This window comes from Danio rerio, chromosome 3 (genome assembly GCF_052040795.2).
Source record: "Danio rerio strain M-AB ecotype USA chromosome 3, GRCz13ab, whole genome shotgun sequence".
In the NCBI taxonomy this organism is placed as follows: domain Eukaryota; kingdom Metazoa; phylum Chordata; class Actinopteri; order Cypriniformes; family Danionidae; genus Danio; species Danio rerio.
The window spans coordinates 44,906,291-45,155,302 of NC_141023.1; the positions used below are offsets into that span (position 1 = coordinate 44,906,291).

The 249,012-nt window shown below is 36.4% G+C and overlaps 6 protein-coding genes and 2 long non-coding RNA genes across 27 annotated transcripts; 3 read left to right on the forward strand and 5 right to left on the reverse strand.

Annotated features, from left to right (window-relative positions):
• The first annotated feature begins 24,860 nt into the window (after positions 1-24,860).
• LOC141381271 (uncharacterized) lies at positions 24,861-111,435 on the forward strand. The gene is made up of 4 exons (XR_015481136.1): positions 24,861-24,959; positions 105,834-105,918; positions 106,137-106,225; positions 109,424-111,435. It is a non-coding gene; the product is annotated as an uncharacterized LOC141381271 (long non-coding RNA).
• On the reverse strand, positions 47,486-101,659 carry usp31 (ubiquitin specific peptidase 31). 2 transcript variants are annotated; one of them, XM_087245061.1, is made up of 17 exons: positions 100,105-101,659; positions 80,253-80,390; positions 75,251-75,345; positions 75,073-75,165; positions 67,594-67,729; positions 67,175-67,322; positions 65,265-65,439; positions 64,949-65,060; positions 64,754-64,848; positions 62,196-62,273; positions 61,108-61,237; positions 59,342-59,461; positions 56,782-57,007; positions 55,199-55,357; positions 51,990-52,142; positions 51,770-51,808; positions 47,486-51,680 (listed from the first exon to the last, which is right to left on the reverse strand). In XM_087245061.1, the coding sequence occupies exons 1-17, from the start codon at positions 100,630-100,632 to the stop codon at positions 50,194-50,196; spliced, it is 3,912 nt and encodes a 1,303-aa protein (XP_087101187.1). In that variant the 5' UTR covers positions 100,633-101,659; the 3' UTR covers positions 47,486-50,193. The 2 variants fall into 2 exon arrangements, with proteins under 2 accessions (XP_087101187.1, XP_087101188.1); XM_087245062.1 differs by lacking the exon at positions 51,770-51,808.
• Positions 111,436-116,405: 4,970 nt separating the features above from the next.
• Positions 116,406-136,237, reverse strand: kctd5a (potassium channel tetramerization domain containing 5a). 4 transcript variants are annotated; one of them, NM_207049.1, is given in 6 exon segments: positions 116,406-117,542; positions 120,680-120,805; positions 127,148-127,243; positions 130,138-130,229; positions 130,386-130,494; positions 135,957-136,210. In NM_207049.1, coding segments are annotated over 6 exon segments (675 nt in total). In that variant the 5' UTR covers positions 136,179-136,210; the 3' UTR covers positions 116,406-117,512.
• A 2,240-nt stretch (positions 136,238-138,477) lies between these two features.
• pdpk1a (3-phosphoinositide dependent protein kinase 1a) lies at positions 138,478-163,523 on the reverse strand. 12 transcript variants are annotated; one of them, XR_015480067.1, is made up of 15 exons: positions 163,409-163,523; positions 153,234-153,446; positions 150,892-150,934; positions 150,602-150,739; positions 150,346-150,490; positions 147,868-147,965; positions 147,571-147,646; positions 147,415-147,483; positions 146,916-147,012; positions 146,651-146,824; positions 144,408-144,604; positions 143,566-143,623; positions 143,258-143,410; positions 139,802-141,981; positions 138,478-139,414 (listed from the first exon to the last, which is right to left on the reverse strand). XR_015480067.1 is itself a non-coding variant. In XM_087243359.1 (14 exons), exons 1-14 carry the CDS (start codon positions 163,430-163,432, stop codon positions 141,889-141,891), a joined length of 1,578 nt encoding a protein of 525 aa, XP_087099485.1. In that variant the 5' UTR covers positions 163,433-163,523; the 3' UTR covers positions 138,478-141,888.
• Positions 163,524-168,404: 4,881 nt separating this feature from the next.
• On the reverse strand, positions 168,405-192,710 carry il21r.2 (interleukin 21 receptor, tandem duplicate 2). Of its 3 annotated transcripts, none has more exons than XM_087241886.1 (9): positions 192,548-192,710; positions 187,017-187,135; positions 186,809-186,929; positions 182,023-182,189; positions 181,767-181,915; positions 181,477-181,648; positions 176,891-176,978; positions 176,352-176,436; positions 168,405-171,045 (listed from the first exon to the last, which is right to left on the reverse strand). In XM_087241886.1, exons 2-9 carry the CDS (start codon positions 187,081-187,083, stop codon positions 170,764-170,766), a joined length of 1,131 nt encoding a protein of 376 aa, XP_087098012.1. In that variant the 5' UTR covers positions 187,084-187,135; positions 192,548-192,710; the 3' UTR covers positions 168,405-170,763. The 3 variants fall into 3 exon arrangements, with proteins under 3 accessions (XP_087098012.1, XP_087098011.1, NP_001106981.2); NM_001113509.2 differs by lacking the exon at positions 192,548-192,710 and adding an exon at positions 189,293-189,342 and having other exon boundaries at positions 169,123-171,045; XM_087241885.1 differs by lacking the exon at positions 192,548-192,710 and having other exon boundaries at positions 186,809-187,134.
• Positions 192,711-198,838: 6,128 nt separating this feature from the next.
• Positions 198,839-216,663, reverse strand: il21r.1 (interleukin 21 receptor, tandem duplicate 1). 2 transcript variants are annotated; one of them, NM_001113510.2, is made up of 8 exons: positions 216,509-216,663; positions 215,525-215,648; positions 214,525-214,633; positions 214,213-214,409; positions 211,524-211,669; positions 211,173-211,429; positions 206,868-206,958; positions 198,842-200,063 (listed from the first exon to the last, which is right to left on the reverse strand). In NM_001113510.2, exons 2-8 carry the CDS (start codon positions 215,625-215,627, stop codon positions 199,395-199,397), a joined length of 1,572 nt encoding a protein of 523 aa, NP_001106982.2. In that variant the 5' UTR covers positions 215,628-215,648; positions 216,509-216,663; the 3' UTR covers positions 198,842-199,394. The 2 variants fall into 2 exon arrangements, with proteins under 2 accessions (XP_087098014.1, NP_001106982.2); XM_087241888.1 differs by lacking the exon at positions 215,525-215,648 and having other exon boundaries at positions 198,839-200,063; positions 216,509-216,651.
• A 3,607-nt stretch (positions 216,664-220,270) lies between these two features.
• Positions 220,271-228,703, forward strand: ube2ia (ubiquitin-conjugating enzyme E2Ia). 2 transcript variants are annotated; one of them, NM_131833.2, is given in 7 exon segments: positions 220,284-220,412; positions 224,129-224,223; positions 224,664-224,747; positions 225,141-225,213; positions 225,326-225,435; positions 227,607-227,686; positions 227,784-228,703. In NM_131833.2, coding segments are annotated over 6 exon segments (474 nt in total). In that variant the 5' UTR covers positions 220,284-220,412; positions 224,129-224,157; the 3' UTR covers positions 227,845-228,703.
• Positions 228,704-230,252: 1,549 nt separating this feature from the next.
• LOC147846012 (uncharacterized) lies at positions 230,253-239,943 on the forward strand. The gene is made up of 2 exons (XR_015481146.1): positions 230,253-232,692; positions 237,787-239,943. It is a non-coding gene; the product is annotated as an uncharacterized LOC147846012 (long non-coding RNA).
• Positions 239,944-249,012: the final 9,069 nt, after the last annotated feature.

Below are 249,012 nucleotides of genomic sequence, written 5' to 3' on the forward strand. Positions count from 1 at the left end.
TTATTGTGGCAACCACATCTGCCAGATTAGTAATTCTATATGTTCAACAGTTTTAAATTGTAAAGAGGTTTACATTTTTATTGTAATTTTTACAAAATTATTCTGGCAACCACAGCTGCCAAAATATTTTTGTAAAAACAACAAGATTTCTTTGTTAAAATACTAAAAATGTAATTATTTCTTACACAAACTTTCTGTAAATTTTACATAATATTAATTTGTTTTTACATAATTATTCTGTACATAAACAGTTTTAAATTGTAAACCGGTTTACAATTTTATTGTATTTTTTACAAAATTATTCTGGCAACCACAGCTGCCAATTTTTTTTTGTAAAAACAACAAGATTTTTTTGTAAAAATACAAAAAAAATTTATTATTTCTTACACAAAATTTCTGTAAATTTTACATATTATTAAATAGTTTTTTACATAATTATTCTGTACATAAACAGTTTTAAATTGTAAACAGGTTTACAATTTTATTGTATTTTTTACAAAATTATTCTGGCAACCACAGCTGCCAAATTTTTTTTGTAAAAACAACGGAATTTTTTTTACAGTGTAGATTTTTTTTTCTGTACATGTATGATGGCACCAAAGACTGAGCATGATGTTCTTATGTAGAACTTGCTTCACAAATTATCATAGATGTGTAAAACACAATACAAGTACATTACACAGGTTGTTTGTGCAAAGGTGTTTGCTCATATTTTCAATCATATTTATGTGCAATAACTACAAGAAAGACAGCTACAGTTTGTAGTATTTATGTATGGAACTGCATACCATTGCATTTTAGACTAAAAACATGAGAATAAACCGATTTTGTCATAACATGGCTGTAATTTATTTAGAAAGATTTTGACATAATTTACCAAAAAAAAGCCTTTTTTAGAGTCATAATGCCATCTTGTGTTGTGACCAACTGGAATGCATTGAGATCAGAATTAGAATATTTTTACAAGCACTTTATAACCATAGATACATAAAACATCTCAACTGCTAAAGCCAAAGTGTAGCCAATATGGCTGCAGTCATCTCACATTGATGACATCATTCAGAGCCAATGTCTGTGCTGTCTCAAGCATATAGTCACGACCCTATATTCTTGTCACCATTTAATAGCATCACATAGCTAAAAACAACTTTCTGAAAAATTACAACTCAGCATGATGGATTTTCTTTCCAAACATAAATTATTTAACATTAAATTTCATTATCTTAACTTGGCTGATGTCCCAGTCGTGTTAAAAAGGCTTTATGGTTTCAAGGTTCAAGGTTTATGACCTGTACTGCAGACAATAAAATGATTTGGCTTCACTTTTTATTGCTGTTTGGGAGTAACAGCAAAGAGCATAGAATCACCAAGAGGTGACATTCGTGTGATTTGGGAAACAGCCACTAGATTGTGCGGCGGCCATTTTGGAATGAAAACTCCAATAGAACAACAGCATATTAAACGTCTGTAAAATAAACTATTAAAAGTGCTGATGATTGTGATAGTAAGTGTTGTATTGTCGTCTTCCAGGTTTTATCTCAGCTTTAATGCGCTTTTTAAATAAATAAATAAAAAGCAAAGCAGCTGCTTGCCATCACGACAGCAATAAGATCCAATGAACAGCCGATCACTTTCTCTCCAAAATGGCGGAATCCAGGGCTGTTGCTGGGCGCTGCTGTTGCAATGGAATGTTCTATTGAGTGACGCCTCTTGGTTATTCTAAGCTCTTTGGTAAAAGTGAACAATGGTAGCTATGGTTGAAAAATGCTATTTTAACTTACGCACACAATTAGAATATTGAATATATGTCATCAAACATTGACTATAAGGCATTAAACATTGAATATATGACATCAAACATTAAACAGAGGAATATATGGCATCAAACATTGTGAAAAAAAAAACACTGGTTCCATCCCATGTGTTTAAGAGAATAAAGTAGTCACTTCCTGGGAAACTAGAGTGATATATCCAACAGAGCTCTATTAATTAAGCACTCACCTAATCCCTTGAGACCTTTGTTCATTTTTGAACCACAAATTAACACATATAGGGAAAATCCGAGAGCTCTCTCATCCTCCATATACCAATAACAGTCTCTAGATGTTTAAAGCTCATAAGGAACCGAAAAATGTGAAAATAGTTAAAACTACTACACCAAAACTGCACACACAGGTTTTTTTTATACAGCAGTTAAACCAAAGGTCTGGGTAAATTGTAGGGCAATTTTACACTATGCAACGCAATGCAACTATTAAAGCTGGAAGCATCAATGAAAGGGACCTCGAACCTGGGCTCACCGCCTCCCGGTGGCCTTAAGATGACAGAGAACCATGGACAATAATAATTAAAGATGATATATAGAAAAAAAAACTGAGAAAAATGACAGATTATGTCAAACTTCCTTCTGTCAGCAGGTGGCGATATGGCGATGACTCAATGTTGACATGTAGATGTCTTCAGGAGAGGAATCTTATTGAACCTGTAAACTTTTAGGCAGATCAGTCATTGTGTGGCCGAGTTATAAGTACTTCCTCCTACATAGCAATACACTGAACTTTGTCAGTCTGCCACGGACATGCCCTTCCACAAAAACTCTAGATCTTCTCAATTTAACATCACAAAGGACTTTGGATTAAACTGACAAAACTTGGATTCAATCCGATAAAATTTCTATGAGGAGTATGTTCAAGTGAAAAACATATCATTTCCTGTTGCCAGCAGGTTGTGCTATAACTGTAACTGAATATTGGTACGTAAACTTGTTTAAGTCAGGACTCTTATCAATCATGTACATTGAGGTAGATTGGACAATGCATGCCTGAATTATAACAACTTCCTGTTTCATGGCAAAATATCAAAGTTTGTGAGACCACCATGGTCACACACTACGACGAAAACTCTAGATCTTAGTAATTTAACATTGCCACGGTCTCTAGATGACAATACCCAATTTTGTTGATCCTATAAAATCCCTAGGAGGAGTTTGCTAAAATACAGCCACACTTTTTTAGAAGAGGAAGTTAAAAATATCTTGTTTCCTTTTGGGTTTAAGATTTCACACCAAGAGACTTTTTGAATGTGCTGGCATGTTTGATGTGTGTGCCAGTTTTCGGACATGTGCATGAAACATAGCTTGATGGGCACTCTGTCAAATGTGCATAGGTGGTGCTGTCAGGTCATTTTGCTACACCCACTTCCAAAACCAATACCAAATGTACATTTTTGCCTCTTCTGGGCCGTGTGCAAAGTTTCATGAGTTTTCGAGCATGTTTCGACCCTTAAAATTGTGATTCATTCTAGAGATGAAGAAGAAATTGAGCATTTCTAATAGGACCTACACACTGTAGGTGCTCAGTCTCTAATAATACAATGCAAAGCAGTCATCCTACAGGGTGACCACCAAAAAAAGTCCCATTTTATTGAATGACTAACCAGTAAAATAAAATAAAAGTAATGATATTTACACAAAATACTTTCCAAGCTCTTCAAAATAACCGATACATATTCATACAAATGTTTCTTTCACACACCAAGTCACACTGAATGACACTGTTCATTGGGCAGGCAACTATTAATCTACACCTTTGAATTCAAAACATGCGTTCTGATTAGTGTGTGTGTGTACAAATCAAGACATTCAGATTTTCACATTAGAGCAGTGACTGTAACTTTCAATTTACAAATACAATTTCTCACAAGTGACAAGTTCTCACATTCAGGTTAACAAGCGATTGAATTTTGTTGTTAAATTACCCTCAAACTATGATGTCAATACATCATGATACATCAGAGAGTAAATGCACACAGTGAATATATAAGCAAAAGAAGTGCATCTTGCTATTTTCCTCTAGTGTAGAGATGCTCAGAGCCCTTCCATTTGAGAGGAGACAGAGAATAATGGGAATCCTTTCAAGATTGTCAATTCAAATGTAATGTAACCCTTTGTTTAGTTTTAATGTTAAAAGCTAACTGAAATTCACTGTTTCAATGAAATGGTGTAAATGAGTCAGATTTTGTTTAAATGTACAAGCTGTCTCCTGACAATGCAGAGAATTTGGTGAGCAAATCAAATCAAACGCAGATTCTGCTTAACCAGTGTATTCAACATTGAAATCTACCGTCTGATAAATGTGATTGTTTATGTTTTAATGAAATAGGTTATGATTTAAAAAGTTATACTGCATTAGATAATACAATTTAAAGTAACATTTTCTATTTATTATGAAATATTATTAAATAAATTAGGAAATTACCCATGGAAACTGTAATGTCATATAGTTTGGTATATTTACCTGCAACCCACAATGGATTAATGATATTTGGTTTTTGGTAAAATATATACAAAAACGTTTGGGCACCCCTGCTGTAGTGCTTTTAATGCAATATTCTAAAATGCCCATAAAAATAGGGGGATGAAAACATAGCTATAATCAAAATGCTTCAGATGGCCATTCCATTGAAAGAAAAGTGGTGTTTATGGTCCAATAAAGCCAGCAAAAAATACATTTGCTTCAGTTTTCAACAGCAAAATAGTAAGGTAAGTGTAGCGGACAACAACCAAACAAAGCAAATAGCTGAGTGAGGAAATAACTTGTGACATGTCAATCAACTTGAATCATGTCATTAACTTGTTCATTACATACTTTACAAGCATTAAGGCATTTGTTAAAAGATTTAAAAACTTTTTGAACAAAGAAAATACATTTTGCTGAATGATATGATCCACAAACAAAAGTGAGCTCCTACACTCACCTACTTATAATCCCCACAACAGGTGCCCCACACAATCAATGACACTCATATTACCCCATGGTCACATGATATTAGACATAAATATTTACATGCCACCTATATTCCAAATCCTAATGATTAGGATCCTAAGACATAGATCTTAAGACATCAATGTCTATTAAGACATAGACAATTTCATAAATATATGTATAATATTTAGAGGAAAAAAATATTGGATTGAGTTTATGTAATGGCATTAAGACTTCAGTGTCAATGATCAATTTGACTCCATCATACCAGAGTGTAAGGTCAATATCATTGTTTATATTGGCAATGTTTATTTATCTGCATCCAGCAAAAAGCATATTTTTGAGACTGGTTGATTAAAACACCCAAGTAGAGGGCTGCAGTTGAGCACTTCTCTTAGTCTTGCATTTGAGGTAAATACTCCTTTGTCCGTTCCCAGAACAGATAACTACTCCATTTATTTCCATTATTGACAAGCATATCCTCCTGTTAAAAGATTCCCGATGGTACTAATGGTTCAGTCTTTAAAAAGCACCAAATGATTAGGCGTTAGTGCTTCCAAATTGTTGGAGTCATTAGAATCCTTTGTAATGGAACATCCATTAATGATTGCCTCAGCATAACATAGTGTAGTAGGTATGTGACAGTATGAAACAGTATGAAGAATATTTTCATCAAGGGTTTGTGTTCTTAATGTAGCATTAAGAATATTTTTTACAGATTCAATTCATTTTTCCTAGATGCTTCCTTAATGTGTACCAGTTGGCGAATTCAGAATCCACTTGATTCTTTTCTGTAGAAGCATGTTGTTAATCTGAGATTCCAGCCCTCAATTGCTCATCTCAACTCGCGTTCCACCCCAAGAAAATTTTGTATACATTATCAGATTGCGTGAAACATCCTGAAATGGATTGTCACAATGAATGTATTAAAAAAACGAATTAGTGTCTTGTGATGGCACAACATTGATATTAATAGCATGAACGGCTAAAACATGAAGAAAAATACATATTTCTTCACCACTTCTCCTGCCGTTAAAATTTAAAAGGTCCAAAATAATCAACTCCAATGTAAGTAAAAGGTGATTTGTCTGAAGAACTTTGCAAAGAGCTGGTTTTGCCATCTGTTGATCCCTCGGCGCTGTCTGCAGATCATAGCTATGCTAGCACCAGGTATCCAACACTTTTGACGTAATCTTGATAGGTGTTAATTCTTACTCAACCATCTCCCTACTCTTAAAACACAATCTTCAAGGATTGGATTCAGTTTCTAAATGTGACCATTCCTTTTCATGTGTTCTCTCTGTTGCAGAACTGAGCATTGAGAGTATCTCTCTCTCAGTGCCAGTAACAACTGACATCAAATTCAGCTTTCGTCAGCTCCTCCACAGAAACTCACCTTTGCCATATTGAACCTTTACCATCTCCAACTGATCCTTCAGTTGTTGTTTTCATCCATGCCAGATTGTGTCAAACTTATTTTCAAATATGTCCTCTTTGAACTTAAATCTGATGATCCAAGCTATAGTATAGATCTCTTTAACCCGCTCCAACAGAAGAAATACTGGATAAAGTGCATGATGACACTTATGTCTCTGGGTCATCTGGAAACATTCTTCCATGTTGGTAGGACTAACAGGTCACTCCTATTCAGGCAACAGAAGTATTGGTCTTTTAAAGAACCTTTGTTCTTCAGAAATCATTAAACTCCCAACTTTCTGAAAGCTGGTTAATTTGCTTCAGTATTTGCATAATTTGCATAAGCCAGAATTTCTGAAACATTGTTAGCAAAAGATATCAGATTCCTGGAAACTTAGTTACTGATATTTTTGAACAGGGGTATCAGAAAACCATGACTTGAAAGCACATACAGAGTTCTGTATTTAACTGGCAAAAGGTGCAGCTGTAAGATCCGTTTGATGGGGTAGGATCTAGCTTCAAAATAGCTACTTTGGCTTTCCCCATCACAAAAGTGGCATGCATTGAGTTAACACCATGCAAAAGCAGATAAGTAACAACTCTATACCCATCTTCACTCACATCAGAAATGTAGTGTATCTGTGTTGTGTTCACCTCTCTGAAACCCATAGGTTTGCAACACTTGTTCCTTCCAGTTGATCCACTGTTAAGCATTTGAAGCAAGAATATTATCATCCAATCCCAGTTTGTTCCTGCACATATATTGCAAGTGCTTTTTACTGTGCATAGTCACCGCAACATAATTCTTAATGGATCATAAACTGAAATCGCAGTGGCAAGGGTTCCTACTTCTGGTGGGAAAACAAGTTTAAACTTGAAGAAATTATTACACACCATTGTGTGCCTAATACCCTCTCCACAGGAAGCAAATCGAGTTCCTCTAGAATTTTTACCATCACATCTTGACTGTATCCAAAGAGCATAGAATGACAAGGAGGCGACACTCATGTGATTTGGGAAACAGCAACTAGATGACACAGTGGCCATTTTGGAATGAAAATTCCAATAGAACAACAGCATATTAAAAGTCTGTAAAATAAACTATTAAAAGTGCTGATGATTGTGTAAGTAAGTGTTGTATTGTCGTCTTTCAGGTTGTATCTTAGCTTTAATGCGCTTTTTAAATAAATAAATAAAAAGCAAAGCAGCTGCTTGCCATCGCGACAGCAATAGGATCCATTGGACAGCCGACCGCTTTCACTCCAAAATGGCGGAATCCAGGGCTGTTGCTGGGCGCTGCTGTTGCAATGGAATGTTCTATTTAGTGTCGCCTCTTGGTCATTCTAAGTTCTTTGAATACACAAGACATGTCACTCGTTTACCTTTGAATGGGGGAAAAGTGTAACTATCAATGTTGCAAATGAAGCTCAGCCTTCTAGTACAGGAGCCAATCAGCTATCGCCAAATGGTGAATAAAGACCGCTTTCTAGTACAGAAGCCAATCAGCTATCGTTATATGGTGAATAAAGACCGCCTTCTAGTGCAGAAGCCAATCAGTGATCACTATAGAATGACAATTTTCTGGGGGAAGGGCTGGGACCAGGCTTAAGTTTCTGCGGTTTTTGTGTTATATGAACATTTAGAAATGAAACTGAATAGACAGTTGTTTAATTTCATTGGTTATACGTAATATCAAATGTAATCGTAAGCTTGGCTAGTAGTTTTGTAGAATTTGATGTTTCCCCATTCAAACAGAATGCCCAAGCATACTGCCTGAGAGGAGGTTCAAAGATGGTTGCCGAGTGAAATGACTTGCCTTAAAGGGACTTTAATGTAACTCAATTTAATGAGTATGAAACCTTTCTTTGTGCACATATAAGATAGAAAAAACAGCTTTATCACCTGAATTTACAGAGACAAGTCATTTTGTATAATGTAAGATTGTATTAATATCTCTAATATCTTGTAGTAAATGCCTTTGGAGGGCAAAATTTGCACAATGTGACAAAGTGGCTTCATGGAGGTGCATGTACAAATGATACTCCATCATTTCTTGAGTAAGATCACTCTCAGGTCACCAAGGAAATCTCAAGTCTGCATCATCTTTTGACACCAGCACTTCTTGAAACATGTCTTCAATACCTCCCATGCAACTCACTCAAATCACTCTTTTCTGGATTCTGTTGTAACTCCAATCAATAAACTGGCAACGTTTGGACCAAGTAGTAGTAGCTAGGCACTGACAAATGTCCCTTGGAATGTAGCAATACTACAACAACAACAACAACAAAAATACACAGAGTGTTCATTTTCAGGAGTGGTCAACTGTGTAATGAGGTATGTACCATACTTTCCTATCACTATGTCTAAAGTCTTCAGCTGGTCTTCTCTTTGCATAACCTTTACAAACAAAGTCTTTCATGAAATCAGAATATTTAGAATGAGGTAATGTATCAAGTCTTTTCTTCTGAGCACGCTGTTCTGCAATTATTTTATTGTCTGCTACAATCATCTTCCTCAAAAGGCAGGTCAATAAAATAATAACCCTCTACTAACTTCAAAGAGTATGTTACCTTCTCAATTAACTTATGATCTTTTCTTGAAAACCCAACTTAACTTATTAGGAAAATTATCTTAGAAATGTTTTGCAAAAGTTCTGTCAAATGTAAAACTGAAATTCTGTAACATTAGGGCACCAACTGAAGATGCATATTGGTCATCACCATCTCCTCTAAGTGGACCATTTACTAACCATCCTACTCTTGTTTTACTAGCTTAGGGTTCATTGTAAACACTGTGCAACATGTGAATTTTCTCCATGAACCTTGAGGCATTTAATCTGTTCAATATCAAAGTGAATGTAAAATAAACTCATGTATCAAATGTGGCCATCCTTGCAAATCAGTTTGCCTTGAAGAGTTTCCCATGACAGTTATAGTTTCTTGCAACTCACGAAAATCTTCTTCATTCACCAGACAACTAGAAATTACATTGCTAATGGTGACTTTCGCCTGGCCCAAAGTATGTGTTTTAGGACTTTTACTTGAAAGAACAAGTATGTTAATCATAGCAGTCGTACATGATTCTGCTGTTGCACCTTGAATAAATATAAGTAATCACAGACTTCTTTTACAAACAAACCCACTGGGCTCAACACAAACAGGAACACTACCCATTATGGTGTCCATATGTTTCTTCAATTTCTTTGATTTCATCACACTTTCTTTTGTCTAGGTGTGAAGTATACTAGAGTCTTTAAATTTACATGCTTCCCATGGTCTTTACTGATGTGCCATATGCACATGCAACGAAAACAGCCAGCATTCTGTTGCAGAATTAAAACTCCTTTTGAATATTTTCGCATTAATCCAAAGAATGTTAACATTTGCAAAACAAACAATTGAATGTTTTTTTTATTCTCGATTTATTTAAAATTTCTGATTACTTTACCATGCTGTGACAGTAGTATTAAACCTGCTCCTTTAGTTTCAAGATTAAACTGAGACTTGCTCTTGGTCACTGTTTTACTTCCTATTGACATTGGAACATCTTGCTGGATCAGTCATTATTTTGACTTGTCTATCAAAAAAATTATCAATGTAACTGAAGGAGGCTTTTTGATTTTTAGCTTCCTGCAGTTTGCAGACATCGCCCCTTTTCATTAATTTAGAAAGTACAAGTTCACTACAGTCAACATGTTGGAAGAAGAAAACATCTCAAATAAATAGTGAATATTTTCCATGGAGTTACAACAACATCTTAGGAACACATTGCAATCTTTCAAATCTCCCAGATCTTTGCCAGAAATGCTCTCTCAAAGTTTTGGCTCTTAAAATAACCATGGTTAGCATACGATGGCAACTCTTTATAATCTCTCTTGGGTGACACCTGGTGTACAATTCAAGAAAGTATAAATGATCAGTTGGGTTTTTAGTTTCCAGATGACTTTCAAAATATATTTTAAAGGAGTGATATTGGAGGAGATCGACATAAAATATGAGTTTCCCTTTTAGGCAAAGATGACAGACACCGTTGGTTAACTAGTAACAACGTAATTTAATTTTGTTTATCCATGTTATTTAGAGTTTGATCGCCATTTCCTGAACCAGCACTGACACTACTTCCATATTGGGCAATTGTGCTCACATTGGCATGCAGACTTGAGTTTTGGTCTGAGAAATGTTCACCTGGTTTATCTTTGCACCCAAAGCACCATTTGTTGAGTTGAAATAAACGATTTTTCAACAATTTATGTTTGAGTTATCTGTGGCCTTTAGACACAGTAGAATCCATTCTATCAGAATGATTGGTCATGTGAACATTTTAACAGAATGCAAGTGGAATCTTTCAGTACCTTCACTTTCACTCAGTACCTGCAGCAATTTTCAATCACAACCCAAATTCCTTTTGTTGTTTTTCTTCAGTCAAATGTTTTTCGTTCATTACATTAAAGTACCAACACAGCTGCTACATCAATCTCTGCCTCTGATGAGGTTGAGGATGTTGCTGAATGTCATGATGCTTTGATTACTAGATTCTTTTCTTCCAAGGTTAGACATGCTGCCACTTGAATTGACATCTTGGTTTTGCATTGATGTTTGAGGCACATTTTGGTTTCTGCATGTGCCATTGAAGATATAAGGCTTGCTCCAATTGCGAATCTTAAGCATTGACATTTGAGTTCTCAAATCAACTTATAGGCCTACGTACAATCCTTAGTGTACTTTTTTTTAAAGGTGTCACTGTATTTGCACGACAACCAATCACTCCATTTAGTTTGCTCATAATCAGTCAATAAGGTGATCACAGGATCATTAAGCCTGGTTTCAAATTCAGATACGTTAGCTGAAATATTTGCATTTTTTTGCATGAGATCTTTGATGGCCAGTACCTTTGATTACAATTACTTTTCTTTTTTGTTCCTTCTAAAGTTGCTAAAATCTTACCAAAACTTTTGCAGAAAGCAAATGAAGATGAGGAAACACCATATATAATGCAATGTGCAAGCACAAACCAAAACACAAAAGAACAATCTAAAAAATACAGCAAACCAGCCAAACAAATGCGTTTTACAACAAAACACAAGATTATTCTCAACTCAAACGCCTTCATAAGCTCCCAAACAATGGCTCAAACACCAACAAAACTACAGTAGACCAACAACAACAACAATTCATTTGCAAGCACAGCCAAAGAAAAATATATAACCCATGTGTCCTACCGGTTCGACGTCAGCAACTGGAGATTGGATTGATCCGAAACCCCATCCATGCAATAGTGCCACTCAGCAGATCACGTGTGAATGAATCCATCCTCTGCCAGCACTGCTCCGGACTCCAGCAGCCAAAACGTGCGTTCCTCCATTGCAATCCAAAGTCAGTTTTTACATCAATGAACAGGTTTGTTTGCTGACTAAATTTGCAGCAGCCAACCACAGAATAAAGTACACAGGCTGAGCGAGGGAGCAACTTGTGAAATGTCAATCATGGACATGTGTACTGTCATTTATCTTCTTCATCACTTACATTTCAAACTTTGAGATGTTTTTTTTACGGACCTGAAGATTGTTTGAATGATGACTAGAACTTTGGTGAATTGTAAGGTCAACGAACGGATGCAAGTTCCCACACTCTCATACTAGCACTCTCCACAACAGGTGCTTTGAATCAAACAATCAGTGGCTTTCACGTTTTTTTTTTCCAATGATCACATGTCATCACACAAAACTATTTGTCATACTCCTATAAGATTTAATTACATTTTAGATTAAGCAGTTGTTACATGTTTTGTGTTTAAAAAAAGTAATATATTAATTTTATTATCATTAATATATTAGAAGTAATATATTTATTTATGCATATATTACTCTATATTTTAAATAACATAAAGCAGTTACTTATTAACGTCGAGGAAACCAATTGCATCAAACCTATTTAAGTTTTGAGACAAAATGGTTTGGGAGTACTGTAAACATACTGTAAACTATTATTCAAAAAGAATATCACAACTTTGAAAATCTGTATTTGCACATATACACATATTATTTGCATTGATATTGTTAAACATTTTGAGTGTTAGTTACTTGAACATTTTAAGTTATGAGTTCAGTTTACTTGAATGAAGTTCAAAAAACTATATAACTACTCAAATGGTTTGGTATTGACATTGGTAAAAATGTCATTCATTCATTCATTCATTCATTCATAACTCATTTGATTTGAGTTCTGCTTAAAATAATTAGTTTATGAGAGAAGATAACTCTTTTTCATTGAGTCATAGTATTTTTTTCTTAATTATAAGTTAAATTAACTTATTTTATTTAGTAATTTTCATTGTTAGGTTTTACAGTGAATGTAAATAATGTGAAAGTATGTAGGCTTTGTAATATTTAAAGAGGCTTAAAATGAACCGCCAACTTATCCAGCATATGTTTTTACGCAGCGGATGCCCCTCCAGTCGCAACCCATACACACTTATACACTACGGACAATTTAGCCAACCTAATTCACCTGTACCACATGTCTTTGGACTGTGGGGGAAACCGGAGCACCCGGAGGAAACCCACACGAACACAGGGAGAACATGCAAACTCCACTCAGAAACGCCAACTGACCCAGCCGAGGCTCGAAACCAGTGACCTTCTTGCTGGGAGGTGACAGCACTACCTACTGCGTCGCTCGCCACCATTGACTTCCACAGCAGGAAAAACAAATACTATGGAAGCCAATGAATTGTTTTTTTAAAGATTTTTCATTCGGAATAAAAATGTATTACTTCCATTGACAACATTTGCATAGGCCTTATGTAATTCATTACTGAAAGTGATTTTTTTTTAGCTTTGTGCATTTTCAACAAATATTTTAAAAAAAAATTTTTTTTTTAAATTCTGTATTCCCTTAAATGTATTTTAACACTTTTAAAGGATTAAAAGAAAGAAAGTGCTCCCTTAGTAAGTTTTTTTTTTTTAATATTTGACTTATAATTATAGTGATAATTATAGTATAATTTGATTGTATTGAGAACAGATACCTTTACTCTACTTGCACTACATTTTTGGCCAATTAACAGTACTTTCACTTGAGTGTCAACAAAGGCTCATTCTGAAAACGTAGCCCTATATTTCTAGAGAACATGAATTACGTAGTCAGAGCTACTGTACATATGGCTGCATTTCATTATTAAAATGAACGCTAGGGGTTATATGACGTCGTTCATTTTTTCGCATTTTTTCGCAGCTGAACGTTTACCTCCGCATGGACAGCTTTTCCGCTGTTACCAGTTTGTCCAGTAGCTCGATATGTATGTTGGCGGACTTGAGACACAGACAGAGTTGAATACAACAATGGGGTTAAAGTCTGGTGAAGAACAATTCCAGAAAGCAGGTAAGATGAAAACAAAAGCCAAAAAATTAAAGAAACAAAAAAAAAAAACTTTTCTTTTTCTGGATTGCTTTTTAAACTGCAGTTAGGTTTAGGAAAGGGGATAGGCAGGTCAGTCAGTGCTTTTTAAAACACTATTGGATGGGTTGAGGAAACAGTGAGAACAGCAGGCACAAATAGCACTCAACATGAGAAATTTGAGATCTGAAAAAGCATACACAGCGCCCTCTGGTGGATTCACAAAAACAAAAACTTCAAAAAAACGTAGCTCCTGGGACGCATTTGGCAAACATATAAGGGTACGTTTTCAGAATGAGCCTTGGTTGGATTTCTTTCAGTAGTCCTTCCACTATTTATAACTTTACATAAATTTATCAGGTCCTGACAATACTACACGACAAGAAACAACAGTGTTCAAGGAGGCTGGCAAAATGCATAAAGAGAAAAATATGTTTACTCCAGCTATCAGCCTTTGTTTGGAATTATATTAATCAAGTTGTGCGAGTACGAGAGCTGTAATATGACCTAATTGACAGGTGCGGAAGCTTCATTAAATCTGAGTGAAAGCTTCAGAAGCAGCAATCAAACCAGTCGGCATCTGCTGTCATGATGAATGAATGCGCATCAGTCCGCTGCAGTGATATACATCAGCAACGCTTGTGAAATGCTGTAATTATGCATGGCCGATCAAAAGCTTGTCCATCCCTCTCTCTCTCTCTTTCTCTCTCGCTCAAACACACATGCTGTCATGATTGTTGCATGACTCTCTGAAGATGAGACTTGATGCTAAGTAACTGTGCAAGCCTGTTTCTGCATGCATCAGGCTTTCCGGCATACAAATGAAGGCCAGTGGGAACGCTGTTTGATTATTGATTTACCTTGTTTGTGAACAGAGGCAGAAAACTCGCGCTGAGTTAAGTACATAGCAGGGTTGTGCATTCAGAACACAGTAAGTTCGTGCTGTGTCAATTCAATCGAAATTTACCCAACTCAAAATGTAAAACGGCATGAATGTATATTTCCCAACAAATATACTGTTTGGTAAAGAAAGGTTATTTTCAACCGAGGATTGGTGCCAGATTAGAGAGGGGTAATAAATTACTTTATGATGAGGCCAGCATTCATGTAGCCAGGAATTCTGGCCCAGATTTGACATAAAGCTGGCACAGCAGGCATTTGTCTGGCACTGACATACAGCATGTGGGCCAAACATGGCCCAGGTTTGACAGAGGTGGCACCGTCTTCAAGGTAGCACATAAAACTTTGGCCAGATCAAGTGTAGTTTTTGTCCCAGATGTTAAAAATGTATATGTGGGCCACTTAAGTTTGGCCTATCTTGACCCACTTTTTCAAATACATTTAATTTTTTTGGAGAAAAGAAAAAAATCTACCAATCAGGTCACTTTGAGAAAAAGTGCGGCCATAAAACGAAATGCTTTATGAGTTTATCATATTCATTGCAGTCGTGACCAACACACCTGGCCCATTTCAGACCCAGTTATGGGTTACTAATTTGGCTGAGACCTGACCCAGATATGGTCCATGTTTGGCTCTTGTATGGATGTCAGACTTGGTCCAATCATGTACTGTAATTCATTGCGGCATGTAGGCCAAGCAAAAGCTGATTGTGTGGGCCAGATCTGGCCCTGAGAAATTTTGCTATGTGGGCAACATTTTGTTTTTACCCAGATATTGGTTGGTCTGTTTACAAAATCTGTCAACTCTATTAATCCACGTTGCTTTATACTGTATGTCTAGGGTGATAATTAAAAAAAAAACATAAATGTTTGCGTTTCAAAACTCAAAAAAATATTGAACGTATCTTAATGTATTTTAATATTGTTTTTTTTTATTATTATTATTATAACATGGCTGTCTGGAATGCTTGATCTTGATTGGTCATTCCAAGATAACAACTGCTAAAACTAATAATGCAGGCTCATGCAGGTATGTCAAATCATCTTGACTATCAGTGATTCATATATATATATATATATATATATGTATATATATGTATATATATATATGTGTGTGTGTGTGTGTGTGTGTGTGTGTGTGTCTATTGTTGCTGTGTTCGTCTTTCTGGCGCCATCTTGTGACTGAAAAATGCATAGGTTAGTGTACGTACCATTCAGCCGTTTTTGTTTCTGTGAGCTTTGTGTTTTATTAAATAATAATTAAACTAAAAGCTTGCCTATATTGTCTAATACTGTAAATTGTCAAGTTAAGGCACATTATTTTGCTATGAGTAGTTTGCACATAAGGTTCTATATTTGGATTGGTTTTAGGGACATTTGACACGAGGGATTTTGTTCTATTTTAAGTTTATGAAGCTGTATTCAACTATTCAGTTGTACTAGAATCTAAAATTATATAAAAATATATGTATTACTTCTTGAGCAATGTAATATGTCAGTTTGGGGGAAAAAAACTTTTTTGCTCTCAAATGTTGTATGCAAGTGCCTAAAACAAGACACTTTTATCTAGTTTAGGTATTTGTTGTTCAGGCATTCTTCAAGTATCTAATGCACTCAATGCGATCTCTGTGTGTATTTGAGCAATAAAAAAATGTTTTAGACGGATTGATATCCCAAGACCTCTAAGATTAAGATAATGTTGTTGTTGAGAATTGGAATCTAAAAGGGGATTAAGTCATGTTTAATGCTAAAGGCTTGCAAACATTTAAAAAATAGTATGTTGTGTGGAACTAAAGGCAAAATATTAACAGAAATACATTTCAGTTACAGTAGCTGTTCTTCAGCCATTTCTCTTTAAAAGAAAAAGTATTACCTACAGGAGATGCATGTTTGCTTTTGTTTCCTGAAAAATGTGAAGAAATGTGTTGAATGCATCAGTTTGCTCTTTCAGTTTCACTGATATCCCAATATCTCTGGAATTGAAGCCCATAAAGCCCCAAAAATAAGGATGCCAAAATAAAAGTTTGCCGAAAAAACAGAATAAAAAAAAAACGATAAGATATCCTAAAAACTTCTCAATTAAGGCATAAAAAACTTGGGGTAAAAGCACGTATGAGGTGCAATGACTTTTAAAATTTTGGCTATTTATTTTTGCCTATAAAAATATTGCACCTCTGGAAGACTGATTTAATTCCTTAATCTGAATTCATATAACAGGATGTCAGGTTGCATTCTAAATTGGAGTTTAAAATAATAGTTAAAATAAATAAATAAATAAAAGTAATCATTTTCTTACCCAGCACATGAATATCTCTTATCAGTGGAACACAAAAGAAAGTGCTGGTTGATTTTTTCCCCCTATGCAGTTATAATAAATGTGAACTGAAGCTTTCAAGCTTCAAAGAGGACAAAAAAAGCACCATAAAACAATCCATGGCAAGTCTTTTGACGCCATATAGCAGCTTTGTGTTTTGATCAGACTGGAATTTAAGCTGCCTGTTCTGTTAACCATCGCAGAATCCTTTAAGTCAAAAGTACACTTTAGTCTCATTGTGTATGTGAGTGTTTATGTGAAGCGAATATCATCACACACGTTCTGTACTCTCATTGGCTGATTTTTCTGACCGCACAGACAATGTAAGCACAGCTTGAACATGCACTTTAAAGGTTCAAGAAACCCTCAAGTACTTTTTAAAAAAAATTTTAACAGATTTGTGTGTGTTGAGCATCATTTAGGACAGCGTTAGCACCTGTCAGCTTTGGGGAAAATTGGATAATTTTGAGCTTTTGTCAGCTAATTTTTTCACATGCTTTCCGGAGCAAGGCAGACCTGCCAAGCTGTGATACCACGTCGGCCCACGGCACGCAGTATTTAGCTGTTCATAAAGGGTCATATGTGTTTGTTTTTATTATCCACAGGCTTTGTTGCATCTTTTTCCCTGTGATGCTGTGAGGGCTGATACAGCAAAGCTGTTGGTTTGCAGCAAGTATTTTAGTCAGGAGAGCTGTGCAAGAATTGGAAAATTTATCAGTTGAGTTTGTTACCATTTAGACACATCGCCTATCTGTACAGCTGTGTTTACCCATGATTAAAATCCTCCAGATTATAATCCTCCAGGGCTAATGGTTGAAATAGACAGGTCAAGAGACCTGCTACACTGCTCCACTTTGTCTGCATTCAGACCCAGGGATTCAGGAGGAGAGAAATCCTCCTCATTTATAGTGTTTATATAAACATGATACTCTTTATAATGAAATAACAAATTGTGATTACGTCTATATGAAATTATGAATAACATATGTATCAGGACAACAAATTACTGTTTATTTATTTGTATTTTAACTTTGTAAACTGTAAAATCATGGGTCTCCTCACGGATTGTGTCTCAATTTGTGAGCCAGCGGACAATTGTTGAAAGAGGAAACTGAAAAGAGGGGGGTTTTATGACCCTTTAAACTGTTTTTTACAGTGTCAAAAATGAACAAGAAGACCACAAAAACAATAGACAGAGTTGTATTTTTATGTACCTCTGCATAAACAGTTCAATTTTTGAAGTCTTTTCACTCATAGTAAGAGCTAAGTGATATGACACTATGCATAAACGTGCATTAAACACTAGCAGTCTACATGTGTCTGTAGCCTCATTTCAAACATATATGACACATTTCCCAATATACATGCTAAACTAACACTAGAAACAAGTAAACAGACTTTATGCCTCTTGCTATAATGGTAGAGTCACTGAATTCATTTATAATCTTTTTTTTTCAGATTTTTGCAGTCTGATGATGAGCTGTGGTGAGTTGAGATGCTCTGTGCCTGGTTGCATTACCTGAGAGCTCTACAACAACATTCCTGTTACCGAAATAAGAGTCGCAAATGCAATAAATAAACTTAAAAATATGAGAAAAATATCTTTTGAATCTCATTAGTGAAAAACATTGACCAATGAAACACTGCATGAGGCATGCATATTATTATGTCACTTGAGAGTGGGGAAGCAGTTCTGAGGAAGCAATGTTGTTTAAGGCTCAAAATATGTCATTGCCATGCACTGAACATCCTATGGCACCTTTAAACCTTCAACATTTAGCTCAGAGGAACCAGTACAACATACGACAGACCTAAAGACAGACATGTCTTCCAGATGCCAGATGAAGTGAAACAGATTGAGTATCAATATCTTGGAGCAACTCATCCAGCATGAGGGTAGATAAAATCATCTGTCATTTGAGCTGAGTATGCTACATGAACCCCAAAGATCTATATTAAAATCAAGCCCGGGTTTGGATCTCACTCAAACACTGCGCTTTTGTCTCCATGCCAGATAAACTCTGCATTTGTTTCGGCAGATAACATCACGCAGGAAAGAAAAGGAAATTATTGCAAGTCACCTCGAGACGAAAAAAAGAGAGAACAATGGGCTCCCAAAATATTTCACCCGCATTGTGTTTTCAGTGCGCGTTTTCTTGCAGGAATGGAAAGGGTTTTCAGAGGATAAATGTCCTGAAACAATTCTTGATGGCGAGGCTGTAAAGCTGCGGAGAGGCTCATCAGGACCACGGGGAGTCCAATGTCCAGAATTCCCGGCAGGAGTCTCGCTTTACCGCTTTTGTTGTTCAACAGTTTCTCAACGTGGTTTTGGAGGATGTCCCACATCAATCTGAAAGCTGTCGGCCCAGCTGACCTCATCGCACCGCGGGAGAGACACACCTCGCACCGCTTTATTTGTGGCCGCGCGTGCAGTGTTTGGTTTCTGCTGTATTTCTGCTTGATGTGTCAATCTGTTCGGGTAATGACTGAATCACCTGAGGAAAGACAAACTGAAACAGAAAGAAGATAGTAGAGGAATGTAGGGACACTAGAGACGCTTGTAACATTTTTTTAAGGAATCAATGAACACAGACAAATGGAGGAATGCAAACTATTGCACAAAATCAAATATGAGGACACAATCTAACAATGTTTTCAGCTATTTTAACAGGGATGAAAAAGAGGGACCACTGGCAATATGTAGAGTTGCTCTTGACCTTCAGCCTCCACATAGAAGTCACCAGAGAAATGAATTAATAAATAAGTCAAGCCCAAATCCTCATTTCCACAATCAACTACTGCCCAAACCCACATGCTATGCTTAATTTTTCATGCCTAACACCCACTATTGCAATCAATACCTAATGGATGAAATCAAGTTCTGCCAGATTTGCTCTTTCTGAAAGTCTATTCTCACTTCCGCGTTACCCTCAGCGACCAGAGTGAAATATATAGCACAGAAAATAAAGCAAAAAAGGAGAGCCTCAACAAAAGTGCAACACAAGGCACATCAAGCAAACATTTCACAGGCGCACAATACAGTCTAATCTCCCAGATCTCAAAAGTACGCTTTCAAATAACCTTTAGAAAACTGCCAGCCTCCCTGTAATTGGGGCTCATCGCCACAAAGCTGTAAATACACAGTTGCTCGGGCTCTTTTTGATAATCTGCGGCTGTAAACAGCAGCACACTGGTGACCTTTAGCAGGGTTTGTTGCGTGCATGTTAAACCCAAGGTCCTCTGCCTCTCACTCTGATGCTCCTATGCTCGGCTCTGAATAGTGGCCCTCTATGTCTAGCCTTGGAGGAATCAATTACTATTGATTTTCTTACAAAGTTCTGTTCACTCTCCAGGGCCGAGTCAGAGAAAGGGGACAAAGGGGATGAAAACCACTGGTGAATTACTAAGGTAACCTGCTCTACTGTGGGAGAGAGAAATTATTGAGTCCAAACAAGAAGAACACAGTACGATGGACGAGGTGAATGTGTAAATGACGCCATCTGTGCCACTTAAAACCCTCTTGTTGCGCTGAAGTGGAGCTCAACCACGGGTTGCTTCATGTGCTGCTGTCTACCTGTCTTTGTTGTGCTACGGGAAAAAGATCCAGAAGATGTCTGACTTCTTGTATTACTGGGAAACCAATGGGAACAGCAGGAGTGTGCAAGCATACTAAAAAGAGTTTTCAACTCACAATAACATGCTCTAATAAAGAGGAACCCAACCCTGTTCCTGGAAGTCTGCAAACCTGCAGAGATTAGCTGTAACCTTGATCAAATGCACCGGTCTTTAATAACCAAGTGCCTCTTTAGAACCTACTTAGTTGGTTTAATTGTGTTTGACCTCTACAGGAAGGTACATCTCCAGGAACAGGGTTGGGCACTCTGCTCTAGCAGTTGAAGAGATTGTTCTCTCTTTTATATCCACACAAACACACAACTCTGCCATTTAAAGACTCAAAACAAATCAAACATGATGAAACTAAAATGACCAACTTGTCCTCAAACCTATAGCTTTTGTCCATATACAGTGATCAAAATTAAAGAACAATCCCACAATTTCCAAATTGAAGGACCCATGTTGGCTTTTTGTGGTCTACAGCAAGCCCACCACAAATCTAAACAGGCCCAGTGCAGGTGAGCCAAAGTATGACCCACAGCTGCAGGCTCACTGCAGGCTCTGTGTGAGTTGCCCACAATATCCAACAGTCCACATAAATTCCATGAAGGTCTGGTGTGGGCTAGCCCATTTGAGTCCAGAGGAGACTGCCAGCACTGGGTCCTTGAGAGTTTGAATAATGGCTAAATGTTGACCTCTAGATGGGCTGCCCTCACCTGGCCCCAAGGAATTTCTTACTTGACCTACGCTGTATTGAAAGGCCCCCACTTTAAGTTTGACAACTGAAGATTTAAAATGGTCCCTACCCTGATTTGTTGACTTGAGTGACACTGCCACATGAGAAACATGTTAAAAACATTGTCAGACCACTTCATACCTTTTAAAATTTGAGTGTGTATGTCTTTAAGAACAGGAAACAGTATACAAAGAGCAGCATGGCCAACACAAGAGGGTTACTAACAGCTTCCAAACATTTCTGGATTGTGAAGTTTCCTTTTTCCTGACTCACCATTCCAGAATATTTTTCACAAGTGTTTTTGTGTTATCACGATTTTGGAGTGTATATACACTACCTGACAAAAGTCTTGTCATTGATCCCAGGTGTAAGTGCAACAAATGACAACTTGACTTCTACTTGATCATTTGGAAAAGTGGCAGAAGGTAGATTATTCTGATGAATCATCTGTTGAACTGCATCCTAAGCATCACAAATACTGCAGAAGACCTTTTGGAACCCACATGGGCCCAAGATTCTCATAGAAATGAATCAAGTTTGGTGAAGAAAAAATCATGGTTTGGAGTTGCATTCAGTATGAGGACGTGCAAAAGATCTGTAGAGTGAATGGCAACATCAACAGCATGAGGTATCAATACATTTGCGCTGCCCATTACAATTTAAACCACAGGAGAGGGAAGTTCATCAGCAGGATCTCATACTTCAGCCTCCACATCAAAGTTCCTGAAAGCAAAGAAGGTCAAGGTGCTCCAGATTGGTCATCTCAGTCACCAGACATGAACATTATTGAGCATGTCTGGGGTAAGATGAAGGAGGAGATACTGAAGATAAATCCAAAGAATCTTGATGAACTCCGGGAGTCCTGCAAGAATGCTCATTCTTTGCCATTCTAGATTACTTTATTAATGTTATATGAGTCGTTGCAGATATGTACGGATGCAGTCCTCCAAGCTGGGAGTCATTCACAATATTATTTTCCATTGCACCATGACTTTATATTCTATACTGTATATTATTTCTGCTAAGTGACAAGATTTTTGTCTGAGCAAAGTCAGACCTTATTTTCCTAATTAAATAATTAAAAATCAAGGCATGGAACTATTTTATTTTATGTAATCTAGAGACCTTTGCCTTTTATATAAGCCACTTCTGTTACCAAATGATCAACTAGAAGTCAAGTTATTATTTGTTGTTCCCAAAACTTGGATAGGCCACAAGACTTTTGTCAGGTAGTGTACACTGGACTATCACTTTGGGACTTTTACAGCACAACTTGATTTTTGGACAGTTTTAAGTGTATGGCACATTGAACTGTATGCTTTCAACAGTTTCTTCTTTGTGTTGTTTGTGAATAAACACCTGTTCTTACCACTGTTATTTTTGTGTCATTCTTCTAACACTTACAAACCTCCCACATAACTAAAACCTGACCTATTTTAAAGTTCGCTTGCTGCTGAGGCTGAACCTCAGATAGCAGAACTTCACTGAAGAAAAATTGAGTCAACAGTCAAAAGGTTAAAACTTCAACAATGTATTTTCATCATCTTTGCATGTTTTTTCAATGACAGAAACAGGTTTAAGAACACAAATGCATTGATGAAGTTAATGAGATAATTAAGTGATTATTTGAGTGTCCACTAGGGACCAATGGTTTGCCAGAGAGTAAACCCACGAAGACCCTTATGGCTCAGTATGGTATGGTACAGGTCGGTACGGGTCACCTTTATCAGGTTTGCATTTCCTCTGCCAAAATGGTATCCTTTTGGTGGGTGTGGTGTACAACAGAAAGTTTCAGTCAACGTCATTCTTGCTCGGAGAAATGTCAAACTAACGCTGTAAGGGTCGTTCACATATCATATAAGGACCACTTCTCACAATATAGATGCCTTATACACATAAATACTTGTGTATAAATGTCCATTACTACCCATTCTATGAACAAGATTTAATTATAACTGCAGATCAATGAGTGTGAAATAGCCAACTGTAATGTCTGCGATTATGTAAAATAACCTTCACCAGCACGTTACCTCTTGTTAGAAAGTAATTCCATCATTCTGAGTTCATAATAGTCCAAAAGGTGATGATAATAGTTAATCATGGCAGTTTGAACATGTTTTATGTTGCTGAAAGAATCACTTGCTCCTTTGTTTTGTATGGCTTCTTTGTTTTTTCGCATGTCACTCTCACGTTTGTGCATTTCTGAAAGGATCGGATGTCAGAAGCACTTCAATAATCATGCGCACGTTATTATCATCAGCTCAAGAAGTTTGTTATTTCAAATGTAGACACGAACGCAAGTTCTCCCGGCAAAGCAAAACCACTCTTGCTTTAGACTGGCTTGTAAACAACTACGGGGCACAGGGTAGACTCTGCTCTTTTATGGCTGTTTATCAAGACGACGACAAAGTTAGTTTGAGCTCGGATTGACCATGACTCGTTGTATGTATATAGTATTACGGTGTAGTGTCTCGGCTGTGTATTAAAAATGGCGGTGCTTAGTTTTCATTCTCTTGACTTGTGCACACGCTAGTGACATATCTCTGTGAACCAATACCATTCACCGGCTCCGCCTTTTGGTACCCTTTTGTTGTGCTAGGTATCCTTTCAAAAGGGTACCCAAAATGTGGTACAGTATGATTTGCTTTTTGGTTCCTTTTGACAGTTTAAACAACCATAAAAGCATAGAAAACCGTACCATACCACTCAGTGGAAACAAGCCATTAAGCTATCTCTAAGTAGGCCCATTAAGGACAAGCACAGGCTTACACCAAGCACAATACCTATAAAGATAATGATAAAGATTTCTAGGAAAAAACTGCTCTGAATGTAAAACACCAGCAGACCACAACTATAACAATAAAGATGTAGAGAAATGTTATACATGAGATGACTTTCAGAGTGATTTGGTTCTGCTAATAAACAATACAATACTGTCAGCCAGTCAGAATCCATTGAAATATAAAGGGCTCATGCAATTTAAGCTACAGATGACCTTGTTGAGAAGCTCACTGCATGATGTTAAGCCTATTTTTGGGTCACACTTTATTTCTATGGTCCGTTTGTTGAATTAAGTTACATTGCATCAACATGCCAACTAATTCTCATTAGATTATAAGTAAACTGTTAGGTTGGGGTTAGGGTTAGTGTAAGTTGACATGAACTTGCTAAGTTTCTTCTAGTCAGTTAAATGTCTGTTGAAGGAGCAGTATCAGCAAATATTAAGCAGACAGTCTACTAACACTCAAATGGACCATCAAAATAAAGTTACCTATTTTTCAAAAATTATTTTGATAAGCACTATCTTGGAAACAATTGTTTATGAAAAATAATGCAAAAAATACATGGCAGAAAGCCATGCTAGCAAATTTAAGCATACAGATAAAAGTACCTCAGGTATCCAGTGTTAGTTTCAGCATCTTTATGTTACCTCCTTTGAAAATGTTGAGGGAAATAATTTGAGTTGTTTTTACTGTGAGATTATTTATTTATTTATGGCTTTGGAACAACATGAAGATGAATAAATGATTAGGATGTTCATGTTTTGGGTGAACAAACCTTTTATCAAAGGTTTTCCAGATGATTTAACAGCAATTATTGTTGGTCATATTGAAACAATTTTCTTTTCTTTTTTCCCCCAGTCCCGTCGCTCTAATGAGACCAGTGCATTATCTTTCTTAGCGCAGTCCTGGTTAGAGGTCAGCATGTGCACAAAGGGACCTCTGTTGATCGGTATTCAACACATTTTTTCATCATTTCATCGTCCCTCTGCCCTTGACTACAGGAGCGGCGTAAAAGTAGCAAATTTGCATCTCAAAGGTAAATAAGCATAATTTGATGGTCTTGTTTATTTCTGCCTTCGCTGAGGTTAGATGTGAAACAGTCGAGAGTGGTTTGCAGGTTTGTTCTTTATATCTCACAGCTTCAGAAGATCTCCAGATCATGTTAAGTGTGCAATTAAAGCACTAGGTATAAGTGCAATCTTACCTCATGAGAAACTAAAGTGCAGAGCTTGCTATGCGGATTTAAAGGGAATGCTGGGAATTAAGACTTGTATGGCTTAAAGGTGTCATAAAATGGAAATCTAAATATACCTTGGCATAGCTAAAAAATTTGAATTCGCTAAAAAAAATTGAGTTCAGGACATGCTATTGACCTCAAACATTATTATTTCCTCGTTCTCGTATACATCCCATGAGTGAAAAAATCCTGGTGAAACACAGACAGGGCGATCTGCAGGGGATCATTAATATGCACGCCTCGGGCTGCATTTAATTGACCACCGTTTTTCCTAGTGAGATTTCTCCTTATTTTAAAGTTTACCTAAACTTCTATTGTACTTACTATGTATGTGGGACTCTTATTTTATAAATTAGATGAGCTTTTAAGGGATAGTTCACCCAAATATGAAAAATTTGCCACCATTTACTCACCCTTGATTTGTTTCAAATCACTTTTTGAGTCTTTTTTTCTTCTATTGAGCAAAATAAAAAGAAAACCTGTAACCACTGACTTCCATATTAATTGTTTCTCTTAATATGGAATACAGTGGTTACAGGTTTCGCAGAATCTTCATTTTTAGGTGAACTGTCCCAATAAGGAAAAATAAGGAGTCGATCACACCAAACACGGTTTTCAAATCTGAAAACGCGAGGTGCACCGCACTGTTTTTTTTAATTTTTTATTTTTTTTTTGGTTGGCTTTTTATGTCACTATGGCATTGACTCAATCAGCTGTGTATTGTGTACGATTGTTGCTGTTAATATTGTTATAATTGTAATATTTAAAAAGCCCCTGTTAAGGGTTTTTGAAAATGACCTTCTATGCAGTGTGTTACACAGCTCTAAGTGAATGAAAACATCCAGCTGAGGTTTAAATCTGAAAGTGCATCATGTTTTAATCAAAGATTCGACTTAAGAGTCCTTTAAATAATTTGTCGTTTGTCCGGTTCTTTTGCTCGTTCGAATTGACGTCAGTATGAAACAAGACCAAATATGTTCTGTGTCAGATCCGGTAAAACGTACACGCTCCTTTCCCTTCAAACACTAGCAGAGTGTGGGTGTGTGTGAGACTGATCATGACTGAAGATAAGTGAACATTAATGAGTGAACGTTCTGGTGATTAATGCAATATTCTATCCTGTCACAGAGGATTAGTCTGCCGTTTGTTAAAGGAAGGATCAGAAAAGACTATAGATGTATGGGAATTGTCAGAGCTTGATGGGAACTTTATCAGTACACAGTTCATGGATCAGTTTTTTCCAAGTGCCATTAAAATGGTTGCTTTCTTGTTTTTTCTAGCTTGTAAATTATGTATTAAATTGTGTTTTGTTACTTTTAATTGCTCCACACGGCTTGTGCTGTATCTTGTCAACTCTTTATAATCTAAAATTGTGTCTAAATGCACATTGAAAACGCAACGCGTACCGCTTTGTTTACGGATTTATGTGGTTTTGAGCTCTTAATCCTCTGTCGTTTCTCATGGCTCTGGCCATCGTCAGCTGTTCCTACACACGCCGGTCAAGTTTCAAAATAGTTCAGCTTGGTGGTGTTTGACTGCATTGCTTTAATGCACTCCTACATTGGGCTCATACATATACTCTGCACTCAGACTACTTTAACAATGTTGATAAGCCATGGTGGGCATTTCTCTCTGTCTCTCGCTCAACACAGTTGACCAATCACAATCGGACCAATCAGCCTAGATTAGCATTAGGCTAAAGAGGGGTTTGGAACAAATGAATCTCTGAACAAATCATGTGGGAGTCACTGGGATAATTAGGTAAAAGTAAATGCATATTATAAGACAATGAAAGTGTTTTTTTTTTTTTTTTTTTGCATATTAGCTTGTTTTTGGAGACCCCCAAAAACAAAATATGGCCTTTTTAATGCACAATAGGGGCTCTTCAACAATATTGTGATAAATTTGTGAAATCATACAGCTCCGTTTAACTCAAAACAGTGACCATTAGTCTCTCTTCCGGCTTTAAAAGTCTTTGTAGTCGTCTTGACAACATAAAACACTGCTGTCACCTCAACAGAAACCCCGCCTCTGCTTTCGTTTGATTGGAGAATGAAAATGATTTGACTGCTGTATCACATTTTCTGCTCAGAGTTGACTTTTTTTCAACTGCGAGCTCACACTGTACAACGGCGGTTAAAACGTGAGGCACGCAGGACACATAATCAGCACACAAAACGCTCCCGGCCCTTAGTAAATCATTTTGAAAATGTGCTTCTCATCACAAAAAGCCCATTCTTTATGATCAATGCATAAAGGGGCACTTTGGTGAAAAGGCAGGCAGGCAACAATGAAGTGTTTACACTTCGTCAGAACACAAAATATAGGATATATGGATTACACGCTTATTCAATGCCACCCCGAAGAAGCATAATGACTGTTTACATAAATATTTTGTTAGTTTACATATATATTGTTACATTCATATGTCATATGTTTGTAATGAGGCAACAGACATGTGTTCATTTGTAATGAGGCAACAAACACATGTAGAATGCATGTTTATGCACTGTCATATCACTCAGCCCTTACTCTGCGAAAAGACGCCAGTTAACTTTATAAAGCTCATTTATTTAGGTGGAAGTTGATATTAATTCCTGCATTTCATACACGTTAAACCCACAAAACTCTAAATACATTTCTGTCTGCCCCATTTGTCAAGTATGATTAGAATTTACTGTAAAAAACATGTTAACAGTTTTCATATTTTGTGCTTTACACGTGTTTTCTGTTCATTTACACTTGTGAATAGCATTATGTGAGCTTGATCTCTGTTTACTTTTGACGTTGAAAATTCAACTCTACAGTTTGACAAAATGATTTTTATCACATTTTAGTAGTTTGAAAAAATATATTGTCTAAGAAATAATCTAGAAATAAATAATTCTGTAAAATAACAGAAAATGTATTGGCAGCTTTTTACAATGTTTTTGTATATATCACTTTAAACTGTTAAAAATGTTAATAACAGTCAATTCACTGAACTTTTCAAGGTTAAAAGTTTATCAATAAGTAAGATCATGGTCCCATAATGCAATTTAAAACCATAAATAAACAGGGGGAAAGCTCTAGGAGAGATCTAAAACCTGCTAATCTACATATTTTTACAGTGTATATATTTAACCCATAACATCTACTCACCTAAACTAGGTTATTCAGGTGGCATAAAGATAGCACACTCGCTTCCTCAACCCATGCAATGTATTTTTGGCCATTCCTACAAATATACCAGAGAGACATAAGACCGGTTTAGTGATTCAGGGTCTCATTTCAGTAATATGCATCATTTACATTCTATTAAGTCACACTAGTCTGAGCATCCGGGGTCCTCCTCTATAGTTTGCTGTCTGAGGGCTTGTGTTATGTGGACGGGGGGGATTTTGAGAGGATCTGACAGATGATTTCACCTCATGGCCTGAGCTCTAATGGCCTGTGAATGACTCTCTCAGTCCACACCACTAACTGTCATAATTAGCCAACACAATCAGCCAGAATGGTGATGAGCGCAGTGATCAGAATGCAGATCGGCAGGGGACGTGTAAACGGTTGCTTCTAGGATTGTGTGTTGGGATTTGCAGTGATGCGGTGAACTCAAATGTCATGGTCAGCCTGAATGAGGTCACAGGTAAAGGTTAAGATTGTTGGCTATGCTGGAAGCGCCACATTAGCTCCTGCTGGAAGATATCGTAACTACATCACCTTTCTGAAAAATCAATAGTGGTTTTTAATGGATCAAATAAGGATTTTAAGGAGGAAATGTTAATGTAACAATAATTAAGGTAATATTTTTTACTAGTGTATTTTTGATAACACTTTACAACAAGGTTTTATTAGTTAATATATTTACTAACATGAACAAACGACGGACAATACATTTATTAAAGTATTTGTTCATATTAGTTAACATGAAATTCATGCATTGTTAGTGCATGTTAACTCATCGCATATTATCAACTACCGTTTACAAGCATGAATTTGGATGTTGCATTAGTAAATGTTGAACTATGATTATTAAATGCTCATAATTAATTCATGTTAGCTTAGAAACACTCACTAAAAAATCATCATTTGACTGAATATTAAGAGACTCTATTTGAGGATCAAAGTGCAGCCAAATATACTAATTAATTTTAAGTTTAAAATAATTCACATTCATAGATTTTTGGTAGATTTTAAAGAAAATTACCAAAAATTTAAAAGTAGTAAAATTTTAAAATTTTAAGTATTACAATTAATGAAGTTTTCTTGACCCTGCCATTTTGACTGTGGCTTTTTTGCTATAACTATTTTATGACTGATTTATTATTAGTAGTATTTTTATTTACATATTTTATATAATTTCATTTACTAGAATGTAATAATATGAAAATTTCATTTTCTTATCATTTTAATTTTAACATTTCCCTTTAATTGAATGTTATATAGCAGTGGTTCCCAAAGTGCGGTCGCGAGACAATGAGTGGGGGTCGCTTGGTGATTTCCAAAAATCTCATATATGTTAATAATCTATTAAAATTACCATATTTTATCCATAACCTAAGGAAGATAAAAATAGCTTTTAACTTATAATACATTTAATATATACTTAATAGTTATTAGTTACATAATATAAAATAAAAAACATGCAAATAAAAAGCCACTAGCCTTTCAGTTCTTTATATATTGGATTGCTGGATTACGACACAACTTAACATTGATGATGATCTCCAAATGGCGGTCTCTAAAATTATACCAAGAATGGTCTTGTGCTGAATACATTGTGCCCACCAATCTTACTAGGTGACATAATATTAAATTAAACAAATGAACAATAATTATAAAAAGATTATATGGTTGTTAGACTGTTTGTTTTTTTATGTGTTGTCAATATGATCATGTTTATATAGTTCCTATTGATGTGTGTGCAATATTTGTATGTTTATCACTTCTTCCGAGCATAGTGGGGGTCTAAAAAATAGTGAGGGTCACTGGAATTGTTCTTTTAGGGGTCGTGGGCTGAAAAGTTTAAAGACCCCTGTTGTAAAGCAATTAATATTCACTGTAAATTACATTGTATTTACTGGTGGCAGTAAGTTACTGTAAATTCCAGAGGAAATTGATAACAGTGTATCTCCTTCCACTTTTAACGACTTTTGTTATGCCGTATTTAATTGTAATAAGAACTCAATTTTACTGTAGGACAATTATGTTGTATGGTACTGTATTTTAAATTTGCTTTTTGAAAATTACTGTATATTTTACAAGAAAGAAATACAATACTTTAAATACACATAAAGCAAGGTAAATGGTGCTTTAAATGTAGACATGGCATTTTTCGATGAAATAGATTTACAGTAAGTTACTGGCAGTTAAGTGCTGCTAGTAAGTTGCAATATGAACTTTAGTAATTTAATGTAGGACGAATATGCAATATGATAAACTATTTTAAAGTTGTATTGTAAAAATGAGTATATTTTACAGTAAAGATATGAAATACTTTAAATACACATACAGCAAGATAAATGTTGTTTTAAATGTCGATACGGCTTTTTATTTATTTTATTATTATTATTATTATTTTTATTTTTTTTTTTGCTGTAATTGATGTAAGTTAATGGCAAAGTGCTGCCAGTACTGTAAATTTTACAGGACATTGTTAACAGTGTATGAGCTATCTATATCTTTACACTGTAATTTTTTTGTAAATTACACCAAATTTAACTGTAATATAAACTGTACTTTACTGTAGGACAGTTATGCAGTACTGTATTTCAAAGTTGCACTGTGAATATTACTGTATATTTTACAGTAAAGGTATACAGCACTGTAAATGAGGAATATCACTCAAGTAGCAGTGCAATGTGGCTGTATATCGGTACTGGTGGGAGGAGTGCATTGGCCGAGTGCCCCACCAGTGACGATATACAGCCACATTCCATTGCTACGTGTGTGATATTGTGTTTATACAACAGTTCAACGCTACAATCGTGTGTATCTAAAAGAAAATCAAACACGAAGACTAAAAATCCTTTTGCAAGAGGAACTACTTTCTTCCGCCATTTTACAATGCTTTTTTTGAAACCGTTTTATCTTTTGCTTAGGTGTCATGGTTTGGGAATCTCTCTGTCAAGAATAAAAACTCACTAAATCAAATAGCTTACTGGTCCAGTAAGCTGATCGAGGTGTCACTTGCCAATCTAGAGGCTGTTTACACCAGGCAGCTAAAGAGAATCACTAATTCAAATTTAAAGGGAACCTATGGTGAAAAAATCTACTTTTAAAGTTCTTTGGACAGATATTATGTGTAGGAATAGTGTATAGACCAGGGGTCACCAACATGGTGCCCGCGGGCACCTGGTAGCCGGTGAGGATCACATGAGTTGCTCGCGGGCCTGCTCTAAAAATAGCTCACCATAGCACAACATACCAGAAAGCTGCATCTAATATTTGTGTAGCTATTCTTTTTACATCACACTTGCATTGATGTAAAACTGAAAATGAAATTAAGTTATACTGTATATAAAAAAACTTTAAAAACTATTTCAGACAAATGAAGTGTTGCATATTGATATATATCTGTTTCCTTGTTAAATCATTGTTGACAACTATTGTGAAAAATCATTAACATGATCAGTATCTTCACATAGATGAATATCATTAATTATTAATAATAAAATATAATTAAAAGTAAATTGAGAAAATTTGTTTTTTTAAAGAAGTGTTTATCAAACTGGTAGCCCTTTACATTAATCGGTACCCAAGAAGTAGCTCTCAGTTTCAAAAAGGTTGGTGACCCCTGGTATAGACCATCATATTGTGGTGATGTAAACACACCCAGTCCTTTTTTTTTCAATTTAACAACATAAAAATGGTGGACCAATTGTAGTGGTTTTGGGATCGACCGCAGCTTGATGTAGGAGTGCGGTCCCCCTGCCTACCAATATTGATTGACAGGCGCGCATTACCCTATCATTAGTTTGTTGTTTCACGTCTGCCATTTTCCGTGCGAGTCAAAGCCATGTCACCAAAAAAAACAAAAAAAAAACACCCTTGCTCTATTTTTAGATGTAAGGCTCATTGGGCTCAACACAAGATCAACATTCACCACATAATCGTTTGTAACTTTAGGTGGGTTTGCAAACGTGTACTTTTCATTGCGTCTTCCTTAAACTTCAGCCATTTGCATTTTGTTGTTAATATTTTTGCTGCACAACAGAGCGCCATCCGAATAGTTTTATTTTAAATAACATGCGAATGTGCGCATCTGGTGTGCCGTGTTGCGGCTCTGAGCGGCGCATCCGGTGTGTGATGCCCTTTAGTTATAGACTCAGTCAAAGTTAATTCAGAGTGTGTGTGGTTATCAGTCTCGGTGTACAAGCTTGGAACTTTAAACTAGCACACAGTTGGCTGTAAAACTATACAAAGACACAAATGATTTGGTTGTCTCTGCTTGGTCTGTGACTATGGGTCGTACATAAACGGCTGAATGCTGGTCCGCTCACTCATGCTGCTTCTCTCTCTCTGCCTGTCTGTTGCCTTACACAAAATGGGGGAGCTCTTGGCTCCGCCCCCTTAAGTTGGGCAGGAAGTCGAAACTAATTTTCCTGTGAAGCAACATACCCCTAAAATAACGACCTGTGTACACACCCACAAAATGACACTTTTTAACTGAATTGAACTTGTTAAGTGATTATTTATTTATCCTTTATAAGTGATTTTATGTTTATGTTTTATGTCTTAATGTTCATTTGTTGTTGTTACTATGTGAGCTTTTTTGTTTTCCACTGTTATGAGATGAGGACTCTTGACTGCAAACCAAACACCTTATACACCATCAGGTATAAATAAAGTAGCCTACCTACCTACTCCCTCACATCAGCAGCTGATATCAGAACAGCAGAAACTGTTGTTACTTCACAAACGTCACTTTAGAGCTAGTATTTGAATGATTCTAGCATAATGTCCAAAGTGATGACTAAACATGATTTTGCTGACATTTTAAGATTATAAGGCTGAACGGCATGAAATGCCATCAGTCTAGAGACATTTCCCAGTATTTCTCTGTTGCAATCGGGAGATCACAATATTACTATGGTATAATACAGCACTACAACATACAAAAGAGAGAGATCGACAAAAGTAATTTACCTGTGAAATAATGCTTTGATCAGCTGTAGTTTGAAATTACGCTGGTTTACTCTAAGGGCTTATTATGCGGTCCCTGTCGCCATCTTGTAGATGAACATCGTCAACTGTCTTTGCTCAAAACCAATGGGCTGTCTCTCAGAAATTATACACATTTTTAAATAGGCACCATCCTTATAAATTGCATAGTTGCAATCTAAACATTCAAAAGTACATTATATTGCCTGTCTTGTTCTGTGTTTAGCTTTATTTGTTGCAGTAATTAAATAAGGAGATGGACAGTGATTACCAACAACTTCCAGCTTTTATTCCACAATGTGTTGCCGGTTACTGGTAAGGTATTGTATGGGCTGTACCTCTCTGACTTTTAAATGCTGTGCTAGTATTTCAGCATGTACCGAAAACATTGGTGATGTATTGCTGTTTTGATTTTCTTCAATGTTTGCAGAACCGCAAGGCTCCATAGCTTCCTCTTTTGTACTGACGTTGGTTTCTACAATACACCTGAGCATCTGATGTGCGAACATGATAGAATCTTTCTGTGTGAAAAGATCTGAAGCTACGACTTGCCATTGTCTGGTTGGTATTTCGTGAGAAATCATGGGCTTCTTAGTGTTTGAACGACGTTGCCCCAGGCAAGTATCACTCGTTTCAACCATGTGTTCTATTTGCTTACACATTCCCGGCCAAAATAACACATCTCATGCTCTTTGCTTGGACTTTTCGACACCCATGTGACCAACATGGATGCGTGTGAGCATTTCTTTTCTGAGTGAGGTGGGTGTGACTATTTTCTCACCTTTGAGAATGATTCCATTAGTCAATGAGAGTTCGTCTCGGAAGTTCCAGAAATCGCTGACGTCTGCAGGGCACTTCTTCTTCTCTCCAGGCCATCTATTCAGAATCACTTGCTTCAGCCGAATGAGCTGGCTGTGTGATTCAGTCTCAGCACAGATCTGTTGCAGTTTTGTGTCACTGACTGGTAAGCTTTTATGTACCATGTGGACTTGCATGTCCATTCCTTTGCTGAGATTGTCGTGCTCTGTCTCTATGGATTTTCTAGAGAGGGTGTCTGCCACTGGAATCTTCTTTCCTGGTCGCTGTATGATAGTGATGTCATATTTCTGGAGTTGTAGAATCATTCTGTGGAGTCGCGGCGGAGCTGCAACATGAGGTTTTTTCTGATTCAAGTGGCTTGTGATCAGACTCTACTATGACTTCACGGCCATAAACATACTGATGAAAATGCTTGCAGCAGAATAGGACCGCATAGAGCTCCTTTTCTATTTGAGCATAGCTCACCTCACATTCAGTCAGTGACCTTAATGCATAACTGAACGGCTTTCCATCCTGAAGTAGGACTAATCCAAGGCCATACTTCGATGCGTCCACTTGAAGGTGCAGTTTTTTTCTGCGGGTCATACTATGCAAGAACTGGTCCAGGTTCCTTAGTTATGAGGTCTTTCATTTTTTTGAATGCATCATCATGCTGAGAATCCAATTTGACCTCACTGGACTGTTTAAGCAGTTGACGAAGTGGCGCATTAATGTTCGATAAACAGGGAGCAAACTTGACAAGTAATTTATCATGCCCAGGACTGTTTCGAGCTCTGCTTTGCTCTTTGGTGGCTCTATGTTTTTGATCGCTAAGTCCTTTTCGGGATCCGGCTTGATTCCTTCAGCAGAAAACCAGTGACCAAAGTAGCGAACCTCAGTAGCACTCACAATGCTTTTCTCAGGGTAGAGTTTTACACCTTTCTCACGAAATCTTTGCAACATCCCGTGCAAGTTGTCATCATGCTCCTTTTTGGTTTGTCCGTATACCAGGATATCATCGACGATTGCAACGACACCCCTTAGACCAGGGGTGTCAAACTCAATTCCTGGAGGGCCGAAGCCCTGCACAGTTTAGTTCCAACCCTGCTCCAACACACTTACCTGTAGGTTTCAAACAAGCCTGAAGGACTCAATTAGTTTGATCAGGTGTGTTTAATTAGGGTTGAAACTAAACTGTGCAGAGCTGCGGCCCTTTTGAAACTTAGTTTAAACCTGTGCCTTAGACCTTCGTACATCTCATCAATTTTGCGTTGAAATTCATCCTGTACGGAAATGATGTCAAATGGGAGACGTCAAAATCGGTACCTTCCAAATGGAGTGTTAAATTTCATTAGCTTAGATGACTCCTCTGTCAGTTTGATTGTCCAGTACCCTGAACAGGGGTGGGGTTAGGGTGGTTGTTGTCGCGATCGAAATGAATAGCGGGGGGAAGGGGGTTGGGGGAGGGATTTGTCGTGCGAAAACTAAAGAGCGGGAGGTGAGGCTAGTGCACTTCAGATCACTTTGAAAGGGCACTTTCTATTCAAGACTAAAAAGGGCGTGTGCACTGCACAGGTTGAGCCCTATGTGTGCACGTGCCTGTCACGGGGGTATAAGCGTATTCTGAGATTGCCGGTTTGCTGTTTTTCCACAACTATGAGTGCATTTACCCAGTCAGTGGCCTCTCTTACCCTCGTCTCTCCATATTTTGCAGCTCTTCTTTCAGTCTGCCTAATAGGGCCAGAGGTAGCCGTCTTGGAGGATACACGACTGGAGTTGCATCGGATTTCAGATGGATTGTGGAATAATCCAATGCCATCGAATACATCAGCATATTCCTCCATGATGCTTTTGTCCTATTTAAGTGCATTTACTGAGAGAACTGGCATTCTTTTAGACCTAACATGGGCGGTGCTTGCGTATTGACTATGTAAAAGTTCAACAGAGTTTCTCTGTCCTTCTATCTGCATGGCAGTGCACATGTTCCTTTTACTGTGAGCACTTGACCACCAAATCCAGTGAGACTGTGTTTAGTCGGTGAGAGTTTGCATTTAGCTTTTAGTATCAAATGTGTGCAGTGGAATGACATTTACCTGCACTCCAGTGTCCAACTTGAAACTAACTTCAGTTTCCTCTACTCCTTGTAGTATGTCTCCAAATGCTTGTTCCATGTCACCTGGTGTTTGTGAGACCACAAAAACCTCTGCAGGTGGGTCTTCTTCACAGTGTGAAACCTCTGCTCACTGCATACATATTCCTTTTGTAAGCAGAATGACATACTTTGGCGAAATGGTTACGTTTTTCACATTTGCCACACTGTTTACCTTTAGCAGGGCATTTCTCAGATGGACCGTGAGTCTGGTTGCCACAGTAACCGCAACTTCTGCCACGCTCCGTGACGTCATTGCTGCTGCGATGTGAAGCTTTCACTTCAGCTTTCTTTGCTCTCTTCTGTGACTCTCTCTGTGTGGTGACAGCGTGCAGCACTTCATCGCGGGGATTGTATGCGCTGTTTAGGAACATTTTGAGCTGAGCTTGTGCAACTTCATGCGATCTGGCTATGTCCATGGCCTTGTCTAGCGTTAACTCGGAACCAACCGTCAGTAGTGTCTCTCGCACTCGAGGAGAGTTATTGCCAAACAAAATGCGATCTCTGAGCATTTCCTCACTGTCTGCATAAGCACAGTCTTTCACGAATAGTCTTAGCTCAGATACAAATAGCTCAAAACTTTCATTTGCTTCTTGTATTCGCTCATGAAATTTATATCTGGCGAAGAATATGTTCGTTTTGGGCATCACATATGCTTCATACTTGTCATAGTATGTTTGCAGTACCTTGTCAGCGCCCAGGTGTTAAATTTATCTCTTCCTTTTTCTCCTATCCATAGGAGCAAATAGCTGCACTTTTCATCTTCTCCCCTTTTCTTCAGTGGACCCGCAAACATGAGCTCTGCATGCTGTCTGAATTTTCTCGATGCGTCTGGTAAATTAGACGATTCCCAGTTCATGTGCGGTGATGGTACTCCAGCTAAATCCATTATAAAATTAAACTTGTCTTCTGACACCATGTCTTGTTCTGTGTTTAGCTTTATTTGTTGCACAGGGCACGCAGTAATTAAATAAGGAGACGGACAGTGAGTACAAACAACTTCCACAACGTGTTGTCGTATTACAGGTTAACTATCACTAGTAAACTCGTAAATTAGTGTCGCAAATATTCAGCGCTTACGTGAATATTACATTGCGCAACAGCTGCATTATTTGTCAAACTGTAGAGTGTCCTCTGCTTGTTGCTATATGTGGGCAGAGTAATACACAAGGGAAGAGGGTGAAAAGGCAGTACGAGTGCTGTTACTGGCAGAATATATCACAGCTATCAACCAATCAGATTCAAAAGCTAGATAGAACCGTTGTATAAATACGTAAACAAGATAAAAGTTGCTTTAAATACAAATATATATATATATATATATATATATATATATATATATATATATTTTTTTTTTTTTTTAGATTGTATTAGATGTATTCGATTTACAATAGGTTACTGGCAACTGCTTTTTCTTAATTTATAAAAAAATACTAATTTATTAGTGAACTTTCCTTAAATTTCTGACTGAAAAATATTTCTTCAATAAACCGTTCCAATGTTCAGCATGCCCAGGCAGCACCAAATATCTGTCTAAAAATACTGTGCAGCTTTCAGAGACGCTGCCAATAGTCAGAATTTCAGAGTGAGCTTATAGAGCGCCCAAATCTCCAAACAACAATAAAGAGAAAAGCTATTTACTTTATGGCAATCATAAAAATGAAACATTATCAATGAGGCTTCTCCAATCTGAAAATCGCTGACGGATTAAACGACACACAGAGCACTTTAGGTGAGCCTCTTTTTAGACTGGCTGAATTAATTAATAAGGCTGATGTTAAATATTCAGCTGTGCATTTGCACTCAACACCCAGAGCACTTGCCAGTTCTCAAAAAAAAAAAAAAAAATAGCTGCTAATGATAACAACACTCACAAGAACTTGGCTGTTCGCTCACAAACGGCTGTCAGAATTTGGAATGAGTGATAATATAGAGAAAGGGTGATGCTGATGATGCTGTATTTAATGTGAGACACTGAAGACTTTTTTTTTTTCACGCAGAGACCTGTCAATTAAATACAGTGCGTTGGTGTTTTTCAGTCTAATGTAAAGAAAAATAAAATATACACTATAATGCTGAATCTGTCACACTTTACCAATTTGTGTTCGTATTTCAATAAATATTTTTAAAGCTTTTATTCTGAATTTTTTTATTTTTTTTCTCTCCATGAATTTAACAGTGTAAGTTCAAATGTCACAATTTTATTTGTATCTATAGAATTTTCTGAATGTTTTCGTTACCAAGGGATTTGTTCATAACATGCCTAATTATATACAGGATTTGAATTGTTCAGAGTAATTATGGATTGAAAAACTTATACGAAAGACCAAGGCAATTCGAAACTTTTTGATTCACTCTCTAATTGGTATTAATTAGTATGATCTCATTCGTACTGTTGTGAAAAGGAAAATATTTTTGATAATTTTTGTCTCTTTTTCTTTTCATTAAACAATTGCATTTTGTATTGCTTAAAGGTTATATGTTTACTGGATTTCTCATATGTTTTGCATATTAATGAAGCAGTTTTGCAGAAGCAGATGAAGCTGGTTGTCTAAAATGAATTTGAGCAAAACTTCCTGTGATCACAGAAGATTTACAGTTGACAAGTTTTGTGCTTTTAATGTTGTGCAGATAATTAGTAGAAAAAGAGGATGTATGTATGAGTGCGGCCAATGGAGGACTGGAAAATGATTGACAAGTGACAAATTCCGTTAAACTCCACCTGTTAATATCAACTGCCTATAAAAGAGCAAATCAGGAAATTAAATTTGTTGTGCACCCCTGAATGTAACTCTTGCATTGCATTAAGGGTAACAGAATTTTGTGAATCGAATTATTCATTTGTATCCAATAAATAAAAAGATTTTGGACATTGAAGAAAAACTCTTCTCACCTTTTTTTTGAACACGCATTGAATTGATTAGATATTCCAAAAATACATTTTATTATGACTTGCTTATTCCCCAATGAGGGGTATAGGATTAGGGGTGCAGTTTAGGGGCATGTCTCCTTTTTTCATACAAATGAAATCATACGGAATTGTATAAATTAGCCACTTTTCAGACACAGCATCAGATAGTTTCCTTATGAGATCGAACTGAAAAGATACCTAATATAATAAGACTTTTGAATTTGAATTTTGTTTTGCTAGAGATATATATAGATTAGCATGTATTTAATGAAACAATGCTTTATTTGCATATTTAAAAAATATAAATATTTTAAAAACTGTACACTAATTCTCTCGATGGAACTCTCAACCTCCCGTATACATGGTGCTAACGTGAAAACTGTTATGTGACATTCAGCTTTTGATGTTTTGTCATCCTTTTTAAAATCTTTACAAAATTATTTTATTGATTTGTTTATTTATTTATAATCTTTTAAGTTAATCATCTTTCGAAGTCAAGCAGGGGTGGGATTTAAATTTGCACTTGTTTTTGTCTCGTTTTATGTTGTTTCCTGAAAAACTCTGTAAACAGTTGTTAACAAAAAAGTAAAAACTGTACACTTAAAAACTATATGATCAATTAGTCCTGACAGCATGTTTTAGGTCATTGTAACTTATTAAACTAAGTTAATCATGTTCTAACTTAATTTTATAAGTCACACAAGCTGTTTTAAGTCAGTTTAACATAAGTTCAATGTACTCATAAGGTTCATTTGATTCAGCTTAAAAAATTTAGGCCAATCAGGATTTTTTTTTACTGTGTAACGCAATCAATGAAAAAAGGAAAGTGCTAAAAAAAATCTATTCTGGGTGTGATATAAATGTTTTTATTTATTTTTATAGGAAATTTATAGAACCAAATTTAACCTAATGTTTGGGTTTGTCCATATTTTACCCAATTTTGGTTAAAATAACCCAGCATTTTAGTGTCTTGCTTTTTTTTAAAAAAAGAAAAAGAGTCAGAAAAAGTGTTTGAAACGAAGCACATGCTAATGTATGAGGTCTGCCGGAGCTTTTGAACACCTTACTGAAGCGCTTTGCTCAGAGACGCCGTTCACCTCTGCTGAGCAGCCTGAAAACTGAGTGAAGTTCAGCTAAAAGCAAACAATAAATATTGTAGTCGTCCCTGGAGGTCTGGGATGCTGAGGGAGGGATAAGGCCTCAAAAGTGTTTGCTTGGGCTGAAGTGTAACCTATATTGAGGCCTCAGATGAAATAATAGCCTCGTTTTTGCTGCAGCGCAAAAAAAACAAAAGAAAAAAAAAGCATTCAGGCTGCTATTCAAGCAATCGTGCACAACAACAGAACATGCACCTGCTGTGCGGATAATAAAAACTACGGAAATTATGCACTAATCGGATACATTTAGATTAGGTTTTAGATCTTCCCTTCACCCTTATAACACACTGGGGTCAAATTTCAACCTGGAAGAGATGCACTGCATTGACAAATGTTTTGGGAAATCTGCCTTTACAAGCATATCAATTTTAATCGAATCCAAACCGTAAGTAGGTTTAATATGAAGTTTGGCCCACTTTTTGCAGCTAAACCAGCTTCAACACTTTTGAGAAGGCTTTCCACAAAGTTTACGAGTGTGTTTATGGGAACGTTAGTCTATTCTTTTGGCTTTTCTTCTTTACATGGTCAGGCACTGATGATGAACGAGAAGGCCTTACTTGGTTTCCGCTCAAATTTATCCTAAGGTGTTCAATCGAGTTGAGTTTGGCCAGTCTAGATCATAGACTGTAAAATATATGGACGTAGTATCCGTGATGTCACCCATAGGTTTCTGAAGAGCGCAAAAGAAGCCACAAATAGGCGCGGCCAACCGTCGCCATTTTGGTCACGCGTCATCACACCCACGGCGGGATACCAAATAAGGGCAAAGAGGCGGAGAGTGAGCGGAGCTACAGACACCTGCTAGCATTTAGCTTGGACCTGGTTCAGACACACTTTACTTTGGGAGAAATGCTTAATACTTTATCACCTGTGACTCGTTTGTGTTCTGACCACTTGTGCTTGGTTGTACACAATATCAGTAAAGTGTTTAGACTTTTAAAAACACTGCTGTAATACATTGAGCCACTAAACATTGGTCTTATGACGTTTTTCAACAGGAGGAAAACGCGAATTACTTCCAAACACTTCAGATATGGTCTGTGTTAGTTAATGTTGATGAAATATTGATGAAATCCAGCATAACACTGTATGACAACGCTTCAGATGACTGTTCTAGAGCCTACAGCTAATCAATCTGACAGATTCTGGAGTGCATTACAGCTCTAAATATAAATATAAACGATAAATGATCTTAAATAAAACAAATACATGTACAGAGATGGTATATAAGTATATAACTTTACTCACATGGGAAACGGAGGCCACGTGAATGGTTTGTGAGCACAATTAAGTGCCCTCAGCATGCCATGCCATCTAATAATTGTGGGAAACAAGTCCAAAAGGCAGTTGACTGTGTAAAGCCACATAAAACAACACAGAAATACGATAAATACGCCGAGTTCAGTGGCTAATCTGCAGGATTCAGCTGAGGTGACGTGACGGCGACCAGCGAGACATAGCTGTCACTCAAGTGGCCACGCCCTTAATTATGCAAACTTAATATAACTTAATATAAAAAAAACGGATGAGTTATAAAAAAATTCACCCCCCTCACAGTTGTCATGAAGGGTAATATTACCTGTATTAACCAATATCCTTTTTTGTTCCAGGCTGTAAACAACTTTTTTTCTGCTGTAAAGTTGGCCATTCTAACAGTGGGCTCAATTGAAATTTGCTCTGTTTTGGAGCCAGGAGCGGCCACGACTAGCGGAATTTCGCATGAATTGCAGTTTTAGTTACTTCCGTATTGGCTTCCTGAGGGAGAGCGGGAGGTTGCCGCTTGGTCTAGATCCTCCACAACTAACTCGCTCCTTCATGTCTTTATGGACCTTGCTTTGTGCACTAGTGTGCAGTCATCTTGAAACATGAAGGGAATACTCCCAAACTGTTTCCAAGCCAAACCCTGAAAAACAACTCGACACCTTGTTTGCGTTGTAGTCACAATATTTATGCACATCCCTCACTAACTTTGCTGTTTCGTTGACTCGGATGTATGACATTGATTATCTTAAACAAGTGTCCACTACTGGCAGAACATCTAAATGGGCTTAAATTGAATGCCCTAAACCCCTAAGCACTTGGAAACTACTACACACTGTGAATGCAAGCCACTGTCGCATTGCATTGTAGAACATACAGATGCTATGCACATATGAAGCATATTCGCTGCTTTGCTCAAAATCGAAGGGTTGAGGGTATATCCGTGTAAACTTCCATCCTTCACTTGATGAAGTAGAACACACTTTAAAATGACAAAGAGGATTCCCCCAAGGGCAGGCATGTCCAAACTCGGTCCTGGAGGGCCAGTGTCCTGCAAAGTTTAGTTCCAACCCCAACCACACACACTTGGGCTAGCTAATCAAGCTCTTACCAGGCGTTCTAGAAACATCCTTGCAGGTGTGTTGAGGCAAGTTGGAGCTGAAATCTGCAGGACACCAGCCCTCCAGGACCGACTTTGGACACCCCTGGGTTAGGGGATATGGTTAGGGAAGTTACCAAGTGCTTATTTAAAATTGGAATGGAATGCAGCCCATAATCTCCCCTCCAGAAAACTTTAGCACAGTGCAATAAGGCAAGTACTATTCTTCAGGCAACTGCCAAACCCAGATTTGTCGATCACAGATTTGCCACACAGAAAAGTGTTATTGGCAACTCCAGAGAACACATCTCCACTGTTCTAGAGTCAGAAGTGGCCTACTGTATACTACTGCATCACAAGCTTTGCATTACACTTAGTGATAAGACACGGCGCAGCTGCTCAGCCATGAAAACCCATGAAGTTCTTCACACACTCTGCTTGAGCTCATCGAAAGAGCACATAACGTTCTGTAGTCTGTAGCTGTTGACTTATTTGGAGGTCTTCACATTGTGAGCCTCAGAATGCTATGAACTGCTCTGTAATTTTACAAGCTGCTGTTGTTTCCAAGTTCATACACTTTTTTATAACACCACCAACTGTTGACGGTGGAATATTTAGAAGAGAGGAAAGCTTTCAGATATAGATATCTGCAATTGTAATATTATATGTACACTGGTGACAAAAAACCTCCCTGAAATATAGATTTTTACTATATATTTACAATAACATACTTTTTGGGTCTTAAATTTGTTGTGCCTTCATGAACGATTTTGGCTCGTACACACTGGGACGCTTTTCGTTTGCGTTTATCGTCAGCGTTTTGAGACGTTTTTTTCCAGATTCAAACCCTAGTGATTTTCACTGCCGTCCAGCAGAAGAGTGTGCAAAATCACTCCTTGACGTTTGATGTATAATGACACCCGCTTGTAACAGAAGAAGAGAGAAAGTTGACACGCTTGTTGTTAAAGTTACTAGCGATTCGAACAAGCATAGATGGTTCAAGTAGCAGCTCTAGCAATAGAGAAATGATTATTGTTCACCAGTGCAATAAGCAGCTCCACATTCATATCGCCTCTGGGCATCTTCATCAATGTGCGCTCGCATTGACAGTTTTGCACTTGTGCTTCTTCAAGTGCTGTTTACTGTAACTTTAGCAGCTCCGTGCATGTGAACTAAAGTTCCAATCTGATTGGTGGAGAAGGTTTTGATGCGTCAAAAAATAATAATAATAAATAAAATGACCATGAGGCTTTTAAGCCTTGCATTTTGCACGTTGGTGTGCACGATCACATTGGCACCCTTTATTTAGTCACAAGGCGTTAAACGTCGACGGAAAACGCAAGCAAAAAGCGTCCCCGTGTGCATGGGCTTTTAGACTTGAATAAATGGTGGTATTTGCTGAAACATCATTAGAAAAATCAACTGAAAAGTCATCTTGTTGCACTGCCAGCAAATAACCATGAATTATTTTGATTTGTAACCTATTGTGAACATTTACTATTAAAGGGCCTGTTTCCATATGGACTCATTGATTTCACACATTTACACAGAGCAGTTCTTTTAGGTTCCTGTTTAGCACATTTGGTTTTGTTTTGCGAAACCAAATGAGAACATTACCTTTTGGATCTTTTCTTCTTTCTTTTTTTTATTTTTATAATCAATAACTAACTATACCAACATTGCAGGGACGTTTTTTGTAACAACTTAACAATAAATAAATAAAAGATATACAAATATTGTAATAAATATATTGTTACTACGTTGTTCTAACCTTGAGGGAATGTTCTACTTGCATAAAGAAAACTATTTATATATAATGGCCAGAGGACATTCTAGAAACCAGAAACTAACATGTCCAGAACAGTCTAGAAACCAAAAAATAAAAACTAAGAGGAAAAAAAAACAATAATGATATCATGATAAATGATAACGGCTTGCATATTTTACCCTTCAGAATACTTATATATATTCACACCCCTAGAACCAATATCAGGGTTTCTGCAGGTTTCATCAAGTGAAATTTAAGACATTTTAAGCCCATTATGCATGAGTTTTTAGACTTCTGAGCGGCTAAACAGCGGCTACTTATTTCTAAACCACATATTTTAACGTGTCAAAACAAGAAAACTCTAGTTGTGCAGTAGTAGAAGTACTTCTCTATTTTGAAGTGCCATCAATATGTTATTGACATTTTATTTTGAGCACATTAAATAAAAGCATTACAGTTTGGAGTGATCGACAGTGGTATGATAGGCTGTCAATGATCAAATAATGTTGTATTCCACATAATGACAAAATCTGTGACCTTGAGTAACTTCCATACTCTATACACTTTTTTTCCAATTTAAAAAACCTCAAGTTTCATGCCAATATATAAATATTAGATCCTCTCTACTTAAGTAAATAGTTTTTGTGTAAATGAAAGATCATGGAAAGGGATATATTGCTGTTATCATCATGAGGAATTGTGTCATTATTTATCCAGGGTCGCCACAGCAGAATGAACCGCCAACTTATCCAGCACATGTTTTAATGCAGCGGATGCCCTTCCAGCTGCAACCCATCTCTGGGAAACACCCACACACACATTCACTAGGGACAATTTAGCCTACCTAATTCACCTATACCGCATGTGTTTGGACTGTGGGGGAAACCGGAGCACCCAGAGGAAACCCACGCGAACGCAGGGAGAACATGCAAATTCCACACAGAAACAACTGACCCACCTGAGGCTTGAACCAGCGACCTTCTTGCTGTGAGGCGACAGCACTACCTACCTAAAGGTAATTTCAATAGCTTTTTAAGACTTTTTAAAGACCTCAGAATATTTTAAGAGCTCATCACCACTTCGAGTTCTAATCAGTATCAAACCTTAAACTTAATAAACAGTTGTAGTTAAATAAATCAATGAAGCAGAACCACGCAACAGAACTCAGATAAGCTCAGAAGAAACTAAGCTTGAAAGAATAAATTATGCAGTTGTTTTCAGCGACAGGCTTCAGGCACTGTTTAAACTTGTTTGAGTCATCTTCCCATTATGACGTCTGTTTTGCTCTATGGTTTCACTACATGTAAACAGCATCACAGTATCTTCACGCGTTTGTCGCAAATTACGTGACATCATCCTGACGGAGGACCTTGGCAGGACACGCCCCGGCCTGAATCAATCGTATATATCGAGCACGCCATTGTTAATATAGAAGGAAAATAAATATATTAACGTTTTATTTATTTTTTTGGAGTCAAACACTTTGGACAAAGCTTGAATAAAATTGAAGACCTCAATAAAAACACAATTAAGACTTTTTAGTAACTTTTAAGGGCCCTAATGTTCTATTAATTGAATTATCAACTGGCGACGCAGTGGCGCAGTAGGTAGTGCTGTCGCCTCACAGCAAGAAGGTCACTGATTCAAGTCTTGGCTGGGTCAGTTGGCGTTTCTGTGTGGAGTTTGCATGTTCTCCCTGGGTTTCCTCCGGGTGCTCCGGTTTCCCCGACAGTCCAAAGGCATGTGGTACAGGTGAAATGGGTAGGCTAAATTGTCCGTAGTGTACGAGTGTAAATGAGTGTGTGGGGATGTTTCCCAGAGATGGGTTGTGACTGGAAGGGCATCCGCTGCATAAAAAAAAAAAAAAAAAAAAAAAAAAAAAAACATGCTGGATAAATTGGTGGTTCATTCCGCTGTGGCAACCGCGGATTAATAAAGAGACTAAGCCGAAAAGAGAATGAATGAATGATTTATCAACTGTTAATACTTTTTAAGACCCCGCGGACACCCTGATTTTCCTGATTAGGGAATTTAATCAAGATAATTCGCTGTAAAATGTCTTACAAAACAAACATCTTTTTGCAATAAAAAAAAAAAAAACTATTTAGATGGATTGTTGGTGATTGGATGGGTGTTGGGGCGACTGGGTAACTTCGACAACTTTTAAAATTAGGACCCGTTTAAAATGATTCACTTCCAACACCATATTTTTGTGAATTCAAGAAATCATTTTTTTTTTTACTTTTTAATACCCCGTGAACAGCCTGCATTATATTTAGATGTTAAATTGGGATTTGACTACAAAGCTTTAAAGCAGTGGTTCGCAAACTGTGGTACGTGGGCTTCCTTCTAGAGGTACGCAGAGGAATTAAATGTCCTATGTACATGCTACAAATATTTATAAATGTATCAAAAAAGATTTATACATAAATATGATGACATATAGCCTATATTTCTAGGTATTGATAAATAGGCTACTATGATAATACTTTACAGTACAGGAAGTTTTTTTTTTTTTTACTTTAAGAACAGTAACGATTTTTTGATTAATTTATTATTATTTTTTTTGTAAGCACAGTGCAGGGTTAATGTTAAAACTATGTATAATGTTTAAATTTACAAGTTATTTTGGGGATTTTAACAAGGTATTCTGATTCAGGTTTTTTTAAGTTTTAAAGTGAGGAAATACAAAATATTCATAACATTTCATAAGGAAAAATGTACATATACATCTTTCAGGAGACCATTTCTTATATCAAAAAGCACCCAAACTACTGTAGATTGACAGATTCCACTGATTTGACTATGAGCATCTTTCATTCATAAAATTTAAGTTGAGTGATCTGAGACTCCTTTAAAAAGCTTTAGAGTGCCTATTTTGCCTTCACAAGAAACATAATCGCAGAATAAAAATAAAAAAAGGTGGCGGGCTCCATCTTGTGGTTAATATTGGCTATTACAATACTTCCAGCAAATTAAATGTCCAACCTAAGCCAAGCAAATGAAATGAACAGAAAAATAACAAACATCAACGACAAATCTGAGGTTAGACCTTTAATGCAGGTCTATTTTTTTAATCATAATTCAACCGCCAACGTACATTGGGGAGACAATGTTATGAATACAAATGACTCTTCAAAGAAATGCATTCTTTAAAATAATAGTAAAAAAACAAAGAAGTGCATACATATTTAAAAAAACAAAACAAAAAAAAACGTACAAATAAATTAACAAAAAAAGCATTTGACGCAGTCTCATGCAACCAAACATTTTGCTTCATCCAACCAATATTATGTTCCTCTTTTTGGTCAACCTGGATTGACTTTAGTATAATAAAAATAACAGCCCAGTTATAATCCTACCAATATATCTGTGAACAATACATGAAAACTGCCCTGGGCTGAGAGAAATCATTCAAGTCCAGTGTGTAAACCAAGAGCACACATTTTATATCATAAGACTGATGCAGCTTCATTCATTATATTGATAAAAGTCCTATCCAAACGCTTGGTAAGACCATGTCATATTAGCACTTGCGCCATTGAAAACATCCCGTTATGCGTTAAGATTTACAGAGGGTAATAGCACTTCTCTGAATTCATGGTCTGAGAACTTGACAACTTAAGACGAGGAATGAAAGACAAAGTGAACGTAGTGTTGTTTGTGTATCAGCATTGCAAGCGATGCAGGAATTGTGTGCACTGAATGAACGCTGATGGATCAAGGTATATAGTCAATATAAGATACTCCCTATATACACAACACGTGAAAGCAGACCACATCACGCCAGCGGAATGTGAAAAATATCAAAGGAAAAGAAACCGAGGTCGTATTCGCAACTTACGAAGTCAAATAATAGTACAAAGATAGCGTGAAAATACTATGCCGATTGCAAGTTTGGAATACATATAGTAAAGCTAATAATTTATGCTCTCATATTACAATATTTAAGAAACGAAAAGTTGGACGAGTGTGCAAAAAAAGCCATAGAAAGAAAACTATTCATGCGTTTTCCTTTGTATATGTATATAAAAAATGCAGACACCGATAACCAGACTTTTGTTTAGCCACAGTCACTTGCATAGTTAACTGCATGCGTTAATGTAATCATGCAATACTGCTTTTTTTTTTACAAAAAACTTTCAGTGCACACACAATATGGGCCTGTTGCAAATTAAAAAAGAAGCGTGCTACACATTAGGTTCATTGCTAAAGTATCCATTTTTAAGAAAAAGGTGTGCTGAAGGCTTCGAAAATCAGCATGGAAATGAGAGCGGTTTAACGTTGGCGTCAGCACCGCTTGGATTAATGTTTTAATTATAGGGCAGCAAGCTGAACAGTGGCCGACGTAATGACACCGTTATGCAGATGTAACAATAATGACCCATTTAACCTTACATTTCTCCTGTCATATACAACAATTTGAATTAGTCCGAATGACTTAGTCTAAGCAAACTCAAGGAGGAAATGTAGTAAAAAAAGGCCAAATTTAAGTTGGGCATTAAAATAAATTGGCACACAGACAAAAATATAATACTAATAATAAAATAAACCCTCATCATTGTGGTGAGGTATTACAATCTTGAACAGGAATTCGATTTACATTGATTAAAGGTCTTACATTACTATTGCATATGCATAGTATCAATCTTTAAAACCATTTGTTTTTAAAAACGGCATTAAGTTTAGCATGTTTCCCAGTTGGAGTAGGTCAATATATCTGTATATCTATATATCTGTTCTCTACAACGTGTTGAAAACTATTGCACTGGTTGTCCACAGATAAATATAGAAATAAGGAGGGTTTAACCCGAAGTGATAGATAGCAAGCCAAATGAAAACCGCTCATATATGTTGGCATTGGAGTTTGGCAGGCATGAAATGGTTCAAGTATAATTACTGTATGTGGCTTTGACTATAAAAACAAATATATACAAAACTAATTCATGCAGGGTTTACACTGCCTCCATTAATATCCGTATTCCAGCGTTTAGCGGGTATCAACTAAACTGGGTGAGTTTAAAGATTGTCCTCCACTAATATACCATTCAAAGGATCACATTCACACAGCAACAATTCAGCTATCGGCCTGTAGTTGGCGCTGTTGCACAGTTTTCAAAGGGCAGTAATGCTACTTAAACAACTGCTCTCGAGTACAAAAGGAAAGAGTTAGGGTAAGAGAGCAGGATTCGAGAGAGGTACCAATGAGATTGTTTAGTGCTGAACCCCATTAAGTCTTCAAATTCAGCTCGGTTTCATGGTGTAACTCTTCTTGATCTCATACTGTATCAGTGCCAGGGGAACACTGGACTGTAAATAGCACCAAGTGTAGAAGTGGAGTGAATTGGTACAGTACTCCAAGGAATATCACAAGAATCTAATTTCATCATAAGCGACTTGTCCAAAAAAAAAAAAAAGGAAGAAATAAAGGAATGGTACCAAGTTAAAAAGTATTGTACATATTATCTGTTACATTGAAGCATTGTTTGAGGGAGAAAACAAATTATGTACAAAGTGCTAAGTTAAAACATTCCTAATCAGAGTCGTGAACAGTAGTAGATTCATATACCATACCTTGCCAGAGGCAATGATTTGGTTCCATGGCAGGATAGAAAGGCGCTTTCTGATTAATTTACATATTTTCTTTGAGAAAAGTAAAATACAGGTATATACTATATACTTTATATTCTTTTTAGGCACATCAAAAAATAGCTGCATTACAGAAAATAATGGAACTGCTATTAAAATTTCATTGAGGCGTCTGTGTTGGCCGTGCAGAGGTTTGCATGCTGGAAGAAAGCTTTCTAGAGGATGCCACCTTTTCAAGAGGCCTCTTCCCATTGATGGGAGACAGAAGACTAGTCTCAGAATTGGAAGACTTGGACTTGCCTACTGGTAAGAGTGAGCGTTTGCTAGGAGTGGAGTTCTTCGAGGACTCTTTCTCATTGTTGGCAGACTTGTTGGAGCGAGGCTCCGGAGAGACTTGCTGGGAAGAGTTTCCAGAGCCTTCGCCCTCATCGGCATTGAGTTTGTTTTGGCTGCTGGACTTTGCTGTCCTCTCGGCAGCTTTCTTGGATAGAATTGTGGTCTTTCCCAGATCGGCTGACCGTCTGGTTTCTTTTTGCCGAAGCGCACTTCTAAAAAATGAGAGTCCCTTTTCCTCAGATTTACTGCTGCGGCACAGGTCTCTCGAGGAGACACTTGGGGAACGCAGGCTGGTGACTGAGGAACTACTACTGGAGCTTCTCACAGTCCTCCTTTCGGGACGGCTTCCCTCAGCAGTCCTAGGCTGGGATGTCCGTACTGGGGTGGCACTGACTCTAGACTTCTCCGCAAGGGGACTGGTGTGTGTCAAATCCTTGCTGGAGCCTCTCTCTACCAGCTTCTTCTTGCCAGAAACAGAGTTCCTCTCAGCCAGCGAGGAACTCTTCTTGGATGTAGGTGAGGGAGAGGCAGAGGACTGGGGTGTGGAAGTAAGGGACGGTTTTCCCTTTGTGCCTCCTGACACTGGAGACTCAGAAGACTCTTTCTTTCTGGAGGGAGTTCCTGAAGGTGTACCCTTGGTACTTTTGGGAGAATTGCTCTTTTCTTTTAGATTGGTCGTTTTGGTGCCCTTCACTTGAGGGCTGGAAGACACTTGGGAGGATGGAGATTTTGTAACAGAGGAGGTGCTCTGCCGCTTTTTGGAGGGCTTTTCTTGGTCCCCCTTGGTCTTAGTAGAGCTCTTTTTGCTGCCAGACCCTTCAGTTTTCTTTTCTGAGCTCTTATGTTTCTGTTCTTTGGAGAGCGGTCCGAGAGAGTTCTGGTCCACAGCATTGATCTGGTTATTGTTGTCAACCGGCTCACCTTTTGAACTTTTCTTGTCAGCCTGTAGTGGAGCTCGGCAGTAAGCCTCGTCTAGGATTCGTTTGCCATTACCATCGTCACTACCGTTACCCTCCATCATGGCCAACGGGGCTTTACTGCTAGGCTGACGCTCATGTCTGCTGTAGCCGCCAAAGCAAGACGTGGACACTTTATCATCACAAGCTTCTCCTATCCTCTCTAGAGGAGGTGAAGAGCGAGAGTCCAAAGACAATCGCGAGGGTGAGTTGGATCTCATTTGGAGTTTAGTGGACAGAGACCAGGAAGGTTTCATCCCATTTTCGCTGAAAGCCAGTGGGCTTGTAACAGATGATCTGGAGGACAAGCTCTGCCGCTGAATGCTTCTCACGAAGGGCCTTGTTGAAAATCCTCCTTTAAAAAGAAGAAAAGAGAGATTTAAACTTATGCGCTGATACCAGGCTGATTGAGAAAAGAGCATTGGCATGCAGTTTTGTCTTAACTGAGCAAGGCGGGAGATCCTGTGTTAGTAAGCGCTAAAGCTACAAGAAAGAGAAGACATCATAAAGAAAGGCAAGAGTAAAACACTGGCACAATACAGAGAATAACAGGACACAAGGAAGATGAAGGCAAAATATGGTACTACTTAGCTTCTAAAGATATAGATATCAAAGACACCAGAAAGATGAACATCCATGTTAGAAGCACGTTTATGTTCCTCACCATCGTCTTCACTGCGGTCACCGGGAAACTCCACCGACTCTGCCAGAGAGATCAGGGATGTACGTCTTGAGGAGGCTCCGGACGCCAAACTAGGTGGCCTGCTGCCTGGCAGTCGGTTAACCCAGTGTTCACATAAAGATGAACTGGTGGAACCTGAGATATTTGGACAAATGCAAAAATGAGGTCATGCTCTGCACTTTTTTTGACTAATAAAAATATTATTAGCCATTTCTGACAATTAACTATTTTGATGCGATTTATTTAAAATGTTGTGATAAACCACTGTTAACCAAAAGGGTTATTGAATACAGGGTCATTGAATTTCTCAAATTGTTCTTCAGAATGCAAGATTGTTTTCCCCTAAATCAGCATAATACAAACCAAGCCCCTGAGTAGGGCTGTAGAGGACAGGGTCAGTGTTTCTATCAGACACAAATAAATTAAACTTTGGACCAGGCATCGTTTTCTTCAGAAAAGGTTAAATTACATAAAAACAAATGTTTATGCTGCTGAATTAATAATCAATTCCAGCTCCAGTGTTAAATCAGTGACCCTTGAGATTCTTCACACTGTTCTCTTCTCTCATAAATTTGCCTTCAGTGGACAACCCATCTTTTTTGGGTGACTTGAATGAGTGTGTGACATTGCAAAAGTGCAACATTGTGGAAATCACATGTTATGAGCGACCAGCTTCTCTCTCTATGTCTGAAAGGCTGTTTGAAGCTTTCAGTAAGTCACTAAATAAAAACATAATTAGCCATTTCTGACTACTAACTATTTTGGTGCTATACATTTAAATGTTAATGTAATATAATGTGTGTTTTTATATTGTGCATTTATTGTGTATGGCCATACACCTAAAGTGCTTCACAATCATGAGGGGGGTCTCTCCACATCCCCACCAGTGTGTAGCATCTACTTGGATGATGCGACGGCCGCCACAGGACAACGGCGCCAGTGCGCTCACCAGAAACTAGCTATAGGGGGAGTGGAGAGACAGTGATACAGCCAATTCGGTGGATGGGGATGATTGGTAGGCCATGATGGTTAAGAGCAGATGAAACGAATTTGACCAGGACAACAGGGTTACAACCCTACTCTTTAAAAACGCCATGGGATTTTCAAATTACCACAGAGAGGACCTTGGTTTAAAGGGTCACGAAACATCAAAACACATTTTTTGAGCTGTTGACAGTCGTACATGTGTCCGACACTGCTAAAAACACTATTTGGACACATATATTTCACTAAAAAGTGTCAATTGGTTGTTTTTGCGTTATTTCAACCAAATTCGTACTTCTGGTTTAAAAAACGAATTTTTGAAGCTGCGTCACGGTCATGACATAATAGCGTTGTATTCCAGCGTGCAGACTGGACGTCTGAGCCAGAGTGAGTCTTATTACGTCTTACAGTGTGATGCATTAATGCATGAGTAAGGCTTGGTTCAAACCAATCAGCGCGCTCTATTGTGCAACTTCATTAATTTTCATTACTATCACCGTGTTTACACGACAAAGACGCCACATTGTGTTGGCAAAACAAGCGTGAAGTGTTGCTTTAATAGTTTGCTGCAGTTAAGTTTTTTTTTCATTTTCTCTCTGTGAGAGCTCAGTCACGTGTGGATTAACAGTGTACGCGACGCTCGACAACAATAACTTACGTGTCTAAGGAGGAACATTGTTTACCTGAGAGCTGTTATCATCTGCAAACGCTGAGATCTGGATTTGCTTGTAGTCTCCTCTTAATAAAGACGCGGCTCTAGTTGCTGGTGATTGTCCTGTCTCTACAGATTTGGTAAATGAGCGACCAGTGCTCTTTGTTTATTCAGTTTTTTCGTATCGAACAAACTATTGCACCGAGTGTAAACATGTTAGCACTACAACCACACTTTTACCTCGTGTAGAATTTTCACCGCATTTTGTGACCGGAATAACACACGCGGCTTTCTGACGCTACCTGCCGTGTGCATCTAAGTTTGCGGGACATGCGGAGGTTCTTTTTCTCTCATTCGCCATGCGGTATCAAACACTGCATGAAAAATACACGCTTAGAGCAGCTCCTCGGATCAAATATCTCGTTTGTCGCAAGGGACATGAATGAATTACCTGAATGAAAGAGCCAAACTGCAGTTAAAGTCCACCATTTAGTAATTTGGCAAATAATTCGACCACAGATGTCCATGTAAACACCATCACTTTGTCCCCTTTGTGTGTATTTTGACTCTGAAAGTCAGCGCGCCCAAATAGACACTCCCACACCATACCTCTTTTCTTCCTCCGACACTCCCCCCAAAACAAAGCTGGACAAGCCCACTTTTCTGACTTTTTCCAAAGTAGAGGTGTGAAAACACCCTGCTGAAACGAGGGGGTTTCATGGCCCTTTAACATCTCATCTGAAAGACGTGTGAAGAAATGTTGTGATAAATCACTGTTGATCATCAGGGTCCTTGAATACAGGGTCATTGGATTTCTTATTTGATGTTCATGACGCAAAACTTTTCCCCTCTAAAATAGCTTAAGACACAGATTTATTTAAACACCAACTGTAACCATGGTTACAATATATATTTTATTTTATATTGCAGACCTTTAATAAATGTAACATTACATTACATATAACAGCAACAGTGTTTTGTGCATTTGCATTATCCTAATATTGTTACTTAAAATACTTTCTTTGAGCTCCTGATTTTCATATAAAAAAAAAACACTATTGAAACAATATAATGACTTTTTTGTGGTAAGATATGCACAGTTTCACACTGTCATGACCAAATACTAAATATCCAATGGTCAATTGTAGTCTTCAATTGTAAATCAAAAAACTTCAACGTACATTTACATCTATATCACAAGCTATGTCAACCGTAATGACATCAATAATTTTGATGAACTATTTAGGTGATGTGCTCATGACCCTGATGTCAATATTATGACGATTCTGAACGACCCATTTTTGAAAGCCCTTCAATTCTAGATACGTTTGGACAGCACATCAAACTCTTTTAATTAGTAATTCTCCAGAATACAATCTGGCCCTACTTCAGTCTCGTCAAAGAGTGTCATACTAATAGGACGCAGTTTCAACGGACTGTGAAAAAGAGGGTCAGTTAAATCACATACCAGCACCATCACAGGCTTTCTAAACGAACAAGACAAATTAGTCAGCAAACTGTGTCAACCCAAAACTCACTAAGGAACAAAAGTCACCTGCAACAGAGCTGTTTGCCGACCATGAGGGAATAGTTGTCCTCCTTTGATAGAACAGAATGTATGCGGTCTGCTGACAGACGTCTTCATCTGCTACAGGCTGCACCTCACTGTCATCGAAGCAATACCACTGGCCATCAATGGAATTCTTACAGTACGCTGCAAGAGAGAAAACACAGAAACTGATATATCGAATCCACCCATCAAAACCACCAAACAATATAAGAAATCACAATTAGAGAAAAAATTATAATTATAGATTGTAGAAATATTTTTTTTGCTGTGGCTTTACCATGCTAATGAAACAATGTTTTACAAAATAATATAACTTTACTTTTTAATTGAAAAATAAAAATTAGAATTAGAGAACAGCAATGATTTAGCACAAAGAAATACCTAACAAAATATTGGTAATTGCAGTCAAAAATTAATAGGATCAGATCTTTTTTCAGCACACAATAACGTTTCAAATCAGAAAAAAATAGATCTTTGAACCAGACAACATATTCTTCAGAAAAGATTCAATTAAATTCCCTTTGAGAAACTGTATGTATTTATCCTGCTGAATTAATGACTAATTTCAGCTGCAGTGTTGAACCAACTGACCATTGAGATTCTCCACACTATTTTGTCCTCTCATGCATTTGCCTTTAGTGGACGACCAGCTTTTTTGGGTGACTTAAAAGAAGCAATATTGTGAAAATCACAAGTTATGAGCGACCAGCTTTTCTCTTTATGTCTGAAAGGCTCATCCATTTGGCCTCCATCTGGACAACCTGCTGTCTGAGGGTTTCAGTCAGTTTAGAACGCCTCACTATTTTGCAGCCTGTGAAAACTGTTAAGTTAGGCTGCTAATTAAATAGGGTTTGTCATATAATTAAAGGGATTTACCACCAGGTGCAAGATTAACACAGATAGCTGGGAGGATCTGAAAGTGTTTTCTAATATTATAATCAGTGCTCTTTTTTTAAATATCCCATTTAATGTTTTTATACTTTGCTTTTAAGTATTTGCAACACTGCAAAAATCCTCTTACTTATAGCTTTTGCTCTTTTTTTGTCCAAATATTTAAAAATCCATAAATCAAGAAGCATTTCCTAGACAACCAAAACATTGCGAATATTATTGCTTTGTTTTAAGGAATAATGTCGAAATTAAGTTTTTCCTATAAACAAGCAAAATAATTGCAACATAATATTAAATCAAAAGGAAAAGAAGATTATTTTGCCTACCCCTTCGGAAGATTATTTAGCTTGTTTTAAGGGAGAGAAAATGCAGCTTAAATTTTGTGTATTATTTCATAAAACAAAACAATATTTTTTGCTTGTTTAGAAAATGCTTTTTGATTTAAATTTTTTTTAGATATTTTGACTAGAAACAGGAAAAAAAATCTATGAAAAACATTTTTTGCAGTGAACTTATGAACTATGTTTTTAATAAAATTGCAATTTTCTCCTATAAGAATTACATCAATCAGGACTTAGCAGTGACCTTTTAAATGTAAGAAATTGTATCTTGTTTTCTAATTTTGATTTTAATCTAAATTTGATTTTAAAGCAAGCTAATGCACTTTAAAATGTTACCTGTGTAATGTCCTCCATGCATATTGCCATGATGGTTACACACAGCATAGAGATCATACAGGTAGTCGTCTGGGTTACGTCCGAGTCCGTAAGGCCTTCTCCAAGGTGACCAGTGGGAAGGCAAGCTCCAGCTGCTCTGGCTTCTTTTCACCACGTGTGGTGCCATATCCATACCAAGCAAAGGAAATCTCACCATGTTCTGCATCTTAACCCTCCTATCTCCTTCCTTGAAGACATAAAAAAAAAAACACAGACTTTAGTATTAATTCAATTAGTATTAAGCAGGCAGTCATTTAGCATGCACTTTTATTTAAAGGTACTACATAAATACTAACAAAACAAATTCAATATTTAATACTTAGATGTATTGTAATAATGAGCATGTACATTATTGATATTGTGGACATACTAAAATTCCGTGAATACTTGTTTATGATTTAAACATTTTCAGACTGTTGCATTGACTGTGATGCTAATCTTAATAGCTTTTCAAACATTACCATTTCGACACATCAATCTGGATTATAACGCTAAAAATTCTATGACTATTTAAAGGTCTTTTGTTCATTCCGATTCAGCTACAGTCAATGTAATGCCAATTACAAAAGCATTTATTAATCTTGGCTGATGTTCATTTCTTAGTAAATGCCTAATATAATATTAAACAAAAAAGTCATAATTTTAATGAATTGAGTTACTAACAAATAAAAGTTGTATTTTTTTTTACTCATATTAACACAATAACTAATTAATCTGCCTTTTTCTCACTGTTGAATCCATTAACAATTATTAATGTGAATTTACTGCAAATTGTACTTTGATTCATATGCAAACTAAACTACTTAGTTTTCATACCCAACTTTTTTTCCAGCTCAGGTCAATATCGTGACTATACCATACAAGGTGATAAAAGCTTCAGTAATTAATCACAACAAAAAAAATTAAATAAGCAGTGTTGGGGAAAGTTACGTTAACACATTATTTTGATGGTCCGTTTGAGTGTTAGTAGATTGCCTGCTTAATATCTGTTGATACTGCTCCTTCAACAGACATTTAACTGACTACAAGAAACTTTGCAAGTACATATCAACTTACACTAACCATAAGCCCAACCCAACAGTCTACTTATAATCTAATGACAATTAGTTGACATGTAGATGCAATGTAACTTAAATTCAACAAACGGACCATCAAAATAAAGTGTGACCAAAGCTACTTTAGAAAGTAATGCATTACAATATTGAGTTACTCCCCAAAAAAGTAATTAGCTGTGTTACTTTACTACTTTACTAACTAGTTACTTTTTATAGTAAGTATTGTCTTCGTTACTTTTTACCTTTTTCTGACCTGGCTGCGGCTTTAACTCTTTCTTAACTTGCAGGGTTTTGCTCTTCATGCGGTATACACAGATTAATGAAAGTTTAATAGCAATATATTTGTTACTTTTGTACTTTTTGTCTTATTTAAAAGTGAACTCACTGTCTGCTAAGACAATCTTCTTCCATGTGTTCAAAATATTGAGAATATTTTCATAACAAAAACGTAAGGTTCTGCCATACATTCTCTGTTCCTGCATTCTCTTATTGCGCTCGGGATTCAATGTGACTACGTTCATTTTAATTCAGCAATTTTATTTTTAATTGAATTAATCAAACTAAAAAGTATATTTAAAAAAAAAAATATATATATATATATATATATATATATATATATATATATATATTACTATTTAATTTTTAAAAGTATTATGCTACTTTACTCATTACTTAGAAAAGTAATATTATTATGTTATATTATTGTTATATAATATTATCGCGTTACTTGTAATGCGTTATCGCTGATTTATACTTCTGAGTCAAGTGCACGAGTATGCTCTGGCACAGCCTTCGCTCGGTCACCAATGCTGATGCGCACCTCTCAAAAAATGTATGTAATGTAAAATGTACATATCGCAACGACGCATAGTGCAAGCTCTGTGATTGGTCGGCTTTGTAGCGCTGACGAGTGTGGGCAGGGGCGAGAGCCGCGCGAACCTAATGGATCGAGTGTTTACAAGTTTCAAATCCCATGAAGGAACTCCAGATGGAAACTGTTGTTTTATGTTTACCTTATGATTAATGCTGTTGCACGTCCACCAGTTATCGCCTTGGAACGAGCGAGTTTTGACAACTTGTACATTAAGGTAGCGTTCAGAAAAAAACAAAATACCACTGAAGAAACACAACACAGAGGAAAATAAAAACCTCACTGCCAGCTAGCATTTTGGAAATGTTATTGCAGAGCAACACAAACAGCGCGCAGAATTATAAATGCACAGCAACGCGCAAGGCATGCACCGTGGGTCACGACAATCACTCAACACAGAAGTATAAACCAGGCTTTATCCCCATTGGTCATAAGCCCCAGAAACTCTCTCTTAATCATCATAAAAGCCAAAGGATCTCCCCTAGTGGTTCAAATGTTTACGAGCCAAACTTTCAGCACATGTACTCTACCGCACATTTCACAGCATGTTGAGTGCACCGTTGGCATAGGTGATGTGATTTGATGAGTACAGCACCTGTCTAAACCTCTTGAGGTGCAGTATGAGAACATCCGGCAGGGTCCACAGGCTGAGTTTGATCCGTCCCTGTTGCAGCTGCCTGCAATGTGGGCAACGCCAGGCATCATCTGGGGCCAACTGGAAGGCATTCAGGAAGCAGACATAAACAAAATCAGTCAGAAGGGTTTTACATTTTACAAATCTGCCCGTTTCTTCATTTTCCTTAAAGCACAGCCAGTTCCAATCCCTTTCTTTACTGCCTGAGGCTGGCTCTGGCTAACCACAGTGTATATTTATACGCTGTGTGGACCTCTTCCAGGGTTAAAGATGTGTTTGCAAAAAAAAAAAACTAGCAATTTTAAAACAGCACTGACAGCAGAAATAGGGTAACCTTGACATGTGTGTCCACAAAGGCAGCCCTGGAGAAGTGGAAATTAGCTAAATTAAAAAGGGAGTGCAAGAACTTTTTTAATGACATAGTTCACCCAAAAAAGTTCTCTCGATCTTATTTGCTTTTAAAAACTATATGACTACGATATTTAAGCAGAATCTCCAAGCTGTTTGTTTTTATACAAAGTGAACGGAGCGGTCAAACTCGAATGCCTTGTTAAGCATGGTCTACACCAGGGATGGGCAAACTTGATCCTCGAGGGCTGGTGTCCCGGCAGAGTTTTGTTCCAACGCTAGTCAAACACACCTGAACAAACTTATCAGTGTCTTTAAAATCACTTGAACTCTATAGGGAGGTATGTTTGAATAGGGTTGGAGCTAAACTATGCAGGACACTGGCCCTCCAGGATCAAGTTTGCCCACACCTGGTCTACACCAAGGCTATTTTATTCAACAAAAACTAAAACTAAATATATTGGCCAAGATTATTTTCATTAAATAAAACAACTTATAAATAGTCCTATTTTATTTTAGGCGGCCTTAACTAATATCTACTTACACTGAAATTAATTATTTGTTAATGCAAATACATGTTTTTTCATTGCAATTATGATTAAATTCCGGCAAGTAATTACATCTACATCCAATGTTTGTAATTGCATTTAAAAGTACACTGTTGAACATTCCTTACACCTTAAACCACCCTTAGAACTACCCATACCACCAAACCTGTCCCACACCCTGCCCATATCCGACCTCAAGACCACCAGAAGTGTTCTACAATACATTATGAACAAAGTTAGAATGAACAGTATAAGTTAAGGCCACCTAATATAAAGTGGAACCAAAATAAATGAATGTTTTTCAATAAATGCAAAACTAAAATTAAGCATAACTGAAAACAGTCACCAAAAAAAATACTGAAATCGAATTTAAATATGTACTAAATACGTACTATTAATATATATATATATATATATATATATATATATATATATATATATATATATATATATATATATATATATTTTTTTTTTATTTAGTGTCTGTTCAAATTATCATTTTCTTTTTATTACTAAAATGTTTGCACAAGAGTTCATGTAATCTGTGCCATCATTAAACTACATTTAAGAAAGGATAAAAAAAGTGATAGGGTATGGTTTATACAGTGGAAACAGAAATAAATGAGTACTATACATTATTACATAATAAACATCATAAAAACTCCATGAAGAGCTTCTTGTTTGACAACTGTGGTCCCAAACTAAGTTTCATAGAAGAAAGTCCATCATATAGGTTTGGAAAAAAGATATGACGACAACAGAATCTTCACTTTTAGATGAACTACCCCTTTAGGTGTAAAACTCGTATGTGAATTAGACTAAGTGTTTTACCTGCTCCTCTTTGGTGTAGAGCTGGAAGCACTGAGCGAGGGTGCAGGCCTGCGGCTGATGGTGCTGCTCTCTGTGCAGATACACACTCTCAGCATCAGGGATGTACTCTTCCTCAGTGTGTCCAAACAAACTGTGGGAATCAGAACATACACTTGCCTCAAATCCCAGAGTGCATAGAGTGGATTTCACAACAAACTACTGACATATCGGCTGCATCCGAAATCGCTTACTACTCAGTAAGTACTGCATTTGAATTAAAATGTACAGTACTACTCTGCCCTTCGAAAAGTACGTTCTATACATTATGAATATCAGTAGTATGAATGAAACTTGGACAAACTATATGCGCCATTGTGATGATCACGTGACCTACCCGCGTCAGTTGCATCGCTTCACTCCCATTCATGAATTCTCTCATCATGGGATAGTGCAGCATGCATTGGATGCACACTTCAGAATATCACCAGAAGTCATCCAGGTACTTCTCGCATACTGTTTTTCAAATTCTATGTATTCGGACATACTAATCGGCTCGCATACTCTTTTTAGCGTACTATATAGTATGGAAGTTTGCAATTTCGGACACAGCCATAGTATACAATGGCCACAGAAAGTACATAGCGTTAGACAAAAATAAAATAAACAAACAAACAAAAACAAAGCAACAGATTTCTCAAATTCCAATGATTTAACTCAAGTAGGAAAATCAGCACCGAACAGCATTGGGGTATTCACATAAACTGCAAATGTCTTTCTAACTAGAGAGAAAAATAAAGCACAGTGTATTTTGTTATCTTGTGATCAATACATTTCTGGCTGCAGTTCACTTAATGGTCGCTGATGTCACTAATAACAAATGTACATAAAGCCCTTTTAAATGTGGTTTAACTGCAAATATTTTGAAGGAATCCATTCATTTTCTTTCGGCTTAGTCTCTGATTTTTCGCCACAGCGGAATGAACCACCAACTATTCCAGTAGTTTTACACAGTAGATGCCCTTCCAGCCGCAACCCAGTGGGGAAAAAAACAACAACAAAAAAAAAACACACAAAAAAAAAATCCTTCATTGTTGCAGAGTTTTACTTACTATTCCTTTGTCTCCTTGTCCCACTCCACTACAATCTTAACATGAGGAGGTCCTCCTGGCCCACAGGACTTATATGCTCTATAAAGAAAGATTCAGGAAAAAAAGAAATGATTTCAAAAATAATTTGTAATTTTTTATGGAGATATTTAGACTTTTAAAAAACAAACCAAAACAAAGTTAGGCATGCCAAATTTAGTTTATCTGCATTGTTGTTTAATTATCCATTTGATTATTCTTGACTAAATGTGTACAAGACAAGTGTGCATTCCCATAACATATATGCATGTATATATTTATTTATTATGTATAGAAATGCACGCACATACATGTACAGTACAGACCAAAAGTTTGGACACAGTCTCATTCAAAGAGTTTTCTTTATTTTCATGACTAAAAAAAATTGTAGATTCACATTGAAGGCATCAAAACTATGAATTAACACATTTGAAATTATATACATAACAAAGAAAGTGTGAAACAACTGAAAATATGTCATATTCTAGGTTCTTCAAAGTAGCCACCTTTTGCTTTGATTACTGCTTTGCACACTCTTGGCATTCTCTAGATGAGCTTCAAGAGGTAGTCACCTGAAATGGTCTTCACTTCACAGGTGTGCCCTGTCAGGTTTAATACGTGGTTTTTTTTGCCTTATAAATGGGGTTGGGACCGTCAGTTGTGTTGTGCAGAAGTCAAGTGGACACAGCTGATAGTCCTCCTGAATAGACTGTTGAAATTTGTATTATAGCAAGAAAAAAAAAACTGCTAAGCAAAGAAAATGAGTGACCATCATTACTTCAAGAAATGAGGGTCAGTCGGTCCAAAAAATTGGAAAAACTTGGAAAGTGTCCCAAGTGCAGTCACAAAAAACATCAAAAGAAACTGGCTCACATGGGGGCCACCCCAGGAAAGAAAGACCAAGAGTCATCTCTGCTTCATCAGAGTTCATTCGAGTCACCAGCCTCAGAAATCACAGGTTAACAGCAGCTGAGATTCAAGAACAGGTCAATGCCACACCGAGTTCTGGCAGCAGACACATCTCTAGAAGAACTGTTAAGAGGAGACTGTGTGAATCAGGCCTTCATGGTAGAATATCTGCTAGGAAACCACTGATAAGGACAGGCAACAAGCAGAAGAAACTTGTTTGGGCCAAAGAACACAAGAAATGAAGATTAGACCACTGGAAATATGGGCTTTGGTCTGATGAGTCCAAATTTGAGACCACTGGTTCCAACCCCCGTGTCTTTTTGCGACACAGAAAAGGTAAACTGATGGACTCTACATGCCTGGTTCCCACCGTAAAGCGTGGAGGAGGAGAAGGAGGTGTGGTGGTGCTTTGCTGGTGACACTGCTGGGGATTTATTCAAAATTGAAGGCACACTGATTCAACATGGCTACCACAGCATCTTGCAGCGGCATGCTATTCTATTCGGTTTGTGTTTAATTGGACCATCATTTATTTTTCAACAGGACAATAACCCCAAACACATCTCCAGGCTGTGTAAGGGCTATTTCACCAAGCAGAGTGATGACCTGGCCTCCACAGTCACCGGACCTAAACCCAATCGAGATGATTTGGGGTGAGCTGGACTGCAGAGTGATGGCAAAAGAGCCAACAAGTGCTAAGCATCTCTGGGAACTCCTTCAAGACTGTTGGAAGACCATTTCAGGTGATTACCTCTTGAAGCTCATCAAGAGAATGCCAAGAGTGTGGAAAGCAGTAAACAAAGCAAAAGTTGGCTATTTTGAAGAACCTAGAATTTGTTTCACACTTTCTTTGTTATGTATATAATTCCACATGTGTTAATTCACAGTTTTGATGCCCTCAGTGTGAAACTACAACTTTCATAGTCATGAAAATAAAAAACAAAAACTCTTTGAATGAGGTGTGTCCAAACTTTTGATCTGTACTGTATTGACCTTATTCTCCGCAGACGAGCGGGCGCTGCCATTTGAATCTTTTTGGCACAAGACTTCCGGTCTCCTTCACTTCCATTCATTTTTAGACATTAAAAACTGCTCGTTTCGCTGTTTGATGTTGTAAACTGATATGTCCTTGTTATATTATTCTACTTGGTCTGTATAGTCATGCAAACATTTGTTTGTAGAGCAAGTAGTTTGACCGTTTTTTGCTGTTTATTATTCCTTGTCATTTCTCCCATAGGCGACTGAAACGGAAGTTCTAAGACAATCGCAAAAACAGGCGCTCTTCCGCATTTTAGAATAAGGTCAATATACTTAATTTACTTGTAATAGATTTGTTACATTTAAAGAATACCTAGCTTGCATATTAGAATAATTGTGATAAATGTTCAACTATACTAAACATTTAAAAAAATAAAATTTACAATATTTAAAATTTAATAATAAAAATATTAAACATCTTGTATACCTTATTAAACCCCTATTGTAAAATAAAACATCTTTGGAGGCTTTGTGCAGTTAATAATGTCTCTGTGATAAAAGGTAAAGTATTTGGTAACTACAAAACTAGTCAGCAAGACATTTAAAATTCAAGTTCACACAACATGCCCTGAAAACCATGCTGATCTATAACAAACCTTTCCACAGTTGGATGACACAGGGGCTGCTCCTCTTGCGGCAGCAGATAGGTGATTCCAACCACTCCGACAACTCGCAGACTGAAGGGTCCAATCTAAAAAAAACAAAAACAACCCAACTAATTTATCACAAGTTCTATTTACAGACATCTCATGATTCAATGTAAATAAAGCTGAATTGTCTGCATCACTGACCTGAACGTAAACCCCTGGCCTTGTCAGGTGACGCATTTTCTCCAGGATCTCCTTCTGTAACACGTCCCACGTCACACTGCGCTCTAGATATAGTACAAATGGAAGGCCGAACCTAAAACAAACAGAAAGCACATCATTGATTTTCCACTTTGGGCTACATTAATGTCCAATCCTTTTTCCATAAACTAGAAGACATCGAAGAGATTGCTACAGCGCCTACTTGTAAGATGTTGTGTCAAAAATAATGGGACTTCAAACTGCTGTGTTAGCATGACGGGAAGACAATAAACGGGCTGTTTTTGGCTGCTGCTTTTACCTCCGTCCTTGATGGCCAGTGCAGGCTCTGTTACAGATCAGCAGAATCATTTTCTCAGATCCAGTGTTTTTGTTGGGCGATGCTGGATTCACTGCGCCCTGCATGAAAGACGGCGTCCGGCTGCTCTCTGCTCCGTATTTCAAATTATTTTGATTCAGATTCGCAAGGAGGCTCCCTGGAAATAGTTAAGCATGTTAAATATTTCAATAAGTAACAGACAATAAAGGCTTGATCTAGTAGTAATATTTTAAACTCTTACTCGCTATCTACTTTTATGATCCAAGTTAGGTTATTGTTTTTGTAGAATCTCTAGCCTAATTCTTTCTAATGTATATAATATTTTAACAAATGCTGATTGATTATTTGACATGACTACACACTAGTTTCTCTTCAGCCCAAAGTATACTTCAGTTTTTTACACGTACGCTAGAGAACATACAAGTGCTCATTTACATTTTTGTAATCGTATGAATATTACAATCCAGAGCTCACATTTCTGTATTTGTTTTTTGGTTGGGTGAAAAGGTGAAAAGGAAACAAACGAGACAGAACTGCAACATTAACCTCTTGGAAATTAAACCACAACAGATGTCGGTCATTACAAAAAACAACCCAGACTAATTATTGATATGTACCCCTGTATTCACTTCTGGAGAATGCAAAGTATGTCAGAGGTAGTACATAATTTTTTTTCCAGTTTTTGCTTTAACGAATCCACCAGAGGCCGCTGCGTAAGCTTTTTCAGATCTCTAATTATTCTAGCGAATGCCATTCCCGCCTAGTGTTCTTGCATAAATCCACCAGAGGTCACTGTGTACACTTTTTTAGATCTCAAATTTCTCCAGCAAGTGGTATTCGTGCCTAGTGTTCTCGCGTAAATCCACCAGAGGCTGCTGTGTTCGCTTTTTCAGATCGCAAATTTCTTTAGCGAATGCCATTCGCACCTTGTGTTCTTGCATAAATCCACTAGAGGCCGCTGTGTATGCTTTTTCAGATCTCAAATTTCTTTAGCGAGTTTTTTCGTGTCTGGTGTTCTCCCGTAAACCCACCAGAGGGTGCTGTGTACACTTTTTCAGATCTCAAATTTCTCTAGCGAATGCCATTCGCAGCTTGTGTTCTTGCATAAATCCACTAGAGGCCGCTGTGTACGTTTTTTTAGATCTCAAATTTCTCTAGCGAGTGCTATTCGTGCCTGGTGTTCTTGCGCAAATTCACTAGAGGCCACTGTTAACTGACTGACTGACCAACCGACCCCCCACCCACCACTTTCCCAAAACCCAACCAACAGTATTTTCAAAACTAATCCAGAAAAACAAAAGCCCTGATTTTTACTACGTTTTCAGATCTTACCACATTATTCTCACACTGTTATTTAATAGTTTATTTTATTTATTTATTTTTGCCTTTTGTTTTTGCCTTACCTATTTTCTGGAATTGATAAACTCAAACTCCGTCTTTGCGGTCAACTCTTCTCTACATCTCAAGTTCACAGACGTATGCAGTGAGCTACTGGGCAAACTTATAACAGCGGAAAAGCCATCCACATGAAGGAAAGTGGTCGGTGTAGCATGAAAAGAAACTAAAGCCGTTGGTGACATTGTGACACCCAGATGCATTCATTTTGAAGACAAAATGTGGCGTTATATGTAGTTCTGGCTACATAATTCGAGCTCTTCAGAAATGTATATGGGGTACATTTTCACAATGAGCCTGTGTTGTAAAAAAATTGACAAATAAATTTAGAAGAAAAAAAATAGCCGAACAACAATGGATAAGGATGAAACTATGCCTGCGCATGCTTTGAAAAAAAAAAAAAAAACATTGAAATAGTTTTTGTATTTAATAAGCGTTTACGGCAAAACTGATGTATGCCTTGGGCTCCAACCAAAGTGCAATGCATGAAAAAGTACCTCTTTTAGAGCGAATGTTTTCTAATCTAAAAGTCTCAGGGGTTTCAAAAGCAAAGACTGAGTCACTTTCTTGAATGATATCAAGATCGTCGTCATCGTCACAAAAGGAGCGGTGGAAACCGTCGTAATACATTTCAGTCAGGACAAACTGCACAGACATAAGAGAGACGGATGGTCAGAAGTGTATTACACTCAACATCTTGATAAAACGAGGCAAACACACAGGAAACGGCTTTGGCTGATGACATTATGTGGAAAGACACACAACATACAAACAGCAATTAACTATCCATCAGTGGCCACACCTCAATATAAATGGAGAATCAATATTGCGTTTATTGTATTCAGGGAAACTGTGTGGTTACACCAAAACCTGGGAAATAATGTTGTATTAAGCACAAAATCTATGGAAAGTGCACCTGGTCGGGTGGGATCTTGGTCTCGCGTGACACGGCCTCTCTCAGTCTGGACACAGTGCTGTTGAGCGGTACGGCCACACCGATCCTCATGCAGTGAGAGTACTTGCCTTGATAAACCACAGTCACATACAGAGGCCTGAGGGATGACAAGTGACAATAAATTAATATAAAGCAACCCAGGCCACGTATGATATTAAGTAATCCTATTGATCACAAGTAAACAGGTCTTAAATGTTATGAGCACTAGTCAAAAACGCATTGGATCAGATAGCTTTCGTATTTTAACTGCTGAAGGATAAATTAGCTTGAATGTGCTAGGTTTGAGAAAGAGAACTAAAAAAAAAGGTATTCATGCTTAATTGTGATGTTTTTTTAAGTTGTAATTGTCATCCTTTTTATTTGTTTATATTCCACACATTTATCCATGAGTGTTTTCTAGGGAACATTCATTCAATAGTACTCAAACACCCAAACACAAGTGATTGCAAGAGACACATTTAACCATTAATGGTAGTGGAAGTGATAATGTATCTCAGTTGACCAACTGCGATCGGGCGACTGATCTTCGGAGTATAAGCTTGTTCATGTGGGATGCCATTGTATGCCAAGTGAGGGCCTTTTTTGGATGAACTTCATGTTGCTTTGCACTCAAATAACAGCGTGGATGGTAGCACTGGAATTATTGTTTCACACTTAAATATCATCAGACAATAAACTTCATAAATAACTTTATGCAATATTGTTTATTTGATGCTGTTTTTTTCCTAACTGAACTCAACACTTGTGGGTAAAACAAATACAAATATATAATATCTATTTTTTTAAACAATCGTTCATTTAAATCAGTACATGCTAGAATTCTGTTGAACCCCTCAGAGTAATGACACAATATATAGTTGTGGCAAAACCTACAGCCTTTAGCTGACAAACAATGTGTTTAACTGTTATGGCCTGTTTCCACTGAGCGAGTTTGGATAGTAGAGCATAGAATGCATCCATGTCTATTTTTACTGTATCACAAAGGTACCAAAATAGCAAACCGTACCACTTTTTTGGCACCCTTTCACAAGGGTCCCTAGCACAACAGAACGGTACCATAAGAGTGGAGCTACAGTAGATTTGCTGCTAAACGATATTCGATTAAAGTGAATGCAACAAGGCAGAACAACAAAAACACACGAGTCAAGACATGACACTGTAAAATTACTGTTACAGCAATCACCCATGCTAAAATAAAGCTTGCTGTCTTGTGACAAACAGCCACCTGGCAAAAAGCAAGAACAGGATCTTCTGTCCAATACGTCCTCTTCCTGTTGTTTATGGAGCTGTTCATATTGTGTCCAAACCCCTGATCTATAAAGAATAACTAGACTGCTCTTTGCATTCTGAACTGGTGAGAAGCAGTGAAGCCACTGGAATTGTTTGATCAACCTCCACCATCTTACTATTTCCTACCGAAAGAGGATTCCAAAAACTTTGCTACAAGGATCAGTTGCTCTACTTCAGCCTACAATTGTGACATGAAATTTTCATGACAAAAACAAAGAGGCAATTGTAAGCAATTCTTCTACTTCTTGTTAACTTGTTTTGGTGGCAGAGTCCAGACACTAGTCCTGTCTTGTCTTGTATGTCGTGCTCAGCTCATTCTGTCTTGGTCGGTGTCTCTTGTTGTTGTAAGCTGCGTGTTCGTGTCTGCAGCGTACGATGTCATTCTCAGCGTTTCAGTCTAGTTGGTTTTGGTTGGCGTGGAGACGAAACATGCACATTGTGCACCGTGTTTTTATTTATTGTGCTCTCATGTCTTGCATTCTGTTTGTGATGGTGTTGTTAAAGCACGTGGCATGCTGTTTACATTGTGGCCGCATGCTTTAGTGTCATGTTTCATGTGAACACGCGGTTAATGAGTTCTCTCATTGGCTATGTTCAAGTCGTGTTTTACATGATCACATGGCTTGTGTTGTGTATTTGTGTCATGTGCTCTCCTCATCTATTGTCTAGTCCCACCCTCCTTGTTAACCCATTGCTAATTTATTATGTTCATTTGTTTGTTTGTTAATTATTTCTATTTATAGTCTCTTCTTGTCTGCTGTTCTGTGCCAGTCCATCATCAATTATCACCTTGTCCTGTCGTGTTTTATTAGCTGCTTTCATGACACTAAAGCATGCGGCCACAATGTAAACACCAGGCCACGTGCTTTAACAACACCAACACAAACAGAATGCAAGAAAGGAGAGCACAATAAATAAAAACATTTACCTTGCAAAATGTGCATGTTTCGTCTACACGCCAACCGAAACCAACTAGACTAAGTCGCTGAGAATGAAATCGCACACAATCACAAGAGCAAGCAAGCAGCTCACAACAACAAGAGACACAGACCAAGACAGAATGAGCCGAGCACGACAAAGAACTTGAGCCAAGCATGACATAAAAGACAAGACAGGACCGCCAGCCTGCCCAGTCAAATTTGTTTGTTTATTTGTTGTTGTTGTTGTTGTTTTATATTGTCCCCCTCGGGTTGTTTTTGTTGCCTTTTTGTTTCATTTGTATTATTAATGAACCCATTTTGAGTTACTACAATGGAGTCCTCATCTCCTCTCTACCTGAACATGACAGTTATGATGTATTTGTTTGTGAAGTGGTCATAAAAAAAGGACATCTCAAACAAAGGTCATCTTTGCATTTAAAATGACATAACCGAGTGAATGACACTTAACAGTTATAGTAAGCAAGAATAAAATCTTGAGATTCATGAAATGGGTCATATTCATGAATATAAAGGTGTCTTGTGAACACACCCTTCAAATAAAGCGTTACAGAAACTGCTCATGCAGGATGTGTGCTGTAACTTTGATCATGAAATGTAGTGGTTAAATAGCAAACAGAAATCTCTTACGTTTTATTAAAAAAATCCTTAACTTAAGTTTTTTTTAAAGAACACTAAGGGAAAGTGTATGTAAACAGAATTTGCATACTAATGTTAAACTTTATCTTAAAATATTAATGCTACTATAATCATGCACAATTGCATCTTCTAATTTAATTTAAGTGAGGATGTAGATAAAATAAACATCCCCAAGAAGAAGAAAACCCATTAATATAGAATCCAAGCAGTTGCACCATAACGCACCGCAACTTAAGGTCCTTTTATTGCATTCAGCAGCCTGAAAGGACTGAGAGCATTTAGCATCGCTTTAATGATGCTTGATCACCTCTCCAAATGCATTAGGAAGCAAACCCGTCTGTAAAGAGGGAAAGCAGAGAGCCGTGGCCCCAGCAGGCCAACTCTAACTGACTAAATCAACAACCCTTCATCAATACCTGCCCATGTGAAGTGGCAAAACAAGGAACAGCGGGGAATAAATGGTCCTATGAAATAATACACAGAGATAGCGGCAATTGCAAAGCATGGACAAACAGAATTAAAGAAGAGTTCAAATAAAATCAGCTCCCACCGACTGTGAAGACCAGAGGCATCCATCGCTTATGCCGCACATCGCTGAACTCACAAAGCAAATTTCCTCTCTGTCGGATTGGTCATTTTTCATGCTGGCAGAACATAAGCTCCAAATCTACTCTTTCCCTGCACTAATGTTTTTTTTTTTTTAGAGTGCCGACAGTGCAGAACGCCAGCGAGGGCGGACGGGTCAAAACACCAGACTATTCTTCTTTACGATGTAGAACGTCTCGGATTAGGAATGATATAAGGTTACCACCAGGGTTTCACTCAATAATGCTGTGGAAGTGAAGTCTATCCAGCTATGCAGCTCTCTTAGGGACTATTATTCACACTTTCATCATCTTTGCTGTACTACGAGGGGGCAGGTGTGCTGTAAATCACTGTCCATCTTCTAATAGCGCGGCTTCTTTAATCATTAATGTGCACTAATAAATTCAGCAGCTTAAAAATGCCTCTGGATTAAGAGTAGAGCTCGCCTTGATCAACCACTACAATGACCTCCTAAAATAGCATCACAAGAGAGAAGCAGAGCGGTATGATCATTTGAAGGGAGAGGTATATATTTAGTACATTGATCAAGGAGAAACGGCTTCTTCAAAAGTGTTATATTTTATGAAGGAGCGTTTTAAGTCAGTGGAATTTAAACTGTATTAACGAGTATTCGTGATATGTCTGTGGCAAGCTGTCAATTTCCATAGAAAACAGAAAAATATCTGTATTGTATAATAATATATTTACAATGAAAAGCTATGAAGTTAAAGGCTGATTTATACTTCTGCGTCGACTGATTGGCGTGACCCAGGGCGTAAGCCATGCATTGTCATGCATTTATACTTTTGCGTGCTGTTTGTGTTGTTTGCTATAACATCTATGAAATGCAAGCTGGCAGCGAGATTTTATGTTTGTTTGCAGGTGTTTTGTTTTTTCTGAATGCTTCCTTAATGTACAAGTGCCTAAAACTGGCTGATTCAGAGGCAGGAAGCGGTGGATGTGCAACCACTGTAATCAAAGTAAACACAAAACACAAGTTTCCAACTGAAGCAGCTTCACAGCAATCAGCACTTGTAAACCCTCACTCTAATGCTGCATTCCCACCAGACGCGGAAGAAGCATCAAGTGCGAGTGATTTACATGTTAAGTCAATGCAAAGACGTGAATAGACATTTGGCGGTGTGAATGATGTGGTGCGAATGACACGAACGGCGCAATACCCGCAAATTGAGTGTTTTGCACGGTTAAAGCACTTAACGTGCAAATCGCGTGTACCGCTCGAGTTCGAAAAATCTAAACTTCAGCGCACATTCGCGCCAGCTTAACCAATCAGGAGCTAGCTTGGTTGTTGTCTGCACACACCAACAACAGTTCATCAAACTGGGTTTGGCTCAGTCAGAAGCACCGCTGAATGCTTCCATTATCCAGGTTAATTTTCTGGAGGAGCTTATGAGCTCACAGAGCTGGGTGCACCCCTGAAAGGATCTAGTGGACTCAGACACTGCTTCAAACGAATCGACGCTATTTTTCAGCCTTCATAAAGCACATAAACACAGTTATTTCACAATAAAATCCATGTTAGCCTTTTAGCAATGAAGCTAGTCAACGTGCAGACAGAAGCCCTGCCCATGACGAGAATCGGCGTCTGTTGTGAAGTGAATTTGGCGCGCGAATAAATCGGATTTGACAGGCAAATAAAGCAGATTTTGACGAACGAATAAAGCAAGTAAACTCAAATGTTCACTCGTCAATTTACGCACGAATAGTGCTATTAATCCTCGCTTTCCACGTCTGGTGTAAACATAGCATAACAGGCTTGCTCCTCTTCCATGGCTCTTTGCCACCCCTACACTCATCAGCGCTATCAAGCCAACCAATCACAGAGCTTGCACTACACGTCATCGTGATGTGTAGTTAAATTTTTGGTGTCAGTCACGGCGAGGGGTGTGCGGTAGGGCTGTGCGATTAATTGAAATCAAATTGAATCGTATTAGCTGAGGCTGTAATATAAAATGTTTATTATTTAACTTCCCCTGCTCAGAGCAAATGCATGACTGCTGTCTGTGTGTGACAGTCTTACTAGCCAATTGAATGAGCACATTTTTGCTCTGCCCAATCAAAATTGCACAACCGAACTATGTGGAACATCCACAATAAAAAACGAACAAACAGGAAATGAACAAGTGGGATGATGGCATTTGCCGCTTCAGAAGAATTATTAGATAAATTAATATCAAAGAAAAACAGCATGTCTACAATATGGATATATCTTGGTTTTAAAGTCACAGACACCAAACAAAACCAGGTAATTTGTAAGAGCTGTCGCAAAATTGCTGCCACAGCATGACGAAATACAACAACCAGCACCTATAAAAGCAGCACAGGCAGCTATATGAGGACTGTCTCGCTAAAAAAAATCGACTTAAAGTATTGCCAGTGACACTCAATCTAGTAGCAAGCAAAGTTCAACTTCAGAGTTATTTGCTAATACTAGTAGATTTCTTTTCAGTCACAGCATTAGCAGTTAGAAGCTATGATACAGAATATTGAGCTGAAGCTCAATTACAAAATTAAAGCTTATACCAGGAAAAAAAAATAGATATTCTGATATTTTTTTTTAAAAATGTCAAATACCAGCAGTCACACATTTGTTTATATTAAGGGGTGTTTTTAGTTTTAATTATTATTATTATTATTATTATTTTAATAACAATTTAGTTATGGCAGAAAATAAATTATTGAGCAAAAAACATGCAACTTAAATTAGTTTCTAATAATTTTGTAAAAAAAAAAAATAATAATGACTAAATCGTAAATCGTATCGAATCGTGAGTCAGGTGAATAGCTACATCCCTAGTGGAAACAACAACAACAACAAATAAAACATACATATATTTTAAGGTCAGTTAGTGCAAGTTTTTCTCAGTTGAAACAGTTTAGACTTGCATTTTAGTCTAATCACATTTTTAGGCTTAAACATTATCTGTAAACTAGGAGTTAAATTATTAAATCAGCTACATTAATAAAATCAGCTAAAATATGCTAATAAAATGTATTTGACTACAAATAAGATTTCTGAAATGAACTACGGCTGGACTAATCCTTCTTAAACACCAATGCAGTGTCCTTGAAATGGTTTGTTTTATTGAATAAAGTTTTATATCATGGATAGCCATTAATAGGTTAGTTCACCCAGAATTATTTAACAGTTTCTTCTCCTCAGTGTCAGTATATAGATGGCATTCCCAAGAACGATGTATGCGTCACGCTGCTGCCATAAACCTCAGATGCATCTGGGCTTTGTTTCAAACAGAGATAGCCACATGTGGGCATCCGGGATATAGATTAGCACACAGCGCTCTTCTGAATACATTTCATACTAATACTGAGGAGAAGAAACTGTTCAATGAAATACTCTAATAGATTCATAATATTTAGATTTAACCCCTGAAGACATATGAACTGTTTTGAGTGTGTGTTTTATTTGGAACCTTTCTGTCTATGGAGGATGAAGAAGCGCTCGAATTTCATCCAAAATATCTTAATTTAAGTTCATATATTACAAAAGAAGATCTCAGGGGTTTGGATTGACAAGAGTGTGTGCGTATTTAAAGTCATTTTAATTTTTGGGTAAACCAACCCTTTAATGTGCTGTTAATTTAATTAAATTTAATTGTAAGCAACATGCAGGGATGTTTAAATAATCTTTGTATTGCATGTTATTTTTGATAAACAGTGAATATAAGCACTTTCAACGTTCTGGTATTAGAAGCTCATCTGTAATAAAGAAAATAAATTAGATATTTTTATTTACATGACTGCATAAAGTATTAATAAAAGTTTTTATTGGCCTGTGGATTTAGTACTTTTAGCTACTACAATGTTTAGTAACTTACAACATGTTGACAAAAAAACGTATATTATAATAAAAGCTTATTTTTTGTAGAGTATGAAAATTGTACAAGCTTATTTGAGAGTATTAGATTCAAAGTTCAGAGAAAGCCTTTCCAAAGCTGGTGGTTCTTACCGTGTGTGAGGTAATGGAATCGGGAGGGAGATACACAGAAAAGGATCAAAAGTGTTGCTCTGTTTCTGACAGTGTGGACAGGTTAGCGAGGATCTGGAACCAACAAAGACCACAGTGAGAGATTTCAACTAAGATAAACATTTACATGCAGTCACCAGGCAGAAATCAATGGCCATACCTGTACTGAGCTTGAAACAGCTCCTGGACAAATGAGCCGGCTGACAGAGGAGGGGAAGGTCCCTCTAAAGCTGCATCGTCTTCCTCTGTGGGTGGCTATGACGGCAAACATGAGAGCGAGAAAAATGTAGTGATACATTTATTTATATAGCAGATACGGCAATTTACAAGGGAGGATAACAAGCACTTCAAATCACTAGAGATCAGCAATATATGGATGTTATGACAAGTCTTAAGGTTGTTTAAAAAAATATCTGCACAAATTTCTCAGAAACATAGAGTGTTGATAGGAAAGTGTCTGGTGCATATGGAGAGGAGTGAGTGTGTCCACTCCAGGGTTCAAGTCATATACCTTAGTTATAGGCGTAGTGCTGAATTAGTAGCTACCACTCATCTGTGTGAAGCACACTCAGCATTGCACAATGTTTTCTAAGGCACCGTTTACACGAATACGTTTTTGTTTTAAAACACACAAGTTTTGCTACGGTCACACCTTTTGGTCACATTACCCCAGAGTCTTCGAGCCCTTAAAACAGAGCATTTTAAAAATGCTGAAGAGGCCATTTTTATTTTAAAATGCTGCTGCTTTGTGTCAGTGTGAATGGGGGAAAAACGGACACATGTGGAAACGGAGACGGTGCTGCAGATATTCGCCTATCTGGGGATTTTCCCTTAATATTAAATAGCCTACACAAAGTTCTTGCATCCTTCCCTTGCATACCTGTCAACCCTCTCTTTTTCCTGAAATTCTTACAATTCTATCCCGCTATCATCACATAATATTTTCCAGTATTTCTCCTACATATTTTTTTATCTTTTTACAAAGGGTGGCAATAAACACTAAGTCACTAAAGAGCTAATCCTCCCTATGCGCAACCCATACCGCCGAACCACTAGGAGACCCCTGGCTTTTTTTTTTTTTTATCTAGATTTAGTTTTATTTGGCCATTAAACACTTTGAAATGAATATAAAATACAAAAAAATAAATAAATAAAAAAACAGCGGGACTCCCTTCCTTTTCATTATAGGTGCCGTCGCCCTCCTATGCAATTCTCAAACCAGTCAGTTAATGTATTGGTGCGTGACTGTCAGCTGAAGCGCTCCATAGAGACAAAGGCCCCGTTTACACTGTTAGGTCTTGATGCCCAATTCCGATTTGTTGCCTATTTCTGACTTTTTTGCCTGTCCGTTTACATGTTCTTTGAATTGTGACCCATATCCGTTTGATGCGTTTACAATTGCCATACAATTTACAATGCTTTTGTCATGACACTTTCAATCCCATAATGCACTGTATGGACGTTTAATCCTGACTTTTATATGAATGAACTAAAATAGGGTTTCTGCAGGTTTCACCAAGTTAAATTTAAGACTTTAGGACATTAAGCCCATTGTGAATGAAATTTTAGACTTATACACGGTTTAATGCTAAGGATTCTTTTCAAACATCGCAGTTAGAAAAGATTTTCACTTGCCCCTTCAAACAATTACTAAAACTGTATCCATTTAATAATACAATAATAATAATTTTGTTTGTTTTTTTATTAGTTTTCAAATATATCCATTTACAAATTCCATAACCCTTAACAAGAATAGAACAAAACATACAGTTGAAGTCAGAATTATTAGCCCTCCTGAATTATTGACCCCCTGTTTATTTTTTTCCCCAATTTCTGTATAACGCAGAGAAGTTTCTTTTTTTAACACAATTCTAAACATATTAGTTTTAATAACTCATTTCTAATAACTGATTTATTGGATCTTTTTGTCATGATGCCAGTAAATAATATTTGACTAGATAATTTTCAATATTCTTCTATACAGCTTGAAGTGACATTTAAAGGCTTAACTAGGTTAATTAGGTTAACTAAACAGGTTAGGGTAATTAGGCAAGTCATTGTATAATGATGGCTTGTTCTGTAGATAATTGAAAAAAATTTTAGCTTACAGGGGCTAATAATTTTGTCCTTAAAATGGTGTTTAAAAATTAATAACCACTTTTATTCTAGCTGAAATAAAAGACTTTCTCCAGAAGGAAAAAATATATAATCAGACACACTGTGAAAATTTCCTTGCCCTGTTAAACATAATTTGTGAAATATTTAAAAAAGAAAAATAAAAAAAAAAAATCAAAGGAGGGCTCACAATTCTGACTTCAACTGTAGCTGTCAATTACTTCTGTCAATAATAATAATAATAATATTAATTTAATAATAAAAAATATAGGTCAGGTCAGTAACTTCAGCAGTAAATAATTTTTAAGAAAATGTTACTGTAAAGAAAGTAAGTGAATGCCATTCTTAAATAAAAAGTTAAAAGTTTAATTGTTGGTGATTGTAACTGTTAATGGCCAGATAGGGTAGCTATACATGAAAAGACTTTTTAGGACTAAAAAAAAAAAAAAAAAAAAAAATTAAGACTTAAGACCTTGTGGATACCCTATGGAAACTATGATGTGCTTTCAACATGCCAGTGGAAATGCGCTGTAAGAAATAAAGTTTTAGTAAACTAGGATCCATTAATCCTATTTGAAATGGCAGGAGACAGTTATTATGTTACAAATATTTGTTCCGCCTGTGATGTTTCAAAAGGAAATTAATATTATCGTAATAAATAATTAAGGCTGAAATCAAGTCTAATGGTGTTGACTAAACAGAACTTGTAATCTAGACACGTGGATACATTCCTTTGAAATTCAGCATTATTTCCATTATCCAGATCACTCTCACAGGCCAAAGTCAAGATGCATTTGTTTATGCTGCACCATAAGGTAAAGCCTCAATAAACAAACCCTGTATATATTGGCAAGATGGTGTAAATAATGAATAATTTCAGAGACTCTTCTATAAGTTTGGGATTTGAGCTGAGCATCTGTCTCTCCAGAGCAGTGCAGTCAGCCAGTGAGCGAATCAGTCAGTCAGCCAGGAAACTGTCAGCTTCTTGGCACAAACTCCAGGAAACCACAACGTTCATCTAAATCAATCGGACAAGCTGAATGACCTCATGCGAGGATGCAAGTGGCCGACCCTGACCAGGACACCACAGGCTGTAAAAAGAAACCAAATGAGCCCTCCTTCCAAACAGCTGATAGGATGTGACTTACCGTCCAATGGACTTGACAAAGGGCAGAATTTAAGTCCCCTAAACTCCTTCGCCCTGATCTTTGTCAGACTGATGTCTGATGTGAACCTCTGAGCTGCCATTCCAGGGCAGAATAGCTCTATAAATCCAGCCACGTTTGGCTCGTCTCCTGTTCTGCCATTTAAACGATTGAAATCTCAAACTTTTATGGGGCTGCCAATACAAAACCCCTTCTGTGCAGCCTTTGTAAACAGCTAGAGTGGTTAACGTCTCCTAATTCAGATGACCTTAAAGTGATAGATCACTCAAAAAAGATCAGCGGACATATTGGTGTCAGCTAATAAATGCTTATTTTCACCCCAAAATGAAAATTCCCTCAGCATTTAATCACCCTTAACTGGTTTCAAACCTGACACCCATAATAGGAAAAACAAATACTATGGAAGTCAATAGTACCTGGTTTTCAGCTTACTTCAAAATATCGATATGTTTTTCTCTCTTTATAAGAAGAAAGATGCTCATAAAGGTTGGGGACAAAAGAAAGAGTATATGATTACAATATTTTTAGTTTTCTGTGATCTATTTAATGTCATTATTACTGGCCTGATTAAACTAAAATAGATACATTTACTAAAAGTTTGGAACAAGTGAAGAAGTATATGATGACAGTATTTTAGTTTTAGGTGATCTCTCCCTTTAATGTCATTATTATTGGCCTGATGAAACAAAAATAGATACATTTAATAAAGCTAATAAATATGGGATGCAATGATATGGAAATATTGCTTGTTAAATTAATGTTGGTTGGTTGTTAAAATAACCATTTACAATTTTTTCTTCCGTTGAAAAACGGAACATAAACAGTTTGCAGTGGCCATTCTTCCAGCTTTGGAAGTCAACGGCTACAGTCAACTGTTTGGTTACCCACATTCTTGAAATCTTTCCAGTGTTAAAGAAAACGTTGCCAGCCAACTCCATCCTTTATAATGATTTCACCTAAATTTGATGACCCTATAATTTTCTGCCAGAGGAATATATGACCATATTTTAACATCATAAATAATAGCATATTATATACATAAAAAACTTCTGCTTTAAAAAAAAAACAAAAGCTTTTTATCTTATGTTCATGTATTCACATTTTATCAACATATAAATGAAGATACAAGCTTCATTAAAAATGCAACATTTATGAAAAAAAAGCAGAGAACAGTTCTGTAACTCATTAAGGACATGTACTAGGGTTTTCATTACTGGAATTTATCTAAAATATGAATTGCTGTAAAAACTTATCAATTGTAGCGAAGTGTCGTCTCTTAATTGACAATATATTTCATCAATGTTGGGGAAGAGTTCAAATATCTTATTTTGAAGAAAGCTCCAACAGGTTTGGAACCACTTGAGGGCAAGTAAATTGTGATTTTGTCATGAACTATCTATTACAACCCTTTATGATGTAAAAGTATGACTAGGCCCACCTGGAATCTACGCGCACAATTCCACAGATTTTCTGCAGATTTTTAGCCCATCATTAATTCTGTTTATTTACTTGAGTAAATGTGTGTAAATCTATATTTATTCAGTTTTTTTTTTCAGTAATATTATTGACTAATATGAAAATGTTCATCTGATTTATGTACAATGCAGTTTGTAAGGTATTATTTTCTGTCTTTTACTAGATATATTATGACAAACTTGCTTTATTCACCAAATAAAGTGAATCTAATTGGATTTGCATTTTAAACATTAAATAAAAGTTAAAAATATAGAATTTTTTTTATTCCATCTATTAAGATTTTAGTTATGATACTCCCTTTTACCAAAATTCTCAGCAGAAATGGCAAAAAACGTCCGCAGATTCCGTCTGGCCCTAACTATGACTAGCAAGAAATAGGATTTTAAGTTATGGTATGAGCCATACCTTAACAGATCCTCTGATGTTGGGGTGTACCAGATGGTTGAGGTCTTCATGGACGCGGTCCAGTAACCAGAGAAGAAACTCCTGGGCATCGTGTTGTGCATTTCCCCGATATTGCATGGCACTCCTAGAAACAGCATTCTACCAAAAAAAAAAAAACAGTATATTAGTCAAGGGTATTGGTCAAGTATTGAAGTGAGATACACAGTTGTATTGTACATTGTACGTTCATGTTTGTATACACATTAACATTAACTAATACAACCTTATGTAAAGTGTTCCCAACAACTTTGTTGACTTGAGTATCCAACTGGAAGCATATTAAAATGTATAAAATAATATAAGAGTACGGCTGATGTTATCAATAAACATGAGTGTGCCAGAGGAACACACAAACAACATGACAGCAAGTTGAGAAAAGATGAAAAGAACTGTTATCAGTCTAATGTTGGAATCCAACGTTGCGGTTTCCGGAAAAATTATGTAACCCTGCCGCAAAGTCATTCATTGCTGTAAATATCAACACTGACAAAACCTGCTCAGTGCACTAGACTAATCTACCAGATGCATTTTATTGCGTCGGGTCGCTTCAGCCAACTAGCCTAACTAGCCTAGCCTGAGTAATTTATATGAACTGATATAAGATAAATAAAAATGAGTTAATTGAAAAAAAAAATAGATTAAATTAATAATTTTGGCAAAGGTCCTCTTTTTAAGAATCATTATGAGTTTAATTTCACTGTTGTTGTATAAAATAATTTAATTTATACTATTATTATTAATCTTATTATTACTATTATTATTATAAATGTCTTGTATGGAATTATAAATAAATCTTGTTCATTTAGCTTTAGCTTTTTGTCTTTAGCATTTATATATGCTATACTTTATTATAAGTATACGGTTATGTAGGTTAATAACCTTCAACTGCAAGTATTTTTAATTGTAAATAATTTTTTTGGAATAATAAAAAAAAAAAGAATTAGGGATTTTTTAGGCCACATCGCCCAACTCTATATAAAAGTAAAAAAAAAACATCAGTCTTTTGTTTTAGAGTTTAGTTTTTAGGATTGTTTTGCCCCTAAAAATTCAACACTACAAACTCTTAACTATAAAAGTCAGAATTTATTATTATAAAAGAAAAGTGATTAATGACACATCCTCTTAAGGCCCAAGGTGTTTTTTTTTTTTAAATGAATTTTTTTTTTTTTAGGCTTATTGCAACCTAATTAGAATAAAAATCTAAGTATCATCTTTTGATATGATGTACTTTTAGAGAAAAAATGATGTTCAAATATGTAGACTCGTGGTCCGAATTTACATAAAACTCTATTTCCTAAATGTTTTTTTAATGCATATATAACATGGATTTTTTTTAACTTGCTTTAACTTTAAAGATTAAAAACAACATTTTATCCCATTTTGGACAGTTAAAAATAGGGTTTGGGATATTTCATTTGCTGCAAAACAGTTGCAGGATGACAACGTTTGTCTGTAACAAAATATAAAACATTCAAAGCATTTTAAATAGAAGGATATGCATTATATGTAAACAATCTATAGTATACTGTTAAAAAAGTTTCTTATTATCATTGCAAGATCCAATTTATTTAAATACATACCCATACAGTAACCACATTTTTTTCCCCATTCGGGTCTATAAAAACTAAAATAAAAATATCTAGATATTTCTGTCCATCATTTCATACAGTATGTCAGGCTTTAAAGGTAGCCTAAATATGACACTGAATTAAACCATGCATTCTGCATTTGCAAACAGTAGATCTTCTGAAATAATGTCAGTGTTTTAGGTCTCGACTGCCAAGGGACCACTTAAATAAATTAAAGGAGGTTTGTATAATTTCTGTGTCACTATGGCGTCATTGCACAACAATCCAAAAATATGAACATTTTCAAACGGTTCCCAGAATTACTTGGACAAAATCACTGCAGTGTTTATTTGTGTCCATGGAATATATCTATCTTTCTTACAGCTGTACAGTGGGATAGGAGAAACCTTTTTAATTTAAAGCTGACTAATAACCTACCAATCGGCACTGCAAAGAAATCATTGTTTGTTAAAGTTAAATACAAGTGTTCTGATTGGATAACAAGCACAACCTGGTTTATTTTAACATTTCTTAAACAATCACTAGTTTTAAATGCTATAATTTTAATCATTGGTTTTCTAATAACACGTTTAAAGCTTGAACGTTTCACTCTAGGTGATTTAGTGTACATTTAAATCACTCAGTTCAATTAATCAAGTAAAGCAACTGACATGAAGAAAGATCTGGTTCCCCAAATTTTTGGAAAGTAAGCCTTTTCATTCAAATCCAATTAGCCATGGCTTGCTTTACAGTTGCAACATCAGAAAAAAAAAATAATCTACCTAGGTGTGTGATGATATAAATATATAATGAAATGACAGACGATATTTTACTGGGTGTGTTATTGCTCTGCTATTTTAAAGAGTATCCTGGACAGTTGACTACTAACTTTTTGATATTCTTCATATTCTGTAGATCCATTCACATCAGGGACAGACAATGCTTAATAGTGCCCTATAAAGAAAATCTGAGTATATCTAGGCGAAAAATAAGAGACCAGTATATAGAAACTGCCATACTGTGAGCCTCAGAAACCATTGTTTCCTTATTCTCATGTAAATTTTACGAGTGTAAAACCATGGGGTCTGTTCATCGTACGTGGATTACTCAGGCCCCGTTTACACTAATGCGTTTTAGTCTGAAAACGCATAAGTTTTGCTATGGTTACGCCAACCGTCCACACTACGCCAGAGTTCTCGAGCGCCAAAAACGGAGTGTTTTGAAAACTCCGTCTCAGTGTGAACGGAGGAAAACGAAGACATCTGAAAACGGAGGCGGGGCTACAGACATTCGACTATCTGATTGGGGCTTTTCCTCAATATTAAGTAGCCCACACACACAGTTCAGTCTCACATCCTGACAGTCAGACTTCACACGTTTGATCAAGGCTGCATTCTCCCCCTTCTCAGTTTGATATGGAAAACAGACTATCGAGGACACGGGTAAATCTTCAAAGGGAACAGTGTACTTTATAACTTCATTCACATCACCCTGGCTACGTTGTTTCACTTTCTCAACAATAAAATGAAAACATGATTTAAGGAACTGCCTATTTTCATTTTGATATTAGCAACTTAACAGACAGCAGAAATGTTGAGGTGTCGCGCTGTATAATATGAGCGTCATCTTCACTGTGTGGATATTTATAACAAAACGGAGCCGATAACAACTGCCTCCTTTCAATTTCAGTGAAAATACGAAACACACCCTCTCTTTTGCTGAATATCACTTTTAATAAGCAATAATGGCCATTATAAAAGTATAACATACAATAAGTTTATACATTATAGGAAATAAAGGCAAGCGATCAGTCAATATACAGAATGTACATGGATTAATCATTAATTTATCTTTGCGCTTAACCAAAACACCTGAGAACAAGTAATAGATTCCAATGACCAAAGTCGGGGAACATGTCGTTAGATAAAGACAACAAGATGAATGAAATATCACATTTAGCAAATATAGTGAGATTAGATCCAGCGGGAGATGCTTGATGAGCAGTCCAACTAGCAGAGCTCTCATCTGGGTAGAAAGAATCTTCATCTGGGTAGAAGATCTTTTGTGTGGACGGAGAGCAGTTAAGAAATGCTGGTTAAAACGCTAGTGTGGACGCGGATCGTTTTCATTCCAAAACGCCATTTTAAAACTAAAACGCACTAGTGTAAACTAGGGTTGTAACAATATACCGGTATGACGGTCTACCAGGATTTGAACGTGCACGATTATCATACCATAAACAATTGCATATCAACGGTTTTAACCCTTAAAGACCGAGACAGCCACCCACGGCTAAAAATAAGTATTGCTCTTAAATGTTTAATAACTTTTGATCCGCTGATCCGCTGATCCGACTCATACAATTCAACGATTGGCATAAAGAAGAGAATCTCAGTTTTCCAGTGCTGTATCACATAACATTCGCGGACTTTCAGAGGCCCCAGAATCAGTGCAGTTACATCATCAAAATTTGACAACGCTGATTTGACAAAGAAACGCTCGTCACTGTGTCTCCGGACAAACCAGACATGATACATTGATGCATTGTCCCTCCTCCATGCCCAGATTGGTTCAAACTCGCTATATCACAACCAATAAGCATAGGTTTCGCTTTTGTTTGTGGACCAACAATGAGCTTTTTGAACAACACGGAATGAGAGATAGGCATACATTTATACACGGCTAAATAAAACGCAAAAAAAAAAGTTTTGCATGAAATAATTCTCATACTAAGTACTTTTGCATGCACAGCAGCACAGAAACATGACAAAACAGTGACACAGCAAAGACGAACTGCTGCTCGTGCTGTTTTCAAAAGACGCAAATGAAGGTGCAGCTGTTTGTCTGCATTGCAGACAACCATATCCAAATCCATATCCACAGACAACCATATCCATGCTGGCACATAAAACCTAAGGATGTTCCATATTGAATCTAGTTTCGTTATGTAACTATTTATAGTATAGTAAATATTTATATCTATTTTTTACTGAGGATTTGCACCATGTTTATTTGGACTTTATTTGGACTTTGACACATTATTTATTATTTTCTTATTTTTATTTGTTCATTGTAAGTGGTGTTGTTTATAGTAACTGAAAATATATTATTTGGAAAAAGTCAAATTTGCTTCACTGTTCTATTATTTTGTAACATTTGTAACATACCGTATACCGCGAAACCGTCAAACCGTGGTATTGTTTTAGACGATTATCATACCGTGAAAAATTCATACCGTTACAACCCTACTACACACACAGTTCAGTCTCACATCCTGACAGTCAGACTTCACACGTTTGATCAAGGCTGCATTCTCCCCCTTCTCAGTTTGATATGGAAAACAGACTAAATCTTCAAAGGGAACAATGTACTTTATAACTTCATTCACATCACCCTGGCTACGTTGTTTCACTTTCTCAACAATAAAATGAAAACATGATTTAAAGGAACTGCCTATTTTCATTTTGATATTAACAACTTAACAGACAGCAGAAATGTTGAGGCGTCGCGCTGTATAATATGAGCGTTATCTTCACTGTGTGGATATTTATAACAAAACGGAGCCGATAACAACTGCCTCCTTTCAATTTTAGTGAAAATACGAAACACACCCTCTCTTTTGCTGAATATCACTTTTAATAAGCAATAATTATAAAAGTATAACATACAATAAGTTTATACATTATAGGAAATAAAGGCAAGCGATCAGTCAATATACAGAATGTACATGGATTAATCATTAATTTATCTTTGCGCTTAACCAAAACACCTGAGAACAAGTAATAGATTCCAATGACCAAAGTCGGGGAACATGTCGTTAGATAAAGACAACAAGATGAATGAAATATCACATTTAGCAAATATAGTGAGATTAGATCCAGCGGGAGATGCTTGATGAGCAGTCCAACTAGCAGAGCTCTCATCTGGGTAGAAAGAATCTTCATCTGGGTAGAAGATCTTTTGTGTGGACGGAGAGCAGTTAAGAAATGCTGGTTAAAACGCTAGTGTGGACGCGGATCGTTTTCATTCCAAAACGCCATTTTAAAACTAAAACGCACTAGTGTAAACTAGGGTTGTAACAATATACCGGTATGACGGTCTACCAGGATTTGAACGTGCACGATTATCATACCATGAACAATTGCATATCAACGGTTTTAACCCTTAAAGACCGAGACAGCCGCCCACGGCTAAAAATAAGTATTGCTCTTAAATGTTTAATAACTTTTGATCCCCTGATCCGATTCATACAATTCAAAGATTGACATAAAGAAGAGAATCTCAGCTTTCCAGTGATGTATCACATAACATTTGCGGACTTTCAGAGGCCCCGGAATCAGTGAGGTTATGTCATCAAAATTTGACAACGCTGATTTGACAAAGAAACGCTCGTCACTGTGTCTCCGGACAAACCAGACATGATACATTGATGCATTGTCCCTCCTCCATGCCCAGATTGGTTCAAACTCGCTATATCACAACCAATAAGCATAGGTTTCGCTTTTGTTTGTGGACCAACAATGAGCTTTTTGAACAACACGGAATGAGAGATAGGCATACATTTATGCGCGGCTAAATAAAACGCAAAAAAAAAAGTTTTGCATGAAATAATTCTCATACTAAGTACTTTTGCATGCACAGCAGCACAGAAACATGACAAAACAGTGACACAGCAAAGACGAACTGCTGCTCTTGCTGTTTTCAAAAGACGCAAATGAAGGTGCAGCTGTTTGTCTGCATTGCATACAACCACATCCAAATCCATATCCACAGACAACCATATCCATGCTGGCACATAAAACCTAAGGATGTTCCATATTGAATCTAGTTTCGTTTGGTAACTATTTATAGTATAGTAAATATTTATATCTATTTTTTTACTGAGGATTTGCACCATGTTTATTTGGACTTTATTTGGACTTTGACACATTATTTCTTATTTTCTTATTTTTTATTTGTTCATTGTAAGTGGTGTTGTTTATAGTAACTGAAAATATATTATTTGGAAAAAGTCAAATTTGCTTCACTGTTCTATTATTTTGTAACATTTGTAACATACCGTATACCGCAAAACCGTCAAACCGTGGTATTGTTTTAGACGATTATCATACCGTAAAAAATTCATACCGTTACAGCCCTAGTGTAAACGGGGCCTCAGTTAGCCGGATTTGTTTATTGATGATTTGACACGATCCAGGATCATTTCGTTCTTCAAAACTGATCCGAGAGTTGTCATAGCAACAGTTCTGGTAGATCAAACCTGCTAGGGAGCAGGCTCATTTCATATAAACTTTAATACATTTGAATTTGACTGAACTAGTGCTGCACATGTAATCGAAAAAAAGACCATGATCTCAATTCGACCCCCCTACACGATCTTATTTCAGCATCTCTACGATTCAGACAATTATATTTTCAAGTTTGGGAGAAGCATAAGGAGGTGGCACAAGTCTTCACAGCTCCAAATGGTATTGAAAGAGTCACTTTATTTATAAGGTATAATTCAACCAAAAATGTCATTTCTGTCTTCATATAATGACGTATTGATGTCCGCGAAATGACACGAGCTGACACACTGTTTACCGTTTACTACTGAGAGGATTGGTTGTTTTTGCGTTATTTCAAGCAAATTTGTACTTCCTGTTTGAAACGAATTTTTGAAGCTGCGTCACGGCCATGACATAATAGCGTGTATTCCAGCATGCAGACTGGACGTCTGTGCCTGAGTGAGTCTTATTACGTCTTACAGTGTGATACATTAATGCATGAGTAAGGCTTGGTTCAAACCAATCAGCGCGCTCTATTGTGGAACTTCATTAATATTCATTAGTGTCACCGTGTTTACGCCACAAAGACGCCACGTTGTGTTGGCAAAACAAGCGTGAAGTGTTGCTTTTATAGTTTGCTGCCGTTAAGTTTCGTTTTCATTTTCTCTCTGTGAGAGCTCAGTCTCACGTGTGGATTAACAGTGTACGCGACGCTCGACAACAATAACTTACGTGTCTGAGGATTATTGTTTACCTGAGAGCTGTTCTCATCTGCAAACGCTGAAATCTGAATTCGCTTGTAGTATTCTCTCCATAAAGACGCGGCTCTAGTTGCTGGTGATTGTCCTGTCTCTACAGATTTGGTAAGTGAGCGACCAGTGCTCTTTGTTTATTCAGTTTGTTCGTACCGAATTAAGTTACTATTGCACTGAGTGCAGAAATGTTAGCACCGCATTTAGTGACCGGAATAACACACGCGGCTTTCTGATGCTACCTGCCGTGTGCATCTAAGTTTCCGGGAAATGCGGAGTTTTTTTTCTCTCTCATTCGCTGTGCGGTATCAAACATTGCATGAAAAATACTTGCTTGCAGCAGTTCCTTGAATCAAATATCACGTTTGTCGCGAGAGGCATGAATGAATTCCCTGAATGAAAGAGCCAAACTGCAGTTAAAGTCCAACTTTTAATAATTTGGCAAATAATTCGACTACAGATGTCCATGTAAACACAGTCACATTGTCCGCTGTGGTTGTGTATTTTGACTCTGAAACTTGCGCGTGCACAAATAGACACTCCCACACCATCCCACTTTAGTTCCTCCGACACTCCCCCCTAAACAGAGCTGGACACGCCCACTTTTCTGACTTTTTCCAAAGTAGAGGTGTGAAAACACCCTGCTGAAACGAGGGGGTTTCATGGCCCTTTAAGAGCCGATCCTTCCTATACACAACCCATACCGCCAAACCACCAGGGGCCGCCCCTTGCTCTTAAATGCGAGTTCTGTGCTTTCACTTTATTTAGGCATGAAAACACATTGAAATGAATATAAAAACTCTGGGTTTTGGGTGCGTGTTTGAACAGACATATACACATAATTAATAAGAACATCTAAAAATGAAGATCTTTGTGGGTTTTTTTCCAAACCCAACTAATTTTGTCCTAAATGAGCATAAAAAGTTAGGACAGCACTCGAATGCTTTCATTATAACGTTAGATGTGTGCATTTTTGTAAGTGACACCTGTTATTTAATGTAATCAAACAAAAAATTCTAATAAATGAGATTAATTCACAGCTCTTTAATCAGAATGTGTAAGTTACACAGTGAAGAAAAGATAAATGATATTTCATAACTTGATTCTATTTCTTTATGAAAGCCATTACTTTTAATAAGCTCAACTGTTCGCTAATTTATTTGCTGCTAATACATACTATTTTTTTTTCTTTTGTAAATAATAACAATAATAAAACATATTACTGACCGTTTAACAGTTTTTTTTTTGTTTTGTTTTTTCTCAGTGAAACAGCTCCAAAAAAACATATTTAGTAGTTTGAAGATTTTTTTTAGGGAGGGTGTGGGGGCATCCTTTATTATCGTGGGTATATCGCTTATTTTCTAATCCTAATGTTGACAGGTATGAAAGTGTTGTGCATGAGAATAAAAGTTTAACAGTGTCAGTATAACTACTCTAGCTTATATGTTAGATATAGACTAGGGATGGGAAGATTCATCGATATGTATCGATACACGGTCATGCGCGTGCACGATGCGAGTGCATCGGTTGAGCAGCAGAGGATGAATGAAATTTTGGAAGCAAATCGAGATGCATCGGTTTTTGCGAGATGCATCGATTTTTCCGAGATAGAGCTTATATTTTTAATATAGAATGTATTTTTTATTTATTAACAAGTGTTGTCAACCTGTTTTTGGCGCATAATTTAATTGACCTACATAAAGTAAGCCTTAGCAACGCATTTGCGGATGTGTACACTTACACTACAACTCTGTCAGGTGTGCAGATGAAGCTAGTGGAGCGCCCTCAGAAAGCGCGAGAAGCAAAACAAACATTTTATTCCTCACTGAGTTTTAAATCTAAAGTATGGCAACATTATGGATTTAAGGATGTACGACATGACAGGACAGATGCAATTTACAAAATATGCCGCGCATCTGTAAAATACGCGGGCAGTATGACTAATCTGAAATCGCACTTGAAGCGGCGCCACGGTGTTGTTGTGAAAGCATCTTCCAGTGTTCCTGCATCCCCGGCTTTCGCACTGCTTCAACCAGCTCCAAAAGTGGTGAGAAAAGCATTGCAAGTTTTTTTTCCTGTGCGCAACAGTTTTGTGCGCTCTACGCCAATAACGAATGCTATTGCATTGTTCATCTGCAAAGATATTCAGCCTAGTGTCACGGAGAACGAAGGTTTTAGACACCTCCTCCTGTTAATTTTTATTTAATAATAATAATAATAATAATATTAATAATAATAATGATAATGATAAAAATAATGGGTGTCACGGTGGCACAGTGGGTAGTTTTACCACCTCACAGCAAGAAGATTGCTGGTTTGTTATATTTTTATTAGCCTGTTGTTTACAGTGACAGTGATGTTTGAAAGCAGCATAACACTGCTAGTTCACAACCTTAAGTTTTGAATAATCAGTGGCAAAATATCTTTGTAAAACTTGTTTTCATAGTTGAAAAGTTAAATCACAATTCTTGTTGTGCAATGGTAAACCTTTATGTTGAAAGAGTGCAAATATATATATATATATATATATATATATATATATATATATATATATATATATATATATATATATATATATATATATATATATATATATATTTAATATATATTGCACTTATACATTCTGTTTATCTTGAAAATACTTAAATAATATGTGCTATATGTTCTAAAATGGCCCTCTACTGTAAACTGACACTCTGGCTCTGAGAGAAGAGCCAGTTTGTAAAAAAAAGTCTTGGTTTTGCTTGGTTTATAAATAATCAAACTCATTCAATGGCACAGCATCCTCTTTCACATCATCTCATAAACTTGATCTAATTAGTTAGTGCTGAAATATCGCATCGTATCGTGATATGGGTGTGAATCGTATCGTGTTGCATCGCAATATGTCACAAACGTATCGCTAATATATTGGATCGTATTCTTTGTATCGAGATGCGTATCGGATCGGCATTATAGCTTAGATGCCCAACCCTAATATAGACTAATGCATGAGGGAATCTGATAATGACAAATATCTGATTTTACCAGAAGAAAAATTGGTCTAATAATGTCAATAATTGTCAAAGACAGATTGCAAGCATACATCTCAAACACAATAATTCAACTTTAGAATTATGAATAGTTGTACGCTGATGTCATCATTTTAAAGTGAATTAACAAACAGGACGTGTTTAAAGTCTGTTCAACTGCACCATTCAGTCTTTACAATATGTAGCATTTTAACCAATAGTAAACCTACACATAGACCTTATATTATTATTGGTTTACTACAATACAATGATAATAGCCTACTCACATTAACCTTTATTTTACATCTACAGAATCGTGAGAAAATCGTGATCTTGATGAACATTATTCTAATTTTAGCCAGAATCATGCAGCCATAGACCGAACTGAACCATGTAGTGAAAAAAACACAATCTAAGAGCCTACTCACAGTATGCTATTCGTACCGTGCCCAGGCCCGTTTCCCGGATCATTTGAGAAGTGTGAGTGCGCTGAATCGGGCTCACTTGGGCTAAGGCGCAGTACGCTTGTGTGTGAGTGCAAAACATGCCAAAGCCTGAAACTGAAAGCGAGACGTGACCTTTAAGGGACTGTAAGGGGTTAAGGGAAGCAAACCCTTCACTGCACGACAGCTGCACCTTTAGCAAACCTCCTAATTCCTGCAGCATGAGGGCTTCATGATTGTTTATGAGCGTCAAAGAGGTTGATCTGTTCGGCGAAATATTTGACTGCGTGTTACCGCATCCCAAACGAATAAGCGTCATAACTGAAGAAATCTCCACTGTGCTGAGCGAGAGCGCTTCTGACCAGCGTTTCATCGATGACGTAAGCGTGCCCAGGCCCGATTGCAATGTAAGTGCAGGCCGTCGGGGGAGACGGGAAGGGGGACAAGCATGCTTCAGCCCGGTTCGAGGCAACTGTACATAGTGTCAGTACGCCAGAAGTAAATACCAGTTTATAACCAGACTTCATCACACAGCTGCATATGCTTGCATTCAGTATGTGTGTGTTGTTTGGCTTTTGCAATATTCTCAATGTCAAAATTGCACATGCTTAAATCAATTACCATTTTAAAACCACAGAAAAAATGTATATCACACAGCCCTACTTTAAAGCAACTAACTAAACATCAAAAAAGCATTGTTTGTAGAATCATCTACTAGAGCATCTACAATAACAGGATCAAAACTTCAAACTTATTTATCATGATCTCAAGACTCAAAAAGCATTTGACTAGATTTAAATACTCTGACTCATAAACCACTTGTTCAAATGGGTTTTTAACATTTATCCTCATAAACACCTGACTCAAGCTAAATCACATCCCTTGAGGTGTCACAGAGACAAGTGCATAACGGGCAAGCCCCGACACCAACTCGTCTGTTCTTTCTTACGGCGACTTCACACTCCATGATTGTCAAAGTCATTGCTTTCAGATTGCAGAACTATCTGGGGTGGACCTGTCACAATAATGACTTATCACACAACACGTGAACATGTCCTCAATCATTTTTGGTGATGCAACATATATCGTGGATGCATGAAAAAACAATTGTGCAGCCTCTCTAACTCTATTGGAGGTGTCAGTGTCACAGTATTTACTATAAATTACTATACTTTATTACTATTTTTTTTCATGTGGGTGCCTGATGACTGAAAGTAGATCTGTTACTTTTTTCTAGTTCACACTAGGGTTGGGCAATGTCGACCAATTTGGCATCGTACGATGTCTGATGTAAAATATCATGATGGACGATGGCTTCGTCGTTATAGGCAGAGGTGAATTAATTATTTATGAATAATTAATTCATAACAAATTAATTATTTGTAGCCTACCGTTTTAACTATCTGACCCGCATGGTCTTTGTTTTACCCATAAACAAATCATAAATAAATAAAGATAAGTTGCACTAGGGGTGTAACGATACACAAAAGGAACGGTTCGGTTCACGGTTTTTTAGCCACGGTTCGGTTCGGTACGGTTCGGTTTCTGTTTGATGTGGGGTTAGGGTTGATGTCATGTTAACAGCAATGCTAAGGGACAATTCAGTTAATAACAAGAACATCTTAACTTCTTCTTTATTAACTTTGTCATCGCATTTTTAGTACAGTCAGGATACCCGAGTAAACAACTAGAATTAAATAAATACCTCCAATATAGACTAGTCAGAAAAAAAACAATTTTCTTTAGTGCAGCCATCTTAACTAAGTAAAATAAAATTATTTAATAAAAATTAATAACTGCAGTGTAGACTAGTGAAAGATCTTCTTCAAAAACACCATAATATCCACATTCTCCGATGAGAGGCTTGATCTCTGTGCTGACACAGACGCTCATTTTTAATTATAAGGTTTTATTTAGATAGATAGGTTTCCGTTTAAATTAATGAAAAATATACATATACTGTGTTTGTAAAGTGTTTTTTCATGACATATTCACCAGTAAAATACATTGCGGTTGTGTCTGAAACTAATGTTAGGGTTGTAGCCGGCTGTATGTTTGCCTCCCGATCTCTCTCTCTCTCCCGCTCCCTCTATGCCGGTCATTTATGTAGGTCCGCCTTCACGTCAGCTGATGCCTGTCATTTCTGTAGGTCCGCCTTTTTGACAGCTGATTGGTCAGGAGACCGATCTATCATCATTTGGCGACACAGCGCGGGAATGTAAAAAGCAATTCAGGAAGAGCGGGAGAGAGAGCGCTTTTTCCTTTGATCTCGTTTTTCGTGTATTTTTTTGACATGACTATGATTTTCGTTGTTTTTGCTTAACTTTCGTTTGGGTAAAATTATTTTGCATTACTTTTGCCCACTTTAAGACATTTTGTGAGGTTTGTACATTATTTCAATTGATTTGTATATTATTTTTAGCTCCGCTCCTTTCCGACAATATAGCTGCATCTCCTCAAGTTTAGTCTTAGTGTAAGGTGGATAGGGAAAATGTCATACGATTTCCATTTTGCAAACACGTAGAAAATGTATTGTTAAAGACATCAGGTAAGAGGTGAAGGTCATCTTTGTTTATTTTATTCAGTATAGGGAAGAATGCGGCGCACGGCGCTGAAGACCTTTTTTTTCTTTTCATCAGTTTTAGCGAGGTAAGAGTTATTCATGAGTTAGAATTGTTTTATTATATTTATATCTTTTGTTTGTCTTCACTATCACCCCTTTGCTCGAGTTTAACTAATTTTTGTTTGATACTTTTGTTTGAATTTGTTACTTTATTATATTATTTTTATTAGTGTAAATATTTCTCTTTTTTTTGTATATTTGGGCATTATTCTGGTTTCACTTTTGTACATTAAATCACTTTTGTTGGCAGTTCTGTTGCTTACACCCTCACATTGTGAAATTACCACACTTTTAAAATGTTTTTCCTTACAAGTAAGTTTCGTGAAACAGTTGAGACAGACTGGCGTGCGCTTTATCTACGACACGAATTCTATTCCTGTACTCAACTGGAAAACCAAAATGTTTCCACACAGATGACTTAAATGTGTCTTGGGGATCTGCAATCTCAGTACTATGTGAAGCAGCCATCCTGCGTCCAGTAGTAACGAGTGTGATGCTTTCTCAAGTCACATGACATAACATGCACTAAAATACTAACTTTAGAATATAATATTTAGAACAAATTCTCATCATTACTAAAACAATTTAATCAAATATTATAATAAAGATGTTTTTAAATTGGTTCAATTAGTTAGAGACAAGTGACGTCAACCTCAACAATGGGCAGCAGGGGGCGTGAGAGTACCGCGGTACGCCACGAGAGTTTCGCGATACATATCGTGGTTGGTGTATCGCGATATTTCGGTTCGGTTTTAATATCGTTACACCCCTAAGTTGCACACAAATTACCACCTGTCAATCACTTTTTCCACGAGAGGTTGGTCGGTAAAAAAGGTGCACAACCAATAGTATCTGAGGTTTTCACTAAAATTACTAAGTACAAGTGTGAAAGTGAAGGACTGAAGCAGCAATGGCATCGTCTATCAGCCCCACCCTTGTTTATACAGTTTTTTTTCCAAATTACCTTGGACATTTTTGTTAACATTTATTTTTAATTTTATTTATTGGTTTAGGATATTCGTTTTCATGTTCTGAATCCAATATCTAATAATTAATTTGTTAAAATTACTATAATTAAATGTAATATTCTTAAGATTAAAATATTATGTGTTCACTAAAAGAGTGTACTTGCATTATGATGGTATTATTGTGTTAAAATGTTAAAGAGCCCATATTATACATGAAATAGGGTCATATCTTGGTTGTAAGGGTCTCCAACAACAGTCTAATATGCATGCAAGGTCAAAAAACACTTTCATGGTCTTATAATCTGCATTTATTTTTACCTAATTATCCCAGCGACTCCCGTATGAATCGTCCAGTGATTCATTTGTTCCCAAACCCCTCCTTAGCGCGAAGCTAATCTGCGCTGATTGGACCGATGACAGTCTGTCGCAATTGGTCGACTGCCTTCAGTCAGAGAGTGAAATGGCCAATAGCCAATCAGCAATATAAAAAGTAATCACAGTTCATACACGCTCGATAGTGTAGGCGTGGATTTTAGCTGCCACACTATGGCGAGTGGATAGTGCCACGGATAACCGAACGAAGGAGACAGTCGTGTACTCGCCATACCACACACACACACACAAAAACACACACACACCTCTGGAACACAACGCTCCCACTTCCGCCCGCACCCGCCAGGTTTTAGCCTGAGAACCCGCTCCGTTTTCTGCCCGCCGCGCCCGATCCCGCTAGAGCGGAGGAGAACACAACCAAAAATCACCCAGTATACAGTCCAGACAGCCAAGTTGTCTGTATAAACACACACACACACACAGCACCAAACACACAAAGCTCGTTCGCTCTCTCTCTCTCTCTCTCTATCTCTCTCGCTCTCTCTCATACGCGCGCGTGCGCACTAACACACACACACACACACACACACACACACACACACACACACACACACACACACACACACACACACACACACACACACACACACACACACACACACACACACACACACACACACACACAAGCACCAAGCAGACTCTCTCTTTCTAATTCGCATAGCAATATCCGTGATATTGCTAGACAGCCCGCTCCCATCCCAAATTAAACACGTTACCGACCGCTCCCGCGATTTATTCGGAAATTTATTTCTGCGGCCAGATTTCTGCGGCGCGGGAATAAATTTCCGAATAAATCGCGGGAACAGAACTCTAGCACGGAGCTTCATAAACAAAGCAGCACGCGTCGCGTTTTTAACGTGACTGCAAGCGATAAGAGAATATATCCAGTTAACCTGATACAGTACACGCGGTTACAAGTAACAAATCACAACTAAATACATTTGCAAGCTAGAGTCAACGAGGCAACAACTTTAACCGCACGTACTTACACTTGAGAAATGGAAGAAACCCATCCTGACGTCCATCAGTTACTCTTTACTGATCCTTCCTTTAACAAACTCAGATGAAGTATTCTTTGTAGCATGTAGCTTCCAGAAGTTTCCAACTGCTTGGTTATAATGCTGATGTTTCATCTTTGGGTAGAGACTCAATATAATATCCATCTGCAGTGTGACTTCAATCGACCGGCATGTTTGTGTGCGTGTGTTTGTGGGTGTGCGTGTGTTTGTGGGTGTGTGTGTGTGTCTGGGTTTTGCGTCAGAGGGCGGGGCCTCAGGTTTGAAATCTCCCGGGTTTGCGCGTGCACGTGAATAACTTGGTTTCGTTCGTACGTCATGGCGAAACACCAAATGAATCGGTATCAAGGCGACTCGTTTGAAGCACTATGAGTCGACTCTTTTATAGATGAATCAACCGTTTTAAACACTGTATTCTTACAGATTTAAGCCTTAGCTGGATACTTCACTTCACTTAGAGCTGTGTTACACACTACATGGAGGGGAATTTTCAAAAACCCATAATATGGGCTCTTTAAAATGGTCTCACAATGATAATAATCTCACTTATCGCAATAAAATTTGCTTTCCCCCCCACCCAATGTTGCTGTTTTGTTCTGGTTTGGTTTAATGTTATTGCAAAGTTTTTTTCATTCTGATATTGGTGGTCTAGAACTCCTTCCCAAACTCCACGCTGCCTTGTGTCTTGCTATCTGATTGGCTGTAGGTCACTGGCGAAGATTTTTTCAGCCTGAACACTTTCACACAGCTTGATTTTTACTTATGCCAAATATTTCAGGTTAACAATTCTCTCTGATTACATCCTTGATCATTAACACTCCGTCATTGAAGCTAAAATCATGGCTAAAATTATGCAGTGTGAATTGGTATGACAACTTTTCTTTACAATTTAAAAAGGCATTTTTGGATATTTTTTCTGCTGGAGATACTGTTGTCCTAAAAAGCTTTTTTAAAAAAAAAGTAATTGAAAAATAGACACCTTAGGAATCGTATTATAGAAAATTTTAGCAGTTTTAAAACCTTGACTTTTTCAAACCACGGTATACCTTGAAAACGGTTATCGTCCCATGCCTAGTGTGAACTCATTATTAGGAACCTGAGAACATGTGATAAAATGTGACGTGACAATATGTCAGTATGCATACAAAAATGGTGAAGCTTAATGCACCTAAAGGAAGTTAACCTAAAGAAACTAATATTTCCAGATGATTTACTCACTCTCAGGCCATTCAAGATGTTACTTTTTCTTCATTAGAACATTTTTTGATGTCAGATGTGCACTGAGATTGTTCGTTTACAACTTTTAGGATAATATAGGCAGCAATTCCCAGCACAAGTATTATTTTCATAAATCAACAAAATAGTTGAGCCTGAACATATCATTACTCAACACAAAGCTCATGCTTAAGACTGTCAAAAATAAGCCTGGCACTGTTTGGCAAAACTGTGTATTAGATGGTGGTATAGTGTTGAAATTAGTGTTCAGTTTCTCACACAAACTGATCTTTTGTTTTTAAAAGTCTTGCTTCATACCGTGCCAAGATTATTCATTTTTCATTGCCAGTATGTTACTTTTATTTTTTTTATTTTATTAGACCCTAGAGCATTTTATAAATCACCACGGACCACAGTTTCTGCTAAAAATCAACTTAATGCTAATTGAATGACCTGACGGCAAGTAAATTAATTGAAAACCTACATTTTAGGTGAACTAACAAACACTAAACACACACCATCTTAAAGATGTCAGTATTCATCAGGTTTAAGAACTCCATCTCAAAATTGTGGGATATCAAGGAAAAAACAGCACCATAAGTTACTTTAACTAGATGTTACACATTACACGTCTGTCTGTCTGTCTGTCTGTCTGTCTGTCTATCTATCTGTCTGTCTGTCTATCTATCTATCTATCTATCTATCTATCTATCTATCTATCTATCTATCTATCTATCTATCTATCTATCTATCTATCTATCTATCTATCTATCATAGCTTCAAGTACCTTTCCACGAATCAACTTTCATATAGAGTTCATGTGAATAATGACCAAGACAGCATTTCTACACAAATGACTGTATTTGACCACAGGAAAGATAAACTTGGTTCCCTATAAGAGTATTGCGGTTCGAACCACTGAGTTCATCCCACTAATATTGTTACACCCCTAATGTTTATGTTATGTCCCTTTAAATCACAGCATTAGAACTACAACTAAACTATTAACTAAATTAAACCACAACTAAATTTTTTGGGGAAAACACTTTTTTGCATGTGCACGATTCGATATTCCATCTACTTTATAATTACTAAAATAAACAAATAATTAAATAACAAAAATTGCTTCGCATTAAGGATTAGGCAAACTAAGTCACTGCACTTACAAATTATTACTCTTTTGCTGATTTTGATGGCTTCTTTAAGGATTGCCCAATATACCAAAAATATTTAAATTAGCAAAATGTACATATTGCAATATACATATGCCAATGATTTCTAAACAATGAGTGAGTTAATAGTAAATTATTTTCGTGTGCCTGCGTTTAGTACACCCTCTGAAAGACTTCTCAGCTTATCTGAAACCAAGCAGAGTGGACATTTAGTTATGCATGCATGTACTGTATGTATGTCCAGAAATCTGTAACATTGTTAGTATGGATCCTGAAATATGACCATGCAATCAAGCTATGTCTGATAGATAAAACTATACCAAAGGGGAAAGTGTGGACATGTATTTAATTTATTTTTGTTTGTTTACAATGTCTATAATTTGTTGTATGCAACAGTTATACATGGCTGGTCACTTTCAGAAGTTGCACTTTGTTTTCCATTAAATAATAAGAAACGTTGTTTATAACAATGTTTATATATATAGCTAATTAAATAATTTTATTTAGCATGCTATGGCACTTTTCTTTAATATAGTACAGCCCTACTTCTATTGTATGCAATATAATCTGAGTCCATGGTCATTTTTAAGAGCTAAAAACTTTTCATCACCTGACCTTACATTACTTGCACTCTCTAATCGATTTTCTTCTCTGTCTAAAATAATTACTTTGGCCATCAAACACTAACTTTAACAGAAAAAAATACCTTGCTCTAGTTTTCTTTTGCCAACAAATTACCATCTACCATCAGATGCCAAATGAGGAACTAATGTACGCACATAGTGTGCTGTGATGCTATTGAAAAGCGCATGATTGTAATGTTTAGATCCATTTCTAATCTCAGATGGTCAGACAGCGATTCGTCTTTTATAAACATTAGTGTCTGGGATGCGGCAAGAGCAGAGACCACATTGTGCACCCTCATTTAGTAAAAGACTGACTTTAATGTGTGATATGACTAAACAGTGGGCATAAACTGCTATCGGGAGAGTAGACATCCAGATACAGTCTCCCAATAGATTTAAAAGTGGATTGGTAACGCAAAGATCCTACAGAAACTTATGATTTTCACACAAATTTGGACCAAATTGCATCACCAAAAGTGGTCAAGCGCAAAAAAAAACCTCAACTGTGGGACAGGCCTTTTCCTGCAAGTCAATTCAGAGGTGTCTATTAATCCTACTCCTTGAGGGCCAAAGCCTTGAAGACTTTTGAGATGAGTAAGATCTGAAGACCCTGATTAGCAGGTCCAGGTGTGTATTTAGGCCTAGTGCTAAACTCCACAGGTCAGTGACCCTCCAGGAACAAGACTGGACACCTCTGAGCAAGACCTTTTTACGCTTGGCTGCAGCAGAAGTGTTAAACATTCCCAGGTGTGAACTTACTTTGAAGTCTCGACTGTGCTGCGGTGTGTACTCAAATGTCCACAAGGCTCGGACCAGCCCGGACAGCTGTTCGGTCACCTCTCCCCGGTCCTGAGCGCCCTTTCTGCCCACGACCCCGTTGGTCTTGGGCTTCTCGTCGTCAGTCTGATCTCCTCGGTACTGTTCCAGGGCCAAATACTCGGCGAACAGCTCTGTGTTGCTCAGGCACTGCAGAATAGCGTTCATGAAACACGTATTGCCGTGGTTTTTCAAACCGGCCACGCCGGGGATCTTGTCCCTGGACAGAAAGCCCCCGCAGTCGCTCTCGTCCGACGCGACTGAGCCCTTTCCTTCGTTCTTGAAGGATGTGAATCCGCCGTCGTCCTTTTCTCCATCGGGCGCGTGCAGCTCAGAGCCGAAGTGAGAGAGTGTTGAGAGGGTCTTGAGGACCCTGCTCATAAAACTGCCCACGGAGCGCACCGAACCCCGGCGGAACAGCTTCTTGCTGAAGCCGGACTTCTTCTCTTTGCTGGAAGATTTGCTGGACATGCTTGAAGTGTTTAGGGCATCCCCTCTCTCCGAGAAAATCGAGCTACGACTGCCAGCCGAGGCTAACGAGTGCAAACGCTGGCTGCTTATTTAGACCATAAAATCGACTCAAGATCTGGCATGTAACTCCTCGAAGAGCTAGCTAGCTGGAGGCAGTGACTCTATTATCCAAGTGTTTGCTTCGGTGACACAACCCGATCTCGCCTTAAGAAAATGCATTGTGAAACGCGCACGCCTGCCACTTTTTTCCAGATATTAAAACCTGTTTTGTCAAGTTGGCAGTCACCTAGCAGCCGGTTATTTACTTGCAGCTGGTTGTCAGCCTCTACTCGCTCCGCATCCTGAATTAGACGCCCGTCGGACCCCGGTGTTACTCACTGAAAACAAACAGTTGCGGTTTGCATGCCGTCTGTAATCCGGTGAAGTGATTTCTGCTAGCTAACACCGTGGCTAGCTAGGCCCTTCCAGGCTAACCGTTTGCCATGACAACGAAATGACTGGCAAAAGTTAATTTCCACTGGGGAACGTGCCCGACACTAGCATTAAAGTCAAACGCGCTTGACTGGCAAACGCGGTAGGCATGCAGATCACTGTCATAATACGGGGCAGTTGTTAGCTTGCGCTGCTATCGCGCTAGCCGTGACCGCTTCTTCATGCATAATTGAACGGTGCACTGCAACTCCACCCAGGCAATGACGCTCTGCTCCGACCGCTAAATGTTATGCTTACGCGCTGGGCTCGAAGGCGAAATACTTTGTCTTGTTTGTATATTTGGATGTGACATCCAGCCGTCGCACTGTCCGGCGCGAGCCCGATGCTAGAGAACAGCAGCAGATGCGCGCGCCCGACCGAGATGAAGAGTTCGGCGAGCAGCCCAAATCCGAGCGGTTTTGCGTGAGCCTCTCCTCGACTCAGCAGTTTTCTTGACAGCCGGTCTGTCGGTAAATATCTAGCGGATTCCTATAGTGATATTAGCGTGTTGGTGTGCCGTCGCGTCCTCCAGCGCTTTCCTAAAATCACTGAACACACTGCAGGGCGGCGGTGCGTCGTGACGTCACAGAGCAGCAGCAGCCTCGTTCAGGTAGTTTCTGGTAGCATTCTCTCTTTTTTATAATAGATGACTGTATTGTATGTGATCTTGTAAACATCACTGTGACCTTGCTTTAAATTTAAAGTGCTTTTTGTAATTTATATTCCCCCTGGCATATTCTTTAGTTTGTCATTTTGTTTTGTTCTGTTCTCTACCCTTGTTGTTAAAGGTTTTGTACCTTTTTTGTATATTTTTGTATTCTTGTTGAACGCTTTAATAAAAAAAAAAAAAAAAAAAAAAGGTAGTTTCTGGTAGCTGCTAGACTGGTGTTGATGGATTAGGGGTGTCCTCAAATTCGCAGTGTCAGATTACTCTAACATAATGAACAGTGCTCGACACTCTTTCAAAATATGTTCTTCAATGGCATTGATGACTGATTCCACGAAAACCTTCAACATCAATGGAACATTTTCATTCCACAAATGTTTCATTTAGTCTATAATTTATTGTTATAATTATCGTCACGTAAAAAAATGGTTCTTTAAATAACAGATTAATGAACATTTTGGGGGGAAACCAAATATTGTTCCATTTTCATTCGTTCATTTTCTTTTTTTGGTTTGTCCCTTTGTAATCTGGGGTCACCACGCAGCAGATGCCCTTCCAGCTGCAACCCATCTCTGGTATATATATCCATACACAGTCATTCACACTCACACTACAGACAATTTAGCCTACCCAATTCACCTGTACCGCATGTCTGTGGACTGTGGGGGAAACCGGAGCACCCGGAGGAAACCCACGCAAATGCAGGAGGAACACGCAAACTCCACACAGAAACGCCAACTGACCCAGCCTAGGCTAGAACCAGCGACCTTCTTGCTATGAGGTGACAGCATCAACTGCACCACCGCGTCACCTATAGTTCCATTTTGGCGCCTTAATTTTTAAGACTTAAGTGTGAAACAGATTACCAGCCTCTTTTACACAGTATCGTTTGAATTGACCATTTACTAAACTAGAAAAATGTCCCTTTTACACAATTTAAATGAATGCTTCATGAGAGAAACAAACTATAGCAAAGAGAAATATTTGTTTATATATAATATTATTATAATATTTATTATTATATTATAATAATAATTATTATAATATTTGTACATGTTTATATTTGAATTACCTTTAACAGTTAGGTTTCGAAAAGGTTTGGATATATATATTTTTTATTTATTATATGCCATACAATCAGAGAAATAAAGGTAAAAACACTTTTTTAAAAGGTGCACATTAATCCAAATGGTTAAAATTTCGTGCATAAAAAGTAAGGAGGTGTACATTTTGAAACTGTACTGCCCCTGGAGAAATTTTTGTACACTATAAAACAGCCAACTTTATCAAGTGAAATAAGTGTAGCTAACTCAAAATACAGACAGTTAATTCTACTTATTTAAAAAGAGTTTTGAACTCAGTGTTGAAGGTAACGAGAAATGAAATACCTCATTACTAGGGCTAGACGGAATCTGCAGACATGTTTTGCTATTTCTGCGCAGAATTTTGTTCAAATCTGCGGATTTATGCGGAATTATTTTGGGAGTATCATAACTAAAACCTTAATATACGAAATAAAAGTACATTTTAACTTGTATTTAATGTTTACAAAGCAAATTCAGTTAGATCCACTTTATTTGATAAACAAATCAAGTCTTATATAATACAGCTACTTAAAGAAAATTTTACTCTACAAACTGTATTGTACATAAATTATATGAACATTTTCACATTAGTCAATAATTATACTGAAATTAATTTAAAAAACTGAAGAAATCTGAATTTACGCACGTTTACACAAGTAAATAAACAGAATCAATGATGGCCAAAAATTTGCGGAAATCTGCACACGCAGATTCCGTGTGGGTCTACTTATTACTTTAACTTAAAAGAGATAAGTTTACAGTACTTATATAGATAATTTTTTTTAACTCAAATGGTTTGCAGCAATCAGTTTCCTCAAACATTTTGAGTTGCCTTAACTTATTGGGTTTTACAGTACTCAGTTGGTTTGAGTTCTCTTCATTTATCGGGTTTCACTGTGCTCGAATTGCTTCATTTACTCAAATAGATTAAGTTCACAGATCTCCTAAGGATTCGTTTTTTAACTTAAATGGTTTGTTGCAATCGGTTTTCTCAAATGGATCGAGCTACCTTAACTTTTTGGGTTTTACATTGATCCTTTATTTCTGAAAGTGTAAAAACCTGGATGCCTTTCAGTATTCAGAAGGAATAGATGACAGTGAAGGATTGAGCACACTAAATGTGTGGACTTGTCTTGACCAGCACTGCACAGCATGTATGCAGAATGTGAAAGAAAATGTGTTTTTGCTCTCTCAGTCACAGAAAAAAACAGTTTTAGATTCATTTGAAAATCTCGTCAAACAGGATTTCAGCCTGTCGTATCAGGGTGCCGTATTGAGTTATAAATGCACTCGCACACACAAAATGAATGCCATGAAGAGTATATGGATTACATGCAGTCTGTTATGTGTTAAATCGTTTAATAAAATCGGATGGCTGACAGTAGGTTAGGTTGGTGTGGATAATAATAGTACACTTACACTACTTTTAGGGCTACAGTACTGACTGACTTGCAGCTTACTTAGAGGTTTTAAAACACAATAGTTTACGTGTTTATTTCTGAAAGAGTATTCGATTATATTTATTTAAAAAAAAAAAAAGCTCTTGTTCAACCAGAGACTCACATTGTAGTGTTGTGGAGAATTCATGTTTTGGAATTATTCTGTTGGAAATATATATTTCTCTAGTGAATTAGTTTCCAAAAAATAAAAAAATAAAGTTCAGTAATGAACAAAAACCAACCACATGAAAAATAAGTACTATTGTAACTTATAGTAAACACTACATTGCTTTTGAACCACATTATTAGAATTAATCTGTGAAAAAATACCAACATACAGCTATAGTAATATAAACACAGGTTTTCTACAACCATAGACTGTACACTCACAGGCCACTTTATTAGGTACACCTGTCCAACTGCTGGTTAACACAAATTTCTAATCAGCCAATCGCATGGCAGCAATTCAATGCATTTAGGCATGTAGACATGGTCAAGACGATCTGCTGCTGTTCAAACCGATCATCAGAATGGGGATGAAAGATGATTCAAGTGACTTTGAATATGGCATGGTTGTTGGTGCCAGACAGATCTGAGGTCTGAGTATTTCAGAAACTGTTGATCTACTGGGATTTTCACGTACAACCATCTCTCGGGTTTACAGAGAATGGTCAGAAAAAGAGAAAATATCCAGTGGGCGGCAGTTCTGTGGGCGAAAATGCCTGGTTCGAGCTGATGAAAAGGCAGCAGTAACTCAAATAACCACTTGATACAACCAAGGTATGCAGAAGAGCATTTCTGAACACACGACACATCCAGCCTACAGGCTCACCAAAATTGACCAAAAGAAGATTCAATTTTGCTGCGATTTTTTTTCTTGGCAAACTTTGGGCCCATTAATACCAATTGAGCACTGTGTCATCGCGACAGCCTACCTGAGTATTGTTGCTGACCATGTCTATCGCTTTATGACCACAGTTTACCCATCTTCTGATGGCAACTTCCAGCAGGATAATGTGCCATGTCATAATCATAATCATCTCAGACTGATTTCTTGAACATGCCTGTAAGTTCACCGTAGTAAATGGCCTCCACAGTCTTCTGAGGAATATTTACAGTACCCTGTTGAGTCTATGCCATGAAGGATTGAGGCAGTTCTGAAGGCAAAAGTGGGGCCCAACCTGGTACTAGTAAGGTGTACCTAATAAAGTGGCCGGTGAGTATATATACACTATATGAATGTATTTTTAGTACCGCCGTCACTGATGATCCTGTTGTTGCGTATTGAAGGTCATTTGACTGAGGTCTGCTGTAACATGAGACCAGCATCTCTGAATCCCAACAGTGTGTTTCTTCTCTCCCCCTGAAGCCCACCGTTCTACAGCACACTTGATCTACACACAGACCTCATGCCAATAAAGAAGAGCTGGGATGCTCAATATAGGACACGGATTAAAAATGCATGACCTTTAATGACTGTTCATTTATATCTTTATTGCTTTTTTCCCTGTGGATTGGGATAATTCTGTGGATCCTCAGAGCGCCGCATGATGTATGTCATCCAAGATCAGAAGCAGAAAATGAGTCATTTACTTCAAAGGCACGTCGTTTATCACCTTTTCATGTAAGTGACAAGATAAATGGCTGCATGTCTTCGTAAAAAAGTCATATAAGCTTTATTAGACCATCTCTTGAGGCAAAACAATCTGTTTGAAAGTGAACGTTGGCAAGAAAAGCAATGTTTTTCTTACATACCTGGCACTGAATCTGGCGATGATGCACCTGGATTGACATGTTTGAGTTCTCATCTAATGCTTAGTTCTTGTGTTGTTTTTTCAACAGATCAATTACTTCTGCCAGTTTGTCCAATAGAAATGTGAGCCCGGTGCAGGTTGGATGGAGGATTGGCTGGCTTGTTGCTCAGCTGAACAGTGAGTTAGAGATCTGCACTGGACAATTCTTTTAGTCCCGCTCCTGCAATGTTTTATTCCACACTCGACTGCTCCCGCCGTATATTCAGCCTTTGTTTACCCGCTGCCCGACCTGCCCTGTTTTCTACCCCAGAGGTTTTCAAACTTTTAGGACACACACACTTCCAAGTTTGTCCAATTTCACTCACGCCCCCCAGGCACCTCTTCCTCGAGTCAAAATTATAATGCATGAGCAAAAATCATTTACATATTACTTGCTGCTTTTAAAGTGTGTAGAATTAATTACACTGAAACATAAATATACAGCTTACCTGATTCAGTGTGATAGCTGAGTCTGTGAGGACAACATGCTAATTTGTGGACGGATTCCTGACACGACTAACTGTAAATCATCTTCCACTGTCAATAAGCATGAGCCACAGCGTACTTGCTTTTGATGTACGTACATACAGAAAATGCTGCTTCGCAAAGACAAGTTCAAAGAGCCCTGACAGTGTGGTTGAGTCGAACATTGAATATGTTTACATGGGCAACAATAATCTAATATGATTAAGACAATATTCTGATTAGGGGCTACCATGTAAACAGCGATTTTTGATGACCTTAATCTGACTGAAGTCATAATTAAACTAAACAGAAATGGAAAGACGTGGAGAATGCGTATATTAGTGGCATTACTGAAGTAAACACCGCAATCAAATTATTACTGTCATGTAGGACTTTTCGTCACGTTTTGTGACAAGATCCATACATGCGGCTGTCAGTAGAGGACCACACACACACACACACATTACGAAATGCAAGTTTTTTTTTTTTTTTCATTCGACGTGCGGTATCAATAAAAACACTCTTCCACTAGTGTTTCATATTCACGTCAAATACCCCAGTTTGTCACGGGGGCATGAATGAGTGAAAGTTAAACTGCCGAACTACAGTTAAAGTCGAGAAACTGAAGATAAAACACCCAAAATTACATGAGACTCAGGGAATGGATGAGACGCAGATTACATGAGACGCAGGAAATGTAAATAGCTTGGTAATGCAACATTCAAAAAGCACTTCACGTTATTATATTATTGTCTTAATCAGATTAAGGCAAATAACTTTTACTGATGTCCATGTAAACGTTTAAGCCCAATGGAGCGATTGTTTACAAGTGCGGAGTCCCGGGAAGGAGCTCCGGATGGAAAGTTTTGTTTTGTGTTTATCTCATAGTTAAAGTTGTTGCACGTCCGCCGGTTCCTGCCTCAAAATGAGCTAGTTTGAGCCACTTGTACAGGAAGCTTTCAGAAAAAAACAAAACAGCAGCGAAGAAACTCGACACAGAGACACATTTACACCTCACTGCCAACTAGGGTTTTGGAAGTGGTGTTGCAGACCAACAGGGACAGCGCGCAGAAGTATAAATGCACAGCTACATGCGTTGCCTGCGCCGTTGGTTACGCTGGTCACTTGACGCAGAAGTATAAAACAGGCTTTAGTCAGTAGTCTTCAAAATAAGTGAAAGATCCCAGAAGGGCACTTTTTTGTCAGACATTGTCATTAGCGCTGAGTTTATTTGTATATATTTTACTTCAACGCTTTAATTCTACAGGTGGCTTATAGTTAGCTGTGGAGCTAACGTCGATAATAATATTCCCTCTAGTGAACGCAAAAAAATCATCATCCTAATTTACTCGAGTACACGCCTCAATGTTTGAAAACCCCTGTTTTACCTGACCGTTCCCACTAAATTTACTTCTGGTTTCTAAAATCTGCTGTTTAAAATTGGGTACAACCAAAATATTTGTTTGCCCCTTTGTGATGACACATGAGTGCCGCCATCAACCTGAGGTTCCAGTCTTGTGACTGCTAAAGGGTAAAACTTTGAGGTATTCACATTGCGCAAAGGGTAAGACTTGCCTAATGGGGGTTCCCTAATAGTAAGCTGACCGTTTTCAAGCTGAAGAACAGTGCACCTTCACTTTGCTCTCCCATGTTGTTAAAGCCTGCTTTGGGGACCGTTATGCAGATGATGCACGCAGACTTACGAAAAAAAAGGCACATGCAGAAAGCACTGGTCTTGCGTTCAGCATGCATAATATTCTTGAGCACTGGCTGTACTGGTGCTCATTAAGAATGAGGAAATCACAGAGATGCTGTTCCAAAATAATGTCGGAATTCGGGAGCGATATATTGTTAGACCGCCTGCTCCCGTTCAAGTTACAACAGTCGCTTCACATTCATTCATGAATTCCCCTGTGAGGCATTATGGGATAGTGTAGCGTCCATTGGATGAACACTACAGAATCTCGCCAGAAGTACACTACCTGACAAAAGTCATGTCGTTGATCCCAGTTGTAAGAGCAACAAATAACTTGACTTAAGTGGCAGAAGATCAATTAATTCCTCTGATGAGTCATTTGTTGTACTGCGTCCCAATCTGTCTATTGGAGACCTATTGGAACACGCTTGGACCCAAAATTCTCACAGATATTAGTCAAGTTTGGTGAAGAAAAAAAAAAAATCATGGTTTGGGGTTACATTCAGTACGGGGAGTGCGAGAGATCTGCAGAGTGGATGGCAACATCAGAAGCCTGAGGTATCAAGACATTTGTGCTGCTTATTACATTACAAAGAAGTCAAATTCTTCAGCAGGATAGCGCTCCTTCTCATACTTCAGCCTCCACATCAAAGTTCCTGAAAGTAAAGAAGTTCAAGACGCTCCAGAATTGGCCAGCCCAGTCACCAGGCATGAACATAATTGAGCATGTCTGGGGTAAGATAAAGGAGGAGGCATTGAAGATGAATCCAAAGAATCTTGATGAACTCTGGGAGTCCTGCAAGAACGCTTTCTTTGCCATTCCAGATGACTTTATTAAGTTATTTGAGTCATTGCAGAGATGTATAGATGCAGTCCTCATTTGAATTAAAGAAGATATCATTTTAAAAGTTTATTATTTGCATTAAAGTTTATCATATGAATCAATCTGAGCAGATTGTTTGAATCTCTCAGTCTTCACACAAAATACAACACGTCTCAATAAATTTGCATGTCTCTTGAAGAAAAACCATGTGTCTGATAGTGTTTGCTGGAATTAAAGTAGTGGTTTCCTTACATACCCGCCACCGAATCAGGTGAAGATGCAACAGGACTGACCTGTTTGGATAAATTCTCTTTTATAACGTTTAGTTCTTGTCTCGCTCCTTGGCCAATAGGAATCGGATCATGGAGCAGGCTGTATGGAGGATTGGCTGGCTTGTTGCTAAGAGTCAGAGTGCAGCGACTCCTGAGAGAAACCGGTCATTCCCACACTGCTGAATGAACACACAGAAACAGATACACACAGCAGGAAAGCGAGTCGCAGCTTGTTGAAGTATCATGGGAAATTGCACAAACGCACCTGAACCACACTCTCTGACGTCTGCATGAACGATGCACCTTTCTGCAAAAACATCAACTGACACTTTGTTCAAAAGGATCACTCCTGGGTTAAATAAAGAGAAAATTGGGGCAATTGTTAGGCACAAGTATTCAGAACTCACTTTAGTAGTGGGCACTGCAATTTATACGTCAAATACAGGGTGATTCAAAACAAATACCACAACTTTGGAAATCAAGAACTCTGCAAAAGAGAAAAGGAGAGCTAAGCTGTTTTTGTCGTTGATTTAGGGATGCTCTGAAGTTTTGAAAAACTGTGGCAAGTACTAGCGCTGGGCAATTTGGCCTAAAATCGAAATCTTGATTAATTGAACATTTTATCTCAATTACGATTAATGACCAATTACTTTGTTTATTCATTTTTTGCCCTCATTGTTAACTGAAAAGTTATGTACAGTAAAGATGCTCACATATTACAAGTGGGAGATTTTTGAATGAAAGGTGAACATCAACGTTGAACAACTAAAAGTAAACAACCATTGCCAAAAACAGCGTTACCTTTTTCCTATAAAAAGTGAAGTAAATAGCAATGTGCACCTTTTTTGAAAGGTGAGCAGGTATGAGACCGCAAGAAGCCTGCACCGGACCATACACATGTGCTCGACGCAAAACTATGAATTGGCGATAAACAAGTGAGGTCACGGGACTCCACACGCAGTAGAGAAAATAATTTTAAAAAATTGACCTGGACAATTTGATCGATTATAGGTGCTGAATGTCGATTTCGATTGATTTCCCAGCCCTACCAAGTATTTTTCCCATTGCTTAATTAGCCAAGGTTCCATCATGTTTCTTTGATTAAATACAGATTTTCAAAGTTGTGGTATTGTTTTTAAAACCCCCTGTATTGCTGGTTTTTAAATGTATGAACACTGTAAGACTATGTAATCAATATGGTCTCATATGTAGGAAGTACGCAAACTTCCAGCAGATCTGTTATTTTTTAATTCATTTGACAACAATAACTAGGGTTTTACTTGGTTGAGGACATTTGGAAACTTTAAAGGTGTCCTGTAAAAAAATACATAGAAAAAAGAGAGAAATATAACAGAATTTTGGGTGTTTTATTTCGATTTCCAAAAAAAAACTGATTTTTATTGAGTAATTAAATTAAAATCTAAATGAAATATAGTTCTGTGGTCTCTTTTCTTGCAAATAAAGAAATATTTATTGTCAATAATATTAACTATTTCCGATGTTATTTTATGTTAAAATGTAAATTTGTTGCCCTAAATGCCCTATTGAATATTACACTCAGCAGTGTGTCTGTTTTAATGTTTAAAATAACATGAACAACATAAATTGACAAATTGTATGTGAAATAGCTCTATTTGTCTTAAAATGAAACTTATTTGATACAACTTATTGAAGCACACACTCACGCACACATACTAGTTGAGAATGTACTGTTTGTGATTCGTTCACATTTCTTCCAACTCAAAACCTAAAATTGCCCTCTGCTGTGCTAGATCTGTCACTGCATTGCAAACAAAACAAACCAAAACCAAACACCAAGACCCATTTACCTTAAATTCATACCTAGAGAAACTAATTCTCTACTTAAAAACCCATTTAAGCCCACCGGCAACTCTAGCTGTCGAAGTTTATAGTTATCAATGTTTAACAAAATAATCATGAAGGTCCCTAGATTCATCCAAATCAATCAAATCTTTCAAGAGATCTATAGTTTTTTGTATACTGTTAAATGTTCAGTTGGGCAAATACTTTGTAAGTATATAAATCATGGGGAAATTAGGGAATAATGTGTTAATAAATCAAGGTTATTTATAGTCTTGTTTAATGATATTTGCTTTCATAGTACCCCATTTAAACATAACCATTCAACTGATGTCTTTACTTTAAACTAGAGTTTTTTTGATAGACAGCAATATCCTTTGAGTAAAACTAACATCTCCAAATGTTCTTCTCCTATTACAATTTTACATTGAAGGGTACAACACATTTGCCCACCAGCAACTACAGGGCATCTTGAATATGATGCCACAAGGTTGGCACACCTGTCTTTGGGAATTTTTGCTTATTCCTCTTTGCATTACCTCTGAAGCTCAATCAGGTTGGACGGGAAGAGATGGTGTACAGCCATTTTCAGATCTCTCCAGAGATGTTCAATAGGATTTAGGTCTGGGCTCTGGCTGGGCCACTCAAGGTCATTCACCAAGTTGTTGTGAAGCCACTCCATTGATATTTTGGCAGTGTGCTCTGGGTCATTGTCTTTCTGGAAGATGAACCGTCGTCCCAGTCTGAAGTCAAGAGCTCTCTGAAGCGGGTTTTCATTCAGGATGTCTCTGTACATTGCTGCATTCATCTTTTCCTCTATCCTGACTAGTCTGCCAGTTCCTGCTGCTGAAAAACATCCCCACAGCATGATGCTGCCGTCCCCATGCTTCACTGTAGGGATGGTGTTAGCCTGGTAATTAGCACTGCCTGTTTTTTTTTCCAAATGTATTGTAAAATTCAACTCCAAAGAGTTCAATTTTAGTCTCATGAGACAAGAGAAGTTACATCTGGTCTGAGAGTCCTTCAGGTGCCTTTTGGCAAATTCCAGGCTCACTTTGGATTCTGTCTGGCCATTCTACCATAAAGGCCTGGGTGGTGGATTGCTGCACAGATGGTTGTCCTTCTTTAAGGTTCTGCTCTGTCCACAGAAGAACGCTGGAGCTCAGACAGGGTGACCATCGGGTTATAGATCACTTCCCTGATTAAGGGCACACTCACACTATGTTATGCGAACCGTGCCCAGGCCCGTTTCCCAGATCATTTGAGAAGTGTGAGTGCTCTGAATCGGGCTCAGGCAAGGTTCACTTGGCCAGCCCTGGCCTGGTTGGAAGAGGTGTGCCCGAATGTAATGTAAGTGCAGGCTGTCGGGGAAGAAGCGTGCTTTGGCCAGTTCAAGACAACTGTACATAGTGTAAGTACGCCCTAAAGCCCTTCTCTCCTGATCACTCAGTTTAGGTGGCTGGCCAGCTCTAGGAAGAGTCCTGGTGGTTCCAAACATCTTTTACTTACGGATGATGGAGGCCGCTGTGATCATTGGAACTTTCAGAACAGCAGAAATTTTTCTGTAACCTTCCCCAGCCTTGTGCCTCGAGACAATCCTGTCTCGGAGGTCTAAAGACAATTCCTTTGTCTTCATTCTTGGTTTGTGCATTGACATGCACTGTCAGAATTTTGAGAAAATTAATGAATTTAATCCATTTTGCAATAAAGCTGTCACATAAAAAATGTGGAAAAAGTAAAATACTATGAACACTTTCCGAATGCACTGTATAGTTGCTGCATATTAAAATACAATTTTTTTTTAACTAAAATTAATGCAAAACATGTTCATATAGGACACTATTAACAAGGCTACATTCATAATACCATTTTTTAAAGATTTAAGCAAACATCCTGTAGATTAAGAAGCTTTAAAGCCCTTCACTTCTTTGTTGTGAACTTATACCAAGGTAAAAAGACAACTAGAAATCACAGTAAAAAAAAAAAAAAAAAAAAACATTGCAGAATTCAAAAGTGTTTATTTAGTTTGACCGGGTTCTAGCATTACCATCATATACATTTTTCCCCAGTCGTAACTTGCAATTACATATTTATATAATATAATATAATATACTATGTGAATACACAAATTGTAAGCATAAAAAAAAATACAAATACAAAAACATTTTATAGAATAATAAGTATAGGAACAGCAGTGACCAAAGTGGAGCAAAAGACGTTTCAGTTTGCTTCTGCCCATTTTCAAAATACGTTTTGCAGATTGCACGCTTAAAATTTAAAACAAAAGAAAATAATAATCCAATGCAGGATATCAGACGCCTGCTTCAAGAATACAAACAAAACAACTGGTGCCCATCAGAAACGAGTTCATGTAAACGGGCAACTGAAATGTAAAAAACATGGCTGACCGAGTCCAGCAGATGTAACGGAGATGATAAACGAAGATCTCCACCAAAATCTGCGGATGCAGACGACATGTATAACATAAATAATAATAAAAAAAAGCTAATTTAAGGGCTTCGGCACCCGACACAGTGATGACCAGCAGTCTCCAGTGTCACGGCCTGGACGTCAGCAGTGAACGGTGGGCATTTTCAGTGCGGGACGTCATGCACTGTGGAGCCTCAATTTCACCTTTCAGAAACAGCGAGCAACTTAACGCTCTGACTGATGCCGATCTCTAGCTGCTAAGACACAAGGTTGACAGTAACTAACTAGGTAAATCGAAGAAGATATGTAAACATACAAGTCTTGAAACCAAACTAGAATGTGGCGTCACATAAGTCAAGGTAAGTAAACGTGTAGTATTATTGTTTATAAAACACTAACCATGTAAACTCTGCCTTGATCAGGCAATATTACGAGATTTGAATCTCGGCAAAAAATTATAGCTTTAATTCCACTAGTAAAAGCCCTTTGTGTGTGTGTGTGTGTGTGTGTGTGTGTGTGTGTGAGAGAGAGAGGATTAGGAAAAATAACATGCGCTGAATATGATGCTCTTTAGATTATATACAAGATGTTGATCAGATATGCTTGTAGCCTAGCAAAAGTGATGTGTTATTTCCCTGACCACAATTCCAAATCAATTCAGATCTTGTGGAGGTTCATTAAAGGCAACATTGTCAAAAATAAAATGGTTTTTCTCTTGTTAAATAAACAACCGGACAATGTATACGTGGAATAAACGTTCAACTTTTAAAAAGCTAAACCGATGCAATGCAAAATCGTTGTTAAATGTGTCACTCCTCTAAAAGTTTTCAGTCTCCGTCTCAAAGCGTCAACGCGATAAGCCCTACAACACTACTGATTAACAGTCGCTGTCATGTAAATAAAGCATTGTTCTCAATGGTATTGCCGTAACAAATTAAACTCAATGTCGTTGTGGCCATGCCTTGCCTTAAAGGAAGTTTCGCCCCCAAAAATGCTGTCGATTCACTCATCCTCAGCGCAATTTTAATTCCTTCAGTAGAACATTAAAGGAGATTTGTAGCTGAAACAGTGGTGTTTGGAGATTTGCGTTACGTAATTCAACTCCTCTCTCTTTGAGAGTCTAAAAAGTAGGCAGAACAAAACAGCGTCAGTGCATATGTAATTATGAAGGGGTGTAACAATACACAAATTGATACTGAACTTTTAGTTTGGTATGAATTACAAACAGAATTATAAAAGAGTCTGAAGTGTGTGAAATGAATGCACATGACAGTCGCATTATTCGTCTTGAACCATTCGCTTTTGGTTTGTTATGAATTACAAAGCAAAGAGTTAACCCTTTTTTTTTTTAATCGAAAGATAAAAAAAGTCTAAAGTGTGTAAAACAAATGTAGATGACAATCCCACAATTGTCCGCATCAAATGAGCGCTGTGTTTTTGAGACGCCATTAGAGGTTTTTACATGCAGTGGAGCTCATCAATGACAGTTCCAAAGCAGTGAACCAATCAGAAATACTCAGAGGCGGGGCAAGTTTTGTGAGCTCCTGTTTACGTTGCAAGTCGGTGTCGTTGACTGTTTTTTTTTTTTTTTTTGAATGCCATCATGGAGGAAAAGCATTTCCAAGCAATGTGTCATGTGCTTTTAGACACAAAGATGTGTTCTGTGTGAATGGCCCCTTACACTATTCCTTCCCAAGCCCGTTTCCCAGACAGACCGTAATTCCTGACTGTCTTATTCTTTCACGCACGAGTGGTTGCTGCCATTGGAACTTTATTGCCTCGAGTCTTTCGGTCTCATTTACTTCTATTTATTTTTAGCCGTAGAACAGCTCATTATGCTGTTTGATGTTGCCATCTTGTATTGTCTTATATTTAAACTCTTTTTGTACTTTCATAAACAGTTGTTTGTAGAGCAAGCACTTTGAGCTTTTATTACTCCTAGTAATTTTTTCCCATAGGGTAAATGAAGTGAAAGGTCTAAAACAAAAAGCCAAGAAGTTGTCCCACTGCAGGCGACATTATCACATCAAGCAGATCTGTGTAAAAACACACGAATATAGTAATAATATAGTCAAATCCATATTTTATTTTTTTAAAAAGTGTTATTTTCTTTGTATTTGATTTTTATTTATTACTATAAAATAAAATAAAATAAAGAGCTGTTTATAAGCTGCTGAGAAAGTACAAAATAAGGTCATGATTAATGATCTTAGTTTTAATAAAAAAATGCTGCCAAAAAATTAAACATTAAGGAAATCAGCGTCTTTTTGCTTTATCAAAAAAACATGCTAAACGCTGATTGATCCTTCCGCGTGAAGCGCATGCTCTGGCGCAGAGCATCGAACAAGAACAAGATGTCACATCGAACAAGACCGTGAATTTTGTGAACTGTTACACCCCTGCCTATTACTTTCATTCATTAGCTTTCCTTCAGCTTAGTCCCTTGTTTATCAGCAAAATTAATCAATTCCGGCATATGTTTTACAAAGCGGATGTCCTTCCAGCTGCAACCCAGTACTGGGAAACACACATTCATACACTTCAGTCAATTTAGTTTATTCAATTCATCTATAGCGCATGTCTTTGGACTGTGGGGAAAACCGAAACACCCGGAGGAAACCCACAGGAACACTGGGAGAACATGCAAACTCCACACAGAAATGCCAACTGACCCAGTGGGGGGACATCAGAGACCATCTCGCTGTAAGGTGACAGTGCTAACCACTGAGCCACCATGCCACCTTTGCTTATTACAGATTAAAGATAACAATGCTGTAAATAATAATGTTCAGCTTCTTCTTCTTTTCGTTCTTTTTTTTTTGCTTAATGACTTTAACTTTGTTTTATCTGCATCCTGTTTTTAGGACCGTGCATTGTATTTCTCACAAAGGACCAGTTTCAGCTGTTCTTCTTCAGTGATCTACAGAACATCAACAAAATGTCTTCAGGTCATGGAATGACACGAGGATGATTAAATGAAGCGGCGAAACAACCCGTGAATGCTCTCCAATTAACCAAAACCATCTGTTGCAAATTGAACACGTTTCATTAGTCAACAGTGTCAGGTGTTTTGTTTTTCAACCCTTCCCCCACAAAAAAAAAAGGCATTTAAAATAGTTCCAGTTTAAGCAGAGTCCATGTGGAATGAACACGTGGGGATGGAAGACAAACATTTTCTGTTCTCATCAGCCAATTCAAGGCAGCAACAGTCAAACCTCACCAAACGGGAGGAAGCTTTGAGGCAAACTGTTGAAGACTGTTCACCCTTCTGGCATAACTAACACTATGCAATAGAAGGAAAAAAAGATCAGTCTTATCTGTTATTACCAACATGCCAAAACAAATCTTTGCTATAAAAACCCACCAACCCCTCACCAGTACACGCAAGCCACTATTTATAAAGAAATCTCAAAATACTTTTTTTTTCTTTCTTTTCTTTTCTTTTTTTTAAACTCAACTCTCATAATTACGATTTTAAACGATGAGGTTTAACTTTCCGGCATACTATACATTTGTAAATATTTTCCTTTTTTTCGGACAAAATTGCTCATTGGACCACAAACGGCATGATAAACATTTTGTGAAAGCCGATAAAGAGACCCTGAGTAAACATGATTGGACCAGACGTGATTGAGCCTTACTAAATGACATGCATATTCCTACCTTCCAGACAAAAATAACGTTTCGGAAACGATCCGCCAATGTCAAGAAATAAACAGTCCGGTCAAGCTGTGCAGGCACAAACAAGTGTCATTTCATCTAAAACAAAACAAAACAGAACATCCATTCCAAATAGGTTGTCATTCCGCTTGACTTGAATATTCTCTCTCAGTGTGATATGGTGGTGGGTTGTTGTTTTTTTTTTTTTTTTTGCCCGGCAACTGCAGGAGATCCCGAGGCCATAAAACACGAGCTGTTTCACATTCGAGAGCCTTGTTCTTGAAGAATCTGCAAGACAGAAACAACTGTTAATGGATGGGATGGGTAAAAGTCAGGATGGCAGGATAAAATAGAAGCTACTCAATTATTCAATACAGGATTTATAATTCAGCACTAAAGAGACATAATTGGTTGTGAGTGAACTTGCAGATGTTCACTGAAGTATCTCCATAGTATCTGTTATAATTGTTCATGAAATAGTTTTATAATCGCTACATAAATAATGCTGCATATATAAAAAGCTATTATTATTTATCTGATTTAATTGCATAAATCACACATAGATCTATGGAATAAATTGTAAGATGCATGGAAATTGCTCTGAATTTATTAGGTATGGATTAGAGTTAAATCATACTGTTTTTTTTTTTTTTTTTTTACAATTAATGGTCTTGTAATATAAAACATAAATGAAAATATTCAGAGATTTTTTCCTCCAGAAAAACTGATTTCTTAACATCACAGTGTGGTCTAAAATGAATATAAACCTTTCTGAAAACATGGCATACTTTTTTTGTTTGTTTTATGAAATGAACTGCTCAAATTGACATTCCCATTTAAATTAAAATAAATAGTAGTTTAGATAAAGCAAAACGTATGTTTTTAACAAAACACACAACTATTAAAAAAAGATGTAAATAATTGTTTTTATAAATGTTTTATATACACTAACCGGCCACTTTATTAGGTACACATTATTATTACCAAGTTTGTCCTCCTTTTGCCTTTAGAACTGCCTTAGAAGTTGATCACATCGAACGCGCCTTATGCGCTGAGGGGCGTTTTTCTTGAATGGTTTACTAACGGCCGTGAGCGTTTTGCGCACTGCTTATGCATCCCTGCGCACCTTGCGTTTAAAGCGTCTGCTGTGGCTAAAGTTTTTACCCTTATGCACCGTGCACTCGCAGTTAAAAAAGTCAACTGAGCGAAAAGAGTGTGTTACGTGTCTTGCGTCTTTTTTTTCTCCAATTAAATGAAAGCAAAGGCGGGATTTCCGTTAAGGTTCCTGCAATGTTTGTATTGTCAAGATGACTACGGAGACTTTTGAAGATGAAGAAGAGACTTCTTCATAAAAAATCGTGTTTGGTGTGATCAGCCCTTAAATCCTTTGTGGCACAGATTCAACAAGGTACTGGAAATATTCCTCAGAGATTTTGGTCCATATTGACATAATAGCATCAAACAGTTGCTGCAGATTTGTTGGTCTGCACATCCATGATGTGAATCTCTTGTTCCACCACTTCCCAAAGGTGCTCAATTGTATTGAGATCTGGTGACCATAGAGGCCATTTGAGTACAGTGAACTTATTGTCATGTTCAAGAGACCAGTCTGAGATGATTCGCGCTTTATGATATGGTGCATTATCCTGCTGTAAGTAGCCATCAGAAGATAGTACACTGTGGTCATAAAGGGATGGACATAGTCAGCAACAATACTCAGGTAGGCTGTGGCATTGGCACTATGCTTAATTGGTATTAATGGGCCCAAACTGTGCCAAGAAAATATCAGCCACACCATTACATCACTACCACCAGCCTGAACTGTTGATGCAAGGCAGGATGGATCCATGCTTTCATGTTGTTGATGCCAAATTTTGACCCAACCATCTGAATGTTGCAGAAGAAATCAAGACTCATCAGACCAGACAACATTTTTCCAATCTTTTAACGTCCAATTTTGGTGAGCCTGAGTGAATTTTAGCCTCAGTGTCTTGTTCTTAGCTGACAGAGGAGTGGCACCCTGTGTGGTCTTCTTCTGCTCTTGGTTGGACGTGTTGTGCGTTCAGAGATGCTCTTCTGCATACCTCAGTTGTAATGAGTGGTTATTTGAGCAACTGTTGCCTATCTCTCAGCTGGAAGCTGTCTGGCCATTCTCCTCTGACCTCTTGCACCAACAAGGCATTTGAGCCCACAGAACTGCCACGGACTGTATATATATATTTTTTTTTTGGACAATTCTCTGTAAACCCTAGAGATGGTTGTGTGTGAAAATACCAGTAGATCAGCAGTTTCTGAAATACTCAGACCAGCCCGTCTGGCACCAACAGACATGCCATGTTTAAAGTCACTTAAATCATCTTTCTTCCCCATTCTGATGCTCGGTTTGAACTACAGCAGATCATCTTGACCATGTCTACATGCCTAAATGAATTGAGTTGCTGCCATGCAATTGGCTGATTACAAACTTGTATCAACAGGCAGTTGTACCTAATAAAGTGGCCAGTGGGTGTATATTTTACAATAAATATATTGAATATATTTGTGATCTATGATACAACAAAAATGTGTGGAAATGTGTTAGATTTATTATCTATTACAACTATTTTACCTCTCTGAAATTTACATTGTTAGAGGCATGCATGTTCCCTTAATAAAAAAAAATAAATAAATGAATATTTTAAAAATAATACTTTTATATGTGTAGCCATACGCCACTGCGGAGCACATAATAAATACTAAAACATGTACTTTTTTTATTTGTACACTAAATGACCCAGCCCTAAACGTGAGCCCTTCGCTTATATTTGGATAAGTGATTGTGTGAACTTCACAGGAAGCGCACAACAATGCCTTGATGAAATCATCCCAGCGTGTTTATTACAACACAAGCCCCTGTTGACCCGAACCTGCATTACCACCCTGTCAGAAAACTGCTGGAACAAAGTCAAACGAAGGCATTTTTGTGATTAAAACTCGTGGCTGCAGCAACTGATGAGAGCGCATTAAATATTAAGCTTTATCTACCAGTAGGAAAGCAAGCCTTCAATGAGCTGAGGCCATAAATCTAGGGCTTTCTAATATCTAGCAAGCGTCAAACTGAGAGATTCGGGTGAGAGAGAGAGAAAGAGAGAGAGAGTGCGACTCTTCAGCATTCAGCAGAGACCTAATTATCAGCTTAAGTGATATGTAAATGATGCCTCACCAAGAAAGAGAAAAAAAAAAAGAAAACATTATTTCCACATCCTCAGTGCGCATGGCATGCAGGAAAGAACAAAACATTTGATGTGGTTAATCGGCTCTCTTTGACTGCTGTTATGCCATGTGATCATGTGAAGACTGGAGCTGTGGGATTTTTATTTTTTTTCTTACGATGTGTGCGTAAGTGACTATTTCTGTGGGTGCACGAGGGAGAAGAAGAGCCTCACCTTGGCCTTTTCACTGGGCTCGCTGTTTGTGCCGTATGACTGATTGTGCAGCTCCTTGGAGACCACGCAGAGGAACTCGGCCTGATCCTCGTTTCCGTAGTTGTATGAAGAGCCGATGCTCACCAGCTGGCCAGAAGAGAGAGAGAAAGAGAGGAAAACACATGACGACAGCGTTTCAAAGTCAGCTGATTGGATGACTGTTTGTTCAGGAAATATGAACGAATCCACAATTTTTTTCAATGTTTATATATGTAGCTGTTAATCATGAGTAATTGTATTTGTAAGAAACAGAGGCCAAACACTGGATGCTCTACTTAAAGCAGGGGTGCTTAAACTATTTCTTATGAAGGGCCAAAAACCAAACTTGATTGAGGCTAGTGGGCTGAAGGTAAATATAGCTGCTATGGGTAATTTCTTAGTTTATTTAACAGTGTTTAGAAATTGACTGTATTCTTTTTTTTTTTACATCTAATAATGAACATATTACAATAAAAGCAAAACAATCAGTATTTTACAAAATCTGATTAATTTAAAACATTTGGGCTGAATGGTGGCGCAGTGGGTAGCTCGGTCACCTCACAGCAAGAAGGTCGCTGGTTCGAGCCTCAGCTAAGTCAGTTTTGACCGGTGTTGGCGTGGGTTTCCCTCAGGTGCTCAGGTTTTCCCGACAGTCCAAAGACATGCCGTACAGGTGAATTGGGTAAGCTAAATTGGCCGTAGTGTACGTGTGTGAATGGGAGTGTATGGGTGTTTTCCAGAGGTGGGTTGCAGCTGGAAGGGTATCCACTCCGTAATACATATGCTGGATAAGTTGGCGGTTTATTCCGCTGTGGCGAACCCAGATTAATAAAGGGACTAAGCCGAAAATAAAATGAATGAATGAATTTACAACATTTAATTGAAACATTTAATTTCAGTTGTTTTTTAGTAGCTCAGCAATAAAACAAACGAAAAAGGTTGCGTCAAATTAGTACTCACTTCTCCTCTCAGATGGGATGGTGGACCACATCAAAGGTTACAATGGGCCAACTTTGGCCCGCAGGCCCTACTTTGGGCATCTCTGACTTAAAGGAACTTTATTTTTTTAGAAAAATGCTCATTTTACAACTACCCAAATGGTTGAGTTTCAATATTTTTGACTCCATTCAGCCGATTTCCAGGTCTGGAGGGAGTAATTATAGCTTAGTGTAGCATAAATCACTGAATCAGATTAGAACATTAGCTACAAAATAGTTTGTTGCCAATTTGAAAATTTGACAATTTTCCTATTTAAAGGTTGACTCTTCTAGTTACGTTGGGAACTAGGAGTAACACAATTTTTTTTTTTTTTTTTTTTACACTGATATGGCTAGGAATTATACTCTCATTCTGGCATAATATTCAAGTAACTTTCGTGTTGTACCATGGAGGTTGCATGGCACAATATTATGCAGCATCAGAAAATAGTTTCCAGCTAAGAAACAGTATATCACTGTACTGTAAGAACACTGTGCTTGGAGCAACCATGGTACTGCAGTGAATTTCCTTGATTACAACACCAAAATAAGAGTATAGTTCCTGGCCGGTCTAAATACACAAAGCCAAAACAGAAGAGCCAAGCTTTAAATATGAAAATGATCAAAACTTCTTTTTTAGAATATTTTGAGAGAGATGCTAACGGTCTAATCCGAATCAATGATTTATGCTATACTAAGCTAAGGTAAAAGTGCACTTACCACACCCAGAGATTGGCTGAATGTATATATGAAAAAATGGTAAAACTCAACTATAGGGGTCTTGTAAGATGAGCTTATTTTCAAATTAGTGGAGTGTTTCTTTAAAAACCACTGACTTCCATGCAGGACAATCTAATTCAAAACCTTCAAAATTATTTCCAAGCTGTATTTTATCACAAAATATAAAAAAATAAATAGGTCCAACTTTTTATTTAGTATATTTAACCACTTAAATACATGATAAAAATAAGACCATGAGGCACAATTTACTTTATTGTTTATGTTGCATTGCAAAACAATGTTGTATTATTGACATGGGATACAGTTTAGGTTTGATTAAGCATTATGATTAGGTTTGATTGGTTAATGGCAGTTTACATTTTGTTTTACTTTACATTATTAAACGACAATTTAATTAGACAGAGATGCTCACGGTCTAATCCGAATGCATGATTTATGCTAAGTTAAGCTAAGCTAAAACAATGCTATTACCACAGCCAGAAATTAAGACAACTTTAGGGGTCTTGTAAAATGACCTTATTTCCAAAATAGTGTTTTTTTTTTTTTTCAAACCACTGACAATCTAATTCAAAACTCTCAAAAATATTTCCAAGCTATATTTTAATTAAATTATATATATAAAAAACAAAGTTTCACTTTATATTAAGTATATTTTACCATTTAAATAAAAGATTAAAATAAGACTGTAAGCCACAATGTACTCTATGGTTTATGTTGTATTGCAAAACAATGTCGTTGTTATTGACATGGGATACAGTTTAGGTTTGATTAAGCATTATAACTAGGCTTAAGGGTACAATAAGGGTATGATTAGGGGCAGTTTTAGTGACACTGTTAAGACTATTTCGGACTTTGACTTTTTTGCTTTAAGTAACTAATCTTGTGGCAGTGTTCTAAACTTGTAAACATTACAAATTATCATTACTGTACAAGAATTTTAACAATGAAATATGCTGATTTCAGCTGATTTACAGCTTAATTTGATTATATTTTGCATTATGTTGGGTGGAATAGATGGTTTGTTAATACCAAGCACAAGACAAAAGGTCAAGTACACAAGAAATATGAACAAAATCACAAATTATTCGCAATCAACATTTGGTTTGGACTAAGAGTCAGACCGTCAGAGTTTCACAAAGGTGACCATTTAACTCCACTTGAATTCTGATGCCTCGGTCTCTTTGCTGATTAGACTGAACCAGCAGACATTACTTTAAACGCCTCACTCAGCACAGGATGCTGAACCACAGACGCTTCCTCACACCTGCCACTGACTGCAGATTAACATATCTGAGCCTCGAACATCCCCATTAAACCACAAATTACAGCTTGTCCCTCGAACGCCCCAAGCGCGTTTCTGTGCCTGACCCTGCCACCGCAAGAAAACCAATATGCAAAAATAGCAAGCAAACAATGTGCATCCTGCTATTCAAATAAAAGCAATCTTGCAAAAAAGTTTCCATTGCTTTTACATGAACTTAGATGGTTAGGTGATCTAAACATGATACAGAGAGCTTTGAGTTTATTTCCATATCAGCTTCTCTGGCTGTCATGGCAAAAAAAAAAAAAAAAGTTTAGGTTTACCACATCTTAAAAATATAATTTTCCATAATTATAAAAATAAGTCATCAACAGTAATAAATAGCACATACAATAAAATACATACATACATAATAATAACAACACAAACAAAAATATTTTAAGGTTTACTTTTGATAGAAAAACTGTTAAATTTTGGAAGGATTCACATTTAAAAAACAGCATATACAATACATAAGATAAAATAGATAAATAATAATAATGAGGATGATAATAATAACAATAATATTATTTTTTTAGGTTTACTTTTGATTAAAAAAAAAAAACTTTACAACTTTGGATTGATTCATATTTAAAAAATATTTCATTTAAAGCCCCTAAAACATTATAGACTGCACTCGCTAAGCAAAAATATCGGAGTAATAACACAATAAAAGTATACATGCTGAAGTGGATAATTATAACGCATAATCATTTCTTTGTTTAATAATTATTCAGTTATTTTTGCTTAAAATAGACATACACTAATACGATTTATATATCAGTACTGATATATTGTGCACTTCAAAATACTGTGAATAAGTATTTAGTATATAAACTTTTAGTGTGCTTTTTAAATGGTCATGTTATACGTGCAATGATGTTCATAACAGTGCCACATGCTTAGAGACTTAGTTACTTTAAGCATTAACATTTTCAAATTCATTTGGCATACTAGATGCTGAAATATTGATTGATATACAGTATAGCAATAAGGTTCTGATAGTTGAACAACAACAAATACTTGTATTAATCTTAGATGATGTAAAAAAAAAAAAAAGTTGCAATCTGATTACAAGTTATAATAATTATAATAAATGGGCTTAATAACAAAAATACATAATTTATTGAAAACTATTAAAATAATATTTTTTAAACTAATATTCACAGTAACTGTTTTACATATCTGCCTTAACTGTTTATTTAAATCCATCAACTAATCAGACTTTTCTGTAAAGTACTTTTTTGAAATACTTGATTGCTCTGATTGGTCTGTTTAATGGAGAGAAGATTTTTTCAACACATTTCTAAACATAATAGTTTTATTAATTCATTTCTAATAACTGATTTATTTTATCTTTGTCATGATGACAGTAAATAATATTTGCCTACATATTCTTCAAGACACTTCTATACAGCTTAAAGTGACATTTAAAGGCTTAACTAGGTTAATTAGGCAGGTTAGGGTAATTAGTCAAGTTATTGTATAAGTTATTGGTTTGTTCTGTAGACTATCGCAAAAAATATATAGCTTAAAGGGGCTAATAATTTTGACCTTACAATGATTTTTAAAAAATTAAAAAAAAACTTTTATTCTAGCCGAAATAAAACAAATAAGACTTTCTCCAAAGATACATACAGTAGAAGTCAGAATTATTGGTCCTCCTTTGATTTTTTTTTCTTTTTTAAATATTTCCAAAATTATGTTTAACAGGGAAAGAAAATTTTCACAGTATTTCTGATATTTTTTTTTTCTTTTGGAGAAAGTCTTATTTGTTTTATTTTGACTAGAATAAAAGTAGTTTTTCATTTTTTATGATCGATTTTAGGGTCAAAATTATTGGCCCCTTTAAGCTATTTTTTTCTGACTGTCTACAGAAGAAACCATCGTTATACAACAAATTGCCAAATTACTCTAACCTGTCTAGTTAACCTAATTAACCCTTTAAAATGTTATATTAAGCTGTATAGAAGTGTCTTGAAAAAGATCTAGTCAAATATTATTTACTGTCATCATGGCAAAGATAAAATAAATCAGTTATTAGAAAGGAGTTATTAAAACTATTATGTTTAGAAATGTATTGGAAAAATCATCTCTCCGTTAAACAGAAACTGGGGGAAAAATAAACAGGGCGCTAATAATTCAGGGGGGTTAATAATTCTGACTTCAATTATATATATATATATATATATACACGTTTTGTTATACTCGTTAATGTAACTTTCTTGCAGCTTAGGTCAAAATCATCATAACAATATATACAGAGATAAAAACTTATTAATAAAATCGCAACAAAAAAAAAATTGCATAATCAAATTTAAATTGACTAGAAAAAAAATAATATTTTAAAACAAAGGCATTTCACGACAGATATTATCATCCTACAATTGTTAACTAGATTTTATCTTCTACGCTTTCTATACACAGCATTTTAAAAGGTGCATTCGAGCGAAATGCCTGACATTCTGTCACCTTCCAGCTGCCCATGTAAGGCTACACTTGTAGACGAGCCAAATGCAGGTCAGAAGTGCATACAACTCACTCACTGCACCAGGGAAAACCCTCCTGCGCTGCTCAATTCAACACTGTATACCTTTCATTTAACAGCAAACGCCACTCACTCTAGGTTTAGCTCTGGATTCTAATTAGATGGTTGCTGTCTATACAAAGAGAAAGAAAAAGCACATTCAAAGAACAGATGCAAGCAGAATGTTTTGCAAACTGGTGAATCATAGTAAAATTAGCATCCCCAAAATTTGACTCTGTAAGTAACATCTAACCACTGAAAATAGCAGAGGCACCTACTCAAACCACTGGCTTTAGGATCACAGATGGTTAAACCGTGACATTTAAAAGGAACAGTGTATTAATTATGGCTGTTACACACTGTCTACAACTAATGACCGCAGTCTGTCCACACTGTAAGCTGAATGCCATCACACTTTGTTCACCAGCACAGAATAAATAGGTCATTATATTAAACACACAATTAATAGCTTGTATCCAAATTATATATGGTGCCTGACTGAACTACAGCTAATAAACACGAAAAGATTGAGCTAAAACTTTTAAACCCTAAAATAATTCGGTTTTTGGCTTCTTGTTAAAATTACTTTAAATGAGCTGAATCAACACAATTCTTGAATTTTTGGGGATTGCAATTATACAGGGCATCCAACTGAAAATAAGCCAATAAATATGAAAGGATATTATGTAAAATATTTCCCAGAGATTTCCAGCCGCAACCAGGGTTAGCATTCTAATATGTCAATTTACTGCTCAAAAATATGTTTTATCATCAGTGTTTAAGACTGTTGTGCTTCATTCGTTTCATGGAAGCTGATTTCCTCATCTCTATATAACACATGATCATCTATCATATGACAAACTGTGAAACAGTGTAATCCAATACTCCATTGTATTTCTAATCACCTGTTCAAACTTCCAGCCATCTGACATGGTGGAGACCATCTGAGTCAGTTCCTCCTCCTGACACTGCAGGACTCTGTAGACGTGCTTTACTGGAAGCTAAAAAAACAACAACAACAAAAAAAAAACAACTATGAAAAAGCAGCATGGCACAACTTTTCTTCTTGACAGTGCTGTAATTTAGCTGTGAAATGATTCGGGCACTCCTGCAGACCCACAGATGTCATCAGACGGAGGTGCTGAGATGGCAGATTCAGAGGACACATTTGTCATGGGATACAGCGGGAGCATTTTGACAAGACCTGGAAATGCAGTGTAAGACAAATCCCATGCAAAAGACAGATCTGCAGATCTAACAAAGACATTTTGATCATTTATTGCGTCAAATTCTACAGAAAGAACAAATGTGTAAATGTTGTCTCCTAAAGAAATAGGCAAAAAAAAAAACTACCCAATTTATGCAAAACTGGCTTTTAGGACTGGCTGTATATAACATTACCAAAAAAATATCTGTCAACCGTAACAGATTTTTCCCCCGTGTATACCGTGACATGTAAATAAGTGGGCATGGCTAACATGCAGTGTGCGTGTGCATGATGTCGCTCATCAGGAAATTGTACTAGAGTGCTAGAGTGCTCATATTAAAATCAGGTCAACTATGACTCCATTTACATGGACATCCTTATCCAAATTATTTGCCTTAATCTGAATAAGACAAGAATATGATTGAGGTGTTTACATGAGTTGCTTTTTGGATGTTCCTTTCATGATCCTGTGTTAGATGTTATAGCACACAATTCTATTAACGTCATTGCGTCACCATGCTGTCCATGTTTCACGTAATTTTGGTCGTTTCATTTTTAATTCTTCGACTTTAAAAACATTTTGCCAGTTTCACTTTCAATCAAGAACATTTTATGCATGCCCCTGTGACAAACTGAGGTACTGGTTAAGAATATGAGGTAAGGACTGATGGAAGGGTGTTGTTTTTAAATTGAATTCAAATGGCTAAAAACATAAAAAATAAAAAAATAAAAAAAAAAAAACTGCATTTTGCAATGCGGGTATCTGTGGTCCTTCACTGACTCGATAGGTGCAGAAAATAGTGTCAAACTAGCATGTGTGTGTGAGAGTGTGTGGAATATCCTGTAACAAAATGCGACGAAAATAGTTTCATTGCGGTGTTTGCATGTCTGTACTGCACTTCAATAATGCCACTAAAAAAGACAGTCCACATGCCTCATTTCAATTTCTGATTAGTTTGATTATGACTTTATTTGGATTAAGGTAATAAAAAATTGCTGTTTACATGGTCGACTCTTAATCAGAGTATTGTCTTAATCTTAACCTTTTTGAGATGGACTGTTTTGGATTACTGACTTGAAGCTATGAATGCGAGTACAGAAAAACTGTATAAAATATTCTTTTTTATGAAATACACTAGTGTAATGCTACACTCTACTAATCTGGTTTAATTTCACTTTAAGAAGATTTCTGTTGCTTCAACTGGTGATCTGGGACCTTCAACCTTTGGCAAGGCAGGTAAAAATCTTTACCACTGGCCCAACCAGGCCACTAGAAGAAATCCTTAGCATCGATCCCTGGTAATAATGTTTCATTATTTGGATGAGCAAATTCTAAATGCAGGCAGGAATTATGCATCAACAGCATGATGAAGAAGTCTCAAGCAAAAAGTTAAGACATTTGAGACCATTCAGAATCAAGTTTTAGACTCATAAAGGGCTAGACTCAAAAGGAATTTCAAATTAGACCCATCAAAAAATATAATAATTTAATACAATACTAAAATTAATAATATAAAATCAAATATTTTACATATTTTTAAGCAAAACATCTGAAAGACTGTAAAAACAAGCAAGCTATACTTTTTATCTTTACACTGTTTTTCCAATAAACTTTTTTTAAAGTTAAAAATCAAAATGAACAAATGTTTTAAAAGTTTAAAAACTCTAATAAACTAAATCTATGCACAACAGTTTGTCCAGAGATGGATAGATTGTATGGGTGTTGGCCAGATTGGATAGCAATTCAGGAACAAAGGAAAGTTAAGACCTACAACACAATATTTCAGTAAATTAAGGATTTTAAAATTTGGATTTTATGAAACCACAGAAACCCTGTCAAGCTTAAAAGTAAAATTTTTGGCATTTTATATAATCAATATTTTATGTTAGAAATGCAAATATTTATTATGCATTATTATTATTATATTTTTTATTACAACTGATTTTAGATTTCTACATTCCTACATCAAACATTTGCCCAAAGTTAAAAAAAATAATCACATATGAAGGAGTACAAACGTGAGTATATACTTTAAAAAGTATTTTATATGTGGTCAATATTACATGATTGAATATATTATGATATATTGTTATCAGTATATGAGATGACTTTTATTGTGATATAAGATTTTTCACATCGCCCAGCAGAACATACAATTACTAAACACAAATTACAAAGGCATTACTTGAACATCTACCTAGGTGCAAACTCCAAACCAAAACGTCGTCTCTTGCAAATGTGCTTCATTCAAAACAAAGTCCAAGATAAAAAGGCAAACCCAAATAGTAACATGTAAATTAGTGAATTGTAAATTTGCTGAATTGCCAAGCCCTACTACTTAGCATCTTTTTACTGTTTATATATAGACGTGTGACCTCAACAGCGTGAAAAGAGGAAGTAACAGGAGATTTTCACTTAAAAGAAGAGCAGAGCATCATATTATTTCTCATTTGTTTGTTTAACATTATGTCAGCTTCTATAGTTATTTATTTATTTTTAATTTTTTGGGAGAAAAATCATAATACTGTTATAAATGATATTAAACTTGTACAATTTATTTTTGGGCTAAAGACCCTAAAACTGTTTTTGGATTAACAGTGTTAAAGATCACCTCAAAAGGATAAAATAAGTTAGAAAATATGGTTGAAAAAGAGTACATTTAAATAAATAAAATAAAATCATCTTACCTGAGCGGTCTTACAATCCCTCTCCCTGATTTTGTCTTTGACCAGTTTAATCAGTGAAGTGATATTGTAGAATTCAGCCTCTTCCAGCACACCTGGGGAACATTTCACTGATTAAATAATAAACCATAAACCGCATATCAGACTACAAAAACAGCTAACAAACAAGTTAAAACTGAATTTAGCCGTCAGTTAAACAACAGAAAAAATCTTAAAGCATGTCTGAACGTATCCTAAAGTTCCTGTCATACCTTCCTCTGCCAGGCCTCTGTTCAGCACCAGCTTCCCATGTCTCAAATAGTTGAGCACTGGACCAAAATAAGTGGGATCTCGGTCTATCAAATAAGCACCCGTTTCATCCTAGAAGAGAAAACAGCATTTTTAGAAACACAGTATTGACCTCTGAAGAATTTTAGCATGACAAACATCATTTATACAACTGAGGACTATGAAAGTGGAGCTTGCAGTAGGTTTGTATTTTATAAATATAACAAATACTATACGCAATAAAGCACATTCAATTATTTTAACCACGTTATTACATTGTAATATACACGCTATTACAATACAAAATACTGTTTCATATCAGTTTCTCCACAATAATGTACATCTATATAATACAGCTGTAAATAAAATACCACTACTATTATTACAGTGGGTATCGTTGAGCTATTAACAGTATTATCAATTTTATCGATACCATTTATCGGTTCGGTACTTTAACAGTTCTCTTATTGGTACTTTTTGTAGTGTTCTTTTACCGAAAATACAAAAAACTATTTGAACAGAATTAACAACACTTTACACAATCACGTTTTTATTGTAAAATAAAACAAAACCAATAATTGTAAAACAAATATATATTTTTTTTTTCTGTAAAAAAATGAAGAGAAAAAAAAACTTTCTGGAGAAAAATCAACATGTTTGCCTTTTCTGACAGAAGTCGGATCTTTCTTGGTTTATTGTGTTTCCAATCCCTGCAGTTGAAAATGCCCTCTTTGAGTTGTAAAATGCAGTTAAATGAGAATGTTTATGATTTTTCATTAACGCATTCACAAAAATGAGTTAACAGTGTTTTGAGAGTTACCCGTGTTTTAATGAAGTTTTGAAGCATCTTGCAATGTAAAAAATTTTTTCTTAATAAGCATAGTTCATTATTAGGCTATATTTGCTATAAGCATAGTTTATTATTAGGCTATATTTATGAATAATAGGCTATATTTGTAAATACAGCTGATGTAAAAACATTTTTAATGTATATACAAAATACTGTTGTCATTGTAAACAAATGTGTGTGTTTATTTAACTATTAATATCATACTAATTTAGGTGATCGACTGCTGGCATAATAATGTGGATGATGTAACACGTTAGCGTTATTAGCTAGGCAGTCAAAAACTTTTCATTAGCCGTTCTGCAGTTAATGCCTTTTTGAAAGATACTTTGTTGCAATGAGCATTGTCGCTGTCCACTCGGGATGCTACTGTAAGTAATGTTTATTCAGCAATAATTCTCCAGTATCGATAGCAGAACCGTTAACATCAAAGCTTATCGATACTTCTGTCTTTTATAATGTAGCACTGATACCTATAAAGTACAGAGTTTTGGTACCCATTCCTAACTACTAATAATATAAACTTTATTTTAAATAATTATGCCACAAATCATCTTAAATGTTTCACTGTTAACATTGAATAAAACTAAATTTGATAAAGTAAAACATTTCAAAGGGTTCCTTAAGTTAAACTAAATAAATTTCATGATCAATTAAAGGGACAGATCACAAAAAAATATATTTATAGTTTGAGTTTGTCTTCTGTTAAACAAAAAAGAAGATATCTTGAAGAATGTTGAAAACCTGCAATCACTGACATCCATAGTATCTGTATGTATATGTATATATATATATATATATATATATATATATATATATATATATATATATATATATATATATATATATATATATATATATATATATATATATATATATACAGCTGAAGTCAGAATTATTAGCCCTCCTGAATTATAAGTGACCCTTCTCTCCCCAATTTCTGTTTAATGGAAGTAAGATTTGTTCAACTCATTTTTAAACATAACACATTTAATAACTCATTTCTAATAAATGATTTATTTTATCTTTGCTATGATGAAAGTAAATAGTATTTTACTACATATTATTAAGATATTCCGCTTAAAATTACATTTTAAGGCTTAACTAGGTTAATAAGGAAAGTCATTGTAGAACTGTAGTTTTTTTTATATTGCTTAAGCGGATTAATAGTGATCTTAAAATGGTCAAAAAATAAATGTAAACCTTTTTTTATTCTACCCAAGACAAAACAAATTATACTTTCTCCAGAAGAAACAAATATTATAGAAAATGCGGCAAAAGAAAATCCTGAATCTGTTAAACATCATTTGGGAAAATGATTATTAAAAAGAAAAAATAACAGGAGGGCAAATAATTTTTACTTCAACTGTACATTTGTTTAGAATAATTGTGATTACAATCATGACCAAAATAATCGTTATTATGATTTTCCCATAATCGAGCAGCCCTACAGTCTTAACTAATGTTTTAAAATATTTGACCTTGTTTGGCATATTTCACCCAAAAACTAAGAATCACCTTTGATTTGTTCTAAACCAGTTTGCGAGTCTTCTGTTGCACGCAAAATAAGTTAAAGAAAGCTGAAAATCTGTAACCATTCCCATCCTTAACAAATACTATGAAAGTGAATAATTACAGGTTTCCAACATTCTTTAAAATATCTTTATTATTCTGAAACAAGTCAAAGGTGAGTAAATCAATCCATGAATCTGATTATTGTCCAATCCAGTCATATAAATGTGCTGGCAAATCACAACCACATGACTTTTTACAGTCAGCAGATTCCAGATTGACCCATACTGTTTGTTCTGTAATCTGACAAAATTAATCATGTGAAATGACATCCTCTAAACTACTTCTGTTTTACAAAATGTTTACAAATCACAAACTATTTTCTATTTGCATTCTGCTACATTATCACTGCCGTAGTCTGAGATTGAATAGAAAACAATGCGAGTAAACATTTATTATGCAGTGACAATTTTTAGAAAATTAAATATATATTTTGTTATTTTTAACCTATAGGATGAATGCAAACCTTCTGCAGCTCCAAATCTGGCTTCAATGCCTCTGGATCTTTGTTCGAAGGAATTTTCAAGTAATGGCAAACAGTGGTTGATGGATACAGAAGCGTGTCTGTTAAGAAAAGGTGTGGCTGACATTTAACATACATGCAGCAGAGCCCATAGGGACGCTGATCCATCTCCAGCACAACATCATTACCACAGATCGATACCGAGGTCAGAAAAGTCAGCTTTATTCCACAGCGTTCACGCTCGCATTAAAGCGTTCAGGAGAGCGACCTTTACAGTTAAGTCACGCAAATTCAACCTTGTGATAGGGAAATTAATTTGGAAGAAATATTTTTGGACAGAAGAAATTCTTTGTCTATTTAGCGGCTTTCAAATGTCGTTGCCCTAATAAATGATGCATAGTGACCTTTAAAAGTTTAAAGGCATGCAGGCAACCCCATTTCTTCTTGTGACACATGGAAGAAACTGAAGGATTTATTAAAAACACTGATGCTGGAGGATAATAAATAATAATAATAATAATAATAATAATAATAATAATAATAATAATAAGAAGAAGAAGAAGAAGAAGAAGAAGAAGAAAATATATATAAATATAAATATAAATATATATTTATATATATATATATATATATATATATATATATATATATATATATATATATATATATATATATATATATATATATATATATATAACCAGTTTATTTGTGTGCTAATTGTTTTGCAGATCAATTATTATTTTTTAAAAAGATTAAGCCAATTATTGCAATTGGAAAAAATAAAAAAAGCATTCATAAGAATGACATTTACATCACAAAGAATGAAAAATAAATGTTATGAGATGAATGTAAAATATTCAGTGCTGTCAAATTATTAATCGCATACAAGATAACAGTTCGTATTTACATAATATATGCATGTGTAGTGTGTATATTTGTGTATGTATAAATACACACATGCTGTACAAAGTACAAATTAAATATATTTAAAAAAATTATACATAGTTGAAGTCAGAATTATTAGCCCCCTTTTGAATTTTTTTTTCTTTTTTAAATATTTCCTAACAGATGTTTAACAGAGCAAGGGAATTTTCACAGTACGTCTGATAATTTTTTTTTTTTCTGGAGAAAGTCTTATTTGTTTTATTTCGGCTAGAATAAAAGCAGTTTTGAATTTTTTTTAAATCCATTTTAGGGACAAAATTATTACCCCCTTTAAGCATTTTTTTTTTCAATAGTCTACAGACCAAACCATTGTTATACAATAACTTGCCTAATTACCCTAACCTGCCTAGTTAACCTAATTAACCCAGTTCAGCCTTTAAATGTCACTTTAAGCTGTATAGAAGTGTCTTGAAAAATATCTAGTCAATAATTATTTACTGTCATCATGGCAAAGATTAAATAAATCAGTTATTAGAGATGAGTTATTAAAACTATTATGTTTAAAAATGTGTTGAAAAAAATTATCTCCGTTAAACAGAAAAAAAATAAACATGGGGGCTAATAATTCAGATGCATACACAAATATTTTACACAACAGTTATGACATAGTTATAACACAGGCAGTATGCACATATATTTTATAAATCTGAACTTTTTTTTTAATGTGATTAATCATTTGACAGAACTTCAAATATTACTTTTTTGTTGGTTTGTTTACTTTATGTATTATTAAATTAAAAAGATCAAAACTTTTTTTCCTAAACATATGCTTTATGCCCACTGTTAAATTATTATGTATAAATTAGTTATTCACATTATTGCCAATTCACATCCAAAGACATGTTCATGGATGGCAAAAACCAACTACATATTACAATACAAAAATTATAAAGATAAAAAAAAGAAACCCAGCAGTCAGAAGAAATGAGCAATTATAAAAATGCAAGGACTTTCTGTAAATTTAACAATATGTGTTGCATTACATACAATTAACAATTAATACAAATTCCAGTATTTACAATCTTAATGGCAACATTATGCTGCATTGTTAGCTCATTGTTGGTACACATTATACATTTAAAAATAAAATGTTAAATAAATATGCTCATTGCTAGGTCGTATTAATTAATGGTAAAGACTTGATGTAAACTGTGACCACTATTTCAATAGTTTAGTCCGACTTGGTAACTCAAGATCCCAGTTTTTTTTAAACAGTGGGGTAAATGAAAACATGTATAAAGTATCTTTGTAATATTTTATGTTTACTCGAGCAAGCATTGGTAATGTTATCGTTTTAAAGAGTTAAGGTTTTGTTAAATCAACACTAGTGGAACTTAATCAGTTAGAACGTGACATGTACGTTACCGTTACTCCTATAAGAAACGGTATTGGAGTACGGTTATGCATTTTAACGCGAAATGCTCAAACAAGAACAAATATACATATTTGACCATATTTTTAGGTCTACAGCTAATGTTGACTTCACCCAGTAACGTTAACGTTACACCAAGTGTTATCGGTTAAGCTAAGCTAGTAAGGGGGGCTCCGTTTAATGTAACTTTATCAGCTAGCCGTTAAGCTAAAATATTCAAAAACATAAAGATAGCGAAGGGGAACACCGCAGAGCCGTCATTTCGGGTTTCCCCGGTTTAACCGAACTGCTCAGAGCCAATATAAGCGAAAAATAATGCTCATTGTCGTGCTAGTGAATCAAGCTAGTTTGAATACCTTGTCAGAGTCGAGGTCGGGGTCGGCCTGGCACAGGCGGTACAGGAAAGATTTCGGGTCTCTACACAGCGTTTGCCTCGTCGTTAGAAAGTAGGTGCCGCCGACGTTCAGACGAACCCATTTGGAAGAGCCGCTTCCGGATGGCTGCAGCCTCTCTCCGGGAGAAGGAGCGGGACACCGCCGACCGTTGGAGCCGCTCGGGTCAGGGCTCTTCTCCGCCATCCCTCCTCTGCACTCCCGCTGCCGGACTCACGGATTCACTGACTGACTGATGGAACTACAGCAAGAGCAGGAAGTGTGCTGAGTTTGAGAGCAGCTCTGCCCTCCTCCCTTTACAGACAACTGCAAGGGCGGCGTCTCAAAAACGCACTGAGCTGCCTAGGTAGACTGCACTTTTTAGAACGCATGAATGGGCATGCGCTGCGATGACTTGGACATCTAGGTAGACAGCTGGATTAGTTTTGAAGCACATTCGCCGTTTTAGAAAGACAGTTTAATACTTTTTTATGTAGCCCAAAGGAATTTTCTTTCTTTCCCGTGTTTTTCGTTCCTATTTCTGAGAAATTGTGTAATTGTGAAAATAAAAGCAGTAGACTGACAATGATTGTTGTTTTGGTCTTTAAAATAGACACATGATGTGGGGCCTCTTATGAAACAATAAATCGTATGTAAAAGTGCTGATCCTGTAAGAAAAACACCATCAAAAATTGTAATATTTTAACAATTTAAATTAACAGTAAATATAAAATTAAATATAATAAATGTTTGTTTGTTTGATTGATTGATTTATAAAGCACATTTAAAAACAACAGATGTTGACCAAAGTGCTTTACAAAACAACCAACAAACAAAATCTATATTTCTATATTTATAATTATAATCAGGGCGTCACGGAGGCGCAGTGGGTATAGCACGATTGCCTATCAGCAAGAAGACTGCTGGTTCGAGTCCCGGCTGGTTCAGTTAGCATTCATGTGTCAAGTTTGCATGTTCTCCCTGTGTTGGCGTGGGTTTCCCCCACAGTCTGAAGAAATGTGGTATAGGTGAATTGAAAAAGCTAAATTGGCTGTATAAGTGTGTGAATGCACGAGTGTATGGGTGTTTTCCAGGGTTAGGTGGTGGCTGAAAGGGCATCCGCTGTGTATAACATATATGCTAGATAAGTTGGCATTCCACTGTATCCACTGTGGCGACCCCAGATTAATAAAGGGGACTAAGCCGAAAAGAAAATGAATGAATTAATTAGTCAAAAGCAAGAAACAGAAGGTGATTTTTAAAATGAGACTTAAAAGCGCCCAAGGAAGAGCATGAACTGATATGTAAAGGTAGACCATTCCACAGACGAGGGGCAGTGACAGAAAAAGCCCTGCCACCTCTTTTTTTGAACATTTACATTTTGAAGCAGCTGCAGGCCGGCGTACAATTCAAGTAGGCAAAACTCCTAAATACAAGAGTTGCAATAGTCCAGTCTGGAACTAATAAAAAAGTTGATAATCATTTCCAACTCCTTAAAAGACAGAAAAGGCTTCAGTTAAGCAATGCTCTATAATTGATAGAAACCACTTTTGACAATTTGCTCGAGTAATATTCAGGGGCGGATTTTGTGATTTGGGGGCCCTAACAGGGGCATTGCTGGACATAAAGCTCTAATGGGGCACAGCACCCCCTTCAAATATATATATATATATATATATATATATATATATATATATATATATATATATATATATATATATATATATATATATATACATATACTGATGATCACAGAGTGCTGAACAGATCTTTTAATCCCAGTTAATTTGCGCACATATTGTCTTGTGGGTATGATTATGCACGTTACTATGGAGATAAGTTAATATGCGGCTGTCAATCAAATCAGTGTGCAGGGAAACTGCACTCCAACATCACGTTGCGGTGGGCCTCAAAATGGGAGGGAATTGGGTCCTATTTTAACATCAGGAAATTTATAAGAGACTTATTGCGTTTCTATACTCCAATTCGACAGCGAACACACTATACCTACATACAGTTCTGTCCAAACAGCTACCAAAAGATGATTTTCATCAGAGGTGCCCGTTAAAAACAACATCAGCACTATTTAATTGACTGTGAACAATGTACTTCAATAGTCATTGGCTCCTAATATGATTCCCTTATAGAGAATGTACAAATTGGAAGGTGAAAAGTCCAAATGTGCGAATATAAAAATCAACTTTACCTCAATCAAAAACAGCACAGTCAACAGCAGATATTTTTTTTTAGCTGTCTACAACTCAACAGTCCTGTTATTGCTAAGCGAGAGCAGTGTGAAAGCCTGTGGAAAGCCGAAAAGCGAGTTGATTCAGTACGACCTCATTTCAGCGCCGCGAGTTGCTGAGAAATGTAAACAGCCAGCATGCATGAGAGACCCCACTGTAAAAGACAGATGAAGTCTACTGGGAGCTGTTGTCTTAGCACTGCTGTCTTGCACATGCTACCAACAGTCTGTCAGGAACAGAAACACACACACACATGTATATATCACTCTTCATATATACGCTTTTATTAGGAGACCCCCAATTAAAGGTGCAAAGGAATAAACTCTGAATCTGATATAATTAACGTGGCCTGATTAGGACACTAATATTTCGTTTCAACATTCAAAGGGCTCTTAATATTTACAGCACTTGGCCCCTGAATAGGAGTCGATTCAAATCTCTGAATATTAGACTTTAAATAACAGCGAATAATCTTATAGAAGAATAAACTTATACAAGGTGCAAATCAAGTAACAGCTTGTTACTTTCTGAATAATACATCATCTGTACATCACAGTTATGTTCGGTGACAAACAATCGGTCGAGTTATAAATACACAATCGAACAAAATGCATGGAGAAAACTTAGTTACAGCATTTTCGTTAGCCTGTGCTGGATCGACACCCCTTTAGATGTACGACAACAACAAAAAGAAAATAAAAAATGCATCTCCTTATTTACAGTTGCGATTCTCTTCACAGCTCAATTCCCAAAGGTAAAACACTGCAAGAGAGTGACACGAACAACACAACGTGACCGTCGACAGCTGGTCACTTCTGCTGCCGCTCGCTCACTCACTCGCAGTGCTTATGTTGTGTAACGTACCACATCAAGTACTTTCTTTCACTCTAAACCAATGTTTATAAATAAAATATAATAAAAAAAAAAACAACATCAACAGCAGATTTAACGACCTCCGAATGGCTCAGCAGTGATTCTGTTAGTAAAATTGATAATTTCATTAGCTATTATACATGAACAAGCTGACTAAGAGAATAAATATATTGTTGATTTGTGAATTATTGTAATATTTGCTTGACCTGTAGGATCATTTGAGTGTCCTCTATATAGTAGCTATCCCAAACGCATTTGAGTAAACATTTATACATACAGTACCTGACAAAAGTCTTGTGAGAGCAAGAAATAATAACTTGACTTCTAGTTGATCATTTGGAAAAGCGGCAGAAGGTCAATTTTTTTCGATGAATCATCTGTTGAACTGCATCTCAATCATCACAAATACTGGAGAAGACCTATTGGAACCTGCATGGACCCAAGATTCTCACAGAAATCAGTCAAGTTTGGTGAAGGAAAAGTCATGGTTTGGGGTTACATTCAGTATGGGGGTGTTTGAGATATCTGCAGAGCGGATGGCAACATCAACAGCCTGAGGTCTTTGCCTTTCATATAAGCCACTTCTGATACCAAATGATCAACTAGAAGTCAAGTTATTATTTGTTGTTCCTAAAACTTGGATAGTTGACAAGACTTTTGTGAGGTAGCATTTATACATTCCATCCATGGTCTGTTGAAATTCTTGTTGACTGGCTGAAAGATGTGCAATAAAATCTAATGTCACAGGTAGCTCCAGTCAGCTTTGATCACAGTTCAAGATAAATGTGCTGTCCTCATACATAAGTAGTAACTATTGTCACTCAGTGACAGTTGCCGGAATCTCCATTCATTTTTGTAATCTCGTGGACACCAACAACTTCCCCAGAAGCTGATGAGGAATAACCAACTCTCAAATATGCTCAAAATATTTGCAAAGAGGTAGCTAACACATGTTACTATGAGCTGTTATTAGATATGCCTGTGTCATATGCACACATACAATCCCTCTCTCTTCTGCACAGGCTCTGTATACCTGTGACTGCTGATTCAAAGCGGAAACTAGGAGATCTAACATGTCACAACTGATGACAATTCTGTCAAATATTGCACTGCAATGAGCAAAACTAGTTTAAATTTGTCTAGAACTTAGCAAATAACTAAGGAATAAGCGGGATAAGCAATGGCGATTCACGTCAGGTAGTTTTTTGCCTCCGCATCATGCATTTAAATGCACGAAACATTGTTTATCACACATAAAGTCATATACAGTATATATAGTAGAAGTCAGAATTATTAGCCTCCCTTTGAATTTATTTACTTTTTAAAAATATTTTCCAAATGATGTTTAACAGAGCAAGGAAATTTTCACAGTGTGTCTGATAATATTTTTTTCTTCTGGAGAAAGTCTTATTTGTTTTATTTCTGCTAGAATAAAAGCAGTTTTTAGTTTTTTAAAAAACATTTTAAGGTCAAAATGATTAGCCCCGTTGAGCTATATTTTTTTCTTGATAGTCGACAGAACAAACCATCGTCATACAATAACTTGCCTGATTACCCTGACCTGCCTAGTTCACCTAATTAACTTATTTAAGGCTTTAAATGTCACTTTAAGCTGTCTTGAAAAATATCTAGTGAAATATGATGTGCTGTCATCATGACAAATGGTAAAGATAAAATAAATCAGTTATTAGAAAAGAGTTATTAAAACTATTATGTTTGGAAATGTGTTGAAATAAATCTTTTTTTTCCCGTTAAACAGGGAGCTAATAGTTCTGACTATATATAATACATAGTGTACAAGTTGATGATTTGATTGATTTTATACTTCACATTTTGAATAGGACAAAAAAAGCTACAACCAAAACCAAAAAATTTTCAAGAATTTCAGTATTTCTCAGTATTTTGTCTGTTTTTTTTCTTAAAATATCAGAATGTTCTTAAATCATTATGCTTATATTTATATGTATTGCATCATATTGGGAAAAAAAAGATAAATCAATCTGTGATTGAAGTAAGAAACACTTAATACAAAGCGAAAACAAGATTTTTTTTCTGGCCCATGCATAAAGCACCTTCCTCCCATTTTTTTGTTTTCCTTTTTAGCATAAACTCACTTTATTTTCATGTATTTTTTTCAGAAACAAGACTAATTTACCCAAAAAGGAAACATTTTTCATGATTTACTCATCCCTGACTTGTTCCAAACCTGTTAGAGTTTCTTTCTTTTGTTGAACACAAAATAAGATATTATGGAAAATGTTGGAGGGAAGCAGCCATTGACTTCCATCCTATGCTTTGTTTCCACCATGGATGTCATTTGCTGCTTTTTTAGCCATTATTCAGAACTTGTTTGATGTTGAACAGATAAAAAGAAATTCAAACTGGTTTACAACAAATAGAGGATGAGTTTAGAACCACTTGATTGTAAATAAATAATGAATACATTTGTATTCAATCCCTTTAGGGGCCAGAATTCTGAAGTAATCCATCGGATGTGGATAGATTTATGAGAGAACTAAAAAACATAAGCGCGGTTAATTTTCATCCTAATGTCACCTAAATCAGTGTAAATTAGGTTTTAATCAAGCAAAATGTGTGCATGTGTAATCTAACACCAGCAGTAATAGTGGAAAACAAGACAAAAACTACAAAATAAGACAATAATTTCTACAGTTTATCAGTGCACTTGTCCCATAACTGAACAGTTGAGTCCCATTGGGACGTCCTGTTTTGGTAGCTGAATGGTGGAGGGCTTGCCTTTACTGCAGTGGTCCTGTAATGCCCCATCATGTCTGATGTTAGTGATATACTGTTCCCCACACCTCTTGAATCTTCTTGCACCATTTGTCTGCGTTCCCACTGGGATCCATTAGATAATATGTCCTGTTTGGCTGCATTCAAAGAAATCAAAGAAAGAAGTTAGCAAAGCCTCTGTGTTGTTATTATCTATTCTTTTTGTTGTAGTAAAAAAAAAAAGTTGGCTACATAGTAATTATTAGGCTTTTCACACTTTACAAAGTTAACGATGGGTCATTTGAAACCTCAGGTAAACAAAATCCTGAGATCCTGTTTCATGGTTTTCCTACTCAAAACTACCAGTTAATCTGGATTTTCCACACGGATTGACACAATATGATATAAACACTGGGTTAACGTCATTGTTTGAATATCTGCAGTGTCATTGTTTGCTTTTAGGATTCCAAAAGATATATGCTTAAAGTGCTAATCAATAACTGGGTTTCCATCAGTGTGTTAATGCACATTTTGAAGTACTGCAGAGAAGAGAAATGAGAGATGGAAATGCCAAAATCAGAATAAAAGATCTCTTCATTTGCAATAATATTAATAATAATAATAATAATAATAATAATAATAATAATAATAATAATAATAATGCTCCCTTGAAGTGTTCATTCAATAACTTTCCTTCGGCTAAGTATGGAAAGCATCGTCAATGCACCATGATGCACAGAGATTTCGAATTGAACTGAATCGATGATATCATGATAATCATAACCAAACCAAACCAAACCATGAGATCAGTGTAGGTTCACACCTCTAATATTTACCCTTGAGGTATTAATATGGAACTTTTAGGTACAAATTTGTACCTTTCGAAAAGGTAGCACCCCAGGGACAGCTCGCTTGCCTTTATTTCTGAGAGTATACTGAGAGAAGAGCGTTTCTACAGGTGGTTTGTCAGGCCCACTCACCTGTGTGAAGCCCAATTAAAGACAAAATGATGCAAAAAGGTGTATGGTGACAGGCTCATATTTCCTACAAAAACCTACCAGCATCACTCAAATGAGAAGACATTAATACACTGTGAATTGGTATAAAGGAGACAGTTTTGAACATTGGCTGTTTATGTACTCACTGAATTTTAGATCATACTTAACTAAAACAAAGTTAAAGATTGTAGCTTTAAATATAGCTTAATTTGATTACAAGAGTATTGTTTACTGTTCTTGCCATATTCCTTGTTTATTACAAAACCAACTTCCTCCAAGCATACAAAATCTGTGGAAACCCAGATCCAGTTTGATGCATTTATCAAATATTATTTACCATGAAAATTGATTTAAAACCATGACTAAACTGCTAGAGAAGATGAGTGTTACACAAATAATATGCAATGAGGAAACTATAAGTATATCAGTATTTTACCGTGTGGACAAAAAACGTCTTGAAATTCTTGGCCTCAGGACGCAATTCTGGAGACCACGGAATTTCCCCCTTTAGTACTTTATTAACAGGATCCACATAATACAGATGCGGTCCTTCAGTTAGTAAAAGCTGACGGCGTCGAGCAAACAGCCCCTGTGACAACAACAAACAAGAAAAAAGCTGTTATTACCAACTGCAGTCAAAAGAGGGCGCTATTTATTTACTCACTCGACTCTTTAAAGAAATCAAGCAGTCATGCACCTGTTTTTGACTCTAGATATGAGAGACAAAGAAAAAAAAAACGTTACCTTTCTTTTGTCAACTGGTCCCATTTTATATATCAAGTTATTTTCGACAAACTGGTGCCTTGAAGACAGAAAAAAAAGACATGTTAATGAATAACAAGCCAGCAGTTAGTGGCACTTGTGTTGTTGACCGATTGAAAACAGAACTATAATGATCAAGAGTTCCTTTTACAACATGCTATAAAAAGCTAACAGGAAATGTGAGAGATAAAGAGATCATTATTAGCACATACGCGCATGCACGCGCCCCATTACTGTGTACAATAACAAAATGTGCTGTCACTACAAGATGACCCTGCTGAAGAAAAACATACAAACAATAGAAACCATCATATATTTATATAGGTTATGATGGAGGTATATTGGTCTATACTGAAAATATTTTGCACTTTATTGGTGTCATTAAAGAAATATTTCAGCCAAACATTTCATTTTCTCTTTATAACACAAAAGATGTTTTGAAGAATGCTGGAAACTGAAGCAACTGAAATCCATAGTAAGATTAAGAAAAATAAATATTATTGAAGTCAAATGCCACTGGTTTCCAAATTTGTTTTTGTGTTTAACAAAAAAAAAAAAAAAAAACTCAGTAAGTAAAAAATGACAGAATTTCATTTTTTCGGGGGGTGAACTATCAATTTTTAACCAATAAATATGACTCAAGACAAAAAATAAAACATTATAATGAGTAATGTGTTCAAGTTTGAAGGTTTGTAAGGTTTCCAATGGTATTTGTAGTGAAAATCATAAGAAGTTCTATGATGGTCTGTTGTTTTAGCAGAGGACTGTTTAATATTAAACCAGAATGAATAAAAACAAATTTGTGAATGAAGCTGATAACACACCAGGGGTTGCCGCTTGTTTGCTTTTGCAGGAGTAGTCGTTTCTCCTCGCTGGAGAACTGCAGGTCCAGCTCAAAGGAGTTGCTGTCCAGGTCGTGGATGTACTGCTCGATGTTGCTGCAGGGTCTGGGTGGGACGATCTGCGCTGAGCTGGAGGGAACCACCTGCAGGCTGCTGAACTGACTGAGGAGATCTTCATACTGTGGGAATGAAACAAGCAATTGAGTAATGCACAGTAACAAAACCCTGAAAGCCGGTTCACAATTTTTATTCATAAATAGGAGAAAGGGCTTTTAAATAGATCTCCTCACCATCACTAGCACACAGTAGGCTGATAGTTGGAGAGGTGTAAGTTCTAGTAAGATCATTGATTAATTGTGAGACTAATTATGTGTGCTGTTTTAATAAGTTTAATAGGTCTGTTTTAATAAGTTTTTTTTTAACATTGTGTGTATCTTGCAAATGAAACAAACAAAACAAAGTGACAAAAAAACACAACAAAAGCAAACACGGCTGCATCAAAAATAAACAAATCAAAACTATAACAAACACAACAGTAAACTAACAAACAAAAAGGTAAACAAAAAACACAAAAGCAAAAAAAAAATTATAAAAAAAGCAAACACGGATGCATAAAAATAAACAAAACTGTAACAAACACAACAGTAAACTAACAAGTAAAGTTAAACAAAAGCAAACACAGCTGCAATAAAAATAAACAAGACAAAACTATAACAAACACAATAGTAAACTAATAAACAAAAGGTTAAACAAAAATAACCACCAATCTAAAAAACACAAAAGCAAACACAGCTGCAACAAAAACAAACAGGACAAAACAATAATAAACACAATAAACTAAAGATTTAAAACTACAACTAAATAAAAAACACAACTAAAGCAAACACAGCTGCATCAAAAATAAACAAAACTATAACAAACACTACAGTGAACTAACAAACAAAAGGTTAAACAAAGAACGCAACAAAAGCAAACACAGCTGCAACACAAATAAACAAGACAACAAACACAGCAGTAAACTAATAAGCAAAAGATTAAACAAAAAACAACAAACTAAAAAAACACAACAAAAGCAAACACAGCTGCATCAATAATCTACAAAACAAAACTATAACAAACCCAACAGTAAACAAACAAACAAAAGATTAAACAAAAAACAACAAAAGCAATAAGCAAACACAGCTGCAACAACAATAAACAAAACAAAATTATAACAAACACAACAGTTAACTAACAAGCCAACTATTTAACAAAATCACAACTAAAGAAAACACATCTAAATAAAAAAAACACAACTGCATGAATAAATCAACAAACAAAAACACAACAAACACCTCAGCAAACTGACAAATGAAACCTTAAACAACGTAAGTTCTAGTAAGATCGCTGATTAATCGTAAGACTAGCTGTGTGCTAATAGTAAATAGTTATTTTTTAATAATCTTGTATTTTGTGAATGAAACAAAAAACTAAAATGATCAATAAAACACTAAACAACAAATAAAATAGAAAAAAATAAACATCTTGTATCTTGCAAAAAAAATCAAACACAAAAAACTGATAAAAACACTCAAAAACAAATAAAATTGAAAAAAATAAGTATCTTATATCTTGCAAATAAAACAATACACAAAACAAACTGATAAATAAAACAGTAAACAACAAATTAAAAAGAAAAAAACAACAAAAAAATAAAAACAAAAAGCAACAAACATTAAGGCAAAAAACTAAAGGCACCAAAAATAAAGCAAACAACTTCGTCAAAAATAAACAAACAAAACTATAGAAAACACAACAGTAAACTAACAAACAGAAGGTTAAAAGCAAAGCAAAAACAAAACATGCAAAAAAAAAAACATAACACAAAAAGAAAATTGCAACAAACACCACAGCAAAAAATGTAACAAAACAAAAACAAAACAAGATTTTTTTTAAAGATGCAGCAAAAAAACTGCAAAAATACAAAACAATAGTAAAAACACAACACACAAAATAAACAAATAAACAAAATCATACAACCAAAAATAAAAACATTCAAAATAGAAAAAGCAAAAATGCACACAAACCGCTAAATAAAATGCAATAAAATAAAATAAAATGCAATAAAATAAATTAAATAAGCATTTCAAAATGATAATAAAAAAAAAAATCAACCAGATACATAATGCTAAATATTTAAATTTTAGCACAGTTTGGGAATAACGGGTCTGATAAATTGAACTAACATTGCCATAGTAGTCTTCATCATCCTCAGCCATGGCTGGCAGGTAAGGGGTCAGTTTGGGTGGAGTCTGAAGCGGCAGGTTCTCCCATGAGACAGTCTCAAAGAACATGTGGCCTTTCAGCGGACCGAACCCTCCCATTTCCTCACATCCCAGCCGCTTTCTAGGGTCCAAAGACTGAAAGACACAGGAAAAAACAATGAATCTCCTTCAACACCACCATGCAAAACAAACCGAAAGCATGTATCATGAAAACAAACATGATTACCAACAGACGCTGGACCAGATCTTTAGCTTTTGGGAAGAACTTCTCAGGGAATTCATATTCCAGCTTTATTATCTTCTGGAAAATCAAGTACTCGTTCCTATTAAAAGATAAAAGTAAATGACTAACAGTAGTGAATCAATACCAGCTTTCACTGTTTTTACACAGCTCGAGACAAACAACGGGTGAAATTTAGTCACGTGGCGGAGTGTTTTGTTTTCAACGGTCGTCCAGGCCAGTATATTGGTTGTAATGTAACTAAAAACGACAGGCGGGTCATGTGACCCGGTGGTTGGGGTTTCCTCAGAAGCCCTCTGTACTGTCTACACAAACAAGTCATAAACACCAAAGCCAACACTTCCTGTTATTTCACACCATGTTTTCAAAAACTGCAATTACAACCAGTGATCAACCACCAGCTCTTCAGCTACAGTGCAGAATGCCATCGTGACATATTTCACAATGTTTGATTGAACCAAAACCCAAGTGATCAGTAACTCACCCAGCTCTAAACGGAGGTAATCCAGCAACCAGCTGGTAGATTATGCAACCCATTGCCCACAGATCTGAACTAAAAGAGAAACAGCCATAAAAAAAAGAATGCATTTAATTTCAATCCGTCCCAAACTGCTAATATTTAACTGTAAACATTAGAAACCTTTTGCAGGCGGATTTTTCAGTCAGCAGCTCTGGAGAAACATACTGTGCGGTGCCAACGAAAGAATTGGCTCTAGCTGTAAAAACAAACGTAGACATGACATATCATACGAAGACGCAGACAAATAAAAATCAAAAAATGATAGGCTGGCCCATATTTATAGTGTTCAAGAAGTGCTGTCAGTGTATCTATAGATAACAAACATGTCATGCCTGACCTACAAGGGGGTTGATGGAAAAAAAAAGAAAACAACTAGAGCAAAGAAATTCTATGAAATAATCAGTAAGCGTGCATTACTTTGAGCGCTGTCCGATGAAAGCTGTTTCGCTGTCCCGAAATCCGTAATCTGAATGTGCATGTCTTCGCAGAGCAAAATATTCTCTGGCTTGAGGTCCCTAAAATATATTGATATATATATATACAGCATATTAAAAAAATGGCAACACTTAAATCGAAGTACCAATTCTCACTATTAACTACTGTTTCACTATTATTAAGATATTGCTTGTTTATTTGTACTGTAGGACTTTCCAGTATTGTTTGCATATGTATACTATTAAAGATAGATGTTATTATGCTTCAGGGTATTTGAAGAACAAATAAAAGTATGCATATTTGCCATGTTAGTTTAAATGCAGGCACATTTATGTTGTTTTTTTCATATACAGCTGAAGTAAGAATTATGAGCCCCCCTTTGATTTTTTTTTTCTTTCTTTTTTTAAACATTTCCCACATGATGTTTAACAGAGCTGGGAAATGTTCACAGTATGTCTGATAATATTTTTCCCTCTGGAGAAAGTCTTATTTGTTTTATTTCGGCTAGAATAAAAGCAGTTATTTTTTTAAAAACAATTTTAAGGTTATAAGGTTAAGGTAATAAGTTTATTATTTAAGATTATTAGCCCCTTTAAGCTTTTTTTTTTTCCAGATAGTCTACAGAACAAACCATCGTTATACAATGACTTGACTAATTACCCTAACTTGCCAAGTTAATTAACCTAGTGAAGCCTTTAAATGTCACTTAAAGCTGTAGCCGGCCTGAATTATTAGCCCCCGTTTATTTTTTTCTTCAATTTCTGTTTAACGGAGAGAAGATTTTTCAACACATTTCTAAACATAATAGTTTTAATAACTCATCTCTAATAACTAATTTATTTTATCTTTGCCATGATGACAGTAAACAATATTTGACTAGATATTTTTTCAAGACACTTCTATACAGCTTAACTGGGTTATTTAAGTCAACTAGGCAGGTTAGGGTAATAATTAAGCAAGTTATTGTATGATGATGGTTTGTTCAGTAGACTTTCGAAAAAATAAATAGCTTAAAGGGGCTATTAATTTTGACCTTTTGACCGTTTTTTTTTTTTTTCTAGCCGAAATAAAACAAATAAAACTTTCTCTGGAAGAAAAAATATTATCGGACATGCTGTGAAAATTTCCTTGCCCTGTTAAACATCATGTGGGAAATATTTAAAAATGAAAAAAAAACAAAACAAATTTTTATATAAAAATTTTAAAATAAATAGAGATGTCAAACCAAAGAACAAAAAACTGTGCAGGTCATGTGCTTCAAAGAGGGCTTTAGTCAAATGATCTTGAATGAGTTCCTTCAACTAAATAAAGTTTAACGTAATTTTCCATTTAAAATTAGCATATAGCGTCAAACCAGGATTTGAGTGAAAAATTGTATGAAGTACTATGTTTTTAGAAATGTATACTATGGATGAAAAAAATGATTGGCATTTTAATAAAATAGCCATGTGTTATTTATTAATGTTTTTACAATGTTCTTTTTAATTGAAAAGAGCAGTAATTTATTGAACTATCATTGAGACAGACACACCATAGGACAGTTTTAAGACTTGGCCCAAAAAAATTATATATATATATATATATACATACACATACGCACACACACACAGGAAGCTGCTGTATTAATAAATTTTTTGGGCAAAGCCTCAAAACACACCTATGGTGTGTCTATATATATATATATATATATATATATATATATATATATATATATATATATAGACAGACACACCATATATATATATATATATATATATATATATATATATATATATATATATATATATATATATAAATATATATATATATATATATATATATATATATAAATCATGGGGAGCAGAGAGAAAGTGGAAGGATCTTTGGAGCCATGACTCGGACTCGGGTCTCCGTAAAGCACCTCACTAACCACTAAGCTATTGGCGCCAACAAAACACAGCCATTTTTATAACTAGACGTCCAAGGAAGGTAAGAAATGTTTAATGATTTACTGCATTTTAAATAATGAAAATACTAATTATGTTTATTTTTGGCATGTGTGACAGGGAATATGCAAAGTCACGTCAACAACCCACATATTCAGCATTATATTATTCTACATCCCTAATCCTACCCAATACCTAAACCAAAGTCAGCCCTGGAGGACTGTGTCCTGCAAAGTTTAGTTCCATACCCAATCAGACACACCTGGGCTAGCTACTCTTACTAGGCTTTCTAGAAACAGCGGGTGTGTTGAGGTAAGTTGGAGGTAAAATCTGCAGGACATCGGCCCTCCAGGACCAAGTTTAAACTTTTAATAAGCAGCAAATTAGAAGGGTATTGAAGCAAATGTCACAGTTACTGGTTTGTTAATAGCAAGAATTGTATCTTTAATAAAGTGTGATCAAAAAATAACAAAAAACAAATATTAATTATGCATTAAATATTCCAAGTCATATTATTAGTCGAAAGAGTCATTACCTGTGGATAATCCCCACTGTGTGCAAATACTCGAGTGCACAAACTATCTCAGCAGTGTAGAATCTTGTGCAAGTCTCATCAAATGAGCCGATTTTGCGAATGTATCTAAGCAGTTCTCCATTCTTTGCATAACTGAGGGCAAAATCTGACGGGATTAGAAGTTAAGAACCGTTTAACAACGTAATAATGAGTTTACCAAACACACTTGATTTCCATTTCACAGCTCAACACCACCGTTTTACAGTGAAAAGGATACATAACTTCTGCGAATCTTGAAATGTGAAGAAGAGCTTTACAAAAAAGGGATGATCTATGCATGATAATATATCCTTCTCTCTGATCACATAGTGTGCTTTATTCTCTTTTCTGATGTGATTCTTCTCGAGAATCTTCACTGAAAAACACATTTTAAATGACACCAGTTAGTTTAATAATATAATATAATATAATATAATATAATATAATATAATATAATATAATATAATATAATATAATATAATATAATATAATATAATATAATATAATATAATATAATATAATACATACTTGCATATTCTTTTCCGGTGGCCAGCTCTTTTGCAAGCACGACCTGCAAACAACATAAACACACTGCTAGTCAACTACCAAAAATGTCTATCTACTATACATTTGTCCACAATCTCTATATATTCTGACTCTAGCTTATTAAACAGTCAATTTTCAATCGTTCTCTTTTTCATTTTTGGCAATGTGCTTTGATATCCAGGCTACTGAACCTGAAATGTGAGTAGCAAACACAACAAATCAATAAAGCCAACACAACTTCTGCTGATCATCTATTAAAAATATATACATTTACAAATACTATATTTAGACCACTAATGATTCAATTGTAAACATTTTATTGCAAAATAATTACCTGGGCTTCTAAAACTGAAAATTCATATCTTTTATTACCAGTTAGACATATACAAAAACTAGTTATTTTAAAAATATTTTATTGCAAGATAATTTGAAATTTGTGTAACTTAAACTTGCAAAAGTTTTAATCAACGAAGTGCCCCCACAAGTCGATTTAATTACTATATAATAGACCATAGTTAATTAAACTTTTATAAATAATTTAAAACCTGGGCTACTGAAACTCAAATGCGCAAATATTCCAACAAATCAATGAAACCAATGTAACAACAGCAAATAAAATTCTAAAACATCTGTCACAATACTATACTATACTATACTATACGGTCACACTTTACAATAAGGTTCATTAGTTAATGTTAATTAATGCATTTACTAACATGAACAAATAATGAACAGCATATCTACTACAGTATTTGTTCATGTTAGTTAACGTTCGTTAAAGAAAATACAGTAGTTCATTATTAGTTCATGTTAACTCATGGTGCATTAACTAATGTTAACAAGCACAGACTTGAATGTTAATAATGCATTAGTAAATGTTCAATTAGGATTAATAAATGCTGTACATGTGTTGTTCATGATTAGTTCATGTTAGTAAATGCATTAACTAATGAACCTTATTGTAAAGTGTTACCTACTATACTATATTATACTATACTATATTATACTATACTATACTATACTATACTATACTATACTATACTATACTATACTATACTATACTATACATTTGTCAAAATATTAGCTATACCACACATATTAATGTTTTTATCGAATTAATTTTTGATACCAAGGCCACTGAAACTTAAAATGTATGAACAAACAAAAGATTTGCCCAAATGCTATATTTAATTCACATATTATTGATTTTTTAACTTTTAATTGCAAGATAATTTGTTAATTAAACTACCAAACATATCTGTTCACTGACTATACTTAATACTATACTATACTATACTATACTATACTATACTATACTATACTGCACATATGTCCAAATACTATATTTAGACCATAAATAATCAGTCACGGATGATTTCATTATATGAATTAAATGCAAGGTCAACACTGCACAACATTTTGAACATGCTCGAAAACTCACAAAAGTTTGCACACACACACCAGAATTGGAAAAAAATGTATGTTTGATATGGGTTTCAGAAGAGGGTGTGGCGAAAGGGCTCGACAGCACCACTTATAAACAATCAACGAAGTGGCCCATGAGACAAATCAATTTCTAGGGCTACTGAAACTTAAAAGTGTTCGTTTAATCCCAACATATCGATGAAACCAAAGTAACAACAGCAAATCAACTACCAGAATGTCACTTTACTATACTGTACTGTACTTTACTACACTATACTATACTGTACTTTACTGTACATCTGTCCAAATATTATATTTAGACCATAAATAATCAATCACAGATGATTTCATTATATTAATTAAATGCGAGGTCCCTTTCATTGCTGCTTGCAGCTTTAATTATTTTTGTTTGTTCTGAAATAAATCAAATTTTGAGAGTCTGAACATGCAAAGAAACTCATAAAAGTTTGCACACACACCAGAAGTGGCAAAAATTTACGTTTGATATGGGGTTCAGAAGTGGGTGTGGCAAACAGGCTCATTATATACTATACTATACTATACTATACTATACTATACTATACTATACTATACTATACTATACTATACTATACATCTGTCTAAATACTATATTTACAGCATAAATAATTAATCATAGATGATTTAATTACATCAATTAAATGCGAGGTCCCTTTCATTGCTGCTTGCAGCATTAATTATTATTATTTTGTTCTGGAAAGAATCACATTTTTGAGAGTCTGAACAAATAAATGAAACCAAACTTACAACAGCAAATCAACTACTAATAATAGCTGTCAGTTTACAATACATCTCTCCATGTATGTTTTTGTTTCATAATATCTGCTACCTGGGCTATTGAAAACAGCAAAATCACCCACCGTTGAAAAGGAGCCCTCTCCTAAAATTTTGCCAAAGCTGAAGTCCTCCTTCTTGAATGATTGCGGAGGCTTGAGAGCAGGCGTGCTGGACTCCCCCCCACGGACCTCCATGCCGAGATGCTGAGGAAGCCTGGAGTTCAGCTGAGTCCTTACCATTGATGAAGAAGCACAGGAACGCAACGCCACGCTAGGCTGGATGAGAGCAGCATCGTACTGAACGAGCAAAACACACACACACACACAAAGCAAACATGACACAGAGTCAGACATGCGGGTGCGTGTGCAATGAGGAACCAAACCACCTTAGAAGCAGTAAAACCAGCAGCTGATAAAGTACAGTAGAGCTTCCGCAGAGGGGAGGGCTGTTTGTGTTCAGCCAGGATTACGAGTACTCAAATTCATTCACTCAGACCTGCCTTTGTTTACGCTGCAGAGAGCGCAAAATATTTACCCTGTCGAAGTGACAAAAACATCTTTTTTTTTTTCTTTTTGTGCACAACAGTTTCAGTTAAGTGTAACCACAATTCTGAAGCTAACCACATGTACAGTAGCTGAATGAAAATGTTGAGGTGAGGGACTGTTTAAAGGTGCACCACTTGTTAAAATACTTGAATAAAGATGAATTGAAAGTTATATTCAGAATTGAGATTTGTTATACAGTGCTCAGCATATACGAGTACACCGCTCACAAATATGTCTTTTAAATTCACATTTTTAATAGGAAGATATACAATATTATATCTCTGTATATACATTAGTCAGTACTGGAGCCAAATCTGGAGCTTATCTAGCAAAATAACTTACAATAACGGTCCAAAAAATAGTACAGCCAAATTTATATATTATAGAAAAATATTAAATACAAATTTTAAAAAGAGGAAATATCAAGAGAATAAAAAAAAAATATTTAAAATTTAGTTGATTTTTTTTTTGCAATATTAAGCATGAATTTAATTATATTATATTTTAATTTCTAAATATGTTCATTAAATATTAAATGAATAATTAATGATTGATAAAATATTATTTTAATAAATATATCCGTTTTATACATCTGTTTTGTTTAAATGCCCCAAAAATGCATTGTCAATTTCACAGAAAAATAGAGAAAAATATATTTTTTTCAAAAAGGGATGTTTCCCAGAGATGGGTTGCAGCTGGAAGGGCATCTGCTGCGTAAAAACTTGCTGGATAAGTTGGCGGTTCATTCCGCTGTGGCGACCCCGGATAAATAAAGGGATTAAGCCGTCAAGAAAATGAATGAATGAATGAAAACTGGGTGTACTCAATTATGCTAAGCACTTTACAGGGTTAATAAGAATAATAAAGGGGTTTTATCACCATCTATGATACAATAAAGAACTTTTAACATCAAACATGTCAATGAACAATAGGTACTTGTTATTAAATGTCCTCCAGATTTTTTAAAATATTTTTTTTTACAAATTAAGTTTCTTTATGCCTTTTTTTCCCTTTGCCCCAATAAAAGTGGTTGCTTAAAAAACACTATTCCCCCTTGATTAAAACAGGGTTTCTTTCAAAATAATTGTTAACCAAAAAAGATTGAATGGAACCTTTTTGTTTAACAACAACAATAACAACAACAAAACCTCAAGAGTGAAAAAAAATAAAAATTAAGGGAATGAAAAATGGCTTATAATAAAATAAAAATACACTTAAAAATTAACAATCACTGTTGCCTCACAGCAAGAAGGTCGGTGTTTCGAGTCAGTGTACTCAATTACGCTAAGCAATTTAAGTAGCCTAGCTGTTTTTTCTGCAACACTATATTACAAAGTATTTTATGTTCAATTCAATTCACACACATTATATATATAGCAGCACACAAAAACACATTATATTATATATAAACAGCACAAAAACATGTCTAATGTGTTAATAAGACCCTAAGTGTCATTTAAAATACAATGTATTTATGTATCACCTGAATGCTGAATTAACAAGCTTTTTAGAACTGAAGGTTTAAAAAACATAATCAAAAGAATCTACGAACTTCTTTGCAATGTATATTACTTCACTTATTATTCCTGTAATTGTTATTAAATTAAAGGAAAATCAATCATTGTGATTCACAATGTATCTTGGCAAAAAAAAAAAAAAAAAAAAAAAAAACCTAGAGCAGGTTCACACATTAGTATTACCACAATGTTGACATATTAGGCTGCAAAAATGGTTACCTTAACAGCTACAATACCAAAACATACATTGTTGTATAAATAAATATTCAGAGTAAACAACCGTTTCATACCATTTATTGAAAACCTCTTGACTCAAAGTAGGTTTGTCTTAATAACTTGATATTTAGCATTAAAAAAAAATCTATGTCCTTATGGAGTAACAAAATGGAATATTTTTTATTTATTTATTTTTTTTTTTGGTGGTGGTGGTGGGAAGGGGGTGGTAGCAGTCTATAGAAACTGGTTTATTTAACATGCAACTAATCGCCTCAAGGGGGCAGACATTTCATGATTATTACATGATCAGCAATAGTTTCACTTTTATAATCAACCCAACTATTGGATCCTAAAGATAGATTGCAGCAGAGCCTATATGTCAGATTGGGGTTTTATTTTTATATAATATAATATAATATAATATAATATAATATAATATAATATAATATAATATAATATAATATAATATAATATAATAGAATAGAATAGAATAGAATAGAATAGAATAGAATAGAATAGAATGGCTGTTTTTCCCTACATGACAAATAGCTCACGCCTCAGAGCTTCAGATGACACACTCAATAATCAACTCAGTACTGAATTTAATCCCTTTTTTTGTTACATTTTTGACAGTTTATGCACAGCGCATTTATTTGATGTAATATTCTATAATGTGCATGAATGGAAACAGTGACTGTGTTAACAATTATGACTTCACTAAGAGCTGCCTCGAAAACGAGACTGATTATAATTCAACCATCCAATTAGTTGCAGCATGTTATTTATGTGTGCAGCGAGACTTATGTTGTAAGAATAAACATAGTAAAGATAAAAGGCCACGTCTATATCAGCAGAATGTCTATATCAGTTTTAGGCTTGAAGTCTAAGATAACAACCAAACCCATGCAAATAAACAAAGAGCAGTTTCCCACAGCAGGTTTATCACTCATCATTTGTTTACTATGAGAAATGTGGCAGGGGAAAAAAACTGATTCGACTAGGGTTCTGTTATTAGTGTAAAATCTGGTACTTTCCAGACACCTGTTACTTCAGGCACTTCTCCACTTTGCCAAATTCAACCACAGAAACTAAAAAGGACTGTCCCTCTAGCTTCACCTGACAAAATACATGGTATTGATGCTATTGAAGACAAAAAAATAGAAATCAGATACATACAGTTTAGACATTTTGAAAGTAAGTGCACAAAAACAAAACAAAATGGCACCAGAAAGGGTTTTCTCTCTTTCTTCTTCTTCTAATTATTTTAATTTTTCTGTTATTTTCATATTTTTGAATAACTGAATATGGAACCGGATCTAATAAAACAAGTTCATAAAGTTTAATGGATAATATTTTGATATGATTTGATGTCATTTTTTTTACATTGCTTTATTATTAACAAATTATTTTTAGTAATCAAGTATTAACATGCAACATTATTTCTGTAGCCTTTATGACAAGTTAATAACATAGATAAGAGTGGCATGAACACAATGACAAAAACAACAATAACAATTAAGTGCTGCGCCACACACCCTCACCATCCCCGAGATTAATGCCATCAAAACAGTGCCACGCTGTAATCTGATCGCACAACAGCCAGTTTTCCTGGTAATCGTATCCTAAAGCCAAATTAGAAAGTAAAATTTTAAAAGAGTCAACAAATGCCCTGACGCAGTAGACATGTCATCTTTAACAGCTGGTATAGGTGAAAATAGTGGCACTGTGTGCATGAGGGCAAAGTGTAATGAAGGCTGATTGGACAACAAAATAAACCAAAATGCAAATGAGTTGCCGATCAGAGTCATGAAGTGCCATCACAAAGAATATACGTTCATAAAAGTCTAGGCAAAGTGCATCTGCATTTAAAAACTAAAATCATTATCATAACCAAGCACAGCTAAATTGTGAATAAGCCTATCCAGTAACAACCTATAATGTGTGTACACAATGTCTAGACTGTATGGCAAACCATTTTTACATTAAGCTATCAAACTTACAAGTATTTGTTTTGATGTAACAACTATTTATTTTAGATGCTAGACTAGAGTATATTAAATAAAGTACTAGTACATATCTGTTGGATATTCAATCATTCATTCATTTTCCTTCAGCTTAGTCCAGGGGTGGGCAAACCCGGTCCTGGAGGGCCGGTGTCCTGCATAGTTTATTTCCAACTCTAATTAAAAACACCTGAACATGCCAATCAGTGTCTTCAAGATCACTAGAAATCTATAAGCAGGTGTGTTTGATTAGAGTTGGAGTTAAACTGTGCAGGACACCGGCCCTCCAGGACCGAGTTTGCCCATCCCTAGCTTAGCCACTATTTCAGACGTCGCCACATGTTTTACGCAGCAGATGCCCTTCCAGCGGCAACCGAGTACTGGGGAACACCCATATACACTCATTCACACACGAACTATGGTCAATTTATTTTATTCAATTCAGCTATCTCACATGTCTTTGGACTGTTGGGGAAACCGGCGCACATGGAGGAACCCCATGCAAACCTGGGGAGAACATGCAAACTTGCCAGAGAAATGCCAATTGGTCCAGTCAGGACTCGAACCAGTGACCTTGGTGTGAGGCGACAGTGCTAACCACTGAGCTTTATGCCGCCCTCTGTTGGATAAACTAGTGGCAATTCATTAATTACTAGTAGTGCTCTGCAATATGATGATATATGTCATATGGACCTCCATTAACTAACATTTTATTGTGGTGGATAGGTTTGAGTGCCTGAGTGATCCTGGGAGCTATGTTGTCAGGGGTTACATACCCCTGGTAAGCAGTCCAAAGTGCAGTTTAAAAACCCTTTAGGAAACAAATAAAATCAAGGACTGTGACATTGCCCAGTGTGGTGCAGCCTGAGACTCACCCTAGAGCCTGGGGTTGGGGCTCATATGCGAGTGCCTGGTGGCCAGGTTTTATCCCCCAAAACCCGTTTAACCCAAAGAAGCAACATGGAACCATCTACTTGCAAGCCTGGCATCTGCATGAGGACCCAAAAGGGGCTGGTGCATTGTTGAATCGGGCGGTGGTTGAAGATCAGGATCACGATAACCCAATCCTTGGACACAGAAACTGGCTCTTGGGACATGGAATGTCACCTCACTGAGAGAGAGAAGGAGCCTGATCTTGTGCTGGAGGTTAAGCGGTAGCAACTAGAGACAGTCTGTCCCTCTTTTATGCACAGTTTGTGCTCCTTCTTGAGAAAGGCTGGACTTTCTTTTACTCTGGAGTTGCCACAGTGAGATTTGGCAGGCAAGTGTGGGGTTGCTTGTATCTCCCCCGCTTCATCACCATGTGTTGGAGATTTCCCCAGTGAATAGTGCGAGTGTCACCTCCCTGTGCCTTTAGGTCAGCGATAGCTCTCCCACTGTAGTTTGTGCTTACGGGCCAAATACCAATGCAGAGTACCTGTCCTTCTTTGAGACCTTGAGAGGGAACGCCATTTTACGCCAAAATAAGGCGTGATTGGGAGGAACAACCTCCATGATCTGAATCATGATCTGAGTGATAATAAATCTGAAGGGAATCTGAGGCTGCTGATGGGTACCATCAGACCAAGTGGTTGTGGAAGCAAAAACTGGCCTGGAACGAGCCTGTGGAGACCTTAGAAAGAGACTACCTTTTGCCACAATAAGATTCTGGCAAACCGTCTGAATCCTCAGGAGGGGGAAGCAGTTATACATCAACACTGTTTACAGTGTAAGTGGGGAGCTGTTGACCTCGACTGGAGATGTTGTTGGACGATGAAGGACTACTTTGAGGATCTCCTTAATCTTACTGATACGTCTTCCATTGAGGAAGCAGAGATGGGGGATTCAGCAGTTTGCAACTACACTGAGGTAGTTTGCAAGCTCCACAGTTGCAAAGCAGCGGAGGTGCATGAGATCAACCCTGTGCATCTCAAGTCTGTGAATATTGTGAATCTGTCTTCCCTGAGAGTCCTCTACAACATCCTGCGAATGTTAGGGACAGAACTTCTAAACTGGACAACTGAGGTTATGGTTAAGAAGGGGAACTGGAGTGCGTTCCAACTATAGGGGGAAACACGCTCCTCAGCGCTCCTCAGCCTCTATGGAAAAGTCTACCCCAGAGTACCAGAGAGGATGATCTGGGCAATGGTTGAACATCAGATCGAGGTGCAACAATACAGGTTTTGTCTAGGCCATGGAATACTGGACCAGCTTTATACCCTCACTTGGGTGCTTGAGGGTTGATGGGAGTATGCCCAACCAGTCCACATCTGTAAACTTGGAAAAGACATTTGACCAAGTCCCTCGTAACATTCTACTGAAGATACTCTGAGAATATGGGGTAAGAATTACTGGTCTTTCTGGTCTCTGTATGAACTGAGCATAAGTTTGATTATCATTGCTGACAATAAGTCAGACTTGTTCCAGGTGCATGTTTGACTCCATAAGGGCTGTCCTTTGTTACCAGTTCTATTAATTATTTTTTTATGAGTAGAATTTCTAGACAGCCTAGGGCTGGAGGGGGTCTGGACCAGGGACAACAGGATTTCATTTCTGCTATTTGCAGATGATGTTGTCCTGTTGGCTTCATCGGACCCCCGTAAGAGGAGTTTTCTTTATAGTGTTCTGCAGCAGCATCTTCTAGCCGTGACCGTGAGTCTTAATAAGCAGGCAGGTAATGCGGGAAATTTACTTTTATCTTCTTCTAATGCTGTTGAATATGTACAAAATGTAAGCATGCAAGTTTCATGTTCATTTGTTTATTCATTTTCTTTTCTACTTAGTTTGCATGTTCTCCCAGCGTTCGCATGGGTTTAGTCTGGGTGCTCCGGTTTCCCCCACAGTCTAAAGACATGCAGTATAGGTGAATTGGCTAGGCTAAATTGTCCGTAGTGTATGAGTGTGAATGACAGTGTATGGATGTTTCCCGTTTCCCAAAGATTGGTTGCAGCTGGAAGGGTATCCGCTGTGCAAAACATATGCTGGATAAGTTGGCAGTTCATTCCACTGTGGCGACCCCAGATTAATAAAGAGAGTAAGCCGAAAATGAATGAATGAATGAAGCCTCATTTTGATTGGCTGCCTTGTTTCTGACACTGACATTTTTAAAATTAGTTTTATTCAAGAAAAGGCATTAAATGATGCCCATTGAACTATTTTAGATCAGTGGTTTAGCATGCTTTATGTCATTAACACGAGAAAATATGTTTATTGAGATTGAATTTAAATTCCAAGTGCAACTATTATGAGCAAGACATTTTGATTTAACGATAGCTAGCACTTAAATCCATGTAAGACAATCTAACTAAACTAAATATGATATCAACATGATTAACTTGTTGATTCTCTGTTATATAATGTTTAGTTAGTATTATTATCATCATCAACTTATGTCAATAGAATGCCAAAAAAATAAAAGATAAAAACTTTTTGGTCTTTCTTTAGGATTGTAACTTTCTCATGATGCTGTTATTCACGTTCTTTTTGATTCCCTGTTGTACTGTGCTCAAATAAATTATGAAAAAGTACTACTATAAACAATGTATTTTATAACACCACAAAATAAACAATAGAGCATAACATAAAACTATCGACTTTTTATTTTGTCCAAACAATATACAGCGTCATATTGGACAGCATTGAAATTATATACCAGTAATAAATAGATAGTAGTAGCTATTCACTAGTGCTTATTAATTCACTAGTGCTTATTTATTTAACACTGGGTTTGAAGGCTCTAGTCTTTCATTGAGTGTGTTTGTAGATATGTGATGCGGCATAAATTTCCTGTAATCACATCTGCAGCCACATAAACAACATCCTGATGCAGATGTCAGAACACAGTTTTTGCACAACTAACTTGAGTATTTATTAGCAATTTAGTATTTCCTTTTGGACCTCAAATTTCAGTGAGCAATTTGCAATAATGCACTTCTTAAAATCACTATGATTAAACTAGCATTGTAGATTATTTACACATTTATATATATTTACATATATTTAATCATTCTTAAAATAATGTTTATTCAATTATTATTATTATTATACTTTTATTTCTTTGTATCTATCTATCTATCTATCTATCTATCTATCTATCTATCTATCTATCTATCTATCTATCTATCTATCTATCTATCTATCTATCTATCTATCTATCTATCTATCTATATTACATTGTCAGTTTACAACAGCTTACAAAAGATGATTTTCATCATAGCTGTCTAAAATGTTTCAAATAAAATTAAATGTTTGAAATAAAAATATATGCCAATGTCCACTCTGTCATCTTGTTTTCCACCATCATGTTCAACTTTTAATATTGTTTGAAAGTTAGACATAATATATTAAACCTTGGGTTTTATTTTGAAAATAATAAGCAACGATTGCATATTTTATTGGGAACTAAATGTCTATTATTTCATGATTATAAATAAACTTTTTATATAATATAAAAAGTTGGGTTGGTAAAGAGACACCTTTCTGAAAATATACATTTTATAATCACACAGCAACGAAAATATACTCTACATACATATATATATATATATATATATATATATATATATATATATATATATATATATATATATATATATATATATATACTACAGTGAACTAGCCCATGACACCATTTGAGGTTTGTTTACTGTTTGTCTGCTTGCAGTCTATTTATAAAAAGTGCAGGAGCTTGACCAACATTAATTTCTTACAGCTTTTGGTCTAATTAATACATCAAAATAGATCAAAAGGTGCCAATTTATGGTAATAAATATGCATGTTTCAGATAAATGCTGTTCTTTAGAGATTATTGCAGCAGATTTCATAAAAATAAAAGGTGACTGTTTTTAAATTGATAAGAATTGTTGTCTGAGCAGCATATCGCCATATGATTTCTGAAGGAGTAATGATGCTAAACATTTTAAATATATTTAAACACCAAAAGGTAATTTTATTTGCAATTTATATTTCACAACATTTTGGTTTTTACCGGATCAAATAAATGCAGCTTTGTTGAGCATAACAGATGATTATATGTAATAATATTACAAGTCTTTCTCAGAGATGGGTTGTGACTGGAAGAGCATCCACTGCGTGAAACATGTGCTGGATAAGTTGGCAGTTCATTCCGCTATTGCGACCCCTGATTAAAGGGACTAAGCCGAAAAGAAAATAAATGAATGTTACAGATCCCATTTTAAACGTTAATGTGTCTCAAAATCTTTAAACATTTGGTCTAATTGCAATTAGACATGTTTGATTTGTTGACCTTTTAAAAACATTTATTTCCTTCACTGAAAATACATGCCATTTCAGCCAGGATCAAATGACCTGAAAATGAAGAATATGTTTACAGGCTAATTTGACTTAATAAGCTATTTGTATGTCATATTTACATTTCTCATCTAACGTTAATATGAGTCCGAATTGTTTGACAAATATCTAATTTGACAATAATGTTTGTGAAGTAAACACGTCTCTCGAATGAGTGCAGTTTCATGAGGTGACTGTACAGACACCTTAAACAAATTAAACAAATCCATCATCTGCTGCGTCACTTCCTCTGCATGTTCGCGAGCACTGCTGTTTGTTTTTAGCCTGTCAGCTGACAAACTGCATGTCAAAACAAAACCCAGACAATTAAATATAATTATTTGTAATTACTGGCATCATTACACGCAATAACAACAAACTACGTTTAAACACATAAAGTGTTTTTTTTTTTTTTTACTATTATTATATAAGTACATCTGAAATCACAAGTCCAAGCTCTTCGTTTTCAAAAGCACCCAAACAAACAAACAAACACTTGATTAAATGACCTAATAACACTGACAGAATAAAACTTACTAAAGTAAAACCCCTCCCGAAACACTAAGCTGCTTAGCCAAGATAGCAAGTGGCTAATTTAAACACTTATAAATAAAGATACGGCTCCAGGACATGACTGAATGCCCTGTTAGTCGGGTCTGATGCTGTGTTCTTCATCATTTATACTCACGGCTGGGCTCTTGGTCTTGGCCATGGAGGTTTTCTGCTAATGTTTCATTACTGAGCTGTAGTGTAGTGGAGGTAGCCGCGGCTCCTGTTTCTCCTGCCAGCTCTGACGTCAGACCACAACAACAGCTCACGCAGTGAAGAATAACAGAGGCTGCAGTGCTCACGGTGGCCAGCAGAGCGCAGCACAACACAGACCATGAACTTGAGACGGTTGCTCAAGCCAAAGAAAAGATGCAGGCCATTAAATAAACCCACTCCATGAAGAGCAGTGCCAAATTCAACAAAAAAATAAATAAATAAAAAATAAAAATAAATAAATAAGTAAATAAATAAATAAAATAATTTATGTCTTGCAGTTAACATCGTTCTTGGTGACAGCAACAGGTAAACAACCAAGCACTGGTGTTGGATCACGGGAAACGTCACCAGTTTAACAGAGGGAGGCAGCAAAGAGTCGTTTTTAAAATGTGTCTCATACATAGACTTTGGCAGGATGGAAACATAAGACGCAGAATCCACAATCAACTCCACAGGTACTGAAGCAGAATCAGTCGTAATAGTAGCACTGTATCTTGTCAGTTAGCACATTTTGCATGTACAAAATCTGTAGCTCAGGCAACTCGAACGTGTTTGTTGAGAGCGACACACTCTTAAAAAAAGTCCCCTATTTTGACAACTATGGCACTTTTCTGTAGTAGCTAATATGGAGATATAAATTTATATAATCTAATTTCAAATTAGTAATAATCAGCATATAACTGAAAAGATCCACTGAAAAAAAAAGAAAAAACAATCTAAACCAGCCTAGGCTGGTTGGCTGGTTTTAGCTGGTTGGCCAGGCTGGTTTTAAAGGGGTTTTGGCCACTTCCAAGCTGGTTTCCAGCTAAAAACAGCTACAACCAGCTTGACCAGCCTGGTTTAAGCTGGACACAGCTGGTTTTGACTGGGCTCCCAGCCTGGCTAGGCTGGTCAAGCTGATTTTTTTACTGGTCATCTCCCAGCCTGACCAGCTAAGACCACACTGGAAAGGGCTGGAAACCAGCTTGGAAGTGGCCAAAACCCCTTTAAAACCAGCCTGGTTGACCAGATAAAGCCAGCTTAGCCTGGTTTAAGCTGTCTTTTCAGTAGGGATATATTCTTTGGTTTTTAGTTATATCATTTCATTATCAGCCAAGCCATGAGGGCCATTAACCTTTGTCTTTCTGACTTCTGGTTGAGCCAAAGTGATGCAAATGCTATATACGGCCAGGATTATAACGACGCTGCCTTTGTCTTCGGGTGATGCTTTCATGCTAAAGAAACCCTTTTGTTGATTAATTTAGCTACGTGGTCAGTAGCTGGGCAGGTTTCTATATGCCAGTTATCATGCTGACTCAAAAACTTAATTTGCATGCTTTGTTTAGTCGTCTTCCCTCCTCCTAAGAAGACATTATAGACAGGACATCTTTGTCCTGCTCCTGCAGATACATGGACTTCTTGAAGATACTTTATGACTACATATCAACCAACATGCTCATAATAAAGGAATTTTGCTTGTTTCAAGTCTCCTGGACTGGGTTCTCTCTCTCTTTCACTCATTGATTTTTTTTTACAACACTGGGCATCTAGGATCATTTGGAAGATGTTTTGTGGGTTCACAGCAATAACATGCATGAACTGATGAAGACATCTTAGCGGTTTTAGAAGTCTTACATGCTGAAGATTTAAAAGGCTTAGTGGATGCAGAGAATTTATTTTTAATCTGACCAACAGCTATTAACTTCCCTTGAATCGCTTGGACAGGCACTAAACTCTGGTCTGAAGTGGTTTTAACATGCTCACCAGCCGCTTCATTTTGAGTAGCAATTGTGATGGCTTTACTGAGAGTCATCTACAGAAGTCTCTCGCTAATTAATTTGTTGGCCACATTTTTGGCTAATTGATCACATAGCACTTCATCAAGATTGGATTGAAACTCACGTGGCTGCTAAACACTTCATAATATTTCCTCATTTAAACAAAAGTGGAAACGCAACAGGAGTTATTATTTTGCTGCCAAAGCAACTGTAAAGGCAGAATGCATTCACGTGCAGCTCTATCGAGGCTTACCCTGCTAAATTTACCCAAATATTTAAATTTGAACGGTTTTACTGTCCGTGTTTCCACCTGGAACACCAGTGTGCGTTTAAACCTCATGGCTTGAATCTCTATAGTAGTTAGCCCTACTATAAACATATAAACATATCTATCTCTGTCTATCTATCCGTCCGTCCGTCCGTCCGTCCGTCCGTCCGTCCGTCCGTCCGTCCGTCCGTCCGTCCGTCCGTCCGTCCATCCATCCATCCATCCATCCATCCATCCATCCATCCATCCATCCATCCATCCATCCATCCATCCATCCATCCATCCATCCATCTATCTATCTATCTATCTATCTATCTATCTATCTATCTATCTATCTATCTATCTATCTACAGTTCAAGTGAGAATTGTTAGCCCCCCTTTAATTTATATATATATATATATAAGTTTTTTTTTTTTTTTTTTTTTTTTTTACAAAATGACGTTTAACAGAGGAAGGAAATTTTATCAGTATGTCTGATAATATTTTTTTTTTCATCTGGAAAAAGTCTTATTTGTTTTATTTCAGCAACAATAAAAGCAGTTTTTAATTTTTCAGAAACTGGGGAAAAAAAAAACAGGGAGGCTAATAATTCAGGGGGGCTAATTGTCTGTCTGTCTGTCTGTCTGTCTGTCTGCCTGCCTCTATATTGATGTTACCTTTGTAAAATGTATTCATTAAACGCTATTAAAAATAACTACATTCCATTATTTGCATACACTAAGTTTTTGTGTGTTAAATGGTACAAATAATAATAATAAGTAAACCGAACTAAACATAGTAAAACTACTTCCTTTCATATCTAAATTTATAGATTACGAGTTTTAATCATTGTGGTTCTTTCTCATTTCATCTGTTTGTATAGTAGTTGTATAGTAGTAGTAGCTGTAGTTTACTCTGATAAATATTTACTACTTTTGTATAAGGTAAAAGTAACGGATTTATATTTCAAAACTATATACAGCAATAGTATTTGAGTTATATGTCTGAGTTGCAACTACAATGTTTTAAAGATTATACAGTATACAATACAACAAGATGCATCAAAATCTAAATGTTTATGATATTTTAATAATTTGTTCATTTATTCATGTATTTATATATTTCTTTATTCATCACTAAATATAGAAACACTATTTGAAATTGAACTGTTCCTTTTGGTATAAGGGGTGTATTTTGCTTGTTTACTTTTTATGTACTTTTTTCTTTAACCCGCTATGTATTATGTGTTTGTTTGTTTTATACACTTTATGCATTAACATTTAAAAGTTTTTTGCTACATTATTCACTAATCCATTTATTGACTTTTGCATGTATGCATGTTTGAACGGGACTCCCATGTGCCTCTATCCTGCAGGAAAACCCTAAATTACCTAAAGCAAATATTAAAGGTGCAGTAGGTGATTGTCTTCAGAAGCAATTTTTGTTGTGCTGGTTGAAAGCCTCTTCACAGTCTAATAGTAATGATTAAAGTAAATGATCTAAATGCATTTATATGTATTTTTATATTTTGGGCAAGGCATAAAGCAAAAAAAATTTCATCCAAATTAAATAGAGTCAGACTGACATCTCTTATAATTCCGATACGTAGCCCAATCTGTCTGTCAGCAAATGCAGATTTGAACAACTGTGCAGCCGTTTGTACGCAGCTCCGCCGACCGCCACGAGTTCACGTGAGAGAGAGCACGTGCGCGTGATCGATAAAAGCCTGCCAAATCAAAACTTTTTTAAAACCTGAATCAATATTGGAGTTACCTTTGCACACTGGCGAAAAGATGAACGCAGGAATGACGAAGGAATGACACAACAGCTGAAGGATAGACAGGTTAGACAGGTAATGTTCTGTTTTAGCTTCACACAAAGCTGATGTAACATTAGATGTTGTTGTTACAAATGGGTTATATCTTCACAGAAGTGTTTTTCAGCCACTAAAATCTTCCGATGAAAGATTGATGAGACTATTTTCAGTCTCATAAGGGACCTTTTACAGCATCGATAATGTAGATTTTAATAAGTTTAACAACAAAACACAAGTAAATGCCACTATTCTGCCTAGTCTCTCCCTATATTGTTTAGCATTCAACTTTAAATATTTGATCTGAAATAGCATGTCAATTTGGCTTGCACGCTGTCGGACAAGCACTAGTCGCTTTTAACACGTGAGAGAGGGTTCTTTTGCTGTGCTCGTGTTTAAGGAGGCGTGGCTCTAGACGGCAGGGGAGGGACTGTAATTCTTGCTGCGTCCCAAATGGCACACTATACACTATGCACTAATGCACTATGTACTTATGCACTTACACACTCAACAGGATAGTATATGTATGCAGTGTTGTCCCAAATGGCACACTAATGTTTTTTTACTAAGCGGAAATTCAAATCGTTTCTCTGATGACGTTTGACGGTTACCAAATCAGTGAAATAAACAACCGAATTATCAAATAATACCTGCCGTAAGTATTCCCGCATTTACCATTGGGAGGCGCTATAATCACTCTCGTAGGAGAATTTTGCTTTCACCATCCAAAATAAATAAAGTTATTTAACATGTGCGTCCGATAGCTCCGCCCCTTCCGCTACGTAAGCAAACCTGCGGTCGTTGAGTGCGTGAGGTGTCCATCATTACACACTTCATTTTAGCGGCTAAATGAGTGCATCATCCGGGTAATTAAAGTGCACTTATTATTTTTGGAATTTTCAGTGTGAACACACTACTTACACTATTTATACTACAAAATGGTGTAGAATAGTGCATAAGTATGCGATTTGGGACGCAGCTTTAGAGTTTTATGCTAAGCTGTTAGCATCGTGGAATAACACCTACTGCACCATTAAATAATCTAAAATGTCTTCCTACTCTCGATTGGCAGACACTATTTGTTTTTGTTTTAATTTTATTAGTACATAATATCACAATTAGGGAAATATTCACTACTAATATGTCAAAATGGAGATTCATATCTGGTAGAAACAATACTCACGGTACACAATATACTCAGCCTTCATTTCACCTTCTCATAGCAACTTGTTTAGATAGAGAACCCAATGTTTTCAGGAGAGAAACAAATTGCTAACATTATTTCAAGTGTGCTTCAACATAACTACACTGTAAAGAGTAAAATCTAAACAAATTATTCATCTTGTTACAAAAAATCCTAATTCTTTTAGGTGTAAGTTATGAAGTAATGTTTAAAGGTGCTGTATGTACATTTTTGACTGCTTTAAAGCATATAAATGCCATAATATGTTTGCAGATATTTACAAAACATCCTAAGTAAACATTCTTGTTTATCTGAAAAAACAATGCTGAAGTCCGATATTCTGCTTTTAAAATGTGCCTTGCGTCTTTGTTTTAGTTCTTTTAACCCACTCAATGCCAGTTTAGCTGTCGAGAACAGCATATTTCATTCATTCAGTCAGTTACTGTGCGTTCACACTGAAGGTGGTGAGAACGTCAAACATAACTCTGGCCGCACTGGCAACAACGCTGTCTGCCTTCAGCTCTGGTGGCGAGAGCATCAAAATTCACTTAATTGATCTCGTATTTAAAGGAGCCGTTGAAGCATATCATATCATATCAGTTACATTCCCACATAAAACACGCTTTCTAGTTTAATAATGTTATGCACATTTTATTAAATTCATTTAACAAGGGAAGATCAAGTTGCATGTGGTGTGGCTTTGCTCTACTTAATTATCCAATGTGTCCATAAAATATTCTGTAGCATCAGTACTGTTTTGTCATGTTGCATGATATTCCCGCTTTTTTAAAGAAAAAAAATAGATATATAACATTAATGCACATCAGTAACTCGCCAGTAATTTTTTAAATGTATGTTAGAAAACATTGCAAGTAATTGGAAATCCGGCATCCGCAATAATTAAACACTTGGGAACCATTGTTGTTGGAACCAAAGTTCACAGGGCTGTGTTCTCTGGACTCCTCTTAAGCGGTGGACTTCTACATTCTGATTGCTTGCCACCAAACCACGTCATAGCTCATTACCATAAAGTTGACTTGATTTCAACTCTCCTCGACACCCACAATGGCGAAGATGCGCTGTTCCACACTGCTTATTGCCCCTGGTTCCCGTTAAAAATAATTGACTTCTGGCTACTTTGCGCTCTCACGGCTTTTAGTGTGAACGTACAGTTAGGCTCTCAAAGCATGCGTTCATGACCCAAATGTGACCTCCTCTAGCCAATAGTAGCCTCTGAAATGAGACGCAGATTCAGAGTTCCACAGAAGGTTATTAATTAGAAAATAACATAAATATTGCAAACAGAAGCATGAGGTGTGCAGATTACATTGTACACATGATTATAAACTTCAGTTTATAAAAAAGCGCCTTTTTTGTGTGTTTATTATAACAGACAATATATACAACAATTTTTTTTTTCAATTTCAACTGTATTTTATGAAATTTCAAAGGGTTTTCTTTCAAATGAGACCAAACTTTTGTATTTACACCTCTGCATGTGGGTATGGGAAGCTTTTTAAATCGGAAGGCCAAATTCAGGCGGAATTACCCCAAATAGCCTTAACTGGTTAAGCCTCTTTAACATTATTAAATGTAGATCCTGAATCACTGATATGTGTTGGCTTGCACTGAGTCACAGTTCTAAAGTTCAATTTCAAATGGTTTATTTTATTTTCAAGATCTGAGGTGAACTATCTGCTGCTGCTTTCAGTAGTATGGCAATAAATGTCATGTAATATGGCATTCAAACTCACATTATTAGCATTTAGCACATGTAAAGCACATGAGGTGTACCTGAGGTGATCATTGTCATAGTTTTCTGTTGTTTGGCAGCAAGAAATAGAAGCCATTTCTAAACTATACATTTCAGGTGCTGGTAAGGACAAAAAAAATCATTTGAATATGAAAAATATCTATCAAACTTACATACTGCACCTTTAAGCTGATCCAATTTTTGTTCAGTGTATATACAGCCATACTTCCAAGTGAAAAAAAACAACAAAAAGCATTACATGTCAGTTCCGAATGTCCACACATCCATATACAGACGCCCCTAATCATTTAATCACCAGAGGTATTTTCATCCAGCTCTCCCTCTCTGCTGAATGTGGGCACAGGGCCGCTGGGAGTTTCAGTGAGGGTGCAGTAGTCTTGTTTGAAGCACACAGTCACTGGGTTAATGATAACAGGTACTTGGGTAAACTCACAGTCCTCCAGACTCTCCAGACTGACCGCAGAGTCCTTCAGAGACTCCACATCATCACACGCCACACTCACCTACAGCATGAGCTCGTCCACTTTAACAGGCAGATCCTCACAGAAAACCGAGAAATCCTCACACAGGACACTCGTCTCGCTGCACGTTTTGGTCATTTGACACGGGGCCCAAAGCTCCGTTGAGGGGCCGACGTAGGTTGGATGGCACTGCGCTGGAGGATAAACAACCGTTTTCTCTGTTTCATCCTGAAATGTGCAGATGACCTCAGAAATCTTGTCTATAGTTGAGAAGTCTTCTAAAACATGAATGCCTTGTAGAGGACTTTTGGCCAAAACCCAGCACTTTTGAGAAGAAAGAAAATCAAAATAATTAAACTGATATAAAAAGTATACATTTGGGCAACTTTTAAAAATAAAAATAATATGCAGTCAAAGCATTTGTGTGCTTATATGGCTCAAATAGTGATCACATTAATAAAATATCACAAAAATGAATAAAAATATCAGCCCAGGCTCGATGGAAATATGCATCTTAGCTTACATATTTTCAAAATGGAAAATAAGATGCTCCAGGTCCATGTCTTTGCATGTTTCAGATGCCACCACTAGAGGGTGCTGTCTATGTTATTTTTTATTTATTTATTTTTTTGCTGAATCTGAAATAATTTAACTAGGGTACATTTTGGGGTACATTTAAGATACACATCCTTCTTGTGTACGTTCACGAGATGGCAGGCTTTGTTGTACATATGACCAAGCAAATCACTAACCTATAGTAAACTCTTCCCCAAACCCAACTAAAAGTGTTCAAATGTGAAAAAAAGTAAAAAGTGCACTGCAACAACATAGTTTAACCTTGATTTTACATTGCAATTATCGTTTTTTTACATCGCAAGTGTGCTTCATCGAACTTGAACCTGAGCACTCTGCATTACATCATACTAAGTAAGCTACTTAGCAAACTGACCAGAAAGTTGGTCCATGAAGATAGAAGAGTGAGGTAAAACAACATTAAGTTGTTTTAGGGTTTATTATTTTGCATTGTGCAAATTTTATTTGTTGATTCTGTTACTGTAAATATCATAAATATCAAGTAACAAAAGTTGCTGGCATCACTGCCACATTGCATTATTTTTATCTAAAAATGCAGTCAGACATAAGTTTAAGTGCATTTTAAATGTAGGCTGCAGCATATTTCCATATTTCCAATGAGCTTATATGGATAATGTTTTATCATCATTCAATATAAATATATTTATCACTGTTTGCAAAAATGAAACAACATGGAGTTAAATGCTAGTGGTGGGCAAAGCAAGGCCTCATAAAAGACTGACACAGTCGAAGCAAATGTGTCGAAGCTTTGAAACCCGTCTCTACATCCATCAGTGACATAGTGATCACTTTTATGTATTGCTTTAAAACAGCTTCAGCAAGGAAACAGTTAAGCAAATTGAGGTAATAAGCCTATTTAGTAAAGCTTTAAAAGTTCCAGACTAGCATTCAGAGATCATGGGTTTGAATCCAGTCAGATGGAGCTATAGATGTTTTTAGATGCTCTGTACATGTAACGTGTTTTGTTTTAACATTGGTCTGATATGCGAATGAAAACTTTATGAATAAATATGTCCTGTTTTGGATCATAAAAAATTTAACATAAAATACATTAAGCCATAATTTCAGAGTATTTGTTGGGTTGGGTTGGCTGTTTGAGATTTTTTTATTTGAGATTTGAGTTTTTTGCATCCCTGTCAGTCAAATCCAGATTCGCCAGGTATTGAAACCAATACTTTGAATTGCTTTAATCTTGTTACCAGGGGCCTCATGTACGAAGACTTGCATGGAAATCATACTAAAACATTGCTCACGCATATTCTTTTTGTACATCCCAATGAACGTGAAACTGAGCGCAACATGCACGAGCACAAAACCCCTCCCTGCCTCCTCCCCCTTATGAATATGCTAATGACTCTACTTTGGCAAAACCCAACGAAAAAGCAATGGCAAAAGCAAGCAAAAAGAGAAACTTTGAACAGAATGTGAATTGGAAGTGCTCCTTTTGGAGGTAGACCGGAGAAAAGCGGTGTTATTTGCAAGTTTGTTCTCCGGAATTAACAACAAAAGAAAAAAATAGAGTGGGAAAGTTTAGCTGATGCGGTTAACACAGCTGGGTCTGAACATCGCACTGAGTGAATTATAAAAGAAATATTGTGATTTATAGGTGTGAAATGTTGCAGCACCATCAACAGTCTCAGTGGCGCAGCTCATGAGACGCATGTCAACATGTTTTGACACATTCGAGCATGAACTCGGTTCGAATCCAGCGTCAGATGAACGCTCTTCTTTTTCCCCCCTACATATCAGATTTTGCCAACTATTTATCACAAGAAAGACAAGTAGGAATCATCAATAAGTTTGTGCATCATATTTTATTTGCACATTTATTGAATGGAAATGTTTAAGATTCACGCATGCAAATTCATCTTCAGATAGTGTCTTTATAGCAATGTGTGTGCGGTAGATTGCTCAGATTACATTGCGACTGCTGCAATTTGCGCTTTAATGTTTAGCTGGTCAACTGTATGATATGGAAACCTTATATACCTGCTAGATGAACCCGTCTCATACAGCTGCCATTGCAAGGCTCAGACACTTTGTAGAGAGGAACTTAACACAACTGCCTCTAGGAGTCGCCAACGGAAATAAAACAGACACGCACAAAAAATGTGCGTACGCCAGCCATAAAGCTGCCGTGGAGCTGCGCACATTCTCACGTTCAGTTCATCGTTAGTAAATCCAAACGTGAGCGATTCTGAGCGTGAAACCTGGCGTATGCAAAGTTTTTGTGCGTACACAACGTTGATACATGAGGCCCCAGGTGTTTCGCATCACCTAAGGCTACGGTCACACTGCAGGCAAATGTGGCACGAATCTGATTTTTCCCCCCCCATGTGACACAGGTGATGACAGTGTGAACAGCCCAAACCGCACAGAATCGGATCTTTTCAGGTCAGATATGTGCCACTTTCATATGTGGTCTTAAATCAGACACAGATCTGATGTTTTGCAATCCGACCGCAGTGTGAACGGTTATGTCGGATTTCATGTGACTTTTACGTAATCTTTGAGTGACATGCGTCATCATTCTGTGCTGCAAACATCCTCTACCTCTCAGCAGCACAGTAGAATGGCACACAGGGTGATTATTGTACCACAGAAAGTTGGTTGTTCATGTTGAAAAAGAATTTGAAGGCTTAACTGGTGCTTGTTACCTAATCTGGTTAACGATTGAGGCACGGGTTGATCGCAAAGCCGAAAAGGGTTGTGGGTGTTGCGGATGGGGGATCTGTGTGCAAATGAGGAGGAACTTTCTCTCCGAGAGAAAAAAAGGGCAGGTGCTCGAGCACCCAAACCTCCCTTCTGCACGTGTCTGTTGTTTATCCGCTTGTTAAGTGTGACGTCACGCGAAGCAGCTTCCGGGTCCAATCGCTCTATTCAACTGAATGGGGAGACTAGCGAAATGGTTATAATAAACGTTTACAAAGCGATTTGATACTTTCGAAAATCATGATCACAGTATATATGTCCATGCCTAATATCCAATGGCCAGAAAGTGATATTTTTTTTTATAAATTGTTAAAATTTTGGTATTTGTGATGCAGCAAGCCCAGAGATTGTTGTGTACACTATGACTTTATATAAAATTAACTTTAATGTGGGATATGAATAAAAAGCGATCAGAAACGAATGATTTCTCAACTCAAATGAGTGGCACTTGGACCCGGAAACAGTATTACATACGTCACCAACATGCACCACTTAACAAGCGGATAACGAAGTAAAATTAAATAACTACACAAACAGAGATAAACCAACTCCGCCTTCACAGCCCAGTCTGCGGCTGCTTATTAACCCTTGATGAGTTCACTACACCGCCGGTGGTCACAAATCACAAATGATCAGTGTTTTTTTATCACTGGAGACTTATTTTAGATCTCAAATGCCGAAATACACAATAGTAGTAGCAGAACAATCATTTACAGTTCATGAAATACACCATGGTTGTCTTTAAAAAGGGTAATAATCATATAAGCATGATCCGACAACGTGCTTACTCACTCAGCACTGACGTGTGTGGATAATAAGACATTTTGTGCTCTCCGTAATGCACTTTTGCGCATGCGGGGTCAGTTTGGGACCATGATCTGTTAACACTGCAAATCTAATATTGGGCACATTTACAAGAGCATTGTAAACAACCATGCAAAAAAATCAGATCTGAGAAAAAATCTAATTTGAGCAACTATCCTTACAGTGTGAACGCAGCCTTAGTCACGTGACCTGGGTGTTTTGGATTAGTTTTTCGAATCACTTGTGCTTCGCGTTCTCGACACTGTGTCGACACGTCAGTTTTAAGTCAGCCATCCCTATTAAATGCATTGTTTATATAATTCTCAAAAGTAAAGTGTTGATTGTGCATTGACGGTAAACACCTGCTGTTAACAAGCAGAATTCCAACTTTAGTCACAGCCTTAGATGGAATAAACTGAAATGAACAGTTATTAATAAGTGAAGTTGTTGATGCTGTTTCTGGAGTTGTTATTTATCCCCTGCTGAGATTTTGAGAGGTTGAATGTTATATTTCAGTGCATTTCTTCTAAGGCTGTGACTTATGTCATAAAAACCAGTGGTATGATGGAAATATGTCGGGGAGCCCAAAAAGTGACAAACCAGGCTGGTTTTGTTTAAAGTCAGCAGTGTTGTGGGAGATCTGAGAGGTGAGGTTTTTGATTATTTGAACGTCCTGGCGGTATACAGTTCCTTGATGTTTGCATAATTTTTGACCTAATAATTTGCTAATTTGCACAATTTCTGTTTACCGAAATGTTATTTTAATGCTGTGTTTGCAAGAATAACTGTAAGTTAGAGAAAAGCAAAATTAATGAAAACCTCCCTTATAGATCTCCGACAACACTGCTGACTCTAAACAGGGTGCAGTGGGATTTGTCAATTTTTAGGGTCCCCCCGCACATTTCCATTGTGGTTTGCGCTATTTGCAGCTCACTTCTACTGTGTATTTGCATGTGTTGTAAAAATTTATGTGCATGTGTGTGTTTTTGATGTAGATACTTTCTGAAATTTGACTGTTTTTCCATATGTATACAGTATGTTTTTTTAACTTACAGCACATTTGAGCTCTCTCTGCCACCATACATTCTAATGTACAGAATGTAACATTTTATTGATTGACTGATTCACTCATTCACTTATTTATTTATTTATTTATTTATTTATTTATTTATTGATTTTCTTTTTGGCTTTGTCCCTTTATTAATCTGAGGTCGCTACAGTAGAATGAACTGCCAACTTATTCAACTTATTTATGCAGCGGATGCCCTTCCACTTGCAACCCATCTCTGGAAAACATCCATACACACTCATACACTACGGACAATTTAGCCTGTGGGGGAAACTGGAGCCCCCGGAGAAAACCCACGCGAACGCAGGGAGAACATGCAAACTCCACACAAAAACGCCAACTGACCCAGCTGCTTTTTTTTCTCACAAACCATCATTTCATGAACCACAAAGTATTAAAACCATCAAATAAGAAGCACTTGATGTTTATGAATTGTAAATTGAAATCTTACCTGAAAATTGCCTTGGTACTTTTGATAAAGGGGCTGGAAGTAGGATTCTGGTGTTGGCACCAATGCGATTTCTTTTATCTTAAGTCTGAAATGCACAAATATAATATTTTTTTTGCCATTTATTTAACAAATACACTCCATCTCTAAACATACTTTCAAGAGTTCACACTTAGCTTATGATTGATAATTATGAAAGCCAGTTTGATACTAGTCCCGCAAGAGAGAACTGAGCTTGGAAGATAATCGATCTCAAGGCTCCCTCCTGTTTCATTAGGTGAGCTCTGGTAGGTCTTGAGAGCTCCACTGTATTTAGTTAAGAAAGAGGGGAAGGAGTAGGGGTGTTTGGGGATTTGTCAAGACGAGGATGGCTAAAGGTAAGGGATTCTGGCTTTTTAATACGTATTCCATTCATCTGATTGGTGTATAAAGTTATTGTTAATGCGGGACCCACAATGGTCAATCATAAGCATGTGATCCTCTCGAAATTATTTATATATAAACTTCACATAATAATGGGCTTAATGAGAAAATAAAATTACCTTGCAGCAGGAATTAGTATAAGCACAATTAAAAGTCCAAGCAATAAAAACATTCCAATGATTATCTTGCCAACTTGATGAGGCTCATCTTGAAAAAATAAGAGAAAAGAAACAGAACAAAGAGGATTGGATTAACTGTAAAGTCAACTTTAAAATAACAAAATGGTCATTTAAATATTGTCACTAAGCAACATCACATAAGAACAAATTATCCGGTCACTTCATTTATTTTATTCATACATTCTTACAATCTTTAATGAAAAGACTTCTTCCTTCTCTGTTCTCTTCTGTGAGGTAATATTCACTGGCATGGGAGTGCAGCAAACCATGCATCACTTACATGAGAAGATATTTTTACACACATTTGGCAAACAGCAATGGAATGAAGGACAGCCAATACTGCCAAGGCCATTCACTTCATTGAGGACAGACAAAAGCCAGAGACAACATTAAAGAGCTGCCCTGCTGGGTTGCTCTCCACAGCCCGAGACTGGGTGATGTCAGTTGACCTGGAGAGGCAACTGAAGATTCCACCACACTTCACCCAGTCCACATTGAGACCTGACATATTTTTGGTCTCTGAGGCCACAAGACAACTAATCCTGCAAGAGCTAACAGTGCCCTGGGAGGAGAGGATGGAGGAGGCTCAGGAGAGAAAGAAGGAAAAATATTAGGAGCTGGTGGAGCAGTGTCGAACAAATCAGTGGAGGACCAGATGTATGCCAGTGGAAATGGGCAGTGAGGGATTTGCCAGCTGCACCCTGAACAAGGCCTATGGTACACTGGGAACAACAGGCACCAAACGAAGAAGAGCCATAAGCAACAACGTGGAGGCAGCGAAGAAAGCATCCAGATGGCTTTGGTTGAAGAGAGGGGGGGGGGGGGGGTGAGGGCGGTAGCATGCCACATGGACACAAGCCGAGGTCTGATCAGCCTCGGTTGGGCCGCTTGAGGAGGGTGTCTGTTGCAAGACCCGAAACACCCCATGAGTCCAGGAAACAACACAGATGATGTGTCCAAGGTTGTGCATCAGAAGATGTTTCTGTAACTGTTTGTCCATTTTCAACAGCCAGCTATAAAACCACCACAAAAGCTACTGATGCACACAAGCACATGCATGCATATACAGAATTCTAAGGGTGCTTTCACATCTGTAGTTCGCTTCATTTGGTCCGCACCAAGGGTAATAAATGATACATTGTTGCATCTTCTGCCGTCTTTGGGTCGTTTTCACACCACACTGATTGCTTTGGTCCGAACCAGTTGAAACAAACCAAAATGCAGTCATCTGACAAAATCCACATCTCTCATTGGCCAGATGTTGTTGAACATATTTCCTAAACTGCTTATTGATTGGTCAGAATTCATGTGCGGGAAAATGCCAGTGAACTCCCGCAGGTAAACAAAACCTTTTACTCTGGAGGGACGACTGCGCTGGCTGATTGTATCCCTGCTTTAGACAAACTATACATTACGAAAATGAAGCGCGGCCGCGGCTGGAAAACAGTGTTTAATGCATCGCTCTTCACTTCAGGAGGAGACGTGAATTAATTTAGCTAAACTGCGACATGGTCATCTTGCGTAAATATTACCAACGATCCATCAGGTAATGTTTTCCCCTCTCTCTCTCTCTGTTGGTAAAGCGCTGTCAACAAATATTTTTCCTCCATATCCCATAATGCTCAGCGCATCGACCTACGGCAGCTGAATTAGTCCAAAACGCGCAGTACTTTTTACGGTTAGACCTGTTTTAGTACGGATCATATTCTCACCACAAACGAACCGCTCCAGGGTTCGTTTGAAAGCGTACCGAGACCACCTCTTCAAGCAAGTCTCGGTACGCTTATTTGGTCCGCTTTTGGTGCACACTCGAGTACGATTGCTGCATTCTCACCTGCCCAAACGAACCGCACCAAAAGGGGAAACGAACTCTAGTGCAATTCAATCGAACTAAATAAGGCAGGTGTGAAAGCACCCTAAGACAAGAGAAGGGTTAAGACTGTCCTTTATCCCAATATTTTGACATTCACTTAAAATGGGCCTGAAATGGGAAAAAAATGTATAACAGTGCTTGATTTTGTCTATTGGGAACTGATTGGATTGTTGGATGGACATTGCCAAAAAAAAAAGAAACAAAAGAAAAGATTGACGAATGGACAAAAGCACGCCAGCAACAAGACATTGTTTTCCCTGGTTATGTTGTTTGATTAAATATTATGAGGGCATATTCAGTTTTTGTTGTACATTGATGTGTGCTGACAACAAAGTAAAGTTCCAAAGGCAAGGAGGCAAGGCTCAAAACAGGAGCAGACTGTAGTGATTCATCAGACATTTCTGGATCCATTTGCACACTTTAATAACAGTAGTGAATCACAAGTGGAAACTCAAACATCGGATTCAATGGAAACTTTTCAGTAGAATAGTCGAAGAGCAGGCGTGGGTCGAGGTTAGTAGAAGAGAGTAATCTTGAACGAGAGACAAGCATCGATCTGGGGGTGGCGGCTGGCAGTCGGTATCGATATAACTAAGCAGTGGTCAGGGCAGGCAGATAGCTTCGTAAACGGAAAGACAGTCCAGGTCAATACACAGATAGGCAATAATCAATAGGGTAATCCTCAGAGATGATGGCCGGGGCTAATCAAAACTTTGCACTTCGCACAAGCCATGGGTCTGGGTAGGGAACAATCATACATGAGAGAACAGTCCAGGAATCAAAACACAGACAAGATCAAAACAATGAAGGGCTCGGAATTGCATACAACACTAAAACAAGATTTCGCAATGTGATAGAGTGACTGGAGGGTTTATATGACGTGTGTGTAATCAGGCCTGATCATCTGTAGCTATGTGTGTGTGTGTCAAAAGATTGCTATATTGTTGTGTGTCCTACATGTTAACAGCTGTCAAGGATGTTGAATGACGCAATGGATCTTTTGATTGTTGTACAGATAAATGATAAAGGAAGTGCTCTCCAGCAGCCAGTGAGGCCAACCCCGCGGGCGATCACAACAGATACATCGTTTATAGCAAGCACTACTATATATAAAAAATAAAGAGTTCACAAAATTTCCAGCAATCTTTTCCTTCCTTTTTGTTTTTCTGCACAACAGTATACCTTATATACCTTATATATCATCAACTGAGTCATAATTTCTTGTCTTTTACATCTTTCCTACAAGATATATGTCTCACTGTCTTATATTACTGACACTGAGTGCACAATTCTGATGGGTGTTTTCCTACAGTAAAAAAAGATTATATTTAATTACTGTCCTATACTCATTCTGTTTATGATAACTTGTTCTTTCCTAATTGTACTATTCTATTGAGAATGATAATTTATTGTCATGTTTTGGCCTGTGCTAATTGGTTGAACTGAGAAAAAAAAAGAAAAAAATATATATAGTCTAATGACTATAGTGGGGGAAAAGAGTATTCAACACGCATGTATTTTACTGGAGAAAACATGTTCTGAAGGAGCTGTGAAACATGGAATTGAACGAGATTTTGTCATAATCTGTCTTGTGATTTATATGTAGATGCTTGATTAGGTTTGTGGTATTACAACAGTACCTCGCTGTTTTGTTACACATGTCACAAACCGCATTGTTTGAGTTTTTGTATGTGAAGTAGCTCCACACATACTTCGCTTGTGGTCACCGATATCCAATGACAGCGTGACTGAACAACATGTGCCACGCCAGTGGACTGAGTGGCTAGCTAGCATGCTCTGCAGTTGTACAGTGCCATATTACGCACATGACTTTGCAGGTGGAAGAACAAATAGTTCCAACTAAGTTTACATTTTTCAGATAAAGTAGGGTAATTGTGGTTACTTTCCGCTGTATTTCTATTTCCAATAAACTATTTGCTCCAAATTACTGAAATATCAATATTTTGATAAGACAATTGATTCTAAAACAAACAAAGCTGGTATCGGATATATTGCATTGTTATTATCGATCAGCACATCACTATTTCCTGCTGTTACCAGTTTGCCTGTTAGCTCGCCATGTACATTGGCGAACTTGAGAAGTAGAGAGGAGTTGACGACGACGACGGGGTTCGAGTCTGGCAAAGAACGATTCCAAAAAGGGGGTAAGACAAACAGAAGCCAAAAAATAAAATAAGCAAGTAAATAACAGGGTGAGAATGTGGTAAAATCTGAAAATGTTGTAAAAATCAGACAAGGGCTTAGGGAAGTGGGTGGGAGGGTCAATCGTTGCTTTTGAAAAGCACTATTGGTTAGGTTTAATGAAGGAGGAGGGTGCGTCAGTTGATCGGTCAGATCGCATCAATCGACAGCGGCCTCTAATGGATTTACATGAGAACAGCAGGTGTGAATTGTACTCAGGAGAGACATTTAAGATCTTTAAGACCTCTGGTGGATTCACGAAAACAAACACTGCAAAAAATGTAGCTCCTGGTACATATTTGGTGCTCTCCAGAGATTTTTAAAACGGTACATTTACAGAATGAGCCTGGGTTTGTATAATGCAGCCATTGAACCAGATTTACTAGTATTTAGCTCCATTTGCACCAAATCAAGTTCACAAATAAACTCATATCAGTAGCACAGTACTAACCTCTGTATGCTGTGCTCCATTTCACTGGGCTGCTCCAGTCACTCCATGTTCCACTGTATTTAGGATGTGTCTCTATCCCAGTCCTCACAACAGCTGAGTATGAAGTCCCTGGATCAAGCTTTTTATTTTCGATCTCAATCTCCTCCTTATATACATGATGTTTTGCACTGACCTACAAAAAAAAAGTGTATATTCATTGTAAAACAATGGTGTAATGTTTACTCCTTTGATGTGGGTAAACCAGAGGATGTTCTCTATGAATGGAGGATATTCACTGTAATCTGCCTTACGTTGTGGTGTTCTCCGTCTTTGTAGTACAGGAACTGATATCTGAGGGGTAGGACACGCCAGTAACGATAAGCTTCATATCCACTTTTCCAAAAAAACTTATATGTTCCATTTTCCAATAGCGTCAGATTAAAGGGGGCTGGTGGTTTAACTGAAAAAAAAACAAAAAACAAAAAAAAACAAGACACAAATACAAATAACATTGGAACAAAAAATTATTTTGTTGAATACATCTCTTACATAAAAGGATCTACTCACTGTTCATTGCTGGAGCAAAATCAGGAACCAACACAGAAGAGATATTGTTTTCCTTTTCAATATAATGCAGTGTCACAATGTATTTATCAATATGCTTGAATCTGAAATTTGCTTGTAAAGTGCAGATGAGATCTTCACGTGTTGCCTGGAGTGGGCATCTATAAGTGCTGTGTGTGTAAATCCATTATTTTAGAACATTCTGGTTACACACACTTATATACACAATTGACATTTGTATATCTAATTAACCTTTGCAATCAAATGAATGTTCATCACTATACAAACAATGATAAGTCAAGACGGGTAATAACAATCAGGGTGCTGGAAATCCTGGAAAATGCTTGATTTTTCAAATAGTGTATTCAAGGTTAGAAAAGTGCTTAGATTTTGGACAGTGCTTAAACCTTCTTGAATTTGTAATTGCGCCTATTTTGGTTGCATTTGTGCCAGAAATTTTATGCGAGTTCAAAATATATTTGGGAGCATTTGTGCAAGCATAAAATTGTGGCTGTGCGACCAGTTTTCATTGCAAAATGTTCACCGCATGAGTAGATTTAGGACACATTCACGCAAAATGCATATTTGCACCTAAAAACACCAAACGCAGCGCTCAGAAATAGTTTAAAACAGTTGAAATGTCAACTTGCTGCTGTAAGCAAAGCCTGCAGTGCCTATACCCCACCTTAAAGCTCTTCTGATTGACCCACTGCTCTTGAACTGAACGCGAATTAATTGGTTAATATCAGCTGTCAATTACTCAGTTCAGATGACAGGGAGCCGCTAAAATGTAAAGGTCTTGATATGAGAGAATGAAAATAACACTGACACATTTTGTTTTAGAAACCACCTAAAGTTACAAATAATGGCACATCAGATCAGTGATCATGTGGTGAATGTTAATCCACCCTTTACATTTTTCAAAGAGTGGATAAAAGACATCCGGTGGGTTAAAGTCCGCTATGAAAATGACTAAAGCCATTCACTGTAAAGTCTGTGAATAAATGCCAATAAATGCTCCAAAGTATTCGACAATTTAAGTTGAAATATTTTATGGTGTTTTTTTTTACGGAATTTACAGTGGTTCTTAGGTGCTTGAAAAGCATAAAAATGCACCTTGAAAGTGCTTGAAAAGTGCTGGAATTTAAAGATGGAAAAGGTGTACGAACCCTGAACAATATTAATGCTTTAAAAGTCCGCTCTTTTTTGTAACTTTATGATTGGTTGTCAATGTGTTTTAAGTTCACCCCTTAGAAAAAAAAAACGTGTTACTCTATGCTAATTCGTAATGAGTTTTAAGGATGCTATATTGTCCTTTATTGTCCTCTACTCCAGAGAAGCTTTATTCATAGAAGCTGATCTAATGTTCAGGATAAAGCTACACTGTTAACAATTTCCTATAAAAATATATAATAACTGGCAGCAGTTTACAATCAATTACAGCAAAAATACTGTATTTGCATATACAGCACTATTTATCTTGGTCTATATGTTTTTACGGAATTGTATATACTTTACTGTACAATATACAGTAATTTTCACAATGTAACTTAAAAATACAGTAACATACTGTATAACAGTCCTACGGTAAAATACAGTTCATATTACAGTTAAATACTGTCTAATTTACAAAAATGGTTAACAGTTGTAAGCAAATGTGTGTGAACTGAGCAAATGGGTGCTGTCCAGATCTGAAGTCTTTTGCATGTAATAGGTTTTGCTTCTATTTTGTAAATATACCTGTTCTTTGGCCAATAAATAATACAATAAATATGTCTAAAAAAATATACACTCAATTTTTTTTGTTGCTTATTCAAACTACTTTTAAAATTAGCTGAATCTTGTTGAATTTTGTTAATTCTTGAGATTTTTTTTGGCACAACTTAATTGTTTCATGTTTAATCCACTTAAATTTGTTGTTTTGTTAACTCAATCAACTTGTGTTAAGACAGCATGAATGAATTGTGTAGAACCCAGCATTTTTTACAGTTTACTTTTGTTTAAAATAGCAGAGCTGATCTAAAACAAAACTACAATATTTTATAAAGTAGGCTAACTTAGACATATTTAATATTGATCATTTTCTTAGCACTCCCACATATTTTTTCTAGCATCCTTACCTCAGATACAGTGTAAATAATGCAGGATTTCACACAATTCAGTCATGTTGTCTTAACACAAATCAATCAAGTTATCTTAACAGATTTAAGTGGACTGAACATGAATGGGTGAATTGAACAACAACGATTGCAACAAATAAATCAACCAAAAATCTCAAGAATTGTGTTGTTTTAGCTCATTTTAAATAAGTATTTTGAACAAACAACTAAAATATTTTATGTTGAGCACAGAGAGAAATAAAATATTGCTTCAGCCAGATTACCCACGCTCACTTTTTTACTTGTTCCATCCACTTATTTAAAATGAGCTGAATAAACAAAATTCTTGAGATTTCATTGGGTTAACTTAATTTTTTTATGTTCAATTCACATAAATTTGTTAAAAGTGTTAAGTTAACTTTTTGATTTGTGTTGGGACAACATGAATGAATTATATGGAACCCTACATTTTTTACAGTGTACACTGTAAAACCCAACAGTCAACGTTAAAAAAAAATGAGATGAGTGTAGTTAACTTAACATTTACTGAAAGTTAGTTCAGTGTTGTCAGGTAATGAGTTAATTAAATACCTCATTATTTTAACTTAAATGGAGTAAGTTCACAGTACTCATATAGATATTTTTTTTTACACAAATTGTTTGCAGCAATCGGTTTCTTCAAACGGTTTGAGTTGCCTTAACTTATTGGGTTTTACAGTACTCAGTGGGCTTGAGTTCTCTTCATTTAATGGGTTTTGCTGATCTCAGATTGCTGTTTTTACTCAAAGTAAAAAAAGTTTACAGTACTCATTAGGATAAGTTTTTAAACTTAAATGGTTTGTTGCAATCCATTTCTTCAAATGACTTGAGTTACCTTAACTCAAGTGTACAATTCCCACACATCAGCTCTGCTTATTTGCCACTATTGGTTATTTGTAATGTTTGTATTGCCTAGGCCGATATGTAAATGAGATGTTATGTCTTTGTACTTTAATTTGCACTCAGTTTGTAAATAATCTGCAGAAATGTTCACCCCAGTCAACACTGTTTTAGAATCATGCTTTTAAACTGTCTGGTATCTGACCCTTTTTATTAGATAGTCTTTATTCATTAGACACTGTAACCTATTATAAAATACTATACTTTTTAGAAGATACTACTACTTATTCATTTGATACTAGCTCAATTAAATTTTAGTTGTTATTATTTAATTTTTTTTTTTTTGTGTGTGTGTGTTCCCAGACTTCAGTTCTCATCTCCTTTTCCTCCTCTGATCATTTCATTGTTGTCAGGTTTTGTTATTAGTTTATTTAGTTCTGTCTTTACAAGCCCTATTTTCTAGTTTTTGTTGTGTCTGGATTTTGTTGTCACGCGAGTTTGACTGTTTGATATTTCTGCCTTTGTTTCTTTGCAATGTTGTTTTTTTAATGCTGTTTATCTTTCTTTGATGTTTGGAAGAGCTTTTGATTTTGCCATTTTTTGTTTATGTTTTGCCCTTTGTCTGCACAGCAGACATTTTTTTTCATTATGAGTTGGATCCTCTGTCTCCTGACCCTCACATGAACCCGCTTGTGAACTACTTATTCATATATACACATATTCACATACTGTTGAAGTCAGAACTATTAGCCCCCCTATTTTTTTTTTCTCCACGTTTTCTGTTTAACGGAGAGCGGATTTTTTCAACACATTTCTAAACATAATAGTTTTAATAACTTATCTCTTATAACTGATTTATTTTATCTTTGCCATGATGACAGTAAATAATATTTGACTAGATATTTTTCAAGACACTTCTATACAGCTTAAAGTGACATTTAAATGCTTAACTAGGTTAATTAGGTTAACTAGGTAGGTTAGGGTAATTAGGAAAGTTATTGTATAACGATGGTTTGTTCTGTAGACTATCAAAAAAAAATTGCCTAAAGGGGCTAATAATTTTTAAAAAATTAAATACTGCTTTTATTCCTAACGAAATGAATCAAATAAGACTTTCTTCAAAAAGAAAAAAATATTAACAGACATGCTGTGAAAATTTCCTTGCTCTGTGAAACATCATTTGGGGAATATTTAAAAAAGAATACTTCAAAGGGGGCTAATAATTCTAACTTCAACTGAATATTATTAGATACTCATTCTGTTATATATATATATATATATATATATATATATATATATATATATATATATATATATATATATATATATATATATATATATAAATACATACATACATACATACATACATACATACATATATATATATGTATGTATATTCCGACGCATGGATGGATTTGCTCTTCGGTGTTTGGACTTTCACCAGTGACATTTAAACCACACTGAACTGAACTCTGAAAACTGGACTGACACTGTTTCAATTTACTATAATCTTCTATGTTAAGCTCCTTTGACACAACCTACATGGTAAAAGCGTTATAGAAATAAAGATGAATTGATTTGAATTGATACATATCCAACAGTTTTATCTTCTCAGTGTTAGCCCAGGGCATGCGTCTACTAGAGTTATTTTTGTTCTATGTGTGCACAAAATTATTATTAGTATGTGAAACTTTAGATGGTGTTGAGTGGGTTTGTAATGATGTGTGTCATTATTCTATCTATGCACTATAATGTGGAACTGAAACATTAAAGACGTATTCTAATAAGTTATTTTCCTGGATCATGCTTACCTTTTGTCTTTTTGAAACCCCAGTGAGTATGATGTGTTTATAAAGGACATGACTGGTACTTTTAAAGAGCAGTTGATGGTTTTCCAATAATCTGTCACACAGATGGACGTATCTGTCGGAGCTGGAACAAGAAACAGGAAAACGGTTAAGTAATTATTTTGAATGGACATGTAAAAAATAGCTTTGCAGATTAAAAAAGAAAAAGTACCATGTGAACAAGGTTTAAATTCCATTGAAAAAGCCCAAAAGAGGCAGATTATTCCAATGCGGTTCATCCTTCTTGTATAGGACCTCACTTACATAATTTACATCATTCGGCACATGCACCTGAGAGAAAAAAAAAAAAAAAAAAAAAAAAAAAAAAAAATATATATATATATATATATATATATATATATATATATATATATATATATATATATATATATATATATATATATATATATATATAGTCAGAATTATTAACCCCCCTTTGAATTATTATTATTATTTTTATATTTCCCAAATGATGTTTAATAGAGTAAGGACATTTTCACAGTATGTCTGATAATATTTTTTCCTCTGGAGAAAGTCTTATTTGTTTTATTTCGGCTACAATAAAAGCAGTTTTTAATTTTTTAAACATCATTTTAGGGACAAAATTATTAGCCCCTTTAAGCTAGATATTTTTTGATAGTCTACAAAACAAACCATCATTATACAATAACTTTCCTAATTACCCTAAACTGCCTAGTTAACCTAATTAACCTTTAAATGTCACTTTAAGCTGTATAGAAGTGTCTTGAAACATAGTCAAATATTATTTACTGTCATCATGGCAAAGATAAAATAAATCAGTTATTAAAGATGATTTGTTAAAACTATTAAGTTTAGATATGTGCTGAATTTTTTTTTTCTGTTAAACAGAAAATGGAGAAAAAAATAAACGGGGCTAATAATTCAGGCAGGCTAATAATTCTGACTTTAACTCTATATTTATCAGATACTGTTGAAGTCAGAAATATTAGCCCTCCTAAATTATTAGCCCTACTTTTTCCCACATTTTCTGGTTAAATGAAATAACATTTTCTCAACATATTTGTAATCATAACAGTTTTAATAACTCATCTTTAATAACTGATTAACTGTAAAAAAAAATATATATATATATGATTAATTAATCCTGACAGCATATGTTTTTAGGTCATCGTAACTTATTAAACTAAGTTAATCATGTTGTAACTTAATTTTTTAAGTTTTGCAAGTTGTCTTAAGTCAGTTTAACATCATATTAGTTCAACAGACTCATAAGGTTAATTTTATTCAGCTTAAAAAATTTAAGGCAACCAGGATTTTTTACAGTGTTTATTTTATCTCTATCATGATGACAGTAAATAATTCATTCATTCATTCATTTTCTTATTGGCGTAGTCCCTTCATTAATCCGGGGTAGCCACAGCGGAATGAACTGTCAACATATCCAGCAAATGTTCTACGCAGTGGATGCCCTACCAGCTGTAACCCATCTCTGGGAAACATCCATACACAGTCATTCACAATCATACACCCCGGACAATTTAGCGTACCCAATTCACCTGTACCGCATGTCTTTGGACTGCGGGGGAAACCGGAGCACCTGGAGAAAACCCACGCGAACATGAGGAGCTCCACACAGAAACACCACCTGACCCAGCTGAGGCTCGAACCAGCGACCTTCTTGCTGTGGGGCAACATCACTACCTACTGCGGCACCGCATCGCCATAATAAATAATATTTTACTAAATATTTTTCAAGATACCAGTATACAGCTTTAAGTGCCATGTAAGGGCTTAATTGGGTTAATTAGGCAAGTTCGAGTAATTAGGCAAGTCATCGTATGATGGTTTGCTCTGTAGACATTTAAAATATTGTATTGTTAAGAGGGCTAAAATTATTGACCAAAATTATTCTAGCCAAAATAAAAAAAACATAATTCTTTCTCCAGAAGAAAGGATTATAGGAAGTAATGTGGAAAAATCCTTGCTCTGTTAAACAACATATGGGAAATATCTGACAAATTCACATGACAGCTAATTTTGGCTTATTATTTTTCTATTATTACTATATATTACAGTTATCAAACAGTTATTAAAATGACAGAATACAAAAGCCAATCATTCAGCTCCATTCAACATTTCACATTTGCTGGTCAATTTTGCAGGGGTAAAGAAAAAACTAACAATAATGAAGCTTTAACTTTTAAAGTAGAACGACTGAAACAGTACAAATCTTGGTTATATTTAAAGAAAAACTTAGGTAAATTATATTTTACAGTGATAGTCAACAATAACAACAAAATTAGATGATCATTCTCAATCTCTTAAAAGCAAAAATAGCCAGCAAAAGAATAAAAATTTGTGATTAAATGAGTGCTGGGCACTAGATTAAATAAAAAGACACACATGTACAGTGTATGTACAGTCTAAAGAAGACATATACTGTATAGGAAACTTACATCAACTCACCAAATGTATTCTGAAGCATTAGGGATTACCTGTGAAAGTTTACGTATGTCACCGTGAAGGGCACCAAGTTGGGTTTTTATACTGAGAATTTCCTGTTTGCGTAGGAGGTCTCAACCTCAAGTCATATCTAATATCTAATAAGCTGGTTAAGATGGCACGAGCAGGTTTTCACATTACAAAAATTACATATAAAGGTGAATTACTACATTCTACTGAACTTTCTGGTTAAACTGACTGTATTTAACAGGATAGCTCAGCCAAATATTTTATTTCTTTTATCATTTGCTCACCTTTCACTTGTTTTAATTTTGTCTGAATTGTTTTTTTCTTCTTCTGGTGAACACAAAATAAGACATTTTGTAAGAACAAAACAAACTGGAGACCACTGACTTCCATATTTGTCTTTCTTTTTTTTCAGGTTTTCAGCTTTCTTCAAAATGACTTATTTTTGATCAGCAAAATAAAGAAACTACTAATGGTTTGGAGTAAATAATGAGTAACTTTTCATTTTTGGGTGAACTCTCTTTAAGAGATTTCTAACAATGTGTATGTGCTGCCTTGCATTATTAATATGAGTGTACATCAGTTTTGAATAGCCAAACTAAACCATTAATGTCTTCATTCTTAAACCCAATTCTAGAAATAATGACATGTGGCATTTCTAGAAAGACAAATCTTGATTTTTTACTTTCCCACGACAGATTCTAAAAATGACTGAAGCTGACATTTAGCTCAGTGACTTCAACTTTAATTTGTGGTTTCTACTGTATGTGAGTAGGCAGCCTGATCTCACGAGGAAACATAAGTATTTTACGTTTTGTCAGTTTAGTGGCTAATTCGTAAAAGTTCAGTCATACGAATTAGCCACTAAATATGAAATAGCCACTAGATCAAAAAGTTACGAATTGGCATGAGATTGCGTTGGAGTAGGACGTTTCAGATGCTCTTTTCAAAAGCTTCTGCATAGAAAGTGGGGCCACAAATCGCACATTCTTACTTAGATTTTGTCTTGTTTCTAATCCAAATATCTAAAAATTCTTAAATCAAGAAGAATTTTCTAGATAAGCAAAACATATTGTATTATTTTGAGAAAAAATATGCCAAAATTAAGAGAGTTTTTCTATAAAACAAGCAAAATAACCTGCTAATGGTGGAAGCAAGGTTTTTTCGCTTTGGCGTTAGACTTTTTCCATAAGGTTTTGCTAACCCTAATGCCAGATCATTTTGCTTTTTTTAAGGAAAACTCACTTAATTTGGCATATTATTTCTTAAAACAAGACTATTGTTTTGCTTGTTTAGAGAAAACTTCTTGGTGTACAAACTTTTCTATATTTGGATTGGAAACAAGACAAACAATCTAATTAAGAAAAGCGTTTTTGCAGTATAATAAGTCACCACAAAAGTGTCAACTCAGTAATATACAAACAAAGTGCATAAAATAAGTTCACGGAAATCAAGAAGATTTCCGTGAACTTAATTAATGAACATTAATTTTTTGTTTGTCATTAATGGAAAAAAAGAAAGAAAAAAATGAAAAGCCCTTGCAAGATACTCTATTAGCTGAGCTAATCATTAGATTGTAAAGATCTGATATGTAGAAATACCCGTATTTTTATCATATGCCGCCTGGCATTTTGAACCCTTATCTTGCTCAAAGTAGCAAATGCTGATAACTGACAGTGTGCAATGAGTGAAAAAACTGCAGCGCTCATGTATCTCTCACGCAAAAAAGTCACGAAATGTATAATTATCAGTCTTGGCTAGATAAGCAGAGCCTAAACACTGGTTGCACATCACTTTCCCATGCTTTGCTACATGCTTAACATGATATGAAGTTGCCCATTATGCCATATTAGCACATCATAAAATCACCAAAGAGCTCCTTTTTCTGGTGCTGTTTGTTTTAGCATGTAAACATTAGCATGTAGCATGCTACCTTACTGAAAACGCCAGCTTAAAGCAGCCTAGGCTTGTTGGCTTGTTTTAGCTGGTTGACCAGCCTGGTTTAAGAGTGGTTTTAGCCATTTCCAGGCTGGTTTCCAGTCAATTCCAGGCTGGTCTTAGCTGGTCAGGCTGGGAGATGACCAGCTAAAACCAGCTTGACCTGCTTAGTCAGGCTGGGAGCCCAGCCAAAACCAGCTATGTCCAGATGAAAACAAAATTGCCAAAACCCCTCAAACCAGGCTGGTCACCCAGCTAAAACCAGCCTAAACTGGTTTAAGGCGTTTTTTTTTCATATTAAATTCAAACATCTGTGCCTTTACTCAAAATACTGAGGTTTTAAGTGATGTATTCATACTTTAACTTAAAATATATAATAATTACCAGATGAATGCCTTTGAGACCCCTCTTTTATGTGCTGTTTTTAGCATGTAAACATTAGCATGTAGCATGTTACTTATATTAGGTTCTCATAAATATTTACATTAGATGTCGCCTACGCTATTGTTGTCTATTGGAAGGAATGCGTTGATAGAGCCACCATTTTAGTAAAGGGCAGAGATGGGAAGTATTGAAGTACAAATACTTCATTACTGTACTTACGTAGATTTTTCTGGTATCGGTACTTTACTCCACTACTGACAATTTTTTACTTTTACTTCTTACATTTTTACACAAATATCTGTACTTTCTATTTCTTACATTTTTAATCCACGCTTGTTACTTTCGTTTTCATGTGTTTTGTGGCGCGATCTATATTATTTCTTGTCATTGCGCAATATGAAAGCATTTTTGATGGAATCAATCTATGCTATCTGGGATTTTTCCTCATTATGCGCCTGCGTGCTACAGTGCGCTGCCTTTTCAAGTCCCGCACCCTAGGAGGGCTAGTTTATGAAGATTACTATGAGAAAGCCAAGGATGACTACACAGATGTGACGGCGAATTTAACATGACTGATGCTGCCCTCTTTCATGCTAATAAGACACCTTTTACTCGTTCGGATCACAGGTAAACAAGAGAGACACATTCCAGTTCAAAAACATGCTGTTTAATGCTTAAGCCTTTGTCCACTTCTGATCACTGCACGGGATTTCTCTGATCTTTCATTCTAATACTGCAAAATATAGTGCTTTTCTGTAAAGATTAGCACATTTAGTACTAAAACAATCAAATGCTTTATTAAAAAAAAAAAAACAAATGCATTGCGGTTTATTTCCCTTATTTCTGATAAGTTCATATTTCCTAATACAGAATTGATGCTGTTTTACAGTTTTTATTGATTTTCCTTTGACTATATGTTTTTGTATATACCTGTTGTCAGGGTTCTGCCACTCTGATCTTGTAAATTCTTGTTTTGGTGGCGGATCTCTGACACTACTCGTGTCTGGTCCTGTTTCTGTCTCTGTGTGCGCGCGCGCCGTCGTGGGTGTACGCAGAGTGTGCGCGCTCCTGCTTGACGCGGCCGCGTGCGCTCTGCGTCCCTCAGACGCGTGCGCTCTTGTACTCGTGTTTGTGTTTTCGTCTGTCAGCAGCATGGTGTTTCATTCCCAGCGTCTCAGTCTGGTTGGTTTCGGTTTTGGTCGGCGCTGGGATGAAGCATGCATGCTGCATATGTGAGCGCACGGTGAGTTTTCATTCATCGTGTGCTCGTGTCTTGCGTCTTTTGTCAAAGCACGTGGCTCGGTGTTTACATTGTGGTCACGTGCTTTTGTCGTGTGCTTCAGTGTTGTGTTATGTGAGCGCATGGCTTGTATTGTCTCTCTGTGTCATGCGCTCTCCCGTCTATTGTCTAGTCCCACCCTCCTTGTTAACCCATTATTAGTTTGTCATGTTCACCTGTGTGTCAATTTACTTTTTGCTTTATAATCCCCCTCATGTTTTCAGTCCTTTGCGAGTTCGTCATCATATGTTGTCGATGTTTACCTGTCTTGCTGTGTCCAGTCCTGCCTTGTCGTGCCTGCCCAGTCAAGTTTGTTTGTTTGATTTATTGTTTGTTGTAGAAGTGTTTTCCCCCTCGGGGTTGTTTATTTTGCCTTTTATTTTATTTTTTAATTAATAAATCCTACTTCACTCTGCGCTTGGGTCCTTGCTCCTTTTTCCCTTTACCGGATCGTGACAGTACGAACTCGCCAAAAATGAGGACCCAGCAGAGTGAAGACAGCCCCTTCTCCAGCCGCATACTGCAGCTCATCAGTCTGCAGTCGCTGCGGCAACGTGGCATGAAGGTGGAAAGTTTTGCGGCTAGATTTTGTGTGGCAGCAGAGGGGCTGGGGTTTAATGATCAAGCCCTGGTGAACCTCCTTAACTATGCCCTCGACAAGCCCCTCAATATCCAGCAGATGCTGAAATTGGGAGGGCTATCTTACCATCAGTTTGTGGAGCATTTGGTTCATCAGGCTGCTTATGGCGAACATCCCAATCCCAGCTCTCTGTTGCCCTCTGCTCTGCAGCTAAAGGAGAGAGTGATCCTTCAAGAGAAGAGGATCCCTTACACCAGCGCCACCTCCCAACACATGTCCAGCCCGCAAGGGCTGACCCGCACTCAAAAGCGGAGGTTAAAGAGGAAGACCTCTGCTGCAGTGTCGGCTCCAGCCCCAGAGCGCCCTCCAGTGTCGGCTCCAGCCCCAGAGCGCCCTCCAGTGTCGGCTCCAGCCCCAGAGCGCCCTCCAGTGTCGGCTCCAGCCCCAGAGCGCCCTCCAGTGTCGGCTCCAGCCCCAGAGCGCCCTCCAGTGTCGGCTCCAGCCCCAGAGCGCCCTCCAGTGTCGGCTCCAGCCCCAGAGCGCCCTCCAGTGTCGGCTCCAGCCCCAGAGCGCCCTCCAGTGTCGGCTCCAGCCCCAGAGCGCCCTCCAGTGTCGGCTCCAGCCCCAGAGCGCCCTCCAGTGTCGGCTCCAGCCCCAGAGCGCCCTCCAGTGTCGGCTCCAGCCCCAGAGCGCCCTCCAGTGTCGGCTCCAGCCCCAGAGCGCCCTCCAGTGTCGGCTCCAGCCCCAGAGCGCAGCTCAGTGCCGGTCCCAGTCCGGCTCCTTGCCCTGCCGGCACCACCCAGACGTCTTGCCCTGCCGGCGTCAACCAGACGTCTAGCCCTGCCGGCACCAGCCCGGCTTCTTGCCCTGCCGGCATCAACCAGACGTCTTGCACAGCCGGCGCCTCCCAGACGTCTTGCCCTGCCGGCCCCAGCCCGGCTCCTTGCCCTGCCGGCACCACCCAGACGTCTTGCCCAGCCGGCTCCAGCCCGGCACCTTGCCCTGCCGGCACCTACCAGACGTCTTTCCCTGCCGGCACCTACCAGACGTCTTTCCCTGCCGGCACCTACCAGACGTCTAGCCCTGCCGGCCCCAGCCCGGCTCCTTGCCCTGCCGGTCCCAACCAGACGTCTTGCCCTGCCGGCCCCAGCCCGGCTCTTTTCCCTGCCGGCCCCAACCAGACGTCTTGCCCTGCCGGCGCACCCCAGACGTCTTGCCCAGCTGGCCCCAGCCCGGCTCCTTGCCCTGCCGGCTTCAGCCCAGCTCCTTTCCCTGCCGGCACCACCCAGACGTCAAGCCCTGCCGGCCCCAGCCCGGCTCCTTTCCCTGCCGGCACCACCCAGACGTCTTGCCCAGCCGGCTCCAGCCCGGCACCTTGCCCTGCCGGCACCTACCAAATGTCTTTCCCTGCCGGCACCTACCAGACGTCTTTCCCTGCCGGCACCTACCAGACGTCTTTCCCTGCCGGCACCTACCAGATGTCTAGCCCTGCCGGCCCCAGCCCGGCTCCTTGCCCTGCCGGTCCCAACCAGACGTCTTGCCCTGCCGGTCCCAACCAGACGTCTTGCCCTGCCGGCCCCAACCAGACGTCTTGCCCTGCCGGCGCACCCCAGACGTCTTGCCCAGCCGGTCCCAGCCCGGCTCCTAGCCCCTCCGGCTCCCCTCTGGTCTTCAGCCCCGCCGGCTCCCCTCTGGTCTTCAGCCCCGCCGGCTCCCCTCTGGTCTTCAGCCCCGCCGGCTCCCCTCTGGTCTTCAGCCCCGCCGGCTTTAGTTAAGTCGCCTCTAGACCAGCCGGCTCCCCACAGGCCTTCATCCCAGCCAGCTCCCTACAGGCCTCCTGCCTTGCTATCCCAGGCCGATCCTCCTTGGGTTGTCCCTCCTGCTCCACCTTGGAGCATGCCTCTGCCACCCTGGACTGATCCTCCGGCTCCACCCTGGTTCCCTGCCGGGGTCCCTGACCCATTGCACCTGTCCTGGACTGTCCCTCCTGATCCTCCCTGGTTTTGCCCTCCCATCCCTCCCTTGTTTGTCTTGTTGGGTCTGACTTGGCTCCCCTCCCTCCCCCCCTTCATGTCTTGCCTGTTCACCTCCCTGTCTTGTGTTTGTTGATGTTGCCTGTTTTGTTGTCTTGTGGTGTTTCTTGTCTGTCTTGTACCTTGTTGGATGTTCCCTTTAGGGACGCCAGGTGGCGTCCCTTTTGGGGGGGGGGTAGTGTCAGGGTTCTGCCACTCTGATCTTGTAAATTCTTGTTTTGGTGGCGGATCTCTGACACTACTCGTGTCTGGTCCTGTTTCTGTCTCTGTGTGCGCGCGCGCCGTCGTGGGTGTACGCAGAGTGTGCGCGCTCCTGCTTGACGCGGCCGCGTGCGCTCTGCGTCCCTCAGACGCGTGCGCTCTTGTACTCGTGTTTGTGTTTTCGTCTGTCAGCAGCATGGTGTTTCATTCCCAGCGTCTCAGTCTGGTTGGTTTCGGTTTTGGTCGGCGCTGGGATGAAGCATGCATGCTGCATATGTGAGCGCACGGTGAGTTTTCATTCATCGTGCTCGTGTCTTGCGTCTTTTGTCAAAGCACGTGGCTCGGTGTTTACATTGTGGTCACGTGCTTTTGTCGTGTGCTTCAGTGTTGTGTTATGTGAGCGCATGGCTTGTATTGTCTCTCTGTGTCATGCGCTCTCCCGTCTATTGTCTAGTCCCACCCTCCTTGTTAACCCATTATTAGTTTGTCATGTTCACCTGTGTGTCAATTTACTTTTTGCTTTATAATCCCCCTCATGTTTTCAGTCCTTTGCGAGTTCGTCATCATATGTTGTCGATGTTTACCTGTCTTGCTGTGTCCAGTCCTGCCTTGTCGTGCCTGCCCAGTCAAGTTTGTTTGTTTGATTTATTGTTTGTTGTAGAAGTGTTTTCCCCCTCGGGGTTGTTTATTTTGCCTTTTATTTTATTTTTTAATTAATAAATCCTACTTCACTCTGCGCTTGGGTCCTTGCTCCTTTTTCCCTTTACCGGATCGTGACACCTGTAGGCCTATACTGTTGTCTCCAATTAATATTTTAACTAATATTTTACAGCAACAAAAGTAACTATACTGGGAAATGTATTAATAAAAATAAAATGCAAAAGATCCCGAATTTATCACGTGAAAAAGATGATGCATGTGTTGTTGTATAGTCACTGGCCTCTGTCCATCATGGCCTCCTAACCCACCCCATATCATAATTGGCTTCATCACTCTGTCTCCTCTCCACCAATCAGCTGGTGTGCGGTCTGGCGCAAAATGGCTGCCGTCACGTCATCCATGTGGACGCTGCACACTGGTGGTGGATGAGGAGATCCCCCCATTGTGTGTAAAGCGCTTTGAGTGCCCAGAAAGGTGCCATATAAATGTGAGGAATTATTATTAGTCACGCATGTATGTTGCTTTTAGCAGAGAAAAAATGTATTACAGTACTTCTTAGTAACTTTGCCACATTTCTCAGAACAGAATTGAAACCTACAAAAGCCAGTCTCCTGCTCAGAATCCGAATCTAAGTCGTTGGCATCAGAATGACATGACTCAAATTATTTAGAAGCCATGTTGTCAATAACAGTGCACTCTGGAGGGCTGTTCTGGTGTAAACTATGGCAATTTTTGGGGGGGCTGTTTGTACTGTAATTAGTTGTCAGATCATGTCATTGTGACACAGAAAGGACAAAAACAGCACTGCACAGTATAAAGAACAAACAAAATAAATGTAAAAGGACAACCTCCTTTTAGAGCTTCATTAGAAAAAGTTGTAGACAGATTAAAAAAAAAAAGTCATCATGACAAAATATTATGACAACTTGTTCAGCCATTTTTCTTGTAAAGACTTAATCCATGAACAAATGATTAAATGTTGTGGGGAGTGAGACTATTCAGAAACCAAATACAGACACCAAAATGATACGTTCTGATCAACATGACATAAGCAATTGATAATGTAGGAAACAGCAGAGAATTGCTTATAATCATTTCCACGGATCTATAAAAGCATTTGCTTGTTCATAATGAGAAACTGATGTGCACAAGTGACACAATGATGATCTGAAGATTGAACAGGGAGTTTTTGAGAATTTTAATTCTGATCTGAGAAATGGACCAAAGTGACTGAGGAAAAACTGTAACAGAATTAATGTTTATTCATTAAATAAAATAACCACAACACCCTGGAAAAAACAAAACACTGGATTAACATTATGTATGAGTGCTACTTTTTAAAGAGAATAAAGCAGCTTTAGCGTAATGCAAAAAAGTAGTTTGCAGTTAAATATGGTAAGTATTTATATACACAGTTAAAGTCAAAATTATTAGCCCCCCTTTGAATTCTTTTTTTCTTTTTTAAATATTTCCCAAATTATGTTTAACCAAGCAAGGAAATTTTCACAGTATGTCAGATAATATTTTTTTTTTCTGGAGAAAGTCTTGTTTTTTATTTTTTTGTTTTTTGTTTTTCCGGCTAGAACAAAAGCAGTTATTAATTTTTTAAACACCATTAAATGTAAAGCATATGCTGGAGTAATTGGTGGTTCATTCCACTGTGGCGACCCTGTATAAATCAGGAATTAAGTTCAAGGATAGTGAGTGATATAGGCAGGTAACTAGACCTCACATCCTATTGATACAATAATATAAACAAACTTACATTTCCAATTTTTATGTAAAATGTTTGTTGGCAATTTTATAAAAGTAGCCAAGCAGCATCACTCCCTCAACACTGGACAACAACACTGCTCAAAAAGTCGGCTCATGTATTATCATCCTGATTTATATATACAGTTGAAGTCTGAATTATTTCCCGTTTATTTTTCGCCCCAATTTCTGTTTAACGGAGAGAAGACTTATTTTCAACACATTTCTAAACATAATAGTTTTAATAACTCATTTCTAATAGCTGATTTATTTTATCTTTGCCATGATGACAGTGAATAATATTTGACTAGATATTTTTCAAGATACTTCTACACAGCTTAAAGTGACATTTAAAGGCCTAAATAGGTGAACTAGGCAGGTTAGGGTAATAAGGCAAGTTATTGTATAAGGATGGTTTGTTCTGTAGACTATCAAAAACAAATCTAGCTTAAAGGGGCTAATAATTTTGACCTTAAAATGGTGTTTAAAAAATTAAAAACTGCTTTTATTCTAGTCGATATAAAACAACTAAGACTTTCTCCAGAAGAAAAAATATTATCAGACATACTGTGAAAATGTCCTTGCTCTGTTAAGCATCATTTGTGAAATATTAAAAAAAAAGAAAAAAAAAAAATCAAAGGGGGCTAATAATTCTGACTTCAACAGTATATCTCCACAATTGCCTTTTACCTGTAATTAGTTTTTACACTGAAACCTTATTTTACAGTTGTGATTTTATTTCTGATCATATTAATTTCATTTTCTCCTACATTGAGGTGTGAACAGAAATCATAGAATGTAGTTTAACAATTAGAAGTGAATGAAAGAGAAAGTGAAAGAACGTTTTAAAGTGCAAAACAGACTTGTAAAGGGAGGATTTGACGAGTTAGTTTCGATGCTGTTCATTACTGTTGCCACAAAAGTTCATGTTTAGGTCATTCAGAATCAACCATTACAATATATTACAGAAAAATCAAAGTAAAAAGCACAACAACAGCAACAAAAATGTACCAACAGAGAGACAAATAGCGATTATTTGTAGCACAGCCTCTGACTATAGGCCTATAGGACTGAAATTATGCAAATGAGATGCAGGCACACGCTGTCCTAATGTGCAATCAAACAAATTGAAACAAGCCCATTTTGCAGGGTTATGCCAGTTCAGTGTAAGGAGAATCATCTCACATGCAGTACCATGAGCAAAGTTATTCCAAACTGTGATCTTTAGTAGATGCTTCCTCCACGATGTAGTAATAGAAACTCCATGAGCAGCTAGTTTCCAGAGCTGTGGGCTTCGACTTGAACGGCTGTGAAAGCCACCCACTGTTTGACGTAATTTGAATGGGAGCCTTCCACGCCATCAAGCGATGCAGTCTCTATCTGCTCGTTCCCATCAAACGCTGACGGGCTCGAACACTCCGACTCCAGAAACCCACTGTCTATGGTGTCCAGATCCAACCCCATTTGTGGGTAACCATCATCGGACTGCTCATTAGAGCTGTAAGAGTCCAGCGAAACCTGCTCCATGTTCTCCAGATCGTGCTCTTGTAGATGCCAGTCAAAGTCTGAGCCCTGTAAGCTCCCGCTGGCGGCCCGTTGAAGAGGTTGGTCGATTTCAGGCGCTCTCTGATTGGCGTTAACGAAGCCATCGAGGCTCTGTCTACGGCTGTTTCCTGACCAGTCTCCCATGATGCCCTCCTGATCAGAAACCGTGACTGTGTCTATCGATATGTGCCCGCCGGAGTGTTCCTGGCTGCTGTTTTCCAGGAAGTAGAGTTTAGATGCGCTTTGACCCTCCTGACCGAAGTCCCTTTCACCGCTCTGGTTGTTAGCAGGCTCCTCAGGGCTCTGGTTCTGCTGCTTCTCACAAAGCACCTGCAGCAGGGTGCTTTTCTCCAGGACATCAAAGTTGTTGAAGGTCAGGACTGGTCCGACCCATTTCTGCAAATGAAACACAAGCAGAGGCTTAGTTTTGGCGCTTTGAGTAAGATGGCAGAGATCAACAGCACACCCAACCATGTTTCCACCTATTGAAGAGATAGTTCACTCAAAAATGAATATTATGTTATTAATTACTCTCCCTCGTGTAATTTCAAATCCTCTTTGTTAATCTTCGAAACATAAATTAAGATATTTTAGATGAAATCTGAGAACTTCACAGTTCTCCAGATGGCAACATTTTAAACAGTGGTTCAATTGGAATATTATTAAGCTACGACAAAGACTCTAGAATACACAAGACGTGTCACTCGTATAGTTTTGAATGGGGAAAAGTGTAACGGTTAATATGGCAAATAAAGCCCCGCCTACTAGTACAGGAGCCAATCATCGATCGCTATAGACTGATGTTTCTCCTGAGTAGAAGCTTGGACCAGATGTGTGCTTTTACAACAGTTTGGTGGTCAACAAACACACTGCAATCTTAGCGAATACTTGCTTCACAGACATAAGAAATATATCCACATAAGGCTTAAAGTGCGTACTTTTAAATTAAATGTTTTTTTGCAATCGTTTTGTAATCTGTATGAAATGAACACAAGGTACAGTCCGTTCTGTCAAACTCACATTGCATGAAAGCAACTACTCAAACGCCCACAAACTTTTACACGAAGAGTCGTAGTCATTTCTGGAGGCGATTCCACATCAAGAGCAAGTTGTGGATTACTTAAGATGACCAGCGCAATAGGGTATATGCCGAGCTAGTGTTTTTCCCATACTGATAAACTTCCGGTGACCTGTTATTGTGAACTTTTTTCCATTTTATACGGTTCCTTTTACAGCATCGATGTTGTAATGTCATTACAATACATTCAGTTAAATAAACTTTGGCATTCATTTAGTTGCTCAAGCGTAAAACGAGACAAAAAGCCATTTACTCGCACGCGCCAGTCAGAATTGGCAGGCTAGCACACATGGCGGGGGAAAATGTTATTTAAGGCAGTGCTTCTTGAACAATCTGAGACCCAATTTATATCGGATATCACTCAGCTAGTGGAGATAGCTGATTTTTAAAGAAAACAGACCATAAACGCGCCGGTTTTTGCATTGGCATACAGTTCGCCAGAAGCGCTTAACCCACGTTACTGACAAATTAAAAGTCCCATTAGCATGCTTCGGCATATACCCTATCAGGTGAAACATTATCCAGAGGATGATAATATGTAGATCGGTTATAAATGAGGTTGGTGTCGTGATCTCGTTTATTTCTAGTGTGCATGTGCATTAGCTTAGGCAACCTGTAAATATGCAGAATTTGTTTGCTACAAACGTTTAGAAATTAAACTTATAAGATGGTTGTTGTTTAATTTTATTGGTGATTCTGATTATGTAATGTAATCGTACGCCTGGCTAACAGTTTTGGCGAATTTGACGTTTCCCCGTTCAGACAGAATCCTCGAGCATACTGCCCGAGAGGCGTTTCAAAATAAAATGACTTGCTTTAAAAGGACTTTATTGAACAGTATAGTATAGTGTGCACGTTCATGTGTCCAGTATGCACTTCTTCTGTTTAAAACAAGGCACAGTGGTATTCGAGGTGTATGTCAGCAATGTTACCAAGTGTAACCAACATGAAAGTGCACCCTATACTGACACTAAGGAGAGTTTTTTTTTACTTATATGTGTGCACAAAAGTATTCTTGTAACTTGGTAATATTCAGATTAAACCACTGAAGCAGGCATATGGCCTGTTTTGAGGATATTGTTTGTTATTTTTCTGGACTAACAAGTCGAAATCATTGCTGTCAAAGGGTCAGAAAGTTTAGATTTTATCTAAAATATTTTTAATTAACTTTGAGTTCCAAAGATGAATGAAGGTCTCGGGGATTTGAAACGACATGAGGGTGAATAATTAATAAGTTTTAATTTTGGGTGAACTAAGCTTTTAAAACATAAGTTCACATTCAAATGAAATCAGAAAACTGTTTTATTACTTATTGAAATGGTTAGTGTGGAGGCAAGGTGGCTCAGTCGCATTTGGCATTTCTGTGTGGAGTGTGCATGTTCTCCCCGTGTTTGCGTGGGTTTCCACCGGTGCTCAGGTTTCCCCCACAGTCCAAAGACATGCGGTGTAAGTGAATTCATTTTCTTGTCGGCTTAGTCCCTTTATTAATCCGGGGTCGCCACAGCAGAATGAACCGCCAACTTATCCAGCAACTTTTTCCAGTCGCAACCCATATCTGGGAAACATTCACACACACATTCACACACACACTCATACCCTACGGACAATTTAGCCTACCCAATTCACCTATACCGCATGTCTTTGGACTGTGGGGGAAACTGGAGCACCCAGAGGAAACCCACGCGAATGCAGGGAGAACATGCAAACTCCACACAGAAACGTCAACTGAGCCAAGGTTTAAACCAGCGACCCAGTGACCTTGCTGTGAGGCAACAGCACTACCTACTGCCTCGCCGTAAGTGAATTGAGTTAACAAAAATTAGTGTGTGTGTGTGTGTGTGTGTGTGTGTGTGTGTGTGTGTGTGTGAGTGAATGAGTGTGTATGGGTGCGTCCCAGTACTGGGTTGCGGCTGGTAGGGCATAAGCTATGTAAAAATATATGCTGGAATAGTTGGCGGATCATTCCACTGTGGCAACCCTTGATTAAGCCGAAAGCTGAAATGGTCAGTCATTTTACTTATGTTCTTTTTATCAAAAAAAAAAGCTTATCTGGCACACACTCTGGGATGCAGTCTTTTGTAGTTAAAAATAACAATTTATATTTTTTAAAGACAATGACAGATCATTTCACCAGATAAGACCATTAAGCCTCTGCTGAGATTATTTGAGCACTTTAAGGCTGCAATAAAACTGCAGTTTGAGAGTCCAAACCACTGAGCACAACAGATGTGGTGAACAATCTTGGTTTTCCCTCTTTTTAAAAAACTAAAGAAAGAAAAAGCAAGCAACTAATATCTCAGGTCGCCAACCTGATTTCACCAAGAGTGACATGTTCCTAGATTAACATCTACTGTATGTTGATCCAGGAACAACATTTCAATCAGCCAATCAGAATTAAGGGATGTGTTTACAGTATTTGTTAAGTTTAGGCTAACGGTTGCACATGATTGTTATTCCCTCTGATTTTGGGAATAATTTATAGTTATGGTTGGGTTTGGGGGTAGGGAATAAATATGGATTACATTTCCAAACAAAAATGATCTTCCAGGATCAACATACGTGTTAATTTAGGATTGTGTCATACTTTGCAAAATAAGGACGTGCTATCTTAGGTCAGTGGTTCTCAACCACATTCCTGGAGAACTCCTTCATCTGTCACACCCATTTCAGGTCTTTCAGTGTCTGCTAATGAGCTGATGATCTGAATCAGTTGTGTTTGGTTAAGGAGACAAGGAAAATATGCAGAGCTGGTGGTCCTCCAGGAACATGGTTGTGAAACAGCTTAAGTGACAAGGGTGTGAAGAAATGATTACTAAATACTTTAACATGCGTTTTCAGTGATCTAATGACATGGTCGGTCAAGACACATTGCAGTTTCCACCTAAGAATTAACATTAGGTCAAATGCATACCTTATAGCCACTTGTGTTCAGATTTCACTGAGACCCTTTTCTCTTATTTCTTCATGCTCTACATCAGAGAAATGAACAAAGCTATCGTACATGACTTGAGGAAGCCGAGTAGACGAAAACAATGCCAACGAGAAATATGACTTTAACTCTAAACCAAGTCTTTCGGTACTGTTTGAATATCTCGTTTTGAACCACTTTCTCACAATATGTTCTCTAACAATCACATATTCGTCAGTAAACAAAGAGTAAGTGGTCTTTTGAAGGCATTTAGTGTTCACACTATCAAAACAATCTGATCTGACCTGAATGTCAGATGGAAACAAGGCCTCAACAACAGAAGGTTTTTTTTTTGTGTTTCGATTATGCTTGAGATAAAAATCGAACAACAGTGTCTAGTGGCTTAACACTTCTAATTAAATGCATTGCATCCTTTCTGAGTTAAAGAAAAAACACACACACTGATCTCAGACTTTACATCTTTAAGCTGTATGACATTCTAAACCACTAAATGAACCTGATGAACTGCTGCGATTAAAATCATTACTTCTTTACACACAGAAAAAATAACATCCCTCCTTATCACAATCATCCTGGCCTTTTAAATGTCTCAATTAAAAGAAGAAGAAAAAAATCATTCACTGAAACCCTTTTCACTTTTATGAACAGCTCACATGCAATTACACACAAATCAAGATGAATTGCAAAGCAACAATTTGCAGGTGTTGGTGAGCACACAATAAAAACTAAAACTGAGAACACTTCAAAGATTAGTTCAGCCCAAAAAAAAAAAAAAAAAAAAAAAAAAAACATTGTGTCGTTCCAAGCCCCCAAGACATTCATTCACCTTCAGAACACATTATTTTATATGAAGATATTTTATATGAAATCCAGGCTCTTTCATTCTTCATCAAAATATTGTCAAAGCTTCAGTGATTCAACTGTAAACATACGAAGCTCCAGGAACAATTTTGTGCCCCAAAATAGCTGTGAAAACATCTTTGTTTGCCTATATCTTTCCTCCCATGTCAGGTCAGGGTGTGCAGTTACTATGAGTAATTTGACTTGCCATTACAGTCAGCAGTGCTAACCACAAGGATTGCTTTAGCCCATAATAAACATGCACCCTAACCTGACGCTGAGTACATGGCCCATTTTTACAGATTTTGGATGCACAATTATTTTTGGGTTCTTTGTTTGATTACAGTTGAACCACTGAAGGCACATGTAAGTGTTTTGACAAAGTTTTTGGATCCTTTTCTGGACTTTGAACATCTCAGACTGTTGTTGACTAAGGTGGATCAGAGAGGTCTTCATCCAAAATATTTCGATTCATGTTTTGAAGATAATCAAAATTCTTAGTAGATTGTAATGACATGAGGGTGAGTAATCCATAGCAGAAATTTCATTTTTGTGTCAACTAATCCATTGAAACGAGACACCTCCGGCGAGTAGGGTACAAAACGACAGAATAACAAAATATTCATCATCATATTTGCCCAGTTCTTTATTGTATTACACATTTACTAGTTATGTTATAGTTATATTTTATGTTTAAACATGCGAATTTTGCAATCATAAAGTACAATGTTTAAAATAAAGTCCAATGTTAATTCTAGTTTCATTATTTTGACATTTTAGACTCAAATGTTTTTACCTGGGGGATTTTATAAATCCTTTTAATCGCTCTGTAATTCAAAGAAATACTGTGAACAGCCAGAAAAAAAAAAAAAAAAAAAAAAATATATATATATATATATATATATATATATATATATATATATATATATATATATATATATATATATATATATATATATATATATAATCAGGCAAAAATCCATGAAGAAATTCTTCTATAAAAACCTTCAAAATATAGATATGGATAAAATGGTGAAGTTTGGCGCAGGTAAGTGCTACTAATGTAGCTTTATGGCAAAGACAAATTAATAAATTAATAAATAAATCTATAATACGTGTGCGTGTGTGGTGGGATGGGATATTTTCATCACTTAAATTGAAAAAAAAACATCAACAGCTTCACAACAAAACCTTCAAAAATTCCAAACCTTGTTTTTGCCTGCAGTGTTTCACCTTAAAAAGGTAAAAACTTAAATGTTCATTTCATTAATAACAAGTCATTTAAAAACAAACAAACAAAAAAATCCCCTATTTAGGTATATAGCAAATTTTCATATCAGGTCAGGGTGTGCAGTTACTACGAGTAATTTGACTTTATGCCATTACAGTCAGCAGTGCTAACTGCAAGGATTGCTGTAGCCCATAGTAAACATGCACCCATAACCTGACGCTGAAGACATTGGCCAAAATTTTTTTTTTTTTTTTTTTTGATGCACAAGTGTTCTTGGGTTCTCTGTATGATTACAGTTGAACCACTGAAGTCACATACAAATGTTTTGACAAAATTTTGAATCCTTTTCTGGACTTAAAGTTTCACTGAAAAAGGTAAAAACTGAAATGTATTTAAACATTAATAACCAGTAATTTAAAAACAAACAAACAAAAAAAATCCCCTATTTAACGCATAAAGTTAATAAAAAAAATAAAGGGGTTGAATTCACACCCAAAAAAAAAAAAAAAAAAGCAGTGCAATGAAGCACGTTACTGCCCCCTTCTGGAATAAATCTACCTTTACAGTCTGATAAAAGAAAACGCCGGGATTTCATCAGCAAATGGTGGTTTCTGATAACGTGAAAACAACACTGCCACATTTCTGTGCCTAGATTTCAGATAATTCCTCATAAACATTGCGACTATTAATATCCATTAGTTGCTACTAGGGACAAAAATAAACATCTCCTTTTTTAAATCTGTGTTTTGCCAAGCTCTAATCACATGGTAGTATTTTCAGCTTCACATTACGCTATAGTGGAATATTCAGTAAAATCCCCTTTAGTTAAAAACAACCATTTATAACTACCCACCTTATCGGAGTTTGAGTTTGAACACATAGTACTTTCCATTGCAGGGGAAAACTGTCACTTTCAGTTTTCACATTAAAACGCGCTCTCAAGCAAATGTTAAGTGAGCCCTCCTGTTCCTTTGAAGCCCCTACAGACTGACTCATTCGACAAATGTCACATTACCCGTTTATGAGCGAGCTGAAGCAAGTTGCAGATGTGAAAGTCCCCTTATTGCACTCACAGAGACTTCTGCTTATGACTGAGAGAAGAAAAATGAAAATAAGACATACCTTAAAGTCTCCTTGATACGTGTGATAGAGGGGTGTGAAGTACTCTTGCGGGCTTGGGATGTGTTGAAAAGTCAGCTTCTTGATGCCCCCTCTGCAAAAGGGAAATTTGTTTGTATATAATACAACTATATATATATATATATATATATATATATATATATATATATATATATATATATATATATATATATATATATATATATATATATATATATATATATTATTATTATTATTATTATTATTATTATTATTATTACATAAAAAATTGTTTACAACATATTTCAAAAACACAAAAAAACACCAAGAAATGCAGAGTAATAGAATGTGAAATACAACACATTAAGGTAAACTTTTTATAGCCTGAAATAGAGATTGATGTATTATCTGAAAATGGAGGTTTTGGTTTTGTTAGGATATGACAATACTTGGCTGAGATACAACCCAGCAGCCACCAGATGTCACACAGATGTAAAATTGACGTTGGACTCCCACGTCAGACTAATTTTGAATTTGGGTTGTCCCTATATGAAAATTGGGTTGACTTCATTTTTTGGTCAGACTCCAACATCAAGATGGACATCATGTTATGACATTGAGATGATGCTGGATTTTTCTTAGTATATGACACAACCTAAATTTAACCAAAGATCAATGTCTCCTGATGTTACACTGAATAGACGTCACACCATGGTGTTTGAGTGATGAACCGCCAACTTATCCAGCATATGTTTTTTTTGCAGCAGATACCCTTCCAGCTGCAACCCATCACTGGGAAACACCCATACACTCTCATTTACACACATACACTACGGACAATTTTAGCTTACCCAAATCGCCTGTACCATAAGTCTTTGTACTGCGGGTAGAACATGCAAACTCCACACAGAAATGCCAACTGACCCAGCCAAGGCTTAAACCAGCGACCTTCTTGCTGTGAGGCGACAGCACTACCTACTGCACCACGCGTCGCCTGGATGTCATATCATGACGTTAAAATGATGTTGGAGTTTAGTTAAGTAATTACACAACATAAAACTAACCAAAGATAAACGTCTACTGATGTTAGACTTTTACATTGGATGGATGCCATATCATGACATTAAAATAATATTGTATTTAAGTTAGGTAGTTTGGCGACGTAAAACCAACCAAAGATGAACATCTACTGATTTACGTCTTAACTAAGATCAACATTACATGACGTATGATGATGAAAATCTGCAATCTGATGGTTAAAAATTTTGTTTAAATATTGAGTAAATCGTATTTAAATTGGTCAAATTAAGTTCTTAGCAACGCATGTTAATAGTCAAAAATTAAGTTTTTGATATATTTATGGCAGGAAAGTTACAAAATGTCTATATGTAAAATAATCTTTACTTAATCTAATAAAAATACAATGTTTTTTTTGTCTATTCCTACAATATTGCTGTGCAAACATTTGTGGTTTGTATCCCAATTAAAAAGACCAAACTTTTTGTTTCTCTTGTAAAACACTGCAGTACACTTGAAAGATTACTTTTGCTGCTTGTTCAAACTATTTATTTAAAATGAGTTGAAACAACACAATTCTGAATATTTTTGGGGGACAACTTAAGAGTTGTATGTTCAATCCACTTAAATTTGTAAAAATGCTTAAATTGGCTTAATTTGTGATGGGGCACAATTTGTGTGGAACCATTTTTTACAGTGTAATCTTCATTTTAGTTACAAATTATTGGGGAATTTTTATAAATATACACAAATTTTTTATATTGTTGCTGCTTGTTCCAACTACTTATCTAAAATGAGCTGAAACAACACAATTATTGAAATTTTTTTGGGGACAACTCAATTGTTTTATGATCAATCCACTTAAATTTGTTAACTTAATTGATTTGTGTTGGGACAACAAGCATAATTTGTGTGGAACCCTGCATTTATATGTGTGTGTGTGTGTGTGTGTGTGTGTGTGTGTGTGTGTGTGTGTGTGTGTGTGTGTGTGTGTGTGTGTATGTATGTATATATATATATATATATATATATATATATATATATATATATATATATATATATATATATATATATATATATATATATATATAATTTTATTTTATTTTTTATTTATTTACTTGTTATTTTTTTTTGCACAAGTAGGTTGTTATTGTAACTGTTACTCAAAACAGAGAACCAAATGCTTCATGCACTTGCAAGAGTCTGACTTCCTCCAGTTTTTGACCTACATGAAAATAGACCATCTGCAAAAACATCTCTCGCTGTTTCTGCTGTTGTGGTTTTCATGTACGTGGGCGGTGAGAAAAGAGCTATTCATATACGGTAAATGTCGTCATATCAAATTACTGGAAAATAGCACTATCAACATAAAAGATCATGCTTGGCGCCTTATTAAGCCCGCCACTGGCATGTGGGATATCAGGCAAACTTCTGAGCACATTATCTTTCAGATTTTTTAAGAATGAATGAGCTGATCTTGATCACTTCCAAAGGTTATTATAGGCCTCAGAGACATCAGAGACATATGACTTGCCGATGATAAACTTGCGTGAGTCAGAAATGAAGAAACGGTCATAATGAGAAAGGTTAAAGTTTGCTTCACTTCTGCATATCCCACAAATAATGACTTTTGTGCAAGTTTGAACAAAAGGCTTACAAAGCGAGACGTAACATGTCTTGTACTAACATTTTGCAAGCGGCAAAAGTATTTAAGATATCCAAAAATTTACAGTAATTCACTATTTTCTCTCCCTGAACCGTTATGTGTTTCTTTATTCTGTTCAACACACACAAAAATTATATTTTGAAGAAAGCTGAAAACCTGTAACCATCAACGTCTATAGTGGAAATAACAAATATGGAAGTCAGGTTTTCAGCTTTCTTTAAAACACCTTTTTTTGTGTGTGTGTTCAACAGAATAAAGAAACTCATAAAGGGTCAGGGAGAGAAAATAGTGAATGAATTTTAATGACAAGTAAAAAGCGATTACTTCAGAAAAGGGAGTAAATCCATTGCCTTAAAGGTGACAAGTTGATTTTGCATGAATGAGTCAAGTCTGTTGTGTTACGTTCACTTAACTTAATTTATTTAATTCCGCACAGTTCATCTACTAAATGATTTAAGTCAATGGGTTTACTCAGTTCTTTAAAGTCAAGTCAACTAATATTTTTTTACAGTGTAAAAGTTAAATAAATGATGACCGAATTGATAGTTTTGGGTTTTAAATCTCTTTAAATAATATATAACTTTCTTTTATCAAGCTATTTCACCTCAAACATTTTTCACTTTTTATTTGGCATTATTCTGTGTACTTAAAACGTCACTAAAGTCACTAGAGTCACTAAAGAAAAATCATAGATAGTGAAAATCATCATATTAAATGATACAATCTCAAGAGTATTTGGGTTTTTCTTTTTTTATGGTGGAAGCAAATGTAGATTTGTTTGATGATTACATTGTCATACAACCATCTTGAGGTTCAGTTCAGTTCTTAATTTTGATCATTAGGTGAACTATCCTTTTAAATAATATATACTATCCATATGTTAAGCTAATTCGACCCCAAACGAATGCTCAAGAGTATTTAAGTTTTTCTTGTTTTTCCCTCTTTCTTTTTTATGGCAGCAACAAATGAAGATGTGTTTGATGATTACATTGTATTTTATTACATTGAATTGTATACTTTACGTTGTATAACTGGACTGACATAGTTTCAATTACTATGTTAAGTTACTTTGACTTTCCCAGAGATGGGTTGTGGCTGGAAGGGTATCCGCTGTGTAAAAACGGGCTGGATAAGTTGGCGGTTCATTCTGCTGTGGCGACTCCTGATTAATAAAAGGACTAAGCCGAAAAGCAAATGAAATGAAGCTGCTTTGACATAATCTACACTGTAAGAGCACTATTTAAATGAAGATAAATTTAATTGAATACATTGCCATACAAGCAACCTTGAGATTTAAAACAGTTCAGAATTTTCATTTTTGGGTGAACTATCCCTTTAAATAATGTATAAGATCCCTTTTAATTTGCATTTTGTATTTTATTTGTGAGCTATTCAGGTATTATTCTGTGTAATTAAAATATCTGAGATCTCGAAAGAAAATAGATAAATTATGAAAACCATCATGCTAGATTACATTTACTTTTTTGTAATGGCAGCAGCACAGAACATGTCAGACCTGATTATAATGTTATACAAGCATCTCAAGCTTCGGTTCAGTATGTGATGTCAGAAATGTCATTTTTGTGTGAACTAACCCTTTAAGAATGTCATATCAATGAAATGAAATAAAGTCAAATGGCACTCACAGTTTCCCACTGAACACAAGCAGCAGCGCCAAAATAATCGCAATAGGAATCGCCAACAGAACGAAATAGTACTGTTCTGGAGACTGTGGAGATTCGACCCCCCATTCAACACTGTCACTCCATTCGCTCCACATAGAGGGGAACCACTCTGGATTCACAGCAACCTGAACATCTGCAACATGTTGCAGTCCTGGTTGCAGTTTTTCACTGAGGATCACCATTGATTGCTGGTTCTGCTGCAGGGTGTAAATGTTCTCCTTTCGGGGAATAAAAAAATACAAATAAGCATTGGATGTTTTGGATACATTGGAAAAAAAAGTGTTAACTGCATTTAAAAAAAATATGATCTACCTTCTCTGGGGAGCTTTTAGATAGTACTCTTACTCTGTAGATCAACTTTTCGTACAGAACGTTATCTGTATAAGCCACATCCCAAGTGAGGTTAAAACCACCGTCAATGTTCCTAATTGTGAGGTTGAATGGTTGCTTTGGTTTAGCTGTAAAAAATTAAAAGAAAAGCACTGTTAGTGGATGCCATCAAACATGCATTAAGTAAATGAGACCTGAAGAAATCTGAAATAGCAATGAAACTTTGACCTAAGAAAGGTTTTGATGCTAGATTACATACATACATACATACATACATACATACATACATACATACATACATACATACATACATACATACATACATACATACATACATAGTATACACATATATAAGATCCTGCACTGTTTCCTTTACAAATCAGTGAAGTACATTTTTTGATCTTGTTACTCAAGATATTCTTCGTCAACTGAACCTCAAGATGCTCATTTTCATATCGTAAGGGAAAATATGATCATCAGGTCTTACACATCCTTAAAAGCCAAATTATTAATCATTTAAAATGATATAAGATTAATATATAAGATTTGTCACTAATGATGTCTGACTTTCTCTAAATTATGTCTAATATCTCTAAAACAAACAAAAATAAATAAATTGCTAGATTTGGATCATTTGGACAACAACAGCTTGATAAAAGCGCTATTTAGCCATAAAAGTTCATCATTGTAGCTTACAGGGATTGTTCACACAAAACTGAAAATACTGATATTAGTCACTTGTCACAGACCTGCTTGTTTTTTTCCCTGCTAAACCAAAAGTAATTTTGAAGAATGTTAAAAACCTGTAACTATTGACTTCCATAGCTTTTGCTTTTCCTGCTGTGATTACAGATGTCTAACATTCTTTAAAATATATTCTTTCGTGTTCAACTGAAAAAAAAGAATCTCTTAAATGTTTGAAACCACTTGAGTGTGAGTAGATTTTCATTTAGGGTCTTAAAATGTACCTCATAGTAGCTTGCAGAAAAAAAAATACTCTGGGACATACCCTTTTAAAAGGGATTAACATTGTTTAGATATAACACACAAATCAGGAGTAGTAACTTGTAAATAACTTTAAGGCACTAAACAATTTTTCTCTGCCCAGCAGGCACAGGACATTAACATGACGTCATGTTGACGTTATACCCCAATGTCATAGGGATTTTGAATTTTGTTTGGAAATGTAAATCGGGTTGACATCAGAACTCAACATTAGGCCAACGTCAATGTCCAACAACAAACCTAAAAGTCAACCAAATGCCTAATGATGTTACAGCTTTTGTCGTGTGGATCACTATGAGGTCCATCAGACATTTGATTTTGGTTGCCATACCTGACAAATAAATGTCGGTATTTGACGTCGATATGATGTTGGTTTAAGATGTTGGCTTGACATTGCATTTTGGTTACTGTCCAACACAACCTAAAAATCAACCAAATATCAACGTCAATTCACAACGTTAATGGACGTCAAAATAATGTAGTCCTTGGACGCTGGCTAGACATTGAATTTTGGTCACCTGATATCATATCCTAAATCTAACCTATTATTAGCATTTTATAAAGATTTGTGTGCCTGCTGGACTGTTTATAGTCCGACTTTCAAAAAATGTTAAATCAAGAAGCATTTTATAGAATTTTGAAGTTGTGTGCTTTTCCTTACACTCAAATTACAATGAGTTGAAGGAACACACTTGTTGAGTTTTTATGAAAAAAAAAAAAAACTGTTTATATGAAAATTGAATTGTTTTATGTTTAATCCACTTAAATTTGTATGTAAATTGTTGAAAATAAGTTAACTTAATTCCTTTGTGTTGACCTAACACAAATCAGTTGTGTTGAACCCAGCTTTTCTTTTCAGTGTACAAAAAGTAAAATCTTAGTTTTGGATTAGAATAATATGCTATTACTTGCCCATTGACAGATTATTTAGCTTTTTTTTTTTTTTTTTTTAAAGAGAAACCTAATATTTCTAAAAACAGAGCATTTTACATGTCTAGATCAGAGATGCCTAAACTAGGGCCTGCAGGCCAAAGTTAGCCCATTTTAACTTTTGATTTTGCCCCTACTCCTATCTGAGAAGAGAGTGAGAATGATGGGCATGGCTAAGGTATTTTACAGCGATTATCGTTTCTAATTTAATGTAACATTTACATTTGTTTGTTTTTGTTGAGCTACAAAAAAAGCTAACTGAAATGAAATGCTGTAACATAACCAGATTTTAAAAAAATATAAATACTGACACTCATCAGATACAGGCCAATGCAGCTTGACTAGTATAACTGCCTTCTGTTATAAATTAGATTGTTTTGTTTTACTGTACTAACTTAATTTTATAATTAAAAATATATATATAGTATATTAGTTTATATAAATCAATGAGTTATTTTTATATCTATAAAATAAATAAATTAGGAAATTACCCATGGCAACTTGTGTAATTTCAAATCACCAAATGTAATACAGTTTGGTATATTTAAAAGGATTCAAATCAATTCAAATTTGGTTTTTGGCATTTCATAAGAAGAGGTTTGGGCACCCCTGGTCTAGATTATGCATTTCTAGATATTTGGACTACCAAAAAATGCAAGAAAAGCATATTTTGCAGCAAACTATTCTACCATTTCGTCTCAAAATGTGTGGCGTTAAAGTAGAGTAAGGAACGTACTAGATTTGTATAAAACGATATTTTTAGAGTATCTCTGAGTTGGGATCTCCATATCGCCTTCTTTGTCCATTTGTGTTACAGTGATGAAGCAGTTGGTATCGAAAGACATGATCGACTCCAGTTCATAGGGCTCCATAGTGCACCAGGACTGTGGTGATCTGATGCTGCAGCTTCCATTGACAGTTGAAAACTCATCCCTGCAAGATGCGCATACATCGATCAATACATGCAATCTACACAAAGGTTTCAGCAACAAGATTCACACAGTGTGCAACACTCAAAGTAAGAAGCGGATGTTCTAGATTTGTGTACCTGCAACTGGCCACAACATCACATGAAGCTGTTCCTGTCAAGTCAGAAGCAGAGCAGTTGAGCGCTGAGATGAAGTCTGTGGTGCAGTTCACACTGCATGCAGCATCATCTGCAAAGAGGAAATGTGGTCAGTCGAGCTACAGAGAAACAGAAGCGTTTCTTCTCAATGCGGCACCTGTATAGGTCAAAGCTCACGTATGTTGTTGATTTTATTTAGAGAGGAGCTTGTTTGGAAATGCTTGAAAGAAAAAGTTGACTCAACTCAAAATTGTAAGGCAACTTGCAGCAGAGCTTTTTTTTTAAGTTGACTCAAAAATGATTCAAAAATGTCCTGAAAATGTCTACCGTCAAATTTTAAGTTGAGTCTACTCTTCTTTTTTTTACAGTGTTTAGTTGAAGTCAGAATTATTAGCCCCGTTTATTTATTTTTTCTCAATTTCTGTTTAACGGAGAGAAGATTTTTTCAACACATTTCTAATCATAATAGTTTTAATAACTCATCTCTAATAACTGATTTATTTTATCTTTACCATGATGACAGTAAATAATATATGACTAGACATTTTCAAGACACTTCTATACAGCTTAAAGTGACATTTAAAGGCTTAACTAGGTTAATTATGTTACCTGGGCAGGTTAGGGTAATTAGGCAAGTTATTGTGTGAAGATGGTTTGTTCTGTAGACAATCAAAAAATATATAGCTTAAAGGGGCTAATAATTTTGTCCTTAAAATGGTGTTTAAAAAAATTAAAAACTGCTTTTATTCTAGCTGAAATAAAACAAATAAGACTTTCTCCAGAAGAAAAAAATATTATCAGACATGCTGTGAAAATTTCCTTACTCTGTTAAAAATCATTTGAGAAATATGTAAAAAAGAAAAACAAATTCAAAGGGGGCTAATAATTCTGACAAACTGTATATGTGATTATTATTAGAGGTTATTAGGATTATGCTTTGATTTTTTAGAAACCAAATGTGCTGCAATAGATGTAGACTTACAGCACTGTAGAAGTCCACAAACAACAAGCAAGAATGTGGCTCGCCATGAAGCCATCATGGAGGAAGAGGGAAAGAAACTGTGGTCAGCCCTGCTCAAATGCATTGTACAGAGGCCACATGCACACTGCAAGGAAAGTAAACACGTAATTTTAAAGCATTGGTTTGGTTCAAATAAGTGTGTCGGGTTTTATCATGTATAAATTAATAAGTCTAAATAATATTTTCAAATTAAATTTAATTCTATATTATGAGTAATTTAATACATCAACTTAACTCAAAAACAACATAAATACCCCCAAAAAATAATAATAATTAATTTACTCATTTTCCTTGAGCTTAGTCCCTTTATTCATCTGGGGTTGCCACAGTGGAATGAACCGCCAACTCATCAATCATATGTTTTACACAGCGGATGACTTTCCAGCTGCAACCCATCACTGGGAAACACCCATACACACTCATGCAAACACATACACTACGGACAATTTAGTTTATTTATTCACCTAACGCATGTCTTTGGATTGTGGGTAAAGCGGAGCACCCGGAGGAAATCCACATGAACAGGGAGAACATTCAAACTCCACACAGAAATGCCAACTGACCAGCGAACTTCTTGCTGTTATGCGACAGTCCTAACCACTGAGCCACAGTGTCACCATTAAATAATAATACATATGCAAGCTACATATACAGCCTAAACTAATATAAATATACAGATGTGGACAAAATCGTTGGGACCCTTTCATTAAAAAAAAAAAAAAAAAGCAACAGCGCTGAAATACCTTAAAAAAGTAATGAATAATCAAAAACGACTACAAAATATGCCTTTAAATTGTGGTTCAACTGAAGCGTTAATGAAGACAAACTGAAACTGCTCTGGACAAAAACAGTACCAGCATCTGTACATTCATACATACGCATACATTTTTGATTATTTTAGCTTAAAGTATCTTTTAAAATAAACAGAGAAGTCTTAAATCTTACCTTAATAATATTCCCATTGAACCAATTTACAAGAATGAATATCCAAAATGATCCAGTTTATAATCAAATAGCAGTTGTGCATAGCATGGTGACATTTACACTGTGTCAATCTGCCCATCTACACGCACAGTCAGAGAGCTTGTGAAGAAAGACTGAGTGGATGTGGTTGTGGTAAAGCAGGCGCATACTAGGCTCCGCCTCCATGAGACCAACTAAGGACTTTCCTGTTGTGTAGACGTGACTCTTCGGGGGCTTGATAAAAGAAAAATGCAGCGTCAAGATGTTCACATTTCAGATTACTGTAACATAGAAATGATGACCTGGCATGAAATTGAAACTATAAATAAAGTCAGTGATGATGTTTGTGATTTTATAATGCTGAAATAAACAAACTATTACAAAAATATTAGCCCTCCTGTGATTTTCCCTTTCTTTTTCATATATTTCCTAAATTATGTTTAACAGCGGAAGACAATTTCACAGTATTTCCCATTATATTCTTTCTTCTGGAGAAAGAGTTGTGTTTTATTTGGCTAGAATGAAAGATGCTTTAATTTTTGAACCATTTTTGGTCAATATTATTAGCCCCCTTAAGCAATGTTATATTTTTTGATTGTCTACAGAAGGGGTTCCCGAACTTTTCAGCCCACGACCCCTAAAATAACAATGTTAGTGACTTGTGACCCCCAAAATCCTCTTAGGTGGTTATAAATATGCAAGCGTTGCACATACAACAATAGGAACTACAAAACATTAGCATATTGACAACAGAAACAAGTCTATTCTTGGTTTAATTTTGGAGACTGCTATAATCAGAGATCATCCTCAATGTTCAGTTGTGGTCTGTATTAATATTTAATGTATTTGACTGCCATAAAGGTGTCAGAGAGTTTACCCTGGTGCTATAATATCAATTTGCTGCAGCTGACGCTATTGCTGAGTTGTTAATCTAACGTAAACACACTAATCTTGTGAAAAAAAGTAATTTAAGGGCTGACGGATTTTCATTTGCATGTTGTTGCTTTTTTCTACTATTTTATCTTCTGTGGGTTATGGATAAAATAAAGTGATTCTTATAGTTTAAGAAAACTGTTTGACTTTTGGAAATCACCAAGCGACCCGGTCAATGTCCCGCAACCCTCCAGAGCGTCCCGACCCCCACTTTGCGAACCAGTTGGCTGCGTCCGAAACCGCCTACTACTCATTAGGTACTGCATTTGAATTTAAACTTACTACTCAGCCGTTAGAAAAGTATGTTCTATAAAGTATGAATGTGAAAAGTACGAATGGAAGTCGGACGTACTACACCTGCCATTTTGTCATGGTCATGTGACCTACCTGCGTCATTTGCACTGCTTCACTTCCATTCATAAATTGGCTTGCGGGGCATCATAGGATAGAGCAGCGTGCATGGAATGCGCACTTCAGAATCTCGCTGGAAGTTATAAGTCATCCGGATACTTCTCGCATACTGATTTTCGAATTCTATGAATTCGGACATACTACTCGGCTTGCATACTGATTTTAGCTTACTGTATAGTATGGAAGTATGCAGTTTCGGACAATATTATCTGGATGCAGCCTTTATGATGCAGGCTGAGATTGCATCACTCAGCGATGCAATGTCAGACACAATGCACTCAATGGAGTGAGTGACGTCAGTGTGACCGGTAGGGTTAGGGGTGGCGTTAGGTGAGCACATTAAAAAGCATTGGATGCAGCTCACATTGCACTGTACCGAGTCTGCAGCCAGACCCCTCTTTTTTTCGGTTCTTCTTCTTGGTTTTATGGAGCGTTGTGAACCAACTTTAGAGGTGCATATCATCACCTACTGTGATGGAGTGTGAAAAGACTGAACTTTAATTTCTATTATAAGAATTAAAAGTTCTATTTTATAATCCACTATAATTGAATCTTATAATTGCCTTAATTTGTCTCCCTGAATTTAAACCATCTTTTAAAAAACCTTTTATTAAGAAATCCTGATATCCTAAGGTATGCAATTCCTCTTTAAGATTTCTCTTTTCATTTTTATATGCTTTGCATGGAACCACTGGTCTACAGAACAAACTACATGACCTCACATGGGTTCCTGGTTGCAAAAAAAAGACCGGTTGCAACAGCAAAAATGGATGGCGAATTTGAAAAATAGAAAACATAGCTTTTACCGTACACCACACTGCTTTTAATGCCAACCACAGACGTCTTTGACTAAAAGGGAGCTGAATGGAGTGAGGACCCAATTAAAAATGCTTGCCTCTGCAGTTCTCATTTGAAATCAGGTAAGTTCACGCTATGCTAAATCATACACATTACTCTCTGCTGAGTGCAGCAATGATTTCTGCAAAAACACTTAAACATGGTGAATTAAACTGCGGACACTGAATGCTAAGAATGAAATGTAAAAATGTACGTTCACATGCCCTGCCCCACAGGTGCAGTTCACTGTAAGAATGCAGTTCGTTTGCTTGCTGATGATTGTCCAGGCCTTGTACAGTTCCGACTTCTTTCCTTGTCTTTGGCTAGGCAGAACCTCGGTTTTTAGCACTACAAAGTTTTGAATCTGGTAATCATGGAAGATTATTTATTTCGCATGACCACACAGAACAACATTGTTAGCATCCAAAGACTTGTAGGCCTTTAACTTCTTTCTTGTAAAATTACTTGGAGCTTCAATGAGATTGTATATTTCGGGCAGGATGCTTGGCCATTTTGTCTTATCCAATATTCATTGGAAGGGTGCTATCCCAAATGAACCTATCAGACAAAAGCCACTCACTTTAACATTAATTTTACCGAATAACTGTGCTTATCACTTGGTGACAAGCTGTTATAATGGGCTGAAAGCATTATGTAAATTATATATATATATATATATATATATATATATATATATATATATATATATATATATATATATATATTATGTAATCAATATAACATCTCTACAACAAAAAACTCTGTAGCGCATCGGATGTCATTCCCTCGCTGTAAATGCTAGCGCTCCCATTTTTTTTTTTTCTGCAACCTCGCTGCGCGCATCCTGAACGTTTATAAACAAGTAATTTGTCTATTTACAACAACTAGCCTAATTAACTTTTCCTAACCTGCCTAATTAACATAATTACCTTTTAAATTGCACCATAAGCTGAATACTAGTATCTTGAATAATTTCTAGTAAAATATTTATCATGGCAAAGATAAAATAAATCAGTCATTAGAAATGGGTTATTACGTTTAGAAATGCTTTGAAAAAATGCTCTCCGTTAAACAGAAAGTGGCAGGAAAAAAAATCTAAAATAAAACTAATTTATAATATTTCAAACCTTACTTGTATATTTAAATATCAGACTGTGTTTTGAACAGACTATTATACTTAATTTATTCACGTACATAACCATGTTTACAACGAAAGTTTCTGTAAAAGGCATAAGGGCTAGACATCATATAGCTGTCTAAATAACGCCTGACTAAAACTAAAAGTAGAGTATCTTTGCACTTACTATTTGTGGGTGGTGATTAAAATGTGTTATTCCACTAATTACAACATATAAACGAGTATGGTTTGAATTATTTCATTAATCAGTTAATTGTACGTGGTTAACCTTAAATTCAAGGTTCAGGTGAAATCCATCAGCTTGTGTTTATTGGAAATACCACGCGGTTAATTAGCATGTATTTTAAAGAAACATTTCACTCGTTTGGCCCGGTATACATGGACTTAGTTAAAACTTACAGTCAGGCATCTGAATGCGCTTACACGGGTCCTAGTTATCTTGGGTAAATGTCTGTGTTTTCTTTTTACCAGGAGGGAAACTTCGCTAGATTTTTGCATTGAGCTTGACGCGAATTCCCAGTTAAACAGCTGCTAATTCAGAGTACGGCACTCATCTTGGCTGAAAAGGTACGTCTGACGTGAAAATGGAGTTTATATTGGGCGTTCGCTGTAGTTTGCGGTGTTTTTTTGTTTGCGGTTCTTGTTAGCTAGCCGCTATGCTAGGCTAGCAGCCGCTCCACACCGCACACAACGAATCAAAAAACGCCGCGCGCACGTGTTATAATATAGTAATTGCACACATTCGGCTCAAAGTACAGTGTTTGCGCTATTTAAAGCGGGCAGCAAATCGAAACAAGCGTGGTTTGGCTCAATCCGCGAGTGAAGTGCGCAGTGAGGATGCTGGTTTGCGGCATCGCGCTGAAAATGCGCATCTGACAGCTCTAGCCATTCAGTGCGCATTATTTTCTTAATCCTGTTATCAAACATGGAGCAGTTCATTCATTACGGAAATTGATTCCCTCGAACTAACTACAGAACTATATAAATCATTAAAGTGGTTCGGATATATATATGTGTTTTTTAATTTGCGCTTTCTGCCTTATTCGTTCGTGCATTGTTCTCTCTCTCTCTCACTTCGTTTTCATTATATATTCATTTTGCGCAATTTAAGTCCCGCGATGTACGGTTAGTCTTTTTGTTATCGTGGCTATCATCAACTCGTCTTAGTCATTTTAACGGAATTGTTAACTTTAATGTTTCGTTAAACGATCGGTTTTAGGATGTGTTAATTTCTGCAAACATTATGAGAAAGGAATGCATACTCCTATCCCTGGTCACTATTGTTATTTAGGTGTACGCGTGTTGCGTATACATGTGTAATAACTGTCAGGTCATCTTAAAGTAGCCCTTAGCACGGGCTATTTTATAAATAAATAGTGTAGATCTTATTTTGAACAGCTCGTCTGCATTTGAGTGTTTTTTTTTTTATTAATGTATGTTAATTTTGAAATATAAAATTAAAATGGCCTGTTTAATCTCTTAACCATGACACCAGTTTCACCCCAATTTTATTATTTAATACTATTTATATACATGTAAACATGGTCTGATATAATATTCTGATGGTATGGTAAACTTTGATAAAAAATATCATGGTTTATCAGGTTCAGAGTATTGTGATTACTGCTCTAAAATATGATTTTCACTTGAACATCATTAATTTTATTTTAAGAAACATGTCAAATATTTTGGAACAGTTGCTTCTGATCTGGAGGGTCCTTTTCTGCTGGAGATACTGTTGCCCTTAAAAACAACAACAACAAGTATTATAGGAATGGTATAACTAAAGTTTTAGGGTTTTAAAACCTTGACTTCAAGTTGAGTAAACCCTGTAACCGGTTATCATCTTATGCCTAATGTAAACACCAAGTTCTGGTTTATTTGTGTGTAATTTAAGTGTTGGGGATCTTTAAAAATGTAATACTTTGAAATCTTTGGAGAAAGTGTAAACATTAAAATAAGCTATTTGAAATGGGTTAATGGATATAATAGGATACATGACACAATGTTTTACTATGATGAGTATAAGTAATGCATAAATATAAAAATTAAGTTTCAAATTTTCTATTAATTGAAAATGGAGTCATCTCATGGAGGTAATCCCTATGAATAAATGCAAGAATGAAAATAAATGTGCATTACATTAACACATGCAAATGATTGATAATGTCAAATCAAAATGTAAAATAAATAAATAAATAAATAAATAAATAATTATAAAAGATATTTCCCAAATAGTATTTGAGCCACATTTAGTATTTGTCACATTGATGCTTTACATATTGATCTGGGGGTCCTGGCTAGGCCTGCCACAATATCTATTTTTTGTTTAACGATATATTGCATGATTGCGATTAAACAATATAATTGTCATTTTAAGACTATTTTATGCCACCCATTATATAATAACAATATCATCACAATGCAAGTATGAATCTTTCAACTAATTCTAGTCATTTTAACAATTTTAAACTGAGGCTTTGGAATCAGAATGTAAAAATGCATATCCTAAACAAATAATGTTCACAAAAAAAGTGTAAGGTAAAAAGTAACAGAGGCTTTGATATCTGCTACCAGATCTATTTTCAGTTGTCAGACACACACATGAACATATACTAAAGTAATTTATAATAAATACTATAGTGTTTTTTTTTTTAAACCATACAGACAACTGACACCTCCAATAGAGATGGCAATCAGCTAAAATGTTTATGTATGGGCGATATACATTTGCGTAATCCAAATTTTATAGGTCATTCTTCCATGTGTTGTGCGATAAGTCGATAAATTGATTATTGGGACAGACCTTGTCCTGGCATTATGGTGGTCATATTTAAGGTTCCTACATTTGAAGTGTTCAAGTGTATAATCTAATTTAAGATGAAGGGCCCATTTCTCAAGATCTCATTAACAACTGATTAGTCCTCCCCAAAACCCCAACCTAAACCCCCCAACCACCCGCCCTCAACCTAACCCCCTATTTATTTATTTTTCTGTTCAGCTCAAATCTGCAAGATCTGTCTACTTTTTATATCATCACAACCCTTAATAACATTATCAGCCTCTGAAGCCAGGAAAGCTAGATTTGATAAAATCTAATTTTAGCATCACTTTGTAATTTTTGCATTCGTATTTGTGCATCTAACATCACACTTTGATGTTTTCTAGATGCAAACTTTATTATTATTATTATTATTATTATCATTTCTTTTATTTATTTTTCAACTCATGATGTTGTTGATATTAATGGGGAAGTTGTCTTGTTTGTTTTGGTTGTTTTGACCTTCTTTGCACTGAAATGAGAGTGGCACTATTCCTCATTTTAGAAACCTCAGAAAGCGAAGAGAAATATTGGAAATAGGAAAACATGTCAGATGATCAGTCTGGCATTTAAAAGCGAAATCTTAACTGCTGAGAAAATTAGTATAGAAAAAGTAATATTGAAAGTTCTTTTTATCCTCTGTATACTAACACTCGTGTTGGTCGACTTGAGGACTGAGAACCAGGATTTATATGATTCAGTCAGATCATTTGTGTACTGACTGACATGTGAAATGTACAATCATTTTGTATTGGAACCATAAACCACAAAGCTTTGTTTGCAAAATGACCACAAAAATCAGTTTTCTTACACCATAACATTGAATCTCGCCAGACTTTCAGTCTTTCGCCTAGTGTGGTTTTAAGTTGCTTTATTTTAAGTTGTTGTTGTTGTTGTTATTATATTTTATAACACTTATAAATAAAAAATATATTAAAGTAAATTATACAAATTTGTATTTAAAGAATTTGACTTGATTAAATAAAGATTAGATGGAAGTAGATGCTTAATGAAAATATTGTAGTACTACATTACACAAGTTCACATGTATAGTAAGGAATAAATAAATGTATTAGTTTTAATGGTCAGTGCGAGGAGAGTCTTTCAAAAATAATACATTTATAAACGTAAAATAGTTATTTAGTGAGATTTTTGAAGTAAATTGGTTCTTGAGATGTTTGTGTATTTTTACAGCAAAACACAAGAATTGAAGCAAATAAGAGCATAAGTTGAGACAGAACGTCATAACAACAATAATGTTAGGATGATGATGATGATGATGATAAATTTTAAATAAAAAATGTCATGTCAAAATCCTAGAGGGACCCTTTTTTTCTAAAATGTGTATTGAATATGGATTGTGAATACTGAGGGGAAGTTGCATGCATACTGATAAGTTACAAGCATATAAAATTACAAGCATATTTTGATAACACTATTCATTTAAAAAAATTTTTTTCAGGTTTTCAATCATTTATTGGACCACAAGTCATGTCTGGTATAGCATTGAGTCGTCTCGCACAAGAACGAAAGGCTTGGCGGAAAGACCATCCTTTTGTAAGTCTGCAAAGCTGCTTCACATCCGTGATCGGAAACATTGCATAATTTCAGCTTTAGTTTAGTTTAGTTCTTATTTATTTTACACTTTAATCAAATTCAACCGTCCTTTAGATCTGCGACATGAAGCTCATAAAAAGACATTTTCTAAAAAGTTATTTTTAGAAGTGTTGTGTTCAACTTTCAGTGGAAAAGCAGTGAAGAGGTGGACTTTCCATTTTGTGGTGAAGAAAATGATATTTTAAGATGTCTCTCATTTTAATTAATTCTGCAGAGATGTCACTATTGAAAGTGTTGGGGGTGTATGTGCTCGCACAAACGAGGTCGTCCATCAAAACACTTTACAGTCTGACATTTTTCAAACTTTCACAGCCACCCACGGGGTTTAAAAAATATGTCTGTTCATGTTTATAATGTGCTAATTTATTTAATTATTTTAGGGGTTTGTAGCCGTACCAACAAAAAACCCTGATGGAACCATGAACTTAATGAACTGGGAGTGTGCCATACCAGGGAAAAAAGGGGTAAGTGCCAATTATTTTGGGTTTTAATTCAATATTCAAAATATACATCTTTTTTGTCAAAATACTTTTATATGTGTATTTTAAATATAAAAAAAAATCCCATACAAGATCTAAACTTTTGTTGTAGTAGTAGTAGTAGTTTACTTCAAGTGTGTATGTGTGTGTAATAATAATAATAATATTGTTATTATTATTATTATTGGTGTTTAAATATTGACAAAATAATTTTTTATATAAAGTATTTAAATAATAATTATAATGATAATTATTGTATATATTTGTAATAATTATATATATATATATATATATATATATATATATATATATATATATATTTTTTTTTTTTTATTAATTAATTTTTTTTTAAATAATACATCACCTTTTTCTATTTAGACACCGTGGGAGGGAGGCTTGTTCAAACTTCGGATGCTTTTCAAGGACGACTACCCTTCCTCTCCACCAAAGTGTAAATCAGATGTTCAGTGGAGATGAAACTTTAATTTCCTCATCTTTGTTTGCTGTTTATTTAATTTATCTTAAAAATATAATGCGGAATTTGTATCCTGTGACTTCTCCAGGTAAATTTGAGCCTCCTTTATTCCATCCGAATGTATACCCGTCTGGTACCGTATGCTTGTCTATTTTAGAGGAGGACAAAGATTGGAGGCCTGCCATTACGATCAAGCAGGTAAGCGGTGAAGGTTGCTGCCCTGAAACCTTTTGTGAAACGATGTTAAATGAGCCATTTAATTGAAACATCCAATAACCAGGGTTTCTGTGGGTGTTGGTTTTAATTCAACCTTTCACAATTTATATCTGTGGAAAGGTCTTAAATACACAGGAGATGGTCTTAAATTTAAATGTCATGGCATTAAAGGTTGCATGCACTCCTTGCACTGCTAAGAAACATTTTATTTATTTATTTAAACGTTTAAAGATGTTTACTGATCAACATGAGGAAATTAAGTTTAGTATTCAGGGAAACTAAATGAGTGTGTTTAAGCTTAACACATGTCTGTCAATGAGCATTTTTTTGTGAAATTATTTTCAGTTCAAAATTCAGTGTAATTAATTTAAGTTCAGGGAGTACATTTTAGGGTGCATTCCTTTAAATGAGTCCTAGTTTTTTTTTGTTTTAATATATTTTTGTTCTACTGCAGGTTTTGCTAATATACTTATGCCTAATTTTCTTTTTTCTTTGTTTTTTTTTAAGGTGTTTTTTGCATCTAATAGTCAAGTAAATTATTTTTATTATTAATATTATAGAATATTTGAATTTCAAGAGTGGTGTTGTTGAATTTATTTAAATTTTATTTTACAGATTTTAGATAAACTGTGCAAAAATTTCCATAGTATCCCATACGTAAAAAGAAAAAGAAAAGCCAAGTATAAACAAAGCCCTGGCCTTGTTTACATTGTGGTTCTTGCTGTTAAAAAAATCTAAGTATGGCTGCAAAATGCAATAAATGCGTGAAACAAACAGTACCTATACAATTTAATACTAGAACAAAATTATTCACAATACAATATTCTTTTTTTATTTGTATTTTTTATTTTGGTAATTTGTTCCACATGATTGTACCCCCCCAACACCGCTGTATTTTTTTCCCCCACTACACTTCTAAATTTAAATAAACTAATATTAAAATCCCAACCCCTACCAAATAACTAGGAACTATGTTAATTAAATATTTTACGTAGCATTCCCAGTTTTTAAAAAAGTACTCCTTTCATTAAAAGTTAACATGCTTAATTGTGCTGTAAAATGATTTTTTTATTATTATTATTGATCCCATTTATTAGTTTATTTTTTAGTAGGTTTTTGGTAATCAAAGGCTGTCTTATTAATTCAAATGATAAAACCTTTTTAAAAATAATTTTTATTATATAATTTCTTAGGGAATTTAATTATATATATATATATATATATATATATATATATATATATATATATATATATATATATAATATATATATAAAAAAAAAAAAAAAAAAATATATATATATATATATATATATATATATATATATATATATATATATATATATATATATATATATATATATATATATATATATTTTATTTATTTTTTTTTTTTTATTTTTTTATTTTTTTATTTTTTTTTTTTTTTGGTCATGTAAATGTTTTTGTACATGCATTTTGTGATATTTTTGCCCAATAAATTCTTAAATTGCTCACTTGGATGGAAAAATACTTTTAGAGCAGTCCTAAGTCACCAAGTTTTTTGCATCATGAAAATCTAATGTCCCAGTAAATCTGCAATTCACATAATATATTGTTAGAAATTAGTTATTCAGAGATTTTAACATCCAAAAAGGAAAATCCTACAAATGCATTTGTGATTATATCAGACACAAAGGTTTATCCATTTTTTTTTTATTTATTAAAAAAAAAAATAAATTCTTTATAAGTGTCATGCATGTATAGACCATTTTGAGGCATGTAAACAAAAAACAATGGTCCCATACATTTCCTTTTACACTTTATTTTATTGTTTATCATTTTTATATAGATATTTATTTCTATAGCTTCAGAGAATCCACATATTGATAAACAATGTTATGATAGCTTTTCTAACATTTAAGTTATGATTGAATTGCGTCTTGTTACAGTTATGAAATAGTTTGATAACAAGCAGGTTCATGGGCAAATTACAAGACCACATTGAAGAAATGGTCTCAATTAAAGGTACACAAATGTGTCTTTAATATAATAATTCATACTGCAGTCAGTTTGGAAATTTTGTCCCTTCCAAATCTTTTCCACAAAGTCTCTATTCCTGAAGAGGGCAGTATTGCCTAACAAATCACCACAATGTTTATTTTAATATTTTTCAGATCTTGCTAGGAATCCAAGAGCTCCTAAATGAACCAAATATTCAGGATCCCGCACAGGCCGAGGCATACACGATTTACTGGTACGCTCCTCCGTTTCAAACTCGGCAGTCCTGCCTATCGAGACCCCAGATGCTTATTGCCTTGCTTATGAACCTTGTGTTTGCATTTCTGTTCCAGCCAAAACAGAGTGGAGTATGAAAAAAGGGTCCGAGCACAAGCCAAAAAGTTCTCTCCGTAAACCTCAAGATTTTCACACTGTAATGGAAATGGGTTTTTGACCAGGTCTCCTCACCCCGTCACACACACATACACACACACACACACTCTCTGTCCCCACACCTTTTACAAATCATATCCACTTCATACTAATTTACTGCTGGGCTTAAAGAAATGAATGTGTCGTGCCATTGTTGATCCACTGATGCTCGTCCTGACAAATTTATTATTATTATTATTATTATTATTAGGGGTTTTAAAATTTGGCCTTTTGTATAATAGTATAATTTCCCTCCCCCCTCTTGTTTGCGCAAACCCACAACCAAGGAAGTTCACGCTAGATTTGTGGCTTATTTCTTATTTTATTATAGTTTCATTTTGTGTGAGTGAGGTTATTTGGAAACAGTGCTACCTTTTCCAAAAAAAAAAGGCACAATAAACATCCTCAACGTACAGAATTGATATTCCACAGATGCAGAGGTATGAGCCTAAAACAGCTTTTTTTTTTTCCTTCTTTCAGACTGGCCTTTAGTCTCCTTCATGGTTTTAATGATTTAAAACTCGCTATTAATGTCAGTATTTCGACTGCTGTAAAATGATACTTTTATACTTTCTTTACTTTTGAACTAGTGTCTGTAGAGGTTTTTCTTTTCCATTCCTGATGCAGGCAGTGTACTAAGCATGTACCATTCAGTATGATAGCATTGTGCTGCCTCGGCCGTCTGTGTTTCACTTTAAAAAAAGAAAAAGAGAAAAAAAAATAAACATAAGTAAAAGGCCTCTGAATCAAATGGTTAGTTAACCGCTGCATCAGTCTCTTTGTGTTTATACGGTGTTTTGTTCATGTAAGTGTATAGAGTAAATAAAAATGTTTATACAAATCCAGTGGCGAATGCAGGTGATTTCGCATACTTCGTGTGGGGGACTTATTCGAAAGGTAAGTCTTTTTGTGCTGCTCCATGTTGGAAGACATAAATTCTTGTGCTTTTTACACTGTAATGGAAGTAAATCAATAAGTGGATCCTACCTAGCATTCTTGATTAATTAACATTAAAAATGCAGTTAGAAATATGCATTTTCTCATAAAAATATAGACCTTGTTATAAAATAAAAAAAGGCCAAGCTTTGTTGGTATTTTAGTAATAGATGTATGGAAACATTTTTTGCTATGCATTAAAAGGCAATAACAGAACCACTAAATATATGAACTTGCGATGACCAGAAGAAAAGAAAGAGGAAAAAAAAAATCCCAGGATTGCTGTTTATAATGGTAAGTAATATTTTAAAATCCTGTGGTGGTGACGGTAGTGCTAAAGCAATGCGATTTATGAAATTAGTATTTTAAAAATGTGACCCTGGATCTAAAAACTAATTTAAGTGTAATTTATTTTGGATTTTGAAATTAATGAAAGTTTAACGAAAGCAAAATCCAAAACTGTTTAGCCCTATCTGAAACAATTCGTCACATCTGGCTTCAACTTCTCTAGCCACACCCAGGCCTGATTACTGCTACAGCTGATCACAAACAAATTACTTCAATAACACCTGCCTGACAAAGTGAAGTAGACCAAAAGATCCTCTAAAGCTAGTCATGATGTGGAGATTCAAAGAAATAAAATAACAAATTTGAAGGAAAATTATTGAGATCTACCAGTCTGGAAAAGTGGTCTACAGATGACCACAGTGAGATTCATTATTTACAATTGGTTAAAACATGGAACAGTGGGGAACCTTCCCCACCTAAATAATCTCAAGAGCACAGTGACAACTCATCCAAGAAGTCAAAAAACATAAAGACTCTACAACAACATCCAAACAATCTCACTTGTCTAAGTTAAGGTGAGTGTTCATGACTCCACCATAAGAAAGACTTGGAAAAATGGTTTGCATGGCAGACTTCAATGATTAAAACTATTCATCAGCACATGTTTTACACAGTGGATGCCCTTCCAGCTGCAACCCATCTCTGGGAAACCCCCATACACACTCATACACTATGGACAATTTAGTCAACCCAATTCACCAGTACTCCATGTTTTTAACAAACGCGGGGACAACATGCAAACTCCACACAGAAACGCCAACTGACCCATCAGAGTCTCGAACCAGGGACCTTCTTGCGGTGAGGCGACAGCACTACCTACCGTACCACCGCATTACTTGATGAAAACCACTGCTAAGCAAAAAGAACATAAAGGATTGCCTCTTGTAAAAATGTCTTTAAGACAAAGGTTGAACGTTTTGGAAGGTGTGTGTGGCGTAAAAGTAATTGCATTTTAGAAAAAGAAACTGGAAGAGTTGCTGTGACAAATGGAACCATTGTTATAACAAATTATCCCAAAGGAAAATCTTTGGCCATCTGTTAGTGACCTCAAGCTGAAGCGAACTTGGGTTCTGCAGCAGAACAATGATCCCTGCCCTAAATCCAATTGAGACGCTGTGGCATGATCTTAAAAAGGCAGTTCATGTTTCTCCACAGCAACTTTAACAAACTCAGTGCAAGTTATCAAAAGTGCTTGATTCCAGTGGTTGCTGCTGAAGGTGGCCCCAACCATTTATTAGGTTTAGGGGCAAACACTTTTTCATACAGGGCTATGTAGTTTTATATTTTGTTTTCTTTTAATAATAGAATCTGTAAAACTGCAGTATGTGTTTACTTGTGTTATAACTAATATTTACATTTGTTTGATGAACTGGATCATTAAAGTGTGACGATCATGCAAACTTCAGTAAGGGGGCAAAGACTTTTTCACTAAGGGGGCAAAGACTTTTTCACACCACTGTATATTTCAGTACACCAGGCGTGACCAACCCTGTTTCTGGCAATCGACCTTCCTGCAGATTTCAGTTGCAACCCATATCAAACACGCCTGCCTGTAATTATAAAGTGTTGTTCAGGTCCTAATTAATTGGTTCAGGTGTGTTTGAGCAGGGTTTGAGCTGAACTTTGCTGGAAGGTCGATCACCAGGAGCAGGGTTGAGCACCACTGCACTACACTAACAATAGTTAACAAATACAAAACAACTGATAGTTTGTTTGGTTATGATAAACCAGTTGGAAAACTGCTGATCGGTAAGCTAATTTGTGATTATTGATGATAATATGAAAATGTATGAATATATATCATATGTGTTTGTATTTTTGATTCAAACATTGCTTTCAGAGATCATCTTTAAAGCATGATCATCCTGCATGATGACTTCAGAACTGCAAGATGATTAATTTTCAAATATGTAAAAAATACATGTTGCTTTATGCTTACAATATCAGTTTTCTTACAAGATACTTGATGGTCATATTGGTGGTCAAAGCTTTGAGAATCACAGCTCGATTACTGATGATGTAAAAAGATGTTCTTGTTTGCGACTCTAGGCACTAGCAACACGTGGACTTTACAAAAATAATGCAAACCAGCCCTTTGTAACTTGGAACTGTTAAGCTGACTTAATTTTTATTATTATGCTTATTGTACTCACATTTTTAAAAGTCAACTAATCCTGTTTTATACTGTCATACTATTTTAGCACTTCTGTTTTCAAATAATTACTGCAATTTTTACAAAATGACATATTTGGTGCTTCATTAAGTCTATAAAATCTACAATTAAATTTAGAAGACACTGGAGTCTGGAAGAGTAGATTTATTTTAGTTACTGTCATTTCGCCAGATACAGAAAAGCTGGAATAAATATAATAAATGTGCATTGGAATAAAAGGGAATACAATTTGCAGAATTATAAAAATTGGCAACTTAACAATTCCAAGTAACAATGGGTTTACTTACATTATTTTTGTAAAGTCAACTTGTTTCTTTTAAGGCAATTAGTTTTCTCGCTTTAAGTAACGAATCACTTTTTACAGTGCATAAGCTTACTATTAATGTTTTTTTTTTTTTACAACAATAGGGTATATGCCAGAGCATGCTAATAGGACTTTTAATTTGCCAGTAACCTGGGTTAATCGTTTACGGTGAATTGTATGCCAATGCAAAATCGGCGCGTTTAAGGTCTGTTTTCTTTAAAAGTGAGCGATCTCTACTGGCTGAGTGATATCTGATATAAAGCTTGTCTCAGATTGTACAAGAAGCACTGCATTAAATTACATTTCCCCCCGCCATGTCTTTATAATATGAGCATTTATTTTACCCCAGTATATTCAATGGAGCTTCTGCGCTAACCTGCCGATTCTGACGGGCGCGTGCGAGCAAATGGCTTTTTGTCTCGTTTTACGCTTTAGCAACTAAATGAAAGTCTGTTTAACTGATTGTATTTTATTTACATTACAACATCGATGCTAATAAAAATATGTTTTAATATATTTACAGTTCAGGGAATTTGCTAAATGTATTCATGGAATATGATCTTTACTTAATATTTTAATGATTTTTGGCATAAAAAAGTACTCACACAATATATTTAGGCTATTCCATCAAAATTGATTGATTATGTGCTTTCTGTAATAGTAATCTAACAGCCTGTATTAAACGGTAAGTGTAACAGTGGCTTGCCCTGAATTTGATCAACCACCTTTCATTGAAATGAGATGTTAAAGCAATAGAATTTCCACGCTAATTATGTATTCTTCCTCACAGAGGGATTTAATCGCACCGACATGATCTTGCGAAGCTGTTCATTCCTGTGAGCTTGTCAAGACGAGGAGAGGGAGAGAGAGAAAAAAAAAACACTGGATTCCAGGCTTTTCATGGGGGTCAGCACAATTATAAATATGAATATGGTTTCTACTGCAGGAGTTGGAAGGAAGCTGGCTAGAAACTATTAGCAGGGGCTGGTGTCAGTGCAGAGACAGAACGAGGCACTTAAGATGCTATTCTGCTAATTGCAGGAGGAGGTTTCTGGAGCGCAACTTCTTGGTAATTACCGGTCTTATTTAATTATTTGTGAAAACGTATTTTGATGTTTCACAGTTTTTTGTTTTTTGCTAAATGCACTTCAGTGTAAGTTCAAAAATCACAGCATTAGTATAAAGCTGACACTATAATTGGTCAAACAGTGGAAAACATGTTGTTTTTTTCCAATACTGTATAAACAGTTTTAAAGGGATCATTTACAAAACTACAGAAGATATATTAAAGAATGTTGGAAAATATTAATGATTGCATACAGTGCTCAGCATAAATGAGTACACTGCCTTTTGGAAATGCATATTTGTATTAATTTCTCAGTAAATATGGGCAATTTTGGGGTACATTTAAACAAAACAGTTCTGCTAAAGGTTATTAGCCATTACAGTTTTTTTTTCAAATGCTTTGGCTCAAATCTCAATTGAAATCTTGATTTTTCAAAACAGAAGGTTAAGGTCTCCGAACAATTAGCTTATTGTTCACTTCAGAGTAGCATTTATTGTTGATTTATGCAAATTGCAAATGCTTTGGCACATGTGTGCAAACAATTGCCTGTAGATTAGTCAAAAACTAATAGCATATGGCTTGCTGATCAAAACTGATGAGTGGATTCTCATTGAAACCGTCAAACTCTTCTTAACTTGTCAATAATTTTTCATCATGCGAGCCACCACACTCAAAACTATTTCTTCAATTATCAAACATTTGTGTACACCATAAATATCTGATATTGTTTGCAATGTCTGCTAAATTGGTAATTGACTGCTGGTTGCAAATACAATTGGCTTGTTTGGTAGTATATATATATATATGTTCACAAGTTTGGGGTCAATAGGATTTTTAAATGTTTTAAATTAGCGTCTCCTGCTCACCAATGCTGGATTTATTTCAGCAAAAACACAGTAAAAATGGTAAAATTATGAAATGTTATTGCACTATAAAATAACTGTTTAAAAGTAGTTTATGGTTTAATTTAATAATTTATTCCAGTGACTTATATGATGAATTTTCAGCTTCATTACTCCAGTATTCAGTCACGTGATAATTCAAAAAATCACTCTAATATTGATTATTATTGTTATCATTATTATTATTATTAAAGTTTTTCTCTATTGGTTGGGCTCATTTCTTGAAACAGGAATTACATTCTCAAAACCACATGGACAAATCTCCAAACCACTTGGCAATTGATCATTGATTTTATATTTGCAAATGATTAAGTACAGGTAGCCGACATTTAGCACAATTTCCAAGTGAATAGATCTTGTTGATCTAAACTGATTGTTGATTCTCTGTCTAAAGGTTGTTCTCTCCAAAATATGTCCTTGTCAAAATTAGTCAAGAACACCATGAATATGAATCCGTGGAACCTTTGATATATTTATTACAGCAACTGACAGTCAGGTGAAGCTAGAACTTGACTAACAAATGAGGAATTTCACACACCTCAGATGACCAATCAAAGACTGTAGGCTGCATATCATTTTCATGTTTTTTTTTTGTTTGTTTGTGTGTTTATATTATAGTATATTTTGTTTTATTCTGAGGTATGGAAATGACTTTATGTGTGTGATTGATATTGGTTACCATTTCCTTGGCAGTAAGAGTGCAATGCGTGATGTCAAACCTATGAGGCTACTATTAAACCAAAATCCTTTTTAAACATTTTATAAATCCTATGAATTTATTTTATTTAGTTTTATACACAATTGCATTCTGTCAAAAAAAAAAAAAAAAAAAAAAAACAGTAGAGTAACCATTTTCAAAAACACAGCTAAGACTGAAAGGTGGACATGAGGGATATTTCAATGGTCCTCTGCAATAGTGGCAAAACAACTAAACATTTTGACGTGTGCTTACGCAATGCCAAAGGTACAAATGATTTTGGGGGCACTAACTGTTTAAATAAGAAGGAAATTTAGGTGTGACACACGAGTGAAGAGAAAGATATGAGCTTTTGCAAGTGAGCTATAGTGTTGTGCTAAACTGTAAGAATGTTTTTGCAAAACAATCTTAGTGTTGAGAATGTAATTCCTGTTTCAAGAAATGAGCCAAACCAATTAAGAAAAGCTGTAATATTATTATTATTAATGTTAATAGTATTAAATGCAATAATATAAAAAGTAAACAGAGCAAATATAAAGATTCCCTAATGCAATTTTTACCCATAAATAAACGGAAGAATCTGGGAATCACAAAGTACTGAACCTGTTCATTAACTAATGTTGTTTTTCTTTACCAGTGTGACTTTTCATTTGTTCAGTTCACTTAATCTGTCAAGTTAATGTTTCCAAATTTAATTTTAGGATTAGTGTAGAGATATTTGTGCGATATATTAAACAGTAGGATATATGTGTTACTATATTTCTACACAAATCAACTTACCATTTTGCCTGTGAGATGATAATTGGGTGAAAATCCCATTGATCCGGAACCATCTATAGGGTATATAATAGCATAGAGGCTCTTATACTGTAGCAACAAACCAGCGTTCCATAGCAACCACTCAGATCACCCTACCAACCACACAGCAATGTGCTTCCATTGTTCCCCTTATATTCAGAATAAAAACAAATCACACGTATTAGGATATAATTTGCTTTAATGTTCTCTATGCAGTTTCTTATGACTCAATAGGCTTTTTCATACGCATCAGTCTGCATTTTGCTAATTGCAGTGTATAATAGCACACAAGAATGTCCCCAGAAGCTTTTAGAGTCATTTGTGTGTCTTGGGGGATTTCTTACAGTAACCTTGTTGATTGCCATCTTTAAATACGATTAACACACAATGCAAATGACAGTTTTGCAATGCAAATTGAATCATTAACGCTGCTCTACACACATCCTCAACACTGAAGCTATTCATGCCTCTCTCCCTCACTCTCTGGAAAGGTGACGTTGATTATTTTTCTCAGTCACGTTTGCTAAATGCTGATTGCCATTTGGAGACCTTTTACTCCAGACATTGATTTCATTTTTAAACGACTTATTCTCTCTGTATCTTCAACCGCTGCACATAATGTCTGTTTTAGGGATGCCCCGCAGGGAAATTACATGCACTCTAAAAATCTGTTAATTATCAGATTATTTTGTGTGTCATGAGGGTTTTTAAAGTGCATTATGGGACAGACTTCTGAGACCTGGTTGCATAAAGCCAGTTTTGGCTTTTACCCAAGTAAGTTTGGGTTTCGTTTGAACAAACTTTGAGTTTTTGGGTTTCATTGCATGGTATGACATGCTATTTGGCTATCCTGCTCCAGTGCAGTTTTTGGCCTCTTTTTGCTTGCAATTTATTTATATTATAATTAATTATACTTTATTTTATATGTATCAAATACTCTACCTGAAAAACGTCTTGTCATCTATCTCAGTTGTAAGAGCAACAAATAATGACTTGACTTCATTTGTTCATTTGGAAAAGTGGCAGAAGGTGGATTTTGATGAATCATATGTTGAACCGATCACAATCTTCACAAATACTGCAGAAGACCTACTGGAAATGACATGGAGCCAAGATTCTCAGTCAAGTTTGGTGAAGGAAAAATCATGGTTTGGGGTTACATTCAGTATGCGGGTGTGCGAGAGATCTTCAGAGTGCATGGAAACATCAACAGCCTGAGGTATCAAGACATCTGTGCTGCCTATTACATTACAAACCACAGGAGAGGGCAAATTCTTCAGCAGGATAGCGCTTCTTCTCATACTTCAGCCTCCACATCAAAGTTCCTGAAAGCAAAGAAGGTCAAGATGCTCCAGGATTGGCCAGCCCAGTCACCAGAGATGAACATTACTGAGCATGTCTGGGTTAAGATGAAGGAGGAGGCATTGAAAACGAATCCAAAGAATCTTGATGAACGCTGGAAGTCCTGCTTTCTTTGCCTTTCCAGATGACTTTATAAATAAGTTATTTGAGTGATTGCAGAGATGTATGAATGCAGCCCTCTAAGCTCATGGGAGTCATACACAATATTAATTATTTTTTTACTTTATGTTCTATACTGTACATTATTTCTGTTAAATGAAAAGACTTTTGTCTCTTTGACTTGAAATGCAGAGAGGAGTTGACCACGACGACTGGGTTCGAGTTCGGGAAGGTTTCAGAAATCAGGTAAAACAAAATCAGAATCCAAAAAATAAAATGAGAGAGTGAACAACAGGGTGAGAATGTGGTAAAATCCGAAAGTGTGGTAAAATTTTTGACTTTTCAGAGCTTTTCTTTTTCTGGACGGCTTTTGTAAACCGATGGTTGGGTTTAGGAAAGTAAGCCGGTGGGCGGGTCAATTGGTAAAATTGTTTTGGTTGGTCCATTGGCCGATCGCCCAGGCAATCATTCAGTCGGTCGACAGCGGCCTTTGGTAGGCCTACGCAAGAACAGTGCGGGCGTGAACAGCACCCGCGAGAGACATTTGAGATGCGAAAAAGCGCACACAGCAGCCTCTCTTGGATTTGTGAAAACAAAAACTGCAAAAATACGTACCTCCCGGGATGTATTTCGCAGTCTCCAGAAAGGTCCACTGGAATATGTTTTCAGATTGAGCCTGGGTTGGGATATTTTGTTTTGGTAAAGTAAGCATAATCTAGAGGCCTTTGCCTTTCATATAAACCACTTCTGATACCAAATGATCAACTAGAAGTCAAGTTATTATTTGTTGCTCCGAAAACTTGGATAGGTGACAAGACTTTTGTCAGGTATAGTGTAGTATTGTACACTCAAAAAATGATACTTCCTTTTTGTTCAAACTACTACTTTAAATTGAACTGAAACAACACAATTCTTGAGTTGTTTTTTTTTTTGAGGGGACAACTTAATTGTTTTCTGTTCAACTTACTAAAATTTGTAAAAAAAAAAAAATAATAAGTTAAATTAATTCCACAACACAAATCGATTGTGTGGAACCCAGCATTTTTTACAACATATTCTCAATTAATATTACTAATCACTTGTAATTAAAATGTGCATTTCCATATACATTTGTATATGGAAATAATATTTAAGGCTTTTTGATGAGATGCTTGTGAACCTATAAAAATTAGTTGATTAATTTGCATTGATATATTGATATATTTGCACTTCTCCTCTCCATCTACACGACATCTCTAGGACCAGTCATCCAGAAACATGGATTCTCCTACCACTGCTATGCTGATGATACCCAGCTATACCTCTCTTTTCACCCTGATGATCCCTCGGTTACAGCTCGCATCTCAGCCTGCCTGTTGGATATTTCACACTGGATGAAAGATCACCATCTTCAGCTTAACCTCGCAAAAACGGAAATGCTTGAAGTTTCTGCCCACCTGACTCTACACCATAACTTTTCAATCCAGATGGATGGGGCAACCATTACTGCATCTAAAATGGTGAAAAGCCTTGGAGTAACGATTGATGACCAACTAAACTTCTCTGACCACATTTCTAGAACTGCTCGATCGTGCAGGTTTGCATTCTATAACATCAGAAAGGTCCGACCCTTCCTATCTGAACATGCAGCTCAACTCATTGTTCAAGCTCTTGTTCTCTCCAAACTGGACTATTGCAACTCTCTACTAGCAGGGCTTCCAGCTAACTCTACCAAACCTCTTTAGATGCTTCAAAACGCAGTAGCACGAGTGGTCTTCAATGAACCTAAAAGAGCAAATGTCACTCCGCTGCTCATCCGTTTGCACTGGCTGCCAGTTGCTGCTCGCATCAAATTCAAAGCTCTGATGTTTGCTTACAAAGCGACTTCTGGCTTTGCTCCTTCTTATCTGCTCTCACTTCTGCAGATGTATGTGCCTTCCAGAAACTTGCGATCTGTGAACGAACGTCGCCTCGTCGTTCCATCCCAAAGAGTAAAGAAATCACTTTCCCCAACTCTCGCATTTAATCTGCCCAGTTGGTGGAATGAACTCCCTATCTGCATCAGAACGGCAGAGTCACTCGCTGTCTTCAAAAAACGACTAAAAACTCAAATATTTAGTCTCCATTTTTCTTCCTAATCTGCAATTGCCTCTCTGGCTCCACCGCTAACTGTTACTCAAAAAAAATAAAAAAAAATAAAAACACATTACTAATGCTTTGCTTCTTACACTTTACACACCTGAAACTCGCCTACAGCACTTATTCATTGTTGCTCATATAGTTGTGTAAATTGCTTCCTTGTCCTCATTTGTAAGTCTCTTTGGATAAAAGCATCTGCTAAATGACTAAATGTAAATATAATAATTGCGTTAAGCTGCCTTCTGAAACTTTGCCCCATCAGTAGTCTTGTAACACATGACCCTCTAGTATTGTGTGATTGGCTGTTTGCTGCATGTGTCACACTTTCAATTGCAGGTGGTACACATTTAATCACAAACGGTGAGTTAAACCCTTAAGATTTATATGAAGCATTGTGAAACCACTTAACTTGATCTTAACCAGAGACCTGTTACACAAAAAAAGTTGAACAAACTCTGGGTTGCAGAGTAAGTTTTGTGTTGACAAAACAAAATAAATATTGGCTCAAAAATGTTTTTTAAAATGCTTTAAATTGGAAAAAAATGAGGCAGTCGGAACAGGGAGTAGGTTTATTGCATCATACAAATGTCACTTTACTCACAACTTGATTGGTCTAGTTCGGGATAGTAATCTTTAACCCAGAATAGGAGCAGGTTAGCCAGTGAATGCTAGCATGGCGACGGAACAGGATCAAAACCAACCCTCAATCTAAAACAAGAAAAAGAGGTTGTTCAAATTAAACAAAAACATACACGAGTAAAAACCCAAACCGTGTTCAACAGGCCTCAGGTGGGATTTACTTGGTATTGTCAATCCGAAACTTACTTGGCTACCTGGAGTTTGTTTAATTCATTTTGTGCAACAGGTTAACAGCAAAAAGTTAACAGTTGACTTTACAATTTAACTTACACTGTAAAAAATACTGGGTTTACACAATTCATTCCCGTTAACCTGCTGCTGTCATTCCGGGCCGAAAGCGGTTTGTAATCGTGCAGTGCTGTTCCAAGCTCAGTGGAGAAACAACCATAACTGTTTTGGCATAGCGCAAAACAGGGGGAGGAGGGGGCATCAAAAACTGAAACGGCAGTGGTAAAGGGGTCGATCAATTTGTGGGTGCGATGACACGGGGCCCCCTGATCACTGCGGGCCTGTTCGCTATGCCACTGGGTTCGGCATAGAGGAAAAGCGGCTGTTGTCCCAACTCAAATCGATTTGGTTAACAAATATAAGTGGATTGAATATAAAACATTATGTTGTCAAATAAAAAATATAAAACATTAAGTTGTCCCAAAAAAGTCTCAGAAATTGCTAAAATATCTAAAAGTCTCCTTGTTAAAAGTTTCAACATGACAGTTGCAGCAGGAAAGACCAACATCCCTTTAAAAAGTGAATCGCGGGATGTTATTTTACAGATGTTTTTTGCATCGTTGAATTTTCTTGTTCAAATTCTTTCCGACATTTGAAGATCTTAATGCAGGCTTCATTTCCCAGTCCATTTTCAAAGTATAGCTGTAGTTTTAAAGGTGCTGCACTTCAAAAAGTCTAGAAGGGTCATTGTGAACCTTTTCCCTCTAATCAAAAACCAGCTGATATCTGCACTCGTCCACCCGAGAATATCGACCGCGCGTTATATAATGTCAAGAATAGCTGTCATTTATATTGTGGGAGCTGAAATAGTCTGCAAATGAGTCATTTGACTATCAAGAAATAACTCTCGTCTGACTGTTTATAGTGCAAAGATTTGTTATTCATCAACTTAGACATGACATTCGTGATGCCTCAGGAATTAACTAGATTTTTTTTGCATGAATGACTCATGAAATGTGATTTCAGCTGCATCCAGGTGCTAATAACAGACTTATTTAATTAGCTACGTGCACAGCATTTGACAGTGCTGTGTTTTTAATGAACAAATGCTTTGTACCACCAAAATAATTAATGGGAAAGTATGGGGGCACTTATATTTGGAAACTGCCAGGGCTAAATTGCTATTGCCACTGATTAGACCCCTGCAGTGCAGTTGGTGGGAGTTACTGTTATTTCTTCTGTTTTATTTTCCTTTTCAATATTTATTAATCACTCTCTTTCCTTCTGTTTTGTGAGTTTACAAAATCTGTTTCACTGCCCTGTAGTTTACCTCAAAATCGTGCTTTTGCTGTTTCTCTTATAACGATTTTACAATGTAATTATGATGTTCTTACTACATTATTATTGAACATTATCGCCTCATTATTAAATGTATTTTCTTGAAATGATGTATTTTACAGAAATGCAGTCTAACTGTTTTTGCTTTACTGCTAACAAATAAAACTTTGGGTTTTTAATAAGAGCATCAGTAATGTTGAAATAACATTAACTATGATTAATAAATTATGTTAAAGTATTGTTCATTCTTAGCTCATATAAGTACATATGATAACTAGTACTAACCAATGCAACCTTATTATAAAGTGTGACCAAACACTACTGGTTACTCAAAAACACTAGTAAAAGAAAACAGTGTTGTGCTAGTTACTGAAAAATAGTTTCAGTTACTTCATTCAAAAAGAACTCAATTACTTTATCGATTACTTGCACCAAAATAATGCATTACTGATAAAAGTAATCTTTGAGTTACTTTTCCAAAGAACATTTTTAATGCTGTCATTTATGTCCTTATAATGTCAGTTAAGTGCTGCATAGAATACACTGTTGATCAGCTTAATTAATTAGCATTTTCACAACTAAAACACAAGACAGACTTAAACAAAAAGTATTTTTTTAAACGTTAATTTATTTAAGTCAGACCAGCAGCACTAAAAAATAAAAAATATCACATGATAAACAATGCTAAATAAAGCTAAAGTTACTTCATCGTCATAAAAGTTTGTATTTAACCCCTTCAACATGTACCTTCACAGCTTGAGTATGAACACTAGCAAAAATAAACAACAAACACAAAACCTTTATGAAATAAATCAATTGAAGTAATCTGAAATTATCATTCAGGGCTCTATTTTGACGGTCCATGCGCAGAGCGCAAAACGCAGGGGGCAAATGCTTTCAGGGCGTGTCAGAACGCATTTTTGCTAATTTAAGGACGGGAAAATCCGCTTTTGGTCTAAAAGGGTTGAGTTTATTTTCTTAATGAGTTATAGGTGTATTTTCAGAGTAAACCAACCAGAGTCTCATCTTCCATTACCTTTAAGAGCCAGCTGCGTTGCGCAATAAGCGCACATGACGTAAAGTAAGTTCTCTTTCACTTTTGCTCTCGTGGATAGGAAAACCTTCCTGCACAGACATCAATTAGCCTATAAATAATTAATTTCGTTTGTTAAGCGCAAAGATTTGTTTCAAAACTATTTCTAAATTCAGTTCTAATTTTCAACAAACGAATAAATGATTAATAGTAACAAAGTGTGGTCAAAATACTGAGTTATTTCCAAATACACCTGCCATGCCCCTGAAACCTGACAGGTCGACAAATCTAAGCTTGTTTTTAAAAAAAAATATATATATAAATATGGATATAATAAATAATACTGCTAATAATAATAACATTATACAAAAGCAAATTGAATGAACTGAAAAAGCCTCCCGAGATGAAGAAAGTATGACGGCAGTGGTTTTTAAATTCATGTAGGCTAGAAATTAATATGTTTTGTAATTTTTTAATCATTTATATTTATATCCTATATATATCCTTATATATATATATATATATATATATATATATATATATATATATATATATATATATATATATATATATATATATATATACATCCTTAATATATTATATCTTTTTCATATGTAAAGATATTTGCGTATTGCTCTACATCTTGTGTGTAGTGTGTAAGCCAGGCGCAAAGACAATAGACAGATTTGTTCTGGTCTAAAGAACAGACTATTTACAGTTTCTCAAAATAGCAACGCGCCAAAACAAAATGACCGAGCTGAAAGTAGCAAAATACTATTGGGCCGCGCCTTGCGCCACATTGTGCCGGGTGTATGATAAGGCCCTCAAAATCAATTTAATAAAACTCGGCAGCAAAAAACTGCTATTATAGACAACAAGCTAATTAATTTTGTTATATAGATAACAAACGTGTGCTTATATATTTGAAATAACAAACATAACAGTATAAGTAATAGTAATAATAGTTGACAGTTTATTCCGCTGTGGCAACCTCTGATTGATAGAGGGACTAAGCCGAAAAGAAAAATGAATGAATGAAGGAAGGTTCCTGTTTTAAAATGTGGAGGTACTGTTTGTTTTATGCATCATCTGTATTTTGAAGCCATACATTGTTTTATTTAACAGCAAGGTCCGCAATGGAAACAGGCCCAGGGCTTTATTTTGTTTTTTTTATCCTCGACAGTTTTTATTTCTAAATGTATGAGATACTTGTATTTTTGTACATCTTGTCTAAAATCTGTCAAATAAAATTCAATTCATTTAATAACAGTAATGTTAATAGTCTCTCGCGCACACACTTGGTCCACCTCGCATGCATTTAGTCTTGAACACGATGCTTCTTCTTTACGATGTTCGGTTGGCATGCATCAATCCTACAATGTGTTGCCGCTGTAAACAGGAAGATGTGAGCTAGACTGCAGCCAAAATTTATAATTTTACCAAGTAACGGAGAAACTCATCATATTGTAACAATAACAGCGTTACTATATTTAAAAAGTAAAGTATTACACTATTAGTTACTGTCAAATGTAATGCTGTTACAGTAACGTATTTCTAGTAACGCATTATTGCCCAACACTAAAATAAATCTTAGAAAACAAGAAATATTACTCTAGAATGTAAATCTGGAAAAAGTCCCATTCACACCACTCACATTCATACTATAGAACGAGCTTACTAATGGCCGAGTTGTACATTTAAATTCAAATGCAGTACCTACTGAGTAGGTGATTTCAGATGCAGCCATGTTTGAAATCATTGTATAACCATTTGTTTTTCTTATGTCAGTGGTTTTCCAACAGTCTTTAAAATATCTTCTTATATCATGTTCAAAATAAGAAAAAAAATTTGAGTCAGGGCTGAGTATCAGCTGCATTTATCAACACAGTGCTCATTTTCTGTGTGAAAGAAATAAATGACTGGTTCATTCAGCTCTTTTCGGTTTACCTTTAGAAATGTGTGAAATCCTGTTTCTGCGGCAAGATATAATTGCAGTTATATATTTTATATACATTAACTCATCGTTTGGAAAATAGATAACCGCAATTATATCTTTTACTCTACTTTTTTATTGATATGTGATACAGCTTTCTCTGTATCTTGAAATGAAGGTTTAATTTCCCTCTGAGGTAGGAATTTTTTTTATTTCTTTAAGTTGTGTAATATTTGTAGAGGCTCTATCAGGATAACTTGCGACGGCGTTGAAGAAGCGGCTAATAAATGAATGCGTGCGATTACACAAAAGAGACGACGTCTGTGCGATGACGATTCGACCCATGAAAGCTTCGAGTGCGGGCTACGAGGGAAGCTTGAAAGAAATATTTTCCATTTGATCCTTTCAAACTGTGATGTATTTTAATACAAAACAGTACAAGTGGGCTGGTGGAAGTGGAAACCTCTAGAGCTTCAAAGGACCCATCAATTGCGACGACTGGCTATTTATAAAGTGCATGCTTTAATTCTCCCCGTTACAAGCACTCAGCGATTGCTGGAACACAACGCAAGTAAGCATCCTGTGCAAATCTAATTCATTCCGACCTGAGCACTTAGCGTGCACTCAGAAAGAAGAAACCTGCGTGTTGTGATCCAGCGGACCTCATTACATGGTTTATGGCTCAATAACAGTGGCTCTTACTCTTAATTATGTCGTTTTTAAACATGTTTTGGTTGTTGCAGAAAGTCTGTTTCGATGTTGATGCATCTCTAAATGACTGAATTGGATTTTAGATGTAGCTACTTAGCACTGTCTGCCAAATGTTTCAGAACAAGCTGTAGGCTGTGGGCTTTCTGTGCTTTTTATAAGCTGAAGAGTAATTAAGTAAAATGAATGATGCTGGCATGTCATAATCGGACTACACACAGAATGGCGCTAAAACTCAATGATGCTGCGTAAATGCGTAAATTTGTGAAAGTGCTCAATCTGAGTAACGTGTTTTTACTCTCCAAATTAATCTGGTTTTGGCATATAAACATATGAATATACTTTCATTTCAAGTTATTTAATAAAGCTGTAAAAGTGTTAATTGTTAGTGTTGTTATCATGTTATTACCATGTTAATTGTCACAATTATGTAGACAAAGGTAACTATCTCTATAATATTAACTGTATTATATTATTCATTCATTTTCCTTCTGCTTAGTTTCTATTTCAGAGGTTGCCACAGCAGAATGAACCGCAAATTTTTCCAGCATATGTTTTACGCAGTGGATGCTCTTCAAGCCACAATTTATTGCTGGGAAACAACCATACACTCTCACATTCACACACTATGGCCAATTAATTTTAGCCAATTCACCTATAGTACATGTCTTCGGACTGTGGGGGAAACCCACACGAACACGGGGAGAACATGCAAACTCCACACAGAAATGCCAACTGATCCAGCAATCTTTTTGCTGTGAGATGACAGTGCTAACCACTGAGCCACCGTGCCACCATATTATAATATATTATATTATACATTATATTATATTACATATTAAATTATATTAATGTGTAAGGCATCAGCTTATACTCAGCAAAATTGATTTACATTCAATCCCATAGTGTCGCATGTTATATAAAATCTCTGAAGTTCTTACAAAACAGGCAAATAGATAAATATTTATAAAATAAAATAAAAGGTTGTGTATTTTATTAGTTTTTCCCACCCCTAAGCATTTCATATACTAAGACATTTTATGTGCGTTTGTTGTCGAGTTTTATTCATTTATTAATTTTCCCTCGGCTAAAGGCTGATTTAGGCCCCGTTTACATGTCAGGTCTTGATGCCCAATTCCAACACAATCTCACAGCAATTCTTAACTTTTTGATTTAGTGTCTAATTTGTACAATTTAGTACAATTTGCTCATCCCCCAATGACGGTTGGGTTTAGGGTTGGGGTTAGGTGCCACACCTCCTTTTTAAAATCGTACAGTTTCGTATGACTGAACACGTATGAATTCATACGAATTAGCCACTAGACTGGCAAAACGTAAAATACTTACCTTTTCTCGTGAGATCAGGCTGCCAATTCCGATTTGTTGCCTATATCATATTTTTTGTCTGTCTGTTTACACGATGTTTTAATTGTGACCCATATCCAATTCATGTTTTTACACTTGCCATGCAATTTACGATGCTTGCATAAACGCGGGTTCTAGCATCTGGGCCACACTAGCCACGATGGAAGATATTGTCTTGTTTTTAGCAGTAAATGGTTCAGTCCAGATTTACCCCCACACAGTTTATCTAATGGTATAGCCCTGATGTGTGTGTGTAGTAGAAGATGTAGCCTTTGCCTGTGTGCACACTTGTGTTGGAGAGAATAAAGTTGTTCTGAGTGTAGCCCACAGTGCGTGTATTAATAGCGACAAAAAGCAAAAGTTACAACACAGTTCGCCCAACTTTAAAATGAGTTTGAGGTGAAGGTGGGAAAGTGCCGTCATCGCAGCTTGTGTCTATGGTTTATATGCTGTATGATGTCCTCCACCATTCAGAGGAATATATGGGTACGAGAGAGATCTCAGGTCTGATGGGAGCAAATTGTGGCGACTGACCACTTTCCTCCATGTTTCCTCTGTTGTTGTTGTTGTTTACCGCGTTGGAGTCTCCACACACACTCTTCCTTCTACATCATTAAACCGCGGAGAAGCACCACATTGTCACAAGTTTAATGATGTACAGAACGGAATGCCTCAATAAATCCGATTTGCCTGTTTACATGACAGTCACATTGTCACATTTTCAATTTATATCTGATTTATTTCCACATATGAAGGAAGCCTGAAACCGATCTCTGAATATCCGAAAGCATGCGTTTTTTTCGTGTTTGCACAGTGATAGATCCGATCTGTCTCACATATGAGCAAAAAATACGCCAACTATTCTGGCATATTTTTTTACACAGCAGATGCTCTTCTAGCCACAAACCCAGTCTTGGGAAACACCCATACACTCTCGATTTCACACACACACATAGAGGTGTGAACCTACACCAGTCTCACGGTTCGGTTCGGTTACGATTATCATGCCATCGATTCGGTTCAATTCGATCTAAAAAATTTGAGATCTCAAAAAGCATACACAGCACCCTCTGGTGGATTCGAGTAAACAAAAACAGCAAAAAAAGGTAGCTCCTTGGATGTATTTGGCACTCTGCAGAAATGTATAAGGGGTACTCAGAATGTAATCAGAATGAGCCTGGGTTATTAAAGGTAGTTAGCTACATGTACAGTACAGAACGGCTTGTTTGAAACAGTAACATGACTGTACATTAATTATAAGATTACGGTATCTTCAAGCTGACAACCTGCATTTTAAAAAGCAGCTTCCCAAAGATTTCCCAACCCATTCCACCATTCAAGCCAGGTGCTGCGATTTCAGCACAGCTGTGAAATCGATGAAAGTAAATAACCATTGGATGCTTCCCCCATGCCAACCTGCCTGCATGCAGGTAAAAGCGTTTAGAGCTTCTTCCAGCCATTTGGAAATCCTTCGCTGGGAAAAGATGCCCGGCTGGTGCTTTGTTTTATTGGCTCAGCCAAAGAATAATTTCAGTGTACTGAGAGGCACCTCACACCAGCAGCTACGTAATTAATGTGTCCGAGCCTATTTATAGTACAGAGGGAAAGGCTGTGGAGACGTGGGTGGTGTCGATGGGTGAGGGGTATGGATGGTGGTGGGATACAAGGAATGAGATGGAGGAAGGGAAAAGTGACACTTCATTGTGATTTCTGAAGCTTTTTTCTTGGGCTGCAAATAGCACAATGTCCTGAGAGAGGGTCTGATGTAGTTAAACACACAACTTGAAATATCTAATCTTCCGAGGGCTTTCTAATCTATATTTGCAGATCAATTTCTGCTTGTGCACAGAAAAACCCCAGCAAACACTTGTGCAAAGGGGTTGAGAATCATTCATCAGAGTTCAACAGTTATCAGATGTGAGTATCAAGTTTTGCTATTAGAGGTAGAAATGCAGCTGATATGGTAATCTGAATGTGGATACCTCCATCTCAGAAAATATGGTTTGGAAGAATTCATATTAGATGCTTTCACACAAGAGGACATTTTTCATTTTACCATGTTCACACTGCAGAAACCTGGAACAGATTTATTTCTAAGTTAGCTCCAACTTCAAATTAGGCTTTAAATTCAGCCCAACATGAAATAGCAGACATTAACATTCAGAAAGCTAATCTTAGCAGCATTTACCTGTTGCTTTTGCCTTCAGCATTGCTTTCTTTTCTCAGCTTCAATGTCTAGCTCTGCAGGTTTCCATAGGTAATATGAATTGCATAACGAAGACATGTTCCATCTCAATTATCACAATACTGACAACACAAAGCTTCGATCACAACATCCTCCTTTCCCTAGATTGTTTTGAATGAGGCTTTGATGAATGCGCATTTTGAAGTATCACATGAGAAAGGAAAGATGCAAGTGCAAATTTTGAGTAAAAAAAGATGACATGCTTGTTTGAAGTGGTTTTGGACTTGTGTTAAAAAGGGTTCATGCAAATGATGGAAATGCATTTGCCGAATAAACTCTGATGTATCGCTCTCATGGATGAACATGCATGCCTTGCTTAATTTTATCCTCTATACACTGGTTGCCTGCTAGGTTCTGTATAGTTTATAAAATATTGGTTCTTACCTATAAAGCTTTAAATAATCTAGCTCCTATTTACCTAATCAACCTTCTGTATCGCTACAATCCAACCTGCTCTATTGGATCTCAGAACTCAGGGCTTCTGGTAGCACCCAGAATAGCAAAGTCTTCTAAAGGAGGTCGAGCCTTTTCATTTATGGCTCCTAAATCTGGAATAGCCTTCCTGATAATATCCGAGGCTCAGACACACTCTCCCACTTCAAAACTTGATTAACGATCTTTTTAGTACAGTATACGCACAATGCAACACATAATGGTATGATTGACAAGTGTGCTCTATGCAAGTAAGTCAGCCTGATCTCACGAGGAAACTTAAGTATTTTACGTTTTGTCAGTTTAGTGGTTAATTTGAACAAAATTGTACGAATTAGATCATATGAATTCATATGAATTAGCCAGTAAATCAAAAAGTTAAGAATTGCCGTGAGATTGTGTTGGGTTTGACAACCACCTGTAGGTAGTTGCCCTAATGCACCAGACATTTTGTTAGAAATACTTTTTTGCTTTACATGTTTGTTT

Excerpts from the sequence above, each read along its gene's own strand:
- usp31 (XM_087245061.1), bottom strand. The coding sequence starts at position 100,632 with ATGTCCAGCAAATCTTCCAGCAAAGAGAAGAAGTCCGGCTTCAGCAAG. Across the intron at positions 64,849-64,948 it reads GGCCAGGGGTTTACGTTCAG|ATTGGACCCTTCAGTCTGCG; the intron begins GTCAGTGATGCA and ends TGTTTTTTTTAG. Across the intron at positions 51,681-51,769 it reads AGGATCTCCCGCCTTGCTCA|GAGGATTTTCAACAAGGCCC; the intron begins GTTAAGACAAAA and ends TTCTTTTTAAAG.
- pdpk1a (XM_087243359.1), bottom strand. The coding sequence starts at position 163,432 with ATGGCCAAGACCAAGAGCCCAGCC. Across the intron at positions 153,447-163,408 it reads CCAAGACCAAGAGCCCAGCC|TACGATGCTGCTCTCATCCA; the intron begins GTGAGTATAAAT and ends TTGCTCGTTCAG. Across the intron at positions 146,825-146,915 it reads ATCTGGTCCAGCGTCTGTTG|TCTTTGGACCCTAGAAAGCG; the intron begins GTAATCATGTTT and ends TGTGTCTTTCAG.
- il21r.2 (XM_087241885.1), bottom strand. The coding sequence starts at position 187,083 with ATGAACCGCATTGGAATAATCTGCCTCTTTTGGGCTTTTTCAATGGAA. Across the intron at positions 181,649-181,766 it reads AAGACGGAGAACACCACAAC|GTCAGTGCAAAACATCATGT; the intron begins GTAAGGCAGATT and ends TTTTTTTTGTAG. Across the intron at positions 171,046-176,351 it reads AGTACCAAGGCAATTTTCAG|TGCTGGGTTTTGGCCAAAAG; the intron begins GTAAGATTTCAA and ends TCTTCTCAAAAG.
- il21r.1 (NM_001113510.2), bottom strand. The coding sequence starts at position 215,627 with ATGCATTTGAGCAGGGCTGACCACAGTTTCTTTCCCTCTTCCTCCATG. Across the intron at positions 211,430-211,523 it reads CTAAAAGCTCCCCAGAGAAG|GAGAACATTTACACCCTGCA; the intron begins GTAGATCATATT and ends ATTCCCCGAAAG. Across the intron at positions 206,959-211,172 it reads CTTGTGTTCAGTGGGAAACT|AGGGGGCATCAAGAAGCTGA; the intron begins GTGAGTGCCATT and ends TCCCTTTTGCAG.
- ube2ia (XM_087242054.1), top strand. The coding sequence starts at position 224,703 with ATGAACTTAATGAACTGGGAGTGTGCCATACCAGGGAAAAAAGGG. Across the intron at positions 225,214-225,325 it reads CCCTTCCTCTCCACCAAAGT|GTAAATTTGAGCCTCCTTTA; the intron begins GTAAATCAGATG and ends TGACTTCTCCAG. Across the intron at positions 227,687-227,783 it reads GAGGCATACACGATTTACTG|CCAAAACAGAGTGGAGTATG; the intron begins GTACGCTCCTCC and ends TTTCTGTTCCAG.